Source organism: Homo sapiens, chromosome 7 (genome assembly GCF_000001405.40).
Source record: "Homo sapiens chromosome 7, GRCh38.p14 Primary Assembly".
In the NCBI taxonomy this organism is placed as follows: domain Eukaryota; kingdom Metazoa; phylum Chordata; class Mammalia; order Primates; family Hominidae; genus Homo; species Homo sapiens.
Window position 1 is genome coordinate 93,424,281 of NC_000007.14, and position 288,358 is coordinate 93,712,638.

At 36.1% G+C, this 288,358-nt stretch overlaps 1 protein-coding gene, 1 long non-coding RNA gene, 2 other non-coding genes and 1 pseudogene across 6 annotated transcripts, besides 3 other annotated features; 1 reads left to right on the top strand and 4 right to left on the bottom strand.

Moving 5' to 3' along the window:
* On the bottom strand, nt 206-150,444 carry CALCR (calcitonin receptor). Of its 3 annotated transcripts, NM_001164737.3 has the most exons (16): nt 150,412-150,444; nt 150,009-150,226; nt 71,624-71,694; nt 62,651-62,727; nt 55,074-55,227; nt 53,278-53,388; nt 48,095-48,207; nt 44,435-44,526; nt 37,783-37,830; nt 36,541-36,667; nt 19,324-19,477; nt 13,930-13,990; nt 13,780-13,846; nt 11,672-11,890; nt 9,973-10,014; nt 206-2,309 (listed from the first exon to the last, which is right to left on the bottom strand). In NM_001164737.3, the coding sequence occupies exons 4-16, from the start codon at nt 62,699-62,701 to the stop codon at nt 2,076-2,078; spliced, it is 1,473 nt and encodes a 490-aa protein (NP_001158209.2). In that variant the 5' UTR covers nt 62,702-62,727; nt 71,624-71,694; nt 150,009-150,226; nt 150,412-150,444; the 3' UTR covers nt 206-2,075. The 3 variants fall into 3 exon arrangements, with proteins under 3 accessions (NP_001158209.2, NP_001733.1, NP_001158210.1); NM_001742.4 differs by lacking the exons at nt 37,783-37,830; nt 71,624-71,694; NM_001164738.2 differs by lacking the exons at nt 37,783-37,830; nt 71,624-71,694; nt 150,009-150,226; nt 150,412-150,444 and adding an exon at nt 135,241-135,530.
* Nucleotides 58,480-58,575, bottom strand: MIR653 (microRNA 653). Its single transcript, NR_030388.1, has one exon. It is a non-coding gene; the product is annotated as a microRNA 653 (primary transcript).
* Nucleotides 59,656-59,739, bottom strand: MIR489 (microRNA 489). Its single transcript, NR_030164.1, has one exon. It is a non-coding gene; the product is annotated as a microRNA 489 (primary transcript).
* On the top strand, nt 109,386-134,530 carry LOC105375400 (uncharacterized). The gene is made up of 4 exons (XR_927749.3): nt 109,386-109,456; nt 126,528-126,656; nt 134,139-134,263; nt 134,374-134,530. It is a non-coding gene; the product is annotated as an uncharacterized LOC105375400 (long non-coding RNA).
* Nucleotides 215,474-216,227: an enhancer, noted in NCBI's record as "OCT4-NANOG-H3K27ac hESC enhancer chr7:93269066-93269819 (GRCh37/hg19 assembly coordinates)". NCBI's record gives its function as "activates a minimal SCP1, AML or CMV promoter by ChIP-STARR-seq in naive H9 embryonic stem cells {active_cell/tissue: H9 hESC(naive)}" and the evidence as "EXISTENCE:reporter gene assay evidence [ECO:0000049][PMID:30033119]".
* Nucleotides 219,775-220,638: an enhancer, noted in NCBI's record as "NANOG-H3K27ac hESC enhancer chr7:93273367-93274230 (GRCh37/hg19 assembly coordinates)". NCBI's record gives its function as "activates a minimal SCP1, AML or CMV promoter by ChIP-STARR-seq in naive H9 embryonic stem cells {active_cell/tissue: H9 hESC(naive)}" and the evidence as "EXISTENCE:reporter gene assay evidence [ECO:0000049][PMID:30033119]".
* Nucleotides 220,639-221,502: an enhancer, noted in NCBI's record as "OCT4-NANOG-H3K27ac hESC enhancer chr7:93274231-93275094 (GRCh37/hg19 assembly coordinates)". NCBI's record gives its function as "activates a minimal SCP1, AML or CMV promoter by ChIP-STARR-seq in primed H9 embryonic stem cells {active_cell/tissue: H9 hESC(primed)}" and the evidence as "EXISTENCE:reporter gene assay evidence [ECO:0000049][PMID:30033119]".
* Nucleotides 245,489-245,832, bottom strand: RPS27P17 (ribosomal protein S27 pseudogene 17; annotated as a pseudogene).

The following is a 288,358-nucleotide window of genomic DNA, read 5'->3' on the forward strand; positions in this document are numbered from 1 at the left end:
GAGAACAGTGTCACTGAATTTACAATCAAATTGAGACTAAAGATGTTTGTACTAATAAAGATAATAACCTTGATATTTTTGTGTATGGTTTCTAACCTATGCTTTTAGATTATCTTTCCCACTCCTACAGTACAAATGAGATGGGATGGTAGCAGCCCATGGCTGAAATCAAAAACAGCATGGAATGAGCAGGAGACGAGATGAATGAATGAAAAGATGAATAATATATTTCTTTAGAAAAATATGCAAATATACATCTTTTTGCTTTTAACGTACTCTGTATTAATTTATACATATACACAAGCATAAGCATTTCACATAATTTGGGCAGAACTATGTGCAATTCTATAATAAGCTATTTTGTTTTCTTCAACCCCTACTATATTAGCATAATAACATCTAAAATATTTTAGCAATATATTATCACATTTGTACCACAGCTGCCAGAAATACTCTGTTTTCCATGTTTGTAAACAAAAATAGAACAATACTACATAACACTGTGATTGGAAAAATACCTTCTTTTCGATCCCCCCCTTACATTCAGTAAAGGAGACTTAAACTACTTTAGTATCCCAAATTCATTTTCTCTGTAGAAATATAATTAATTTTCTCTGGGTGCGCTAAATATGTAACCATAACAAATCAATTTATTATCTTTCCACAACTAAATCACTTCTGAAAGGCAGTGGCAAAATATGACATAGATGAGACTGGAGATTTGGAGGGTTTCAATGTACCTCCTCATTTAGCATACAAATTAAATAATGGTAACTCTGATTACTGTTGCAAATTCACAAATTAATTTCAGGTGCCAGTAACGATACTGGTTTATTCAGGATTTTCAAAAATCTTATACTGGGAAGTAAAGAGAGATATGATAATATAATACTGGATTTTAATGAGAAACGTTAAACATGAATTGATTTATGGTTAAATTTGGAGCAGTTAATTTTTTCCCCTCCTGTTTTGGTAATAACAAGAAACAAGCGGTCAACCACAAGTTGATTTCTAATTAGCCCTCCTGGATCTTCCTGGAAAAGCCTGAGCTCTTTTTAAGCTTTGAAGCTGGGTGGAAAGCAGTTAATGGACTTATGTGGAGTCTTTTAATTACCAATATTCAACAAATTTATCTTTTACTGCTAGATAGCACCCAAGGGCAAGAGGTAATCTGCTTTATAAACCTTGGAGTAATTTGCTTTATAAATCCTGGAGTTTAGGGGAGTGGCAAACTCTCTTTAAAGGGAGTATTGTCTTCCACTAAGAATTATATTTTTGGCAGTTTTGTAAAAATTTTTAGTGATAGATTCTTTGTGACCTCTCAGTTTATAAACATCAGCAACCAAAATACATTCAACATTAAGACCAATTCTTTACAACAGCTAGGTCCTGCCCAATGGACAGGCTTGTCCAAAACCAAGCTGAGCATGTAATGTTTTCAGCAAATTGACTCTAAATTTCTTTTGCATTCAAAGCATACATCTTCCTGCCAAATGCAGGTCTTTTTCTTCACATATTTACTAATCTCTCTATTAGAAAGCCGCTTTGTCTTGCAGAGGTCACGTAGTTCATGTGGTTTACATTGTAAGGATGGTAAAACATCTCAGTAACATCAGAATTGACTGAAATTTAAAAAAATTAAAAATCAGATCCATAGCCAAATACAGAAATAATCTAATTCAAAATCCAGAGTTAAAAATAAAAATATTGACAGTGATTTTAATATTTCAAAGGTATAAATGGCTCAGTATTGACAAGGAGCACCCTGTATCTGAACTAGGTCAATTTCATTGTTTTTCTTTGATACTTTGCTTGCATTACTGTGACATTTGCATCTCAGTCCTGGATGAATGATGGAGTTCACAAGTTGCAGTGGGAGACTCCATTCCTAGACTGTCTCCCAAAGCAACAGTACCAAGAATAACTTTCTTCAGATTTACAATGGACAAATTCACTGAATAATTCTTCACAAATGATATGTTCGGTTCCTGGGAGGATGGAGAATACTTTAAATGCATGGTCTTTCTCCCAGGAAATGATGGCTCAGTGATCACGATGCTGTGTTTGCTTCACATTCAAGCAGATGACTCTTGCTCTATGATATTCAAAGGGATGATCTCAGCACTCTCCTCGCCTTGGTTGTTGGCTGGTTCATTCCTCAGCTCCTGATGGCAGATGTAAATTGGGATGTCGCCAGCCTCCGCAGCAGCGGCTGCAGCGCGAGCAGAGCGGTTGGAGGGGCGCCTCCCCCAACGCTGGTTCCACTGAATTTTGAATTGGGCCCATTGGCGCTTCACGGTGGTTTGGACCTGGAAGAGAAAAAGGAGCCTTGTTTTTATATGATAGTCAGAAATGATCCATGCAAAGTGTACGAACATCGTTCTTAGAGCTTATCAGATTTAAAGAAAGTTAAATTGTAATTCTGATCTAAAGGGCTGGGCTGTGTATGCTGTGGCCACAGAATATATCAACTTGGAAGAAGAATTTGCAAATGGAAGAACTGAGTTACTTGCTTAAATTACCCCTGGCAAGGTTGTTTGCTAGTTTTAAGAAAAGGTTTCTTTAGCTTTCATATCCAATGAATAAAAGTTGATTTGGTTTCACAGGTAATGTGGTATACATGTCATAATAGGGAGAAAGGTTGACCAAACTTTTTATATGCTACCATCCCTGATAAGGCAGAAGTTTTTAATTTAAGTGTGCACATGAAAAATATATATGTAAACCATAGCACAGTTCTGGATTTTATGATAATGGCCTCGTACAGTGAACTTTTCCTTGTCCGACATGACTTGAGATGGGTTATGCCAGATACATCTCTGGTTAATGCCATGACAACTTTTTAAGAATAAGATTTTCTCTTTCTTTTGAAAGACTTCTAAAATGTAAACAAACTTGCCAGACTTGTTTTATAAATACGATAAATTATATATTGAAAACAAGAGGCAAAGATGCTAACATCAGAAAGCTCTAAATATGAAAACTACAATAACCACAACTGAAAACAGTACCACAGACAGTGAATTTGCTTGTCTAGCTCTGCTTTTTATAGAAACGAATTCAATTTAGTAGTTAAGTTCCTCCTTCCTGTTGTCTCCAAACTTCTTGCTTTTCTCTATAGCTGAACAAAACTAAAAAAGAGATTATTGCAATAATCTCTATTCTGTATTTCTGAGTTTCTATTGCTCAGTACATACAACAAGCTTACATAAAAATATTTGCATCAATTTATGATACATCCTTAGTTCATTCTGCTGCCAAACTCACATATGACAGCTAAACACATGAGAGAGAACCTGGGGAATATATAATGTGAACTAAATCATGTAACTACTTGATCATGGGGAATCATTTTATCTACTTTACATTTGTACAAATCTGAGAGATGAGAAAAATGACAGCAAAACTGATTAATGTTATAAAACTATATGTATAATATAAGGCTGAATGGTTCTGTGGCAAATATACTTTTTTTTTCCTGTATCTAGTAGAGTAATAATCTCCTCTGAGAATAATTAGTATTGTTCATATATTTTTAAAGATTTTACTCAGAGAAAGACAAAGTCAAATGATTCCTCAAAAAGCAACTAAAGGGGGTAGTTTATCTTCACACAGCACAGCAACCGTAAGGTTCGAGGTGACAAATGGCAATCAGAATTATTTAGCAATCTGATAATTTGGAATATTAGACTTTTCAGATTATGGAGGCAACACATCCTGAGTTTTGTTTTATTTTGTTTTGGGGTTAATGAGTGCTTGCATGAAGGGTACTTTATATCTAAAGTGATTTAAAACGGACAAAGACAAAAACTTTAAGTGCTAAGGAATAAGGTGGACCATGCAGCTGAAAGTTGTATTGAAAAAAGCCACGCAAGAACAAAAGATAGAATAACAAGTTTCAGCTGTTTATTGAGTGTTTACTAAGTACCGTATCATAAGTATGTGATTTGTATTAACTTATTTAATCCTCACAACAGCCCTATGGGAAGGGCACTACTATCTTCACTTTATGGATGGGGCACTGAGGTTATGCAATGTGTCCAAAATCATATAGCTAGAATGTGGCAAAGCCACAGTACCAAGCAGAGCCTGGCTTTATTTGGGTGGTACTATTACCGTAGCTTTAAATGCCAGGGTTATAATCTAGGAACCATCAAATGCCCCATTGAGAAACTGGGAAATATACAGGTTCAGCACATTTTTGGAGAAGCAATGTCTCCAGTCAAAGGAAGCTGATAGGCCGGTCGTGGTGGCTCATGCCTGTAATCCCAGCACTTTGGGAGGCCGAGGCGGGCAGATCATGAGATCAGGAGATCGAGACCATCCTGGCTAACACGGTGAAACCCTGTCTCTACTAAAAATACTAAGAATTAGCCGGCGCCTGTAGTCCCAGCTACTCAGGAGGCTGAGGCAGGAGAATGGCATGAACCTGGGAGGCGGAGCTTGCAGTGAGCCGAGATCATGCCACTGCACTCCAGTTTGGGGAACAGAGCGAGACTCCGTCTCAAAAAAAAAAAAAAAAAAAGGAAGCTGATAATTTCCACGGATTCAGCATCTCTTAAATACCAAGATTATCCTTGTAGCTGAAACTTACACAGATATTTACAAGTATCCAAGCAGGCAGTTATGAGTTTAGAGTTAGTTTGCAAAAGTATGCAGCATGAAAAAGAGGTCTTTTATTTCTCACCTGTCCTTTTAAAATAACTCCCATAGAGTATCCATTTATATTAATAAAGTACACAGCCCAGCATGGGGCCAAACGGTTTGATTTCTATTTTAATTTTTAAAAGTTATTATTACAGAAAGGTTCACGGCCTTCTTTAATTGCGTCCAAAATTACAACCCATCCTTTTGTGTGGAGATGGCAATGTGCTTTGATTTGTAAACTATTCATATAATAACAGGCCCTTAGCAGCATAAAAAAGACACTTAAAAAATTATAGACTAATAAGGGCAATTATCTCCTACAATATCACAGGTTGAGTCTGATGCTGCTCTGATGACAAGAATAAGGGCATTTAATCTGAAAAACAAAACAAAACAAAACAGGGAGAGTTTTGTTGCTCCTGAAAATAAATGTTTTCAGTTGTAAGTGGGATAAATGTAACAACAACAAAAAGATTTGAATTATATAAATTCATCACTCACTAAAAAAGCAATACACACTATTCACTTTACTTTTTTTCCTGATTATATCTATTTATGTATTGCCAACTTATAAAAATAGAGCCCTGGCCTCACAGTTTGAAGACTTAACTATTATACCTGGCTCTATTAATAAGCTTTGTAATATTTGGCCTTTGTATATTTAGGCCTCAGTTCCTACATTTGTACAAAACAAAATAAGTTTAGAGTCTTCATGGTTGGATTTGAATGTTTTTGTCTTTTGCCTTTCTTTTCCTGAGTTCATTCTAAGTACCTACTATAGTTATGTACTGCGGAATAGAAGGTGAGGTTTACCTCTGCAGTTTTGATCCAATGAATGCAAAGATTGTAACGCCCACTCCTTCACACTGTCACCACAATCTAACAGACCTGCTGCAACCTGAGCTTGACATTTAAAAATCATGATTAAAAAAAAAAAAACACTTTAAATTCCCTAGAAGTTAAAAAGTAATTGCACACTTTAGACGGTTTTTTTTTTTGTTTGTTTGTTTTTTTGTTTTTTTTTGAGACAGAGTCTTGCTGTCTCCCAGGCTGGAGTGCAGTGGCGCAATCTCGGCTCACTGCAAGCTCCACCTCCCGGGTTCACCCCATTCTTCTGCCTCAGCCTCCCAAGTAGCTGGAACTACAAGGGCCTGCCACCAAGCCCGGCTAATTTTTTTTTTGTATTTTTAGTAGATACGGGGCTTCACTGTGTTAGCCAGGATGGTCTCAATCTCCTGACCTTGTGATCCAGCCGCCTTGGCCTCCCAAAGTGCTGGGATTACAGGCGTGAGCCACCACGCCTGGCCTAGGTGGTTTTATACAACTTCTGAAAGCTAGATTCGTATTAAGCCCTATTAATTAGATGCTAAGGGATACTTGTGAATATTATTTACAAAGTTGTTGTCAACATTCTTTTCAGTCTTTCGGAGGCCATAGCAGCAATATCTCTACTGGTCTCTGATTTTATCTTACAAAATTTATATGCTCTATAATTTGAGTTGAGTACTTGATTATAGAATCAGAGCTTTCTGATTCCCATTCATTATCTCTTTTCTTATGTTTGGGGAAGATTCCTTGCTCTAAAGGGTAACAATACCTAAGTATCATTTATGATAAAGTTAAACTTTTTGAAAACATTCAGCCATTGTATTTCTTAATTTTCTTAAATAAAATTTCCTACATCTCCCCAGTTCATTAAGTCAAGGTCATCCACTGCTTGAAGAACAAGTGTGATTGTGTCTAGAATAGTGGTTCTTAAAGTGAAGTCTCTGGGTCAGCAGCATCAGTATCACCTGGGAACTTGGTTAGAAATGCAAATTCTCAAACCCCACCCCAGACCTACTGAATAGGAAACTGCTGCTGGGGCCAAGCAATCCCTGGTTTCAGAAATCTTCCAGGTGATTCTGATGTACACTCAAGTTTGAGAATACTGGTCTAGAACAAGGAAAATTATTGCTTAGCATTGAGACTCAAAGCTGGCTTTCTTATGTCTCTAGAAAGACATTGTATTGAAAATCAGGCTTTATTGAGTGGGAGAATTTCTAAACAGAAGAAACTTCTCTTTGCATATGTTGTGAAAATCTTACTGGTCTGCAGATAGTGTTTTACTAAAAGCTACAGGGTAGAGAACATGTAGAATATGATATAGGTAGAGACCCTCACAGACAGGAAGGGGAAGTGGTGAGTGCACAGCCCCAAGAGGCCTGAGAGGAAGAGGAGAGAAAGACACACAAATGGCCTTGCATTTCCCTTCGTGGTGGGAGTACCTGGGAAAATGGGCAGAAGAAATCAAGCAAAAGATCATTTGCTTTCTTAGGAACCCTCCATTACATCAAGTTTTTCTTTTTGTTTCGAGAGCACAGTCCTGAAAATAGCCAGCCCTGAAAAGAAACTCCACATTTGCCCCTGGCACCATGTCCAACAGCGGAGCAGCAACGGCTATGGCATGTGCTGAAGATAGATTCACAGGCTCTATGTGGTGTGAAGAAAGGAGCTGGAGTTCCAGGCTCCTCGGGTGGCTTGGCGGAAAGAACTTGTGAATCAGAATAGGGCTGTGGCTTCATCAAGGAGGCCACAGGTGAAAAGACTTCTCGAGGGCTTAGTAGTAAGGGGAACCAGCGTGAACTTCAACAGCAGGTGCTGGCATTAAAACTTGGTAGCCAGTTGCTCTTTTGGACAAAGGCTTTTTGAATTGACTGAATATTTTCTATAAAGAGACTGCTGTAAACCACTAGAGGCTGGTGGAATAGTCTCTTGAAAGCAAGATAAGCTACAGGAAATAAACAAAATTTTAGCTTTTGCACACTCCAATTTGTGACAGTTAAATGGAGATGTTTCTGATCATGCTACTTCCTTCTATAAACTATTTTATCCACGATGTACGGAGAATAGAAAGACACAAGAAAAGGGAGAAAATCTAGTGTGTTGTTAGAACTTTCATTTCTATGCTACTTCTTGGAAACAAATTGTGCATTTTTATAGCTGCAATCATCTTTTTCAGGTCTCTTAGGTACCTAATAATTTACTGATATGTTTGGATAATCAATGTCCACTCACTTGGAAGAGTCATTGTAGGAAATGCTTGATACATAAGCATGCTCTCATGGTCCTCTCCTGATTTCTATTACTTTAATTCTTCAAGTTCCTTTCCTGCTTCTAGTCTACCCACTGACTCTCTATATAATTCATTTTCATAATGATCATTTCACTGATAACATACCAATAATGAATCAAAATTCAAAAATGAAATAATAATTTCACTGATAACATACCAATCATAATCAAAATTAAATTGCACATAACACAATGTGATGTGATCTCATTATTATGTTGAGTTAGCCCCCTAGATTTCTGCTAAAACTCAGTATTCAGCCAGGCACCATCCCATCACAGCCCTATCTTAGATGCAGCTGGAAATAACTTCCTGCATGTGTGAGTGCCCTGCCTGTGTTCAATATTGTAAGGTGATGCATTCGCAGAATGACCAGCTGAGACCCAGATGCCTAAAATCCATGGGTCTGTGATATTACATCTGGCACAGTACACAATTCTATATTATTAGAAATGTCACACTTTTACCTTCCCCCAGTAACGGGATCTTAATGAAAATGGAAATGGTTTCTTTACTTCAAAATCAGAGATAACATATAGTCAAATGAACTCGAGACATTCAATTGCTAGGGTACCCCTGGGTTTGCTTTCTATGTCTGACACTTCCAATGACAGTATCATAGATAAGACACAATAAATATTGTGGTATTTTTACGAATGCATGCAATCCTCTTGTGTTTTTCCAGGTATGCCCCACTGAGCCTGATTTCTCATATTAGCTCTATTTTGATATTATTTTAGACAAAAAATTTATTTTGCATGCCACCTGAAACAACCCAAAAGGCATGGATATACATTCACAGAAATTGATATAAACACGGGGTGACTTACGCCCTACTCATTTATTAGTTTTTATCATTCTAAAAAATATTAAAATTCTAAAAATATTGCCACTCTAACAGCGGGCAATGGAAGGATGTCTTTTCATTTCTATTCTAGGCCCTTAGTCTAGCCCTTAGCAATAGTAAATGCACAATGTATTTTTGTTGAATGAAGGAATGAGTTGGTAGGTGAATGGATGAAGAAAGAAAGGAATAAAATGTAATAACTAAAATGGAGAATAGGAACAACAAAAACTTTGTCATGTTGCGGTTGGAAACGGGTATGAACAGGTCACAGAATAGCAAAATATTGTAGGTGCTCACTAAATATTATTTAACTTAGTAAAAAGATAGAGAATAAATTAGCAACTGACAATGGCTAGAAATGTTTCTAATTACTAATAGGAAAGTAATATATTGATGTCTTGGCAAAATGTGATTTGCCTTGTATGGAATTATTCTTAATAGGAATTGATTTAAAATGTTCAAAAATGCTTTGGCATTAAAAGTTGTGTGGTCCTAGAAAAAACATACTAACATAGCTCCAGGAAGGAATTATAGATATAGATAAGTTAATTGGGAGTTGGTCAGTTTAATTGAAAAACAGGAAATCTGTGTTCCAGTCTGGGTTATAACCATAAGTGCATTTGTGACATTGGGTAAATCACATGATCTTTCTGGAGTTCAGATTTCTTCCCTGAAAAATGAGGAAGATTTTGAATCATGTTCCCTAAAACCCTGGAAGTTCTTTGGAAGGATGTCTGGAGCTATAGAAGCTCCATTTTTATGTTTTATAGATTTGGCTCCCAGGCAAGATTTGGTTGGAAGAAAGGGTAACTCTGGCTAAAAACACCCTGAGAACAGAATGGATCAGCCATATGGCTCTCTAGATTTTACTGATCTAAATATTCACATTGTAGATTATTTGAGAATCCTTTTTGAATCTTCACTTCAGGGTGATTTTCAAAACGCTGAGTAAGTAGTAGGGCGTTAGCACCAAGCAACTGGAAAAGAAGGTGAGGAACTAGTACAAACCGAATGGAGATTGTCTCTGCCCTAGTGAGGGCTCGGGTCTTCCGAAGGGAATAGGAATATGACTTCTCTTTGTGATGGCATCCAGAATAGCTTTCACTATTGCTCCTGAGGGTGCTGATCTGTTCAAGATGCAACCCAAGGAAATTAACTGCCTGTCTGAATCATATTTGCCATTGTACTACACATCCATGGATAAGATTCAGCTTGGAGTAGTGGAAAAAACATCATGTTGCTAATCACAAAACCCTATGAGGTCAACTGTAGAAGTGAGATGAAATGAAATTTGTACAGAGGCCCTTTGGAAAAAATGCTGCCTTTACACAAACAAGTGATAGTATTATATGAAATGCATGCTTACCTCATTGTTGCAGAAGCAGTAGATGGTCGCAACAAAGAAGCCCTAAAAAGGGAAGGAAAAATACAGTTGAAGTTATTTTTGTGTGCATTATGTTGTTTAGTAAACAATATAATAGACTGCCCAGAGAAGGCCTGATGAAAAAAAAAAAAAGCAAGAAAAAGAATTATCTACCATTCATAGTCAGTGCTGCACTATAAGAATATTCCCTTAGAAATATATTTTTCTTGTTAGGATTCCATCGTTTGGCTAGAAGGACGGATTAATATTTTGCTAATCTAAATAATATTTTGCTCCCTTTAACATGGAGATTTATAGCAGCATATGCTGATTATGGTGAATTTGAAAAAAAAAAACTACACTTAGAAAATTTAAAAATGGAGACCTTGCAGAATTCAGTAGAGGGATCTTTTACAAGACAAGTGTCATAGTGGGAGGCTGTGGGTCTGTGTCCTATGTTGTCATGGTGAACTAGTGCAATACTGTACCCACCGCCAAGTTCATCGCTCAGATAAGGACATGGACTAAGAAACTGCCTGAGTCCTGGTCACTGCTTGAAGATTTCTTGTGCCCAAGTTTTGATTATGGCTAAAAGAACAGTTCGAACTATTCAAACGATCCCTAAACTTTCTTTCTGGCCCTATTAATTTTGACCTCCTCCTCACATTAAGCCTAATATAGAAAATAAAACTATTTTGAAATTTGTAATAGAGACAGCAAAACTCTGGCCTAAGAGCCTGTGATAGAATTACTCCTGCCAAGGACTCCCACATCCTATCTTGCTATCCAAATACAGCATTATGCTTTCAATGGGGCTTTAGATCTGGGTAAAGGTGAATGGAACTAGGGCAGCCATTCTCCTATCCAGTGCGGCAGACACTGGACAGCCCAGGACAGCCCCTGAGAGCCCACTGCATTCTCTCTTACATGAGGGGAGGCCTGGATACAACTTCCCTTTATAGCACTGAACCGTCATGAATGGATTCCTAACATTCACCTGACAAATGGAGAGTGATAGAGCAGGAGGCATGGACAGCCTTGTGCAAATTCCTCATTACCCCAGAGCCAGCACTTATTTATAAAGGAAGATCTGACAATTTCTGTATCTATGACCAAGGAGAACATGCCTGGATGGGACCAGCTGAGGGCCCTGGGAATGACAGGAAAGCAGGCACAGAAAGAAACAGCAACAAAGAGCCTCAAAAAAACTGGTGTCCTTCAGAATTTTGGCTGGGCTTATTGAATTGGAGGCTTAAATGTTATGACATTGAAGATCATGGGCTTGTCAGGCGTGCGCAGTGGCTCACACCTGTAATCCCAGGCCGAGGCGGGCAGAATACCTGAGGTCAGGAGTTTGATACCAGCCTGGCCAACATGGTGAAACCCCGTCTACTAAAAATACAAAAATTAGCCAGGCGTGGTAGCGCACACCTGTAATCCCAGCTACTCAGGAGGCTGAGGTGGGAGAATTGCTTGAGCCCGGGAGATGGAGGTTGCAGTGAGTTGAGATCATGCCACTGCACTCCAGCCTGGTGGACAGAGCGAGACTCTGTGTCAAAAAAAATAAAATAAAATAATAAATAAATAAATAAATAAATAAACAAATAAGTAAAATAATAATAAAAGATCATGGGCTTTAGAGTTAAAATCAGCTAGCTGAATAAGCACAGTAGTTGAATAAATACACCTTTGGCTTCCTTACCTGGAAATGAATCAGAGAGTGCATCACGTAATCATATATCTTCCCAAGCATCTTGTTGGAAGGTCTCCAGGGAAAGACGACAAACTGGATTCCCAGCAGGGGCACAAGGATCATGGTGGCCTTCACAGCCTTCAGGTACATGTGGGATTCCGCCTCATGGGTTTCCCTCATTTTGGTCACAAGCACCCGGACAATGTTGAGCAAAAAGAAGAAATTGACCTGCAAATATACGGTGTTATGAGCAAATCATACAGAAAAGTATCACTTAAGAATATGCACTGTTCTCAATTCTTGTTTATCCAGTGTGAGCAACAAATGTTACCTACATAGAACATGAGAGTCTACCTGAGAGGTAGCACAATTGGCTCAGCATTTCTAGGGCTCTAGAGAAGTGGTTTAATTTTATGTTCCCTCCAGCAGTATATAAAACAGTTCCAGTTGCTCATCACCCTTGCCAACACTTGGTATGAACACTCTTTTTAATATGAGCCTTTCTATGGCGGGGGTGGTGGAGGGGTGTAGTATTACCTCATTCTTGTTTTAATCTGCATTTTCCTGATGATACATGAGCTGAACACTTTTTCATAAATTTATTAGTCTTTATTTGGAACATTGCAGATACCTTCTTGGACTCTAAGTTTTGTCTTTTCAGTCTTTAAATGTTGTCTTCATTTTAATGTAGCTGATTTATCAATCTCTTCCTTAAGTGCCTTTTGTATCCTGCTTTAGAAATCTTTCTGTATCTGAAGCTCATGAAGATACTCAACATAATGTGTCTTTTTGGGGGGCCTCTATTGTTTTGTCTTTTACATTTAAACCTCCAGTTCACTAAAAACACATTTTTTGGTGTCTGGTTGTGGAAGGAATCAGAATTTACTTTTTCCCCACACATATGCAGTTGCTAAATACATGTTTGATATTTTTTCTGTATGTATATCTTATTGACCATCTCCTTCCTCTGCCCAAAAGTGCTGCTGTCATAAATCAAGTGCCCATATTTGCACGGGCAGCTCTTTCAAAATGAGAAAAATCAACTATTAAGGTATAAATGATTCACCTTGTTAATTGTTGAATCTTTTTTTTTAGTTTTGAAATGCACTAATGTGCATTTCCTTTAGTCATGAAATTAATAAGAATTCCAAATATATCAATTTCTGTTAATTTATGGTCATTCACAGTGAAGTATGCATATACTCAACTCAGATACACATTTATAATTTGGATCCTAGAATCTGCATTTCCTTAAAAATTTCTAGATAATTAAGGCAAGAAATATGTATTTTAGAATTTTAAATATAGGAATAATTGCTAAAGTTTTTACTTCATTTTACTTTATTTATTATTTTATTAGGAGATATTTTATAATCGTGAATTTATGAGTAGCTATTATTATTTTTGTTATTTTTAACAGATAAAGATATGGAGCAGTACTAAGTTTTAATGACCTAGAGTTAGAGATTATCTTCCAAAAGTACCTGAAAGATTATTTAATCTAACTTTTCCCTTAAAAAAATCAGGGGACATTTTTAGGTTAATTGATTTATCTAAATTTTCAGAGCTGGTAGATGATAGAGCTAAGACATGAGGCCAAGTCTACTGAATCCTAGGTAAGTAAGAACTGTAGCATCCTCAGTAAGCATCTGACATTTGGCTGGGAGTCCACTATTTATTACTAACTCACTAATTGAGCTTGTGTTGAATATTTGGATTTCTGGACCTTAAGTTCACAGAACCAAAGACTTTTAGAGCTCTGGAATGTCAAAGTTTTCAAAGACCCTAGATGTTCATAACACAAACAAACTTCTTGCAGCCCCTTGGCCTCTCACCTTTACCTAGGAGAATCTAGTTATAAAAATCTTAAAATATGAGCTACATTGCTATTATAGTGTGAGTCTGTAATGAAAATGAGCTCATGATAACCCCTCCATGTGTGAGTAAAAGGCGTTTTTTTGAAGAGTCTAAAATCAAATTGCTTTTTTTTACTACAGAATACCATCAAATTAGCTTCATTTTGAAGTTATAAAACATATGATACATAGAACTATATACACAGAAATCTCAACTAAGAGATAATACTACTAATATTGCAATAAAAAACTAATTCTCACCACAAGTGCCGCCATGACAGGTCCATGGATTATGTAAAGCAAATGGGTTTCCACACTCAGCCAGCAGCTGAAAAAGGGCAAGGGGACAATTAATACACAAATACATTTTGTTTATGAATATGTTAACTTAAACATCACCATAATACTTACTTGTCATTGAAGTACACGGCCCTGGTAATAGCATGGATAGTGGTTGGCACCAGCGGGAACCCTACAAATGTGAAAAGTACAAATCACACTTGGTTTCTTGGTCATAACCTTTAAGTACAGCTGCATGGACAATGGTAGTGTACTTGCAAAAATACTGGCAAATTGAGTGCATCTGTCAAGATGTTCCCCTGATATTTTCACAAAAATCATCTTTGGTCAAGCCAGTCAAAATGCTCCCAGTTAGAACATCATGTGCTTCCTGAGAGTTTGGTTAAGAGCATCCAAATAATTAAAAGCCTTTTACAAATTGCTGAATGTAGCAGGTACACTATGACTATTATTACCATTGTTATGTTTATAATGATGACTATTAACTGAGACCAGAAAGCCTTTCATTGTGGGTGAACTGGCCTCTCTTATGGAGAGGAGCTGGGTCACCCCGGAGGGATGTGACCTGGGACGGTGTATGAAAGCAATAGTCTGATTGCTCCTAAAGCCTTAGCTGATGTTCACATTCTTTCTTCTAGGCTCTTTTGTTTTTCTGTCTGTTTATATCTCATGCAGTGATTGTTTCCTTTTAATATGAATACTTCAGAGAAGCCAGTACATTCCCTACCTTCTGTAGGTTCTGGCTAGAGAAACTTTATGAAGGCAGCTTACTGTACCTCCTTGACTAAACTCAAAGTGCTAGTAAAAAAAAAAAAACTTTTTAATTTATAAACAGAAAAATGGACACAGTTATTGCAATACGTCCTTCCAGATTATAATTTTTTAAATCAATTTTTATTCTGTAGTATAACCTAAAGTTGTAATTTTCATTAAAAAAGAAAAAATAAGTCTTTTTACTCAGATGTACAACAGTAGAATATTGTTTGATTTGATTGAGACATCTGTAGAAAGAGGTTTTGTTATTGTCATCAGATTAAGAAATGTGTCTTAGGAAAGAATTAAATCAATGCATTTTTATTTTCTGTGAGTTATATACAAAAAGGGGTCTCAAAATATTGAATTTTCACCTAAGAACAACCTCAGCTTTTAAACCCAGGAAGCATATTTTCAATAGGACCACAGATTTAATGTTTGGCCTGAAATAATTTTGAGTTTGCTTATACAAAACATGATTGTGTTATTCACAGCAGTTCTAACATACCATTTTCCCACTTGGGCTCAGAAAGAGAAACAAAGTCTCTGGATTTATTTTGAGATGGATATTTTAGAATTAGAGAGAAAGAGAAGTATATGGAAAACTGAATCCCACCTCATCATTTTGTAGAAAGGAAAGTGCTTTCTACTTCATCTGGAGACGAGTATAGACCCCACACCTTTTAACGCCCAGGGCTCTTTGCCTTCTTCTAGCTATGATGCCTCCTTTTAGGTAGTTTGCTTTTTCTGTTTTTTTTTCTTTTTTCTTTCTCTCTCCCCAAGGTCCCAAGATCCATAACAACCCATTCTTCCCACCAAAGATGATGAGATTCAGAATAATCCTGTCTGTGTAGGATTCATTTTTTAAGAGGGATTTAATAAATTCTATTTGTTCAATATAGAAGTCCATGGGGGAAATTTCCTTCCTTTGATTTCTAACAAGGGGAAAACCAGCAAGGCAAGGCAAAGAAACAGTCTGGAGAGGGCTGCAAAATAAGTGATCTTCCTGAGAACTAAACTTCAGTATTTGAAGTTACTTCAATTGGAGAGAAATCGACTACTAAGTGGTGCCATGCAGACTTGGAAGGGAATAACTACTGAAAGAACCATTCTTTGATTTTCTGTTGGGGAGAATTTCACCACCAGATACTTGTTCACCCAGTGGCTAATGTTTACAATATCTCTTATCATTCTTTGAGATTCATTTCAAATCCTAGAATTGGAAACATTATTCACAGCTGAATTAAATGAATGGGCTTTACATCACCTGCAAACAAATTAGGTGCTATAATACAACTGGGCTTTTTTGGGCCATATTTTCTGCAGTCTAACTTTCAAGAATCTTTTAAAAGTATGTAGGTTTTGCTTCTTTTCTGGCATTGTAAAATTTAGAACCTATCATACTGTCTTCATGTGAAAAAAATTTTCAAAGGACAATAAAAATATTATCCAGAAGAGACTTATTCTCTTGCCCCATTAAACTTTATAAAGTTTCTGTGAAACTATTTTTTTCTTGAGAAATTAATTGGTATTAATTTCACCCATTTTCCTCCCATCCAAAGATAATGCTTGCTTAAAATTCTAAGAAAGGAGCCACTGCTTTAAAATATGTCAATTTTGTTCTCAGAGTTCAGATTTGGCAATGTGATTTTTCAGTGGTAATGAGTTTGGTGGAATTTTGGTGTGTGTGTGTCTGTGTGTGTGTGTGTGTGCATGTAGAAAGATAGTCTTAGCTTTGGCATGCTAAAAACATTACATTTTAGAACTATTTGGTTGACTATCTTTCCAAAAGTCCATCTACGGAAGTGCAAATCCCTCTAGTTCTTTTTTTAATTTAAATTTTTATATTATTCTGGCAAGAACAATTAGCATCAGGTCTGCCCTCTAAACAGATTTTTAAGTGCATAGTACAAAATTGTTACCTATAGGCACAATGTTGTACAGCAGATACCTAAAATTTACTCATCTTGCATTACTTAATCTGTATAACCATTGATTAGCAACTCCCCGTTCTGTGCTTACGTTACTAAGTGTAATGTTCTTTGGGATTCTACTTGAATCATTCGAATTGTTGTTGATTACAGAAGCTTAAGGTATCACATAAACAATTTACTTATTATTATTGCCTTTGTTTTTGATACAGCTGAGCAGCTTGTTCCTTTTTTCCTTTGAATTGTTTATGTGTTTTAAGCAGATATCTTCATTGAGCTGTCTATGATGATGCCAAAAAGTTTTATAACTAATTCACAATGCATCAGTATACTCCAAGAGCAGTATAAATTGTTCCTTCCAGGGTGCCCTTGTCTCTGCTGAATGTCACCGACAAGAATACATTTACAGCCTTTTTTTCCCATGAAAAATTTTCTGAGTATGGCAGATAGATGTTTTGAACAATCAAAACTGGTAAAAGAAATATACCACAGATTTTATTTCAAAGGAAATAAATCTGGCAGAAAGTATGTGTGTGTTTGTGTGTGTGTTTGGGGTGGAATGTTATTTTCAGGTCTTTGACTGGAAGGCATTTGATCAACACCAATTATTATGATTGTGATGATCAGAATTGCCATTGCAGTGATTAAATTGTATCCAGTCTATTCTTAGCATGACCAGATTTGGAAATCTAGAAATTGTTGAGAGGGTGTACATACGGATGAGAAGGCCAGGGAAAGGAAAGATTAGTCTCTGTGGAAGGCTGGGGCTAAAAGAGAAAAAAAAAAATAGTAAAAGACCATTTTGAGTAAATTTTGACCTGTTTTAGGACAGGAAAGAGCAGGAGAACCTGTTACCTGATGTGGAACCAGCAGGATAGTGATAGCCTGATTTCTAACCTCACTGGATGGTTAAGGAAACAGGGTGCAGCGCTGCTCTCCTTATAAGGGAGCAGCCATGCAGATGAGGTGATCTGGTGAATATCCTAGACAGCCTGTACAGTTCACAAAGACCCCTTTCTCAGTCCTTTGCTGGAGGGTTCACAATCACTAGACATGTTCACACTATGTGACAACATCCCCCTCAATTTTCTTGGCCACAGTTTATTGAACCAGGGTAGGCTACCTGCCTTCAGTTGGATCAATCAGATTTTCTTGTCCTGCTATTCAGAATTGGAACTTAAAGATGGGCATTTAGTTTCTGTGAGTGCCTGGAACAGAAACATGTGTACTCAGGAAACTTTGGGGCAGGATGTATTTACTATGAAAACTGGAGGGAGCAGAGACCCTATGGTCTATGGCCTGTAAAGAAAGAGAAGGGTAAAAACAGATATGCAAGGAAAAACAAAGACAAAAGGCAGAGGGAGAGAGCTCCTGGCTTATCTGCTCCCAGGCTACAGCCCTTTTAGTTGCCTGGCTATATTTCTGCCCTTAGATTCCATGAGATACGCTAGATTCTGACAACTTCTCTGTATTTGCTTAAGTTAGAACATCTTACTCTGTTGCTTGCAACCAAATAATTGTAGCATCATCAATTCAATTTTGAGGCATCCCGCCTATCTGCCCCATTGACCCACCATTATCGGATTATCCCATTGGGCTTGGGCAATGCATTTGGTTAAAACCATGTACCCCTGTTATGTAAGGGTGTTATGGAAACCAGTATGGCATAACACCAGCCCCTTTCTGCAGTTTACAGACTGCAGGAAAGACTCTAGGCTGCTTATATGACTTCCCAAGCACATTTCTATAAAGTTGGCGACAATGCCTGTTGGGCAGGGCTTTAAATACAAAAGGTGATGTTTTTAAAAAATCCCTTGGATTGTCCTCCCTCCTCACTACACCTCTCCTCTCTTACCAGTACTTGTAGGGGCTCCCCAGCCTGCTGCATTAAAGGGCAAGCTTAGTTGAAGGCCATCCACAGCCTCTGCTCTCAGAGTCACAGTCACCCATCATGTGGGGTGGATGTGGTGAGAGAAGCCCTTGGCTCTATAGTCAGTGAGGGATGGCCCACGAGTTCCTCCTCTGGTATGGAAGTTTCAAGGTAAGGCTGAAACTTTTTTTTTGATAAGGCAGCATGTGTTTTTATCGCAGCATTTATTTTCTTTCATTGCCTCACCTTCTGTTCAGTTCCCTTCCACCAGGGGGAGCTGGACTTTCAGCAGCCCTGGGGGAAAGGGAGCAATTCTAGAGCATCCCTGAAGGACTTCAGCACCCTGCCTTAGTTTGTACGGAAGCAGCCACAGCTTAAACAATCCAGCCCTAAGCTTTCCCGAGCCAATGCCATGTGCTATGATGTCACACAGGCTCTACTTGGAAGCCCGTGTGGTTATATCTGCCTCTCAGCTGGACTCCACTTCCTGAGCTTTCACTGGAGGAATCCTGATGATGGATTGACAGGAAGAAATGTTCTTGATGAAGGAAAATGAAGCCAGGGTAGGGGAGGTACATAATTCAAAATGTGAAATTCTCCTTTGCTCTACAAACATGTGATGAATAAAGCAGAAGGAGGCCTAATCAGATCTTCTCTCAATCAGGACACATTTTGTGTCCATCATTAGCTAGGTTTGTTTCCTGAAGTTACCCTTTGGAAGTCACCCTTATCTTCCTTCTCTGTGCAGACCCTCATGTTCAGCACAGTTGAGATTGTTAAAGGGCTTCCACAGGTCTTTTGGAGACTGAACTCCTGCCAGTACCTGTGTTCCATCATTCCTTGAAGGACCTGGGACTTGACTCTATTCTCTGAGACCAAGACTAGAAGAAGACTGAAAGCATACAGACAGAGGTGAAAGTGACTCAAAACTTAGCTGCAGAAAATACATACCCCAGCCCAAGAGATAATACCACCGCAAGCGTTGCTTCTCAGTAAACACAGCCACGACAATGAGTGTATGAAGATAGATCCCTTCACAGAGCATCCAGAAATAGTTGCAGGCCATCATGTACTGGTGGAAAAAATGCAAAATCTTGCAGCTCACCTGTCAGAAAGAAAGGAAGATACTCAGAGAAAGACACAGGTAAAGATCTGCCAGGGAGCACAGAGCAAATGTGAAAACAAGCCAAAGTATCTGCATTCAGCTTGCAAGGCAGTTTCCCAAGCATCTGTAAACATGTGCCACCTGCTATACCCACAAATCAGAGTGAATGCACAGATCACTGCTATTACATGTAAATAGCCAAATAAGCCAGTGGAAAACTAGTCCACAAAATGTTCTTCCTTGTTGCATTCTGCGGACTTACACAGATGGGTTCATTTTCCTGCAATTTGTCAGACTCATAATCTTAGGCACCATCTAAGGATTTGATGCATGACTTTTATGGCCCCTTTTCTATGGCCAGTGAAGCAAATAACGCAGATATTTTTAATGCTGCTTCTGAAATTCACTGATTTGTTGATGATGTTCCTTTAGCAGTAAAGAGGAGAGAGTCAGGTGATAAATTTCATATATAAACCCAGGAGATACGCTGAGCCTAGCTGCTGTTTATGCTTTTGTTTTCATATGGGAGCCTTGGTTTGTATATTGGGATCAAGCGCTCTCTGGGCACAGAGATTAGGATGACATCCTTGCTGAGAACTCAATGCAGACGTAGGAGCCACACCCTTGGAAGAGTCAGATTAATATTGTTGTCTGTATAGAAATAACCATTGCTTGTACTGCATAATGGAATACTTTTATTTACTAGTCACTCCTGGAATAGGATTTTTCATCTTGGTACATTAGCATTTTGGAGTAGATTTTTGTTGTTGTTGCGGGGGCTGCCTTGTATGTTGTTGGGAGTTTAGCAGTATAACTAATTTCTATCCACTAGATGTTAGTGGCATCTCCCACACACTCTTGACAATCAAAAATGTCTCCAGATGTTGCCCAGTCTTCCCTGGGGAGCAAAATGTCCCCAGTTGAGGATGCGTGACTGAGGGTACTTAGCTGTGCTTATGTCTTAACAACAACAATAATGACAACGGAATTTAGCATTCAAAATCTTAGGTATTAGGGAGTGGTTATTTGCATTACTATTATTTTACCAAATACTCTGTTTTACATTATGCTGCTTCTTACTTTATTTTGAATTTGACTGCATTTTAGGCCTTTTCCTTAAAAAGCAAGATAGCCATGAAGTGACTTTCAGTACTGTAGCAACCTTTTCCGAACCATATATTTTATTTAATGCATAAGAGTAGTAATTCGTTTACTCAAAACCTGTTGTGCTGAGCCAACAGATATTCTACTGTGTTTCCTTTTCTTTCAAGGTTTATTGAACATAGGGAAAAGCCCTCTGGGCCCAGGAGAAGGCAGATATGGCATTGTCAGAGGTAGAATCAACCTCTGATTCTGACCAAAGTGGTACAGTGGTGCAGATAATTAAAAACACCAGGTAATCTAAAAGTAATTTATATTTGGCTCAGAAAAGCACTGGCTTCCCTCCCCGCCATCTGATTACCTTCCTAACTGGGATTATTTAATATAATGTTAGTTTTGTATTTTCTAAGCAAGTACTTGCTATATTTACATAACACCCAAGTATATAAATAAAATGTGAAATTCAGTTGTTACTCTGGATTCATTTGGAAGGCTATTCTTATTTAAAAGCCCTATTCTTTCTGGATCCAGAAATTAAGCATATGTTTTGGAGGCTGTCACTTGGGGAGAAGGAGATGGGAAGAGAACAAAGATGATGGTCTTATGCCTTTGTCACCCAGAGCAATTTTGGCTTCCAGTTTTATATACAGTTAATTATTGTTATTTTCAGTAGTTATGGTCTATAAAGTTGCTTCAAAAACTGAAATAGCAAATACTGAGCCATTGCTTCTAGGGAAAACACATGGTTAGGTTCCTGTAAGCCTCTGGTCACAAATATTTTCACCCAGCAATCAATAGCTAACTTTGTTTTATGTGTTTTGTTTAAAGACAACTTATTTAACATATGTTGCTGCTTCATTCACACTGAACTCTCAACCAATAGCACTATTACTTCTACCTGAAGAAAACTCCAACACACACATATTCTCTGTAAGCCACATCACAGCTTTCTTGTACTTAGGAACATCATACAGCACTTCAGTACTATGCTTGAGGGGCTATTTAAAACAATAAAATCACCAACCAATTTACAAATTCATAAAAATGTAAAAATTGTGGCACTAAATAGACCACAAAAAGGACATTTGTTCGTAGTATGAGAACTGAAACAAGAAGGCACAGAGAGCATTGCCTTCTTTAACCTCAGCTGGGAGCTGTACATCAGGTGGCTCCAATTTCTGGACATTCTGTGAATGTCTGTGAATGATAGCAAATCTGCTAGGAGTATTGATTTGGGGGTTACAAACAATTTATAGGAAAAGACAAATTTGCAAAGGTGGAATTCATGAATAAAAATGAGAATTGACCATATTTGGGTTTGACGCAAGATATTGCTTGGAGGCTAAAGGCCTCAAAAGCTCACACAAATTTTAAAAATCACCAGTCTATTCATTTTTAAAAGAAACACCTCATGAAAATAATTAGAAATATCTAGGTGATCAAGCTGACTATTAGAATTTTTCACAAAAATAGTTTAGCACTTAGATCGGTGTTTCATAACTAAGGTGGTTTATCAGTGTCACCTGATAATTTTTTAAGAAATATACAGAACCACACCTCATCTCTCTTTTTGTTTTCAAACTATTTTTCAGAATTTCTAATTTAGGCCCCTGATTAAGAATCCTGTGCCCAAGATATTCAAGGTAATTCAGTTGCATTCAACAAACATTTATGGAACACCTGCTATGAGCCAGGAACTAAGCTAGCTCTGGGAGTATCAACATGAATAAGATATTGTCATATAGCCCCTGACTTAATTATAACCTTTCTGTCAAGGGTGGAGTAAACCAGGCATTAAACAAAATGATGGGGCCTCTTGATTAGGGTTAGTCCTTACCTTCATTCTGAGATGGTTTCTTAATTAGCAGCATGGGGTATTAAGGAAGTCACTCAGATCAGATCAAATAAGCTAAGCAACTTTCCACTAGCTTTCTAAAGATAAGTCACACCAGTGTAATTTTGTTTAAGTAGTATGATCTTCCAAATTGCAAGACAAAAATCTGCACTCAAATAATATAAATGCATCACTTCCAAGTAAAACAAGAAATACTTGAAGCCAAAAATAGATAAAATTTGTGAGTTATACTCCATTTTATTTTCTTCATTAATATAAAAAGAGATAATTGCCACTGTGAATGATATGTAAGTGAAAGCCATATTATCCACTTTGGCTTCAATGAGTCATATCACTATTCAGTGCCCTTACTACCAGTTCATGTTTTAATAAAACATACAGTTTGTTGAGCAGTATGTAACTTTCAAGCGGAAGGGATCCTTCAGTTTTTTAATTGGGTACACTATTTAATCTATCTTTTCCACAAAATGCCCCAAAGGGCATTTATAATAATTTGATTAAAAATGGAATCAGAATTATAGAACACAGGTTTTCCTTAGTCTAATACATCAAGTCAACCTCAAAACTTCATAGAAGATAGATGTTCAGTAGTGAATTTATTTCCTATTATATTTTTCAAGGACACTTAAGAAAATTCCTCTAATCTACATAACATAGGAAATCTTGTGTGGCAATATGTTCAAGAACCATCGATAGCAAAGAGTGCCTCCAAATGTAAACTGCTTTGGAATTTTTGTTTTTGAGAAACAAGACCAACCTTATAATAGGTAATCAATGTTTTGAGGTGTTTTTCTGTTGTGGTGGGGGTAGAGGAAGACCTTAAGTATGAGAAATAGAGGAAGACCTTAAGTATGAGAAATAGAAAGGAGACCAGAGCTGATCTGTGGAAACAACGAAAAGCAATGATCATGGCCTATGTCCTACTTTTAAGCAATTGAAAATCCACCATGAACTATTCTTGGCATCATTTGCACTACAGGCCTATTACCATGTATAACAGGGAGCTAAGGAATACTATCTTGCCATTCAGAATGCCTTCCATCATCTTCAGAATGCCTGACATGCCATACGGTTTCATTTCTTTAGCTTAAAGCTGTTTTCCTTACTAAAATGCCAATACCTCAGGAAGGGACTACACACACATTTTGTCCTATCACTCTTTGAAACCATAGAGTAGGAAAATTGAGGGGCTGGGGGATCACAGAGAATGCAGATTTGGAATGTGGTTTATCAAATATTTATTGAGCTTGTACTGTATTGCAGGCAGTAGGCTAGAAGATCCAAAGTTGTCAAACAGAGTCCCTACTCCTAAGAAACTCACCATCTTCACAGGTTCACAAAGAGAAGACCCAGGGAAGTGTTGCCAAAAGTAAGCGCTCTGAAAACTTTGGCAAGGCCAAGCCTGTGCATATTTCATTTTCAGGGTATACTTAATTCTCATGATACATTTCGTGTGCACAAAAACTCTTAGCTTTCACACACACACACAAAAAACTACTGCAATTTCTCCCTCTCATTGGTAAAACTGGGGTATTAGATTCAGCTTCTGTGTTGATTTCATATGGTTAGGTACAATAACACATTAAGGAAAATTTTGTGAGATGTTTTAGTTTTGTTTTGCTGTAAAACAAATTTGGCAAAGGAGAATTAAAAATAACAGCCATATGTTTCCTATATTCTGCCAGGATTTGATTAAAATGCATACTTTAGATAAGCTCTTTTGGTTTTTCAAAACAGTGGCTAAGTTTGATGCAGTAACTGTGCTTGCATTTTTGTGTCCAATCCTGGGCTAGGGCTGCAAAAATAAAGTTCAATGCTTGCAATCAAAGAAGTTACCTTCCGGTGGGGAGACAGATACATAAACAAATAAGTGCCACTATGTACAATGATTTCTAAAAAAAGTAATTTTTGTAGCCTATTTTAAGACAGTTAAAAATTCTCTTCTCAGTTAAGTCAGAGGAGAAAAAATGGATCAGACTAGTGGGGCTTATGTTATTAATATTAAATAATCTACCCAGTTTGTGTGAAAATTTATAAGGAACAGATTAGCAGATTCTGCCAAAGTCAAACACATTCTACTTTATTCCAACTTTTCTATTTTTGGCGGGCTGCAATACAGGCTACTTTACAGTAAAAGAGGTGGCTGACTGTTGATTTACTTTTCAAATTCGCATGGACAAAACTGAGGCAAAATGAAGAGCCTGAAGAGTATCTTCTCTGTTTCTTTAGTTACTAGAGGGCCAAATAAATATGTTTGGAAACTTACAGCAAACAACTAAAACCACATTACCCACTATACAAACATATTAATAAATAAAATATTTAAAAATTATTTCGAAATGGTCTAAATAGTACCAACTCCACAATACTTTGCACTGAATCAAAGCTGCCAATTTTATTTCTGCCAAGTTTTGTTTCAAAACAGAAATAAACTTTTCTATATGTTCAGCATGATCTCTAATGATTAAAGATAGTTATTTACATTTCCCTGAAGCTTCTAAAAATGTTTTCTTATCAGTTTGCTTTAGCACAGAGGGAAGAGTGTGAAGTGATGTTTACTTGAACAGGTGAAGAAGAATCAATAAGTCAATTTCTAAATATTTTACCTGAAGGAAAAGACATTTTAAGAGAGACTGAATGATAAAGATTTGTGGTCTATGTTGGTTAAATTGGCCAGGTTAATTTTTTTATTAAGTTTTATTTAATGTATATCTAGACTACATATTGAGTGAATGTGTAATTGCTGTTAAATATGTTTCTACCTGATTCATCACCTTTATGTCTCTGCTGCCTCTTCCATCTCCACCCTCAGGACTTAAACCCAATAATATTTATATAGAAAGTGAGCAGTAGTTGCTTATTAAATCAAAATGAATAAGGCTTTGGGTAGTGTTTATAACGTTGTTCGATTGAAAACATTTTAACTCCTAATTCAATATTATTTTATCAAGTATCCAAACAAGAGCTGCTTATCTATGATCTGACAAATAAATTCCAGGGAACTTTTTACCTAACAGCACTACAATTCTTACAAATGTCTACAAAGATCAGTACATATCTGCAGCGGTCAGGCTGCTGACATCAATAGAAAACTTACAATGCTGGATGAATTCCTGTGGGGGCATCTTAAATTTTTGTCAAGTTTTTCTAGGTTTCCAGTGTGAGTTCTTTAGAGGATGGCAGTCCCTAAGGTCTGCTATACCCTGTCATTTATCCCCTGCAGTCTTGGTCAAACAGGTGTTTCCCTTTGCGCTATGGTCTTCAGACTGGGCATGCGTATGTGCCTTTGGGTATAGGCAAAGGCTGCCCAAGGGGCATGTGAATATTCCATGGCCATTTGCACCATTTTGTAGCATTCTTTAAGCTATCCTTTTCCATCTATCCTTTCACTTTACAACATAAAAGAACACTTTTCATCTGGAACAAAGTTTACTGTGGTTCATTACTCAAGTGTTAAACAACTTCCAAATGTCAAACAAGGGACAATGGAAAAACCTCCTTTAAAGATTAGTAAAGGTGCCCTAATCCTACCTTGAGATGTTCTGTTTTCTCTGTCAGACCTCTTAAAGTAAATACATTTGATATGAGGTATTCTAGCTTGTTGGAATGCTCTATGAAGGGTATGGCTGTTAGATCATCTTTTCATTCATACACTAAATAATACATATTAAACAAGTATGATGTGCTCATGGACTCCACATTCACATGGTTATGTGGTCAGTGAAAGACTACACACAAGTATATACACAGAATCTGAGGCCCCTCTTCTCTGACTCTTTTCTTTTTGAGATTTATTTCCTTCACTTTTGGGGAGCTGTAGCTGCCCTAAATTCTGTCTTATATTATTCAAGTCAGTAAAATTGAGAGTTTTCTATCAGAGTTTTACTTGTCCTGGAAAGGGATAAAACCAAGGGAACTCTACTCACAACTATCTCCATTTTAAAGTCTCATCTTCTTTCTAGCATCTCCCTGTCTTGGTCTCTCTCCAGGGTCTTCAGATAATTTCTTTTTATATTTTGTTCAGGGTTTGTAGTTGTTATCTGTGAGAGGTTTTTGCCAGACAGGAGCTACTCAGCCATCACCATTTTATTTTTAATCAATTTCAGATAATGAACCACTGTAATATATACCCTGTAACATCACATGAAAATTATGGTAGTAGGATAATCATATGGGAAAATTTAAATAAAACAATTTTCTTCAAAAAGTGGTCTTATATGATTCAGATATTACAGGATATGTAGCTCAATAACAGTCCATCTACATTTCAGGAGTAATCTTTTTCCCCCAATTTATCTATTTAGTTGTAATACTTTTTTTTTTTTGAGACACTTCCTGCCTTCATGATTTGTAGTTTATGTTAATGCCTTTCTGGTCTTGAGATAATCCTCAAATAAAATATTTAAAAATATAGTTGCCTGTAAACATCGTAGTTAAATTTTGATAGTATACTTGCTTTCACCTCGTAACAATAGTTCACATTTTTAAATTATTTACACTGCATGCAAATCATCCAGAACTTTTCAAAACCCTTGAACCTATTACATGTAAAATCCATAAGCACTTTTTCTCATAAAGAAGAGATGCAAGGCTTATTTATCAGCCAAATTCAATTACATGTGACACTAAGAAGGATGCTCGCCACTGAAGTCCTATTTATGTATGCAATTGAATACTTTTTCTGCAATGGCCATCTTTACATGGGGTTCATTTAAAAGCATGTCCTTTTCTGCTCCCCTTATCATTTCAATTAAAAGAAAATAAGTTTTGTCTGAATCAAATATACTCAGAGTCCCTTCTTTCCACCCCTCCATCCCAAACTGTATTTCCTCAGAAAAAGAGCAATTACAGAGAAAACAAACAAACACACAAACAAAAAAATGATGGAAAGGGTCCCACTTCATGGGGTCATCACACAAGTTTCGTTTTTCACCAGTCAGCCTTTGTCCATGAGAAATAATTTGAGACTCTGATTCAGAAGTTGTGGTGTGGGGCTTGAGATTCTGCATTTCTTATTTATTTATTTAAGCATAATAATCTTTTAATTTTATTTTTTAGTTTTTTAAATTTCTCCTTTTATTACAGATACAGAAGATACATATACACCATGGAATACCATGCAGACATAAGAAAGAATGAGATCATATCCTTTGCAGCAACATAAATGCATCTGGAGGCCATTATCTTAAATTTATGAATGCAAGAACAGGAAAACATGTATCACATGTTCTCTGTTACAAGTGAGAGTTAAACATTGATCACACAAGGACATAAACATGGAAACAACAGGGACTGGGGACTACTAGAGGCAAGAGGGAGAGAGGAAGGTATGTGTTGAAAAACCAGTTATTGGGTACTATGCTCACTACCTGAGTGACAGGACCTGTACCCCAAACCTCAACTCCACGCAAGATGCCCATGTAAAAGCCTACATGAGATTCTGCATCTCTAACCGAAGCCCAGGTGATGCTGATGCAGACCACATCTTGGAAGAATTTAGGGTTCAGAGAGAGTCTCCTCAGTACTTGTTGCAGTGAATTTACTGCAACTCCTGTTGTTGTAAACTCCTGTTGCAGTAAACTCACAACCCAATGAGAAACATCCTGACTTTGATTCACATATATTTTAAAACCTCATAAGGAGGAATTACAGGCCTTTTTGTCAAAATACCAGTTCAGTTGATAAACTAAGGGACAAAAAGACCCTCGGCTCACCTGGAAAACTGTCAACCTGTACAGTCTTTAAAGCCAGCTGAATGAAGTAGAAACTTCATCAGAAAGTCTAGCAGTAAGCAGCTTTGTAGGAAAATACTGCAATCTTTCTCCAGAGGAATTTAAGGATGCAACATTTTCAATTAAAAGTGAGTCTGTTATGCAATCTTGAGATGATTCCTGATAAAGCCTCAGAGAAAATGAGTTTGAGTTTATGGAACTGTGTGGTTGTGATTTGGTGTGTTTAGGAAAAGAATTAAAAACAAACACTGGAGAAAAAAGTCTCATCTGAGATAAATACAGCAGGAGATGATCCTGAAATTGGCAAAGGAAGCACTTTGGAAGTATTAAGAAGACAATACCAGGGCAAACAGAAGTGTAGGCTCTACACAATTCTGATTAAAAAACAAAACAACAACAACAACAACAAAGAAATGTGATAGGGGAATAAAAGTTAACCACTTAGTACTCTTAGGGTTTTTTCTCTATATGGTATAGTGAGAGTCTTATATCACTCTTCATTAGGGATGCTCAAGCCACCACTTATTTAGCTGTATATTTTCAGACCACAGCCCTTCAGGTTATTTGTTATTTACAAGCCTCTACATATGTGTATTCTACTTTTATGCTTAGTCCCTTTTAGATTTAAGCAGTGTTTTACAAGTGCCCTGAGTTTCACACCTCCTGTGCTGTATCACACAGAAATGAACAAGGTGCCACAGTTAGTAATTGACAGGTGATAAAGCCCTAATGATAAAGCTAACAACGATAATACAAATAATGACAGCTGATTTTTGAGAGTTGTGTGTCAGATGACGTTTTGTGGACTTTAGGCATATTAGCTTATTTTTCACAGACAGCTTTATGAGAAAGGTACTATTATGATCTCCATTTTATACATTAGGAAAGCAAGGCACAGTTAGGTTAAGTAACTTACTCAATATTAAAGATTCATCTGTTAAGTAGAAGAGCGAGGACTTAGATCCTGAAGTTCAGCAAGAACAATGATGTAATCTGGAGTAATCCAGCTAAGCACAACAAATATCAAATCGAGTGTCACTTCACAACGTTCCAGCAATGATCCAACATACCCTAACGGAGTGTGCAAACCTCTACCATCTCAATTGGAAGCTCTTTGACAATAAAAACAAATATATAACAAATTCTGCACTAAGTTCATGACAGCCTTCTCAAAGCAGGGGAAGCTAACTGCAAATTTTGAGATGAAGACTTTCTGTGTAAAACATGTCACAAGATACCATTTGTAAGTCACTGATTTCATGTGTAGAGGTACCACCAAGATCGGCCAAATGAAAGAAACTGGAGATTGGGTATATGTTTATATCCACTTTAGGAAGAGATTCTCCTTCAAATCCGTATGAGAAAGCATCCAATTATAAATAATAACTTTAAAAAGGAATAAAGAAATCCTCTATACTTTTCTGCACCATGTGACCTTGGTTAAAAGACCATTTATTGGTTTTGACATATAAGTAAACTGAAGTAGCATAGATGACCAGGGTAGGATACTTCATTCCATTACCACATCTTGGCATTACTGTCTCTGCATTGTCCTTCAAATGCATCATACACTTTCGTTCCCAATCTAGTTTTTTCCATAAGCTACTGAAATAGATCATTTCAATCTGGTTTTATTTACCATTGACCTCTCATCTCAAAAACTCTGCTATCTCGGTTACCTCTGTCACATTTACATACTGTCCCTTGCACCAGCCTCCCTTGGGCTGGGCAGGAGTCCAGTTTCCACCCTGGGTTTTGTCTTCTCTAGTGTCTTGGCTCTGAGCATCCATTCTAAGCTAATCTTCCTGTGACTACCTAAGAAGAAGCTCCTACACAGCCTGGTGGCTCAATCGTTCTGAAAAAATAAAGGTTAGAAGACATTCATGTTGCTTTCCAGAACTTGGAACTCATTTGACTTTACTTATATAAGAGGCTATAGAAAATAGGACTCGATTGTTTCAGTTTCTGAGGTGCAAAGTGCTCAGGTTTCCAGTAAAAACTAATCTCTCTGCATTGTGCCTTTCAGAACCAGATAAAAAAAATTAGAGAGAAATTTATTTCTAAAAAATGACAAGTATCCTGCTAGCTTCCTTTAGATGCAGCAAGAACAATGCTTTTAATTCTGCCTCCTGACTTTCTACATGAAGCTCATCGAATGAGCAGATAGAACAAAAAAAAAAAATAACATTTCAGATATTATGGAAATGAAATGCTCAAATGACACAAATAACAATGGGCAATTTTCACATCACTCAATAAACTGAGGATGTATTCAGCCCCTCTTTATGCCATGAGTTATTTTGAGTTTAACTTTTTTTAAAAAAAGAACATGGAAGGAATAAGATTCTCACCCTTGGCCATTCAGGAGATAATATAACTTTCCAAAAACTACCCAGGGAAGAAACTACTTTAATGGGAAAAGGACCACAAATCCACAGGGATTCTCCACTGACAGTGAGGACAGGGCATTTTGTGTGTGTGTGTGTGTGTGTGTGTGTGTGTGTGTGTGTGTTTTCCTTACCCTCAACAAAATAATAACCAAAGAAAAACCTTATAGAAATAGTGTGACAACATTTGGGATAAGGCAAACTTCCTCTTCAAAAAATAACTTTTTAATATATCCCCATGGGCATTGGTGAGGAAAATCATTGCTGATTCAGTGACCCTGAATTGGTCCAAAATGAAAACAAACAAACAACAACAACAAACACACAAAACCCACCCCTCTGTCTGTCTTTAGTTTGCTTAAGAATAAACTGTCTTTAAAAATTATGTATTGTGGGTTTTTTTTGAAGAAAACATATGCCCGAATTACTGACAGATGACATGCTGATAGATACGCTTTTCTTTATTTATAACTGTGGTTGTCGTTCTCATATTAGTTGCAATTTCAATAAATATTTGTAGGTTGACAATGTTCAATAACTTCTCTTTCCCCAAATTTTTTTTTGGCTGCTTTTCTTTGTCTCTTCTTCTTCTTCTTCTTCTTTTTTCCCCTTGTCTCTACTTTTCTTGGCTAGGGAGGACCTTAATCTAATGTATTCTGGAGTGTCAGTTTTTCAAGAAAAATTCAGTATTTAAAATAATTTATTTCAAGTAATTTTAAATATATGATTCTTCATGTGACTTAGTAATGTTGATGACATGATTCTCAGCCTTTGGATACTATTTTGCCTGTATCCTTAGAAGTGAAGAATTCTATCCTAGAAAAGATGGGTCTTGAAAATAGCAATAAAATCTTTCCTAGTTCTTGTTTATCCCCTTCATAATGAAATGTATTACAATGGGGAAAACTGCTTTCATGATAACTGAATTTACAGTTTCAACTGTAATCTACTTTAATAATCTTTTGGATGAGAAAAGATACTCAAGAAATTGGACTTCTATGACAGAATATGGATTTTCAAGGTGAAATACAATACAAATTTCACCATGTGTGTTCCTGTTGGTGGTGGCACATAAGCAGTTTCAAGGATGAATAATGTATAAAACATGTCTTCTTGAGAATTATTTCCTTCCCTTTCTTAAACTGATTTTCCCATGCCTAGAGAGAGCAACCCTATGTTGCTTGTATATGGAGGATTAGATAAGAGATCTAACAAAACTCTCATTGGAAAACGACTGTGTTAAAATAGAGAAAGTGCTTAAAAACAAATAGCCTAGTTTATTTCCTCTGGGTGAAGTGTATGCTTCACAATCTACAGACATGAATTAAGTTTTGTCATTGTAGTTATTTTGTTTTAGTCTATGCTGTTTATATGTATTTGAGGAGGGACATGTGTTTCCAAATTTTCTCTTATGGAAGAAACAGACATTTGAAAATATGCAAGAGGCACAGTGTGTTCTCACATATGATATTGCCCCATTGATCATTGTAAGTGGCTTGTTATTGGTGGCTTGTTTTCATTTTGTCTAACTTCAGAGGGAAATGGGCCCTTTTAGGCATATAGAGAAAAATATCCAAGTTTTTTGCCTCTTTGTTTTCTGTAGAAAAAAAAAAACAGTTTGAAAGAGGTAAAAATGTGACCAAACCCCATATGTGTGGTTGCAAGACTCACAAAGCTATTTCCATGTGAGACTTGGCTCATTGTGAGGGATCATGAAGGGGATGTCACAGATATGTTTCCAAAATAGTATAAATTCATTTCAGCCTGAGGGCTAAAAGTTACATTTTTGGTGGTCAATAAGTACTTGATTGATGGGATAAAATTCTATCTTTAAAATGTTTTATTGTTTTTCCTTAGGAAGTTTGCTCTCATATAGCTAAAACCAGCAAGTCTGTTAGGTTAAAAATACATTGGAAGAACCAGGTGCTAGTCATGTCATAAAGATAAGCTTCTTTCCTTTCTTTCAAACATACTTTAAGAATGCCTAGTGTGTTTGGGTGAATCAATCTCACTCCTCTATACACAGAAGAAAGTTTCCTGTTAATTTCTCTGGCTCCCTAAATCTCACACTCATATTCTCCTAGGAAATCAGGTGCCTAGTGGCAGAGCCAGGTCCCTAGACACCTGCTTATGGGGTTTATTAAAGGTTACTAGGTGATACAGGAGCTGCAGGGCATATGTGTTTTGACTTAGTGGTGGCTGGGGGACAGCCTATGTGCTGTGTCTGGCAGAGTCCCTGGGCATGTCTACCCCTAAAAAGCCTACGAAAGTGGAAACATCTAGCAATGACAATAATGAGACTGCCAAGAGCAATTAATAGAGTAACAGATTTGTTGGAAAAGTCAAGTACAGAGACCTAGGGAGTTAGTCATAAGGTGAGAGTTGACAGCAACCTTGTGAGCAATCACTTGTAATATTAGGCCCTTGGGAGTTTTGAAAAGCTTTATGCTTCTTTGGGCTCCAGGACAACCGCTGGGAAGTGAGCAGAGCAGTTTTTGTTATTCTCATTAGATGCATAAAGCTACATGGTTTCTATAATTTAGTAGCAAACTCAGAAAAAAACCTGAATTTTGACTATTTCAGGAAGATAGGTTGAACAAGATCTCACAGTGGATAAGAAGTCCCTTTTACATTTACAGATGGGAGACAGGGAGATATGGGTGTGAGACTCCCAAAAAAAGAAGAGAAAGAGTCTATTCAAGAATTATGATACTTCGTAATGTGACTGAGCATGCTCCCAGATCAATGTAGTTGATTATTCAAAAACGGAAGCCTCATTTCTTGGCCTGCTCCGTACAGAGAGTAACTTTCCTACGGTTTCTACTCTTAATGGGAAATGGAGAGCCAAAATGTGACTGTTTTCTGCAGAGAGATTCTTAGTTAATTGCTTCTACCTCTGTTTTCACCTCAGTGGGGTTCAGCTTCCCTAATTAACTGTAGTGGGCATGTCTGGTTATAGGCGGCGATCACTTCGGAATGGCTGAGCCCATTTCTTTAAGAACACATCTTTCTAGGACAATAAATAAAGACAATCAACAGCACCAAGTGGTAAAGAAGAGAGGTTGGCTGCTGTGTGAGATAGGTCTGGATTTGAATCCCATCTCTAAGTACTCATGCTACGGAGGACACTTACTCTCACCGAGCCTCGGTTTCCCCAGCTTTAAAAATGGGGATAATTCCATCCATTGCTCGGATATTGCAAAGATTAAATTAGAGATAAATTTTCTTTAAATCAATTGACATTAAAAAGGAAAATTCATCAAGATAAACACACTTGGTCCCATTATTCTGCAGGTAAGACTGGACTTTGTCTCTGATAACAGATGCCATGGTTTTAAAAGATAGATTATAATGTCTCTCTGCATATATTCATACCACAAAAATTATTAACACTCTGGAGCCATTAGAAGCCAAATTAAGCTGCTTTCCCACGCCACGCCACTGTCACACAGGATGCATGCTCTGGGCAGATTTCACGCATTTTAGTTATTGGGTTGGCAGAATTGTCAAAAGCCAGTTTTGAAAGATGAGGCTATCTACAGATGTTTGCATAACACAGTTAAGCAGAGAAACAAAAATGAAAATATCCCTTGGCCCTTCACTGTGAGCTAGATAGCTTCTATTTGTGCTTCCAGATGCACTTTCCATCCTGCTCCCACTGCCCTGGGCCCACAGAAATAAATCTGTACATCTCCAGCAGGGCTGCCTTGCCCTCTGGTTTCTGGTTGAGCTCAGCTATGGGGACCATCAGTAGAGACTGGAATATGAGAGTGAGTGAACAAGGGATATTTATTTCTCCACTTCCTTTTGTGGGGTTGCCATAGGCTGGCCGTGTCCTAAGACAGAAGTCTTCAGTTTCCGCAGGGCCTCCTTTACCACACCACCTCTCTGTCTTCGGGTTCATATACCTTTCCCTCCACTTGTCCATTCAGGCCTGGGGTGATAATAGTCCCTACTGTTACTAGATTCCAGCGTATTGTCTCCACATTTGCATTAGGATAAAACATATGGATTCACCAATTTTGCAGAACAAAAATTATCAAATATTCCTAATTTCATACTCAATCTAATAAACAGTTATATCATTAAACTATTTTGAATCATTCAATTAAAGTGCAGTCCATTAACAAATAAGGAAAAGATTTGTTGTTAAAATTAAGGAAAGCAGGTTTGCAAAGGAGAAAGCAGAGAAGTACTTGGGGACTTTTTGGGATGAAAATATTTACTGAGGGCAAAATAACTATTAAATAATAGAGGCTGCAATTATAAATTATTTAAACAGTGGATTGATAAATAAAAATTTCTGTAAAGTAAATGGTTACTTGGTATCACAGCACCAAAGTGATTTGATTTTTAAAAAATTAATCTGGTAGATGTGGAAAACTAATCAACCAGTTTGGTGTTACTAAGCCCTCACTGATTTACAGAGACACATGTGACAATGCAAAGGAAAGAACAAAAACTGAGAGTAAGGAGACCTGAATTTGAGTGCCTGCTCCCCGCTCCAATCAGTTATATGATTTGAGGCAAATTGCTTTGCCTTTTTATCCTCAAGTTTCTGATCTGTAAAATGAGGAGTCAGGGATAAATAACCTCCAAAATCCTTTTTAGTTCTGGTTTTTGTTAGTTTGTAATACCAGGGACTGATATCAATGAAAAAGCAGAGCCTCAAGGTGCTCCTCCTCTGTCCTCCCCTGCCAGTTTATTTGCTTCATCCAGTAGTTGGCTGATGATTTCCAAACTTGGCAGCACAGAAGAAATATCCAGGGTATATTCCTCGGCTCCACCTCATACCTACTGACTCTCTAGTACCATGTGGACAGTAGCTATTTCATATTTATGAAATCTCCCCTGTTGATTCTGAAGTGCAGCCAGGATTGGAAATCACTGTGAAAAACAGTATCTTGAGTATAAAGAGAGAAGACTGATGACAAATATGGGTTATTCTGAACAACTCTCAGGACAATTCTGGTAGGAAAAATCCAGAATGGTTCTCAGTAATGGAGCTAAATGATTTCAGCTCTCCTGTTCTCTATAGTACTCAAATAGAAGGAGGACAGTCACCATATTTGCTTGTTGCAATTGTGCATGTGGGCATGAGTTTCAGAGATGTATGTCCTGTTGCCCTAACTTTTGCATTTCCTGTGTCATTATAAACCTTTTCCAAAGCATAATGACACAAAACATGATCATATTTATATGGTTCATTAGCAAAAGGGAATAGCTACTCATAGGAGAGATGACTGGGCCAAGCCCAACTTGGCAACAGAATGAAGAGGGGATCAATATCTAGGCACACCTGTAACCATTTGTGGCACACTAGAATCACGGGGAAGCACTGCCTTAGTGTACCTAGTATCATCTATGTTCACAAGAGGTGCTCAATACATTTGTCATAAATGTTAATAAATTACTGGTTAGTCTTAGAAATGCATGGTTTGGGCCGGGTGTGGTGGCTCACACCTGTAATCCCAGCATTTTGGGAGGCCGAGGCAGGCAGATCACGAAGTCAGGAGTTCAAGATCAGCCTGGCCAATATGGTGAAACCCCGTTTCTACTAAAAATACAAAAAAATTAGCCGGGCATGGTGTCGCATGCCTGTAATCCCAGCTACTCAGGAGGCTGAGGCAGGAGAATTGCTTGAACCCGGGAGGCGGAGGTTGCAGTGAGCTGAGATCCCACCACTGCACTCCAGCCTGGGCAACAGAGTGAGACTCTATCTAAAAAAAAAAAAAAAAAAATATATATATATATATATATGTATATATATATATATATATGGTTTGTTGTATGATTCTTATCTGCTATAATTTCTTACAGAAACTACATAGAAATGATATGCCTCACAAAATGCAAAACTCGACGGTAGAAGTAAATATGATTACACATGTAAACAGCTGCTTAAGTCCAACATGAACACCATGTTCACTATTTACAGGTACTATATCCTTTAAAATAAAAGTAAAAACAAAACTATGCAGTACTTACCGGGTCCCTTCGCACGAGCTCTCCATTGGGTACTACTTCAACCAGGTGGATGATGATAATCATAGAATTCAGAATGTAAGTAAGAAACATGTTCTTGTGCAGGGTTACCCTTTGGCAGCCAAGGCTCCTGGAAGAAAAAGTAACATAAAGCATTAACCAGTGCCAAAATGTTGGAGTACCTGGAAAAAAACATTTTGGTAATATTTTTCATATTTTCTTTAAAAAAAAGATGAAAGAACATATAGAAGAAAGTAAGGCTGGTCTCCTCTTTCAGATTTATTCCTACTTTTCTGCCTGATTTTAAAAAACATGTTTCCAAACATAGCAGGTCATAGTTTTCAGTCCTCAGGGTGACTTCATAAAATAACTGAAAGAGTGGGTGATAAAATCTCTTTTAATTATAACAAATGTTGTAAAATTAGTTAACAGAAGGACTCTTAGATTAGCAACTATTAGGGTCTGCAGTGTGCTTCAAATGAAAAGCCTACTGTTCATTGTTGCAACCAGGAAGAAAATATGTGGCCAGTGAGGTCACAGAGCGTGAAGTCAGAACCAAGGCTGCCTGTGACAAGGTACTGAATCTATGTCCTTGAGCCATTGCATACACACACTTCACGTCTCCTGGCATCCTCCTCTTCCATCATTTCTGTTACCATCTTCTTAGATCTTATATTTCAACTAGAATCATCACTGTAGTTCCTCTTTTCCAACCCTCCTGATGGTGGAGCTCAGACACAGGCAGAGAATTCTTAATAGGCTCAAATGAAATCTCATTATGAGGCATACTGTGATTTGGATCCAATGAGAGCTATCCAAGTGCTGCTGCTTCTTGGTAGAGTCATTCCCCACCTTTTGTGTATTAAGCAATTTATTGGGGCTTTTATTCTTTTCTCTCCAGTTCATAAAGTTGTACATATGTGTTGGTGTGAATGTTCACATAAATAAACATTAATTTGAATATCCTATTTCATTTTTTGATGCAATAGAGAGAGCCTACATCATGGCTATAACAAAATTGCGGTGATTATTCTAGACAAATGAAAATCTTATATTTATCATATTTGATAAGGCAAAAAATATTAGTATAATGTCATTCACCATGTGAGAGCGTAAAACATGCCAATGACTCATAACACTAACTATTCCTAAAAATATCTTCATGGAATAAAGTTAGAAATGAAGAATTTTGAAAAGGAAATTCTGGGGAAAGATGAAATACAAAAATAGCCTGGGTTTACTTACAATGCCTTCCTATATTTCCAATTCAAAGGAAAAATAGTTGTCAATTTTCTGCAATAAAAAGCAATTTAAGTAATAAAGGCAGCTGTTAGAGCATATTTTAACTATTATAGTTACAGTTTTCAACTTTTCGGGAAGCGATTATAGTAACTCATTAATAAATAATATTTTTAAAAATTTAACTTGTTAAACAGGTATAGGATGTAGAATTTACATCCATGAGGCAGGCTCTGATAAAGACAGGATTTAGAGAAGAGCTTTCTCTTACACACACGCTTCTGTGGACTACTCTATTCAGCAGTACAGAAGTCTGTTAAATAAATCAAACCCAACTGGTTTTATAATAGCACTAAAGGTAGGTTGCAAATTTAAATTTAAACAAAAAAATTACTTATGTGAAACCTCATGCTCGTTTATACTGAATAAACTTCCATCTGGTGACTGCTGCAATCAGCACAGTTGAATCTGTGACCTGCCATCCTTCATAGTCACAACAGCAATTTATAATTCTCACTAGCAGTTAATTATGGGATTCATTGTTTAATTCAGCCTGGCTTAGACCAATGATAATTGACATTATCTAGAACTAAGGAGTATGAATGAATGTATCATACAGCAATGATATTCTTAAGCCTGGTTTTCTTTTGATTGGGGAGTGTTCAATAATCTGCTGTTGTACATTAGCTTAAATGACTTCATTAACTTCATTCTCTTGTGTAAACCCAAGCCACCCTGAATAAAATATACTTCCTCTACCTCCAGCTTACTCTTTTGTGTGCCTGCTCTACTTTTCTTCTTAACACTTATCACCTGCTGACACAGTATATATTTATTTATTGCCTGTTATTCTCTCCTTTCCTCCCACTAAAATGAAAGTGCTAAAGGAATTTATTTTATACATCTAGAACACTCTCTGACACATCATTGGGCTTAATACCCATTTTTTTTTAAATTTAAAAATGTATTTAAGAAAAATGTTCTGTTTTGAGCTGTGACCACTAAGCAATTTTCCAGTACACCAAAGAATTACATTAAATGCTAGATGATTTCCTACTTTATACTTCATATCATACTGAACATTTGCCAAATTCTTCAGTTTCGTATTAACTAGCTAACATGGAACATTATCCTGTTGTTCAACACTAGTTAAAAATGAATATATCATACAGCATATATGCATATAAACAGTATATATATATTTAGATAGATACAGTACATATAAAGAGTACTGTATCTCTCTATATAAAAATATATATATTTTTCATTGGAAACACAGAGAAAATGATAGTTTAAAACTAGATAAACTGCTAGCCTCCAAAGGAGAAGTATGACTAATATATGAGTTTCTGTTTTTTGAAAGTTTTAATATAATTTTTGCTCATTGAGTTTTAAAATTTGTATTATACTAACTTGATGACATTTACAGTCATCTTTTTGAAGTGAGTCGAAGGTATTGCAAATTTTTCAAAATTCATTCAATAATCCAAAATATATGATTGTGCACTCATTATGATCCAGACCTGGTAGATATCAGGAATATAACAGAGGACAAACAGGCGCTCTTGCCTTCAGGGCCCTTATATACTATGCCATTTTTAATTTAATTTTACTGTGATAATTGTTCTGAAGAAGAGGTGTGGGATGCTAGAGAGAATTAATTGAAATTAACATTAAAAATCCTCAGTACAAATACGTCGCTTAAATGAACATGAGAGAAGCCGACAACATTTTTTTGTCAGATCTGAGATGTCTTAGGTAGAAATAGCACTAACTTGACACTGGCTATATTCTATTCCCTTTATGAAAAAAACAGACATTTAGATGGACAGAACATTGCTTATTATTTGAGTGATGGGAAACCATAAGTACCATAAATTCTCCAGTAGTAGGAGGATGAGACAACATAATTTACTTCTACAACATAATCTACCAATCAAGGTGTCATTCAAATGTGAGAAAGAGATAATGATTTACTTGAGTATGAATCTCAAGATGTCACATTTTAAGGCTAAAGCAAAAAGTCATTTTCATGGTTATAGTTCATCTGGTGTAAATCTTTCACATTTGTTTCAAGTTATTAGTACCCTACGTGTGTGTGAGTGTGTACTTTTTGGGAGCTTGTAGTTGTATGAGACGGCATTTGATATTGGTCTTGAGTTTTGCCAGTTGACTAAATCAGTTTGCTATCACAGGGTGAGAAACAGCAGTATTTTCTCCTGTATATCTCCTATGTAAGACAGTGTAATTATAGTCACATTCAAAGCAAACAAAGTAGCAAAAAGAAAACAAGTAAAAGTTGTTTTGAAGTTACTGGTGCATGGGAAAATATGAATTAGGAATCATTTCTGTAATTGGTACAAGCCCAAGTCATATCTTCTAGTGTAACTTTTAGTTTTCATTTACCTAGGATCACGTGTTATTCATGATAAACATGAGAACTGAAAAAAAGAGAGAAAATGAAGTAAAATGGATTGCATTAAAACTCCTGGGAAAATTCAAATACAATATATTATATATCTTCCCTATTTGACAAGAGACTTTATGCCTTTTGATTTAGCACAAAATCCTTATCATTAATAAATTCTCTTTCAATCAAAATTCTTGCTTTTCCTATTACTACTGTTCTATGGGTGAAGAATATGCCGTGGTATGATCAACAGTTATCTTTGGTGTCTGTCCTGCCAGTGGTGAGTTGGAAGAAAGGAGGCCATCTTTGATACCATTGATTTCATGGTTTCCTTGGAGCAACAGGAAGGCAGCTAGAGATGTATAATGGTGGATACTACACAAGGTACAGATTCACATACCCACCCAATATGTAGAGATGACGTAGAACAAAGAGAATAGTAAGTAGTAGAGCAATCAGTCTTCCCTCAGTATGTTCCACTGGAAGCCACTTTTGTTGACCTCCATGATTACCTATATATGCTTTTTGTCAATGTGGCCAATGTAACGTAATGTAGACAATAAAATGAAGAGACCATCTGTTTTCCAACCTATATTTCTATCAGCTTTCAGGCAAGAATAATATTTAAAATACCAATCAGAAAGACATGGATAACAATGAGTCAAAATAAATGCTAATGAATGGTCTGTTATGCTTTTCATGAAGTGATACAATGAGAGGCTTACATATTTAGGATTATTCCACAGAAAAGTAAATTGATAAATTGTAATTGAAATTTATGGATAAGTAAATTTATTGGAAATTTGCTGAAAATGGTCAAGAATCAAACTGAAATAAATGTCCATTTATGTGTCTTTCCCAAACCAGTCTTCCCTAAGGGTATCTTCATTTTAGCTCTCTTGTTGACACTTACTATTGGAATCTAGCAGTAAGAAATCTTGCTGAACTAATTTGATGTTTATATTTAATCCCTTTCCATAATATCATTCCAATTTTTTCTGCGAAGGTTTTAAACTAAATACCATCCTAATAATGCTGTCTTCTATCTTTAACTGGTGTACCAGAAATGACCTGCATATCATCTTGACTATTATTCAAACTTTTGAACAGTTAAGATTGTTAATGCTGACTTTTCCATGAATTAAACCTGAAAAATCTTGTTTTTTCTACATTTTGTCTTTCTCTAGGAAGAATGCATAGAAGATAAATTTTCTGCTATTAAACTGAAGACTTTATGTACATTTATACATTAATTTTCCAACAGCACAAGGAGCATGATTTCTATTTGCTTAAGTTTACATAATTCCACCTTTTACCTTCCCCTGCATGCTCAGAATAAAATTACATTAAGATTAAAGGCATGCTTTAATAAACTAATTCTGAGTAATATCCCAAGTTTTTAGTGAAGTATTGGCAGTTCCAAAGCCTCTTGTATGATCAGTGACTTTAAATTTCTCTGCAGGCCTCCTAGGAGGCCTGCTCATTTGAGGAGGACAGCTGCAGGGTTCCTCCTTTTTATGAGACACATTTGAGGAGTTCTGAGGGCTTTACAGTGAGATTTCAATGGAATGATTGTGAATGGGGCGTCAGCTCTCAGAAGTGGAGCTGGGTAACTTTTCACTCTGGTTTCCTGAAAGTTTTATAAAATTGTTTGGAGTTTGCAAAATTACTCAACCCTGCGAATATAGAATTAAGTAAGGGAGTGATGATATTTTTTGCTCAGGTTGCACACAGATGATCCCATTTAAGTGCATAAATTATGAAACCTATTGTAATGTGCAGTAAAGATCTTAAAGGTGATGGTGATGTAGAGTATTTGAAAAAAAATTCTGGAAAAAATTTGCTAATTCACAAATAAATTCCAATGATAGATCAGTATTATTTTCTACTTCCACAATCACTTTTAATGTTTCTGAAATTCAAATATAAAAAACATTAAAGGGTTAGGATCATACTTAAATTTTAAGAAGACAGATGCCCTTTATATTTTTAGTTTGGGTAAGGTTTAAGATATGATTGAAAACAAGTATAAAAATTTTATACAGCTTTTTTTGGTTTGAATATTTGGCATCTCAGCATATGTGCTTTTCATATCTCATTTGTCTCTTGTTGTGTCTGCTCTGAAGAACCAGCTATTTCAGTTCATTTCTTCTCATTATTAGGCTCAGATGATAAATCAATAAGACTTGTTTTTCTTCCCCAGATTTAAGTTGCTGTTTAGTTGGTTCTTAGAACTGAGAGACGGTAGGGCAAAGTTGGGTACTTTCTAGACAATCTGCCCCCACACTCTCTCAAGGGTTTGATCAGAATCATTTTGCTTTGGGACTAACTGGAGTTGAGAAATATTCTACTTTGCCCTTGTGCCACACTTTAACACACCCATCTTCAGTAGCTTAATATAGAAATGATCGTTGAAAAAAAAATTCTTAATTTCTTTGCTGATTTGGCTCTCACATCTCCTCACTTATTTAAGTGACTGGAGAAATAAAGAATTAAGATCTATGCCTTTGACATTATTACCTTTAAAGTCCTGACTACAATTAGTTGCATGATTACAAATTTGGGGAATTTTTCTTTCAATTTTTTTATGATTATATTTAAAAAACTTAAAAAATATGCTTTAGTGGCATATTTTAAAATAAAAGTTGTTTGAGAACCATGATGATGTGTTTATTTACCATAATGAAGTGCAATTGAAAAATGAAGACATTCCAAGATTAATCATGTTATGTGATTACTGTATTCTGATCATTATCATTGAAAATACTCTTCTATTCTAATTTGAGTAATTAATACTTCATGTCTTTTTGCTTTATCAGTCTTTCTCCTGTTAAACCATTTATGGAAGGAGCTCATTGTCTGTTTGCTTATGTTATCATTTGCTATCCAGTTAAAAATTGCTGTTCACCTCTATTGCTTAGTCAATATAAGAATCTTGACTAAGATATAGACAAAGATTGAAAAATGATGAAGGAAAAAAATAGTACTTGTACTAAGGATGTATTTACAGGTGATTATTCTCCCCTTGGTTTAATTTTCCTTAGTACTATCCTGACAATATTTTAACAAAAATCAAATTAAGATTCTACTATGTTTTAAATTTATTTTTTGCGGTAAAGTATAGATGTATAATGTACCATCTTTACCATTTTAAACATATAGTTCAGTAGTGATAAATGCATATATATTCTTCTCCCCCCTCATTCTATATGTGAATCACTGTACATTTAATCACATACCACATTTTTTAAGTGTGGATGATTGTTGGTCATCTGAGTCTACAAAAGGGCTTTTCTTTATCATTTCTGTGATACCACCATGACTATTATTACTACCAATAATAATAATAATAATGATATCAAACACATATTTCACTTATTATGTGTCAGACATGAATCCAGGCACCTTACATGTATTATTTCATTTTTACCTAATTTACTTCAGTTTCTAACATTTTTACTGAACCGTGGTGTGTCTAAAAAAAAAATACACATACAGTTTACTCTGAATCTACATTTGTGAACATACTTGAGAAATCCAGCTTAGGACAATGTTATGAGTGCTTTATTTTCACTAAAGTTGGTTGTGATGAAAGCATATGTAACAGTTTCTAACTTAAATGTACCATTCCTGTAAAGATCCTATTTTATATTCATGTAAGATGACAAGATAATTTAAAGTATTCAAGTTTTCCTTGTATGTTTTCTCATATTTTGCTTTCAAGCATAATTGTGCACCATAAAACCTAAAGACAAGCATTATTTAAATTAGGTTTTGTAGAAACATGCTCTGATGTGCTTGTTTATTCCTTAGTCTTACATATGCTAGCAAGAAATAATTAGGCAGGGTATATATGGATTTGTGGCTATGGTCTCCAAAAATTAGAGTGGGAGTAAAAGAAGGTGGAGAATCCTCTCCACCACCCTTAATGGTAACTTACCCATGGTAAATGGAACCTTTACCATATTACAACAGTATACTTATGGATTCACAGGACTGTCTTATTTTGGGAAGTCTCAAGATATAGTACTTTTGAAAATGATATAAATTTATCCTGTTCTCCCCAAAGATAGGATTAAAAGCATATTTAAATTCATTTCATTTTTCTTGCTACTTCATGACTCCTAATGTTGCATGTCGCTTGTAATTTGCTGAAGACCCTTCCCCACCTCCACTCTTGCAGAATTCACCATTCGTTTCAGTAACTTAAAGGAGGAAATAAAGAGCAGATGCTGTGAGTGTACTTACCTGAAAAACACGAAAATCCCCAGGGAAATCACTAGGGTGAAAATTGACAAAGAATGACCCACAATAGCCAAATAGTACAGAACATATGCATTCTGGAACAACAAAAAGTAAACAAACAAACAATGAATGAATGATTCATCAGAGAGAAAATCATTTCTATTTCTAAATATATGTAAATCAACAAATGTTTTCCTCCTTTTAAAAACCTACTACAATTATAACAAATATTTCAGATAGTGAAATTAATTTTTAGCTTTACTCATGTCATTTTATGAAAATAAATTGTCATTTTCAAAGAATAAAGTTCCTTGAGATGAAGTACCTCATTCAAAAATATATTTCAGAAGTAGCTTTAAATGCATTAAAAATTATCATCCCTAAGCCCAGTAAGCAATCCTGGTAGTTTTTTAACTTCTGGAATCTTTTAGACAGTGGATACATAATTCTATACCACAGAACTGGCAAAGCAGTAATCGACTTTCCAAGCTGTCCTGACCTACAGAGGGTCCAGAGAGTATGGTGGCAGGTTTCTGTGCCTTTGTTTAAAATGATATCATTAGTATTTAGTTGGTTGAAGCCGAAACCTTTCCCCTTGGCAGCCATTTGATAATTCTTTTTTTTTTTCACGATCATGGTTAATTTTATTTATTCTCCCATAATGTTATGTTGACTCGGAAGAATGTCCTTCTCATAAAATGCATAATGTCATAGCATCTTTTTTCCTAGTAATCACAGTCTTTCCTTTCCTTATAATGTAATTTTATCAACAGAGAAAATAGAGATTGATCCAGTCACCCATCCCTCTCTCTGTCTTCTCTGTCTCTCTGTTTCTCTTTATCTGTTTCTGTGTTTCTGGTCTCTCTCTCTCTCTTTCTCTCTCTTTCACTCTATTTTGACACTAGCTTTTGCATTTTGTACTATTTAGCCAATTTCATCAGCTGTAATTGAAGTAGACTTGAATCTTTTGCAACTAGGGATTTTGTTTTCACTTGTTTTTCTTGGTGAAGCATAATTTGTGTATTATTTTGTAGTTGTACTTTAATCTCTTGGCTTTTGGTCTTAAGTTCCTTCAACAGTTTGTTGGGTCTTGGTATGAATGCAAATGTAGTGTAGATAGGATGAATACCTTCTATGAAGTTCTTTGAATTCCTGGAATAAATGTAGAATTTATATATCCTTGAACATTTTGATTCTTGTCAATTTCCTCAGAAAGAGTCTGGGATTGAAGCCCTAGTCAGCTAAAATGCATCCAAACTATTCAGAGCCCTTTCTTGGTTATGTGCATTATTGTTATCCTGAAATGAACATTCCTTTTCTAGGCCTTAGAATTTCAAAATGGACTAATTAGCTTCTCCTAAGTTGTGCCTGTTGCATCATTTGACCAGGCATTCCATATTTTTGGGGCATTTTCATTGTTGATACCACTCTCTTAATAGCACATTTTACTCTTACAGGAAATGTTAATAAAGTTAGAATAGTTGGTTTATAATTGGAGCTGATAAAATCTTCAGGTAGCTTTCTTGGGAGGGATTTAGGAATCTTATACACACACACACACACACACACACACTCACCTATCTTTTCTCCCAGGAATTCATTTTCTGGCTATTTTTCTAACTTCACTTGTAGACAATATCAGGAGGAGCATTTTCTAAAAGTTCTTCCTTCTAAATAGTTTACTATGTAGAACACTCTTGCCCCTTAATTAATTTGGATATGTATCTGCACCCCCTCTTCTGTCGGTCTTTTAAAAAATCTTTGCATACTTTATTTCTAAGAAAAATTTATATAACTTAATTCATATTCTTTTCAGTTGCTTCCAGAGTACTCCTTTTAAAAACATTTGTTCTTCTGAAATAGAGTTGTCTAAATGTGTAAGATTAAATCAACAACTCATAATTTAGTTGCCATCCTTGTGTCATTCTCAAGGTTGACTTTTTTTTTAATGAATTCTAGGTTGGTTCCTTCAAATTTTAATGTGACTATATTTATATGGAAGATTTGTGGAAAGCATTTTATTTTTTTATTTTTATTTTTATTTTTTCAATATTTTATTTTATTTTATTGTTAATTATTATACTTTAAGTTTTAGGGTACATGTGCACAATGTGCAGGTTAGTTACATATGTACACATGTGACATGCTGGTGCGCTGCACCCACTAACTTGTCATCTAGCATTAGGTATATCTCCCAATGCTATCCCTCACCCCTCCCCCCACCCCACAACAGTCCCCAGAGTGTGATGTTCCCCTTCCTGTGTCCATGTGTTCTCATTGTTCAATTCCCACCTATGAGTGAGAATATGCGGTGTTTGGTTTTTTGTTCTTGCGATAGTTTACTGAGAATGTGAAAAGCATTTTAATCATTATACTAAGTGCCTAGAGAGTAGCATTTCTTCTTTAAATTATTTCATTCTTAGATGTGGCCAGTGTACGTGAGAAGTCCAAAAACAACACTAAGAATGATTTGGACTTGCACTACTTACAACAATCTGGTTAACATGAGTATAATTTTTCTCTGTAACATCATAATCAACACTCATTCGGAAAATTCACTACTCTGTGACATAGCTTATTAATCAGACTTTATTAACAGCTCTCCATTAGGGTGTAGACATGCATCTGATTCTCAGGGTGACTAAACCATTTGTAAAGAGATAACTGGCTGTGGTGCCCTTAGCTTGTGCTTGTGATGAGGTGTCCCTCCTATTCAAGTGGTCCCTAAGCCATATGTTCATCTCGTTTGTTTTTGTTATTTGTTTTGTTTTTAATAAAAGAAAACTTTTCTACACCCTGAAAGCATCTCAACAGCAAACAAAGACACTAATGTGCTTTTAGTTTTCAACTGAATAATTATTTAGTATACAGGCCTATCTTTGACAGAAATAATAGGTTTATGTTAGAGTCAGCAGGGTTGCTTAGAGACGCCCTGCACAGCTAAACATTGACCAACTGTAACTCCTTGTTCTGTAGGGTGAGGAGGCTGGTTGTAGACTTGGTGAATTTTTCAGATTTTTGATACATTTGAGGAAGAAAGATCATCTGTTCCCCACTCGCCATTTGCTTAGATAAATGTTTCTAAGCAGAGATAATATTCAAAATATTTAACATACAGTAAAATGCAAGTACTAACAATTGAGAATGAACTTCCACTGAAAATAATCTAAGCAGCCATATCTGTATTAGTGGACTGATGAGATGCCCTACTTTAGGAGTTCTTTCTATGCTTTATTACAAAACTAAGGTTGTGGCTAACACAGGGGAAGCATGCTATCTTGTGACTTGTGGAAAAATCTGTAGTTTTGAAACTCTTCCAGGAAAAGAGATGTTAGAGAGTCCCTTGAAATGTTGCCTAATTTCTGGCATCATTGGGAATCCTTTCATCTGCTCTATGGACACTTATCCCCCTGCCATAAATGGACTGATTCTGTATGCTCACGGAACTTCAATTGACTCTTGACTCTGAGTGCCAACCAAGAAGTGAAATGTCATTTTCTCTAATTCTACTCTAGAGATTCCTAGAACTTACCAGTTATCATATGATTTCTTTCCACAAAACCTGTTGGCTTCTTTGTGGCAGATATTTTACAGTTATGCGTCCATTTCCTTGTACAAATAATGACATTCTCACTCAATACTGAAACGTGAAAAAGAACCTACCTTCAGTTTCTCAGGAGTGAAAGCATTGCACATAGTATAGTTGGACCAGGTTCGATTGTTTTCAGGATGTTTAAACCAAACACCTTTTTCATCACAGTATTTTGTAACCTTTTCTGTTAATGAAACATAACAGTTATTGCATTAATATCTCAAAATCCCAACAAGGAAAAATAATAAATTAAAGCTTAAAAGCCATTCCAACATATTAATCACTTTATAGAACTTGAATGTGAGTATGTCAGTAGAGACTATCACAAATCATGTATTATACAAAGTGTATTAATATGTATTGTCTCATTTTATCTTTAGCAAAGCCATGTGAAGTAGGCATTGCCATCTTCATTTTACAAATTCAAAGCAGACAGTGAGAGGAGTCATGGAGCTTGAGATTGAACCAGGATTTAGACCCAAAGACATGGATATCGGTCAGACTCCAAAGTGCTACCTATACTCTACCTCATAATTTTTTAACAGACATTAAACTTTTGATTATAGATGGAAACTACTAGAGAAGAACAAGAACATACCTTTCTTTATTTACTTGCAATGTTTTTTCATTAGATTAACTGTATGAAACAGTAATTTTTGGATCAAATGTTCAAATCTTCCCAATCCCATATGGTTAAATCCAATAGAACAAAGAAGTCCAAAACTAAGGGATATATCAAGAGGCCATTTTTCTGCCTCTCAAGAGATTTCATTTGAATCATCTCTCTTCATCCCACAGAAAATATATAGGGATCCAGGCTTCAGCCTTTAATGTTGACTTTTTAAAGTATCTCATAGATGCTAGTTAATGAAATCCCTAACTCAGCTGGATTGGCATATTAAAGATCTCCACCTTCGCTATGGGGGTGCCAGGCACTGTGCTCAGCACTTTGCAGAATTATCTTCTTTAACGTTAATAATGAGTCTTTGAAGTGAATATTGTTCTTCCCATTTTATATATAAGTAAATTTCCCTTCCATAACTAGCAGGTAGAAAGGTCAGGAATCAAATCCGAGTCTACTTGATTCCAAATCTATTGCAGAGCTATTAAGCACTAATTAAGCCTCTTATTTCTGTGGCAATGTGCCAACTGGTCAGAGGAAACAAAACAGGCAAGCCCTTATTGTTAAGATGCAGATGTAGGTGAGAAAATAAGATGATGTAAATGGTACCTGGAAGTTGGATTTGGCATAGAAATAAAAGGTAACACTGGTTTGGCCCCCCCCCCTTTTTTTTTTTTTTTTTGAAATTGATGCTTAGCAAAGAGGAGGAAAGCCTGACATCTTACTATCCCTCCAACCAGCAGGTCAGTGATTCTGGGGCTGCCCACTGAGCTTAAGAGTTCAGCTTACACTAAAATATTTTGGAGGAAAAGGATAAGAAGATTTTCTTTGAGCCCTGAGAAAGAACTTTTTCCAAGTGCTTGCTTTGTGGTGTCTGCTGGTTCCCATCAGGCTTATTATTTTTTCAATTATTTTTGTGTGATATATTCAGTGCTGGTTACAGTATGATAAAGCCTTGCTGCTTTTTTTATTTTAATTTTTTTAGGCAGTGTATATGTATCAGTACAAAGTAAAGTTCCAAACTTGATAGAAATAATAAGTTCTCATGGGGATGACTCATATCTTTGCTGAAATTCACACTAAAATATTAGGCCACCATAGCAACTACAATAATTTTTTAAAATAACATTTGATAACTTAAAATATACCAGACCCTACATCAAGTGCTCCATCTTAAAAATAAATAAGAAAACTTCTTTGTTCTGTATTTTGCTTAATTATTAACTGAGTATATATCTGAGATTCTGGGTAAAGTGCATGAGGCTGGGAAATCACATCAATATATATTGGGAGTAAAAAGTGGTCAGAATGGTGAGATAATATTTATCAAGACACTATTATCAGCAGGATAAACACACTGTAAAACTAGTATAATTGTTAGCAAACAACTAAAATGGCACTGAAATAAAATTAGAATTTGGCTGGATTGTCTAAAAAAAACCTCGCTTTTGTATTATAATACTGGTCAACAATATTTTAATTTGGTACTGGGACTCTAGAAGGTGAAATCTCATAAATGATCAAGGTTATCTACATTCCATTCCAGTGACCTAAAGAATTTTAGATAATGTTGTTAGCTACAAGATAATATTTAAATTCTAACCTCTGAATTGGCCAAGCAACTGAAAGAAAAAATCAGGTTGAATTAAATAACATAGAAATAATGAACAAGTAAACACTAAAATGAATGTACTTGCCAAATTTAATCTGAGTTATTCAGATACTCTCCAGTTCTTCAAAGCACCCATTCGATGTGTTTATTGTCTGAGAGATCAAATAGCAAGCCTAGATTGGTATAATATGCAGGGAGATTTTGCAAGTGTATTTGGAATCTTCACAAAATTTTAATCTTTGATCATTTCTCAGGGAAAATATTTTTGAAGCATTTTTCTATGTTAACAAAGGCAAAGCATTGTTGTACGTATAGATAATGCTTTTATAGATGGCTATGTTCTTTTTTAGCACAGGATGTGGAAATCAGAATCATATGGTAATATTTGAAGAACACTGCTATTGTTTAAAAGGCTAAGGAAATAACATACTAAAGAAAAGAGAAACTTATTGGGCTGAAAAATCACTGAGATCTGATAATATTTAAAATAATTTTCTATTAGTAGTTTTGGTTACTCAATCTGCTAAGAGCTAGTAAAAAAATCCTTTCAACTTGGCAATTTTTAGGTATAATTCATCATTTTTTATTGTATGACCAAAACAGGTCTTATTGAACTAAATGCAAGATTTAAACTGCAGGTTATAGAGTTATTTGTATGTTTAATTTTTATTTAAAATGGATGAAAAAACATTTTTTCAAGCAAAAGATGTTTTCAAGCAACCTATTAGAATCATTACTGCTTCATGTAAATCTGTTACAAAGTTAAATAAGAAAACTTAAAACTGTAAATTTACTGAGATAGCCACTAGACAAACCCTATTTAAAGCATCTCTATTGGACATTAACAACATGTGAAAAAGGATTAGCACTAATCAGCACAAAAAATTGATGTTGAAAATTTGTCGATTATTTTGCTAATGTTATTTGTCAATGACAACCCTTCCAAGCTTACTTGCAATTTTTAAAAGTGGCCACAATTTATATTTATTAGATTGCAGAAAGTAGTTTTTTTTTTAAATAAAATGAATGTAATTTGGTTTCAATGAAGTTATGCAGCCAGGTATGGGAAAATATATTGTATGCAGAGAGATACTACTCTTAAAGAAGGTCATTCCACTCATGAACAAGGCCATAGCAAATGGTATTTTTTGTTTTGTTTTAACTAAAGTCTGGATCGAGTCATTTCTTGGTTTTAACTGTTATAACTATCAAGAATTTGTCCTACTTCACCTGATGAGTCTTTCAATACTTGAAGAAAGGATTATGTTTACTCTGGGACTTCCCTTTAGAAACCAAACACCCCCATTATTCACTCCCCACAGATTTTCCGCTAACAGCCTGGAGACTCTCCACATGTGCTTTGATAATTGATATTTCTCTCTAAAATACTCTATGTGTGGACTGACCCATGAAAAGTACAATGTGCTTCTCTCACTCCAGATTCACGCAGGGGAACTACTTGCAGATTCCGAGGTCCTGTCCCTAGAGATTCAAATTCTATTGATCTGGACAGGGGTCAGGCATCTGCATTTTTCATAAGCTCACAATTTTTTTTTTCATTTTGTGAAAGGGCATCTGGGTTGAGAATCACCGTCCCAAACCATATTTGGACCATTTAATGGCTCTGTGCCATTAAAATTGTTTGTTTGTCTTCAAGTGCAGGGCTGTAAATGCTTCCTTGTTAAATTTTGCTTTTTACATTCCAGCATATTCCTTCAGAATGTCAGCCTCTTTTGAATTTCAATACAGTTCTTCACTCTTTCACTATCTTTTACCAAGTACTTTTTCCAAAGTGAAACAAACCTCTGGCATTTCATTAATGTGTTTTGTACATCATTAAGATGTAAGCTTTAGGTCAATAAGAAAATCCTGAAGAATTTAAGTTTGGTATGTGTGTGTATGTGTATATATATATTATGTTATGTATATGTTTATAATTTAAGTTTGGAATATATGTATATATTTCAGATACACTTTTAAAATGAATTTATCCTGCAGCTGAGAGGTTTCTGTATAAGAACCAGGCTGAAAAGATGGATCGATGCCTGTAAATCTCTGATTTTTTTATCAAAACCTTGCCTTGTAGTCACTATTTATATCCACTTTGGCAAGAGCCCCATTGTTACTTTGGAACTGGCCTAGTAGCCTCAATTGCACAACAGCTCTTCGTGCCAATCAAGTAACTTCTAATGTAGTTGTCAAATCAAGATTAATGAAGCATCATTCATTGGGAAGAGTCAATAAGGGCCTGAAGGATTATCATCAAATAGCATTTAGTTAGAGATTCCAGGAATGTAGCTGATTTAGGGCACAGCACAAAGCCCTTTCTTTCTTCACATCCCAACTTTTCCATCACAATGGGAATTCCCAGAAGTGGCTGGCCTGCACTGGTTTTAAAAGAGGTCCTCTGCAATTCCACTTCCATTATCTCTGCCTTACTGAGGTGAAATTTTGTTTTCAGGGACAGATTAGATCTTTCACTCTGGAAGGAAGCACAAAAAGCATTTTTCTAACATTGTTTCAGGGGTAGACTCATTTTTCTTCTTTAATTGGGATTCTAGAGCCACTTAACCCCTGTAGGCTCAGGCTCACTTTACTCTTGGGAACAAATTTCACCCATTAACAGGGACCTATATGTTGTGCCCATAGCTAATCCATTTAGTTTCAGCATCTGGGTCTCCTTCATAATTAAGATTTCTACCCCTTTTTCAGTGAGACAATTGAAAAATTTTTAAAACTCACATTTAAATAAAACTATTCACAGAGTTTTAGAAAAGCTATTTTTATAAACCAGAATTTAATACCAACACATATAACTGACCAGCAACATGACTTAAAAAAAAGGACAGCTTGTAATATTTGTACAACTAAGAAGTATTTCAATTAAGGAAACACTTCAGAAGTTGCTAAAATGTGGAGTATGATTAGGTGGGTACATTTTGTATCTGATTTTCTTCTCAAAACCATGAAAACTCTAAAAGCTTCATAGCAAGAACATAAAATGAAAATAAACACTCTACCTGATGGATCAAAATCCGGAAAATAATCTGGGCAGAACTGATAGGACAATACTCCAGCCGGTGTGTCATCCCAGCACAGCCATCCATCCCAGGTGCGATTGCAATATGGACCTGGCCATTTAGAAGGAAATTGATATTGAAGCCTTGTGGATTTAACTAAATGAGAAGATTGATCCCAAGACGATATTACAAGTAGCTGAGCTCACTACACCAGTCATAACCAACCACATTTCAAACAAGCCAAGTCATTTATTTTGGAAATAAAGTTTCAAATAGGCTTAGCATATCTGTGACCAAATTATCTCATTGGATGACAAGCAGGGTTCTATTTCTACTTTGTAAAAGGTTCCAAAGTTGAGTGCATCAAAAAAGCAAATGCCCCAAAGACTGCAAGACCCTCTCTCAAAAAAAAAAAAAAAAAAAAAAAAAAAAAAAAAATTCTACCTAAAACCATGAAGATTTACTTCTATAAAGGTATGTATTCAAAAGAATCAGATCCAGGCTTTCAAGAAAGCTCTCAAAAATTATTTAAAAAATGAAAAGAGCTCTCAGAAAACCCCAAAAATATCAGTTCTGTGTTTTTATTGTCTCACTGGCTTCAACGAAATTGTTTCTCCTTTGGTCAGAGTTATGTCTAATGCCTGTTCAGTTCTTGATAAACACTGAAATTACTGCAGACAGAAGAATAATATGTATCTGCCTTTCAGTTGACTTGATGTTTTTGTTTAAAGGAAAATGGTAAAAATAAGAACTACAAACTAAAACTTGAACTATTTGAAAGCAAAGAATGTGCAGTAACAGAGTATATTTTACCATTTTTTTCCCTACCAAGTTGGGTTGTCTTAAAATGTACATGGTAGTAGGCCAGATGCAGTGTCTCACGCCTGTAATCCTAGCACTTTGGGAACCTCTCCTGAGCCCAGGAGTTGGAGACCAGCATGGACAACATGGCAAAACCCCATCTCTACAAAAAAATACAAAAATTTGCTGGGCATGGTGGCATGCACCTGTAGTCCCAACTGCTCAGGAGGCTAAAGTGGGAGGATCGTCCTGGGCGAGAGAGTGAGACCCTGTCTTAAATATATATATATATATATATATATAGTAAAAGATCTTATTGAATCTTTTCAAATGCCTCAGGGGACAAGTAGGAGAATTTAAAGGGATGTTGCAATGAGCTTGCCCATCACATCTCCCCTTTTGTTTTTCTATGGGTCCTCTACAGCTAATAGAATATGTTTAGACCTGAAAATATCTGGGCAGTCACATACAGCCATTCTAGAGAAGCTGGTAGATAAACAATGTCTGGCTAGGAGGTACCTTTTTGTAATTCTCCTGGAAAGTGGGGCCAGAAAGTGTGGAAGAATAGTATGGGTTGCCAACCAATTGACAGTTAAAGGGAAGATACTACCTAATTAATCCAAGCAAGATAGGGTTTGATAGGGTCCACCTCAGGCAAATTCTCTGCCCTCTATTTTCCAATTCCCTTTCCTGTCATTTTGTACATCCCCTCCCTCACTCGGTCCTTTACTGTTCCGGCTCACCAGGTGTGAATACTGAATTATTGCGGTAATTTTATCATGAGGGCAGATGTTAGCCAAATTGCAGTCAGATGAACTTGGGCAAAGAAATTAGGCATATGCACTGCATGAAATACACAAACATACCATAGTGTGAAAACTGCTGTGAAAACTGCTGGCATATTAAATTAAAATTATTCAACACATATTTAACCACAAAAGAAAATGTCTGTAATGGTGTTTCAAACATATGTTCATATATATCCTTCTCTTTACCTTCTCCTTGGTATGCGGGTAACTGCTGCATTCGGTCATAGCATTTGTACTGTGCATCCATCATCTTCTTTCGTCCTACGACGTAAAGAAATGGCTTGGGCTCTATTGTTGGATAGGTTTGATTTGAAAAGGCAGGAAGAATTGGGGTTGGGTGCTGTATTAAAAAGAAAAATCAGTTACTTATAGACAGGAGGAATGGGTGAGCACAAATAAATGAGACAATGAAAAAGTTTGAAAACATTTATTTTTGCTCTCTAAGCAATACTTATTCATGGTCTCTATGTACAGTTTTTTTCATATATATTACAAAAAATGTTTTCACATTTCATCTACAAATTCTACTGGCACATTTTACATTTGCATTAGTTTCCATTTACTATTGAAAATGGATAACACCTACACACTCATATACCTCTTTATCAGCTAGGATTGTTTTAACTGTATTATGATTCTAAAGTTTAGAAGTAAACAAAACAAATAATCTAATTTCCAAAAAATACAAATATGAAATCAACTTTGCCTTACTCTTAAGAATCATGAATCATGTTATTAAAAAATAGACATAGTTCAATAAATATGCTTTTTTATTTGATTCTTTCAGCTAAATTTTATTGGTGCTGTGTACACTGCCAGAAATTTATCCCATCTATTCCATGGAACAAACAAAATATGTTTTCTGCTCCTCATAATTGACCATAATCTCCTTAAATTGGTTTCAACAGCAGATGACCTGTACAGGGCAATTCATGTTCACTAATGAAAAATCAATGTATTTCTTAGATATTTATCTCAGCACATTTGCATTTTGGTACAGATTGACAATAGTTTTTTTCAGTTTCAGTTAATCATCACCATCACAAGCCTCTCTTTTTCAAAGGTAATGTGGGTGTTTGAAAAGATCACTCTGTCACACTGTTCTTCCTAACTTGTGTTTATAAAGATTTCAATTTCTTTTGTGGCTATGACCAATGTTTTTAGTGGTGTTGGAATCTGCGAATTTTTAATATCCATGTTCTGCATAGAGATTTTTTTTTCTTTTTTTGAGGAGACCTAAAAACATCAGCCTGCACTGACTTTCCTTTTTCTAAATTTAGGAATGCTGCTTAATTTCTATCATACCCGTTGAAATTTCAATTCTAAGATTGAAGTTTCTCCAATTGTATTGATGGCAGAAGTGGTGTTATGTACTCTTCTATATGTGCTAGTTTCTAAACAAAACTCATCCCTATTAAGTTGACATGTATATTCCTGGCTCTTCATGGTGAATCCTCACTGTTTTCCATGTGTGTCATTGTATATGTCCTACACGACAGCACATCACTAACTGCTAAGCTGTCCAGCACAGAATCCAATCAAAATTCAGAGTTTGGAGAGAGTAGGGAGCAAAAATATTCAGGATGGCTACAGATACAAGGTAGAATTTGAATTGTATCTTGAGTGTGGGAAGTTTCTGCATAGGCACAAGGGGGGGTCGAGAAGCCTTTTGGGATGGAGGGACCTTTCCCACAAAAGTCTGGAGGTTGGAAATGACATGCATGAGCCACTGTGAGAAAACCATCTTGCCTGAAGGGGAGCATATTTGAGGGTAAGAAGGTCAGGACTTTGCTTTCAAGACTGCATTATCTGAATCTTCAGATAACAAAAAAAGAGTTAAAACTTGTTTTGTCACTTTGAGCAGGTTAGCAACCTCTCACTAGATCTGTTTCCTCAACCTAGGAAACGTAAAATAAGAAGAGCGGTAAGAATAATATTTATCATCTGTCATGTTGTGAGGATGAACAAGACAATAAACACCAAGTGTCAGGGACATGAAAGGTTCAAAACATTTTAGCTAATATTGTTAAAACATGGTATATAACATAATATATATGATAAAGATGTTTTGTAGATTTTTGATCAGTGAAGGTTGTGAAAGGAGAATTTTTAGTAAAATTCATGCAGCAGGCATCAGATGTCCACAGGTTAAAGTTGCGGGGTGGGGTGGGGGCAGCCAGGAAGTTGAAGGCCTGGCTGGACTAGATCAGTCCATGTTGGAACAAGAAAGTACCACTCTTAGCACCTTCTCAATAATAAAAACATGAAGGCATATTTGAATACAAGGAATGGGAAACAGTAATAGTCAAATAGCCCAGATAATTAGCCTAGATATTTGGGGAAAAAAATAGTTCCCAAGAAAGGGAAGATGCTGGGAAAGGAAAACCTTATTAGGGGGAACTTCTCCCCCTTGGTAAGTAAGTCCTATTTTGGGTTAGATTTGGAGATGGTAGCAAGCCATCCTAGTGGAAATATCTTGCAAAGAGAAGAGGGTGAATACTTATCATTATTATAACATTACTGTGATAACTTCAAATGGACACCAATTGTGAATAAGGTTGACACTACTCTTTAAACATTTTGTTGATTTCTAATTTTAATGTCTCTTGAATTTATGTCAGAAGAGAAAGTAATGAACCCATAAAAATGATTATAACTGTGCAAATCCTTTACCAGTGTAGCTGAACACAATTCTTTTGATATATGACACTTTCCCCACTGGTCTTCAGATCAGTCAGCAAATATTGATCAAACTTGATGAGCCCAACATTGTGCCAGATGCTGAGGATACAGTGCTGAATAAAATAAGTGTAGACTGTGCTCTCATAGAGCTTACAGTCTGGCAAGATGGACCAACACTATAAAATATATTTCTGATACTTGAAATTATGAACAATAAAGAATCATCAGTCATAAAATTCTTAGATATTCCTAATGGAATTGGAACACGATTTGCAAAATTTTTAAAAAAGAGTAATTTGAAGGGATTCCATGTTGAGGTTTCTTTTTTTAGTTTATTACTCAACTTTTGTATGAATATGTGTGTTTTAAAAATTCAATTACATATTAGGCAACCATCAAAACAAGAATGGATCATGATGCCTTCACAATAGAGATATTAATTATTGGTTCAACTTATACATTTATTTTAGATTCTTCTTTTGTGGCTCTAAAATCTTCAGTTAATATGAGAATGATCATTTGATGTATTATTAATTTCTGGACCATTTTCTCACCATCTTCAAATCGAATTAGAAGATGGAACATGATGTCATATATAAATCTTATCTGTCACTTGTATTAGATATGCTAAACACTGGGAAGTATTTTGTTTAAATCTGGCTTTCTTCCCAAAAGTAACATTCTGAATTCTCTTTTTATATGGCTGACAACCAACCAAGAGATTTTCTTGCTCTAGTTGGAAATTCATGGAAACCATAGGCAAATAGTATGTCCGAGGATAACAAGTAGAAAACCCTATGCTTGTATTTTCAATTATATTTTTATTTGCTTTAATGCAGTTTTAACATCAGTAACAGTGGAAATACGACAATCTGTATACGAGTAGTTATAATTCATGCTGATGAAAGTAGCTTCCATCTTATCATTCTTGCAATATTGAAACAAACTCCAGTGAACTTGTTTGAAGCTGGTTCAGTAGAGATTGTTTCAACACTGAAGGAATGAAAAATTAGAACCTCTGTTGTCAGATGAGCAGTAATAATCTGCATCAGTTCCTGGTCTGGTTCATATTTGAGCACTGAAGATGGAATTTTCCCAACAGTAGATGAATGTCTCAGTGGCCTTCTTCCTAAAATAACATACCCATTGGGGCATTACGTTTATACATACAGTCATCCCTTGGTATACTCAGGGGATTGGTTGCAGGACCTCCTGTGGATACCAAAATCTGAGGATGCTTAGGTACTTCATATAAAATGGTGTAGTATTTGCATATGTGGATACCAAAATCTGAGGATGCTTAGGTCCTTCATATAAAATGGTGTAGTATTTGCATATAACCTATGTACATCCTCCTGTATTATTTAAATCATCCCCAGATTATTTATACCTAGTACAATGTAAATATGATGTAAATAGTTGTTATACTGTATTATTTAGGAAATAATAAAAAGAAAAATAGTCTGTATGTTTACAATACAATTTTTTCCTGAATATTTTCTATCCAAGATTGGTTCAATCTATGGATGTACAACCCATGGATACAGAGGGCTGACTGTATAGATAGATAGATAGATAGATAGATAGATAGATAGATAGATAGATAGACAGACAGATAGATAGATATAAACATATAAATATATGTATATGTATGATTTTATGTATATTATATATATATAATTACAATCATGGAATTACTACTGCTTAAAAATAACACATATACAAATTTCATAAAGTTTATTAAATGTTAAACTTTTGCTGATAATTTTATACAAATAAGAATTGCTGGGAAGGTGGTATCATTTTCAGCAATACAGAGACAAAATAAAACCAGTAGTGATTGGATGAAACTACCAAACAATGTAAGAGACTTCAAATATCCTACTTATTATAAGTGTTATGTCTATACTACTTATTTCAGGGGGTTAAATAAAAATATGATTATATGTTCACATTCAGATAGAAATGAGATATTAAGGGCATATTGTTTTTCTGAATAAACATCAGTTTTCAAAGCTTTGCATATAAACCATCTTACATGATTTTTCAACATACAAACAAACAAAACTCTTAATTGTTGTCCCATGTAGCAGTTTAGCTGCCGTATATGTGATGTCACTCCTAAAGGTTCAAGTAAATGGCGTCACACATACGACCACCAAGCTGCCACCAACAGCAGTAGTCAGCAGCCCAAACATCATCAGTTTTTTTCAGTCGACAAATACTTTGAGTGCCTCTCACATGTCAGGCACTCTTCTAGGTTCTGGAAATTCAGCAGTGAACCAAACTGGCAAGCCACCTGCTCTCATAGAGCTTACATTCTTGATTTTATCCACACTAATCATGGAATCCACAGGAAAGGAATCTGATTTGAAATGGTCATATGCTTATGCAATTCCTACTGTGATGTAGGACAGTCAGTTTGCTTTTGGGTTACAGGCAGTTTCTAGAAGTACAGAGACAGTTACAGAGCTGTTCTTCATGGAACTTTGAGAAATGGTCCATCTCTGCAATAGTTCAAGCCCACTGAGTGTATGGACCCAAGCTGCTGTGCTGAAGGGAGAGCTTCCTATTGATTGCCACATGCAAAACTACTCTAAAAAGTATGTAAACCTAGAATCCACAAACTGATGCAACCAATGAGATTTTCATGTCACCATCCTTAATGTTGATAATGTATATAATTATTTTTGCTTTTCAGTTACTTACACATTTCAAAATAAGAAAGGACAAAGCACACTGTTGTAAAAAGTGTTAGCCCTGGTTTTCCCAGGTAAGATCAGATGCCTGGCTGGTGTACTGTGTAATTCTACTTACATTATATAAACAACGAAACTGCATATATCATAAATTCAAAGCAAATAGGTGAACATAGATAAGTAAACAAGTAACAATAACACCTGCTCTGAAGAACCTAATTTTTATGTCTTTGTTATTACCATTGGCTTTGTTGTCATCAGCATCGTCACTGGCATCTTTTTCTGAGAGCTCACTGTATACCAACTGCTGCTCTAAGCTTACTGTATACCTCGCAGGAGGGAGAGGAATTGAGTGGGTGGTTATGGTTAATGGAAAGAGGCTAATTGAAGGTGGTGACCCAAACTGAGACTTTAAAACCTATATGGAAATCGAGTTGATAGAGTTCAATAGTTAGTGTATTTTCACAACAATCTATTGTCTAAAAAGTAATATTTCGGATTAATTAGGAACATTGTCATTAAAATTTTTTTTCTCTGAGAAGTGTCAGTGTGAACATAATAAACGTTTTGAAGAAAATGGACATATCAAATTTTGTTTTATGGACAAATCCTCCAAATCAAATATATAATCCAAATACAGAGAGAGAAGCAAATTTCTCTCTGTCACAGCAAAGAGAGCACAAACCCATTTAAGTGCCCTGTTCAGTTATGCTTGCTGGTCAAGAGGTGCCCACAAGCCATAAAATGTTTCTGTCCATGGCTCATGCAAAGATGTGCATTTTTTTCAATATTTAAATTATAGACTACATTAGTAAAAGTTTTGAATAAAAATGACCTACGTTGCTTTTTGAACACACTACAAATTTTCTAAAGCCTTTGTAATAAAAAAGGTAATTAGATAATCTTCAAACAATTTTGTTAGTATTTAGTTCTTTCTTTAGTTTTTCTTCTGTCATGTTCAATATAATTATTTATGAAGCATGATTATTCAAAAATATTCACATATACCAGATCACTTAGGATTTCATTTGAGCTATGAAAAATAACAATATCAATAATATATAGCAATATTTTTACATCCATAGAAGACCACATAAGGCCTGGGTATTTACTGGCAAATTAAAATATTCTATTAGTTTCCATAGTAGTCTTGTTTAGTGTTTTTATTATATTTCCAGTGACATAAAGAAACCTGCATTTCCAAATACTAATTACTTTTAGAAAATTTTACTGTAATTTATCTAAAGAAATATTTAATAGGATAAAATGATAAGACAAACTGACAATAAAATAAGTTATACTCATTATCCAAATAGGTGCAAAAGGGTTGCATTAATAGTCATTCCCATACACCATTTATTTGATGTACAATATTACAAAATAAAAATTGCCTTACAAATTAAATTAACATTTATGAAATACTAGCAATATTTTTTTCTTGAATAATATAAAGACAAACAGTTTAGACAGACTTGTAGGCCTATAACTACACATTAATAAACAATGGAAATCCTCGAACCCTATGCAAGCTTTGTGTGGGTCAGTATGACAGTATGAGATATTGAGTGATCTTTGCTGCCAACTGTAATTTATTAGCAAATGTTACTCTGATGTGACAGAAAGGATAAGAAGCAAGGCAGCTCCACATTGATTTACGTAAAATTTACTCATCTCCCATTCATGTGCTATTGAAGCTGATGTGATGGTAGGTTAACAATGTTGACACAAATAATAGGCATTGATAGTGTTCTCTAAGATGATTATATTTCCGATTACTTGCTAAATCTTTTAGGAATAAAACAATATAGAATTACACAAACTGAACATAATTTAAAAGATTGGAGAAAGAGTTATAGAATAATAGTGGTATATAAAGACTTGAAGTTTCCATAGTCAGTTTTTGATGAAAAATACATTTGAAATCAATAGCCAGACTGAAAGAGTTCAGAAGTTTTAAAAGAATTGAACAGCCCAGATGTTTTAAAAGGATTGAACAGCCCAGAAACTATCATTCAAATCATAGTTTTGAACTAAGATTCAAAACATAGTTTTTTCAACATGAAAACATTTTACCTGAGAATATTATTTACCAACTATGTTAATTTCTAAGATAATATGGAGATGTCTAAAATTAATGCTAAAGTTTTGTAAACAAAACTCAAATTTCTGGGTAGACCACAAACACTAATTTAAATTAGAGACAGTTCAGAGGAGAGATTTGTTAACAAAATATTAAGCAAAATAATGGCTTTGAGGAACTTAGTTTCGGCTTCTGGAGACCAATGCCTACCCTTGCAAATACTAATTAAATCACACTCAAAACATTCCTCCTTATTCAGCATTCTTCATTAGCATGGCTTTGAATACTTTTGTTTTACTTACATTTAGAAGAAGAAACAGTGCCAAGCACCGGCTTGTAAATGTGAACCTCATTTTTGATTTTTGAAGATCTCTTTGTCCTAGAAAAATATAAAAGCAACAAAGACTAAAATTAATATATCTCTAATATTGGCTATGGCATTTCATTTTCATTTTTTCTATTTGACTTAAAGAGGATCAACATCCCAAGACACCCTAAAAAACACACGTAAGAAAAAACAGTATGCTTGTGATGCAAATGCAGTGAAGATTCCATTGCTTTTCCTGTCAACTAGATTGTTATACCTGAGGCCCTCCTATTAAGAAATTCTGGCACTACCTTTGCATATTAGGACAGAAATAAAGACATTCCAAGAGAGCAAGAGCAACCCATGTCAGCTTCAGTTAACATGTGTCATTGATAGAGCTGCTGAAAATTGCAATGAAGATGTCCACCAAGAAGTCACCTCACTGGACATGAACAAATAAAATCTGTAATTTGTGAAAGATTAATCATCATGCCCTCTAGGTAGTCTAAGGCCAACTCTAAAAGTAGCCTTATTTAAAGCTTTGAGTAATTTTCTTTCCTATAAATGTTTCTTTAAGCTTCAAGTTGCTAGTAAGAACAAATTTCTTCCATAGCAATGATTGAGCATGTCATTTAACAGCTCACCATTCATACTGAAGAGCATAATCATCCAAACAGGCTGCTTAGTCACAAATATCAAATGGTTTTTCATGGCTCTGCAGATAATTTTACACAAGAAAACTTAACAAAGGGTTAAACAGTTGAAAAATACATATATTTCTTTTCATCAGTGGGAGTTGTGTGAAACCTACATTCCAACTAGGGGTGAGTGGTTATGACTGTATCTTAACTGGTAAGTTCCTGTTGCACTATATCTACTGTATTACCCATAGAATTTACCTATCCTTTATCCAGGAGAACTTCCCCAACATAGCAAGACTGGCCAACATGCAAATTCAGGAAATACAGAGAACACCACTAAGATATTTCATGAGAAGATCAACCCCAAGACACATAATCATCAGATTCTCCAAGGTTGAAATGAATGAAAAAATATTAAGGGCAGCCAGAGAGAAAGGCAAAGTAACCTACAAAGCAAAGCCCTTCAGACTAACAGAAGACCTCTCAACAGAAACTCTACAAGCTAGAAGAGATTGGAGGCCAATATTCAACATTCTTAAAGAAAAGAATTTTCAACCCAGAATTTAATATTCAGCCAAACTAAGCTTCATAAGCGAAGAAGAAATAAAATCATTTCTGGGCAAGCAAATGCTGAGAGATTTTGTTACCATTTGGTCTGCCTTGCAAGAGCTCCTGAAAGAAGCACTAAATATGGAAAGGAAAAACCAGTACCAGCCACTGCAAAAACACACCAAAATATAAAACCAATGGCACTATGTAGAAACTGCATCAACTGTTGTGCAAAATAACCAGATAGCATCATGATGATGGATCAAATTCACACATAAGAATGCTAACCTTAAATGTAAATGGGCTAAATGCCCCAATTAAAAGACACAGACTGGCAAATTGAATAAAAAGTCAGGACCCATTGATGTGCTATATTCAGGAGATCCATTTCATGTGCAAAGACACACATAGGTTCAAAACAAAGGGATGGAGGAAAATTTACCAAGCAAATGGAAAGAAAAAAAAAAAAAAAAAAAGCATGGGTTGCAATCCTAGTCTCTGACAAAACAGACTTTAAACCAACAAGATAAAAAAAAAGACAAAGAAGGCCTTGCATGATGGTAAAGGGAACAGTTCAACAAGAGCTAACTACTCTAAATATATATGCACCCTATACAGGAGCACCCAGATTCATAAAATAAGTTCTTAGAGACTTACAAAGATACTCAGACTCCCACACAATAATAGTGGGAGACTTTAACATTCTACTACCAATATTAGAGAGATCAATGAGACAGAAAATTAGCAAGGATATTCAGGGCTTGAACTCAGCTCTGTATCAAGTGGACCTAATAGACATCTACAGAACTCTCCAACCCAAATCAACAGAATATACATTCTTCTCAGTACCACATGGAACTTATTCTAAAATCGACCACATAATTGGAAGTAAAACATTCCTCAGCAAAAGCAAAAGAACTAAAATCATAACAAACAGTCTCTCAGACCACAATGCAATCAAATTAGAACTCAGGACTAAAAAACACATTCAAAACCACACAATTACATGGAAACTGAACAACCTGCTCCCAAGTGACTCCTGGGTAAATAATGAAATTCAGGCAGAAATCAAGAAGTTCTTGGAAACCAATGAGAACAAAGAGACAATGTACCAGAATCTCTGGGACACAGTTAAAGCAGTGTTAAGAGGGAAATTTATAGCACTAAATGCACACATCACAAAGCTGCAAAGATCTCAAATCGACACCCTAATATCACAATTAAAAGAGCTAGAGAGGCAAAAGCAAACTAATCCAAAAGCTAGCATAAAACAAGAAATAACTAAGAGCAGAGCAGAACTGAAGGACATAGAAACCCAAAAAACCCTCCAAAAAAATCAATAAAACCAGGAGCTGGTTTTTTAAAAAAATTTAAAAAATAGATAAGCCACTAGCTAGACTAATAAAGAAGAAAAGAGAGAAGCACCAAATAGACACAATAAAATATGAAAAAGGGGGTATCATCACTGACCCCACAGAAATACAAATTACCATCAGAGAATACTGTAAACACCTCTACACAAATAAACTAGAAAATCTAGAAGAAATTGATAAATTCCTGGTAACCTCCCAAGACTAAACCAGGAAGAAGTTGGAGCCCTGAATAGACCAATAGCAAGTTCTGAAATTGAGGCAGTAATTAATGGCCTACCAACCAAAAAATGTCCAGGACCAAATGGATCCACAGCTGAATTCTACCAGAGTTACAAAGAGGAGCTGGTACCATTTCTTCTGAAACTATTCTGAAGAATTGAAAAGGAGGGACTCCTCCCTAATTCATTTTATGAAGCCAGCATCATCCTGATACCAAATCCGGGCAGAGACACAACAAAAGAAGAACACTTCAGGCCAATATCCCTGATGAGCATTGATGCAAAAATCCTCAATAAAATACTGGCAAACTGAATCCAGGAGGACATCAAAAAACGTATCCACCATGATCAAGTCGGCTTCATCCTGAGATGCAAGTCTGGTTCAACATACGCAAATCAATAAATGTAATCCGTCACATAAACAGAACCCAAGACAAAAACCACATGATTATCTCAATAGATGCAGAAAAGGCCTTTGATAAAAGGCAACATCCCTTTATGTTAAAAACTTCAATAGACTAGGTATTGATGGAACATATCTCAAAATAAGAGCTATTTATGACAAATCCACAGCCAATATCACATTGAATGGGGATAATTGAAAGCATTCCCTTTGAAAACCAGCATAGACAAGAATACCCTCTCTCACTGCTCCTATTCAACATGGTATTGGAAATTCTGGCCAGGGCAATAATCAGGCAAGAGAAATAAATGAAGGGTATTCAAATAGGAATAGAGGAAGTCAAATTGTCTGTGTTTGCAGACAACATGGTTTTATATTTAGAATACCCCATCATCTCAGCCCCAAAACTCCTTAAGCTGAGAAGTAACTTCAGCAAAGTCGCAGGATAAAAAATCAATGTGCAAAAATTACAAGCATTCCTTTAATCCAACAATAGACAAGCAGAGAGCCAAATCACAAATGAACTCCAATTCACAATCATTACAAAGAGAATAAAATACCCAGGAATACAGCTAAAGAGGGATGTGAAGGACCTCTTCAAGGAGAACTACAAATCACTGCTCAAGGAAATAAGAGATTACACAAACAAATGGAAGAACATTCCATCCTCATGGATAGGAAGAATCGATATCGTGAAAATGGCCATACTGCTCAAAGTAATTTATAGATTCAGTGCTATTCCCATCAAACTACCATTGACATTTTTCAGAGAATTAGAAAAAACTACTTTAAATTTCGTATGGGATCAAAAAAAAACCTGTATAGCCAAGACAGTCCTAAGCAAAAAGAACAAAGCTGGAAGCATCACACTACCTGACTTCAAACTATGCTATAAGGCTACAGTAACCAAAACAGCATGGCACTGGTACCAAAACAGACATATAGACCAATGGAACAGAACAGAGACCTCAGAAATAACACCACACATCTACAACTATCTGATCTTCAACAAACCTGACAAATACAAGCAATGGGGAAAGGATTTCCTATTCAATAAATGGTGCTGGGAAAACTAGCTAGCCATATGCAGAAAACTAAAAATGGACCTCTTCCTTACACCTTATACAAAAATTAACTCAAGATGGATTAAATTCTTAAATAAAAACCACAAACCATAAAAACTCTAGAAGAAAACCTAGGCAATACCATTCAGGACATAGACATGGGCAAAGACTTCATGACAAAAATGCCAAAAGCAATTGCAACAAAAGCCAAAATTGACAAATGGGATCTAACTAAACTAAAGAACTTCTGCGCAGCAAAAGAAACTATCATCAGAGTGAACCAGCAATCTACAGAATGGGAGAAAATTTTTGCAATCTACCTAACTGACAAAGGTCTAATATCCAAAATTTACAAGGAATTTAAACAAATTTACAAGAAGAAAGCAAACAACCCCATCAAAAAGTGGGAAAAGGATATGGACACTTCTCAAAAGAAGACATTTACACAGCCAACAAACATGAAATAAAGCTCAACATCACTGATCATTACAGAAATGTAAATCAAAACCACAGTGAGATACCATGTCACACCGGTCAGAATGGTGATTATTAAAAAGTCAAGAAACCATAGATGCTGGTGAGGCTGTGGAGAATGAGGAATGCTTTTATACTGTTGGTGGGAATGTAAATTAGTTCAATCATTGTAGAAGATAGTATGGCAATTCCTCAAGGATCTAGAACCAGAAATACCATTTGACCCAGCAATCCCATTACTGGGTATATACCCAAAGGAATGCAAATCATTCAACTATAAAGACACATGCACACGTATGTTTATTGCAGCACTATTTACAATAACAATGTCATGGAACCAACCCAAATGCCCATCAAAGATAGACCGTATAAAGAAAATGTGGTACATATACACAATGGAATACTATGCAGCCATAAAAAGGAATGAGCTCATATCCCTGCAAAGGATGAAGCTGAAAGCCATCATCCTCAGCAAACTAACACAGGAACAGAAAACCAAACACCACATGTTCTCACTCATAAGTGGGAGTTGAACAATGAGAACACATGAACACAGAGAGGGGAACAACACACACCAAGGCCTGTTGGTGGGAGGGGTGCGAAGGGAGGAAACTTAGAGGACAGGTCAATAGGTGTAAAAATTTTATTTTTTAAAAAGAAAAAAATAAAATATGCACTCACATATTTTAAAAAACAAAAATAGTAAAAAAAAAGTATTTACAGATTTTTCCAGATATAAATTACTGTCTACAATGTATGCCTATTATACTTGTCCCCAAAAGGGTAAATTCTATTCAGTTTACCTATTGGCATAACAGGAAATTGAGAATGTAAATTATAATTTTGAAACATCATTTTATATGTTGATCATTATTCATTGTTTCTGATTTATTTCAAGTCCACTCAGTAAATTAGAAGCATACACGCACACACGTATTAAGTGCTGAGGCACTACATGAAATGTAAATATGAGCTGGATGAGATATGATTCCAGTATAAGAAGTTGAGCATCTGAGTGGGGAAGGGTATAAATGATATAAGATGTGGCAAAATAACTCAAATGCAGACTGGGTGAAAGGTTCAATGAAATTGCAAAAATATAGGGCCTTATAAGATGGTTATATAATTTTTGATTGGGGGATCAGGGAGGGAATTATATTTTGAGATAAAATTTGAAAACCTGAATAGGGTTTTGAAAAGCAAAGACCTCTTAGTCAGAGAAAGCACATAAAAACAACATATGGATCTAGGAAAACTTAGGATAACTAAAGAATAATGAATATAATAGTTTAATTTAGCTGGAGCATAAAGCCTCTTAGGAAGTGGAAATTGGGCTAAAAAAGTAGGTTTTGAGTGCTTAGGAAATTTATTACCCAAACTACCCATTTGGCATTCTGTGTATTTCTATGTATTTTCATCTACATAAATACACATCCTAACAACCTTACCTAATGCTAAACCCTTTCAGATAAGAATTATTTTTTAGATAGCTATATATCTCTGGCACATCACAAAATTGCATACACATGTTTATTATTATTGATAATGATGGTGGCTTGTGATCTAATGAGTTAAATAAAACATGGAATTCTGATTTTTTACAACTATATCCTCACCACACCACCACATTGGCAAATCTAAATGTATTATTTTCTCTGTCCATTTTCTTGCATTTCTCATATCAGTGTCTTCCACAATTATCCATGAATTGTATGAATGAGAAAGTTGGGATCATTCCTGATTCCACTCACTTCTTCATTCCAAGCTTCTAGTCTCTAGGACTCTCTGATTCCATCTGCATTTTGGGATCTTTTCAAACATGTCCATCCTATCTACTACCTTAGTGCAGGTCACCATCTTTCTCTTCAGTTCCCTGGCAACAGCCTCTAGACCAGTTTCCCTGCTTCAAGTTGTAATCCCTCCAACTCGTGTTCTATATTAAAATGAGTGCAATTTTACTCTTCTTTAGCAATTCCCTACAAACTTTAAGTTAGTGCAAAGAACCATTGGCTAGGAATACAATACAGGACCCCCTTAAAGTAACAAGCACCAGTGTGATCATGAAGAGAAATAGAGAAAAATTAAAATTGTCTCTTAGATTTGTGGCCTGCTAAAAGGACAGATAAGAAATTCAGGAGAGGAAAGTAGGTGGAGGAGGCAAACTTTTAATTTGTGTCTTTCTTGTTGATTGGGAATACACTACCTCCATATATTGGGTGAGACTTATTTCCTGGTGTGAAAGTTGGAGTTTTTGAGATGTATACATACTTGTGAAACTGACACAGTTTTCTTTGTCTACATCTTGCATTTTACAAAGTACAAAGAAGTCATAGACATACATTAAATTCCTAAAGGTGACTGCTCATGATTGTCCTGTAATGTAGCCTCTGAGAGAAGAAGGATATGTAGAACACCACGGGTGGTGCCAGAATTAAAAGCCAAATCTCCTCTTGACATGATCCTACTCATTAATTCCAAATGTGAGAGCTAATATGGCGAGAAACCAGCTTCTTTATGAAGGTGAATATGTGGTGATTGGATGGTTAATTGATAGTACATGGTACCATCCATGTCATGTATTTGATATTTTGCAATGTAGAAGTTGCTGTTTGACTCAACAGTGTTATTAAAATGAGGAGCATTGGAGGCAATGGGAGACTTGTCACTTTAAGGTGAATGGGCTGCACAGTCATCTTGCTGTAGAAAAGGGGACCCCCATGGTCTTAAAGCCCCACACATGACATTTACACATGTATCACAAACAGCTTATGAGAACAAAAATAGTATGAAAACAGATCTGAGAGTGAATATTCGGAAACAACAGAGGGGATTTAGATAAGAAACAATTTCTTTTGTTTTGCCTATTAATTGAAGAGGTCTTAATTTTAAAGACTTGCATTATTTGGAACTATAACAAATGCCTCATGCCCAAACTATAGTAGATCTCTGCTCACCAAGCCTGCCTCTAGTCAGAAAAGTTGCACTGCAGTTGTCCTGGGTTAAACAATGCCTTGTAGATATATGGTTTTTTGAAAAAAAGCACTTTATGGTGACTCCTGAGGAGGGGAGAAGAAAACATATACAGGTAGAGCTGTGAAGAAAGGAGGTGCTTTATCAGTTTGAGAGAGAAAAGCAGGCAAGGAAGAGTAGAATCAGGCTGAAGAATGAGATAATTTCTCTTTCCTGAGATTATTAGAAGGAAGAAAAGAATGGGAGAGAGAGTTAATGAGAGTGATAACTGTGGAAAATCCGGGATGAACTGACAGAGGCCAATGGCTTAGTTGAAGAGATGATTAAAAGACAGAATGAAAGGATGGATAGATTGGGGGTGGAATCTAGAGACTGATTAGTGTAGGATTTAAAACAGGCAAGATTCCAGGTGATATTGTTATGTTCACAGTTCAGTGACCTTCAGGAGAATAGCTGACCTGAGCCTTAGAGAGTGAAACCTGGACCCAGGTAGAAAGGACAGTATCACCAAACAGCAGTTAGTGGGTATGAAATGCACCTTGAGAACTTTCAAATTGGAATGGAAATAGGTGATACAGAAGACCTGCAACCAGAAAATCATCTGGTACACCAGGAAGATCACTCAAAGAAAATCAAAACAAAGTTTAACTTTGACATAAGATTATTTGTTTACTTGCTTCTTGATGAATTACCATCTCCATAGCAAGGATTTTGTTCACTCTTGCAACCCAAGAACCTAGAGAAGAGCCTGGAACATAGTAAATGCTAGTAAATGTTGGTTGCTTGGTTTAAGGGATAATTTAGGGACAGAACCTAAGGAATGTCAATCTATAATTTAGTAAGACAGGAAGCATTGTTCTTTACTTAAAGTGCCCTACTCGCGGAGCCAAAAAATTCTAATTTCTGCTTCTCCCTTTATTATTATTATTTTTGAACAAAGAGTTTCACTTTTATACCAGCTTCTTATCTATAGAATGACTACTTAGTCATGCCCTCCTTGAATAGGAGAAGTATACAAGACCTGTCTCAGTAATCTGGCTCCTTAGGGTAATGATTTCCGGCATATCTTTTAACCACTTTTTTCAAACAAAAACCTGGACAGGAGCCCCATCCTGCCAGAGTTAATGCAGACCCTAAACCAGATCAATGTGGAGCCTAAAAATCTGATTGTTGTGGCTGATTTAGAACATGCAAATGAAGAAACCATTGTAAGAGGTTCAGTTACTGGTGGGACAACCGAATCTATACTGGTTTGTATCCACAAATGGGCACTTGCCACTAATCTTCTCTCCAGAAAATTGCATCCTGGGGTGGCAAAAGTGGGTGGATCAGTGGGAATCATTTATTCTGTGAATAAATAAAATGAAAATCAGTAAATCAATGATAATGATTGAACAGAATGTCTTCATGTAAGGGGAACAAATTTACTTGAAAAGCAAAGTTAAATTATCTTTATTTTTTGTGGAAAGAGTACAAAATGTCAATGTCTGAAAATAATGTGTCTATTCTTATAGATTGGCATTTCCAAAAGCATGTTCCATAGAAGAGCAGCAATCCCATGAGAAGCAGCATAAAATAAAGTTTCCATGGCCAAATAAGTTTAGGAAATTAAGTCTTTCCTATTCTCTCAGAGATTTACTATAGACATTAGCACTTTAAAGACTCTAATTTTTCTGTACGAAAAAGACCCCTTTGATGTTAACTCTTCATTTCCCAAACCTGATTGACCATGAAACACTTTTATGGTGTGATAACAATTAATAACCCATCTATAGAATATCCTTTGGAAAATGCTCTTTTAGCTCAATGGCAATTTCTAAACCACTCTAGTTGATTAAGCCTGCAAGTCATGAGAACGAGCTGCCCTTTCACTTATAATTTTCTCTCTTTCCCCTTCATGAAGCAAAAGTGGAATTTCTGAGGCCTTCAACATTCTCTAGCCTTGGTACAAAGCCCAGTACTATAATGGGCATCTCACAGGCGATTATTCCTTTGGAGCAGTATTTGTCAAGAACATTTCCACCAATATCTTGGCTATGAGAACAAGGAGTAGGATGAGGAATGTGGGCAAAGAGTAGTGAAAAGGAACATGGCTTGTCTCAAAACAGCTATGAGCTGTTGTCACCCAAGGCCTAGAATCTTTTCAAATACAAAATTTGGCATTTCTTTCTAGACAATTCTATTTAATATGTTTCTGTAGATGCAGTCTAAGTGAATAAGCAAATGAATTTTGTGAAACCACAGGATAGGCTGGTTTGCTGCCACAGCAAAGCCTTCTGTTTGGATAACTCCTTGATTATATAACCTATTTGAAAATCATTCTTCATTATTACAGGAACTAACTTGCCAAGGCATAATATGGCCATAAACCCAATTTATGTTGCCACATAAAGCAAAACAGAGTGTCTTCCTACTCTCCTCATGAGTTTAAAATGTCTATCTAAATCCAGGCTCCAAGTCTAGCTGGTAGAAAGACTTGGCACTTTCTGCATTGGAGAGCTGTTCTGGGTAAACAGTGTGACACACAATGTAAGAGAAATAATTCAGATGATAGGGGAAACAGAATAAAAATGATGTCATATTGAAAGAAATAAGACTTTTTCTTTTACTCATGTCAATGACCTGACTCAGCTATGTATTTTTACATCATCATGCTAACTTAGCTCTTATTGAGCACATTGAGCTCTTATAAACTTAACCACTTTGTAGCTTGCATTATGTGTATACATCATCTAATTAGCATTTAATAGTTACTGTGTTTTCAGTACCATGCTAGATTCTTACATACATGTTCTTTGATTTAGTTCTTAAGACAAAATGTTGTAGATTCTCCTTTTACACTTAGTTTGTGGATGAGCAACTCAAAGCTCAAGGAGATTAGGAGATTAGGTTAGTTTCCAGTCATGAAGTTACTGAGTAGACAAATCAGGTGTTCTGACTCCTAGTCCTGTGCCCTCAGAGTGGTCTCTCCAACCACCAAGCTATTTCTGTTTTAACAATATCCCTGACTACAACCAGCCCAGGGCTTTCCATATCATACTTGTTCAATACATGTTTTTTGAGGGTATAAATGAGGAGAAGATCTAACAGCATGTCCTTCATATCTTTTCAGTTTCCATGGAGAACCCAGTCTCAAATCACTCTTGATCTCTATTATATCTATTTATCAACTCATATGTTATTTTCACTGTTATTTTTAAGCACATAGATGATGTTTTTATTATCACTGCCTAGAAGTTCAAAGACCAAAAGCCCACAGTCCAGAAATCCCTGGTAGGAATAATCCAGCATGGATATATATTTCCAGCTATTAAGGGGAAATGGCTAGAAAGCACATTTCTACTCCAAGATGCTAGCCTAACCCTGGTGGAAATGGTGTAAACTACTTGACAAATTTTGAAAAGTTACTGGTCACGTTTTTGTCAGAATTTCTACTCTAAGACCCATCTCCTTAAGTGACTTTAATTATACTTGCTAATGGGAAACAAAACAATGATATAAGATTTAAAATGAAGCAATGATGTATACTAGTTTGGTGGAAGTTTTCAAAAATAAGTAGACTTTACTTCGAATTTGAGTACCACATCCTGTGTAACAGAGTGGTTAAATACAAGACTCAACACAAAGCCTTGCACATAGTAAGTGCTCAATAAGCATTCAATGAATGAACAAATACATGACATCTAAGTAGTTGGTCAGGCAACATTAATAAACAAGGAGATCTTAGAGAAATGGTTCAGAATTGTGTGCAGTTCAGAATTGTGCCATTACCCAAATGGCTATTATTAATGGATAATTGGTTATGATCTGTCTAATTAAAACTAATTTAAGAAAAAGGCATTGTAACCTCACGTATACTTTATAGTATCGGAACTCTAATAGCAGCCATGATAAAGGGGAGATAGAAACTCTTTGATTCAAATCAATTTAATTAAAAATACATCATGCATTTATTAGATGTGTTTCAATGCTTTCTTAAGATGAAGCCAAACTTCGATATGTGAGAGATTGGGAGAAAAATAATCCAATCTAAAGGATAAGCATGAAGATACTGGAATCACTAAGCATACTGAAGAAATCTTAAGTGGGCTAATTCCAAAATCTGTGTTCTTAGTCACTACATATAGACTGTCATATATGAAGAATAAAGTAAACTCAGTTTTGGACAAATGGAAATTGAATTATCAGAAGGGTCTTCTATTTTGAGAAACTGATTGTAATTAGCATGTTCAAGGTTTCCTTGTAACTTTTCAACTTCTGTTAAGATCAACTATGGCAAATATTAGAAGAAAAGTCAGTATGGCATAATGGAAAAAAAAATAGTGGGCAAAGGAATAAGAGATCCATATTGTAATCCCAGAAGAACTTCAAACTCACCACATGACTCTTAAGCATGTTACTATATCTTTCTGGGCATGCATTTCATTACTTATAAAATTAGACAACTGGACTATAATTAAAGGTCTTTTTCACTCCAAGATAGGCTCTAATGTAACCATCACTAAAATACAAAACATGTATTTGGCAGACAGAGACAAGATAGCAATGTATAGATAAATATTGACTCTACTTGACATTGTAATAGAAAATAAACTAAAACAGAATTTCCACATTGGTTTTACAAAATATGATCTCTGTGAACACTCATTAATAACAAAAAGAGGAATGAGCAGTCCACTGGAACAAAGTTTGTGAAATGTGAAATACCACGTGCTCTTCTCTGGAAATTCGCAAGTATGTTAGGATATTAAAAGTTCTGCAAAATTCTGCAACCATGGATCCTCTAAATAAATTCATTTAAATTAGCTGTTATTTCTAATTACATTTACCAATATTAATGTGCAATGGACATTCAAGGAATGGATGGCCACGTCTGGGTAATAATTGACTTCCATTGATTTCCTGAATGAAAAGTATGTTGGTCTCTTGATTAGCAGAAAAAGCTGCAGTAAAAGGTAAATGTTGCAGACTTATCAGCATTTCTTTATTATATTGGAAAAGAAATCGCAGGACTTTGCCATGCTTGTTTGGCTAAGTGAAACTCTGGTAAATATATGATTGGTTAAATATGTTGGTGCTTGGTTTTGAAAGTCCACTTTCACAAATACTGATGAATTACCCTTCTATTATATCTTACACAGGAGACTTACTGAGTGGAACTAAATTGGTTGCCATAAGTTATAAACTCTTTTAAGCCAAGTTTTAAAATATTTATGTAGAAGTCAATGCCACATACATACGAAACCATTCTATAAATACCAACAGGAATTTAAAATGGTGGGATTAAGATATAGTCCTTATACAAAATATCATCTTGTCCTTATACACACACTGTTGAAAAAATCCTCTTTCAGAATAAAGTACAACTGATTTTATTAAATGATGAAACTGGAAGGGATCTTAGAATTCAAATATCCCCAACTTCTCACTCTATAGATGAGCAAAAGAAAACCTACTGAATGATTTATTTTAAATCTGTTTGAAAGTTAGTGGAAGAGCTCTAATTAAAACTCTATCATAGGGTCCAACCTAGTTCATGTTCTAAATTACTAATCTGTCTCGCATTAAAGATTTTTCCTAGTTGGCTTCAATATTCTGCAGTGAAGTTCTAAAGCTTGGTCTAGTAGGGGTAGAAATAACCATAATGATAGTTCATCCTCTTGCCCAGTTTAATTTCTCTTAGTCACCTTTAACATTCTGTTTGGTTCTGATATCAAGACTATTTTAAGAAAGAAAGTGCTTAGACTTGAATAAAATGAGGTTAAAGAAAAGGACATCTGGGGTGTTGTTCAACGTATTTAACAATTGTTGCCACTGCAACATCCACCAATTAGAACAATTGCTGGCTGTTAGCCACAGGCCCTGTTGTACCAATACTTACTAGCAATAAACCAGTCTGGGGTTCTTAATTTTCTGCCTCTCCCCCATAACCTTGCTATGCATTGTACATACATTTATCTTTGTATGTTTGTGTTTGCAGAAATGGAGGTGGGGTAGAATGAAGCAGAGCACTTACTGTGTTTATAAATTCACTCATCAAATATTTGCTGAATCCAAATCCAGGACTTGCTCTTACGGAGTCTTTCTGTATTGCAGAGAAAGCTTGAATGGGAGCTATCCTCATGCACCCCCTTAATACACATATCTCCCAATCCTCTCACCACTTATGGGATTTCATACAAAGATATTTCATCTAGAACCTTATAAAAGACAAGCTTGCTCCTGCATTTCCAATTTCAGTGCATATATTTACTAATAAAGAAAAGCACCATCAAATGTAATTTAATCATTACAAACTTTCCTTTTCTTCCTATTAAATTATTTAAGAATCCATTTTCCTGAAATTTGAGTGCCCTTGGAAATTATCCTTTCTTCACAGCTGTGTAAGTAGTTCAAAAGGTTCTGTAAAATTGTCTAGATTCCCTTGAAAAACAGAGCAATTAAGTGAGATTAATGATATAAGGGATGGCCAACCAAGTTGGATCTCTAAATGTCAGCAACGATATACAAATAGTTCTCATCATAGCAGTTGTTTCCCACCATGACCCTAAGAGCTAAGAATCAGTGGTCTGATCTGACGAACTTTATCTAAAATGATGATGTTAAAGTCAATTTCAATGTGCAATTTAATTTTTCAGGTGAACTGAACATCCTGCTTTATTCAAGAAAGCTTAGTCCTTGTGAGAAACTTGCATATGACTCACCTTGCCAGTTCACGTTTAAAAAATTGGCACATTATAATTTTACAAATTTATGAGGTACAATGATGAAATCACCAGTTCACTTTTTAAAAATTAAGTATATAAAAAATTACAGCACATAAAACAAGGTTTAATCAACCCCACAAACTTAATCAGGAATACCAAAGAATTAATCTGAACTAATGTGATTTTGTTTGGGGATGCAGATGGGATAATAACTGAGAAGTTCAGTTATTTCAGAACGTGTCTAGAGGCATCTACATGACTTAGATCCATAGGTAATCCGATTCATATTTTTCTGATAGCTGACTCATATTTCTAAGACATCTTGTATCTCCTCACCTCTCTCTGGTGGTAGTACGCATTCAGTGATAGGAGCTAAAGGACGCAGTGCAGAACTAAACCAGAATTTATGCAAAGTCAATGAGCTGAATTGAAATAACTGAGTTGACTAAATTAATCTGAGCAGGATCTGTCGCTTTCCCTAAAGGAACCCTGACTAACAATAGCTTCTCCAACTGACAGTTGACTCTAACTTAAGTTCACTGCTTCTCTGCTGTTGCTAATGTGCAGGTTCTGGGTCCTGAACTAATTGCTGCCAGGTGGGTGACAGGAAACAGAGCTCCAATCTTGTTCTCTGTTCTGAGAGAAAATTCTGATATTCTTTGGAAAGATATAGATGAAACCTAATGTTTATCAAGAAACTCTGTCTGTTATCCTTCTTGGCTGATACACAAGAATATATGGTAGTCTTTGGCCAAATTAAAACATTAAAATGGACTCCTTTTTTGAAGAGGGGTTGGGAGTAGGGGATAACTAGTGGGAAAGGAAGGAAGGAACTAAAATGAACTGAATGCATATAGAAGCCAGGCAATTTATACACATTACATTATCCTCCTATGAAATGCAAATAGGCATTTAAATCTCCACTTTATATATAAGGAAATAAAGGTTCACAGAAGTTAAGTAACTTGATTAAGATCTCACAGTCAATAAGCGGCAGAGACAGAACTTGAAAACAGTTCTTACTTCAAAATCTATTTTCTTTCCACATTTCACACTGATTCTAGAAACATACGTATTTAAATAAACATGCCCATTGAAAATAATGAAGTTTGAAAATAAGTTGTCAATGATTTTTTTCTTTAATTGATCTACTCTTAAAGATTATATAACTATCTTCTGGCTAAGTTTCGCTGTATTAACATTATAAGTTTGTAAGCTGTAAACAACTCTATATGCCAAAATTCTTAAAACATCCAGACCCTTTGACTAAGGTTTTTTTCCTCTTGATATTATAAATTGGTCCAGATTTGATTGTAGAAATGTCCATCATAACTTTGTCTAATGCAGTGGAATTTGAAAGTAATCTAAATGTCCAAAATAATGAATTTGTTAATCTTTGGCACACCGATACTAATGGAATACTCTGCAGCCATTAAAAATTGTGTACTAGAATATTTAATTATCTAGATAGATGTTTTTGGTATGTTATTACTTTAAAAAGGGACTACAAACTGAATGTATGACATAATCTGATTTTTGTAAATATATATTTATATATGAATAGAAAAAAGGCTTGAAGAATATAATATTATGCAGCAGGCACTATGAGTATACACGTATTACCTCCTTCAATCTTTTCAATAGCCTTCGCATGTAGATACTATTATTGTTACTGTAATTTTGCAGCCATGAAAACTGAGTCTTAGAGAGGCTAGGTAAAATACTAGATTTGCTATGTAAAAAATAACCTCCAAATCTCAGTTTTTTAAAAGAAATGATTTTTTCTTTTCCTCAAGTTACATGATAACTATGGGGCAGCTGAAGCACCCTCTGTGGATCTGCTCCACATGATTTTCTCTCTGTGACCAGGGCTGATGGAGCAACACTCGTCTGGAATATGCTGTTCTCAGGGCAGAGGATGGTCCTGCCAGGGGAGCAACGCTTTGCTCAGATGAGGTAAGACATAACTACTCACACCCTATTGCCCTAAGCAAGTTACAACATTAAGGCCAAAGTTAACATATCATGAATACATATGCTTTTTCTGAGGAAGGAGAAAGCAAATAATTAGAAACACACACACACACACACATACACATACACACGACACAGAGGAAAATTGCACAAGTTTCCACAGCAAGGTGACAAAGATGGTACTAGAACCTCTCCAGATGGTGGGATTGAAAGTGATTGATTTGATTTGATTTGATTTTGCTTGCCTGCATTTTCTAATTTTTGCAACATTGACGGGAATTGCTTTTGAAAAAAAAGAAAAGAGGAAATGAACTATCTTGTTCTTGTTCTGTGTTTTGTGCACTGTTGCTGATAGGAATGTTCCCTATGGCGTAGCTTTGGAGTACAGAATAAGAAAATAGTAGGGGAAAGAGGGAGGTTATACTTGTCTCACCTTAATTGCTTGGGTCTGCTTTCAATCTGTCTTCAGATAACTGGAAATATACTTTTTAAAAAGTTTGACAATAATCCCCAATAAGGAACAACCCTCAAATTAAAAGAAGGCTCTTAAACCAATGGGAATGCCATTTCACTGAGAACTATTCTCTATAATGAAGGCTTCATTCATGATATCAACAGCAAGTTGCAATAAAAAAATGAATTAACACAATTAGCAATACACTGAAGACAGAATGTCTGATGGGCTTTCTAATTACATCTCTTAAGAGTGCCCTGGTGGTGATTAGGTGTTAAAAAATGTATTTCACAAATGTAATTACAAAATTATAAAGGGAAATTAATCTCAGTGGCCAATGAAGAATAGTCATAATAGACCCATAAGTACAGCTTCCAACAATATACAAACAAAGACAGAAAGCATTCAGTGATATTATAGAAAATTGCCCACATTTCCCATTTTAATTCTTATTGTTGTTTGGCTTCTTTGGAAATTCCCCCCAACAGGGAAAAAAACCAACAAATTCTATCTTACATTTCACACTTGCCTTCCCTAAAAACACTATCATTGTAATATTGTTTAAGTATAGCTAAAAATAGTTATTTCTGTGCTGGAAATAAGGAAACCCCTGACTGCAAAGTAATAGACCATGAGATAGTTTCAATATCTAACTTCAGCAATATTTGGTGCTCAATGAATTCTGGTAGAAATTCTTTAACCATGTATTATTTCCTCTGCTCAACAGCGTCTTTTTCTTTCTCCCACCGTATGTAAAACCTGTGATCTGCCATCTTGGGAAGACATTCAAATAGTACTCGTAAATATGTCTACCATGATCCATAAGTTTTTAAGACCTAAGAGAGATACGTGTTCAAAATGTTCAATATCCTCAACTACTATTCCTTTTCTTTCCTTTTTCCCCCTAAGCAAAACTGTATTTTTTTAATTTAGTACAACAAAGAATTTAAGTTTCCTGAAATAAAATAACTTCATGCCATAAGAATGAGGTAAAATCTGTCCAGTTAATCTTTTCTGGTATTCTCTTAGGAAGACTGAGTTAGTGTTATCTATTCACTTTGGTAATAATTGTGACTGACATCTCCAAGTTCTATCTAAAGCAGACGCACCCATACAAGACTTATGCAAGAATCTTAGGGGTGCAGCAATATTTCCATGTGGTATCTCACCTCCTCTCTGAAGATGCTGCTGCAAAAAGAGCTTTTATAGTATAAGCAGTGGGGCCCCTATGGAAATTTATGTCTGCCACTCCTGATATAGTCCCACCACCTATACTATTTAATAAAAAGAAGTGTCAAGGAAGGTACCGGTTCTGAGTAATTTCAAGGACACCTGAAAAAGGCCTGCAATTCAAGCATATTTTCAATGATGTCTAGATAAGACTAGATATAGCTAAGTGGAAAAAAAAAAGCCTATAAAAACTCAGTAGTCACAATGTTCTTTGCAGAACTCCCCCCCAAAAATAGTTTGAGTTTCCTTTTCAAAGAATCAGTTGGCACATCCAGTTGCATCTGTTTTTGTCAAAGCAGGAAGAGTTTGATACATTGGTTGTGAAAATAGTCGTACTTTAACTTGGGACATGTGGAAGGATATGAATTAGTGTGATAGATTCGGGAAAGTTTAGTCACGAAAGATGTTTGAGTCAGACAATCAGACATTAGAGATTATCTAATATGAAACCCTCATTTGAAAATGAAGAAACCAAGACTCAGGGAGGAGAAAGAACTTGTCCAAATTTACAAAGTGTATACACAGCAATGGGAATCAGGTATGTGCTGGATGGTCTTCTGTGAACATTTCACTATGTCTTTCTCTCCCGTCTTCTCAACCCTGTCTCCTTCCTTCAGGGAACTTTGCTAAACTTCTTATCTCCACTATAATACGTTAGAAAGACTAAATCAAGAGAGAAGTAGATAAGCCATGTCTACAAAATAGGATAAAAAGAGAACCTCTCTCGTGCAAAATAGGAGGCAAAATCACGCGCACACACTTCTTTTTACCATCCCATTCTAGCTAGAAGTTTATACAGGTTAAAAGGCCACCTGGGACTAGGTATGTTCAAAATGGCGGCTCCACCTTCCCTTCTCTTTGCCAGCCCCGTGTACAGGAAGGAGCAGGTAACAAGGTGCCAGCTAGGCAAAGACTCTATTTGCATAATAAGATTAGGGGCCCCACATATTATGTAAACATCACACCTGGTCCAACCAATCTTTGGGCCCTATGTAAATCAGATATTGCTTTGTCAAGCCTGTCTCTAAAATCCGGTGTACTCCACCTCAGGCCAAATGTCCCACTCAGGTGTCCCTCTCTCTCAAAAGACAGAAAGCTGTTCTTTCTCTTTCTTTTGCCTATTAAACTATCACTCCTAAACTCACTCTCTGTGTGTGTCTGTGTCCTTAGTTTTCTTGGTATGAGATGACGAACCCCAGTTATTTACCCCAGAAAATGATGCCGCTTCACTAGGTTTCTGGCTTTTACAATATGTCTGATGCAGATGGGATTGGCTGAGATAGGGCACACTGAAGGAGGATTAGGTTTTTTGGGGAGGTTCATAAGTTTAGGACATTGTTTTTATTAAAGACCAATTTCATGGTTTCTCATCCATATTCTCCTGCAGGTGTGTTTCTCATTTGCACACTTGAGGCCTCATAACCAACTCACAGTGACTTTAAGAGCAGTCACAGAGGTAGTGTTTAATGCTACTTAGTGTATTTCCTTAATGTCCTTCAAACAAGCAAAAAGCAACAATCTCCTCACTACAGACAAAAATTACTAAATGGCCCTGTAGAAAACAAACAGGATTCTGTTGTTATAACACGCTACCAAATATCCAGATGGCTCAATTGTTTGTTGAACTATTTGGTCAAACAGTTGTTGATTGTGATTTTTTTTTTTTTTTGGCTTCACTTGGTGGTTGTGGGGCATAAGACCAGCAGATTCTCAGCTTCCTAGCTTATTTTCCTATGCATGAACTTTTCCTCTGGGAAGTTGGCTTAATAATCAGGTGATATGGTTTGACTGTGTCCCCACCCAAATCTCATCTTGAATTGTAGTTCCCACAATCCTCACCTGTTATGAGAAGGAGCCAGTGAAAGGTAACTGAATCATGCAGGTGGGTTTTTCTCATTCGATTCTCATAATAATGAATAAGTCTCATGAGATCTGATTGTTTTATAAAGGGCAGTTACCTTGCACATGCTCTCTTGTCTGCCACCATGTAAGACATGCCTTTGCTCCTGCTTCGCCATGATTGTGAGGCCTCCCCAGCCATGTGGAACTGTGAGTCCATTAAGCATCTTTTTCTTTATAAATTACCCAGTCTCAGGTATGTCTTCATTAGCAGTGTGAGAATGGACTAATACATCAGGAAAGAATAAAGTCCCAAAGGGCCAAATTAGAATTAATTTAGGGTCAGTGAAGAGTAAGCAGCCTTAATGTAACAAGGAGGCCCAGAATACTTCCTTGTTGAACACACACACACACACACACACACGAGTAAATAGACTAATAAGGTGAGAAAGTGGTTAAAAAGAAGTGGGGTCAGAAGGACAAGTCAAGTGTTATATGTCAGTTAATGCCTGATGGAGAAAACATTAGTTTAGGAGCAGTACTTCAAAGGGAGAGCCAGCTGTCAGGGCAATGAGCAGTGAGGAGGGTAAGGAGCCAGGACAGAAAAGAACAGTGGTGCTGCCATGAGGGGCCCTCAGTGTAGGGTTTTCGAGACAGCCTAGATGTTGAATCAGGTGCCAAGGAAAGAAAGTGACTAAGAAAAGCAGAAGAAACCAAAGAAACCTTTCCCTCCACCACTGTTTGTGCAGAACTAAAATCAAGCTGATGAAGTCTGCATTAAAAAAAAAAAAGAAGGTCAGGCGCAGTGTCTCATGCCTGTAATCCCAACACTTTGGGAGGCCGAGGTGGGTGGATCACGAGGTCAGGAGATCGAGACCATCCTGGCTAACATGGTGAAACCCCGTCTCTACTAAAAATACAAAAAAAAAAAAAAAAAAAAATTTAGCCAGGCATGGTGGCGGGCGCCTGTAGTCCCAGCTACTTGGGAGGCTGAGGCAGGAGAATGGCATGAACCCGGGAGGCAGAGCTTGCGGTGAGCCGAGATGGCACCACTACACTCCATCCTGGGTGACAGAGTGAGACTCCATCTCAAAAAAAAAGAAAAAAAAAAGAAAAAATTGTTCACATGGACCAAGATGAAGAAGACAACCTTTCTTTGATTTTCATTTTAAGAATTAATATACCCAATTTCCTGAAACCTAGAATTTCTGATTAACTTACAAGTTCTAGAACCAATTTATGATATTTCATAAGATATGCTCAGAGAATCTTATGAAAACATATGCAGTAAATACAATTCACACATATATTGCCATTTGGCATATAGCCAAAGAAAAATAAGTGTGCACTTATTTCACAAATGTTGACATAAGATAATTCTAATGTATATATTGGATATTTTACCAAACAAAAACAAAAACAAAAGAAAACCCCTCAATGTGCTTAGTCAAGAAAAGGGGAAAATGAATCAAAGCAAAAAGTAGTATATTTTCCAGTTGGGCATACTACACTCTCAAAACTGTGGCTATCAGAGAGCATGTGGACTCACAAAGGAGGGTGGAACATTATTTTTTAAACAAATTTTTTTTTAATTTTTAACAAAATTCAATCAAACTATTAAATAGAATTACTTTTATATGCAGTTTTATTGAATTTAAGCCTTAATTCTAATTCTGCTTCTATTACCATTGTTGAACTCTCATGTAGCAAATAAGCAGAGTTACAAATTTAAAAAGTAGTTGAATGGTCTAATGGGTAGGGTCATTGAATTATTTTTAACTAACCCTGTTTGAAATGAAGATTAGTCAAGGCATTACAGGTAGAAGGCTAAGATTTCTGGTAAATCCATGTAGTGATCTGTTTGTTATAATAGCTGTGTGCCAAGAGTGGTGTAAGGCTTTTACTTTCATTACCTAAATTAACTCTCAACAACCCTCAGAGAAAAGCAGGTTTGCAGATGAGGAAGTGGGAGATTTGGAATTTATACTTGGTCTGTAAGATCTTACTGTCCATGTACCTAGTGACCCTAGGTACATGCAGTAATGTACCCCTGTAGTAATGTCTCCCTGATTTCAGAGGAGTAATTTCTGTAGCGCTGTGTTAAAAATTGAGAATTTGGGTTTCTCTTTCCTACTCCCGCACTAAAACTAAATTACCTAGCTATTCTATCTCATCTCATGTGATTTGCTTATAAGATGAAATGGACACTCTTCCATTGAGAGGTGGGGTGTATGTTCCCTCCTCTTGAATTTGAGTAGAGCAAGACACTGTGGTGCCATATTGGCTCAGGTAAAAGCATGGTGCCATATTGGCTCAGGTAAAAGCATGGCAGAGAGGGATCCCGTAAGATTCCCAGGCAAAATTCTTTTCTCCAGATTTCTTTAAATTGCCCCCAACAATATGGGGTTTTAGACAGGAAATGATGAAGTCTTACCTTTCACTACTGAAAATCTAATTTAAGGAGCCACCTTCTCCTAGAGTTGCAGGCAACTCTAAAATTCAAGTATTAGAAATATATTATCTGGAAAGGAAAAGATCCTAATAGAACATTTAAGAACTAATAGGCTTCCTAAGTCAAATGATATAAATAAACAGAAGCCCAAAATCTTTTTGGACCCTTTAGTACACAGGACAAAAACAAAACAAAATGAAAAAACTTTTAAGACAACTCAGCAAAAAAATTCCAATTTAGAATCAATCTAATACTCTAGAGGCCAACTGCTTTCAAAGCAGAAACTAGCTTTATTTTCTTTCTAAATCTTTGGCCAAAGCAACATTTGGAATACTCACATATGTGGAGATTAACTTTCTGCCAAATATAGAAGTTTCCAGTTTATTTACTCAATAAAATCATTCACTCAAGCTAATCTTATTTATTCCAGGAATAATGTTGCATTTGTAGACTGTGTCCCTGACTACGAACTTAGAATCAAATAAATTATATATATGACAATACTATATTATGAAAATCTAAATACAGAACTGAAAAATTCCTATGGTAAAATTAGAAATATTTAAGTTGAATCCCAAAAAGTGGATATTTATAGGATTAATACATAAAATACCATTTACTTACATCATTTGTTTGACCTAAAACTTCCCTCCAATCAAGTTAGTTGGGCATTACATTTATAATGCTTTTAATACTTTTTTAATTTAGAAGGGATTTTTCAGAGATGATTTGGAGTGATCTATATCTTTATAAAGAATAAACGACTCTTACTAAAGACTTTTGAGATTTTTTTTCTTTGTATAAATTTCTTTGTCACGAGCAAGGACATTTATTTATTATTTCATTGATCAAAGCAGAACTCAGAGTAGAGTGGTGGGTACTCGATAATTACTTACATTGATTATATAAAACTATGACTTCTCCTAAAAGCTGTTATTAAAAATCAGAGTAGGCTGGCATTTCTCTACTCCATGTTTTTCTGGTTCAGAGTAACATCAGGAGCTACTTAGGACCCGTCCAATGTCCATGGGGGAAAGGTCCCTCGTTAATATTGACACTGAGTTCATCTTTCACTGGAGGTCAGAAAGTCTCCAAGTCTCTCTGTGACAGCCCGGTGAAGACTCCTATCTGATCTGGTGGGCCAGGGAGGCACCCATCAGTGAGTAGCAAAGCTTTCCCAAAGGAGTTTTAGTTACTTGAGAACATTTAAAACTACAGATAGCACTGCAGCTTGCACATGTATATCCCCCAAATTCTTCACTTCTAAGCCTGGACAAAAAGAGATGAGGGGTCTCTAAAGAGGGTGGGGTAAGGTGGCTCAAGCTTATAATCCCAGTGCTTTGGGAGGCTAAATTGGGAGAATTGCTTGAGGCCAGGAGTTGGAGACCAGCCTGGGCAACATAAAGAGACACTGTCTCTACAAAATAAAAGTTTTTTAAAATTAGCTAGGTGTCTGTAGTCCCAGCTACCGGAGAGGCCAAGGCGGGAGGATTGCTTGAGCCCAGGAGTTCAAAGCTGCAGTGAGCTATGATAGCACCACTGCCACTCCATCCAGCCTGGACAACAGAGCGAGACCTTGTCTCTACAAAAACAAACAAACAAACAAACAAAAATTATTTAGGAGAGTGATGAGATTCTATTTGAAGAATGGGTTGGGGAAGAGCAAGCCCGGAAGCAAAGCTAGTTAGGGAATGGAGCCTGGGGGATTAGGGAAGACTTCATAGAGAAGGTGACCTTGAATTGAGAGCGGAAAGAGAAGTGTAAAAACATGCTTAGTGAAAAAAACCCTCTCTCTCTTTCTCTCTCTCTCTCTACATATATATATATATTCACATATGCATATATATGCTATATCTATATAGCATAGGGACACAAACATATGTAATTAAGAAAATAAATCATAAACACAGTAACTAAAAATTCTAGAATAACAAGTTAAGTTACTTCTGAGTGGGAAGGAATGAATGGTGGATGAGATTGGAGAAGAATTCACACGTACTGCTAAAGATCTTCTTAAACTAGTACATGGGTGTTCATTATACAATTATTTTTATGTCATATATATTTCATAACTACTCAAAATTTAATCTAAATTCCTTAAAAACAATTAAGTAATATATAATTTAGTAAATTGTTATGTGGGAGAGTTTAAGACAAATCTCCCATTGTTGAGAGATCTAACTCTAGGCTTACATGGAGTTTTATAATAATCACTTTATCAACAATTTATTGAACATATTGGTATATGCTCAGAGGTGAGAATCATCCACAATAAAAAAATTACTAGATATGTGAAAAGTGGGAAAATGTAATTCCTTTTGAATAGGAAAAAAAAATAGCAGATTCTTAGACAATACAGTTGTTGGACTTTTCAGACCAATACTTTAAAACAGTTATTAAACATACACTAAATAGTTACAGAAAATGATGAATACAGTGGATGAAACTGTAGTGAATGATGGCCATTGTGGATGAAGTAGTAGGGAATTTCAGGAGACATTTTAAAAATTTAATAAAGAAGCAAATGGAAATTCTAGCAATGAAAAAGTCCTATATCTGAAATAAAAATGCAATGGATGGGCTTAACAGCAGATTGGACCCAGCAAAAGAAAGAATCTTCTTTTCTGGGTAGGCATGCGCTATGGGCATATAAGTAAATGTAGAGAGGTGGAGGTTACTATCAGATCCCACAGTTAAATCCAGCCATAAATCCGCCCAGTTTTAATTTCCTCCAGTTGGAATACTTCTTTCACTTAGAACCAGCCAAGCTTAATGCTCTTCCTTAGGAGCCAACTAAGCCCCAGCTAAAATGCAGTTCCCATTAACTATGGCCTCTTCAGTGGTGGCTGAAAGGTAGGCAGAATAATGTTCAATCTTCTTACTACATGTCTGGCAGAGTATGCTTTGTGACTATTACAGAAAGGACCTCAAAACGTTTGGAGACCTGGAGTGACCAGGCATCATGCTATTTACTTTACATAACAGCCCTGTATGGTACGTTGCATCTTCATTTTATTGAGGAAGCAACTCAAGTGCATCCCAGAGAGATTAAGAGACGTGCCCATGGTCTTTCATTTAGCAAGAGGTGGAATCTAAATTCAAACCCAAGTCTTTCTGACTGTACAGCTCATGTTTTAATTCTCCCAGTGCCTCAGGATGGTTTCTTCTTTTAGAAAAGGCTTTCTTTTCTTTTATGGCATCACAATTTGTAATAAAAGTAATTCAGGGCCTTAAAAAATGCACATAAGATGAGACTTTTGTAAAGTTTACGTGGAATCAGCAACCATTTGAAGAGTATAAACACAGGGACATCCTCTTGCTTAATTAAATCCAGCTGAGTATCCTAAAATATTTAAGATAATTATATTTTTTGATGAAATGAATTATTATGGCTTGTACAGACAATCTGAAAAGGCTAATTAAAAGGCAATTTCTCTTGCAGAGTGGAAGATGCTCTTCAGCAGTTCTTGAAGAGCTCCATGCAATTTGGCTGCATCTGCCCCTTACACATGCAGGGGTATCATATAATTCCAAGGAAAATTTTATGGTTCTAAATAGCACTCATAAAATTTTTTCCTTGATAAACAGCAATACTGACATAACTTATGATAACTGTTTTCCTTCCAACAAATGATTATCGTATTTAGGAGCTGGCATCTAATTAGTAAGACAGTAAAGCCTGTTATATAACAAAACAGAATATTTAAGGTAAACCAGAGACCCCATGAAGGCTAGGAATAACTATTAACATTCTCCTAATACATGTCCATTGCCCAAATACAGACACAGAGCTGCTGCCTCCACACTGTTCTGCACTCTAGAAAGCCTGGAAATGCCACTTCCTTGTGATTCCTGACTGCTTTGCCTCTCAGTGCACTTCTAGCATGGTCTTCACGTAATACTGGTTTCAGAGGAAATTAGGGTACCTATGAGTAATCTCAAATGACAATTGGCAGCCCCAAATGTTCCACATAGAATGTGAAAAAAAATTATTTTAAAGGAAGATCATTTATGTAATAAATGTTTTAAATGAAAAAGATCTTTCTAATAACATCTGCTATTAAAAGAAGTATATATAGGTTTATTTACTAGGACACCTTATTAAATACTACAGTATAGAACCACTGCTTTCTCACAGAATAGCTGGTTTTAAAAGCTATTTCTTCTCTTTTTATATTTCCATTTATTTGAGTAGTAGTCCCATGTTTCATTCTTAATGTTTCTGTATGTATTATAAAATGTAATGTTTTCTAGAAGGTTGGTTTTTCAGTAAAACCACTTAAACTTTGCAGATGGCATCGTGGAATGAGTAAGCTACAGCTGAATTTCTGTTATGGTCTTTACAAGTTGTGTGACCTTCGAAAAGTTAATTTTTTGAGACTCCATTTTCTCATTTGAAAAATGGAGATTGTAATGCCCCTCTTGCAGTGTTAATGTGATCTTCAAGGAGGTTAGGTCCATAAAACAGTTGACATGCAATAAGTATTTAATATGTAGATATTTGTTTTTATTTATAAATAAATATGTAGATATTTGTTTTTATTTACAAATAAACATATAGATATTTATTTCATTTACAAATAAATATATAGATACTTCATTTACAAATAAATATTTATTTCATTTCCAAAAATTATATAGATATTTATTTTATTGTGACCTGGGCCTGCTCCTTTTCTCATTCAGCATAAACTGTAATGAGGATACATTTGCAATCCAAGATAAGGAAACATAGAGGGTGACATTCTATATTTGAATCAATCATTAGAACTTTGCTTATCACAATTTCATTCACCCTCAGAGCACTTACTATACTCTGCACAAAGCAAAGGACAAGGTGAACTAAGATGGTGAATTTGTAGTCTATGTGCTGACATAGGCTGAATATAACTCCTATGCTCAATTAAGAGATAAGCTTACCATCAAAGAAATAGAAAATAATTTGTTTTTGCATGTTCAATTTTGGTTACTATATGCTATAGCAGAAAAGAAAAAATACTATATAATATGTAATAATTGACACCTTTAAATCTGAGGTTGGCCACATATTTAGAGTCTTTAAACATTTGTAGCTATAATACTTTTGTAAAGGGCTAATATTGAGCTCTAAATATGAAGGATCCATGCTGAGGAATTCCAGTCAGTGCTTCAATACTTCAAGATAAATAATTTGTTGTTATGAATATCATATAAAGTTATCAGAAACAAGTAAAACTTTCAATATAATAATACACTATTATTAATATAATAATCTAATCTGAATTATGGCAGCTCACTAAAGTTGACGCCACTCTATTGCTGCTACCAAATCTAAGGTAATTTAATTTCTTATATTCAGCATCATGTCTGTGAATGTACTAATGCACTCAGAGTAATTACTTATTGAAAACATTAAGAATGTTCTGATTTGGGGTACTTGATTTCATGTGCATATTTTAAAGGTACTATGTCATTTTCCCAATAAACTTTATTTTCTCTTTCTGTAAGAATGCAACCAATTGACGAATAGATAATCCTAAAAGTTCTATTATTCAGAGACAATAGCTTGCCTCTGCATTATGAGCCATTAAAAATGGTAGCAGAGCAAATAAGTAGTGAATCTAGGTTATTTAGAAATACTTTTAGAAATCTAATGGAAAAGGTAATCTCATGCTCATGCAACTTGAAACTGTACCACTCACTTAATTATATTCCAAGGCCATGTGGATTCCAGCAACATCTATGTCCTTTCTAAAAACATTAACATGTTTTTCTTCTGGATTCAAATACATCTTCAAGTGTTTCTGACATCAGTAGAAAATCCTTTTTCTTCATACCCTCTAGATAAATACATTTTGGCAAACTGAATTACACTGATCAATTCATGATTCTTATAATTGTAAATCACTTTCTTTCAAGCCTTTCTCAAGGATGGCTATAAGGAAGACTAAAAAAATTTCTAACATATGAATTCCTGTGTGTGGAAAAAATACTTATAAGCAGAAAATTTGTAGGAGTTCTGAAGCAAACAGCATGAAGTTATTACCCTATGGGAGATGAACTCCTAGGCATCATCAGTTGCTATCTCCCTGACTCATTGTGTTTGTGGCAAAGGAGGTATGTCAAAGCAGGGACCTTTCGTTTTGACCAAAAATGCATGCATGCTTGGAAAATCTCATCTGATTAGTAATGATTAATGGCACAAATAAAATACATCATTGTGATTATTATGAATAGTATTACTTTAGCTGTTATTATTTTGGTGTTTATGTTTCTCAAATATATCTGCTTATATATGTTTCCTTTGCTACACTCTTGTTTGATTGATTCTAATGAAATATATACACATACACCATTTGCACATTTTTCACAATTGAGTGTCTCAAAAGTAGATTTGGATCTTATAATTGCTGTCAGCCAGAAGGCAGTCATGACAAAGCTGTCTGTCCTTTCTTACCAATGCACATTCAAATTTGTAGAATGAGCATCAGAATTCAAAGCTGAGTAGAAAAATATGGACATGGACAATTTTGAGTCAAAAAGTGATTTAAGAAATGTCAAAATCTGAATGCGAAGTTTTAGGTTGCATTAAACAATTTTGCTTTTATCTCTTTATTTTTATTTCAATGTTTCCACAAGACTGATATATTGTAAAAATCTATGTATAAATGGATCTAAAAGAATTCTTTCAATAATCATAAAATAAAAATTAAAAATATAAGAAAGCATTGAGTCATAGTATAACTGAATTTTATTTTCTTTTTAATGATACATAAAATAATGTGTGTGCATAATTTCCATTATTATTCAAAACCAGTGTGACCATATCCCAGAGTCCTATCCTTTCTTTTACAAGTCTCACCTTAAAATTTTCCTCAAAAAATGTAAAAGGTTTAACATCACCCTCTGTTACACATATAAAATGGTTTTAATTTGGCTCTTCAAAACCATGATAATCCCAAACTTATAAGCAAATATTTGGCATAAGTAGATGGCACAGTTGGATGAACCAGAATGCCCCACTAGGAAGTTGTTTCTTTAGGCTAAGTTATTTCATAAAGCTTCAAAATTTTGTGTCACATTGATTCATGAATTCACTGCTCAGAATTTATTCTAAGAAAATAATCATATGTGGATAAAGATTTTGCTGCAAGGATACTAAACTTGGGGCTAGTATCATTACACCAAACAATGAAAACAGCCTAATGCCTCATAACAGGGAGATGGACACATTGTGGATTGCTATGCAGCAATTTAAAATTATGTTGGAAGAGAATTCAGTATCATGAAAAGATGTTGTAAACATATCCTAGAATAAAAAACAAACAAAAAGGAGGCTAGGAACCATTATGGCCAGTAGAACCCTTCAAAGAATAAATACATGCATGTCAAAGAGAGTCGAGAAGTATGTTACATGTATATACATAAAGATTATCTCTAATTATAAGATGATGGATGAAGTTTTCCCATAATGCTACTTATTTTCCAAAATGATCGATATATTTCTTTAATAATTAAAAAGTAATAATGGAGTGTCAGAAGTCCTCCATAAAATATAAATTGCCCAGAATAGAGGATGATGTTGCATCACTCTTAAATTATCGCGGGTTTTTAGGAGACCACTTTAAGATCCAGAGCTGTAAATTTACAGTGTTGAAAGTGAAAAGAAATTATGGTTTAGAGCATAAGAGTAAGTCAAAGGAAGACAGACTTGGGTAGGACATTGCGGTGGCTTTTTGCACATTAGAACCATGAGAGTATAAAATAGCTGGGCATTGAGAAGCAGGTATCATAAGGTTGCAAGGAGGATGTCATGATTAACCACTAATTTCAGTTTTGCTTCTGCCTAGTCTATTATGGACTTCACAAGTAATTCCATCTTAATATAGGGAGTGAGAACAGAAGCTGTTTTTACTACCCAATACCTATCACGCTGCCAGGCACAAAGCCCAAACTTTGAAAATGCTTCTAACCTCAGGAAATCTGAAGTAGTGGAAAGATCTTTGGATTACTATAAAAAAGTCAGAATTTGATTTGAGAACTTTTTTTTTTTAATTTGCTAGCCATATGGCCTTGTGCTAATGACTTGCATTTCTGAGACAGATTTCCACCCTATAAATTTAGATGATATTAATAATGCTCCTTCACATAGTTGGAAAGATTAAATAATCATATATTATAAACTAGCAATGATTTGTTTCCATAAATTATTACTACACCTATTTTTGCAAAAGGCCTTTTAAATATAGCATTACAATCCATAACAGCACTGCTATCTTTTTAGAATTCTTGAAGACTACATAACTGAAAACTAAAAGCAGGTGAACTATATGGAAAGAAAAACAAAACTTTAATTATTCTTACATTGAAGCTATCAAAACTTTAAGGATCTGAAATATTAAAAATGAAACAAAACACACTGAACTTCTTTGTGTATAGTTACTGCGAAGACAGTGTGGCTCATTGACCTCTTAGGATTTCTTTCTAACTCATGGTTGTAATGAGGATACATTTGCAATCCAAGATAAGGAAACCTCATTGAGTAAAATATTGACACAAGGAGAACTTTGAAAGAGATTAGTTCAATATAACTAAACAGAAAATCCAGAAATAAGTCCAACTCCCCTTAGGAATTTATTATAGGGAAAGGTGACATTTTATATTGGTAGGGACAAGATGGGTTATTTAATAAATGGCACTGGAACAACTGCAGAACCTTTGGGAAAAAATGGGTTCCTTCTTCAGTCCCTACATCTAAATAAATTTCAGGTGGATAAAATAAGTAAATGTAAAAGCATGAAACATTGAGAACAGTAGATAAAAATATGTGTATTTTTGTAATCACAGAATAGAAAAAGAACTTCCAAGGGTGACATCAAATTTAGGAGGCATAAAAGCCAAGATTGATAATTCTGGCAAGATAGGAATTTAAAATTTATTTACAAGACCACACACACACACATACACACACACTCCAAAACATAAAAAAATCAAGAACTGGGAAAAATATTCACAACATATGTGACAGAAAGTAGTTAAATTCCTATGAAAACAAATAACAAATCAATGAGATGAAAACTCAATAAAAATGAACAAAAAACACAAATGACCTATTCAAATATGAAAAAACTCTACTCATAAATACTTGACTTTATTATAACTAATTCTATTCATATTTAAATATGTGCAAATTAATGTCATGAGTTTTCCCACCTGTTAGCTTAGCAAAGACTAAACTGTCTTCTATTGTCCAGCATTGGTATTTATATGAAGAAAAATGCACTTCTGCATTATTGGTGGGAGCATAGGGATACAATCTTTTTGAAGGGCAATATCTACAAAATAATTAAACCCAACCAATTAGGTGGAGAGTACACAAAGATGTTTATTGGAGCAGTTTTAGAAACAGCAAAAAACTAGAAACAATCTAGAATACTGATTTTTCATAAATGAAATAGAATATTATGTAACTATTAAAAAGAATGAGATCAATCTCTATGGGATGATATGGAAAGACCTTCAAGGAGCATTGTTAAGTTAAAAATAAACTGTACATTAATATTTATAGTTTTATGCCATTCGTGTTTCTAATAAACATACATTTACATTTACCAAGATATATCTGGAATGATAAAAAAAAGAAACAGTTTAAAGTGGTTTCCTCTGAGGAGATGAGTTGTAGGATTGAGAGAAAAAATTTTTTATCTAAATCTTTTGTATTATTTAACTCTTACATAATGATCATGTTAATTATGTAATAAAAAGCTTAAGCCATGCTAACTGAGTAGTGAATTATGCTTATTAACACTGCTGTATATAATCTTCTATTTTTTAAGAGTTCTTATATGAAGGCTTTTTTAAACTTATAGACCTTAAAGATGTTCAGTCTTCACTCGTACATACTAATGTTTTCTCCTGTTTTTTCTGTTGTGTGAATTTAAATTCTATAAACTTGTTTGTCATATATCTAGAATTCCTTATATTGCTGTAATTATCTGGTTAGCTTAACATAACTTAAATGAAAACTGATATGTGGCATCAATATGATAGTTTTAATTACAATAATTTTATAGAGTAGTGATTCTAGGATTTGACTTTCTAAATTTACATACTGGCTCTCTCATTTATTAGTAGGGTGACCCTAGGAAAGTTACTTAACCACTCTTAGCCTCAGTTTACTCATTTGTACAATTAGGTAAATGATAGTCTGTCTTTATATTATAGGGAAGTTGGGGAATTAGATAAATACATATAAAATATTTGGCAGTCCTCAGCACATAGTATTCAATAAATATGTTGAGCATTTTCATTATCTATATTATTATTAAAATACCTTTGAAAGACATTTCCAAATTCAATTCTGTTATAATATAGTCTGTGATATGGTTAGGCTCTGTGTCCCCACCCAAATCTTATTTTGAATTATTATCCCCAGGTTAAGGGAGAGACCTGGTGGGAGGTGATTAAATCATGGGGGCGATACTCCCCATGCTATTCTCATGACAGTGAATAAGTCTCATAAGAGCTGATGGTTAAATAGCAGTTCCCCTCTGCTCGCTCACTCTTCTCTCTCCTGCTGCCATGTGAAGAAGTTCCTTGCTTCTCCTTCACCTTTGACTATGAATGTAGGTTTCCTGAGGCCTCCCTAGCCATGTGGAATGGTGAGTCAATTAAACCTCTTTCCTCTATAAATTACCCAGTCTTGGGAAATTCTTTATAGCAGTATGAAAATAAACTGATACAGTCTATCTTCAAATATAAACATTTTTCAAAATGTGTTCATAAATATAGAATAAATTGCTGTTATTTTTGAAGAAGAAGCAACTATTTTTCAGTTGTTGAAAAATATCAGAGTTGCAAATATTACTTTCAGTTTCTCAAGCAGAAATAATGGAATATGAAAAAAAGATGGAAAATAGCTGGTAGATATTAATGAAGGAAAGTGAGATGAAGATAGACCCTGAATTGAAATTGCCAAATGAGTTCACAAAGAGGAAGTAAATGCCATTCAACCTGATGGTGGGGAATGAGATTACCAGTGTATGGAGAACTTAGTTCAATTAGATAATTTTTACTTTCTTGACAGGTAATGTGTAAACAACATGTGTGGCATTTTACCCAGCTGTTTTCCCTACATTTCACTTATACCACGATTTAATCATTAAGAGAGTAAATGGAATATTTTCCATTTGTTGCATCAGAAGAAGCATTATTGACTATTTTTTACAGTCCTCATTGTTCCTTATTGTGCCATTTTTATTTGTATAAGTAAATGTTGCTGAATTTAGAAAATTTATTTCTAGCAAAGATATAGCATTCCTCTCACCCTACTTAATTTGTAATAATTCCATGTACAGCTATAAAAAAGAGAAAAACATCAACTCTACAAAAATTAGCTTATTTACCTTGGAGACAGCTAACTATAGCTACAAATATTCTGACAAGAAATGCAGGTTTCTTCTATAGAAATTGTCTGATTTTTATTTATTTTAAATGGTACATGGTGCACTTCCTACCTGAAAGTGGGGCCAATTTTTTTATGAACTCTTTTACTTTGAGTTCTATTGAATTTAAAGAAACAAAGACCAAATTTTGGTGAGATTTTTAGATTTATACTTTTTATAGGGCCACTTTAAATGGTGTTGGAGACCATTAGCAACAAATACATGCAATTCGAGAAAGGTCACCATGACTTCCTGCAAATTAGGGGTTTTATTAGGAAACCATGGCTATAAAACATTTGGTGTTTCTCAGTTGGCTCCCTGTGTAGGTGGCATATTTCCTTCCCTATGTTTCACAGCCAGTGAAAGGTCCAAACCCTTCCCCTGGTACATCTAATGTTATTCAAAACAAATCCAACAATTTGTCACATTAAGATCTTATTTAGTAAATAGCTCTAGGGACTATAAGTTCTAGTACCTCAGAGTTCCAACTGATTGATTTGTTGCCAGTAAGGCTAAAGTTGGGGCCAGCCTGGGTGGACCGTACCTCTGTTCAGTGGCCCAGATCACAGAGGTCACTGGATACAAAGGCACTTGGTAGGAAGATATGTCTGGTATAGCAGCAGTTGGCCACCTCTTCTATGCATGAGAAATAGTATACTGTCCAGACCCTACTGGCAAGTAGGAACAACCTCATTTTTATAGATACAAAGGAATAAGCCATATATTAAAGTGTGTACATTCATATTTCCCAAATAGATATTTTTTCCCTAAGCACAAAAAACAAAGGTACCAAGAAAGTACATCCTCTAATCAGGAAGCTAGGGGGAGAATCTACTGCTGACAAGTAAAAATTACAGAGCTATAAGATCCCTTTAATTTTCATCCTAGATTCTAGATTTTATTTTTCTAAACCATTCTTTTTGTAGCCACATAATTCCAAACCATTCTTTTGTATCCATATAATTCATTGCTAGGGACTCTTTCCCATTCAGAACTGTGCAGAATTAATGATATGAAGATGCATAGATATTGCCATATGTATTACATATCTATTAATACTATTTTATTCCATTACATATCTATTAAATACTTTATTAAATAATTCAAATCTGCATTAAGAATTAAATAATTCTTTCTCTTTATCAAAATCCCAAGGGGTACAACATTTTGATTGCTAACTTTTGTTATGTGGTCAAGCTCTGGCTTTACAGTATCATTTTGGAGAAATCAGAAAACTACCAACAAATTTCTGAATGCTCTTAACTTCAGTGAATTCCGTTTCCCTTTCCCCAATATTTTGTTTTGTTTTTTTGAACAATAGTTCAAAGATAACTTCCATAATTATAAGTATGTAAATGAAACAATTTGTGTATGTTTGCATGAGTGTCTGAGCGGGGATTTATTATTTTTTTAAACACAGCATGAGGCATATCACTCACATCATAGAAAAAGCCATTTTTAAGTTTATCAACTTAAAAATTGAGTATCCAATATTTTAGATGATAAATCTAGCAAAGATATAAAGAAAATGGCTTTAAATATCTCAGTGCTGATACTGATTTATCAATTTGTAAGACATTTGAAACTATTTCTCTTTTATATTCAAGATTTATCATCATTCATTGAATTGAATATTATGTGATTGTTTGCTTTAGATGCTCTGTGGACAGGAAGTATGTCCCCATCTACTTCGTTTTTGGCCCTCTAGGTCCTTCAAGGGCTTTCAGAACTGGAGGTTGAGTGTACTTGCACATAGGTGTGTTCACGTACCTACCTGTCTACCTATCCATCTACCTACCATGTCCTTTTCATGCAAATTTTTAGGTGTCAAGGATTTACCTTATAAAAATGAAGTATTTCAGACTTGCAGGGTAAAATTATTTCTACAATAATTTATTTCTACAATTTCCTTCAAATCTTCCCATTTTGAATCTAAGTGAGTCAAAAAGAGCTTAGTAGTCTTTGCAAGATCACAAAGCCAGTTCAAGGCACAGGCAGGAAAAGCCCAGCATGCCATCTGTGCTCCAGGCTTCCTTCAATTCCATCATGCTGTCTTGTTTTGTACAGTTCCTCTCATGTTAGTATGAAGATATATATAATTAAGAAAAAAGACCAGTATTTAAGTTAATTATTTTTTAAAGTCATGTTCTGTTATGCCACTGGCAAACCTTTTGGAAGCAAAAATCAAGGAATGAAGCACAATCAATTTATTTTTAATTAGCTTATTACTTCCTGCTTTTTTTCAGTTTGTTGAAAATAGGTTAGGAAAATTGAGATGATTCTACTACTACATTATTAAAGTTAATGTTTTAAATTAGCATTTGAAGCAATACTGATCACTTTGAAATAGAATAGAATATGGTAAATTAAAATTTATTTGTTAAAATGAATGCTCAAGAACACTTCATCCATGAATGTGTTCCTGGATTAATCAGGTTGCTAATTTGTTTCCTTCCTTACCACTTAGAATCTAGAAAAATTGCTTTGAATTTTCTCTCCAATAGTTTCAAATACAAACAGTTGCCTACTTCATTCTGGATAGTATATTCCTTTCCATAAGGACTTAATTTTGACATGCTTCTGTACCCCTCACGGTCTCCTCCCATTTTTTGGTAGAAACACAGAAGGTGCTTAATAAAAGTCTTGAAATAGACTAGTGATAAAAGAATGAATCCATATATACATTGTTCTTGTAATCACTACATTTGTTATTTAGTTCCTCTCCTGGACTGTGAGGTTATCGAGGGCAGAGACTGTGTCTTATTCGCTAGTGTATTCCTGTCATCTACTAGATATTCAGTACTGCTTGAAGAATGAATCAATGATTTCTTCTGACTTTTATTTAGGTATATGTCTAATGTCTTTACCTAGTCTGAGAGTTCTTTGAGAAAATAACTCATATTCTGTTGATCTCTGTAAGCTTCAAATAAGTTCTTATTATCCTATGAATAAAGTAGCACTTCAAAAGCACTAGTAAATAAGCCAAACATCACCTTGGATTGCTTTTTTAAGTCCAGGATTTTTTTCTATTTTTATAAGTATAAACTATGCTATTGAAATAAAATTCGGGTCAATATAAAGAAGTTTCTAATATTTTTATATTATTCATTTGATATCTAATTCCAATATCTAATATTTTGATAATGAGGTAAGTTGCCTTTTGAAGTCACTGATTTTCTAAGATCCAAAATCTAACAAATGTGCATATTACTGCCTAATAATTTCTCTAATGGATGCTCATACTTTCTAGAAATAATTACAGATAATGTATTTATAACTCTAAGACTCTGACTATAACACTATATAATTACATTTCTACTTTCATCCTTAAATATGTTTCATCATATTAGTAGTAATGTTACTCATTAAGTAAAATGAAAAATATATAAAGAAATAAAAAGTTGGCTAGAGTCTTACCACCCCCAAATGCCCTTAATTTTTGGTCAATTTATTTACTATTTTTTTTTCTTTTTTTTTTTTTTGAGACGAGTTTCGCTCTGTTGCCCAGGCTGGAGTGCAGTGGCATGATCTCAGCTCACTGCAAGCTCCGCCTCCCTGGTTCACGCCATTCTCCTGCCTCAGCCTCCCGAGTAGCTGGGACTACAGGCGCCTGCCACCACGCCCGGCTAATTTTTTGGTATTTTTAGTAGAGACGCGGTTTCACCGTGTTAGCCAGGATGGTCTTGATCTCCTGACCTCGTGATCCGCCCACCTCAGCCTCCCAAAGTGCTGGGATTACAGGCGTGAAACACCGTGCCCAGCCTGGTTTTTTTAAAACATACATTTCTGGTTTTCTTTTCCAAGTTATATATATTCAAATTGTAACAGTATTCTTATATCTCATATATTTTATTATTAGCTTAATTTCTGCTTGAGGAGAAAAATGCTTTCTAGTACTAAGTAAGTGAATGTAACTCCAAGTTGTCCCATACTTATTGATTATGTTCTCTTCCCACAGAAGGCTCACATATGTAATTGTTCTCACAGATGAAAATAATGTACATATGTGTATATGTGTGTAATTTTTATAAATATCTGTATCTATAATCCTTTGTCTCAAGTAGCTAATGAGACTCCACAACCTTTTCCAGAAAATTAATCCCAAAGATACTTATCATAAAGCATGCTATAAAGTGAATGTTTTGTCCCTACTGGTTTCTACTACAAAACTAAAGTTTTTAGGGCAAGTCACATAACCTCTAAGCATCAGTATCTTCATTTTTAAAAATAAAGGGCTCATATACATATTTACCTTATTGGGTTGTTTGGAGTATTAAAAGAATCCATGCCTGCAACATGCTTAGAAAATATCTAATTGATACAAAATACTTCATAATTATAATTATTCTTACTGGGAAAGTCTTATGATCAAAAACATTAATTCCAAATTTTGAGGCTTAAAATTTTTTCTTTTCCTAGACTCAGGGAAACAAAAAATGATAATAGTTTCTTTTTCATAATAATATTTTAGAAGTCACTTAAACATTCCTATCTTCCCTTGGTTCTATACATTCCTATCTTTCCACTTGACAAATGCAAAAAAATGTTAGGAAACATTACCTTTTAATACTAGCTCCCTGCTATACTTTTTTCCAATTATTAAAAAGATTTTTTTGACAGAGTCTGGCTTTGGTGTAACAGAAGTTGCTAGGCTACTAGGGGCTTGCAGGCTATTTCAGAAGTGACCTGGTTGGATTTCTCAGTACTATGTTCAAACTAACAGCATGAAATACTTATCCCATCAATGGCAGAGAATTGTTGAGGTTAAGGAAGAGAGCAAAATATGAAGCAGAGCAGGTCATGGTGTGTATGTTGAACACAGCAAAGGGGCCTTGAACTCAATTCAAACCTACTTTGTCAGAGGACAATGTATTCTTTCTGGCTAACAGTACTGCAGTTCATATATTTACTGAGATCAAGGATGGAGAGTTAGTCTAGAGATTTAAGTCAGTCAATTTGTCAATTTAAAAGTTTAACAGTCAGTTAGAAACCAGATTGACAATAGTCAGTCAGGATTAATTCTTAAATTGTGATTTCCTTGAATATAAAATATTTCAATAATGGCTTCAAATATTTTTCTTCAGTTAATGTTCTTTATGCAGTTTAGAGATTTGTTTTGTATTAAGTTAATTTAAAAGTGACTGATTTTGGAAAAAAAATCTCTTTTGTGGGGAGGAGGCATGGGAATCATTGTTTAATTCTAGTGGAACACGTGAGCACTATTAACCTTTGCTATTAACCTTTTTGCTTTCACTATCACTTGTAGACATTTAATTTTTATAAAGTCATGAGATGCAAAATAGTAAACAGACATGGACAGATGAGATGTGATTGGAATCAATGGATATTGCAAGACTTCTCAATAAACTGTTTTGATAGGAAGTCAACATAAAGATTAGAAACCACTATTTCAAAGTGATTCATGGGCAGTAAGATATAGAAAGGGGCTTTAGAGTCCATCTTTGTGAACTGGATCGTTTTTGTTTGTATGTTTGTTTAAGTGAGGAAACTTGGACCCTAAGTGATAAAGTGATTTTCTCCAAGATGACACTGTTAAACAGTAACACAGCATGGATGAGATACCATTTCCTTTGTCATCTAGTCTTTTATCTTACCAATACATCACACTGTTACTTGTCCTTTGGAGATAAATGGCCAATATTCTCTCTAGAATAGTATAGCAAAGAAGGGGGGAAAAGGCAGAGAATTACCAATACTGACTCAAACAGTATAGCAAAGAAGGGGGAAAAAGGCAGAGAATAACCAATACTGATTCAGAGATATGGTAAAGGAAAAAATATAGATTGCAATTTATATGTATATTATGATTCATATAGAATTGTATATGGGTTACTTATTTAAGTGTGGTCATAAAGAATGTTAATAAGACTTTTGAGATAAGCTAGAGAATATGAAATAATGTAAAGTGATAATATATGAAATTTTATTCCATTAAGGCAGGTCATAACATTTAAACAGCAAATTGTTGCAAGAAGAAATAAATGACATCCTGTGTTTATTCAATAGACAGATAGTCCAATATGTTAATTCATACTTTTAACTACAAAAATTTTAGAAGCTTATTCAACAACATAGTTACTTATGACTTCAACATTTTCTTTTAAAGGAGAGTCTATGTTTGACAGCATGAGATTGTGACCAATTAAAAATAAAATTCTAGCTTTGGGTCACTCCACTCCATGAATACATGGCATTAAGTTAGTTATAACATAATATAAAGTGAACCAAATTGTTCCAAAGAACATAAAACTATAAAGTAAAATAGTTTTTTTGGGAAAAGTCTATTTTTTTCTTCATACCTGATCTCTTTCTCTCAAATTTGGATTTGTATTATGAAATGTATTTTTCTTTATAAGGTATGTTTATATATGAAAAGTAGCTTTAAAGTTTTTAGTAGAACTTCAGATTCACTCAATAACATATCTTCTTTTTTCTCTCATTTTTCTAATAGGTGTCTTGGCAAATGGAAGAATTTCAGGGAATTGCATATATATGTAGTATATTTATGTTTATGAAATATGTACATATCATTATACTAAAATAAACATAAAATATATTTATACAAATGTATATATGACATATAACTTTTAATATGTAATACATATTATATGTTATTCACTGAAAAGCATAAATGTATATTTAAATGGTGTATCTAAATATTGTCTATATTTCTATAATGCAAGTTGTCCCAAAAAGCTTAGTACAGTTTTAAGCTTTAATTACTTCCGTACTATAATTGCTACAAACTTATAAAAATAATTCTTGAAATTTAATTGCTTAAATTTTTTGTACTAGTTTTGTGATTTTTGAGTGATAATTTTTAAATTTCAGTTTGCTTTAGGACCTCTGAGTAAATGACAAATTACGAGTTAGCAGCCATTTTAGCAAATAACTGACTGGTTCTAGAAACAGCACAATCAACATAAATTTTGCCCACTTCAAAATGCTGTCTAGGGATAGCCCTGCATATAAGCTTCTAAGACAAAACAGTAGTCCAAATCTATTATAAAAGATGAATATAAACAACAGAAGCACTTTACTCAATGGAGGCCCATTTCATCAGGGCAGAATTCTGTGCTCCATTATGTAGGCTTGATTTAGTGGGAAAGCAAACATTATCTTCAGAGTTAAAATGATTAAAGCCATAGCATCTTTAGAAGACACAGACCTGTTCAGTTTTAATAACAGGGAAGAACACTTTTGTTATTTTTTGCCTCAAAAAATTTAATTGGTAAGTATATTCAAGAAGCATTGTAACCTAATGGTTTATCTGAGGTTTCAGAATATAAGATATCATTATCTACAGCTCTGAAATATTTGTATTTTTTCCTCAGAGTCTAAAACTGCTCAGAAAATGTTCTGATACCTTTGATTAGTCCAAAAGGTAAGTGCATGTTTAAATAAATTTCGTACACTTCTAACAAAGATTGATGCTGCCTGAACACTTTCAGGCCCATTGCTTACTACACTCATTTATGCATTACCAGTGCCTAGAACAATGTCTGTTCAAAGTACATGCTCAATAAGTATTTGGAATATTTCTGAGAAATTTAAAATTTTTTTATTATACTTTAAATTCTAGGGTACATGTGCACAACGTGCAGGTTTGTTACATATGTATACATGTGCCGTGATGGTGCGCTGCACCCATTAACTCGTCATTTACATTAGGTATATCCCCTAATGCTATCCCTCCCCTCTTCCCCCAGCCCACAACAGGCCCCGGTGTGTGATGTTCCCCATCCTGTGTCCAAGTGTTCTCATTGTTCAATTCCCACCTATGAGTGAGAACATGCCGTGTTTGGTTTTTTGTCCTTGCGATAGTTTGCCGAGAATGATGGTTTCTAAAAATTTTATGGTATAATATAAATAAGCCCTAAGGCATCATTCTCTAATTTATCAAAATAGATTTTATTCAAAAATGTAATATAATCTTAAAGGACTTTGATAGATAATTGGCAATATATGTTATTCATCATGTAGCCTTTAAAGAATAAGTTAAACACTAAAGAAAGGTCATACTATAATTTCCTAAAGTTGAAGTTCCATAATACTAATATTCTATTTGACCACAAGATACTTGGCCTGATTAAGGCTTCTGATGTACCCCCATTCAAGTTGCTAATTTAGCCTGATACTGATAGTATTTAACCAACTTTATCGAAAATTTTGTGAGAAAAGAATTTGGCTTTATTTCTGTAAGAAATCTTGGTCTTCAATTTATTTTGTAGTAATGGTGTGCTCTATAGCTGTAGGCATATGATTACACGAAAATGAGTTTATATGAATGCATATTGCATGCATTCGTGCATGGATGAATGAATGACATCTGGACATATGATAAATATATAATAAAGATGTTGATATAGTTTGTATATTTGTCTCCACCCAAATCTTATGTTGAACTGTAATCCCCAGTGCTGAAGGTGGGGCCTAGTGGGAGGTGATTGGACCATGGGTGTAGATTTCTCTGGCTTAGCACTATCCTTTCGGTGCTGTTCTAGTGATAGTGATGAGTTCTTGTGAGATCCAGTTGTTTAAAAGTGTGTGGCACCTCCCCACTCTCTCCTTGTTCCTGCTCCCACCGTGTAAGATACCTGCACCCCCTTTGCCTTCTGCCATGCTTGGAAACTTCCTGAGGCTTCCCCAGAAGCAGGAGCCACCATGCTTCTTGTGCAGTCTGCAGAACCATGAGTTAATTAAACCTCTTTTCTTTATGAATTACTCAGTCTCAGTTATTTCTTTACAGCAATGTAAGAATAGACTAATACATATATATTTCATTTAATTGCAAAGCAAATCAACAATTTGAAGAACCACAAGAACTACATATTTATTTTTATTATTTTTCATTTATTTTTAAATCAGGTAGCCTATAGACGTCAGATAGCTTTTCATTTGTCTTTATTTCTTCTAATTTCATATTTGGATATCTTGTATCTGAGACATACAACTTTGATTAAAATATTGGGTCAAGGCACAGTTTAAAAGAACACCAGATACTAGTATTTACTCAATGAAGAAATAAATAAAGGAAAAGATGATGAAGGTTTGGATGAAGTCAGTGATTACCACTCTAAAATACTTAGAATAGTCACTGGAAAATCAAACGAATGTTAATATATGTGAAGGCAAAATTTAAGTCTGTGTTTAGAGTAACAATCTAATTTACATCCTCCCTGTAATAGCAAAAGCCTTACAAATATCACTATTTCTACATTTCTATATGTAAAACACAGCTCTTTTTTTCATTGCTCTTTATTGTACTCCAGTTTCATAGCATGATCTCTCAGGTAAATTGGTTAACCAAATTGAACAAAGATATACTAAAAGGTATTTTGACTATTATTTTTAAAAATCAAGTTCTAAAAAGAGCTCCTTCCAATTATTACTGTTCTCACTTACTTATGGGGCAGGTCAACATAATTGACCCTTATTGTGGCAATGAGAAAATAGTGTTTGAGAAGTTAAGTGATCATCACAGAAAGTCAGTGTCAGAAGTTGTGATTTTTTTGATTTATAAATCACAATTTATTTGATTTATAAATCAAAATATTCAGACTGCCTAGTCCTTTCCCAACTACCATTAATAGATTATATGGGTACTGAGCAGGCGGACCAGTTTTTGTTTGTTTTGTTTTGTTTTACGTGCTACAAGCTATATTGATTATGTGACTATTTCCACCTTTTAATCTAACTTTAATGCCGCATCACTCAATCATAACACTCAATTTTTTTGATTAATATATTAGACAGGAGGTCTATAATTTCCTTTACATAAAAATAATCTCAAATCATCCACAAGTGGTACATTTTAAAATTCATTAGAGATCTTTGACATGCTCTTCTATTAGCAAGGTTTCAGAGAGCACAGATGGCAATTAGTCACACAGATGCTGGTGGTTAACTCCTTTGACTGAGGAGAGCAGCATTATCCATGAAAAGAACTTTCAAGTCTCTGGAAACAAAGAGTAATATTAAATGCCATTCAAAGCATTTCCTGTCAATACTCCAGCCTTATTACATCCTTATATAAATTCTTTGCTTATTTTTAAACTTTCAAAATGGCTGGTTGTTGGAAAATCCAATCCTAGCAGGATGGAGGGTCCTTTAAGCTACTAGTTCTCCAAGTGTGGTCCCTGGACCAGCAGCACAGACATCACTGGAGAGCTTGTCAGAAATGCAAATTCTCTGGCATCACTCCAGACCTACTGAACCAGAAACTTTGGTAGTGAGGCCTAGCAATCAGAATTTTGATAAGCCTTCCAGATGATTCCCATGTAAACAAAAATTTGAGAATCTTTGCTATAAGTTATTTGGAGGTGCCTGGGGAAAAGGCTCTCCACAGAGATTACAATGGAATGTACAAGTTAAATTATTATTATAGTTTTATTATATTTAAATTATAAAATATTATTTGACCATAAACAGGACGTTAAATTCTTTTTGAAATGTCTGTATTTTGAATTCATTAGAATTAATGTAATTTAATTACGAATTTCTCAACATAACGCTATATGGATGCTAAATGTGCCTTCACTCGGTGGAGAAGAATTTGCTTTAGGCAATGGGGGAATGGAAATTATTGAGTCGGAACCTGGGCTGAGTTGTTACTAAAGTCTTTGCATACCAGCAGGGATTTGAGATACTAAATTACTACCTTTGGTTTCTCATATGTCCATCCTCCATGCCCTGTGACTTCAGAAATGTATCCTTCCATCACACATTAACTTTACATATTACAAAACAGAGCAGAAAATCACATGCCATATTGGAAGATGGAGAAATCAGCAAATTGTCAATCTAGAGAGCTAACATGGAATATATTTCTTTTGCTTGAATTTATTTTTATATACTCCTCAAAGCAATTTCACAATTCCATGGGAATATGGATATATGTGATCTTACAATTATATTTACATTCTCTAACCCCTGATTTCTTTAATTGTGTTCATCCTTATACTAGTTTCCATGTCAACAATGCCAACTGTGAACGCTACTTGTAATGGAAGCTTAAAAACAAACAAAAAGAAAAGTCCCCTAGCTTAGGATACTTGAAATAACCCAAAGATTGGGTTAACTAAATCTTAATCAAAATTCAATGTGCAGCAACTAAAATTTTAATATGATGAAGTCATCATCAATGAATTATCATAAAGGTTTTTTTAAAATTCATTGATCTGAAAAATACTTAGTACATATACCAGATAAATAAATTAACAATGATCATGAATGTGATTAACATATACTCAAAGTTAAAATGTAATTCTTTCTGATATTTTAAAAAACAACTATAATGCAAGATGAATATGTGTTTTGCTAGTATGAACACTATCAAATACCCTAAAGTACTATCTATTGATAGCCATAAAGAAATAATTGTCCTAAATATATGACATGAATAAAACAAAGTAGTGGTAAAATAAATCAGTTTTCACTGTTTCAAAAGTTCCCTCTTTTTCAATTTTGGGAGAGAGACTGCTAAAGATGATGAAGTCTGTCTAAAGGCAAGTGCAACCTCTATAATAAAAATCTATCTTCAGTATATCTGGTGTTGAAAGGTTTAGCTCCAAGAGTGTAACAGTGCTGAAGACAGGAAGGGAACTCTTGCTAGTTATTCAGTCTTTTCTACTGTCTTCTGTCACTACTTTATAAGTCCTCCTGATATTTGTGCTGATGTTTGCTGCTCCTCTTTTTGCCTTAGGCAGAGTAGAGTAAAGTTCAGGAGGTTAGGTTAAAAAAAGACCCCAACCAGCAGGGAATGTAGTTTATTGACAGGGTTCTTTACAGATGGATAATAAGAGTAATGAGAAAGCTACATAATTGCTCTTCATGGTGTGCCAAAAGCTCAGTCAATGGCTGATATACATGAAACAAAATTATTAAAGCACTTTATATCAGACACTGGAATGGTTCCCTAAATTAGAAGAGACTTACTAACAGCCCACCTGGTTAGGTTTCGGAAGAGTGGACAGATTGTGGCCTATGGAAGCAATTCTTTACAATACAAATGGCAGGGGTGATCCTTTGCCAAAAGACCCAAGAGGACTTCTGCAGGAATTCAATACAAATCTACCTCATATAATAGCCTTGATTCCTCATGTCCAAAGCAAAAAAAAAAAAAAAAAAAAAAAAATACTTACTCAACCCTAACTACTTTTCTTTCATGAGCTTTCACAAAATGAGGGTGATAATAGTACTTGCCTTCCAGGATTGTGACAAGTATAAAGTGGGAAAATACCTAGAAACACATTTGAGGGATTAAAGATGGTAATTCTCTAAAAATAACCTGAAGACTAACATTTTAGAGGATAAAGGTGATGCCAATTTTCTCATTTTTATCCTTGTTATTCAATGAAATTGGTAATCTAAATTGAAAAATACTCTAATAACATAGTTTTGTTCAACTTCATTTTATTATTACATTTGAAATATGTAATAATGGTTTCGTTATACATCATTTTGCTTAAAGTCACAGTTACCAAGAACATGTCGACAATATTAGGCGAGGACTAACTGTACTCCCTTTTTCATGGGACTCAATTAATGTGGTTTTTATTTTGAATAAGCCAAAAGCATGTCTGATAGACACTTTCATTTTTTCTGTATTGGCTAAAATGCCCCAAAAATGGCTTGGCGCCAATCATCCAGTATGATTTTATTTTTGCAAAAAGTTCTAGAACTCTTTCCTCCAGAAGCCTGACACTTTTTACAAATTACGCTTCATACTTTCAATGTAATTATCAGCCTTTGACCTCTGTTGAAGTGCAAAGACCAATAGGAGGGATGAAGCACTAAACTGCTATTGGTTTCTGTGTTAATGAAGCATTGAGATAAGGTTCCAATGGGAGAGGAGGTTGAAGGAAAGACTTTTTAAAAAAAATGTGGCATTGTTAGATGCTTAGACAGGTACTGGAAGGTTTAGGTGGGGAAGCACTCTGAAAGGCTGGATTTACTCTGATTCAAAGGAAGTATACAGATGGGGTTCTTAGCTCATGAAAGTTAGTAGGTAAGTAGATCTAAAACCTAAAAAGTGTCAATGTTTTAGAAGCTTTTTTTTCTCCTTTCCCAGTAAATTAAAAAAGTACTCAGTTTTCTTCTGCTATAAATGTTATTTCTTTGGGAAGTAAATCTGGAGGTCACTGCTCATGGGTTTGTTAGCAGCCTGCTTTTACCTTCATAATGTTTAGCAGTTGTATAGAAACTCTTATTGCTCTAGAGACCATCTCTTTATCCCACATTTTATAGTAGAAAACAGACCACCATTGGTTAATAAAGGATCAATGCCTTTATCTAACAGAAGTATAATTTTGAAAATACCACTATAAAAAGAATGATCTAAAGTAGAAACATGACTATAAAGGTTTTGTCAATGTCATAAAGTTCTGTATCCAAATAGCTAAATATAAAGCTAAGAAACATGATTTACTATCCGTGTATCAAGTGTTTGACAACGATTACATAACAGTCTAATATTTACAATAGCCCTAAGAAGTATGTATTGTACTTATACATATAATACAAGATATGTATTATTATCTCCAGTTTAAAAAGTAGAAAGTAAAGCTGAGTATGATTAAGGAGCAAGTCCAAAATCACACAGAAAGTAAATGGATGAGCTGAGATTTGTAAAGTAGGAGAGCCTGCTCCAGAGCTCATTCATTTCCCTGTACACAATGCTGCCTCTTAAGATATAGTCTCTCTGGTCACGAGTGCATAGAATTGCTCAAGATGGTAAGCCTGACTCCTTCAAAAATAATTGTCATGCTTTTGAATAAAGATATAAATGTAAGTAGACATTATCTCAACTATGTCAGTACCCTTTCCAACAAAATTCCACTTTTACTAATTACAATATCAAAAGAGGCCATTCTTAGGAAGCGTTTTTATTTCTAATAGTGATAATGAGGGAGTATTAAACTCATACCTAACAGTGATTATAGAACTGAAGACAACAAATATTCTTCTGAAACTGGAGTTTCATTACATTTTTCTCTTCCTCCTTCATTTTCCAGTCAAATCATTGCAGCACAAGGCTTTACTGAAGAAACACACAGCTGTTACAAGAAATATTTATTCTAATCCTAGTCCAGAGAGCTAGTGTTTAGAAATATATAGATAATCCCATACGGAATTATTCAAATACAAAAGACAACATTTATTGAGTTATACTAGGTGTTTTATGTAGTGTTCAATCTATATAGAATCCAGTAGAGAGACTGACTCTTACCTTCATCTTACAGATGAGAAAACTAAGGTTTAGAGAATTAAAAACTTGCCCAAGATAATTAAATTAGTCAGTAATTAAGCTGTGATGCTAATCTTCCCAGCTCAGTAAACTCTATTTCCTCTCAACATTATTTACAAATTGTTTCATGGCTATTAATAATCTTTCCATAATTCTTCACTTGAATACTCAGAAAAATGAAAGTAAAACTCACTATTATTGAATCTTGCTGACCTACGATTTTTCGTTTTATACTTATGCTCTAGTTCTCCAAGTACAATCAGCATTTCCTATAATAATAAGACATAGTTTATATGAGACATAGGTAATTACACAACTGAAATCTATGGGATAATATATTCTAAACAAGCTGAAGGGCAAATATTATTCTTCCCACTAAAATAATTACACCTAGCTGGGTATTTCTCCATGTAAGCTTAAATTTCTTAAGTACATGGGCCTGTCTTGCTTCACTTTTTATTCTTTAGCACTTAAGCACACCTTTCACGAGTAAGTATGAGGATGACATAACATTATGTATGCTAAAGTCTTATGAACTGAAAATGGACACACAGATAATGATTGTTATGACACTATTACTTCTATGAATAAACTCACAGTTTTTGAATGCGTGAGTGAATAATGTTTTCATAGAGACCATAGGGCATCTCTCCTTGGTCCACTAGTTTTCACTTGAGAGATAAAGAAAATTACAACAGAATGTCAAAATTGAAATAATTTCATATTTAAAACCAGAAATAAATAACCTCAACTTATTTACCAAGGGCTGTGTATGCTCTTTATGGACTTGTCCTTGGCCTAAGAGATGGTGATGACTTCTGTGACCACATTATGAAGTTAGATGCTGACTAAGCCATATTGTGGGACCTTTGGAATTACCAAACAAAACTGAACTCTCTCAGCTAATGCTATAATATGTAAAGTTCTCTGGTTAAAACAGAATTTTCAATTTAAAAATATATTTGAAATAGTGTTTTGCATCCACTCAAATCTCAGCCTTCTTAACCTGTATCACATTGAATAACTTTATGTATTTATTTAATGTTATTATCTGTATGTATGTCTATACTAGTGTAGATAATGCATTCAGGTTAATAGTTTGCTACTGTCTTGGAGGAAAAGGAGTAACTTAACTGGTGAAGCTGTCCAGTTCTTTCCTGCTTCCAGTCATTGATTTTAAGTTGTGTGTGCAGCAAGTGTAAGAGCATTTTTAAAGTGGGAAATAAATCCTGATAGCTGTTTTCTATGCTAAATGCCTCTTGCCCCTAGACAGACACACACTATTTCATGGAAGTGAATGGCATACTTTGTCACTAGGCCTAGCCATTAATTGTGTTTGTGCTCTAATGATCCGCTTAGAGAAATCTGTCTCATAGTGCCATTCACTTCTGTTTAAGAAATGTTAACGTGTCCTATTGACTAATTTTGGAAAGAAAAACCAGAGACTTTGCAGAAAACTCTGAATTATTTTGATTTTATATAAAGAGTAAAACCTCTAAGAATTATAGAGAATAGTGGACTGCATCATCTTTTTCTTTTCCCCCAAGAGGAAACCTTTTTATTTTATTTTTAATTTTATCATTATTATACTTTAAGTTTAGGGTACATGTGCACAACGTGCAAGTTTGTTACATATGTATACATGTGCCATGTTGGTGTGCTGCACCCATTAACTCATCATTTAGCATTAGGTATATCTCCTAATGCTATCCCTACCTTTTTGTTTCTTTCATATGTTCAGTAACTTCTGAATTTTTTTGTATTTTCTCATGAAGTTTATTTTTTCTCATGTTGGCTTTTTTTCTTTTGGGTCATTCTTGACATAAGAAATTAGTGGTGGAACTTAAGTATGAATTGTGCATTAAATAATGGTATTATATCACTGTTAAATTTCCTGATTTTGAGAACTCAGCTGTAGTTACGTAAAAGAATATGCTTGTTCTTAGAAAATACACACAAAATATTTTAGGGTAAAGTAGCACAATGTTTCCAACTTAGCATTAAGTGATTTAGAAAAAACATAAATATCAAAAATTATAAAGAACATGGATTGGTAAATCTGGATAAAGAACATACAGGATTTTTTGTTACTATTCTTGCGACTTTTTTGTGAGCTTGAAATTCTATGAAAACAAAAAGAAAAAAAAACCAATGTAAAGAAAAAGTTGTGAGACAATTTTCCTCATTTTAAATAAGCATTCATATAACATTTATTAAATTGTTTAGTGAAGTAATAAAGTCTTTTTCTCTTATACAATGTTCCAAGTTTTAGGTTATAGTGAAATTCCCTCATTGCCACCATCTTCTAATGTGAATTTAGTACTTCAGATGAGAAGAATATAGTTCAATATTTTGGGTAATGAAGGTATCATTTGCTAGGTTACCCCATGGAACTGCAGTATATCAGAACAAATTAAGACAAATATTGGTGGCTGAAATGGGAACTGAACTGATGTCTCCCGATGTTATTTTTCTTTCACTACGTTGCATTAGATGTTTTTATTAGTTTAGTTCTATAGTATACATTTTCAACTCTTCAATATACAGTTTTTTATGGTTATTATTAGTTTAAATTTAGCCCTTAGTAATTAGCTTCTTATTTAATCAGTTTTTGCAATTGTATTTCAAAAATTAACAAAAATAATTTTTATGTCAATTACTTAACTAGCTTGTTACAGTGCTTTCCATGAAACACATTTTACAAACTTCCTATCCTTGTTTTGATTATACATGTGTATACACACACACACACACATACATACATACATACATATATATATAAACAATCTGGATGAAAAGTCAACATTTTAATTTCCTATAAAAAGTTAAACTACATATTTGATATGTTTGTATTTTCCTGACCAAATCAATGAAATTGACTAGTTTATATGGGGTCGTTTTAGTCAGGTCCCAAGACAATGTATTTTATGGTATCCCATTCATAAATGCAAACTTAGTTTATTTAAAATGGGTATTATTAAATAAAACATTTATCATATTTTTCCAGTAGAAAATTAGCCAAATAATGTGTTCAACATGTGCCTTTTAAAAGAAATCACTAAACTGTAGTAGTGATCATCTTGCTAAAATAATGGAAAATTAATGAAGAACATAGAACATATAACAAGAGACTAACTTAAATTGTTAATAAAGCTACACACTCAAAATACCTTAAATATCATAAAGTCTCTATCTTTATTGGGACCTTTGTGGTTATTACAATAACAAAAATAGCCAAGAATGCATAGTATGTGTTCTGCTGAAAAAGCAGATAGGCCTGGATAACATATCTTTTCGTGTGTCTGACTTCCTGGATAGATGATTATCTAGTTTATTCCTACCCTCTGGGGTATTCCTAGCATTTTTAGTGTGAAGAAGTATTTATTTCCTGTCTCAATTTCTTCTGCTATAGTTTTATGATAGTTATTCTTCTTCCACCTTCAGTGGAGATGGTAAATACTTATTTTTAGTTTTTGGAATTATCATCTTTTTAATATCACTGCATGCTCAGATCTTCCCTCAGGTTGGGGCTTCTATCCTGGGCTAGGTAATTTTTATTCCCTTAATACTGAAATCATTCTGTTTCTCAATCTTTAAAATACCTTGGCCTTCTTTCCTATATTCTGGTGATACTTAACCTGTTTTTTGTTTTTGTTTTTGTTTTTGTTTTGGATTGCAGACCCCTTTTGTGCATCTGATGAAAGTCACTGACCTTTCTCTAGACAGATAGGTGTACATGCTCAAGACTTCATGAACCTTTTCATGTGTGCTATACCTCCTAGAGCTTATACATGCACCCTCTGGAATAAAGGTTGTCAAAATAAAATAATCTGCTCAGATGATTATTTAAACAGTGGATTCCTGAGACCAATCCCCTGAGATATGAGTTGAATACAACTGAGGAGGATCTAGAATCTGTATTTTAACAAACTCTAGGTGACACTGATATATGGGGATGGTATTATATTCTGAAACAGAATCCTCTAGAGTTTAAGAGTCTCAGATGAAGAAATTCCACTCTATTCTTCTTCCAGATTTTGTATTTTTCATCTCTTAGAAGAATCTAAACTCATAGATCTTATATGCTTTATTCGGTATATGACATTATAATATGTTGATATGTTACAATAGCTCCCCAGGAAGTTTTATTCTCACTCTCCTTCTTTTTATATATAAAGTCCATTAAAATCCCTGGGGTAAGGATTTATGAAATCCCAATCACTTAAATCAAAGGCCCATCTCTCCTCTGAGGCTTCTTGTGAATTTTGTAGCATATGATGATCTACATTTATTGACTATATCACTTGTTTGGCAAATATATCATGTTTTATGTGTTCAAAATCTTGGTTGCCATTTAGAGTAGGTGTATGATGATTATCTCATTTCTGCCATTTCAATCAGGGGCTTTTAGGATCTAGTATTATATATCTGTTTAGTTACCAGTTGCTCAGCCCAGTGTTCTAGTAATACTGAGAAACGTAAATCATTGTTGGTTGATGAATGCATGGCTCTACAAGGAAGTGTTCCTCTGAAATCAGTGACTCTCCTTATGAGTCTCTGACAATGTATTCTTTGGTCAATTACACCCAAAGAGTCGTTTCTAGATGGTATAGGTCCCTGGAATCAGGCATGTATGACCTAGGGTTATATCCCAGCTCTGATATTTATTGTGTGTTCTTGTGCAAGTTACCTAACGCCTCTGAAAGGCTTGGTTTTTCCATATGTAAAAGGTGGTTGCTGAATGGGGAAAGGCAGAGCATTCTATGGCAAAGGCTGTGATGGAAAGAGCATGGTGTGCCCCAAGAAGTTAAAGACGCTTCCCTCTGATGCAATTCTAGAGAGTAAGAAGAAAGAAGCAGTTCACGCCTTTGTATGACCTGAACTGGAGAACCCACATCAAAGTAGGGATTTGTGGGGCCCCCGTCCACTGTTGAAGATACTCCAGGTCTGCAGTGAAATGAAGCAGAGGAGCATACAGCAGCAGAGATGAGAATAAGAAAGTACTTCCTGGTTTCCCACTAGGCTTTTAATGCCTAGTCCCATTCCCTTGGGGGAATTGTGGGGAGAAGAAAGAGAGTAGCTGCTTTCAGATTCTGTTCGCTGCCCTAGGATTCTTCCAACAGAACACTTGTTGCCCCGATGACTGCGAATTAATTTTTATGTGCAATCAAAAACTCCGATTAATTCAGCAGGACTTGAAAAGCAGGTAATTCAATATTGGACCTGGTGAGTTTTCAGTGCCTGTGAAACAGTTGCATGTGTATATTAAGTAGGAAGACAGCAGTCAATGGGTAGGATACTACTCTTTCCGTATGTATGGCAGGTAAATACATTGGCCCATTTGAATACAGTCACTCTGTTTTTGGTAAAATTGTAGCTGAAACTATTTTGTGCTGATGCTCAACATTTTAAATATATGGTACCATGTAATAAAATTTTGTTTGAATTGAGATCCAATAAAATGTTTACATTTATTTATACAATTTCCAACTATTTTGATCTTTATGTAACTCCCTGTGTTTCTTTATTTGCATTTACTTACAGCAAAATTGGAGACAAAATTAGTGCCCAATGGCAATCAGTATATTTTAAATGGCTAATAAACTCTATCTTTTCTTATTCCTTTTAAATAATTTGTATTTGTTTTATCTCTAACTGTCCTAATTTTAAAATATGCTCAAACTTTATGACAGCTCTAAGTTATACATCTTTATTATATTTTATATATTATATTTTATATATATTATATATTTATATTATATAATATTATATTTATATTATATAATATTATATTTATATATTATATTTTATATGTATAAAAAGTTATACATCTTTATTATATTTAAGTGGTAGAAACAGAGAATGGGAGCATATAAACATTAACATTTCTCTGTAAATCAACTTAATTCAGCATCTCTCTTTGCCCACTCATAATCAATCAGGATTCAGTAGAAAATAGTTCAATATTAATAGCAAAAAATTAAATTTCATTAAGAAAAATGACAAATGAGTGATTTGGCATGAGAACTCACTATAGCCTTACAAAGACTGAAAAAATACTGATATGTTTTGGTTTATAATTTGTAAAATATGATTGCCACGCAAATGCACTCCACTGGGCTGAACAAGACATACAAATTGGATTATAAATCCCAAAGCATCAAAGTCAAATTATGACTTTGTAAATGAAACACTAAACTTATTATTATTATTGTTTGAGATGGAGTCTCACTGTGTCGCCAGGCTGGAGTGCAGTGGCACGATTTCGGCTCACTGCAACCTCTGCCTCCCAAGTTCAAGCGATTCTCCCACCTCAACCTCCCGAGTAGCTGGGATTACAGGCACCCACCATCACTCCCGGCTATTTTTTTGTATTTTCATTAGAGATGCGGTTTCACTATGTTGTCTCTATCTCTTGACCTGGTGATCCGCCTGCCTCGGCCTCCCAAAGTGCTGGGATTACAGGAGTGACCACCGCACCCGGCCTTTATCTTTATGGTAAAAGAGCAACATAATTGAAGTTAAGTGCTAGAAACTGGGAGAAGATACATTCACTTCTATATTTGCATTAAATTCCTATTGACTTCAGAAAAATATACTGAATACTTTTATTATTAAAAAAATCAGCTGCTGAGGTGTTTTATGTTCTCTTGGTATATGATTCTATGGGCTAGAGGACACCACAAGATTGTGACTTATGTGCTAACGTACAAAGAAAGTTTTGCTGAGTGCAATTCAAGTTCCATCCTATCCATTTGTCCATGTGCAAATTTCAAGAGCTATGTGGCTGGAACTATTCACCCTTCTTAAAGAGTTTGGTCTGTGGCTATCCACGGTAAACTGGATCTCCAGACTTCTAAATAATCCCTACAGTCTGCTATAGGGCATTAGACAAATCTGTGATGTTTTTACTTTCTGAGAAACTAATTGCTAAGCATTATGTTAAAATTCATATTAGTAGCTGGTTTTTTTTGGATATAAACACAGTATGGCTGATTACATAAAATTTGGAAAATTAGAAAAAAATACATAGAGAAAAAGTCACCAAAAACTAATAAATAAGTGACAATCTTTGCTGCCATTTTGATATATTTACCTCTCAGTCTGTTTTTCTATGAATACAAATATATACAGTGATATGTTGCTTAACAACAAAGATAAGTTCTGAGAAACGCATCCTTGGGCGATTTTGTCATTGTGCAAATATCACACAGTGTACTTACACAAACCTAGGTGATATAGCTTACTACACACCTTGGTTGGATGGGATACCCTATTGCTCCTAGGCTACAAACCTATACAGCATGTTACTGTAATGGGTACTGTAGACAACTGTAACATGATGGCAAGTGTTTGTGTATCTAAACATATCACAGCATAGAAAAGATACAGTAGAAATATAGTTTAAAAGATTTTTAAAATGGTATACCTGTGTAGGGCACTTATAAATGGAGCTTACAGGACTGGAAGTTGCTCTGGGTGAGTCAATGAGTGAGTGGTGAGTGAATGTGAAGGCCTAGGACATTACTGTACACTATGTAGACTTTATAAACACTGTACACTTAGCCTACACAAAACTTATGAAAAAAATTTTTCTTTCTCCAATAATTTATATTTAGCTTACTGTAACTTTTAAAATTTATGAGCTTTTAAATCTTTTGAACTTTTTGGCTCTTTTTTAACAAAACAGCTTAAAACACAAATTGTACATTTGTACAAAAATATTTTATTTCTTTTATAAGATTTTTTAAATTAATTTTTTTCTTTTTAAACTTTTTTGTTAAAAACTAAGACACAAACCCACACATTAGCCTAAGCCCACAGGGTCAGGATCATCAATACACTGTTTTCTACCTTCATATCTTATTCCACTGGAAAGTCGTCAGGGGCAATAAAACACATGGAGTTGTCATCTCCAATGATAACAATGTTGTCTCTGGAATACTTCCTGAAGGACCTGCCTGAGATGGTTTTGCAGTTCACTGATTTTTTTTTTTTAAGTAAGTAGAAGGAGTACATTCTAAAATAATAATAAAAGGTATAGTATAGTAATACATAAACCAGTAACATATTCATTTATTGTTACATATTATGTAATGCACATAATTGTATATGCCACATTTTTTGTTTGGTTTTTGTTTTTTGTTTTGAGATAGGGTCTTGCTCTGGGGCTATAGTTATAGTTGTATATAGGACTATAGTTATACATACCAGGCTGGTGTGCAGTCGCACGATCTCTGTTCAGTGCAACCTCCACCTCTCAGGTTCAAGTGATTCTCATGCCTCAGCCTCCAGAGCAGCTGAGATTACAGGTGCCCACCATGGCAACTGGCTAATTTTTGTACTTTTAGTAGAGACCGGGTTTCACCGTGCTGGTCAGGCTGGTCTCGAACTCCTGATCTTAAGTGATCTGCCCACCTCAGCCTCCCAAAGTGCTGGGATTACAGGCATGAGTCACCGTGCGTGGCCTGTATATGTTACACTTTTATACAACTGGCAGTGCAGTAGGTTCATTTACACCAGCATCACCACAAGCATGGAAAGTAAGGCTACGATGTGAGCATGGCAATGGCGTCACTAGATGATAAGAATTCTTCAGCTCCATTATAATCTTATGGGACCACTGTTGTATATGCAGTCCATATTTGACTTAAATGTCATTGTATGGCCCATGATTATATATATATATACACACACACACACACCTAAGAATGTACAGTTATTGTGCATTTGGGATCATACTGTAACTAGTTTTTTTGGCTAAGATTTTTTTCCAATGAGTTTTTTTTCAGGTCCAATATTTTTTAAACCAAAATTATAACACACATTAGTCTATCAAATTGTTAAAGCTATCATATTTAATATTTTAAATTATTGTTTAATTGTATTTTTTCTTCTGTTACTGGCCTCAGTAATTATTACAATTAGTACTTAGGGTATATTTGTATGTGATAATAATTGCTACAGTACTTCTGCCTTTTATATTTCAGTAGAAATTAAAAGTAAACAAGACATAAACTGCTTAACATACAAACAAAATAAAAAAGCAGAATAGAAATTGAAAAATTTGCAGCATAACTTACGACCAATCATGACAATTATGACCATAAATGTAGTTGGAATACACTCTTCCGTTAAGAGATAGTAACTTTTAATTTTGTTAAAAAAAACTATATCCTGCTTACATTGATAAGAAACTAAAAAAAATAATGCCAAAATTAATGAATAAAAGAAAAACAAAATTTCTTCTGATACCAAATATTAATAAAATGGAAGAAGGGTTAAAAAATTAAAATCAAGAGGGATAGAGTCTCCATATACTAGCTAAGGCTGGGTGTTCACAATTTTTTAAAAAGTCTTCCAGTTTGTAGGCAAATATGGTACTAATTACATTAATTTACATCTCTCATCATTAGTAAATTTGAACATTTTTCATATGTTTTTGCTCCCCTTGGTATTTGCTTTCTATTTTCTTTGCATATTTTCATATTAGTTTGTCATTTTTGAAAGAATTTTAAAACATCTTAGATGTATTTTTAATAACATCTATTATATAGATTGTGATTTTGCCTTTATTTTTCTTTGTAAATTTTGTTTATGAAGGTTTTTTTTCACACATAAAAGATTTTAGTTTTTCACTGTGTGGTATTTTGCTTTTCTCCTTCAAATGGTCTGAGATATAGACTCATCTACATGTTTTTCTAATTCTCCGTAGGTCTTTTAATTGGAAGTTGGAATGGGACTTACCAAGCTTCTCAGCAACAGTGTGACCTAAATGACCATTTCTTTATAAAGGCAGATTTGGCCAGGAGGAGCTTATGGCAAATCTTCCCACAGCTTTCCTCCAACTGCTCAACAGCAAAGATATTTATGTCACTGTGAATCTCTACACCTGTGGTCAGTGATTTCATGCTGCTCATGGCTCATTTCATGCTGAGCAGCAGGAAAGGCCACTGTGCAGCTTTCCCAGGCTGAATATGAACTCATCTTTTCTGGAGCTGTCTCACGCTTTCCCCAGACTGTGGAGAAGGGCAGAAAACATGCTCTATGGTACTACTGCTTGGACTTTTTCGTTAGGCTGCTTCATGGATAAGGTTGGGCCTGCTGCATGTTAAGTTGGTGGGATGGGAAGGATAAGGTACTCATGTGATATATGTATCTTGGCCTACTTTGTAAACACAGAGGCCTTACACAAATGCTATTCCAGTTGATATTATTATCAGGAATAAAGGAACTTAGTCGGCTCCTGAATAAAATATGACTTTCACATATGCTGTTGCTTTTCATGTTACATAGATTAAAAATCCTGTCCTCTGGCTGTAGAGTGCTGGTTTTGTTAAATTTAGACTTAGAAGGGCAATAAATATTAAAAGAATTTCAACTATCCAGTGTAATTTCTGCCTCTAGATAGACAGGCTCAAACAAAGTGAATTCTGGTTAAGAAGTTGTATTTAACAGAAATTTAACGTGGTATGTCCTCATATTAGGATTATGTTGAATTAAAAGATCCAGGTCAAACAACCTTGCCTGCTGGACTTCGATGATATTTTGCCAAAAAATGATGGAAGCCCCATTTTTGGGGCAGCTGATGCTAGGCTAGCCAGGACCCTGAGAACATGTTTTAAAAAGACCCTATGCTGGCAAGAAGTATAGAGATTACTTCATGGGACTTCTGAATTACCAATTATTTTTGCTGGATTTTTGACACAGTATTAAATTTTTTTTTAATCTAAACAAAAATAGTTGTCAACTTCCTGAAGTTAAACTTTAGTCCTGCTACTACCATGGGATCGACCTCATATCACCCCTTTTTCATCATCTGACAAGGGTGGAGATTGGAGCAAAAGCAAGGAATCTCCTCACTACACTCCATGCTTAGGTTTCTGTTGGACAAAGTGAGTTTTCTCTAGCAACTAAGCCTAATTAGGGATTAAAGTAGGGGCTAAACAAGTGAAATAGTGGTAAGAAGCTCTCCTACACATATATATTTGAGTACTCTCTCCCCTTACTGAAAGAAAATAACAAAAAAAATACTGTTGCAAATTAACAAATTCAGAAAATGCTAATATGAAAGAGAATGCCATATTCTAAGAAATTTTTTTACCATAATCCCATAGGCAATATTAGTATTTTATTAATAGGATGTTAATAGCCCATTAACTCTAACAAGGTCCAGGTATCATGCAAAGTCCAGGTATCATGCCAGGTGTTTTATTATAGAGCAAACCCCTATGTCCTGTATTTCCCAAGAAAGTACTAGCTCACACCTGTTGTCCTGATATAATTTTAATAACATCCCTGTTCACTCACAAAAGCATACCAGTTTGAATGACAACTTATATGGTTATACTATTTTTATGTGACTGATTACCCTTTATCTTAAAGAGAACTGTGACAAAGACGCTATTATTATGATCCTCATTGAGAAACTGATTTACATAAAGGTTAAATAATGTATTTAAAGCCACACAGTTTTTAAGTGGCAGTAGCTGGAAGTCAAACCCAGACTGTCTGGCCGCAGAGCCTGAAATGGTGGCTTCCCAACATTTGTCCTGAAGCTGGGCCCATGAGTGAGTGACTTTTTGTTTTCTTTTTCTTTTCTTTTTTTTTTTTTTAGACAGGGTGGAGTGCAGTGGTGGGATCACAGCTCACTGCAGCCTCGACCTTTCTGGCTCAAGTGATCCTCCCACCTCAGCCTCCTGAGTAGCTTGAGACAACAGGCACGCATGACCACACTTGGATAATTTTTGTATTTTTTTTTTTTTGGTAGAGATGTGGTTTTGCCATGTTGCCCAGGCTGGTCTTGAACTCCTGGGCTCAAGTGATCCACCTGCCTTGGCCTCCCAAAGTGCTGGGATTACAGGCTTGAGCCACCACACCCTGCACGACTTCTAATTCAAAGGATGTTATTAGATTGGAGGAGAAACTGGATGCAGACTTGGGTTCTCTTCCTCAAGATAAACTGCTGTGTATGCCTTCATTCTCATCTTTATCCTCCCACAGTCGGGTAAAGGAATTATGTGAGTATATGAAGGGACAAGCTCTCAGAAGGCACTGAGAAGAAAGTGCAGAATGGAGACAGATCTCACCTGACTCTAGCAAATGCCAAAAAGCAAGGAAAAAGACCCTTGATCTCATGGTACGGACCTCTTAGGACAGGTTATCTGACTTGTGGGAACTCCACTCTTGGTAGATCTGGATCAAAGCTAGAGAGTGCATATTTTAGCTGGTAGTTAGGGTCACAAAAAACATTATGTTAATTTATAGATCACAGTCCCCTTTATAGTTTATGTTATACATAATGCTATAGATAGCACTGCAGTTTATTGATTTCTAATTTCTGAATGCAGAAAACTTTGGGGGATATATAAACAAATAATGAAAAGTACTTGAAATTGCATTGCAAGTGTCAGTTATTATCATGCTAACAAATTTACTTTTTTGTTACTTAAAATTTCCAATGCCTTAAAAATTAGAAGCATACTATTTAATGTGAATAATTTTTGTAGGTGGCTTTGTCCATGAAAACCACATTTGTACTAATACTCATTCAACAGAGAATTTGAAGCAGGCCATACTTAATTTGCTCCTCTGTTTTATGGACAGGAAAGCAGAGATATGGGTGATCTACTAGAAGTCCACACAGGTCAACCATGTGGGGTTTGAATTAGAATGCAGGTGCTCCCAGCTCAATCACAGCAATAGATAATCCCACGCAATTATGTTTCCTCACATTTGGAAAGTCACACCTGAGTATTCAAAGCAAGTAATTGGTCCCAGTAACTTACTTTCCCAGTAACTTAATGGGCTGTTTCTGAATTCACTTGACCTCTGTATCATGGACTTTCAGCTGTGCCATCTCATCAAAGGCCTCAGAACATTGTACGGGGGGTAGTTTGCCCCTAAAAAAGGAGCTTATGGGACTGTGCTGATTGCTTAAGCACGAGAACAGATGTTTATTTCAAGGCCACATTCCTCATGCTTCAGAACATTGCTTCCCTGAGACTTCCCTAAGACAGTGGTTTTCAAGTGGGTGTACACATAACCCTGTCTATGGAAATACTTTCTAAGGGATGGGCATATAAGTAGTTTTGAGTGTCAATTATCGAGTTCTTAATCTCTGTATATTCTCTTTTCTAAGACTGATCTGTCTTACAACTTGTCTGAGGTGTGCGGAGCTCTCTTTTCTCTAACTCCTGTTCATAAACACCCTTCTCCCACTTTACAAAAGAACAAACAAAACAATAGCCCACCTCTCATTCATCTTGGATAGAGCATCTTTTGGGGATATAAAGAACCTCTTGGCTCCAAACACTAGGACTTGTTGGCAAAGCGAATGACTCTAATGACCAGTTAACAAAGCTTTGTGCAAGTCTGGTGGTTTCCAGTTCTTTGCTTTCAACAACATTGTAGGAGGGTCTAAATAAGTTGTTAAGCTGAAAAATTACACATAATTCTTAATGATCAATCATCATGTGATTTTTGACATATAACTAGGGAGGAATTTATAGAACCGAGGGAAATAACTATAATAAAACTCCAATTTCACCTACTTTTAAATATAAACATGTTTTTTCAGCAATGAGGTCAGAAAAAACAAAATTATGAATAGAAGTGAGGGTGATAGTTGTGTACTTCTTGCAAAATAGAATCTTTGAGCATGGATACATGAACTAGTTAAAATAAAGAAAAACAGAAAAAAAAAACCCAAAACAAAATACTTCATTCATCTCATTAAGAGAAGCATTTGGAAAAAAAAAAGCTTTACTTTAACTACTTAGGAATTATTAGAATTCATAATGTAGTTATGTTGTCTTGGCCAATTGTGAGTTGATAATAATTGCAATAATTCAATCCAGAAGAAGTGTGTGTGTGTGTGTGTGTGTGTGTGTGTGTGTGTGTGTCTGTGTGTGTGTATGAATTTCAAGTTTTACTCCCTGGGACTTTTATTAAGATTTACATTTTTATACCATTTTTTCCCCCTGAGAATTGTAATGCTGTGATTATAAAAATTCTCAAGTAAAGAGGTATTACGTTGGATTTAAGTTATTTCCTTATTTTTGGGAAGGGAAATGGAAATATAGTTAAAGCACATGACAAAAAAGATACAGAATTTCTAATTGTTACATTTCTGCCAATTATTCAATGAAGGATGTCTAGTTGATCATTTAGCTTTTTGTGACTTCATGTTCTCATGTTTACAGTGGAGGGGTTGGATAATCACCATTTATTATTTTAGCTGCTGAACTCTTTATTCAGATGGAATCTTAAAATCTGAATGATGAGAAAGTATTCTTAGACCAATTTTTTTTTGTAAGTAAGGGCAATAACATATTTTTCAAATGACTATCTTAGTTCTAAAGTCTATTCCCTTTTCTCAACTAGGGAAGGTAGAGAGAAAAAAGGGATATCTGATAGAAAAGGGAGAATGAGGTCCTCTCAACTACTGAATTTTCCAGTTTCCTGAGCATTCTGAATTTGTAAACCATTTAAAATACTCAGCTTAGGAAGTTGCTGTTAAATAACATAAAGACAATTACCCTGGAGACTAAGAGATGAAGTTAATCATTATTTTCCATAGAAAGTTTTCTAGGAGAATAATTTTAGGTTAGGATTTGTGGTTAAGGTATCAAAAATGAAAACATCAAAGCAAAAAATTGAGACTTTGATTTTAAAATTCATTCAGACAATCTGACCAGATAAACCTCCTCTATTAGGGTTTAGGGCTTGACGAAGACCTTATTAAATAAAGTTAATGGAAAATGCAAAGCCAATGCAGCTATGTATCTTTATAACCTAACCGAGATGTAAACACCATGAACAGTGTTTAAATATTACCATGATAAGTACATTCAAGAGATGCTATCCAGGAGCTAACCTATCCAAAATGACCACATGCTGCTGATAGAGCAGTGCTTTAAACAGCACAAATAGGCAATTCAGTTTCAATCACTAAAAATCTCATCTTCTGAAGAGATCAGACTGGCAATATAATTAAATGCAATAATTTGCTTCAGAACATAAATGATAGAGTTCATCATTTGTTGCACTTTAGCTAAATACAACAATATATCAAAATGTGAGGTGGAATCTTTTTTTATTTAGAATAGAATATTTAATCAGCTTTATTTTGAAAAATAATGACTTGGTTAGACAGCATTTACTACATATTCTATGTATATGGTTTTGTTTTCCCTTTAAAGAAAAATTAGTGAAAAGAATTGTCAATTTAGGCCAGGTGTGGTGGCTCACGCCTGTAATCCCAGCAAGTTGGGAGGCTGAGGCAGGTAAATCACCTGAGGTCAGGAGTTCGAGAGCAGCCTGGCCAACATGGTGAAATCCCGTCTCTGCTAAAAATACAAAAAATTAGCCGGGCCTGGTGGTGCATGCCTATAATCCCAGCTACTCAGGAAGCTGAGGCAGAATCACTTGAACCCGGGAGGCGGAGATTGCAGTGAGCCGAGATCATGCCATTGCACTCCAGCCTGGGCAACAAGAGTAAAACTCCGTCTCAAAAAAAAAAAAAAAAAAAAAAAAAAGTCTTGTCAATTTGGTCAATGTTGGCCACTTCAGTATTTTTAGAATTCACAATAATTATAACCAAGCATTTCCATTTGGGCTAAACACACACACACACACACACACACACACACACACACACACACGAGAGACAGAGTTTTGTAACAATTGCTAAAGGGTATCAGACAAGAACAATATCTGAATGCGATGGCAAAACACCTACTTGATATATTCAAATAACTAAAATGCATTGATGTTTTTGTCTGAATCATCTGCATAATTTGCACATGTGACCTTCTTGTTGTTTACTTAGCTACTACTATGGTTCAGCTGCAAAGAGTGCACCTGTGATACCAGCTCCTAGCAATCCAACACCAATAATCTTGATTCTGCAAATTTTCACTTCCAAGAAGTTTACAAAACACATCTGTAATATTTAAAGGTAAGTTTTTAATTTATACCTGCTTCTACTTATCTCTGAGGAAGAAAAAATGATTAGACATGTATAATTTAAATATTTGAAGGAAGAAGCCATTATGAGTGAGTCTAAAATTAGCAAACCAACACAAAACAAGATATAAAAGCTTGAAAATTACTTAATTTCAAAATATATTTCTACAAATGGAGTAAATATGCTGAGTGTATGTGAAAACACTATGTATAAAAGCAAGTCCATCCTGAGATTTTTCAAACAAGTTGAAGAAAATTCTTTTTAAAAAAGGCAAAAAGCCATTAACAGAGTGTTAACACTGCGCCACCTTATGGAGAACTTGTCAACTCCTAAGAAATGCGCTCAAGAACTTAAAACGTGTATTTCATCAGGGAGGGTTCTAAGAGCCTTTGTCAGGGATGAAGCTCTGGATATATGCAGGCAAAACTTTTCCAACTCATTTGACAAGCGATGTCCCTATTTATTACCGAGGACTTTTTGATTACATGATTCACATGCTCATAATCAATTCTTAAATGTTCAAACAACCATAACAACAACTTCTTTACAGGTTTTTTTAGTGCCAGTTATTTTGGGATCCATTTCCACAAATACGATAGTAACTTTATTTGTAGGCACCAGGTCAAAAGTGACAGGAAAAGTAAAGAGGAATTTGGTAAAATCTTGTAGGAGCTTCTGGTCTACCATCCCCTGACCCTTTGGGAAACAAATTTAAGAACCACCCTTTGTGGGGAGCATCTCCTGGATGGAGAGGATGGAAGGTGCCAGTGACCTCTACTGTCAGCAAAGGTATCTGTAGTTTTGGACTGTAGGAGTCAAATTCTGCAGTATTTTGCTTTATTTTACAGATAACACAAATGTGAAATTATATCCTGCTGATACAGTGTGTTAAGCCCATTTAAGTAGAGATTTCATATTTTGGTAAATATGATTGAGATATATTTTCAATATAGATGACACAAATTAAGAAAAAGGTCTGTCAGCAGTCAGTGAAATGGATAATCATAATAAAAAGAACAGGACATTATATTGAAATATTTACCCTGAAATCAAAGAATGTCAATGTGGCAAAGAATGTGCAGAGCATGTCGACCTCGTGGCTACAAAGATACACACTAAAACTCAGGAGGTGAAGTGATAGGAATAGTTTAATGCAGAGAAAAGCTTGAGTCATCACATTCTAGCCTTGCCATTTATCAGCTGAGTGATCTTGGGCATTGTTCATTAGCCCTTCAGACTAAATTTTCTCATCTGTACAAGGTAAATGTATTACCTAACTTAGAAAGTGGCTATGAAAATTAAATAAGGTAAAATGCCCAGCTCAACTTCTCAAAACCAAACAGTTGCTCAGTAAATATTATGAGCTTACCAAAGTCACAAAACCTGTTGGCAGAGCTGGAGATGGAACTCGGGTGTCCTAATAGTTTATGTGATGCCCTTTCCAAGGCCACACTGTTTCAGGTCTTACATTAAGTCATTTAAAGCTAAGATTCAGCTTTATTGGTATGCAAATGAATGGGCCTACAAATATGATTTCAACTAAAACTAAGGTTAAATACTGATCTTTGTGAACCCATTGATAGGCTATATTTTATTCAGCACCGTCTTTACAAAAGCCACTTTCATGGCCTAGAGTATGGCTGAATCCGGTTTGATATAAAACCTTTATATTAAACCACATCTCTGTAATTACTCCTCTTTGGTCTTTTCCCATGTTCTCTAGAGGTTAGAACTAGAAGCCTAATTTCTTTGACAATTAGCATTATCTCCAAACATGAATATAGCACATTAATAGATTGTTATATTAAAGAGAATTTGTGAATCTCAAATAACAAGAAATTGACAGAGCTCATAGGAAGAAATGCTCAAGTAGAGTTCCCCTCTTCCCTGTGTAGCACTCCTCCCCGGTAAAAAGGGGATTTATTTTGTCCAGATAGACATGGTGGGCCATATTCAGTGTAGCACATATCACAACTTTTGGGAAAGACCCGAGAAATTCTTCCTCACTGAATGAGATAAACATAGCACTTGTTTCTATGGCAATGGTAAAACAACAACGTATCCATCTGTCTGGCTACATAATGGACACCTGACCTCACACCTTCTTCTTTCAAAATATATCACGTTATTTTAGAGGGAAAAAGTTTTCAAATAAAATGACTTTTATCCAATTATGGGTTATTTTAAAAATCTGCTATCTCTTTTCTCATCGAATTTCACCCATGGTGGAGATATTTCACTGACAAGATGTTGATTGTCATTCTGTGGAAGACAGTGTAGATTGGTTTGTGTTGCTCCACCAAAGGTGCAAATCAGAGGTAGGGAGATTTTGGTTCAATATGTCAAAGAGTTTCCAGAGCTGCTCAACAAGGGAAGAGCTGGGAGATCCTGAGGAGGTACTGGGTATTAAGGACAGGATCCTTTAACAGACAGAAGTTTGGTCCAGATAATGAGCAAGATCACTTGTTACATGAACGTTCTGTGGTGCTAGGTTTACAAAATGCATGCCATAGAAAGATGTTAATGAAAACTTACCCTTTTTTTTTTGCACAACAAATTTTGGAGGCAGATTAATACAAATGGTAAAGACACAGAGTGGGGTCAGACTTCCTGACAGATCTGTCAATAAGCTCTGCTCATTATTAGCTGTATCACTTGGGCAAGTTACTGACGGTTTCTGTGCCTCAATGTCCCCATTTGGAAAATGGGGCTAATAACAGCATATATTTATAGTGTTGTTATGATGATTCTATGAGTGAGTACATGCGAAGTGCTTTGAAAAGCACTTGGTTCAGATTAATCTTCTGTACTCTTCCACCAAATGTTAGTGTCTTCTTCTCCACAAAATTATATCATATTTGACTATACAAAAGGATGTCTGTGTGATCCAAAAGCAAGCAGGGATAGTAACTACATGGTACAAATCCATGCTATCCCACTGTATTGCCATGATAGATATTGCCTTCTAACACGTCACTAAATCCCACTGCACCTAGATGTGACCTCAGCATCCTTCTCAAAGCAGAGATCTAGAGCAGACAAATGAAAAGAAACCTATTTGTCATTTCTGCTTTTGTTAGTTTGTTTAAGAAATCTGGATTTAAACTTTAACTGTAAAACTTGTCAGGGTCAGAGATTAAACCTTCCATTGCTATATGTACTCCACTTTTTGCTTTAGTGTGACATTTTCACGTGGATTTGTCAAATTACCACAAGACTGCTTTTATCTGTTTATTTTTTATATGAGAAGTTGTACATTTTTAATAAGCCATCATGAAAATTAGTGTATAAAATATGCTTTGTTGGAAACATCATTTCTATTACAAGTCATGTGTTAGACAATATATTTATTTCTCATGAAATTCTATTTCCTAGAGTTTGGCAAGTAAGGTTTTCAACACTTGCTAGAATATATCTGTTTCTATTTCTTATAGAATAAGAACCACCTTACATATGCAAATTTTCCTTAAAGAAAGGAAAGAGATCAAAGAAGATAGAAGCTAGACAGTACAAGTGACCTCAATGATTAAAGTTAACCCTGTCATAATTCATTTCCAACAAGGGATTTATACTGATCTTTTACCCTTTCTGGTCATGAGAACAAGGTAGCTAAACCTACGGGAGGCAGGGATGAGAAAGGACTATAGCAATACAGAGTCCAGCAATAGCACATTGGGAAGAGCAGAAAGTTTAAGACCCATTAGCAGGCTTATTTCCAGTTTAATCTAAGCATTACGTTCCAAAGGGAAGACCCATTTCCCAGGTTAGGATAAGTGCAGAATTCTGAAAGCAAAGATGATAGATGTTCAAATTGCCAGGCCATGTATATATATATATATATATATATTATACGTACATGTCATTTTAGAAAGTACACAATATCACTATTTGAGCACTTATTCTGCACTAGTCATGTGCTGAGAACCTTAATCATTCAGTCTTTATTGACACAGTAAATCTGAGAGCTAGGATCATCCCTATTGATTATGTGAGAAAACTGAAGCATGAGAAAATTAAATTGTTTTTTGTAGGCCATATTGGCAGTAACTAGCAAGACCAAGACTTGATCTTAGAATCTCTGACTCCAGAGTCTGGGTACTGACCCCACTGAGGGGACAGGCGATGCTGGTTACAGGGAATTGCTAGGTTCCATCTCCCTTGGGCTTGAGGGCTGCTGGGAACTTCTGTGTAAGCAGGTCCCAGCCAGATGAGAGGGGATGTCAAACAGGCATACTACTCATGTGTCAGTACTCTGCAGAGCACTGGAGAACTCCTCGGATGAATAAAAGGAGGTCAGGGTTTGATAGTTGGAAGGGGACTTTTATCTGATCATGCTCCAGCAATGCCCCATCATTTCTGTGCTTGAAAACAGTGTGGATACAGTTAATGCAGGGTCCTGAGGCACTATGGATGTGCTAGAAAAAGGCTGACTCATTACTCTCAAACTAGCTATGGGGAAGAAATAACAAGCCTGCATACTCCTGGGGTCATCTGGAATAGACAGGAAAGGACTAGGGTTAGCAGTCCAAATAAATTTGATAGTGGTTTAAACTGCAAAAAGTCATTTATGGAGAAGGAAACAACAACAACAACAACAAAAACCCTAAGCATTTTGAATGATGTCTACCTTCCAGTTGTTTTGAAAGGATTTACCATTTCAACCATTTATCAAATGGGAAACATTGAATTCCAAACTTGGCAAATAGTTTATTGGTACAGTCCAGTAATTATATCAAAGTGGCATAGATTAAGCACAGCACTGAGTTTATCATATGTTTATTAAAACGGGTAGAAGCATAAAGCTAACATATAATCTGAAATCATATTTTTAAAAACAGGTCTTAATAAACAAGAACTTGATAGGAAGGAAACTAGACTTGGGCTGATCAGTGGACAGATATTTATCGCATTTATGAATGAACAAGTTTTTCTGCCCTATTTTTATTTTAATGAAAACAGTCATGTCCATTGAGATCTTTTAGAACAATAATGAAAAGAGTAAAACTCTTCTGTAATACAGAGGTGACTCAAATAGCAATTGCTTGGGACAGATATTTCACACTGTAGGGCTTCCCTTAACCAAATACTGCATCCTGCAAAGAGTTCCTAAATGAACATGGCCATGGAATTATTTCTGAATCCATTGAGGTTATCCTTAAGTCATCAAGATACTTGGGGATACTTGAATTTTTTTCTCCAGGGTAACTGTTTGCTTTAAAACAGTAGAGTAGGGATGGAGGATGAAAACAGAAATGGAATTTGGATAGACCTTATTATCAGTGGCCTGATATTGGCATGAAAGCAAAGCCTGACCCTAAAGGGCACTGATATTCTTCAGTCAGATATAAGTGAGAAGTATTTTCCTGGATTTCTGAGATCCTCTTCAAGAACAACTGGTCTACACTGTTTGAGTTCAAATGTCTTTAAATGTCTTTCACTTTTTCATTAAAATTTGCTCTAAAATATTTTCCATTATATTTTTTTCTGATTGCCTTTAACAAAATACATATTTTAAATTATGAAATCTAAACTGGAGATAACTTTTGTTTTGTAATTTATTTTATGTGTAAAAGTTTTCCCTCATACCCATTCTACTTCTCCAACATAACTTCTCAGAAGTAGAAACAGTTAATAATTTCAGGTTTACCATTCTAGACATTTTTCTGTGCACATAGGCATGTGTAGAATGTATAATTTTACACAACAGGATCTTTTTTATCTATATATATATATTTTTTCCTGAAACTTTCTTTTTACTTAATATATGATGACCATATTTTCATGTCAGTACATATAGATCTGCCTCATTCTTTTGAAATAGGTGTATGGCATAATACATTTGAGTATTTCCCTATTGATTGGCATTTAGGCAATATCCGTCTTTGAAATACTACAAATGATATTGCAAAGAATATTCTAGATGCACCTAAAGATATGTACAGAAAGACTCGCATTTCTGTAGGGTAGAAAATATGTAGAAATGCTGAGCCAAAGCATATGGGATTTGTAATTTTCACAAGTAATACTAAATTTTCTGCTTCTCTTTGATTATTAGTGAGGCTAAATGTCTTATCATAACTACCTTGGCCATTTGGTTCATCTCCCATGACTTCCTACATTTTGTCCTTTTTATTTTGAATTTATAGAAACTCTTTTTACCTCAGTGTTTAATAACTTTGGAGTCAGAGACATCTGAATTTGAATCCCAGTTTTGCCTCTTTCTTGCTAGATGACTGGCACTTTACCAAATGTCTCCAATCTCAGACTGCTTATGTATAAAATGAAGATAATAAGAGTACACATCTGATAGTTTTTATTTCTTTAAAAAATTTAAAAATTGACAAATTAATATTATATATATATTTATGGTATGCAACTTTATGTTTTGATATATGTATACATTGTGGAATGGCTAAATCAAGCTAATTAACATATACAAGAAAAAAATGATAGTTTTTAAGTCTTAAAAATAACATGGTGATTGTAAATTTTTAGTATGGTGCTTGGTACAGAATATGTGTTCAATGAATATTATTTGTTCTATACATCGTGAATACTTTTTCCATGCTGTTAGTTGATTGTGAATACTTTTTCCATGCTGTTAGTTGACATATTATTATTTTCAGAAATTATCACCATATAGAAATTTTATATTTAGATATAGTCAAGTCTCATTCTCTCTTTATCTTTTGGCTTTTGGGTTTTGTGTTATGTTTATGATTATAACACCTAGATTATAACAAATGTATCATCTTGTGTTTCTCCTAGTGTATCAATATTTGTTTCTGAGTATGATAGAAGGTAGATATCTGCTTTGAATTTTCTGTCATTTTGCCACTGATTTAAAATGCCAATGTTATCATATACTAAATTCCAATATGTTCCTAGACTCCATTTTGTTTCCTTAATCTATTTATCCTTTTCTGTGTCAGTACTGTAGTACTTTAGCTATTTCAGCTTCATGGTATGTTTTGACCCTTGAAAAAGCAAGACCCTAACTCTTTTTAATCTTTTAGTTATATTTGTTTATTTGTTTATTACCTAGTTTGTGATTTAGAGGCTTTCAGGGAAATGTCGCCTTGTCTTTATTATAATTGCCTAAAATAATACTTAGCTCAGACTAGGCACTCAATATAGGTGAGTTGAATAAACAAACTTAAATCTTGTAGTCTTTTTTAACACCTTTTTTTTTTTTTTACTGTTTCTTAAAAATTCTTACTGATGAAATTAATCATGAATACAGAAAACAATATAAAACAAAAATATAAATATCCTTCTACCTACTGCCTTGTATCCAATTTTTAGAAAGAAATAAAACAATTCTTGTGCTTTATAAAATTATTCTTCCAGTAGCAGTAGCTTTCAAAGTAGTTATATTGGTAGAATCTTTATTTCTTTGTATACCATGGTTTGATAATGTTTATTTATTTATACTACTTAAAATGACATTATTTACTCTGCTATTTGTTTTAGAAAGAAAAAATATTTCCTGGAACTTTCACCTTTAGTGAGTTAGAAGAATGCCATTTGAAGTAAATAGAGATTCATTGTTTCTCTGTATTTCTCAAAGAATCAGTAGAGATATTGAGAGGAAAAAGGTAGGTTTCACATGTCTTGCTGTTCTTGATAGTCTTTTAAATAAAGACTCTTATTATATTTATCATCATTTAACTGGAATAAAAAAACCTTTTTTTTCTTATTTACACAGTTCTTTCTCATATAAATTTGGAATATTGGAAAGAAATTACTGGAAGAAAAGAAAATATTAGAAACATGGGTAGTGATGAAGCAAAGAATCTGAAATGCTTCACTCAAAACCTCTTGAACTGTGGAAACGATGGGGAAGAGAGTATGTCAAATGAGATCCCGGGGAAGGAATGCGAGCTTGATAGCTTGACCAACAGCAACAAAATGACCTGAGAACTTACTAGAAATGCAAATCCTTGGGCCTCACCTTAGACTGAATCAGAAACTCTGGGAGTGGGGCCAGCAATCTGTTTTGACAAGCCCTTTGGGTGATTCAATTGCTGATTAAAGTGAGAAAATCACCACTTGAGTGCAGCAAGGAGAGCAGTGTGTTGGGATGACATGGGAGGTTTAAAAATCTGTCAAATAACAACAACAAAAAAAATTCTTGTCCCTGTCATCAACTTCCATGTCATGAGGATAAAAGGGAAGTTTGAAAAATTATTTGAGAAAATATGGTAAGACTGGCAGCAAATTGTAACTTTAAAAATTAGTAGGCACATTAGGCAAGCTTCTACCACACCTCTTTCTTACCCAGATTCACACACACAAACCAGGCTGTCCAAAGCACAGTCCTGCTTAATTAGATACTGAGGAGCCAAAACTTTTCCACCCCCTCCCCTCAGTCCCTAAGACACAACACATCAGTTTCCATGATTGCTGTTCAGCAGAACCAGGCCAATCTGGTTTTTTGCAGCTTGCCTATTAAAAAGTGACTTTCACACCCTCCTGGGTTATGTACCAAGACCTTTGCCCTTTTGTGGCTTAGCAGAATGATTTATTTGTGTCATTAGTCAATCTATTATTTCATCCAAAATATTTCCATTACCTGAAATAAACTGCAGTCCCAATGATGAAAGCTGTGTCTCTCCTCACTTTTAGCAGTGGTGGTCAGTTGCTGGCAAGATACTCAGGTACTTAAAACTTTTTTTTTTTTTAATATTTCTACTCATTACTTTTAATGGAGCAAAGCTAATCTTCTTTGAAGAAATATTTCGGTCTTTGACCATAAATATTTTCAAGCCATTTTCATAAATTGCGGGCAGCAAAAGAGATTCTAAACATTATCTCCCACCCACTCTCTCATACTTCTCACTGGTATTCCTGTCTCTTATAACTCAACTTCCCTTTGGAGATTGGGACTTTGTTGTCCTTTCTGTCTGGTGGCTTACATAACATGTAATAATCTCTCTGCTGCAAATTTCCACCCTAAATCACAGGAAGATATGAAACTTAATAACTGTTAAATCTTTTAAGTTTGTGATACTCATTCTCACAACACAGTGTATATTCAGTATTTACTTGTCTCTGAATATATTAGAAACAGCTATTTAAAATCCAACTCTCTGATGAGCTCAAAACAAGAGATGGGACCCTAATGAGTATGTTACAGTAAGAGAAAAACAAAGCCCTCTGAAAGAAAGGAAAAGAAACTGTTTTTCCTTCCTCATTTTCTCCCTTTGAGGACTGAACTATGTCATACTTCTGCTTTCTCTTTAAAAAGACAGAAACTCTTTATTCTTTAGAATTATGATGAAAATAAAGCTTTTTACTAAGGAATCAGTGACACACCCACTTTTTCTAATATTCCATTGACAATTAAAACAATGCTCTACCCTAGAGAGATGACGTCACTCTCTAGGTAATTTAAACCAAAAACAAAATAAACATAAATAAGCACACTGACTATTGGTATCTATAATTTTGAAAAATATATCTGCTGGTATGCACCTATTATACAATGAGGTATCTTTTACAGATACCTTCAAATTTTACCTTCCCCTTAAACTGGTGACCTTCAGCCACGGCCTCCTTTATGCACTGTAGGATCCTACTTTTCAGATCATCTGAAAATCTTTACAATTTTAATTTATACTATTTGTTCTAATACAACTTTTATTGGCTTGATATGTACAATGAATCATTTTAAATTTTATTTGATTTTTCTACTGAAAAGTTTATTTGCTGTGACCATGTGGACAAAGACACATATCTACAGAATGGTGGAGGCACATTTAAATCAGTGGCATTTCTCAGCTTCTAACCATTACTAAAATTGTGGTGTGGGATAGTGAAGATAAAGTTTGGGATGCATATAGAATTGTGGGTGAGGGATAACCAAAAGAAGCTTGGGGGATGCAGATAGAATTTGTCTCAAGCTCCAACTTCATCACTTAACCCGATGAACTACTTTAACTCATGCTTTAATCTGAGTTGTAGTTTTCTCAATTGTAAAATGAGGATCATAATCATTACAACAATAGATAGCAGTTATTGACTGCTATATGCCTTGTGCCATGACCAAATTTTTTCCTACATTATTTACAATCCACGAAATAATCCTTTAAGATAGAAACAATTCCTTCCTAAAAGGAAACTGAGGCTAAGAGAGGCTGAATAATACAAATAAGAAGTATATCCTGTTGTATTTCCTTTCTGTTACAGTAGCACTGTGTCACGGAGTGTTGGGTGCAGATCAAATGAGATGCTGAATGTGTAAGCACTTAGTAGGTTGCATGCACATGACTCAGTCAAAGTTTAAGTGTTTTGTATCTGAACAGTGCTATTCTATAAAAATATATTCACACACTAATAACATCATTTTTTTTCAAGTGTAGCCTGCATCCTTGAAAATTCTTTAAAAACCATAAAATGCTACTGCCTAGCATAAGGCTTAATCTTGGACACTCTTACAGAAGTTGCTTTGGGTACCACCCTTCATTCCCTAATAGCATTTTTGCTTTTTCAAAAGAGCCCAGATTTTAAAATTTTCCAGATAAATAAATACAATTCCTTTTCCAGTGTGAGGCAGGGGACATAGGGTTAAGAAATTTATAATTGTTAATTAAAAGAGTTTAAAAAAATACTATCATCAACTATCACCATCATTAGATAAAAAGGAGGGATATTTTTGATCCAGAAGGGAAAGGATATAATCCCAGAACAAAGTGTGATTCTTTAAATTGAACATACTTAATGGTAAGAAAAACTCTTAAAATTATCTTCTATCTTTTTATTTTGCTGCCAGACAGTGAAACCCTGAAACCCTGTCGTGGATCAGCATGGATCATTAGACCAGATTTGAGAAACACTGTTTTAGATTAAAAGCTGTGTGAGACCCTGAAAAATCACAGGCTGTTCAGCAAACAGGCCCTGGGTAAAAATGTGTGCTCTGCCTTCAGTAGGAGTACAGGACGGTGATTCAGACCGTGAGCTCTGTAGTTAGGTATTTTAGGTTTAAATCCTGCCTCTGCTTCTGGTTATACGATCTCTATGTCTCTAAGCCTCATCATTTCCTGGAGTTAAAATGGGTATAACAATAAATCATGTAAGTCTCATAATAATATGATTATTATGAGAATTAAATGGAATGATTCATCCAAGAATCTTTATATTAAGCCTTCAATAAATGTTAGTTTTAAATTTAACTTAACACTATTATTAGTAATAATAGTAATTATTTTTATTCTTATTTCTTATGATTATTAATTTATTTAGCTTCTTTGATTTTCAGTCTTCGTATCTGTAAATTGGAGAGATAAAGTACCTAGTTTTCAGAGTTGCTGTGGAGCCTAAATGAGGTAATGCATGTTTGTACATAGCTTGGCATGTATCAACAAGCCTGATAATAGTGTTAAAAGCAAAACATATGCGTGATTTTCACTTAAAGACTGAGCAATATCTATTCAGGAGCTCTACTTAACAAGTATTATAAAAAGGAACAACAACAACAACAACAACAACAACAAAAAACAATGAAGACATTATAATTAATAAAACACCTCCAGCTTGGATATGAGTAAGATGAGTATGATGGTAAGACCAGACATACTTGCTTTCTTTCCTGCATAAGCTTATATTTTCAGGTGTCCTGGACAACTCAAGGAATCACCCATGGTGCATTTATCTCCCACACCTGTTGCCCACTAGTCATCATTGTGATTATATCTGGAACCCAACCCTTTCTTTTATTTAATGTGGGGCAAAATCTGGCCAGCTGGAAGATTCTGGACAGTGATGGAGTAAAACAAATAGATAAAATCAGCCTGCATTACTATAATCTTGGCTCTTCAATAAAGAATATCCTAACAATTTTCTAATTCATGGGGAAATTGGATAATCTAATGTAAGCAGTTAAGGTTTGAGATCAATATTCTTTCTTTTATTATTTTTAAAATGAGCTGGAGCAATGAAAGGGAAAAAGCTTTGGACTAAAGCATGTTCAAATATAGAACGTATGAAAAATTTAAAAACGGTAAATAAAAGAGCTAAAATTACATTAGAAAAGAAAATAACCTCAAATATGGTAAATAAATTTAAAAATATCAGAAATAGTAAATAAAAGTCACTTGCAAAAGGCTGTGTAGCCTGAACATGGAAGTACACACAAAGTTTCCTTTCAGTATCAGAACAAATCCCTCCCGTTGCACAAGTACACAGAGTGCCAAGGTAGTCATCATATAGGGAAATGAGACCATTTAGAACACATGGAAAAGAGTTGCCATGCTCCAAAATAGATCTTGGAAAGTTTATCATTTCCAAGTGAGTGAATAGGAAACTTGACTATTTTTAGCCTAATTAAAATTCAATGTATTTTTTACTTGCCATTTTTAGACCACTCTTTTTCTCTCCACATCATTAAAACCATACATACCATGGGTTTCTGACTAATTTTCATGTAAGTAATCAATGTATGGTTTTGAAATTCTATTTAGAGCCATGTTTTGCTAAGAGTTGTATTTTGCATTTTGTTAGTAGAAATCACACCTTTAAAAGAGTAAAGCAGATTAGGTTTTTGCATTTGACTCTAATTTTTATGAATGAGATGTCAACCTGGCAAAGCACAATTTCCCTTTTGTGTAAATCACAATGCAGAGTGGAATACTATAAGCCTGAGTACATCCCATGACAGCTGTAGAGGTTAATATTTAGAATAAATAAGAAAAATCGCTATTTAATTCTCTTTACTTTCTACCCATGGATCTGCTGCTCAAAGGCACACAAAATGCAAAACTGAAAGACATTTTATATCCTAACGACAGAGCTTTGGCTGTCATGCATTTATAACGAGCACACTTCCCTTTTCTGATTTACTTACATACTGGAGCTAGACCTCCTTGGTTCATTTCCGAATCCATCATATTAGCTGTGTGTTCTTCAGTAGGATACTTACCTCTCTGTTCTTCAGTTTCCTTATGAGTAAGAGTGTGAAATAGTACCTACCTTAGAGGGTGGCTGCGAAATTTAAATACCTTAAAATCGATAAAAGGCATAGAAAATTACTGGCTCATAGTAAGTACTATGTGTTAGCTATTATTACCATTATTGTTATTATTGAAATATTTCAATGTCTATTTCATATCCCAGTTTTCTTGAAAGTTTTCACAACCTACTTTTTTTTTAGAAAGTAGAAATTACACATTTCTGGGAATCTGGGTTTGATCAAAGTTTCACACTTGTCTCTGTTTAGATTATATTCCAATCAGTGCCAACACTATCATTTAATTTCCGAGAATCTACCAGAAAGAGAGCACTTTGGGAACCAAGTGGTGAATGTGTGGGGGGGGACAGAGTGCTGGTGGGCAGGTCAGATGGAAGGTTGTTGGAGTGGTCCAAGTGATAGATGACACTGGTCTGGCTACCTTAGAGGCAGTGGATATTAAGCTTTTAACATGCTTAAGTTTAGTATAAAGCTTCTTCAAGGTTGGGAATAAAGACTCAAACACATTTGATCAAAGAACACATCATTAACATTGATACTACACTTTTAAAAAAAAAAAAATGGAGTTTTGCTCTTGTTGCCCAGGATGGAGTGCAATGGCACTATCTCGGCTCACTGCAACCTCTGCCTCCCGGGTTCAAGCGATTCTCCTGCCTCAGCCTCCCAAGTAGCTGGGATTACAGGCGCACACCACTACCCTCAGCTAATTTTTTGTATTTTTAGTAGAGACGGGGTTTCGCTATGTTGGCCAGGCTGGCCTTGAATTCCTGACCTCAGGTGATCCACCTGCCTCAGCCTCCCAAAATACTGGGATTACAGGAGTGGGCCACCACACCCAGCCAATTTTTTTTTTTTTCCTGAAGGTAGCCCGTGTTTACTTCACTGTCATACTTTGCAGAAAGCAGGCGTTGTAGGAATAGGGCAAAATAAAAGTAATTAATTTTGAAGTAGGGACAAAGGGAGTTTAGAGAGATATTGTGGAAAGACTCAAACAGTGAGGCTTTTCCTTAGGAAGGCTGGCTTCTAGAATAAATGAGAATACTATATGAATGGTAGGTGCGGGACAAACTAGCAGAAGGGGAGGGGACATGAGAGACAAGTTCTGCCTCTTATACAATGTAATGCAGAGCCACTCTTATTCATGTGTTTAACTGTCTTTGAGGTCATCTATAAGTACATTAATGCACATATTTTTCTGCATTTGCTAATGGCTCCCTGCAACTTTGCAGTTCCTTTAGGGAGAGCACTAGATGTGGAGTCAGAAGGCTGGAGTTTTCATGGCAGAACTATTACCTCCTGGTTGGAAAATATGTCATCTCTGCTATGGTCTCCTCTTTAATGAATGCACTGGGCTCCTGAATAATACTAAGGGTAAAATATTAGTTATCAAGAAGATATATAGCATTACTTCAAATGCTAGAGATGCCTCTTTAACAAATTAAAATGCAGACCATAACTTCCAGTTTTGATATTTGTGGACTCCACATTGCTACTCTTCAAATATGCCCAGATATTAATATTTTAGTAGCTGAGAAGAAATGCTAAGTTTCTCATTGACCTTGTATTCACTAAAATAACACATCTAATTTGAAGAATATATATTTTCCTCATGGGATGCAATACAATTGTTTTCATTTTGAATAGGAAAAGAAGCCACCCAGTAAATTTTTATTTTTTTCTAAATTGGCCCTCGAGCAAGGATCATTCACCACTTTGCTGGGATTTTGCCTTAGTGCCACCTTTGCAGTCTATGTGATGTTAGTAATGAAAAAGTGGTCTAATACCCTGACCTTTCAGTCCTGTAGAAGGCCCAGTGAAGAAGGTGCTAAAGCAATTTGCATTATTATGTACCCTGTGCCATGAACTTCTGTGAATCTTGGGCGAAAGAAATTCCATTCCAATGTCCATAAACACCAATGTTTTCTATGATACATCCTCATACTTGAAAGAATTCTATCTGTCAGACTTAAGGTTAGAAACAAATAATTATGCTGGAAGTTGGGTTAATTAATGGATGAGTCAAGTCAATTTAAAATTTAAATTTGGCAGCAGTACAATTTTCCTTTCTTTTTCCCTTGTTGCCTGCATTGACTTTATGAACACCTCACTAGAGAGGAAATCTCAAAAAGCAAAGCTTTTCTTTAAAAATTATTATTATTAAAGAGATTTTTTTCCTATAATACAATAAATATAATTTTCATATTTATTAAGAGCTGACACCAAACTAAAATCCATTTGCAATTAAATTTACTTGATGTCTGCCTACTTAATAGACAGATTTGGGACAGACAATAAAAACCTATGAAATCCTAGAAGAACTATATCACATTTCACTTTTTTTTTCTGTGCAGTAATGTTATGTTTGTATACTTAGCTATCTGGAATGTAAACTTAATATGAAGTGTGATCCTGAACTATTCCAGGTTATACCAAAAGGCTGGAATTTGGTTATAGGTATAGTCACAGTTCCGGTGGCCTGATTGAGTTGGAGAGCTGAGTTTAAAGCCTATAAGAGATCGGCTGAAATATCCATTGAGAGAGGCTCCTAATTCTGTTACTTACAGGCTCTGATCATCTAAGACAATTAATATACCAATTATATTAAAATAAAGAAACGTCTAAGTCGCCTTCAAAATTCCATTTGAGTACAGCAGCAGAGAGAGCATAGTCTTTTGGTTTTAGGCGAACTTAGGTTTGAGTTCCAGCTCTGCCACTCAGAGATGTATGAACCTTGCTGGGTCCCTGTAAGTTTTCTGCCCTATTTCCTTACCTGTAGAATGGGCTTGATAATATACCATATGATTGTCTCAGGAAGTCACTGAGTATCATTGTATCCTGCACACAGTAAGGGCTCAATGAATAGTAGCTGTTTTTTGTTTTTGTTTTTGTTTTCTATTTTTAGTTATACCTGGGAAATCTAGGAGGTATTAATATTAACTTGCGGAAAATCAGCTATTCAAACAATTTAGGATTAATTGCTTTCAGGGCTTGGATCCACATTAGGAAAATGAGAAGGAAAAATGTTTAGTTTAGTTTTGTTTTTCTTGCCTATAAGAGGTATAAATACCACCTAAGTAGCTCCAGCCTAGTGCAAGAAGCAGAGGAGAAATAGAGGTATGACTTTGTGATTAAGAGGGCAGAGGGCTGTTGGGAAACAGTTCTGCATGATTAAACTGAATGCTATGTTCTGAATATGTGTGCTATGTTTTAAATGCTCACTAAAGAAAACCAACTCAAACCCAAAATAGAAGAATGGATGTTAAGAATATGAATGAATTATTGGTTTGGAGGAAGTACTACAGATGAATAGCTGAAAGCTCTGGGGAAACAGCTAGTTGATAACTTAAAACAAGAAAACTTTAAGCCTCAGTGTGCAGGAGAAATAAAAAACACTTTATTTATGGACACATTTAGGGAAGTCTTAACTAATTTCTCTAAGAGAAGAGAGGGTCTCCTGGATGTGCTGGGACAAAGAAATAATGATGACCCTGTCTTTTGTAATCTGATAGAGAAATAAGAAAATAATACAAAAGGGAGATTAAACCACCATAAAACAAGTATAAAATGTTATAATTTGTGATTCAAAAATTGCTATATTTGGCCTGAAAAATTTATCTATGCAAATTTTTTTTATAAAAAGTTTTTTTTTTAATTATACTTTAAGTTCTAGGGTACACGTGCACAACGTGCAGGTTTGTTACATAGGTATACATGTGCCATGTTGGTTTGCTGCACTCATCAACTCGTCATTTACATTAGGTATTTCTTCTGATGCTATCCCTCCCCCAGCCCCCTGCCCCCCAACAGGCCCCAGTGTGTGATGTTCCCTGCCCTGTGTCCAAGTGTTCTCATTGTTCAATTCCCACCTATGAGTGAGAACATGCCACTGTCCTTGTGATAGTTTGCTGAGAATGATGGTTTCCAGCTTCATCCATGTCCCTGCAAAGGACATGAACTCATCCTGCTCTATGCAACTTTTAAGTACACAAACAGTCTGGAAAATATTTGGTATATGCAGAAATCCTAGAATTTCCAGATCATTATTATTGAGGGCAGGGGCTTATAAACTCATTTTTCTCCCCATACACTATCATAATAAAGAGATTAAGAAAATTATTTCAATGAATGCATGGCAACAGAGAAAAATACTTTACATACTACATGGGTATTTAATATATACCTATATATTCATACACATGCAAACGCACACAGCTCACATGCATGGGACCTCTGGAAACTCTAAAACAAGGGATATCAATCATGATGTGATATGACATCTTTGTTGGGGGGATTAAACGCTGTCCAGGAAAGGCTAAAAAGAAGGAAGCAGCATGTAAGTTAAGCTTTAGGAGACTGCACCTTTCAAAAAGGGAAAATAAAGTAAGGCAGGCGTCTCAAACTGATTGAAATTATTGTGTACAATCAGTGTCTCCATTTCCTCATTTCACATTTATTTCTCAACCCACACCCAACTCACGACTAAAATTGCTCTCAATTAAATGCAATTGCGAGCTCTCAATCCTTATCCCACTTGATCTACTGGTAACATCCCGCATGAGTGCTCGCTTTCTCCTCCCTGGTTTCCATAAAATTACTTTCTCTCTCTCTCTCTCTCTCTCTCTCTCTCTCTCTCTCTCTCTCTCTGTCTCTCTCCTGTAGTCTTTCATCTCTGTCTTTTTTTTGCAGGATTGTTTTCCATTTCCCTTTAAATATTGGTGCTTTCCAGGATTCTAAGATGTTTTACTTTTCTTTTAATTTTCTACCTTTAATTTTTTCCTCTATGTTTTCTTTCTTTATTCCCTGTTTTTACTTCTCCAGAGATAATATGCTTTATTCCTATGCTGTCAGCTGAAATAGATTCACTATGTCTCTTAAATTTATATTTCTAGTACCAAATTCTCTCTTGAGGCACTAATTTCTATATGCACTTCTACTTAACATCATCACATGGATGAGCCAAAGACATTATTTTTTTTTCCTCCAAATTCAACTATTTATCTTGCCTGTCCAAAATACTCCTTGTCCCGACTTGGTGAATGACATCACATCTCTCTTATTATCCATGAAAGAGGCCTGGAATTCATCATACAATTTTTCTCTTTCATCTCACCTCTAATTTCTATCGTTCACCAAATCCTACAAAATCTACCTTTAAAATAATTTCGTTTTTTTTTCTTTTCTGTCTCCAACAAGGAGGCCCTAATTGATTCTTCCCTCTGTCACTGCAGTAAGGCTGCGTGTGTCCAGTTAATCTGTATCCATCCTTTTTTTCAATCTAATATGCCTCTTATTTTCCACCAGAGAGATCTACCAAAATGGCAAATCTGATTATTTCAGTAACCTATATTAACTCCTTCAAGGACCCCCCACTATCTTCCTGATAAAATGCAAACCCTTTAGTATGGTAGGCATGCAAGCTTCTTTGTGTATAATCTGTGTCCTTTAACCCTGCTGGGGCAACAAAAATACCTGTGGTTTCCCCAAGTCACCATGTTGTTTCAAGCCACAATCTGGTGTCCTGCCTGTAACACTTCATTTCTTCCCCTCTTTATCTAGCTCATTCTGTTCTGTCATTTCAATGCTGAATCATATGCCCTTTAGGGTAACCTCCCTAGAAAATTTCCCTGATGTCCGGGCTGGTTGTCCGGCTAGGCACCCTCATGGCATTTCTCTATTGGAATACATACCACAGGGCTGTATAATGTTTGTTGGTTTGTCTGTCTTTTCCATTCCCCATGAAATCAGGATCTGTAATCTGTCACAATATCCCCTGACTAGGACATAATAGGCACTTAGTACATATTTATTCAGTTTTAAAATATGAGCAAAGCTATAGGATGGAAATTTGTTAGATGTGTTATGGGAGAATGATTAATACATTTTAAGGATGAAGGAAGGTAAGATTTGAAATGTTGAATTCTGAACCACCGGACAAATAAAGGGCAGGGAGTGAGACTAGGGTTGCAGCGAGACATGAAAACCAAAGAAAAGCAGCTCTACAATGGAACCATTGATGTAAAGGGACACACACACACACACACACACACACACACACACTTCAATTTTGAGGCAGAAGAATATAGACTGAGGTTGACATGCAAGGGCACAGGGTTAAAAGTGAAGAATGGACTCCAAATCAGGAGTCAATTTTTCTGGTGTAACTACAGCTTCAGAACTAAAATTAAGGAGCTGTTGAGGTTTTCTACCTGACTTGGATAGGAAAGCTAAACTAGGATTATACCATGAAACATCTTAAATACCAGGCTGAAGAGGGGTTCTAAGTCTTGCAGTCCTTGGACCATTACTGAATAATTATGAACAGAGGGGGAGAAATTAAAGATTAGAAAACAAGTCTAACCATGTTCTATAACACTGAAGTTAGCACATAGAAACTTAATGTGACTGAATATTAGGAGAATAAATATTTTATTAATGATAATAAAAACTTAAACTAGAGGTGTGGCAGCGATACTTAGAGGAAGAAAAATGTAGCATCCATGGGAAAAACTGGAGGTAGTCTGAGACTTGATAAGAGAGAGGAAAGACATAAATTTTACTGAAATAGTTAAACATAAATTTTAGTGAAATGGAATAGTTAAATATTTCACTGAACCAGGTACTTTACTTCTTTGAGAAATAACTCCTTGAGTTTAGATTATCTGTGTTATTCTGGTACAAAGAATACCAATTTATATGCTATTTTTAAAAAATAAACAGGGACTTTAATTTTTAACAAAGACAGAATCTTATACCTCAGGTATCCACTGGTACCCTGGAGGTACCAGGCAGCTGTGCAGAGCTGCAGGCATAGACTAGGAAGTGCTGCCAGCTTCAATGAGGTATATGTTGCCTTGCCAACTTGTATTAGGGACATTTTTCTGTATCCTGTGATCCACTCTTTCTTCCCTGAAACATTTTTTTTCTTAAAAACAAAACCAAAACTACATTCTAATCAGACAAAACTGTTTTTGAAAAGCCAATTCAAGAAAATTACTGTTAGAAGTATTGAGGAACAGATACTGATAACATTTTTTCTACTGATTATTCTCCAATGTTCTATCTTCATGATTCACTTTTAATATAAAATTTTAAAGATCTCAAACCTCTCTATATTGCTGGTTTTCTAAATGTATAAGGGAAGCCAGAAACATATGTTAATATGATTTTCTGTGTTTTGATACTAGAATTGAAAACAAGTTAGTATCATTATGAAAACACAAAATCTTATCACTTGGTTTTATAACACTCATTATATGAAGCTCTGGAAGATCACATTCACATGGAAAAGCACACAGTTGTCAAGAAATGATGCTTTTAATTAAGTAAAAGATCTATACCTGATTGGGATGATTACTTATGTTCTTGTCATTCTCTACTAGACACGACATCCTTGAGGATAGGGATATGACTTATTTGTCTATGTATCTTCAGGCTTAGTGCAATGCTTGGCATATAACAATAAAAATTTTTTTGAATGAATGACATTTAAAAAAATATAACACATAGAACTTACCATGTACCAGACACCTACCCAAATGCTTTACAAATATTAACTCATTTAATTCTTATTCTACAAAGAAAATTAAGGCACCGAGAAGTTACATTATGTGCCCAAATCACACAGATAGAAAGTTATGGAATCAGAAGTCAAACTCAAGCAGAGCTGTGCCAGAATTTGTACTCTTAACTTATATTATCTCTAAATAAATGCTGCTGTTAAGTTGTAAAAAATACAAATATGTAAATAAATATATAATGTAATCCATCATTGAACTTAAAAAGACCTGGGTTCAAATATATTTTTAATTTACTTGGTTCGTGGCTTTGAGCGAGTTCATTAATCTAATGGGTCCTCAATTTCCTCATACATAAAATAATGATAATAGCTTGTAACTCACAAGGCTACTCTTAGCTTAAAACATATTTTTTGTAAAAGTACTAGATTATCATTGGCACCGGGTATATGGTAGTTAGTGTGCCAAGGGGAATGATGCTATTTTCCTCTTTCTCCTCTTTCAAAAGGGTACGTATTTGTACTTTACACAGTATACAGGTCTTAAGCAAAAGGAGATGAAATTGTATGTTTCATCAAGTATTATTTTCAACATCTCTTAAAGCTGGAGTTCATTTACTAAAACATTTTCTGGATGGGCAGATCAATTTCAAACTCAATAGCTTGTTTTCTGGATAAAAAATGTTTTTCCGAGAAGCTGTTACGGTCTAAATATCTAACATCAAATATTAAAATATTTTTCTTCTAATTGTAAGATCAAGTTATACATATATATGTATGTTTATACATATATGTTTCTTTTTTTTAAAGAAAAAACTATTTGACCAGCGATATAACAAACAACATTTATTTTTATCAAAAGCCTCCCACATCAATGAGTTCTACCAAGTCTGGTGGAAACCCTCTTGGTCAGTGGCTCTCAATCCTGGTTGCATATTACAATCACCTAAAGAAATACATCAAATTGCAGACCCTTTCCACAGATATTCTGATTTGATTGAATTGGGGTAAGGCTGAGCATCCGTATTTTTTGAAAGTTCTCCTATTAACCCTAATTTGCAGCCCGAGTTGAGAATACTGATTTAGATTATCATTGAAACCATTACCGGTCTCCTATTTCCATTTCACTAGGACTCTAATAAAAACCAACAGTAGATAATATTTCCATTCATGTTAACATTGACAGAGTCTGAGAGGTTCATCAAGAACAGAATTGCCATGGCACAACTAAACTAATAGTTAGCTCCCTTTCTTCAACTGATTAGAGCAAATGCTCTCCATCCACCATCAATCATTACCTCCAGTTTCAAAATGAGAAACAGAAGACGTATTTATATCAGCTATTTCTTTTTAACTTTGAGAATCATGAAACAAAACAACTCCAAGATTATCTATGTGTTCTTATAAACTGGTTATAATGAAGATTTCTTGTTTACTTATTGTGTTGATGTAGCCAATGAATAAACTTAGAACATTTTATAATATGACCAGATATTATTCTTGGGCTATAGTTCATAAAATAAACTACAGGTTAGAGGCATTGAACCAGAACAAATCCTGGCTGATGGATGTTTTGAGTTATGTTAAAATATTGAGTAGAAATGAGTATCCACTGAGAATACCAACTTAAACTGTAAAGGTTTTACAAATCTAATCATCTTAGTTTCTCTCATAATACTGGTGTATAACCAGCAATCTCAACTTTTTAAAGCTGAGTTATTTTACTACTGAACTCATAGGCTAGCAATATCCTATTAGAAATTACACTTTATAAATTCCATAATACTAAAAGCATTCCTACTTTGTCCTTAATGGTAAGTCAACTGGCCCAAATACATAAAATATTTGCTTTCTATGATCATTTAAGACAGACTTAAACTCGGACGCTCTGTAATTTAAAGATTAGCTTTAAGAACTACATTGTAAAACTTTGACTTATTTTGAACATTTCACCTTCAATCACCGAATAATTTCAACAAATAGCCTTACATAGATAACTTGATTCCGGTTAACCACAGCCTGGAAATAGTCAGGGTCTCCTTAAGATCGGCAAGTGAAACCCTGCGTTCTCTTCTTGCATATGTCACATAGTATTAGGTTAAAGCTTTCATATGAAACTTTTCTTAGGTAGATTTGCCAAATAAAGTCTGTATGATAGTTTACTAATCTCAATTGTATTGTTGATTTTTGACTTGGACCTCAAGGAAAATGAATGTTTTGAGAAAAGGAATTAATTTGTTACAGCTTTTCTTGATGTCTTTCACCCAGGCTTGGGAAGAGCATCATGAAAAAGAGTACTCTTTTGGAAACTATGCACACAACATATTTTTCCTAATAGGTGTGAAGAATGGCTGCTATGCATAAATGATTGTTGGAAAACTATTCTCTGTAAAACATGACTTAACAAGCAACTCCATTCACTACTGTGCTCATTTCCAATATCCAGAACAACCATGACACATCTTATAGATGCTGATATTATATGTTTGTCAGTTAATAAACACCCTTTGGGAAAATTCACAACTTTAACCTCCGTAATTTTCCTACCCAATAAGTTGGAGAATAAAACTTTTGAGGGAAAATTGATATGAACAACATAGTAAAAGTCACAAGAAATCAAACGATTCTTCAATACGAAACCATAAGTTGTTGGCTCTTCCCAGGACACCTATTTTTCTTTTTTCTTTGACAAGGGTAAAGTAAAGCATCTAAGACCTAGCTGACCCTACATGAGAACCACAAGCACCGCAATCAAACCACATTTCTATAATCAAAAAGCAAGGTGCCTATAGCACCTGCACTGTTAAACATCCCTTGGACACCCCAAATCGTTAAGTCCCGCTCATTTCCAAACGCTCCTTACCTGGAATTCTGTCACTGGGCGGCTGGGCACAGCTCAATAGAAGCAAAGGGTGTTCGCAGGTGTGGCTCCAGGGACTCAGGCGCTCAAGCTTCAGCGCCCATCTCCTGGGCAGGAGATGTCAGCCGCAGGGTGAGGTGCGGACGTGCGCACTTCTCCAACCCGGGAAGGTCCGCCAGCCGCGCGGCGCAGCCCACCCAGACGCTGGTGGGCTGGCTTTCCTAGTTTGATGCGAGAGCAAACTGCGTTAGTCTCAGTCCTCCCTCTCCGCCCCTCTCCTGGTTTTCTGACACTTTAAATCTGTCTTAGGTGGTTCAGACCCAAGTCTAGGTTGTATTATCAGCTAAAAGACAACTGTTCTTTCCCCTGGCTTGCTTTCTACCTCCCCAGAGTCCAGGAGGCTCACCTTCCCGGCGCCTTCCTGCGCTCTCCCAGCTGTGAAGCTGTGCGCAAACTTCTCCTGACTTAAGAGTCTCAATCCTAGCCTGCGCTCCCGCCCCACCCCCGCCCGCCTCCCGACAGGCGGCAGAGGAGGTGGCAGCAGAATTGATGAGAGCCAGCCCCCCTTCCCGGACCCCGCCACCCCAGTCAGCCCCCTCCTGTCCCAGGAGAGGGAGGGGCGAGCTGGTGAGCTCCGTGCGCCTCGCGCCAGCCCCAGTCGCCCCGGCCCGCGAGTGGGGCTGCGCTCGCGGCTGCTGTCTCGCTCCAGTCAGGGCTGGGGCTCACCCTGCGAGTCCGGGAGACTAAAGCGCCGCGTAAACACAGGAAGCAGGCGAGGGACCCGAGTTAGACCTTGAGTAGGGAGGGAGAGGGGGGCGACAGTCTGGACTGGGAGACAGCTTTCTGGGAGCCCTGTCCCCTCCCCGGAGAATGCAAATTCCGGAGGGAGGTGAGTTTCCACAAGAACCTTATCCCAGAGACATTGTGACCCTGGCTTCTTCAGCCGCCACTCCGGGGACAGCACTAGGGAGCCTGTGGAGGGAGGGTCGGTAGTGGGCTAGGTAGTGAAAGTGGGGTGAGGACGTGGGAAGACGGCTGGCTAAGAGCTGGGGTGCTAAAAGGAAAAAAGTGCTGAGAGGAAGGAGATGAGAAGAGACACCTTGGGGGTCAGGCAAGCCCTGGGAAAGCGTCCGGAGTTGGGCGGCTGTAGGCTGGAGGCATAACTTGGATTTGGAGAAAGAGTGCCCTCCGTGTAGGGGACTGCTGGTGGGCACAGTGTTTTAGGGTGAATGAAAACAGAGAGGATGGCGAGGGAAGACGGGGATATGGGGTGCCTGACTTGGTGCCGGACACTGCGACTCCTCTTCTTTCCCCCTAAAGCCCTCGATGTCAGCAGGAGTCCGGGACAATCCAATACCAGGCGGGGCGCAGCGGAGGCTGGCAGGCACGCCCTGGGAGGCAGGCAAGTTGATTCCAAGGACGAGTCACCCTCAACCTCTTTTAGCCCACAACTGGGTGGATCAAGGCAGGAGCCAACACTTTTTTCCCTAACTCTGTTTAGGCGGTGTTGGACTAAGAAAACAGCATCCGGTGCGTCCCGGGACCACAAGGTGGCCGTGCACCGTCGAGGTTACTAAACACTGTCTCCTTGGCAAAAGAAATAATAGCAATCATTTAATGGGAGGGGAAGAAAGCCAGACGGCGACAGCACACTTTCCCTGGTGATCTTAGGTTCTCATAAGCACACGGGACAACACCGGGTGACAGAGAAGGAGGTGTCCTGTGAATGGAACTGCAGCCCTCACCCAACCATCCTTGGAGCTCTTCCATGGAAACATCAGTGACTGTAGGCAAAAAATGTCCCCGTTTTATTTTGCATGCTCCTGTTTTATTTTGAATCCTCATACCCCACCCCAGAGAGACAACAGGGACCCCTAATTTGTGTGGTTGAGGCTTTCAGGAGATCCAGTGGAGGACAGACTCAAGGATCAGATCAGCTCTCCCACCCAACATTCCAGGGATTTTGTTTTTCCAGGCTCCCTCCTCTATATACTCCCCCCTTCCCTGTCACCTCCAGTCTGGTGACCCAGAGGGCTGTGTGTGACTCACTGTGCATTCAAACCCTAAGGCACTGCCTCACTGCAGAGGAAGATTGTACAGTCCCTTCATTCCCAGGATAAGTGAGAATGATGTTGTTAGCAGTAAGAAATGTGACTAGGAAAGGAGGCTGGGCAACTGGGAGACAAGGAGGCTTTGAAAGGAACATACACACACACACACACACACACACACACACACACACACACACACACACACACACACACACAGACACAGTAACTTAAACAAAGCCTGTATAAGAAACCCTTCCGAATTCAGAACTTAGATAGGAATCTTCACTCCGTGCTGGGTTGGGCTCAATCTGTCTTGAGTTCAATAGCTCCCTGCTTTCCAACTGCTCCTGACCAGCCAACACTTGACCATGACCTCCTTTAAGAATTCTCTTTTGGAATATTAATTACCTTCTTTTGGTGCAAACAGCAGAGAAATATTAAAGTTGTTTGAGAGTCTCCTATGGTCAACTGCTGGGGCCAAACATTGAGAATTTCTCAGGTTGTAGCCCAAGTCACTGAAATAACAATGATTCAGGGAGACTATTGCTGAGTAGAAAGTGTTGCCGCCCTCGGCATTGTGTGATAGAACAAGTACAAGGAGATTTTTCCGCTGGAGGTTAAATCCTAGGGCAGCCTACCTGATATTGATAACCAGTATTCTGAGAGCAGGATGGGCTTGATTCTATAAATCTAATGAATATATGTGGGATGCAGCCCTTAACCATAATGTAAACAAAGTCTAAAAGTTATTGAGAAAAATGGCATGGGTGTATCATAAAACTTTAAACTGTTTGTGGTCTAAGCATAAGCAACCTCAGCTGATTAAAGTGTGAACTGTGTTAGATACAATATTGGGGGAAACAATGAGAGTTCTCTGTAGGCAGAATATTTCAGGGAAGGTGACACAGCAGAAGCAAGATCAGGGATGAAGCTCTCTTGTCCCCTAAGAAGATTAAATTGACTTTGTCAGTAACAGATATTTATTGAACACCAAAGGGGTTATGTACCTGTTGGAAACACTTGGATTTTACAGAAATTTAAGTCTACTGCTTTCTTAATATTATCACAGTATTTCCTACATGGACACAGTGTGGTAAGTTTTTGGAGGGTGGATGTTAACATGGGGATGGTCTGATAAGGGGAATTGGCATTGTTTTGAAAATGTTATGAGACCCATTACTGGATCTTGAAATCAAGTTAGTGGGCATAAGTAACATTTAAAAAATGAAGTGGAATAGGATAGAAAATATCAGAGTTCATCGCCATTTGAAAGCACAAGAGTGGTTTCTTGAAACTTGTCTTATTTCTCTCTCTCTCTCTATCTCTGTGTATGAAATTGCAAAGTAAAATGTATTTCTTTCTGTAGATCACAAAAATACCTAAAGACACTGGGTTAGAATAAGCTATTCTTCAAGTGGAATACCTTATATTTGCAAATAAGCTTTCAAATGAAATTAGTTCATCAAAGGGGCATTCATAAAATAAGCATCTTAAAATGTGGTAGTCACACATTCCTGGTACTTTTATTGATTATTTATTTTAAAATCCCCTGTCTTTATGATACTTTGCCCCTTTCTCTCTGTCCCTCTTCCTCTTTAGAAAATTTCCCCTTTGGACAGTTACTAATTTAGGGAGAAGTATTCTGTGGATCTTGTCTACAGACTTTTCAATGCAAACTCCACTTCAATTATGAAACCCTCCATCTACATTGCTGAGGGTGTGAAGTTCTGCCACTAGCAAAGGATTATCTGACCTCTCAACTCTGTCTTTCCAAGCAAGGTTTGCCAGAGTTTGAACCATACATACCACTTTCTGGACACTTATGGTTCGAGAATTCAGTGACTTTTCCTTAAAAATCACTAAAGTTTTGAATTTCAGTGAATGGAGGGAAGATTGCCCATTATTAAAGACTAGCTCTATTAATACCTATTCCTGTTAAATATGGTTAATGTGAGGGAGGTCACACTTTGTAGAGACTGAAAAAAGTCATTTAGTTCTTCTTGGAAAAAAATTGTTGTAAGGTTAAATAGAGTTTATTCTTTTTTTAACAGGAATTTAGAGAAAAAATTTCTGGACTCTCTCAGGAATCCAATGGTTAACTTGAATAGCTCCCTATCAGCAAAGTTTTCCTTACATTGAAATCCAGCTCAATCCGTTATGCTTATGTGTTGGTAATTTAGTACATATTTAACACCACATAATTTCACAACACCCTTGGCTAGCCGCTTATGGGGGACCCAAAAAGCACAATATGCAGCTCCTACCCTCAAGAAGCCCACAGTCTATTCAAGAACATTTGTTTCTTCCTCTTGTAGTCTCCTTCCAAATAGACAACAGCTGGTAATTATTCTTTATATAATTACTCTTCCTAGATTTACAGGCCTCACCATGACAGGGCAAATAATAATTTGCCTTAGTGAAAAATAAATGTTTTCCTTTGAAAACAATTCGAACTTTGACCTGATAAATCATGCTCTCTTGAAGGAAGTGTCCTGCTTCGATTTTCCACCTGTCTTTCAGAAACAGGAGCTGGGGTACTTGTAAGTCTCTCTTCTCTCCTCATCTTTCCAAGGGTGTGACACGGCTGTGTTTCTCTAGAGAACGTGTCTTTTGGCATGGAAAAAACAAATTCCACTTGAACTAGGAAGTGTCTTTCCAGATTGTACTTACATAAACTTCACTTTGGTTAACTGTTAACTTAATGTGTAAATAACTCAGAGTAGGAGGAGATGGCAGGGACTTACACCATAAAGCAGCAGTGGAAACTAATTGCTCCATCTCTGATGAAGTTCAGAAATATCCATTTCTTATATTTTAAATAAAATTCTAAAGGGAAACCCAGGAGCCAGAAAAAATACTGCAGAAGCAAATGTACGCAGACATTCATTCATTAATTCATTCAACAAATAATGAAAAATTGCGGCCTCAAAGCTTATATTCTAGTGGGAAGAGGGAGATAGGTAACAAACAAAATAAGAAGTAAATTGTTAATTTCAGATACTGACAATGTTAAAATATCATTAACAGGGAACTGAGAGGCAGGCATGGGGTAATGCTATTCTAGGATAGCCAGGAAAAGCTCTATTTGAGCTGAGATGTAAATGAGAAGCCAGTCATCATGAGTTCCATAGTAAAATTCTCATAAAGTGCTGGTTCACCTCCCTTTAAATAAAAATAAATAACATTTGGGTCAGGAATCTACTCTTTTGGGATTGTGATATTGTGTGTGTGTGTATGCACACGTGTGTCTTTGTAAAACGCTCTTTGTAATTTATTCCTATTTAGTCAGTGCTCAGGAATCTAGGAGATGAGAGGCATGAGATAGGTAATGATAATTTTTCTGTACTTCTGTGTTGGTCTACATAAAGTTGAATTAGGAAAGAACCCTCACATGGCACTAACTTTATAGCTTAGATTGTCTCAGGATATGTTTGCAACATGCTAAAATGCAAAGAAATATGGAACTTACCCCAGACCTAAAGCAAAACTTGTCTTTAATGGCTACAAGTCTTACTTTTCTGTTTTCTGATTACAAATCAACAGTTCTATTAATTTTGCCTTACTGAACATCTACTATGTGCTGAGCATTTTATTAAGCATCTTAATGCATTTTCTTATTTTAACTCTATGAGGTAGGCACAATTATTATTTTGCATTGTACAGATGCAAAGACAGCACAGTAAATGATTTGACAAAGGATTCAAGATTCTAACACAGGCAGTCTAACATATATATTAATACATATTCAGCTAATCCTTGTTCAGTTACTAACAGATGTAAGTCTACTTATAGGTAAAAAATAGCCAGGCATAAGATTATTTTACTAGGCAATTCTATACGTATTCACATATTTTTAAATGACAACCAAACACAAATCTTTCAAACAAATAATTTCCAATTCAGTCACAAACTGAACACCTAGCCATCTGAATAGCAGAGAGTTTTGTCTTTTCACCTGAGTATAGGCTAATGGAGAAGGCAAGCCATTTAGACAATTAATAAATAAAATTCAAACATCTGCAGCAGAAGTATTTCCCAGTGCCCTGGGAGCTCAAAACGGAGGGGATTAATTCTGCCGGGAAGATATTTGCTTTTACTAGTTATCGTCTCTCTGAAATCTAATACACCAGCACTAACAGATTCTGGTGTGAGTGAGTGTTAGGAACACAGAGCTACACATGCTCCAGAAATGGACTTTTCCTTTTTTACTATAAGAGGTGACATTTAAAATTACATAGTAAATATATGTGAATGAAATTGTGTAACAGTGGAATATGTTGAACACCCAACTTTTCTTTGGATATTGCACTTAAACGTTTATCACAGATTCTTTCCACTCCATAGTTCAAACAGAAATGTTATTTGGGTGACAATTTGCATGGCTGGGGCATTTATTGCATAGAAAAGAAAATGAAATCAGTACAAAACACTGAGAAAAGATACTTTTAAGGCAAAAGAAAAACAGGAAGTTTAACAACCCAATTGCTAAATTGGAGGCCGAAAACATATGAAAATGTTGCAGAATTTGGGATCTGCTGTCCCATCAACACCAGTCCTGGCTGGCAGGAGAAGAAGGAAAGAGAGAACACAGCGATTAAGTTTAAGCCCTTAAAGGCTATGAAATCAGATGAGCTGCTCTACTTTTTGTAGGCTTCTCTAATTTTCAAAAATCCTATGATTCTAAATGACTGAAGAATAGGCCCATGATAGGCATTTATAAATACTTCAGAAATTAAGTTTAATTGCATATATTACTCAGAAAGGAAGACGATGAGGGTGCACAAATGTTTCAAAGATAGAAACTGAAAAGAGAAAAGGAATCTTTCACCATAAAGAGAAAGAAATGACCAGGAACGAGGGAAGGGTTGGAGAGCAGAAAGGAAGTGGAAGAGATGCTGTATTTTATCCCTGGGGTGATTCTTAAACTCCCCTGGTCACTGAGGTTGTCATTCTTAAAAGTTGATTACAAAGCACTAAATTGATTACAGATTACTATATATATTGTGGGGAAGGAAGTGAAAATCATATCTTCAGAAGCTCACTAACTGCCTCTATCACTTTAGCTTCAGCTTTTACCAGCTTTCTCTTCTCTACTTCAAAGGGGGGCAGCATTTTCCCATGTCCTCTGTATTCCTGCTCTATTTAAAGAATGTTTTCTCTCTGTTATTGTTTCTTTCAAATATCTCTTCATATTTTACGTTGTCATTTAACCCTTTCTGATATTCTTTTCCCATATACTCAAAATCTGTCCTCATACTTGATGCAGCCTGCCTTCACCCTTCTAAAAAATACCTGTTTTCTTTTTTATTACTCAGTGATGAGCCACCTAGATTCTCAGCTTTTTGAAAGCAGCTCTATAGTAAAATATTATTTAAAAGGAAATATTTTTATCTTTATCATGAGTCTGAGTTGAAATCTTCATAAAAATGGCCAAACCAAAATCACCCACTGTGATATGCAGAATGATAGATTTGGTTAAGGGATTTAGGGTGATGTTTTAATGTGCTGCAGATGACCTAGGGATCTTGCTAAAATGCAGATTCTGATTTTCATGTCAAGAGTGGGGCCTGAGATTCCGCATTTCTAATGAGCTGTCATGCTGGTGAAATGTTCATGGGTCGTCTTTTAAGTAACAAGGCTTTAGAATCATTCCCTGCAAATATGCATATCATCTTTTAAACTTTATTCTTTTAAAATTTGGAAATATACTTTAGTCTATAAAATACGTTACTGCATGACTATGGAAAGTAGGACTAATTCTGGTTTTCTTTCTCTCAGAAATATCTTCTCAACTATCTGTACTGGGAATATGGTGGACATGTACTGGGACATTCCATGTACTGGGAGAGAGGTGGACATGCCCCTTGCGATGTATGAAGTTGGGAAATAAATTAATTTGTGGGGGATTTTATGGGTGTGCTTTATTTTTCCTGGAAGGAGATTTGATTTTAAAAGAACTAATATCCCTGAGAGACAGAAGGGAGTATTGGTGGTGGAGATGGTTGGCATTAGTGGTGAGATTGGTGGTACTGGTGCACAGGTGGTAATGTTGATGGTGGTGGTGGTAGTAATGGAAAAAGTGGTGTGGTGGTGATGGTGGTTGTGGTGTTAGTTATGGTGATGGTGGTGGTGCAATGGTGGCAGTGGAGATGGTTGTGGTGCTGGCAGCAATGGCAGTACTGGTAGTGGAAGTAGTGATGATTTGATGGTGATTGTTCCTAGTAAGATAGTGATGGTGGTGGTCGTGCAGTTGTTCTGGTATTGCTGTTGGTGGGATGATGACAGTGGTGGTAGCAGACATAATGGTAGCAGTGGTGGTGATAGTGATAGTGATGAAGCTGCAGGTGGTAGTATTGATGTTTGTGGTGATTTGATGGTGCTGGTGGTAGTCATGCTGATAGTCATGGTAGGGGTAATAGTGTTGGAGACTGTGGTTGTACTAATCATAAAGTAATGGTGGTAGTGCTAATGGTTGTGATGGTGGCAGTGATTCTTGAGATGTGGGTAGAGGTGGTAGTTGTGGCATTAGTGGTAGTGATAGTGGTATTATCAATTTACACTAAATAATAGAGCAGATGGGTTTTCAATCCTGCTGTGAGTCATCTCCCATTTTTCTATACTTTGGCAAATTGTTTGTCTCTGAGCCTCAGTTTTCTCATCTAAAAAAATACTGCTAAAAATTCTGAGGTGGGGCCTGGTGTGGTGGCTCACGCCTGTAATCCCAGCACTTTGTGTGGCCAAGGCAAGTGGATGACCTGAGGTTAGGAGTTCGAGACAAGCCTAGCCAACATGGCGAAACTCTTTCTCTACTAAAAATACAAAAAGTAACTGGGCGTGGTGGCGCATACCTGTAATCCCAGCTACTCAGGAGGCTGAAGCAGGAGGATCGCTTGAGCCCACGAAGGCGAAGTTGTAGTGAGCTGAGATCGTGTCATGGCACTCCAGCCTGGGCAACAGAGTGGGACTCTGTCTCCAAGGGGAGGAAAATTATCAGTTGTGAGTATCACCTGAGCCCAGGAAGTCAAGGCTGCAATGAGCCATGTCCATACCACTGCACTCAAGCCTGGGTGACAGAATGAGACCTAGTCTAAACACACACACACACACACACACACACACACACACACACACACACAACTTAACTATGAGTATGCTATGGGGATTAAACTGCACTCAAGCCTGGGTGACAGAATGAGACCCAGTCTAAACACACACACACACACACACACACACACACACACAACTTAACTATGAGTATGCTATGGGGATTAAATGAAATAAAGTATGTGAAGCTCTTAGCAAAGTTAAAAAAAGTCCTATCAATAAATGATGATTATTTATTGGTGAAATTGCCTGACTCCATATTCACTTTTTTTTTGGAGACAGCGTCTCACTGTGTCACCCAGGCTGGAGTGCAGTGGTGCCATTTCAGCTCACTGCAACCTCAGCCTCCTGGGCTCAAGAGATCCTTCCACCTCAGCCTCTGGAGTAGCTGGGATTACAGGAGCATGCCACTATGCCTGGATAATTTTTGTATTTTTTTTAGTAGAGACGGGGTTTCACCATTTTTCCTAGACTGATCTTGAACAAGTAAGCTCAAGGGATCCACCTGCCTTGGCCTCCCCAATTGCTAGAATTACAGGCATGAGCCACTGCTCCTGGCCTATCATTTTTTTTTTTTTTTTTGCATCACAAGTAAGATTTTATTTATTATTATTATTATTATTATTATTACTTTTTATTAAAGTTTTAGGGTACATGTGCACATTGTGCAGGTTAGTTACATATGTATACATGTGCCATGCTGATGCGCTGCACCCACCAACTCGTCATCTAGCATTAGGTATATCTCCCAATGCTATCCCTCCCCGCTCCCCCCACCCCACAACAGTCCCCAGAGTGTGATATTCCCCTTCCTGTGTCCATGTGATTTCATTGTTCAATTCCCACCTATGAGTGAGAATATGTGGTGTTTGGTTTTTTGTTCTTGCAATAGTTTACTGAGAATGATGACTTCCAATTTCATCCATGTCCCTACAAAGGACATGAACTCATCCTTTTTTATGGCTGCATAGCATTCCATGGTGTATATGTGCCACATTTTCTTAATCCAGTCTATCATTGTTGGACATCTGGGTTGGTTCCAAGTCTTTGCTATTGTGAATAATGCTGCAATAAACATACGTGTGCATGTGTCTTTATAGCAGCATGATTTATAGTCCTTTGGGTATATACCCAGTAATGGGATGGCTGGGTCAAATGGTACTTCCAGTTCTAGATCCCTGAGGAATCGCCACACTGACTTCCACAATGGTTGAACTAGTTTACAGTCCCACCAACAGTGTAAAAGTGTTCCTATTTCTCCACATCTTCTCCAGCACCTGCTGTTTCCTGACTTTTTAATGATTGCCATTCTAACTGGTGTGAGATGGTATCTCATTGTGGTTTTGATTTGCATTTCTCTGATGGCCAGTGATGATGAGCATTTTTTCATGTGTTTTTTGGCTGCATAAATGTCTTCTTTTGAGAAGGGTCTGTTCATGTCCTTCGCCCACTTTTTGATGGGGTTGTTTGTTTTTTTCTTGTAAATTTGTTTGAGTTCATTGTAGATTCTGGATATTAGCCCTTTGTCAGATGAGTAGATTGCAAAAATTTTCTCCCATTCTGTAGGTTGCCTGTTCACTCTGATGGCAGTTTCTTTTGCTGTGCAGAAGCTCTTTAGTTTAATTAGATCCCATTTGTCAATTTTGTCTTTTGTTGCCATTGCTTTTGGTGTTTTAGACATGAAGTCCTTGCCCATGCCTATGTCCTGAATGGTAATGCCTAGGTTTTCTTCTAGGGTTTTTATGGTTTTAGGTCTAACATTTAAGTCTTTAATCCATCTTGAGTTGATTTTTTTTTTTTTTTTTTTTTTTATTGATCATTCTTGGGTGTTTCTCAAAGAGGGGGATTTGGCAGGGTCATAGGACAATAGTGGCGGGAAGGTCAGCAGATAAACAAGTGAACAAAGGTCTCTGGTTTTCCTAGGCAGAGGACCCTGCGGCCTTCCGCAGTGTTTGTGTCCCTGGGTCCTTGAGATTAGGGAGTGGTGATGACTCTTAACGAGCATGCTACCTTCAAGCATCTGTTTAACAAAGCACATCTTGCACCGCCCTTAATCCATTTAACCCTGAGTGGACACAGCACATGTTTCAGAGAGCACAGGGTTGGGGGTAAGGTCACAGATCAACAGGATAAGAATTTTTCTTAGTACAGAACAAAATGAAAAGTCTCCCATGTCTACCTCTTTCTACACAGACACGGCAACCATCCGATTTCTCAATCTTTTCCCCACCTTTCCCCCCTTTCTATTCCACAAAACCGCCATTGTCATCATGGCCTGTTCTCAATGAGCTGTTGGGTACACCTCCCAGACGGGGTGGTGGCCGGGCAGAGGGGCTCCTCACTTCCCATTAGGGGCAGCCGGGCAGAGGTGCCCCTCACCTCCCGGGCGGGGGGCTGACCCCCCCACCTCCTTCCCGGACGGGGCGGCTGGCTGGGCAGAGGGGCTCCTCACTTCCCAGTAGGGGCGGCTGGGCATAGGCACCCCTCACCTCCCGGATGGGGCGGCTGGCTGGGCGGTGGGCTGACCCCCCCACCTCCCTCCCGGATGGGGCGGCTGGCCGGGCAGAGGGGCTCCTCACTTCCCAGTAGGGGCGGCCGGGCAGAGGCACCCCTCACCTCCCGGATGGGGCGGCTGGCCGGGCGGGGGGCTGACCCCCCCACCTCCCTCCCGGACGGGGTGGCTGGCCGGGCGGGGGGCTGACCCCCCCACCTCCCTCCCGGATGGGGTGGCTGGCCTGGCGGGGGCTGACCCCCACCTCCCTCCCGGACGGGGTGACTGCCGGGCGGAGATGCTCCTCACTTCCCAGACGGGGCGGCTGCCAGGCGGAGGGGCTCCTCACTTCTCAGACGGGGCGGCTGCCGGGCGGAGGGGCTCCTCACTTCTCAGACGGGGCGGCTGCCGGGCGGAGGGGCTCCTCGCTTCTCAGACGGGGCGGCCGGGCAGAGATGCTCCTCACCTCCCAGACAGGGTCGCGGCCGGGTAGAGGCGCTCCTCACATCCCAGACGGGGTGGCGGGGCAGAGGCGCTCCCCACATCTCAGACGATGGGCGGCCAGGCAGAGACGCTCCTCACTTCCTAGATGGGATGGCGGCCGGGAAGAGGCGCTCCTCACTTCCTAGATGGGATGGCAGCCGGGCAGAGACGCTCCTCTCTTTCCAGACTGGGCAGCCAGGCAGAGGGGCTCCTCACGTCCCAGACGATGGGCGGCCAGGCAGAGACGCTCCTCACTTCCCAAACGGAGTGGCGGCCGGGCAGAGGCTGCAATCTCTGCACTTTGGGAGGCCAAGGCAGGCGGCTGGGAGGTGGAGGTTGTAGCGAGCCGAGATCACGCCACTGCATTCCAGCCTGGGCACCATTGAGCACTGAGTGAACCAGACTCCATCTGCAATCCCGGCACCTCGGGAGGCCGAGGCTGGTGGATCACTCGTGGTTAGGAGCTGGAGACCAGCCTGGCCAACACCTGAATTGATTTTTGTATAAGGTGTAAGGAAGGGATCCAGTTTCAGCTTTCTACATATGGCTGGCCAGTTTTCCCAGCACCATTTATTAAACAGGGAATCCTTTCCCCATTGCTTGTTTTTCTCAGGTTTGTCAAAGATCAGATAGTTGTAGATATGCGGCGTTATTTCTGAGGGCTCTGTTCTGTTCCATTGATCTATATCTCTGTTTTGGTACCAGTACCATGCTGTTTTGGTTACTGTAGCCTTGTAGTATAGTTTGCAGTCAGGTAGTGTGATGCCTCCAGCTTTGTTCTTTTGGCTTAGGATTGACTTGGCGATGCGGGCTCATTTTTGGTTCCATGTGAACTTTAAAGTAGTTTTTTCCAATTCTGTGAAGAAAGGCATTGGTAGCTTGATGGGGATGGCATTGAATCTGTAAATTACCTTGGGCAGTATGGCCATTTTCACAATATTGATTCTTCCTACCCATGAGCATGGAATGTTCTTCCATTTGTTTGTATCCTCTTTTATTTCCTTGAGCAGTGGTTTGTAGTTCTCCTTGAAGAGCTCCTTCACATGCCTTGTAACTTGGATTCCTAGGTATTTTATTCTCTTTGAAGCAATTGTGAATGGGAATTCACTCATGATTTGGCTCTCTGTTTGTCTGTTGTTGGTGTATAAGAATGCTTGTGATTTTTGTACATTGATTTTGTATCCTGAGATTTTGCTGAAGTTGCTCATCAGCTTAAGAAGATTTTGGGCTGAGACAATGGGGTTTTCTAGATATACAATCATGTCGTCTGCAAACAGGGACAATTTGACTTCCTCTTTTCCTAATTGAATACCCTTTATTTCCTTCTCCTGCCTAATTGCCCTGGCCAGAACTTCCAACACTATGTTGAATAGGAGTGGTGAGAGAGGGCATCCCTGTCTTGTGCCAGTTTTCAAAGGGAATGCTTCCAGTTTTTGCCCATTCAGTATGATATTGGCTGTGGGTTTGTCATCGATAGCTCTTATTATTTTGAGATACGTCCCATCAATACCTAATTTATTGAGAGTTTTTAGCATGAAGGGTTGTTGAATTTTGTCAAAGGCCTTTTCTGCATCTATTGAGGGAATCGTGTGGTTTTTGTCTTTGGCTCTGTTTATATGCTGGATTACATTTATTGATTTGCGTATATTGAACCAGCCTTGCATCCCAGGGATGAAGCCCACTTGATCATGGTGGATAAGCTTTTTGATGTGCTGCTGGATTCGTTTTGCCAGTATTTTATTGAGGATTTTTGCATCAATGTTCATCAAGGATATTGGTCTAAAATTCTCTTTTTTTGTTGTGTCTTTGCCTGGCTTTGGTATCAGAATGATGCTGGCCTCATAAAAAGAGTTAGGGAGGATTCCCTCTTTTTCTATTGATTGGAATAGTTTCAGAAGGAATGGTACCAGTTCCTCCTTGTACCTCTGGTAGAGTTCGGCTGTGAATCCATCTGGTCCTAGACTCTTTTTGGTTGGTAAGCTATTGATTATTGCCACAGTTTCAGAGCCTGTTATTGGTCTATTCAGAGATTCAACTTCTTCCTGGTTTAGTCTTGGGAGAGTGTATGTGTCGAGGAATTTATCCATTTCTTCTAGATTTTCTAGTTTATTTGCGTAGAGGTGTTTGTAGTATTCTCTGATGGTAGTTTGTATTTCTGTGGGATCGGTGGTGATATCCCCTTTATCATTTTTTATTGCATCTATTTGATGCTTCTCTCTTTTTTTCTTTATTAGTCTTGCTAGCGGTCTATCAATTTTGTTGATCCTTTCAAAAAACCAGCTCCTGGATTCATTAATTTTTTGAAGGGTTTTTTGTGTCTCTATTTCCTTCAGTTCTCCTCTGATTTTAGTTAGTTCTTGCCTTCTGCTAGCTTTTGAATATGTTTGCTCTTGCTTTTCTAGTTGTTTTAATTGTGATGTTAGGGCATCAATTTTGGATCTTTCCTGCTTTCTCTTGTGGGCATTTAGTGCTATAAATTTCCCTCTACACACTGCTTTGAATGCGTACCAGAGATTCTGGTATGTCGTGTCTTTGTTCTCATTGGTTTCAAAGAACATCTTTATTTCTCCCTGCATTTCGTTATGTACCCAGTAGTCATTCAGGAGCAGGTTGTTCAGTTTCCATGTAGTTGAGCGGTTTTGAGTGAGATTCTTAATCCTGAGTTCTAGTTTGATTGCACTGTGGTCTGAGAGATAGTTTGTTATAATTTCTGTTTTTTACATTTGCTGAGGAGAGCTTTACTTCCAAGTATGTGGTCAATTTTGGAATAGGTGTGGTGTGGTGCTGAAAAAAATGTATATTCTGTTGATTTGGGGTGGAGAGTTCTGTAGATGTCTATTAGGTCTGCTTGGTGCAGAGCTGAGTTCAATTCCTGGGTATCCTTGTTGACTTTCTGTCTCATTGATCTGTCTAATGTTGACCGTGGGGTGTTAAAGTCTCCCATTATTAATGTGTGGGAGTCTAAGTCTCTTTGTAGGTCACTCAGGACTTGCTTTATGAATCTTGGTGCTCCTGTATTGGGTGCATATATATTTAGGATAGTTAGCTCTTCTTGTTGAATTGATCCCTTTACCATTATGTAATGGCCTTCTTTGTCTCTTTTGATCTTTGTTGGTTTAAAGTCTGTTTTATCAGAGACTAGGATTGCAACCCCTGCCTTTTTTTGCTTTCCATTTGCTTGGTAGATCTTCCTCCATCCTTTTATTTTGAGCCTATGTGTGTCTCTGCCCGTGAGATGGGTTTCCCGAATACAGCACACTGATGGGTCTTGACTCTTTATCCAATTTGCCAGTCTGTGTCTTTTAATTGGAGCATTTAGTCCATTTACATTTAAAGTTAATATTGTTATATGTGAATTCGATCCTGTCATTATGATGTTGGCTGGTTATTTTGCTCGTTAGTTGATGCAGTTTCTTCCTAGTCTGGATGGTCTTTACATTTTGGCATGATTTTGCAGGGGCTGGTACCGGTTGTTCCTTTCCATGTTTAGCACTTCCTTCAGGAGCTCTTTTAGGGCAGGCCTGGTGGTGTCAAAATCTCTCAGCATTTGCTTATCTGTAAAGTATTTTATTTCTCCTTCGCTTATGAAGCTTAATTTGGCTGGATATGAAATTCTGGGTTGAAAATTCTTTTCTTTAAGAATGTTGAATATTGGCCCCCACTCTCTTCTGGCTTGTAGGGTTTCTGCCGAGAGATCCGTTGTTAGTCTGATGGGCTTCTCTTTGAGGGTAAGCCGACCTTTCTCTCTGGCTGCCCTTAACATTTTTTCCTTCATTTCAACTTTGGTGAATCTGACAATTATGTGTCTTGGTGTTGCTCTTCTCGAGGAGTATCTTTGTGGCGTTCTCTGTATTTCCTGAATCTGAACGTTGGCCAGCCTTGCTAGATTGGGGAAGTTCTCCTGGATAATATCCTGCAGAGTGTTTTCCAACTTGGTTCCATTCTCCCCATCGCTTTCAGGTACCCCAATCAGACGTAGATTTGGTCTTTTCACATAGTCCCATATTTCTTGGAGGCTTTGCTCATTTCTTTTTATTCTTTTTTCTCTAAACTTCCCTTCTCCCTTCATTTCATTCATTTCATCTTCCATCGGTGATACCCTTTCTTCCAGTTGATCGCATCGGCTCCTGAGGCTTCTGCATTCTTCACGTAGTTCTCGAGCCTTGGTTTTCAGCTCCATCAGCTCCTTTAAGCACTTCTCTGTATTGGTTATTCTAGTTATACATTCTTCTAAATTTTTTTCAAAGTTTTCAACTTCTTTGACTTTTGTTTGAATGTCCTCCCATAGCTCAGAGTAATTTGATCGTCTGAAGCCTTCTTCTCTCAGCTCGTCAAAGTCATGCTCCATCCAGCTTTGTTCCGTTGCTGGTGAGGAACTGCGTTCCTTTGGAGGAGGAGAGGCGCTCTGCTTTTTAGAGTTTCCAGTTTTTCTGTTCTGTTTTTTCCCCATCTTTGTGGTTTTATCTACTTTTGGTCTTTGATGATGGTGATGTAGAGATGGGTTTTTGGTGTGGATGTCCTTTCTGTTTGTTAGTTTTCCTTCTAACAGACAGGACCCTCAGCTGCAGGTCTGTTGGAATACCCTGCCGTGTGAGGTGTCAGTGTGCCCCTGCTGGGGGGTGCCTCCCAGTTAGGCTGCTTGGGGATCAGGGGTCTGGGACCCACTTGAGGAGGCAGTCTGCCTGTTCTCAGATGTCCAGCTGCCTGCTGGGAGAAACACTGCTCTCTTCAAAGCTGTCAGACAGGGACATTTAAGTCTGCAGAGGTTACTGCCGTCTTTTTGTTTGTCTGTGCCCTGCCCCCAGAGGTGGAGCCTACAGAGGCAGGCAGGCCTCCTTGAGCTGTGGTGGGCTCCACCCAGTTGGAGCTTCCCGGCTGCTTTGTTTACCTAAGCAAGCCTGGGCAATGGCGGGCGCCCCTCCCCCAGCCTTGCTGCCGCCTTGCAGTTTGATCTCAGACTGCTGTGCTAGCAATCAGCCAGACTCCGTGGGCGTAGGACCCTCCGAGCCAGGTGTGGGATATAATCTCGTGGTGCGCCGTTTTTCAAGCCTGTCGGAAAAGCGCAGTATGCGGGTGGGAGTGACCCGATTTTCCAGGTGCCGTCCGTCACCCCTTTCTTTGACTCAGAAAGGGAACTCCCTGACCCCTTGCGCTTCCCGAGTGAGGCAATGCCTCACCCTGCTTCGGCTCGCGCACGGTGCGCGCACCCACTGACCTGCGCCCACTGTCTGGCACTCCCTAGTGAGATGAACCCGGTACCTCAGATGGAAATGCAGAAATCACCGTCTTCTGCGTCGCTCGCGCTGGGAGCTGTAGACCGGAGCTGTTCCTATTCGGCCATCTTGGCTCCTCCACAAGTAAGATTTTAAAAATCATTTAAAAAGTATTATTTCTGTTTTTGTTACCTTGTCATTAAATAAGGTTTCTATCTTCCTTGACCTCTCAAGATCAGTGATTTAGCTACATGTAAATGCCTTCTTGCATTGGATTCTTCCCATAAACCAGACTGCTCATTTCTCTCGTGGATTGGGCCTTCTATGACTCATCATTCTTAACTTGTAAGTGTCCAACAAGTGTGGATTTGGATGTTTTTCTTTTGATTTAGTTTATGCTTTCTTTTTTTCTGGACACATTCTCATTTGCTCAGAATGAGAAGTCATAGATTTCATATTGACCTTTGATGGTAAAATGAATAAAGGCAGTTCAATCACTATCCTATTTTAAGATTTCTTTATGTAATTTCAGCCTTTTAGAAATTGATACTTCTAGAATTTAATAATGTATTTTTTTTCTATCCAGAAATTTCAGCAATCCCATAAACTGGGAGGTCAGAGACAGTGTCTTTGTAAATGAATGTGGGTGACTTTCCCTACATTTTTATATTGCCTGTGATCCTCCCACAGTTCCATCTTCCTCCTGCTCACCAAGTGAGTGCTCAAGAAATTCAAAAAAGCCATGTAAAATCCCCTCCTTGAAAACTTTCAGTGACTCCATAGAAAATCCAGACTTGCTGGCTAGACATTCAAGACCTTCCCAAGATGTATTCTGACAATCCCTGTAGCTAGTTTCTGCCCAGTTTTCTCTTTATCCTAACTTATGTTTTGGCCAAACTAGGCTTTTCCCCCATAAGTAGAAATAACTTTAATTTATGAGGTACCTACCATGTGCTAGATGCTGTGTTTAGCATTTTCATGCAGTGTCTTATTTGGTTTTCAACCTAGCAAGGATCATGTTGTTATCCTTACTTTATAGACAATTAAAGCTTAGAGTACTTAAGTAATTTTATTACAGTCACAAAATAAATAAGGATTCCAACTCCAGTATTTAGAGTTTACTCTTTCCAGGATCATGTGCTGTCTCTTTAGAGCTCTCTTGCTCACCTACTTCTGTGCCTTTGCTCATGGTGAGCTTCCATTCTGGAAAGCACTCCTTCCTCTATTTGTTCTGTAAAATACTTAACATCTTTTAAGGGTCCAATCAAATAGTACTGACTGCTTGGGTTTGAATTCTAGTTGTGATATTTTGGAGAACTTTATCTCTGTGTGCTTCAATTTCTTGGCTAAAAGTTAGAAATGATAATAATTGTATTTGTATGATAGAGTTGATATGAGGAATAAATATACACAGATTCTTATAATAGATGCTATACACATGTAAACACGTGTGCACACACACATATATACATTCAATCTTTATCTATAGCTGTACCTGTGAAGAAGTTAGAACAGTTCATGTACCAAGTATTATGTCAGTGTTTGTTATAAAAGCAGAAGTTATCTTAGATATCTGAGAAAATCCTCTTAATTGGAAAAATGATAAATCTGAAACTCAGAGAAGGTTTGTAAACCTGTCCTAGGTCACATAGTTGGTGGGACAGCCAACTCTGGAATTCAGAATTTTCACTTCCTGTAACAGAATGTTTCTTTACATTTTTACACTAGACTATTCTGCCTTGTAAAACCTTTCTATCTTGCCTCTGAACATTCTTGTTCTTTGTTTCTCTCTTACGAGGAACATTGCATTATAACTATTTGAATATGTGTCTTATCACTCAAACTCAATTGTGAGGTCCTTACATGCAGGGTGGCTTTCTCATTTATCTTTGTTTTCTACACAATATTGATGCCCACAAATGTGCACTCACATAGAATTTCATGAATTGATTGAACATCTGCTATTACAATAATATGAACTGATTATTCATCTGCTAGAAATTGAAATTGAGGTGCTTTCACACCAATTTTCAGTCTTCTCGGCAGCTCTAAGGGATGGGTACAATTTTACAGAGGAGGCAAATGAGGTTTAAAGGTTCAGAGAGGAAATGACTGGAAGGTTAATTACACAGGTGTTTCAAAACCAACCAAAGCAAAATGGATCATTGGGTCATTTGCTCTTTGGGATAGCTATACCTTTGTTGGCTTCTGTGAGCACAGATAAATAAGAACTTTTGGTCTATTATTTGCTCTTAATTTCAACACCATGTCGATTTTCCTAATATTTTTTATTCTCATATGTGTTTTCTTTATTCAATCAAGTGTTTCAGGAACTTGAGTTATACATTTTTTTTCTGTTTTCAAAAGTAATAAGTGTTTGTTGTAGAATATTTAGAAAATAAAAAGAAAGAAAGAAATCACTCAAAACTTAGAGATAAGCAACATTAACATTCTGGCTGTTCCTGGTAATTTTGTCATGTTGGAAATATTAATTGTATCTGCTTCTCTTTCTCTTATTTTAAATAATATTTAAATTGAGATTGTAATTTCTTTTACAACTTACCTTTTCTATTAATCATCTAGAATCTAATTAATAAAAGTGCTATACATAAAAACAGTGTGAAATGAATTACTTCAAACCCAAGATGTTATATCTAAGGGCATATAAGGTAAGAAGTTCAAAGAAATATAGAATACTTGGTTTCCATGCATTGGGTTAACTCTTTTCAGATATTTCCCAGTCTGAAATCTGTTTACTTCTAGCTGCAACTATAGCAGCACAAATAACAACTGAAACTGCTATTGTGGTGGCACCTGTGTAGAGACAACATTTGGCAGTATAGCTAAAGAGAATCCATTCTCCAGGGTAATAGGCATCAGCATTTAGAACAAAGCACATTGAACTTTTCAACTAGAATTAGGGGAATGCACGGGATAAAGTCTCTGTATAGTATTTTAGGTTTATACTTTGAACAGTTGTAGACAGAAGATTGATACTTCTTTACATTTTGTATAACCTTCCTAATGAAAGTAAATAATAGTTAATTCCCCAGAAGGTCCCATGATGAACACAAGTGAGCAATGCAGAACGTGGATGAGGAGGGAGGAGATTCTACTAGACCAGAATATTAATGTTGGGTGGACCTGAGTGTTTGCCTATTGCCTACTGAGGCCTAAGAGTTATGTCAGTATGAATTAGGTATGACTGACAGTAACAGAGGAACTAAAAAGCCCCTCGTAGTTTAATAATATGGAAGTTTATTTCTCTTTTCAAAAAGTTGATGGAGGTAGATATTTGAGAGATAATATGGCTAATAGGGTCTATCTCTACTGAGTCCCTGAAGACCTGTACTCCTTCCAGCTCACTGCTCCTCCATTTTTTGGGTGAGGCCCGTATCCTCATGAAAAAAGATAGAGTTCCAGTGACTGAAACCACATTTCCAGCAGCAGGAAAGCAATTTCTCATTGCTTTCGTAGTGTGAAAGCAGCATTGAGTAGTTGCAACAAAGACCTCAAATATTCGCTATCTCATCTTTTACAGAAAAAGTTTGCCAACTCATGCTCTGGAATTGAGAATATGGTTTCACAAATTTTGAATTAATCCATTTTTTTGTAACTGTCAGGTTTCTAGTTTGAAAAAAATGATTTCTATAAATTAGTATTACATTTGGATGCATCAAAAAATAAGATTTAATACTATTTTGTATATTATTACTCGGATAAGAGGAAGAAAGGATGGGGAGTGAGACTTAAAATAATACAGATTTATTTCTTAAAAAATTCCGAAGTAAATTGTGGCAAAATATTAGCACCTGTTAAATATTGGTGATGGGGCATGTGGAAGTCTGTTATTTCTGTATTTCTTCGGTATGTTTAAAACTTCTATAATTAAATAATTTAAAAAAGTTTAAAAGAGAGATGATTATGGTTCCTTTAAAAACAAAAAAAGAACTGTAGTTAAGTTTCAAGGCCATTCCAGTTTGGATGTCCAGAGGAAGCTCCTTACAGAATGGTGTGTGGAGAAGGTTGACTCCCATTGGAGTGTGATATATATATATATATATATGTATTTTATTATACTTTAAGTTCTAGGGTACGTGTGCACAACATGCAGATTTGCTACATATGTATACATGTGCCTGGAGTGTGATATTTTTTGTGATTGAACCTCCAGAATCGTATCAGCAGTTCCTGAGACTTCACATCTGTAAAATGTGTGCTACACATTTTACACCTCTGCTTGTGTACTACAAAAAGAGCACCTGCATACAAAACCAGAAAAGAAGGCAAATGTCTCCTAGAAAAGTAACAGACTGTGTTAGAATTAGTACATTTCTGAGATGGGAAGGTTTGAAGTACTAAGAGCTCTCTATTTTTTGTTGGCATAAAATCTAGATCATTTACTCATAGTAGGATAAAGTATTTAGGAAGACCAAAAGCCATTATATAGACTCGTTTAATATTTAAGTTTTTTTAAATGGGTACTTGTAACCTATAAGCATGTAGATATATAAGAAAAAATAACAACTCTCAATTATTTAAGATTTGCTCCTTAGAGACAATAGATTATCTTACAATAGATTGAACCTTTCTATATTAAAGAAGTAATGTTGCCATGTATTTAAGTAAGAAGAGAAATTTCAAAACCGTTAGTGCTGTAAAATTGTATCCAGTCAGCCTTGAGCAACATACATAATCATAAGAAAGCTGCTCATCTGCCAAAAATTGGACAGCTTTACCAAATGCAAGTTTAATTAACTGGAAAAAAATTAAATTTTAATAAATAATTAGGGTGATTATTAAGCATTATGGTGCACTTAAAATGTGTTGTGTAAACACTAGTGGGAATATCTTCCAAGTTTGATTTCCTACTCATTTTAAGTCATTATCTTTTGAGAATAAAACTAAAGCAATGGATAATTTTTTAAGGAAAAGGAAAAAATGTATAAAACAAGAAACAACCTTTATTTGGATAACATGACAGTACATTTTACATCAATTCTCAAAAAGCAAGCACTTACTTTGTACAAGGCGGCGTGTTATATACTGAAGATATAAAAATGGGTAAAATATGGTCTCTCTGGGAACTAACAGACTAGTGGTAGAATGAGGATTAGAAATGTAAGTACCATACAGTAGATAAATGTTTTAATAGAGGTGTGCTACAAATGCTTTAAGAGTACCAAGGAGAGAGAGAATTCATTCTGATAGGAAGGACACAGATGGTACCACAGATATACACATATAGATAACATAAACAGGCAGAGAGGGAAGTAGAGAAGGCATCTCATACAGAGGAAAGAGCACAAGGAAAGTCATCCAGGCACAAAGTGCATACCTTGTTTGAAGAAATGTGAATTTCTTCATCTTGCCAGAATGCAAGTTTATGGGAAATAAATGACCAGAGGTGAAAATATAAAGGTGGTTAGGGACAGATTTTCATCGAAGGCTTTTAAGGAAGAAGTTAAGTATGGTCAGATCTGGGTTTTTGAAAACAGATCATCATCAGTTGAAGGGGAAGTAAAAGGGAAGGATGAAAAGGGTGAAGACCTTTACAAGGATATCCAATGGTCAGGGTGAGAGACGGGAGTCAGGATGGCTGATTTAAATCATTAGCAAAGACAATGAAAAAGATGGTATACATAAAAGGAAACTTGCAGAAGTAAATCCATTTGGTGATGACCAGGAGAAAGACAGAAAGAGAGACACATACACACACACACACACAAACACACACACACACACACACATACACAGAGAGAGAGAGAGACAGAGAGAGAGAGAGAGAGAGAGAGAGAGAGAGAGAGAGAGAGAGAGAGAGAAAATGGGTATTGACATTACCAAGGTAGAGAGCATGTGAATTAGGAACAGGTAAGGGGAAGATACAGGTATTTATTTTTCATGTTTGATGTCTTTGGGTTATTCATGCTGATTTGACATTCATGTGAGGATAATAGCATTCAGGTCTAGAATTCAGGGCAGAAGTGAGGCCAAGAGATGGACATTTGTGATTCATTTGTAAATAAGTGATGACTGAGGCTGTGGAGTTAGGTAAATTATTCAATAATAAAGCATAAAACAAGATAAAATGAGCATATATGTAAAACTTTCTGATTGGTGTGATACCTTAAACGTATTTTCCTTTTTGAAGCAAGAAAATTGCTATTTGAAGTTTTTCTTTTCATTCCCTGACAGAAATTTGGCTTGATTATTGACATTTTATCTCTCATTAATTATTATTTTTCTAAAAATTTTCCAATTAACAAGAAGATTTTTAAAGGATGCATTGTGCCCTACTTAGTACTGTTTCATGGCCCTTCCTTTCTTTCCTTACTTCTGGAAACCCCCAATCCTGTGATTAATTTCCCAATGGCTTTTATTGGCCTATAGTTACCCAGGTAGTTAAGGAAGCCAAATTATAGCAAACTTTTGGGAAGACCTTCTAGCATGACCCTTCCACAATCTGTTATTTCTTTTATTACTAATTTTATGTGTAACAGAGTATCATAAGAATCATGTTACTTTTAAATAGCACATTTTCTTTAACAATATAACAGTAGAAAAGTATATATATTTCAGTGAAATGGGAGATTAAAATCAATTCCTGCATTTCTGTTGCATTTTAACATTTTCCTTTTTATTATAGGACATTAATTATGTATGGAAATGGTTCAACAACTTTGTTGTCTTAGTTGCCTACTTTCTGTGAAATACTAGAAATGTGGGAAAAATTCGACAATTTTTACCTGTTACCATCTAACTCTGACTAATTCCTCCTAAATCAGTGTTCAAATAATTATCATATTTGATACTTATGGACCTAACTTAGCTAAAACTTCATGTATAAATTTTTAATTATTTGAATTATTTATTTGATAAATAGATACATTTACATCTATTTTAATTTAAGAATATCTAGCATTTAACAACATCCTAAGGCAATGATCATTCAATCCAAATAGTCCTGTATTGGTTAGGATCAGATTTGACTAAATAAAATGGGAAAACCCAAAGTAAAAAGTTAACACACAAGGAAAGTCTTCACTCACTCCTAGAGGTAGGATCAGATTTGACCAAATAAAATGGGAAAACCCAAGTAATGTGTTAACACACAAGGAAAGTCTTCACTCACTCCTAGGGAAGTCCAGAGGTAGGCAGTCTTTGGTGTTGATGGCTCCAGGGTTATCAGAGATGCCATCTCCCTTTATCTTGCTGCTCTACCATCTTTAGAGTTTTCAAAGGCAACCTATCCTTTCTTAGAACTCTTACACAAATCTTCTGTTCACATCTCATTGACTGAAGCTGTGCCTTTACACAAGAAAATCTGCGAAATGTAGTCTTTTAGCTAGCATCCCTCACCCAAATAAAATTGAGTTTTGTTATGATGGTGAATGAAGAGAATGGATTTGGGGGAAGACAGTAAGTTATCCTATTACAGTCAGTACAATGTCACAATGTTGTTTTAATATAAAATATTTTAAACTTACTAGGTTAATATCTAAGCCCAGTGATGGAAATTTATAACATTCTCTTTTCCAACTCATCCTTTTAGATTTAAATTTATAAAATAATATAGATTCTGGTTTCCCAATGGCAGAAACTCAGTGTAGTATAATCTATAAGGCCATTTAATTCAGAAAATAGGGCATTTATTAAATGTCACGTGGTGAGAAATCTCTCTTTTGATGTCAGACGTTGAGAAAATTAATTCCTCTTTCAAATCTCACTATTAACTTATGAAACCATCTGCTAAGCCTGACTGCCTGTATTGATTTTTTCTTTTTAAAATTTTTAATTTTTAAAATAGATTTAGGGGGTAAAAGTGCAATTTTATTACATGATACATTGTGTAGTGATGAAGTCTGGGCTTTATTGTACCCATTGCCTGAATAGTGGACATTGTACCCAATAGGTAATTCTTCACTTTTCACCCTCCTCCCAACCTAATTAATTTTTCCTGATTACATACTCCACCTTCTTTCACACAGACCCATCCCTGATCCCTGTGCTTTTAATAACTAGTACTTGACCCACCTCTGCTGACTTACATGACAACTGCGGCCTTTATCCTCTGGATTTTCATTATCTATTTCCTAATCTCCTGCTATTGTCAATTTCTTATCTCTTCAGTTCCAAAGTTCTCAGTCTTCACTCTACAGAGGTTTGTATTCACCTGAATGTGTTTTAGAATTTGTGATCTCATTTCCAACATCTCAAACTCTGGAGAAGTATGAAATTTAGTATCAGGCAGATCTAGGTCCAAATCTCAGCTTTATCATTTACTCCTGTGACTACAGATAAGTAGATTAATTTCTTTCAGCCTAGTTTTCCTCATCTGGAAAATTATAAAGAACATGTCTACTTCATTGGGTTGCTGAGAAAATTAACCAGGATACCACATGAAAATTTAGTTGTCCAATATTACCCTATCCCAACTATCACTATAATTGTCTTCAGAGCAGGTACAATGTCTATGTAATGACTCTCTGGGAGATTTTCTGGAAACAGAGTGGGGTCTTCACAAATGATGTATGAAGGAACTTGCTATTGTTACATCTCATTGCAATGTGCATGCTTGTACCTAGGGGCATATCTAAGTTGGTAGATCAAGACATGACACTGGTATCAAGATATCATGGTTCCAATCTTAGAATCCACTTCTGCCAGTAGACCTTAGAGAGTGCAAATCAGTCTGTTCTACAATGTTTCCTTAATTTAGAGCTTTGGAAAGCAGAGGTTAGGCTCTCAAGTTTTTTCCCGAAAGGTGTTAGGTTTCTTAGGCTTTTTGTCCATTCTTCCCATGATGAGCTTTACATACAATGGATGTCAGAAAAGACAGCCTGGATTGATTCACAAAAGGTTATTTTACAGTATTGTCACAAGAACTTGCCCTGAAAAATTAAGCCTAATTGTTATCTTAATTTTCGTAACAAAAGTTTATTCTAGTGGCTTTTTTTTTTCTGAACCAAGAACTTATCAGGACCTTATCAATGCTGCCTCTATTATTAGACATGCTTTTATACCTCAATTGACAAACAGATATATTGAAATATATTTTTATAACATATTGATTGTACATTGAAATTGGAAGTTTTCCAAAATCTAAGGATTGTAAGTTACATAGAATTGTTGAGTTTCTAGTTTAATCATAAATAAAGTACTTACCAATGTTTTCACAAACTATTTAAGCTCCAGCTAGAGCATGCATTTCAAAAATTGATACTTAGGCCGGGCACAGTGGCTCATGCCTGTAATCCCAGCACTTTGGGAGGCTGAGGCAGGTGGATCACCTGAGGTCAGGAGTTCGAGACCAGCCTGGCCAACATGGCAAAACCCCGTCTCTACTAAAAATACAAAAATTAGCTGGGCGTGGTGGCAGGCGCCTGTAATCCCAGCTACTTGGAATGGTGAGGCAGGAGAACTGCTTGAACTTGGGAGGCAGAGGTTGCAGTGAGCCGAGATCATGCCATTGTACTCCAGCCTGGGCAACAAGAGCAAGACTCCATCTCAAAAAAAAATAAAAAAAAAAAATTGATACTTGTTTGAGTAGGTTTTAATATGTTGGATATCCTAATGCTAAGTGATGATGGGTTTCTGACAATGTATACAGAATGCTAAAATGATGCCCAAACCCTGTGTCTTGTAGATTCAGATTCATCTGGTCCTGTTTTGAAGGTTGACTAGCGGAGCTGCCAGGAGCCATTTTTATGAGGAGCCATTGGAACCCGACGGAGAGAAAACAAGGGCAGGTCTTGGGGCTGACAGCTAGTCCTGCTCAACTAACCCTGGTTAGCAAAAGGCCTGGGGGTAGAAATGTCTTCATGACATTTTATTTATGTCATGAGGAGAGCACACTTTCATTTAGTCATGGTAAACTGATACTCAGATTGTCCAGCTCAGCTCCCTTAGGCTCAATGCCAGAGTTCTAAAGTGAGGGGCAGATAATACAGAGTCAAACAGCAGGTGTCGCTAATATTCCTGTACAAAGCTGAGGGCTCAGAGCAGTGCTCTCTGTGGATATAGCATCAGGAGAGTTGAAGTGGATAGGAAAGCCATCTGTTCAATGATGCAGGTAACAGAAGAACATTTTACAATGGCTTCACTGGGCAACAGTGAGGGAGCAGCACATAGATTTTTCTTTAGGATGCTGGGCACTGTTTGGTACAGTGACCTGGGACTGATTAGGCTGTGTTTAGAGTATGGAAGAAGGTGGCAATTTTGAGCTATACAAAGAATATCTTCTAGATATCCAGATATGAGTTGGAGAGATAGAATTGGAAATTCCTGTGATATTCAAATGAGAGAGAGAGAGAGAGACAGAAGTAATAAAGGAAGAGAAAGAAAGGGGATATGAAGAAAGATAGAAACTATAATATTACTAGGCTGACAGTGATAGCCAGGAAAAGACATAATAGGTAAACATTTTTCATTTTTCGCCTTTGCAATAATCAGGGTTCACATGTTTATATGAGTGAGAGCTCATAATCCTGTATCAGAATATGATGGTATTTAATAATACTTCACTATTTTCAGGGTCCTTTCCTGTTAGGGTTACTACAGTGAGGTGGTTATAAAAGGACATTGTGAGGCCAGCCTACCTGTGTTTGCCTCCTGACTCTTTGTATGATCATGAACAACACATTTAAATTCCTTAAGCCTCAGTTTCCCTATCTGTAAAATAGAGATGATAATAGCACTGCCCTGACAGGTGTTTTTAAGAAAAATTAAGATAATCATATGATAAATTTGGTGTATACCAGAACTCAATGCATGTTTTTAATATATAATATTCACTTACTTAGACTAACTAAAGTTTTGCTTTGTAAGGTTCTTTTCACACCAAACGGAATTTGTTAATCTGTCATGACAATGATAACTCTTGGAAATTTTTTGTTCTTCCTTCTCATGGTGGTTAAATTATTTCACAGTATATCAGCTATGATCCAATTCCACAGTTCATACTCAGGCAAAACTGCCTTCTCAAATAACAGGAGTTTGGTACAGAAGCTACAAAACCAGGGCAAAGGATGTTAAATTGATACTTCCAATGTGCCTTATTTTGAGCCTGATACTATGGAATTTTGCCTGCTATTACAGTACCCAATTATTGCTTGGAATAATTTTGCATTTCCTCGCATTTTACAGAGCATGGCTTGACTGACAATTTGACAATCAGATAGCCTAGGCTGATGCCATTGTATCTATTTAATAACTTTGTTAACCAATTAACACAAGCAGACAATTCCCATAATAATTGAGTATTAAAAAGCACAACAACAAATAAACAGTGGACACTTAGAACAAACATCTGAACACTGTTTTAGCCCAGTTGCCTTCTTTTCCTGAAAGCTCCAAAGACATACACACACACATACACATACACATACACACACACATGCACACACACACACGAAGAAGCACAAAGAAGGCAAAGTACATTTCATTTTGGGATTGAATTTTTACTCTGGAACCCAGTATAAAGCTCTAACAGGTAGGCTGATCTTCAAGGAAAGGCTCTTTTTCTGTGTATATGGTAGGCTACTTCCCTTCAAGACCCCTATGTGAATCTAGAATCTAAACCATGGATGGCGGGATGGCGACACCTGTGCTAATGTTTGAGAAAAAGTAGTAAAAGAAGGAGAGAGATAGAGAGATAAAGATACAGATCTATTTATCTGTATCTATCTACATCTATCAGAAAGAGATAAAGATACAGATATAGATACAGATCTGTCTAACTATCTATGAGAGAGAGAGAGAGAGAGAGATAATTTGCCTCTATTGCCCAAAATGGAACTGTATTAAGTTGTATGCTCCAAAAGTCTAGTCCTAGCTCCCAGGAAGGAGAAGAGAAGAGAGAAAGAAACAGCCAGTGTTTTTTTGAGAAAACAAATTCTGGGCTTTTCTAGCAGACTTGTGGATAGAAGAGGAAAAAGGTAGGAAAAAAGAAGATCATATAGACTTACTTTATAGTGGGAACCTCAGAGTCTTTACCATCTAGGCTTCATGAGAGTTGCTAAATGTGACCAGACTTGTTAACCCATAGCTCCTCCCCAAGAAATTTAATGTAGTGTATGCTCTTCCTTGGTGTTAGAATGTTTTTCACCAGATTCTTGTTCCTCCTTGAGGTATAGTAAGAGGGAGAGGAGTTGAAGGAAGGAGTTTTAGTTTCTTTCTCCATAGACCAAAATTGGACTAATTTTGTTCTCTCTTCTCTTGATTAAGTCAGGTCTATGATCAGCTAAGGGTGAGGCTGTTCCTTCTGAGGGAAGATGTCTGCAGACATCAGTAAGTCCTCCCTGCACCACTGGAGTGGTTTTCTTGGGCACTTTCAGCACTCTGTTTTGTACATCTGGTATTAATGATACCAGCAGTTCAGCTCCTCTGTTCTTGCTATCTATTACAGGGTAACACATTACTCTAAAACTTAGCAACTTAAAACAACAAATGTTTATTATCTAGAAATGGCTATTCTGGGTGGTTCTGGTTCTGAGTTTCTCATGAGGTGGTCCATAAGGTGTCAGCTGGTACTCCAATTGTTGGAAGGTTTGATTAGATTGGAGAATTTGCTTCCATGATGGCTCACTCACAAGGCTGTTGTCTGGAAGCCTCAGTCCTTCCAATGGACCTCTCTCTGGAGCTCCTTGAGTGTCCTTATGACATTGGAGCTGCTTCCTTGGGAGAGTGCAATCCAAGAGGAGAGACCAAGGAGAAGGGCGAAATATCTTTTATGTCCTAATCTTGTTTGCCATAACTATCACTTCTGTGACACACTATTCATTAGAAGTGAGTTGTTAAATCCAGCCCACACTCAAGAGGCAGGAAATAAAACATTGCCACTTGAAAGAAAGGGTATCAAAGAATTTGTGGATGTATTTAAAAGCTGTGCCATCCTCAAATCTTTTATAAACCCACTAGGAGCTTCCACAAACGGTCGAGATAAAACATTAATTAATGCTATCTAAGGCCACACCAAGTCAATGATTTGCCATCTCTTTTATTCCCTACCTTAAATACTCCTCCTTCTTTTTATCCAATTGCACTCACCAAACAGTGTTATACACTGAAATGGATAGAACTATAGACCAATTAGGCTGGGCGTGGTGGCTCACGCCTGTAATCCCAGCACTTTGGGAGGCCGAGGCGGGCGGATCACGAGGTCAGGAGATCGAGACCACAGTGAAACCCCGTCTCTACTAAAAATATAAAAAATTAGCCGGGAGCGGTGGCGGGCGCCTGTAGTCCCAGCTACTCCGGAGGCTGAGGCAGGAGAATGGCATGAACCCAGGAGGCGTAGCTTGCAGTGAGCCGACATCGTGCCACTGCACTCCATCCTGGGTGACAGAGCAAGACTCCGTCTCAAGAAAAAAAACAAAACAAAACAAAACTATAGACCAATTAATGCAATTAAACCCCTTTAATTATCAATAAAATGTTTATTTCCACTGAAAAAGGCAACTTACTTTTCTTAATTGGCTCACAAATGGGTCACTCTTTTTTCCTTATAGTGGAATTAAAATTCAAAAGTTTACTCTTTAACATTTCTTCTTATTCTGTTTGGCCCTGCCTAAAAAGTTTCACTCAGTGACAGAGTGCCTTTGTGTGTGCGTGTGTGTGTTTAGCCCATGCTATTTTGTACAGAACTAATATAGATTTTGGTATTACTACAGAGGGATTATTCTCACCACAACTGTGACATATTATGTTAATGATTCCAGTGAAATATGACCCTCTGATGGGCCCCAGTGTGTGTTTTTCCCCTCTATGTGTCCATGTGTTCTCATCATTTAGCTCCTACTCATAAGTGAGAACATGTGGTATTTGGTTTTCTGTTCCTGTATTAGTTTGCTAAAGATAATGTCCTCCAGCTCCATCCGTGTTCCTGTAAAGGACATAATCTTTTTATTTTTTTATGGCTGCATAGTATTCCATGGTATATGTGTACCATATTTTCTTTATCCAGTCTATCATTGATGGACATTTAGGTTGATTCCTAATCAACCTAATGTGTTTGGTATTGTAAAAAGTGCTGCAGTGAACATATGTGTGCATGTGACTTTATGATAGAACAATTTATATTCCTTTGAGTATATACTCAGTAATAGGATTGCTGGGTCAAATGGTATTTCTGTCTTCCACAATGGTTAAACTAATTTACGCTCCCACCAACAGTGCATAAGCATTCCTTTTTCTCTGCAACCTCAACAGTAGTTGTTACTTTATGACTTTTTAAATTAATAGCTATTCTGACTGGTGTGAGATGGTATCTCATTGTGGTTTTGATTTGCATTTCTCTAATTATCAGTGATGTTGAGCTTTTTCTCAAATAGTTGTTGGTCATATGTATGTCATCTTTTGAGAAGTGTCTACTCATGTCCTTTTCCCTGCTTTTTAATAGGGTTGTTGTTTACTTGAATATTTGTTTAAGTTCCTTATAAATGTTGTATATTAGACCTTTGTCAGATGCATAGTTTGCAAAAATTTTCTCCCAGCAAATGACATATTTTTATTAATGCTTCCTGTCCACTCAGTGGATGCCTTCTCATGACACTAAAACAGTATGGTTTATATAGTCTATGAAAGTGAGCAGAAATTCCATAGTTAAATTAAAAAAAAAACCTGTTGTAACAACAAAGAGCAAACTCAGGTTTTCTAACAAGCTTGTAATGCAAATATTTGCTAATGATTAAAGATAAAGATTTTCAGTTGGAAGGCTTTTAATCCTCATTTTTGGTCTAGCACTCAAAGATTAATAATATAGACCTATAGTATTTGGAACCAAGTCACACATGACATGATGTGTCTTTGTGAGAAATTATGTAGAGTCTCTTTTAAGACTAAAGTAATTAAGTTTTTTTTCAATATCTAGCTAATTTTAAGACTCTTAATATTACTATTGTGAAGATTTAACTTCAGCAATATCAGAATTGCTAATGCTATATTTAAATAAATATTGCTTATTTTATGCTAAAAAGAAAAATAATAGTGCCACCATAAGCATACACATACACACATTACAATAGAATATATATTTAGAGTTCCATTCACATCAAATACATATTTTTCCTATTCAGGTTAATTTTACATAAGTATTTGTTGCTAGAAGAAATACTTACATACCTAAACAAACCCAATATTATTAGACTATCAAGTAGCTTTTATTTAAATATGTAATAAACATTTGAATGTAAGAGGATATAAGATAAATATCGTGTTACTTGTTGAATAAGTAATTATTGAAAATGTGTTGTGGGCAGATTTGACCAAATTATACTCTATTGAACATAAAATTTTAGTCATAAATAAATCACACTTCTAGCTGAGGTAGTCTTTTACAATTCTTTTAAAAACAGCAAAATGAGCTTTTTTTTGCATCTTGTTGAGAAATGAGGGTAGATTTATACCCTATCTCTATGTATGTCTTTTTTTTATACTTTCCCATTTTGTGCCAAAGAGAACATAAAACTTCATGCAATAAGATGACCGTTGTTTGTGTAAATGTTTTCAGTAGATTAGAATTTTAAGGTGTATCAAATGTATTTGTTTGGAATAACTGGACATGTTTGTATTAAATTTAGTGTAGCCTGTTTATTGAATTTTTTTTCTTGTCTCTTGGTCTTTCTTCTTCCCATATTAGGTTGACTGGGAAAAAGAGACTCTCTTCTTTATTTAATATGGGTGCATTAAATCTTTGGGGATCCTAAGCTCTCTCTTCAATATGCATAGACACTTCAAAAGCCTGAATAAGATAATGTGGTTCTAAAAAGTGATTTCTTTACCACCTTTTTACTAGAATATAATCCATAGTCAGAGATAATGAATAATGCCAGATAATGGACTCTATCGAGTAAGGCATGCCACTAGGTTCTTACACTGACCCTACAAATAATATTTTCCCAGAAAAAATATTTTAAATGAGGAAAAATCTTCTAGTCATGCTGTTTTGTTGCCTTTTGTTTAGTAAGAGAACAATAACATTGTCTGCTGTGTAGGTTTTTTCTTTTAACGAGCTTCAGGGGCCATACACTTTAATGTGTAATTAAAAAGAATATATATATATATAATCATATATGTATATGATTAAAACAGAAGAAGTGTGCCTGGGAACTTGTGGTTTAAGAAAACTGCAGAACATTTTTTAAAAGCAAATGCAAATTTAAATGAAATAAATGCTAACTAATTTTAGGCATTAGGAAAATGCCTCAACACTTTTTTTGTAATAAAGATACTAAATATATCCTGGTAGGCTTATAGAACTGTGGGACCATTTTGTGTGGTATTTACCTTCATTAGCCATCTATCGTAATGCGCACCCTATTTGACATTGATATACTATCACTATGCTGAAAATAATGTTGCAATATCAGGTTCACACTGACTTCTCACAGTCCTTAAGATGCCCTCTTGTTCTCCCTCATGACCTTATTCCAAACAAAGAGACAACTCCCTCCTTTGGTGCTTCCACATTTAATGCATAACTCCATCTCTGGAAGCAATAACGGGGAACTACAGGGTGAATTCAAACGTAGTACTGTAGATTTCCCACAATGTTGTGAGATTTTGGCCTTTTACCATCAAGCTTTAGCGATTGTTTAAACGCATTTAGTAAGACAGATCCTTATGCCTGAAACAGTTTCCTACCTCACTTGTCTTAGTCTTCCAGAGGAAGGAGGGTTTGTTTGTTTGTTTGTAGACAATTTATTGTCTCTAGGAGAAAGCCCCATTTCTTGAATTTCTTCCCATTTGGATCAGAGAATAATATTTTGAGATCTTTACAGCAGTGTTTTCCAAATTGAAAAATACAACTTATAAATCGGTTGTGATATTGATTTGATAGGCCTAGACAACCAATTATGATTAAAACACAAAATATAGCGGGTTAAGAGTGACGCAACTGTGTCAGAATAGAGGATATCAGCCTTCATTGCATAGTAAAGGTCTTCATTTCAATTACATATATATGTAAGCATATGAATATGTTTACTGGGCCATGGTGGAAAAAAAAGTATTTTTAAACTGAATTTTGATGAGAAATACTTGAAAAAAGTAGTCATGTATAACAATATAATTTCATAAATGTTATGCTTTACAAAAGGTTCAATGATTCAACTCAAGGAAATTGCCATCTTTATGGATAGAAGCACATCTATGTAGCAAGAGAGTTGTAAATATGAATTTCCTATTTGGAAAGAGTTTGATACACCAAAGAGTGTTATCAAAGTTAACAGTAAGGGGAAAAGAAAATATGCATTATTCAGAATACATACTCCTCAGTCTCCTAAAGGCCTATTGGTTACAAAAGTGTTGTTTAGGATCTCAGAAAGAGAAAGTTTGTTTTAGATAAAACACGTTCTCTTGTAGGCATCTAAAGAGTGACCAGGAGTGACAGACAGTCAAAAATGTTTTCTACTTTCTCAAACAAGAATTTAAACTGTCAATGGTTCACTGAGTGATTATTTTCATGTCTTGTCCATTTTTCCTTTGCAATCTTGTTTTCATGCAATGAAAGCTTTAAAAATTCTATAGAATTCTTTTTATTTTGAGGACACAAAAGAAAGCTTAGGCATTTACCCTTCTGAAATAACTTCAAAATACATCTTCTTCCTCCATGGTCACCCTAATTTTTTTTTATTTTGAAATTTGGACAGTTTCTTAGAATTGCTCAGCATCCCATGCACTGTCAGGGGGCATTAATGAGCCCCTTTCATCATGGGTGGCTCCTTTGCACAGTTGGAGACTTCACCAAATTATCTATTGCTAACAATATGCCAAAAACAGTTTTCACATGAAACTCATCTTTATGCAAATTCTGTTATCTGATAGAGAAATGATTACTAGTGTGGGGCATGAATTTATTCATGTATGCATTGCATATAAAATATTTTAATATAAATTTAAAGAAAAATAAAAAAGGCTTCTATTTTCCATGTTAGCATTTATATAACATTTTTCTACATTCAAATAAGTCATGTATATTAATAGCTTAAGATTGTTTCTCTGTTTTCATTTTCATTTTTTTTGTGTTGGTGGGGCAGGAGAATGAGGATGGTAAAATCAGTTACCATACTTTAAAATTTTACATTATGCTAACTTTTCTGTTATGTTTAAAGAAATACACACATGCTTTCATCATTATTCCTACATTCTAAAATCTATCCTGGTGATCTCCATCTTCAGGTTGCACAGTCCTGCATTAGGCACAGATAAAGATGCGCTAATTGTGGACAGTGTTCTTATTAGTCATAATATCCATTCTGATTGGTTGGAGCCAAGGCTATGTTGTTTACCATATATTTTCAGTATCTTCTCTTCTTATACTTTCACTCTCACTACTAACTTTTTGAAAAGTATGTTGACCCATGCAAAGAATATTCATAATACTTTCAGCAGGGGCTCTAGAGCCAATTTTAGACACATGTCACCAAATTACCTTTCTAAACAGTTATACTCTCCAGAAGGCTTGCAGGAAACACAAAGAAAAGAGATGCCTTATTAAGGAAATGTAGATAAAAGGTGAATTTAATGACATATGAGGGAAAACTTTCTGTGGTTAATATCTAATATCCATACTTTCAATATCTCTTCCTTCTGTGCCATACACCATGAACTAAGACATAGAATACCACTGCTAAATGTGATGAATAATATTGAAAAATGTAATAATAGTGTGAAGAATAACAGGGAGAGTTGGGATTGATGTGAATTTTACTTTCTCAGAAAGAAACTTTCTCTTAGTAGAAAATTTTTGTTTAGATAAAATCTAAAAACTCTGAGGTAAGTCCAGAAGTAGAATCGGTTAAAAAGCACCTGTTTTCTGCCTGGTCCCATTACTCTGTCTTAAAAAGTTTATTCTATTTTTATTAGAGGAATATCTTCCCTGGACATTGCAGGTCTTTAAATAATATTCCAAGAAGCTTGCAATATTTCACTGAATTTTGATTATTTCCATGGGAATGTGGAGACTGGTAACATCCATCTATTCCCTCAGAAACTCAATGCCAGGTATGCTGATGTAATTTGGCAACACTGTTAATGATGGTTTATTGAAAAAAATGTTTTCCATCTTTTTTGGTTCTTGGTTAAAAATCAAAACTTCCATGTAAAATTTGAAGTGTTTGACAAACTTAGAAACTCTCTAAAAATGCATAAAATTATAGCCCCATATGTCGAAAAAAATAGTTTTCCCTCTGAGGCTATAAATTCAAAAAGGTGACTAAGATGGAATATAATTACTTTTATTTGAATGAACAAGGCAGTAGGGTTAGCAATGTCAATCTCATGGGAAGTTTAATGAAATCTCTAATGATCACAGAAGGTCTGGAGATTCCCTTCACATTTCATTTGAAAGATATTCTACTGGTACTGATAAAAATGAATGGAGTTATTAGAAGCTTAACACACTTATTTCTTCAATCTAATACATTTTCAAATATCTAGCATGACAGGGGAAATTGATAATTTCATTAACCAGTTTTGGTTAACAGAAGGGTAACCAATAAACAAAATGGTAGTGAATAAGAGGGACAATTTTTTAATCACTGCCTGATCCTTTCCAAGAACAATGGCTGGGGGCTCTTCCTTTCCTCACTATCACTTCCTTTACAAGTATCAAGGATTCACCCTTGGTGATAGAAAATTGATACATTCATGGAGATCTCAGAAAAGACTCGGCAGTGTTTTAGGCATTGCTTCTTCTATAGGAAAAGTGCAGGCAGCTGTGGATGAAGGGCCTTACAAATTGGTGATATGAATAGATAATGTGGCTAATCATACGGGAAATATGAAATGAGTTCTAGCATGGTGATCAATCTATAGGTGTTGGATCAGGCCTTCTTGACTCACTGGTAAAGGTGACAAAGGGATAGGGAAACCCCTAGGTCTACTGTTTTCCTCTCAGGCCCTGTGACCTCCAAGTTTACACTTTATCACCCCTTTTCCCTCAAAACCAGCCCCAGAGGACTCTCACTGTCTGTCATTAATTCACCAATCTATTGTTGTGGCAAAACCCCTAGGCCCTGCTTCCTTCAGGGCTAGGCTTTAATTCTTAAGAGCTGTAATCATCATTAGCTGTGTTCACCACTATTAGTTATCCTCTGTTTCAGGAAAAATTCCCTGCTTTAATTCACTGAGACTTAGTGACTAGTTTCTAATCAATAGAATATGGTGGAAATTATAATTTGTGTTTGGGATTAACAGACATGGTGGGTTACTCCTTGCTGTCTCTCTTGGGTCACTTGTTCTACAGGATGCTAGCTGCCATGTTGTGTAAATGCTCAAGTAGCTCTGTAGAGAAGTCTACGTGGCAAGGAAGTGTGGCCTCCTACCAACAGCCATGTGAGTCAGCCACCATGGAAGCAGATTACCTGCCCCAATCGTAACTTCAAATGACTCTATCTCAACCAACACTTTGGCTGAAACCTCAAAGAGGCCCTAATTCAGAATCAAATAATTAAGCTGCTTCTGGATTTCTGACTCTCAGAAGTTATGTGAGATAACAAATGTTTGCTGTTTAAAATGGCTAATATTTTGGAATAATTTGTTTTACTGAAGTAGATAACCAATTCACATTGTCTGGAGATTATCTCTGACACATCAGTGGTATGATAACTCTCTTGTTAGCATGAAGGTGTACTGAAGCCAGGTGCAAAATAGAGTCATATGGTCAAGCCTAGCTGACAGTGGATTCAGTGGGTCTATGGATTAATGAGCTTATTTCTTTAATACCTATGTGCTTAAAAGGATGGATATATTTAGCCAGTAATGGAACTCACGTAGATTCCTTGACCTTTGGAATAATAGCCATTATAGTGGGAAAGGCCATCAGAAAGCCCCTCAAGCTTCATTGCACCATGCAAGATAGTACATCAGAGGCATCATAGGTAGAATGGTAGAGATTGAATGGCTACATTCAAAAACTAAAGAATGTTGATATTGCCCCTGCAAAAACAAGATGTGCCATGGTGGGTAATGGTGCACTTCTGAAAATTTTAAAAATTGGTAGCTCCAGTTACAACTTCTGTGCCATATGTGATATCTTTACTAGAACAGATAATATAGTTTCTGGCACATGGCATGAGGCTATTGATATGACATGAGTGTTTCTTTCAATTCTCATCAGAAAAGGAGGTAAGAAGCAGTTCACCTTCATTTGGGATGACAAAAAGCAGACATTCATGGCGTTGTGCCAGGAATATGTTGTCAAGTTATATAATGTATAGAGTCTCTAGAGAACCTCAATAGAACCACTTCATTGCAGAATCTTAGCATTGTGGAGTAAGGTCATGCTATACTAGCAGGGAGCTGTTTTTCATTCAAAATCAGTTCCTGATATAGAGCAATGAAAAAGACCATCATCTCCAATCCTAACAACAAAAATAGGTCATATAAGCTACTATAAAGTTATAGTCTCTCAGAAACTCTTCAAAGAGCTGACAATGTAAAGGAATCCAAGCAAGCTAAATTCCAAAAAGGAATTAGCCCTTTTTAGGAGAGAAGATACCCATACCTTCTGTCATCATGGGGCATGATGGAAGAAGGGAAAAACCTTTCAATAGATAGGGGCAAGGAGAAAGTTGCAACTTTTTAATGAACTTTGAATGGCTATACCTAGAGGACAATGAATGATTAGATTCCTGATAATCCTAGTCATAAAGCAAGTATGCACAGCCGAAAAATTCTATTTCATGGGATTTTCACTGAATGCACAACAGCACTTCGTAAAGGATAGGTAGAGGGAAATAAAGTTAAGGGGCATACCCCCAAGGTGTACAGAGCCCTTATTAAGTGCAAGGCAGCCAGCTGCTATAGGCTGAGGGTGGAGCAGGAGAGCTCAGAGAGATCACCTTGAGGTGGATACAACCTTCACCAAGTTTATACTTGGAAAATAAGTTTGTACCTTGGAAAACTAGGGCCTACAAAGAAGGGTAGAGAGTTAGAAAGCAAAGAAAATGCTCCAAAGAAAATTGATCCATAACGCTGCCAGTTGGATGGTAGAAAGAGATCTTAGACATCTTTCCGTATTCAGGAAAGACCTAATCTCACCATCAAAATAGTAAATCCAGTGGGGAATTGGATCCAACTAAAAATTCAATAAAGCCAAGACAGAGTATACAACTCTAGGCAATACTCACTCAGCAGCCCAATCTAGTGGTCTGAGGAAGAAGCATGTTATTTCCTAGGGTAATTTTATCTACATTAATTTACTCTCTGCTGTCCTTTTAGACACAGTATTTGTCATTTTGCAGGGTAATTGCAGAGCATATAAAGATGCCGGATAAGTCACCCACATTCAGAGAAGAAAGAGTTAGTGGAAGCAGACTTACAGATAACATAGATGTTGGAATTAGCTGAAAAGATCTTTAAAAGAACTATGATAAATATATTAGATAATTTAAAGTTAAAAGTGGTATGGTTATTTGGAAACATAGTCCTCCAATTCCTTGACACTCTTTGTTGAGAGGTGATATTTATTTTACCTCCCCTTAAATATAGATAGGCTTTTATCTGCAATCTAATATGACTTTCATCTGTGATCCTGTATGTCTTCTGGGCCTTTATTTAAAGATATCATGCAGCTTTTTTTCTTGTCTTATTGGGATGTTTCCTCTGAGAGAAGCCAGATGTCAGATAAGAAGTTTGACTCCTTTCAGATTGCCATTCTGGAGAGGACATATGTAGATACTTGGACCAATAGCCCTAGCTGAGTTTCCAGGTGACAGCCAGTGTCAATGGTCTACTATGGGTTGAGACAACTTGATATTCAGATGAGTTAAGCCTTCAGATGACTGTAGCCCCAGCTTACATCTTACTGCAACGACATGAAAGACAACAAAGTGCGAGTCTTTCCTGAATTACCACAAAATCATGAGCAATAGAATGGCTATTTTCAACTGTTAAGAATGTGAGTAATTTATTGTGCCTCAATGGTAACCAGAACAAGTAGAGAACAGATGGTGGATTTCAGCAGAGAAATTAAACTATAAAAAACAATCAGGTGGAAATTCTAGAAGTGAAAAATTGAATATCAGAAATAAGAACTCAGTGATCATTTGACTGAACAAGAGAAATGAGAGTATTAATGAACTTGAAGATGGTTAATAGAAGTTGTCCAAATGGAGCAAATATACACACACACACTCTCTCTCTCTTTCACACACATTCACACACACACGCACTCTTTCACACACACACACACACACACACACACCCCTGAGATATAATTTCTATGGCACTTCTTAGAGTTCCTCAAAAGTATGCTCCAGTAACCCAGAGTGGTAATTTGCCTGTTAATGCACCTTTTATTGCTTCTTTCCCTTCTGTGTCTCCCTTCCCTATCTCCCATTAAGTTACTTGCACTCGAATGCTCTCAAGATCTGCCTTTGAGGAAACTCAAACAATACAAATGTTATCTCATATAAAGTGAGCAAAAATTCTAGGAAGTCAGTTCTATTATTAAACTCTTTTTAAACCTTTTACAGGGAGGAAATTAAATGTTAGAGCAGTTAAAAAATTTGGCCAAGGTCATATAGCTAGGAAGTAGCTATATGAAAAAGACATGAGAGGCTGCACTTAACCATATTCTATAATAACTTACGTTGTAATGGCATTGTATGTAACAATTTATAGGGTGCTCCCAAAACATTATCTCATTTATGTATAGAACAAATGAGTGAGGTGAGCAAAACTTATATTTTTGTTCAGAAAAGAATATTTTATTAGAGGAAGAAACTATTTTAAAGAGAAAGTGGCTCATTTAAACAAATACAGCCATCTACGGGCAGTGCCAAGACCAGAGCTGGGTCTTCTGACTTCTAACTTCTAGTCTACTGTACCATGTAATAGGGCTGTAAGTAACTGAGAAAATACTATTTTTTACTTCAACAATCCCCTTGATCTTCTACAATACTTCTGAAGTTGAATGACCAGCGTGAGGTCAGTGGTAATATCCCCCTTTTTTCTTTATTAGTCTAGCTAGTAGTCTATTTTATTTATTTATTTTTTCAAAAAAACAAAAAACAAAAAACAAAAACAGCTCCTGGATTCGTTGATCTTTTGAATAGTTTTTTTGTGTCATCTCCTTTGGTTCAGCTCTGATTTTGGTTGTTTCTTGTCTTCTGCTGGCCTTGCTGTTTGCTTTTGGTTCCCCAGTTTTATTTTTAGAGAGCTAGATGTGATGTTAGGTTGTTAACTTGAGATTTTTCTATCTTTTTAATGTGGGCATTTAGTGCTATAAATTTCCCTCATAATACTGCCTTAGCTGTGTGCCAGAGTTTCTGGTACAGTCTATCTTTGTTCTCATTAGTTTCAAAGAACTTCCTGATTTCTACCTTTGAAAATTAAAAAAAAAAGATCAACTTTATTTTTTAGAATTAACAAAGTCAAATTGACAATATGTGGATGTATGATGGCTATAAAAATGGAAGTTATTCACAAACATAAACTTATTTCTTTGTATGAACAGCCTATTTCATGTTTCTGAAAGCTCAATAACCTGAATCAATGTGTTTATTGACATTTCCTTCTATTTGAAAAGTGTCTATTTTTCATAATAAAAAAGCGCTGGAAAAATCTAATTCTAAAGCTTGTATTCATAAGTCTTATCATGGTACAAGGAAAATAAAGCATCAGCAATTGCAACTCTTCAATGTATTTTTTCCATAAATCAGAGAAATGGCCATTTCAGAGATTCACATGGTTAAGCCTTTAAGTGGCTTCTGAGGGTTGGTACTCTTTACTGTAATTTCTAGGAGTCTCCTCAGGTGACTCTCACAGAAATTAATGTCTGTTAAAAACATCCTACTTATTATAAGCTCCACAGCACAATAGGGCAACTATAGCCAAAAATAATTTATTGTATATTTCAAAGTACTTAGAAGAGTAGGTTTGGAATGTTCCCAACACCAAGTATGATAAATGTTTGAGGTGATGATATCCCAATTTCCCAGATTTTATCATTACACATAATACGCCTGTGTCAAGATATCGTCATGTACTCCATAAATATGTATAACTATTATGTATTTGTAAAAATTTTTTAAAATAAAATATTTTGTTTTACTTATAACTTAAAACAGGAAAAGAAAATATCTCTGGTGTATACAAAAGAACATTCAGTTCATGAGATTTCTCTATCATAACTACTTTCATCCCCATGTTGGAAGGACAAGAAGATGTATAAATGTTTATGGCTGTGTTAAACTTGTCATGTACAGCTTCACACGTTGTGCATTGCACTATTCCAGGGGTGCCATTCACTTAGATTACAATATGAATAACTCTCTTGACATAATGTACAGCACAACTGCTACAATAATACACAATGACTCTGCTCATTGAGGTCCACTGAGATCTTAGGATCACTAAAGAATGGACAATTACAGCTATTTAAATTGTAGTTATTGGATTAATCCCAATTTATAGTTGTACTATTTAATTAAAACATAACAAAATCAAATGCAAATGAAAACAAAAAACAAAGATGTATCTGTGTGGGATAAAGAGATAAAGAGACCTTTGCCTATTAAATGTGTTTTACACTTTCATAAGAATCTTAGCAGTTACGATTCTCGATTTTGTCATTCTGCCAAACATATTAACTTATTTTAATAAAAAGTAAAATGGACTGTCAATATTAGCTAAAGAGAATAAACAAACCTAGTGGGGAAAATAAAATATTTCCCCCAGACTCAAGTGACATAAAAGTAAGAATAAATTACAATGAAATGCAAGGTATTTATGTAAAACTAACATTTTCTTATGAAATGGCAGTTGCTATTACTGATGCTCCACAAGCATTATCTAATTTTATACTCACAATTTTCTATTAGTAGAAAAAGTTATTATACTTACTCTACAGGCCAAAAAATGGAAGGGAAGTTATTTAGTAATTTGCTGGAACAACGCATATAGGTAGTAAGTGACAGAGCTAGACTTAAACCTACATGACACAAATCCAGAGTTCCTTAACAGTTCATACAATACCTCTTAAAATGTTGTTTAATTAAACATACAAAATGCCAAAGGTAGTTATGAGAGAACACTTTAATGATAGCAGGCTTGAGTATCTGGTACCAGGCCACAGGATCACTGTATGCTTCTGACACTGGAATGAGAGAGTAGGTGGCAGAACACTTATAGCTAAAGTAAAACTTCAGAGTTAAAACTGGCCTCAGCCTCTACTGCTACAACTGCTCCTGCATCTCCATTTTGTGTTGAGCTTAACAGAATTCTTTAAGAAAATAAGAACTGAAAAACAATTGGCAATGCAAATATCTTAATTGAAGACATTCTCTATCTGGAACTGGAGCATACTGTACAATGATGAAAATTAAAATTTTCATCCTTGCTTTTCATTGCTCTGTGACAGAAGGGTCTATATTTCTAAAGCAAATATAAGAAGAGAAATGCCTCGACTATCCTTGAGAAGTTCGTCATATTATGAATCCCATGACCTAGTGTTTCTCATGACCAGGGCTTGTAATAAAATGATTGCATTATTAAAGGAGTCCATTATACCAACTCCATGAATCTTTGCTCAGAGAAACAAATTTAGTAAGTGAAATCAGTAAGCTGCTAAGAGTATGGCTACATGCATAATATATTTTCATAATTGTTCAAAACTTCTATTTATGGGAATTACTTAGGATCTATTGTTATATCTTAGTCTCCAATTTGGAAGAGGCAAGAAAGTGAAGGACAGATTTTGCAAAAGGTAGGACCACCTTGAGAGAATGTTCCATTCAACATTTTTTACAACAAAGTCCAGCATCTGTCAAAATGGTTCTCATGTTTTGGCTTTAAGGAATCTTGATTATAAACATGACAGTAAAAGCCAAGCATTATGGTGTATTCAGAGTTTGAAGGCAGGGTGCCTTGATTAGCCAGTATGTATCACAGTCCTCCTTACATAGTCTGGCATACAAGATGGAAGTCAATTCTGTGAATTAATAATTGGCAAGAACAAATTTGACATTTTTCCCTCAAAAGCTTCCTCAAATTTGTCTGAAAAGAACTGCATGTCTTTCAAAAAATATAAGAAAGCTGTTTTTTTAAAAACTGGAAATTATACTTTAAATTTGCAGAATGACTCTAAGAGAAAAAGTTTTCTAATTTTTCAGGATAGATTCAAAGGCCCGTTGAGAAGGAACCAGTTTAAAGCAGTGGAATCAATGTCCACTACATTGGACATGTATACATGACATGAATTTCCAAAAAATAGTCAGAATGCTCATAGGATGTGGAGGAGGAGGGGTGAGAGGGAGAATAATGGAGTAATTTTATCCAACTTTAGCCATTGCACCACTTCCTTGGAGATCAAATCATGATTTTCTCTTGCTCTAAAAAGGAGCTTTTCAAATTGAGCCAGTTTCCTTGGCCCCAAAGCTGCTTAATAAACTGTACATTTTATATTATCTGTTAGTAAAATGTTTTGGGGTAAACATTTTAATAATGATACAAGACAAATGTGAATAAATAAATAACTGGGATACAAAATTCTCATGGCTAAGAAGAGCTGCTTTGGGCTGGGCCATCAGAACCAACAAAGGGCACCTATATATCCTCTGCCATTTGTATTAATTCCATTGAAACACTTTAGAAGTGATGTTCTAAGGAAAAAAGGAATTTGTTTAAGAATTTGATTCATTTCAGCCCTATGCTCACTAGCGCCAATATTTAAAAATTGCTGATATCCTAGATAGAGAGGATCAGAGGAGAAGAACCCAAATGAGTGTATATTTATTTACTCTTCAGTCATAAAAGACTGCTTAGTAACTCTACAACTGTATTCCTCCTGCATCTGGTACCATCATCTCCTATGAATCCATTCCCGACCTCTTGGTTCTGAGACCTGCCTAATTTATCAGGAAAGAGATTTCAGGAAATACAGATCTTTGCCTGGAACACTAAAGATCAAGTCAATTTGATTTGACTTTGGTTCCATAGTTCTAATACCCAGGCCTCTGCTTTGTTCTTAGATATTGAACATCTGTTTATAATAAATTCTTATTTCCAGTTGCTTAAGTTCTTACTTTAATTCCTTCCCAGTTTCCCAGCTCCTAAAAGACAGGGCCCATGTATTTTCCTTTCCAATTGCCTTTCTCTTCTTGTCCAGGATCTTTAACTAATACATTTCTCTCTGCTGTCTCATCTTCTCTTTCTTTATTCCCATACAATTTTGTTCATTTTACTGTTACAGAACTTATCACTATCTTCTATCAGGGAATATACTCTACTAATTGTATATTCTTAGAGATGATGACACAGATTCTAACATATAGAAAGTTTTCAATAAACTTTTTCAAATGAATGTGTCACCCTAGCTCTATGTTCCCTAATTATAGAAGGAAGCACAGTCAAATCCACCACAAAACCATCTTACTTACTCTTGGCTAAGCACACTCAAGGGATCCTTAGAATGTCCAAGTAGTCTTTGAATTCAGCTTCAAATGTTATATTCCAACACACACATAGTCCACAGGGTAATGGATGAATGACTGGTTTCTCTCACTCATTCTACTTTTTCTCATGTTTTTGTCCTGGGGCTTCAATTCTTAGTTACATACTCTCTTTATCCCACTCTTTCTTTCTGCCAGTCCCTAGAAAAGTCAGTCTTCTCTCCTGTGTTGTTAGTCATGATTAGTCACTTCTAATTCTGTTATTGAATACAAGAGTAGGATCTTGAAAGTAAAATAGGGAGGAGTAGAAGCTCCCAGGATGGCATTATCTTGAAGTAGAGAATCTGAAAAACCAGTGTTCTTTTATTATTGCAAAAGATGATTTTTATTAATTTTTAAATTTATTCTAGAATATTTATAAATTCACTATGTTGATCAATAAAAGAGCTGGTAATACAGCATTTATAAATTTATGTTCCCCTAAGAAGTTATTCTCTTGTGTCCTCTTATGTTAAAAGAATGACTCCTAGTCCATCCTGGGCTACATTACAAAAGACCCTCTTCATAATCTTGGTCTCTGTATTGTAGGTTTTCCTTTATTAATCTAGCCATTGTAGGTGCCATGATATGTATAAAAAAAGAAGAGCTGAGTAAGGGTGACATAGGTGTTTGGATTTGCTGGGGTAACCACTGATCATCTTGTCTATTCTGAAGTAGTCAAAAAGAAAGCTGCAGGGGACAGAGGTTTCTGAGAGGTGGCCAGAGAGGCAATGTCCTCTATCTAGCCATGCTTCAAACCCCAGAGCCTGACTGGATTTCCAAACTTCCCATTGGTGTGAATTAATACATAATCCACTTTTCTTTCCAAGGTAACATGAGTTGGTCTTCTACTACTGGCAATCTAATGAGCTAAATTTGATGTTGTAAACACAAATCAAATCATTTACAATGTTATTCTATCTGAGACCAGGAAATTGCCTTGCTTTAGATAAAAGCTTAATATAGGAGACAGGAAGACAGGAATTTACATCTGAACTGATAAGATAAAGGCATCAACATAGCAACAAGGTGAATAGGAAAATATTTTTTCAAGAGACCCAAACCACAACCACAAAAAGATATATTTCTATATATACTATTCTGGTGACTTACTCATTTCACAGATAAATGGAAGAATGAATTTCATTTACCAGGGCAGACTGGAAGGGGAAGGATCTTTTAGAGCTAGCTATTCAGACTTCAGTGGGCAGTGAGGTAGAGAAATACAAGGAAAAGGAAATGTGGACCCAGTTGGATACTGGTAAGAAATTCCAGTCTATTAAATATAATAATAATGGTGGCCATTTTTATTGGCTATTATGGCTTTTAATGCCTTCTATGTGCTAGGCATGCCTCGTGCCTTATTTTCATTCCTTGTAACAAGTCTACAAGTACTAATAACTTTTTTACAAGAAGGAAACTTTAAGCTCAAAAAGTTGGTGAAAACCACAGAGTTAAAGGGGAAGGGTAGAGTTTGTACTCAAATCATCTGAATTCCAAAACAGGTTTATTTTTCCCCACTACGCTAATCTAGCCACTTGAAACAGGGAGACCAAGGCAAGCAGTGATTGGCAATACGTTGACTTCCTGGATTTCTGGCAGAAGACACCAATATGGGCAAGGAAATTATTGAAATGTCAATCCTACTTTGGATATTTCCCTGGATTAAAAGAATAGGTATACTAAAAGGCAAATTGTATAGTTTCATAGTTTATGGAATAAGCCATGGAGCTAGTTTTCCTGGGTTCAAATTACAGCTTCTCCACTTGCTAGTTTTGACATCTTGCCTAAGCTATTTAACCTCTTTGTTCACCATTTTAAAAATGGGCCTATTAATAATATAGACCTCTTAGAGCTGTTACGAGAATCACATGTGTTAATGTTTTTAAAGCTCTTAGAAGAGCAATGAACATATAGTAAGGATTACATAACCCTTTATCAAATAAATAAGTGCCAGAAGGTATAAGTGTTGTAGCTTAACTTTAGTATTGTGTATTTTTAGCTTTGAATTGTTTCCTTTAGGCCAGCATTTCTCAGGTTTGACACGATTTTCATTTTGGGCCATACTGTACTTCATGATGAAGGCTGTACTGTACACTGTAGGATGTTTAGCAGCACCCCTGGTCTCTACCCACTAGATGTCAGTAGCACCTCCCCAGTTGTGACAACTAAAAATGTCTCCAGACAAAGCCAAATTTCCGCTCGGGTTGGGGCAAAATTGTACCCCTTCTGCTTATAAAGCTTGGATTTATGTGCAATTATTATTTGCTTCAAACTTATAAAGTGGAGCTAATTGCTTCATGTCACTACTACCACAGACATTTCAAAATCAAAATAAGAAATGTGTTAGCAAAGTTCTTGGAAGAATGAGATGTCATCAGCTTGCTCTCAAGTCTACTCGTTTTCATTCACTCATTTCTAAATACTGTATTTCTCTATTCCATGTACTCTGGCTTTTCTGTTTCTTTGTGTATTTCCCCTCTGTGCCCTTCTCTGTGTAGCAACGCCGCATGGCTACCAGCAGGTGGTATCCATGAATAATGTGATCTACATCTTTTCCCTGGCAAGCGTCATCAGATCACCTCTCCCACGCTGCTGTGTCGTGGCTTAGATGCTGAGAGTTCTATAGAAATAATCGGCATCTTTCCCTTACTTAGGAGAAACAAAAAGTTTTCAAATAGAATTTTGCCTTCGTAATTCTGAGGGCTTCCTCCAACACTTTGTATCTAGCAGCAGATATTATATATAACTCCACATGAGTCCAATGGCATTACTTGTAAGCAGACGATTAGAGTCATTTGCTTTGCTGAATATTCAGAATTCGGCTACATTGAGTACCCAGATTATATTATTTCACTCATCTTAGCTGACTACCAATGACTACATCCCACAATTCCATGTGTCAATGTGGAAACTGGCTTAGAGATAATAAAAGACACCTGAATAATACATTTGCCTACTGCATTTTAAATGCCCACAAATGCAGAGTCTTCCCATTAGTATATCACAGTTATGCTTTTGATGGGTTCCAACTCTAGTAATGAATCATAATCATATGAAAATAAATCAACATTTCATATGCCACATGGTATTTAAAGGCATCCATTCATTATTTCACATTTCAGGAAGATGTATATTAGATAATAATATTATAATTTATAAAATTTCAACAAATTTCAATATATTACAATCTTGTCTCTTCTCATGCAGCAATCTGAGTTTACCAGTTTTCCTTCTCTGGATTTTACATTCTGACTTTTAATTTGGCATAGGGGGAGCCCTAGCCCCACTATTGTTTTGTCAAAATATTGAAAACAGCTCTTTGGAAAATGGGTACAGGAAATCTTCAGAAATAATGTAGTCATTTCTGAGCCCCTTTCCAGGAAGTAAAGTTGAGAACTGATAACCAAAGCAAAGTTGAAGGGTAGAATTCTAAATTAGTTTAATTCATCTGATACATTGGAAGCCTTTTGCTGTTTCACTTTCCCTGGGCCACTTCTATACTGGCTATAGAATTAGGTACAGCCAATCCTTTCCTGGAGCGTCACAATCCATATCTGGCCTTGTAGACCAATCAATATTGTAGTGATCTGTATTGATCTTTAAGAGAGTTAGCATGACTGGTTCCACCGTTTGATCAATTCTTGGGTATAGATCCAGTCTAAAAGTTCTGGTCCTCATGAAAATTTGATCAAACAAATTACCCCAAATAGAACTTTGACAGCTTAGTAATAGATTATCCTAAATCAGTAAAATAAGGTGAGGCTTTATTACTCAATATGTAACAGATAATTTTAGATACATTTCTATTGAAGAATTATTATTAGTAGAAGTTGGGAAGATATATTTGCATAACATTTCACCTTTTTTTACATTATGAAAAATTTGTGCTGCATTCATCTATTATCTATCTATCTATCTATCTATCTATCTATCTATCTATCTATCTATCTATCTATCTATCACCACATACATTCTTCCCTCAGGTTTGTCGATCATAACATTTTGTCATATTGCTTTGATCCTTGTTATTTTTCAGAAGAAATCATTGCTGGAAATCCCTACATGTATCATCCTGATCACATTTCTATTTATCCTTTTTCAATCATTCTCCAGAATTTGGTATTTAGCTTGCCATGAAAGTTTTTATCCTGTCTGTTTTATAATAAATGGTCTCATACTCATTGTTTCCTTCAAGTTGATTTTCATTTAATTTAAATTTTGTGAGATATATCTATGTTGATACAGCTATTATATAGATGAGAGTAGTGGAAATTATTTATCCATCCTTCAGTTGAAGAGCATTTAGGTTGTTTACAATCTGTTTCTATTACAAACAGTGCTGCAATGAACATTTGTGTACATGTCTTCTTGTGCAATGTGTGAAAGAGTCCCTAACAGTAGATAAAAAAAGTGTCTTCAAATTTATCAGATATCCCCAAGTCATTCTTCAATTTACACTTCCTCTATTCATTTATAAGACAGTTTGTATTATTCCACAATGTCATCGACACTTAGTATTATTCAACTTTATTTTATTTGCCAGTCTAGGAGAATGAGATGGTATTTTATTGTGGTTTAATTTACATTTATATTATTACCAGTGTGTTCCCCTATGCTTATTTGCTATTGGGTTTTACTTTTTAAAAATTTTTGTTGCTATTATTTGCTAATTTTTAATCTTTGGTTGCACAACCTTGTTTCTTTGATTTGAAGAATATTTCTCCCCCAACCTTAACCACCCTAATCCTCCAATATTACCTTGTTATTTCTGATATCAAAGTTATTTTATTTGTGTGTGCTTTGTTGTATGTTTTTTTAAACAAGTGTATTTAAAATGTATTTTTCTTACATGAAAACAGCTTTATTTTATTCAGCATTAAATAAATAATACACCTCTCCATTAAAATAGTTTAATGATACATAAACATATATTAAAATTAAGATCACCTGTAATTTCACTATTCCTAAATAACTGCCACTAACATTTCACTGCATCTTTCAGTGCAATTCTTGGGCATTCACCCACTCATATACACATATTAATAATTTTACATATAATTGTATCATAGACAATTTTCCCTCTTCTCCTACTTCTTCATCACTTCCATTTCTGTCTTCTGTCACTCCAGGTAAGGCATGTTAATAACCTCAAATGTGTTTAAATATTTGACTCTGTACTAAATATAATTCCATATGCCCTTTTTCATTAACTTTTATTAATTCTTTTACTATATTAAATTATTATATATGTTATATGCTAATTATTTTGTTATATTTTATTTTTATTTATATTATTGAATTATATCTACAGTAAATGCATCCATTTTAAAAGTAGAGTTGATGAGTTTTGACCAATATAAAAATACTGTGTAACAATTACCAAAATTATAATATAGAACATTTCCTTTACCCCAAATATTTCCTGTGTCTCCTTTCAGCCATTCTGCTAGTGAGTAGAAGTATCTTATTTTAGTATTAATTTGCAAACTCCTGATGAATAATGATATTGAACATATTTTATGTACTTCTTAGATAGTTATATGTTTTCCTTTCTAAAGTGTCAGTTTAAATCTTTTGTCCAATTTTATTTTGTTTTATTTTAATTTTTTTTCATTTTTAACTTTTGTGGGTACTTAACACGTATATATATTTATGGGGTATATGGGATATTTAGGTAACAGGTATACAATGTGTAAGAATCACACCAAGGTAAACTGGGCATCCAGTTTGCTTTCTTACTATTGAGTTTAAGTAATTCTTTATATCTTCTGGATTCAAGTTCTTGTTCAATATATGTATTGAGAATGTTTTCTTCTAGTCTGTGGCTTGCCTCTTCATTTTCTTAATGGTGTCTTTCAGGAGCAGAAGTTAATTTTGGTTAAGTCCAGTTTGTCATTTTTCTTTGTGGTTTGTGCTTTTCATAGTCTGCCTACAAATTCTTTATCCATCCCAAGGCCATGAACATTTTTTCTTTGTTTTCTTCTAAAAGTATTTTAGTATTAGCCTTTACATTTAGGTTAATTAACAATTTTAAATTAACCTCTTGAGTGTAGTGTGAGTTAAAAGTTGAGGTTTATGTTTAATATAGAGAAACATTATAATTTATTGAATAATTATTAAATTATTCATTTAATTTTCTTTGTCTTTTTGTAAGAAATTAACTAAGTTCTTGTTGAAAGGCTCTGAAGAAAAATCTGCTTCAGATTTCTTTCAGGTTGTTAGAAAAATTTTGTTCCTTACATTTGTAAGGTTGAGATCCTTGTTTCCTTGCTGACTATCAGTGTGCGGATGGTTTCAGCAATTAGAAGCTACACTCATTTCTTTATACATAGTCCCCTCAATCTTCAAGCTAGCAATAACATGTCAAATTCTTCTTATATCCTAGAAATCTGATTGCATCTATGACCAGCTGGGGAAAATTCTCTACTTTTAAAGGCTCATGCAATTTGGTAAGACCCACCTGGATTATCTTCTTATCTTAAGGTCAACTCTGCCTACAACATATCCTAACCACTGAAATAAAATATATCATTTTAAAGGTCCCAGGAATGATGCAGGGTGTGCATGAGGGGTATGGTAATTCTTGGGGGCTATCTTAGAATTCTTCCTACCACAGTCTGCTATTTGGCCCTCAAAGGTTCAAGTCCCTGCCAAATGGACATCCCATTCTCTCCCTCTCAAGCATTTCCAGGGTCTTATGTACCACATTACAGTATTGGCTCAAATGCAGGTTCTTATTTAAATCTCATTAGCTCAGAGTTTGGACTCTCAACATGTAAATCATCAAAATCACATACAGAGAATGTTCCTGGGTATAATTCATTAAGTGCAACTCCTAGGGCACAAGTACTGTTTACCTATGGATCTGTGAAACTAAAGAGACGATTTACATGACCTCAGTACTTCCTACACACAAGGGCAGAACAAGCATTGGCTAATAGTTATAGGCATTCCAATTCAAAAAAGGTAAAAATGGGTGGTAAAAAGGAATAACTGGTCCAAAGCAATTCTGAAATTTAGCCAGGGTGAATCTAACCTGAATTGCTTGATTAGGTTTCAAAGCTTGAGGATAATCTTTTATGGCTCTTTTCTCTGTCCCTGAGCTCTCATTTGAGCCCTGATAGGTCTTGGCTATGATCTTTCTGCTCTTGGTTTCATTCTCCTTTAGTCATGTTTCCTTTTCTTTTTTCATGAAAGATAATATGTGCATACACTTGAGTAATTTTATCAACATGCTTCCTTTCAAAAGTATAATGTACATCTAGCAACCTTCTTTGTCATGTTGTATTCTCTCTGATCCTTTTAATCCAAGCTAACTGTGATGGTTAATATTGAGTGTCAACTTGATTGGATTGAAGGAGGCAAAGTATCGTTCCTGAGTGTTGCCAAAGGAGATTAACATTTGAGTCAGTGGACTGGGAGAGGCAGACCCACTCTCAATCTGGGTGGGCACCATCTAATGTGCTGCCAGCACAGCTAGAATAAAGCAGCAGAAGTTGGAAAGAACAGACTTGCTGAGTCTTCTGGCTTTCATCTTTCTCCCATGCTGGATGCTTCCTGCCCTCAAACATCAGACTCCAGGTTCTTCAGCTTTTGGACTCTTAGACTTCCACCAGTGGTTTGCCAGAGGCTCTTGGGTCTTTGGCCACTGACTGAAGGCTGCACTGTTGGCTTCCCTACTTTTGAGGTTTCGAGTCTCGGACTGGTTTTCTTGTTCCTCAGCTTGCAGACTGTCTACTGTGAGACTTCACCTTGTGATTGTGTGAGTCAATACTCCTTAATAAACTCCCCTTCATATAATCATCTATCCTATTAGTTCTGTCCCTCTAGAGACCCCTGACTAATACACTGGCTGTGTGTCTGATGGTATATTTTCTCAAGAACCTTTATATCTCATATTTATTTTTCACATGTGTATTTTTGAGTAATATTGTTCTTTAGTTCTCTTTTACTGTGATGTGTTTGCCTGTTTTTTGGTATCACAACAAGGCCAGCCTCATAAAATAAGTTGATACTTGTTTCTGGTAGATTGTATGCAAAATTGGTTTTTCTTTCTTAAGTATATTCTATAATTAACCAATGAAGCTATTCGGGTCTGAAGGATTTTTGTAAGAAGATTTTCAAGTATGGATCTATTCTCTTATAGGTAGAGATTTATTCAGGTTATGCAGTATTTTTTAGTGAGCTTTGGTAATTTGGGTCTTTCAATGGATTTGTTAATTTAATCTAAGTTTTATAAATTATGGCATTAAGCTGTTTACAATTTCTGTAAGATCTGTAATGATTTTTATTTTGCATGCCTTGTACTGATAATTCATGTTTTTTTTTTTGACCAGTCTTACTAAAGATTTTTTATTTTATTGGTCTTTTAAAAAAACAGACTTTAGTTTCATAGATTTACATTTGTTAGTTTTTGGATTCCATTTTCATTGATTTCTGCCTTTATATGTAGTATTTCCTTCTTTCTGTTTGCTTTGAGTGTAATTAGCTGTTCTTTTTCTAGTTTCTAATGGAGACAATTAGATCATTGATTTTAGAGATTCTTTTTCTATATTAGCACTTAAAAACTAAAATTTCCTTCTAAATTTTGCTTTAATTGTATACAGAAAACGTTGATGTCTTTTGCTTATTATCATTAGTTCAAAATATTTTCTATATTTATTTGGTGATTTTTTTTTTATTTGGCCCATGACTTATTTAAATGTAAGTTGTTTAATTCCCAGATATATGGGTCTTTTCTAGACATATTATTTTTGCTATTTGTAATTAAATTCCCTTTTAAATTCCATAACATATTATGTAAAATTTCATTTCAAATTTTTAAGATTTATTTTCCATCCTATGTTCTATCTTCATGTACCTTTTATGATCACTTGAAAAACATATGCTTCTTCACTTGTTGAGTGTAGTGCTGATATAATTGGCAATTAGGTTAATGTAATTAATGTCAGTCCAATCGTCTATATCTTTACTTACATATATTTACACCTTTGCCATTTTTTACTGTTTTATATTTCTTTCTGTAGATTGAAATTTCCCTCTAGAGTGTTTTTTTTTCTTTAACATTTCTTGTAGTGCAGATCTTTGGACAATACAATTTCTCAGTTTTTGTTTATATAAAAATTTATTCATTTCACTTTTATCTTTGGAGTTTTCTTCACTGGATGTAGAATTCTTAGTTGACAACTTTTTTCTTTTAGCCTTATAAATACATCATTTCTTGTCTTCTGGTTTGCAGAGTTTCTGATAAGAAGTCATCTGTTATTTAATCATTGTTATTCTGTATATCACATGCCATTTTTCTCTAGCTGCTTTTCAGATTTTCTGTCTATCTTTGACTTTCAGCAATTTTAGTATGATGTGTCTAGAAGAGTTATTTTTTATTTTTATCTTGCTTGGAGTTTGTTGATGTTCTTGGATCTGGCACTCAGCCAAGAAGAGCATCCAACTCACAGATCTGGTTCCATATTACTCTATCTTGCAAGAGTAGATTTCCTCGTGGTCTCTGTTAGCCTTTCCTTTTTGTTCACTCGGATCTCCCTCATACATTTATCATGTAGTTGTCAGCAGTGAGTTGAGCTGTTCATACTCTGAATTTTGGTCACTCTTTTTTTTTTTTCTTTTGTTTCTTGCACTGCCACAACTTCTCCCTTATATTCCCAGCTTTTTTCTCAGATCTGAACTCTAATTTTTGGAACTTTTACATGGTAGGGCTGTGGATGTTTTTCCCACTGCCATTTTTCATAGTTCTAGCCACTGGCACTGGGCAATGTCTTTAGATCAGCTATTTCCAAACTCAGAATTTCTATGTCTTCCAGTTACAGGTTTTTTAGATTAAATGTTCCCCCAGCTTCTGTCTACTTTTGGAGATTTTCCAATGTCTTTAAATATTTTTTCAATTATACAATTGTTATCATTGTTAACTGTGGGAAATTAGTGTGCAACGAAAATTATCCTTTATAGGTACTGGAAGTTAGGTCTCGACTTTTCTAAACTTGCTTTTTGTACCCCCAAATTATTAAATATTTTTCTTATTATTTTATATAATCGTTTTTGTTCTTACCTCCTTAGAATTTACATCTGTTTTTTTCTGAGTTGTATCTTCTAGTAGTTCTTTCAGTGAGGATTTATTATTATTACAATCTCTTACTTTTTTTCTTAAAATGTTACTATTTTGTTGTCACATTGAATGGTAAAGTTAGGTCAATATAGGATTTTAGGTTGACTGTTATTTTCTTCAGGTAGTATAGCTCTGGTTGCTTTTAAGTTCTCTTCTTTAGCATTCTGTATAATGTGCTCTTTTTTTTTACTATATTGTAATATTTACTATATTATAGATTTACTATATTGTAGATTAATTATAATTTATTCTGTTCAGAACCTGTTCATGATTTCTGAAGCTGATTCTGAGTACTCGTGGTTTTTATAAATTCTGGAAATTCTAAGTTATTCTTTTCAAGTATTTTTTCTTCACATCTTTGTCTCTCCGGAATGCCTATTAACTTACAATGGTTTTTAAAATATATTCTATATTTCTTAATTCTTCTTTTCTATTTTTGTGACTAATTTAATATTTAGCTTCCAATTTAATAACTCTTATTTCAGTTGTATGTATTGGTGGTTTAACTTTACATTATATTTTTAACTTTTGTTACTTTTTTTCTCTTTCCCTGTTTCAATTTCTATTTTCTACCTTTAGTATACCTTAAATATTTATTTTTGTAATCTCAACTAAACTGTTACAATGTCTGATGGACTAGGTAGCGAGGATCTTATCTCAATGTTTTTGTGACACATGACTTGTGTATTCAGGGCCCTCATTTCTAATGTCCATTTTTGCATGGTGCAAAAGCCTTATCCCTCATGAGTTATTGAACCACAAGCCTCTTGGTAACAAAATGCAGCATCGGTCCTTTTTGTAAAAGAATATGAGTAATCTTAAAGAGACGCAAAGTAGGACTTTCCTTGTTTTAACCACACATACAATCAAGGATAAATATAATATACATATAGTACATGTTTTACATTATATTACTGGTAGTGACAGATGCTTTGATCAAATCTATACTAAATAGTCATACTTAAGTGATTATTACTTTTAATCAGAGTTTAACAGAAGCAAATGACAATCTCATTGATAGCCAGAGCAAAAGAAAGGAAACTAACTCCTCATCTAAGACTTTAGGAAATGAAGCCAAGTAATTATTGTGGGAATAAGGATGAAGTGCCTGTCCTGTATTGTCCAATAGTTCTTCTTCTGTATAATTATTCTGACCTAGAATGATCAATGAGCTACAAGCACAAATACTTATTGAAGAAAACAAGTTTTAATTTGCTTGTTTTTTATTTGGGCTCCCAGTCTTGGAAAGGAAAATATTTCAATTTGTATTTTTAAGTTTCAAATCGAACTTATCTGTATATAAATTACAATCAATATAGGCTTTATATTCTTTATAATTTGTCTTTTCTGTACAATCAACATCAAAACTTGCCTTTAACTTATTCAATAAATCACCAATTAAAATTTTCATATATGTATTAGAAAAAAAATGCACTGTAAAAAATCTTTTTAATGAGATTTCCTTTAATTTAATGGATTGGATAAAGCAATGTACTAAGATTTAAGATACCTGGGTCATACTTTCAGTTATATTGCTTGGTAACCCTTATTTTAACTTCTCTGGTTTTGATTTCTCATGCAAAGAGAAGAATCACTAATATAAATAGAAAATCGCTAGCATCTCCACTAATTTTAACATTGTATTGGACACCTACTCAGACCTACTGATTGTAAAACACTTACCATTTTTCTCAGCTCCAGTCTAGCTCCCCACACACTTTCTAATTCTTTCTCAATGCCCCGGAGACCCAAACTGTGCTTATTCTTTTTCTGAGCTGTGGGCCACTTCGCCCAGTGACTCTCAAATTATGTACTTCAAACCTTTGAGAACCCATGGAGTTGTTGCAGTTATAAAGACACTGTAAGTTCTTATATATATCAAATATTTTCTGGAGACTAAAAGTGATTCATATGTATGGACTTCACTTTTTCAAATATATGTTAATGCTCCTGTGATCAGCAAAATTAAAATAATTAATTTTTAATGTTTTTAAGTTCAGAAAAGATTTTGTCATTCTGAGTTTTCCAATCAATGTACAATTAAAGTCTAACTACTCTTAAATAGAAATACCTGGAAATTTCGACTTTTGATAATATTAGGAATAACTAACCTTAAGCTGTTTACTTCCATTTCTTTCATTTCAGTATAAGATCCCTTTGAAAATAAATCCAGATATCAAGTTTTAGCAAGGCTTCTTGGAAAATTACTATAGGAAAAAATAGAGTAACAATTTGATACCAGCTCTGCCCTATGGGGCACCTATGCTATGGCATATTATATGTACTTTTGATAACATATATTTAACTTTCAGTAATATATTTTAATTGATTACATGTTTATCCCATCTACTGGATTATGGATTACTTGAGGATTGTAACAATTGCTTACTCAGCATTGACTTATCTTATGGTGTCTACTCTCATGCTGCATAGATAATAGAATCTTAGTAAAAATTATTTGAATTGAATCAAATGTTTCTGTAATTCTACCAGGTGCACGAGAGGCTGCCAATAGATCTGAAAGAGTGGTAAGATCTTTGTTACTGAGAAAGTGGAAGTGAACAAGATAAGATTTCTGATTAGAGTATCATTCAAATAAAAATACTGAGCTATCTCAAAGACCATCCTGATACTCATGAAAGTCGACAGACCCTGAGTAGACTAATCTTATTCCCTAGAATTTGCAAGGTCCAGGGACCAGATGAGAGTGGAGTTGAATCTCCCCTAGGGAACATTAGGCATCAGAAATTTGTTACATTTTTCAATACTTTATAGTTTTCAGAATGCTTTACCTTATATATTTTGGTTAGGTGTTGATTTTATATGAAACCAAACCTCTATTGTATTCATATTTCTTGGCTAGGCTGATATCTAAGAAATTAAGAGTGGAAGAATTTCAGATTACTGGGGTCTTTGATGATGACAGTATCCTAGGAAAAAGCTTTAAATGTAATTCCAAAAACAGTGTATAATGAGATACCTATTGAACGACTGAGTGATAGCTTAATGAAAATCAAGGTGATTGAGTTAAAGTTTTGTCAGATATCCAGAATGTTGCTGAAATCTATTCCTCTTCTTCCAGAACACTTGCCTACTTTGCATAGCATGGTCTATTTTATAGCTTTATTAATGGTCTTTCCACCTTTTTCTGAATATTCTTTTACCAACTCTATCCCCCATATTGTTGCTAGTCATCCTTTTAAACACTGATCATGTCTGTCACCTGTTTGGAAACCTCCGATGGTTCCCCCTCCATGGAGAACAAAGTGCGATCTTGTTAGCACGGCCTAGAGACATTCAGTTAGAATTTCTCGGATAAATAATGTCAGATAATTTTTCTGGGTTGCCCAATTAAGGTCTTCCTACATTAAATGGGAGAGACAGACAATATCTTCAGTTGAATGGCACCTGGCTTTACTAGTACCCTTTTGAGCAGCTGCCACTTAAGCTCAGACTTTTTGACACTAAAGCAGTTTATTTAAGCCCATAACCCTATGAAGACTAGCTCAAGGTTGCTCCATAAAAAATGAAAGTCATTTTGAAAGTAAGCAGGGAGGGGGTGGTGTGGTTTCTCTGCTGAAGCACAGCCACATGGCGTGTCTGGCTATATCCTCTCCCCAGGGATGCCATAGGATGCTGGAAGACAGGAAATTCTTAAAGTCATTGCCTTCCTGCCCATGAGTTTCAGCCTGTACCAAACCCTTTGCAGTATTTCAGGAAAATAAGATTCTTCACCATATACTTTATATCTGGCTTTCTAGCCTCCCAATTTTCATGCTTTGTTCCATTGTATCCCAAGCTTTTTGCTATTCCTCCCATCCTCTGCACATCTATACCTTCATGACTTCTCTTGACAATATCTTCTCTAGCTCATATGCTAAATAGTTATATCCTCATTGGTCATCATAATAATTAGATAGAACAGTTCTGTAGAGCTTTTAGCTATCTGCAACACAACCGTCCCGTTTCAATTCATTTTTCTCCCAAGGAAGCAAACTTCCTCCTCTAAAAAGCTATATTTGTAGCATACCAGTTTGTTAGTGGTTCAACCAATAAAAATATGAAAACATAATTTACTTACACTGACATGGACAACTGTGTCAGTGGGAGAAGAAATAGGTCTTTAGTATAACAGAGTTCTAAATATGCATATTAGAATTTGCATATTTATACCAAACTCCAACCCTTTCTTTGTTTGATTTACTATTATTATTATTCCACCAGGGTTTGATTCAATTTTCACTGGGTTGTCTATACAAACTGTCCCCCAAGGTGACCTCCAGAATTGTCAATTTAGATGCTGAAATTAGATGCTTAAATAATTCAGATAATTGAACTATTATGTCATTATAAAAGTAGCCTAATATGTGAGTATTTGGGGCCATTTTATTTGGGTGATATATCATTCTTCCTTACTGATAACATTTATGCTAAATGATTATCTTCTAACTATGTGTAAATTGTATTACGCTTCTTTGATCAAAATTATACAAATACTCAGATGTTTACTTTCCATTGTGTCCAATATATACACTAACAAAACAGTCAGAGAATATGTTCAGTATTAGGATGGGGTGTGGGATGATTGCTTGGGCTGAAGCATGAATTAACTGTAGTAGGGGATAAGAATAAGCATGGAGACTGTGGTAGGCAGAATTTTAAGATGGCCCCCAACACTTCTTTTCTCAGGTGTACACACACCTTTGCACAGTTGTTCAATCAAATATTAATCTAGGTCTCCTGTGAAAATAATTTGCAGATGAGATTAAGGTGGCAAATCTGTTAATGTAAACATAGGCAGATAATTTATGTGGATCCGACTTGACCTAATCACATGAGCCACTTAAGAGTAGAGAATTTTCTTTTCTTTTTTTTTAAATTATACTTTAAGTTCTGGGATACATGTGCAGAACTTGCAGGTTTGTTACATAGGTATATATGTGCCATGGTGGTTTGCTGCACCCATCAACCTGTCATCTACGTTAGGTATTTCTCCTAATGCTATCCCTCCCCTTGCCCTCCACCCACTGACAAGCCCCAGTGTGTGATGTTCCCATCCCTGTGCCCATATGTTCTCATTGTTGAACTCCCACTTTAGCAGATCACAGAAGAGGAGGTCAGAAATCTGAAGCACAAGAAGGATTTGTTGCACCAATGATGACTTGAGTGAGGGGAGATACATGGAAAGGAATGCGGGCAGCCTTTGGGAGCTGAGAGCAATTCCTGGCTGGCAGACAGCAAGGAAATGGGGATCTCAGTCCTACAGCTGCAAGAAACTTAATTTGTCCAACAGCAGGGATGACCTTACAAATGAATTTTTCTTCAGAGCCTACTGATAAGAACTCAGTTTATGTGAAAACTTGGTTTTAGCTTTGTGATGCCCTGAGTAGAGAATCTAGCTATGCCATGCTCCATGCAAGACTTTTAACTTTCAGAACTGTGAGATAATACACTGGTGTTGTTTTAAGCCACTAAGTTTGTGGCAATTTGTTACTTGGTAGTAGAAAACTAATACAGAGGACACTGCAGTTATTGGAATGAGGGACAATGGCAGCTTGGACTATGGCTATGGATATGGAAATAGAAAAAAAACAGAACTGAGATATTCAGGGATAAAATTGATATGACTATGTGACAGATGGGGGGATAAAGGAGATAGATTAGTTAAAACATGTGTCTGGTTTTTCACCATGCATAGTTTTTCACATCAGAAGACTACTGTGCTAAGTGAATTATTGGGTAGTGGTAAGAGTTGGAGAATATTAATTGGGTTTAGATACGTAGAGATTGAAGTGCCTTGAGACACTTAACAGGAGCCATCAATTGGCAGTTGGATATGAGTCATTGGTATTATAAATCAAAAAATATCTGGGAGAAGTCTCAATTAATTTAGAAGTTTATTTCACCAAGGTTAGGGACCTGCCTGTGACACAGCCTCAGGAGGTCCTGAGAATGTGTCCCCAAGGTGGCTGGACTACAGCTTGGTTTTATATGTTTTAGGGAGACAGAAGACATCAGTCAATACGTGTAAGATGGACACTGATTCAGTCCATAAAGGCAGGACAACTTGAAGTGGAAAACTTCCAGGTAGTAGGTGGATTCAAAGATTTCCTTATTGGCAATTGGTTGAAAGAGTTTATAGGAAGACCTGAAATCAATAGGAGGTAATGTTTGAGTTGAGATAAGGGGTTGTGGGGACCAAGGTTTTTATTATGCAGATGAGTCCTCCAGGTTGCAGGCTTGAGAGAATACATTGTAAATGTTCTTATCAGACTTTAAAATGTGCCAGACTCTTAGTTAATTCTCTCCTGGATCAGGAGATACAGCTTTGAAGGCCATTTCCATTTAGGGCCTGCTATCTGTCATGTTGGTATCTTATTGCTGTAAAGAGTCTGCTTTGTCAGCCTTAAAGTCTGTTTTAATGTTAAATGATGGCCAGTATGCCTGAATTCCAAAGGGAATAGAGTATAAGAAGGCATGTCTGACCTTCTCTTCCCATCATGGCCTGAACTAGTTTTTCAGGTTAACTTAGGAATGCCCTTGGCTGAGAGGAGGGGCCTGTTCAATTGGTTGGGGAGCTTAGAATTTTATTTTTATTTTATAGCATGCTGGTGATAATTGAAGTCCTTGGCATAGATGACATCACTGATGAAGGATGTGGCATGAGAAGAGAACAGAACTTTAAGATTCTTAATATTTAGTAGCCAGGTGGAGGCAAATAAGCCCATAAGAGAAACAAGCAATTAGTGTGTAAGTAAAAACTGTGTTGTGTCATGGAAGTCAAGAGAATAGTATTTCAAGAAAAAGAACATGGGCAATGTAACAGGTGCTCCTGAGATGTCAAGTAAGAAATATTTTGGCAGGGGGGTTAGTAAAATGGTGTTTACTGGTTACCTTAGTAAAAGTCGTTTCCATGAAGGGATGTGGACAGAAACCAGACTGGAATGAGATAAAGAGTGAAGGTGAGGAAATGAAAACAAAATACTTAAGTACAGACAACTCTAAAGAAGTTTGCTTATAAAGAGGAGAAGACCAGGAAGTAGCTGGAGATGTATATTAGTCTGTTCTCATACTGCTGTAAAGAACTGCCTGAAACTGGGTAATTCATAAAGGAAAGAGGTTTAATTGACACACAGTTCAGCATGGCTGGGGAGGCCTCAGGAAACTTATAATCATGGTGAAAGGCACCTCTTTGCAGGGCAGCAGGAGAGAGAATTAGTGCCAAGTGAAGGGGGAAAGCCCTTATAAAACCATCACATCTTGTGAGTACTCACTCACTATCATGAGAACAGTCTGGTGGAAACTGCCTTTATGATTCAATTATCTCCCACCAGGTTCCTCTCATGACACATGGGGATTATGGGAACTACAATTCAAGATGAGATTTGGGTGCGGACACAGAGCCAAACCATATCAAAGTGGTTTTTTTATTTTATTTTCTGTGGGAGACAACATATTTAAAAGCCAACTAGAAGGAATCAGTTCAGAAGTTGTTAAATATACAAGAGAGGAGGAGGAAGAAATAACAAAGTTTTCTGAGAAGGTGAAGGAGATAAGATCCAAAGTACACATAGAGATTTAAGTTCCTTTAGTATAACAGGAACAAAAGGACATTGATGGGTATACCTATCTTGTACAAATAGGTTTACATATTAGGAAAAAATGAAATTAATAGAGGTCCAGTCTGATGGCTTCTTTTTCTTCCAAAACTTGTTTGAAAAGCACTGTCACCTGTTAAGAGTATGGGGAGGAGAGTGGGCATTATAAATGTGAAGAGGGGTGGATAAAGTCTGAAATAGTCCTTGTGGAAAATGGGGGACTCAACTGAATTGACCTAGACAGGCTATGAGGAAGCCTAAATGTCATAACATTAATGAAGATTTTCTTGTCATCTTTCCAGCAGCTGTCAGCCTTTACCTTCTCCCACTCTGAGGTAGAACTAATCTTTAATGTCTTCTTCCCTTGAAATACCACAGCACATTTTTCATATCATGATAGAGATCATCTCGCTGTATTAAACCATCTGTTAGCATGTCTTGTTCGTAATGATAGACTATGAAATGAACAAGACCATTTCTGATGCCTTCATTTGTCTTTGTACTTCAATAGTTTAGCAAATAAAGAAAAAAATGTAATTATTAGGCAAAAATAATGATAAAAATAACAGTAACAATTTTTAAAAATAAAAGTTATTGACCATTTATTTGTGTCATTCACTTTGCTAAGTATATTTTTACTTTCTTATTTGTAATTTAATTTTGTCCATCCTAATTTGTTTATTTAATAGATTAGGAAACTAAAGCTTAAAGGGATGAAATATCTCCATGGTGACACTACTACTAACTGGAAACTTTTTTTGAACTGATGACACTACTACTAACTGGAAACTTTTTTTGCTCTGTGGCCTCATTCTTTCTTCAATAGAATAAGGAAGAAAATTTTGAAATATTGAGTAAAAACTTCTTCTGAAAGATGAAAGTTGTTTTGACCACTGTCTTCTCTCTGTAATACTAATTAAATATTTATTTAGCAAGATTCTCATCAGAATTCATCTTTCAGAAGAAGTTTTTACTCAATATTTCAAAATTTTCTTCCTTATTCTATTGAAGAAAGAATGAGGCCACAGAGCAAAATCAATTATTTATTTTGCATAGATGGAATTTATGTAGATAGCGCTATCATAAAGGTACTGCAAAAGGAAATTCATGTGCAAATATCCTCATCAACTGAATTAGAACTCAACATCATCATTGCTACATCATGCAAGAAGACTATACAGCAACTTAGTTTAGACAGGCATGAGTATCTGCTTAGTCTATTCATTAATAAAAAAGTCTATTCATTAATAAATAATCAACTTTGGTTTCAGGACATAAAATGATCCCAAAGTTGGCCAGATAAAAATAGGGTCACCTCAGAAAGCGGTTCTCAGATTAGTTTGAAAAGTGATTTAACACATTGCTGAAATGTAAGCGGGTATCCAATCCAAAAGAAATAACAAAACAGAAGCCTTTTTACTATCCCCCAGAGTATGGTTTTTTTAGGAAAACATGCAGAGAAAGAAAGGCAAGGATAATGTGCACAATTTAGAAATAAATGGAAATCCTTTATGTGTTAATCATTTCTGGAATACTTATGCAATCTGTGTTTTATGGTCCATTTTATATATTTCTTTAAGCTGTCCATTGATAGAAAAGAATACACAAAAGTCTGAAAAGTTAGAGAGCTTTAGTAATTACATTTTGTCACTTACTAACAACCAAGAAAGAGAAAAAAACTATAATGATATTTAGTAACCCATGAATGTGACTTTTCTAATTTCTAATATGATAAATTAGCACTCCTCAAATTTAGAATGAACTTACTGTAAATATCTGTCCATCTCTATGTCATTTATTTACCCCAAATATCTTACATATTGGAAATTTTTTAAAAATGTATTTTAAATATTTATATTTTAATCTAATCTGTGTTATATAATTTCAGATCTAAATGTCATAAAATTCATGATATATTTTTATATGTATGTATATTTGAATGAAACATTTAATAATATTTACATAAAAGCAAATTTCATATATATCATGTAACAACTATGAATTTTAGTTTAGCTTAAATTTCATTTTGGGGGAAAAACATAATACTGACATGTATGATTTTTGGTAGGGAACTAAATATATGTTCAAATGTAGATTAAAAGATAACTATAGTAGAAACTATGAAAATATATGAAAACTAGTTTTATAACCTATGTCAGGCCTCTGAGCCCAAGCTATGCCATCATATCCCCTGTGACCTGCACATACACATCCAGATGGTCGGTTCCTGCCTTAACTGATGACATTCCACCACAAAAGAAGTGAAAATGGCCGTTCCTGCCTTAACTGATGACATTGTCTTGTGAAATTCCTTCTCCTGGCTCATTCTGGCTCAAAAGCTCCCCTACTGAGCACCTTGTGACCCCCACTCTGCCCGCCAGAGAACAACCCCCCTTTAACTGTAATTTTCCTTTACCTACCCAAATCCTATAAAATGGCCCCACCCCTATGTCCCTTCGCTGACTCTCTTTTCGGACTCAGCCCACCTGCACCCAGGTGAAATAAACAGTTTTATTGCTGACTCAAAGCCTGTTTGGTGGTCTCTTCACACGAACGCGAGTGAAATTTGGTGCCGTGACTTGGATCGGGGGACCTCCCTTGGGAGATCAATCCCCTGTCCTCCTGCTCTTTGCTCCATGAGAAAGATCCACCTATGACCTCAGGTCCTCAGACCAACCAGCCAAGAAACATCTCCCCAATTTCAAATCCGGTAAGCAGCCTCTTTTTACTCTCTTCTCCAACCTCCCTCACTATCCTTCAACCTCTTTCTCCTTTCAATCTTGGAGCCACACTTCAATCTCTCCCTTCTTTTAATTTCAATTCCTTTCATTTTCTGGTAGAGACAAAGGAGACACGTTCTATCCGTGGACCCAAAACTCCGGCGCCGGTCACAGACTGGGAAGACAGACTTCCCTTGATGTTTAATCATTGCAGGGACACCTCTCTGATTATTTACCCACGTTTCAGAGGTGTCACACCATTCAGGGATGCCTGCCTCGGTCCTTCACCCTTAGCAGCAAGTCCTACTTTTCTGTGGGAGGGGCAAGTACCCCAACCCCTTCTCTCCATGTTTCTACCCCTTCTCCACCTTTCTAGGGGGCAAGGAACCCCCAACCCCTTCTCCTTCACCCTTAGCAGCAAGTCCCGCTTTTCTAGGGGAGGGGCAAGTACCCCAACCTCTTATATCTCTGTGCCCCAATCCCTTATTTCCATGCCCCGACCTCGTATCTCTGTGCCCTGACCCCTTTCCCACTTTTCTGGAGGGTAAGAACCCGTGAACCCCTTCCCTCCGTGTCTCTACTCTCTCTTTTCTCTGGGCTTGCCTCCTTCACTATGGGCAACCTTCCATCCTCCATTCCTCCTCCTTCTCCCTTAGCCTGTATTCTTAAGAACTTAAAACCTCTTCAACTCTCACCTGACCTAAAATCTAAGCATCTTATTTTCTTCTGCAATGCCGCTTGACCCCAGTGCAAACTCGACAGTTGCTCTAAATGGCCAGAAAACGGCACTTTCAATTTCTCCATCCTACAAGACCTAAATAATTTTTGTCGAAAAATGGGCAAATGGTCTGAGGTGCCTGACATCCAGGCATTCTTTTACAAATCGGTCCCTCCCTAGTCTCTGTGCCCAGTGGGACTCGTCCCAAATCTTCCTTCTTTCCCTCCTGCCTGTCCCCTCAGTCCCAACCCCAAGCGTCGCTGAGTCTTTCTAATCTTCCTTTTCTACAGACCCACCTGACCTCTCCCCTCCTCTCCAGGCTGCTCCTTGCCAGGCCGAGCTAGGTTCCAATTCTTCCTCAGCCTGTCTCCACCCTATAATCTTTTTATCACCTCCCCTCCTCACACCTGGTCCGGCTTACAGTTTCGTTCGGTGACTAGCCCTCCCCCACCTGGCCAGGAATTTACTCTTAAAAAGGTGGCTGGAGCTAAAGGCATAGTCAAGGTTAATAGTCCTTTTTCTTTATCCCAAATCAGACAGCATTTAGGCTCTTTTTCATCAAATATAAAAATCCAGCCCAGTTCATGACTCGTTTGGCAGCAACCCTGAGACACTTTACAGCCCTAGACCCTAAAAGTTCAAAAGGCCATCTTAGTCTCAAAATACATTTTATTACCCAATCTGCTCCCGACATTAAATGAAACTCCAAAAATTAAATTCTGACCCTCCAACCCCACAACAGGATTTAATTAACCTTGCCTTCAAGGTGTACAATAATAGAAAAAAGTTGCAATTCCTTACCTCCACTGTGAGACAAACCCCAGCCACATCTCCAGCACATAAGAACTTCCAAACGCCTGAATCGCAGTGGCCAGGCATTCCTCCAGAACCTCCTCCCCCAGGAGCTTGCTGCAAGTGCCAGAAATCTGGCCACTGGGCTAAGGAATGCCTGCAGCCCAGGATTCCTCCTAAGCCATGTCCCATCTGTGTGGGACCCCACTGAAAATTGGACTGTTCAACTCACCTGGCAGCCACTTCCAGAGCCCCTGGGACTCTGGTCCAAGGCTGTCTGACTGACTCCTGCCCAGATCTTCTCGGCTTAGCAGCTGAAGACTGACACTGCCCGATCGCCTCAGAAGCCTACAGGACCATCACAGATGCTCTAGGTAACTCTTACAGTGGAGGGTAAGTCCGTCCCCTTCTTAATCAATACGGAGGCTACTCACTCCACATTACCTTCTTTTCAAGGGCCTGTTTCCCTTGCTTCCATAACTGTTGTGGGTATTGACGGCCAGGCTTCTAAACCTCTTAAAACTCCCCAACTCTGGTGCCAACTTAGACAATACTCTTTTAAGCACTCCTTTTTAGTTATCCCCACCTGCCCAGTTCCCTTATTAGGCCGAGACACTTTAACTAAATTATCTGCTTCCCTGACTATTCCTAGGCTACAGCCACACCTCATTGCCACCTTTTTCTCCAGTTCAAAGCCTCCTTCACATCCTCCCTTTGTATCTCCCCACCTTAACCCACAAGTATAAGACACCTCTACTCCCTCCTTGGTGGCCAATCATGCACCCCTTACCATTTCATTAAAATCTAATCACCCTTACCCTGCTCAGTGCCAAGATCCCATCCCACTGCATGCTTTGAAAGGATTAAAGCCTATTATCACTTGCCTGCTAGAGCATGGCCTTTTAAAGCCTATAAACTCTCCTTACAATTCCCCCATTTTACCTGTCCTAAAACCAGACAAGGCTTACAGGTTAGTTCAGGATCTGCACCTTATCAACCAAATTGTTTTGCCTATCCATCCCATGGTGCCAAACCCATATACTCTCCTATCCTTAATACCTCCCTCTACAAACCATTATTCTGTACTGGATTTCAAACATACTTTCTTTACTATTCCTTTGCACCCTTCATCCCAGCCTCTCTTTGCTTTCACTTAGACTGACCCTGACACCCATTAGGCTCAACAAATTACCTGGGCTGTACTGCTGCAAGGCTTCACAGACAGCCCCCATTACTTCAGTCAAGCCCAAATTTCATCCTCATCTGTTACCTATCTCAGCGTAATTCTCATAAGAACACACGTGCTCTCCCTGCTGATCGTGTCCGATTAATCTCCCAAACCTCAATCCCTTACAAAACAACAACTCCTTTCCTTCCTAGGCATGGTTAGTGTGGTCAGAATTCTTACACAAGAGCCAGGACTGCACCCTGTAGCCTTTCTGTAAACAACTTGACCTTACTGTTTTAGCCTAGCCATCATGTCTCCGTGCAGCGGCTGCTGCCACCCTAATACTTTTAGAGGCCCTCAAAATCACAAACTATGCTCAACTCACTCTCTACATTTCTCATAACTTCCAAAATCTATTTTCTTCCTCATACCTGATGCATATACTTTCTGTTCCCCGGCTCCTTCAGCTGTACCCACTCTTTGTTAAGTCCCACTATTACCATTTTCCTGGCCCGTACTTCAATCTCGCCTCCCACATTATTCCTGATACCACACCTGACCTCCATGACTGTATCTCTCTGATCCATCTGACATTCACCCCATTTCCCCATATTTCCTTCTTTCCTGTTCCTCACCCTGATCACGCTTGATTTATTGATGGCACTTCCACCAGGCCTAATTGCCACACACCAGCAAAGCCAGGCTATGCTATAGTACAAGCCACTAGCCCGCCTCTTAGAACCTCTCATTTCCTTTCCATCCTGGAAATCTATCCTCAAGGAAATAACTTCTCAGTTGTCCATCTGCTATTCTACTACTCCTCAGGGATTATTCAGGCCCCCTCCCTTCTCTACACATCAAGCTCAAGGATTTGCCCCTGCCCAGGACTGGCAAATTAGCTTTACTCAACATGCCCCAAGTCACAAAAACTAAAATACCTCTTAGTCTAAGTAGACACTTTCACTAGACAGGTAGAGGCCTTTCCTACAGGGTCTGAGAAGGCCACCGCAGTCATTTCTTCCCTTCTGTCAGACATAATTCCTCAGTTTAGCCTTCCCACCTCTATACAGTCTGATAACAGACCAGCCTTTATTAGTGAAATCAGCCAAGCAGTTTTTCAGGCTCTTAGTATTCAGTGAAACCTTTATATCCCTTACAGTCCTCCATCTTCAGGAAAGGTAGAACGGACTAAAGGTCTTTTAAAAACACACCTCACCAAGCTCAGCCACCAACTTAAAAATGGACTGGACAATATTTTACCACTTTCCCTTCTCAGAAGTCAGACCTGTCCTCAGAATGCTACAGGGTACAGCCCATTTGAGCTCCTGAATAGATGCTCCTTTTTATTAGGCCCCAGTTTCATTTGACACCAGACCATCTTAGACTGTGCCCCAAAAAACTTGTCTTCCCTACTATCTCTGTCTAGTCATACTCTTATTCACCGTTCTCAACTACTCATACATGCCGTGCTCTTGTTTACACTGCCAGTTTACACTGTTTCTCCAAGCCATCACAGCTGATATCTCCTGGTGCTATCCCCAGACTGCCACTCTTAACTCTTGAAGTAAATAAATAATCTTTGCTGACAGGACTATGCTGAATTTCCTTAGGCACTCTTATAGATGTCCTAGGTCCTCCCAATTCTTAGACCTTTAATACCTGTTTTTCTCCTTCTCTTACTCGGTTTAGTTTTTCAATTCATACAAAACCGTATCCAGGCCATCACCAATAATTCTAAATGACAAATGTTTCTTCTAACAGTCCCATAATATCACCCCTTACCACAAAATCTTCCTTCAGCTTAATCTCTCCCACTCTAGGTTCCCATGCCGCCCCTAATCCTGCTAGAAGCAGCCCTGAGAAACATTGCCCATTGTCTCTCCATACCACCCCCAAAAATTTTTACCGTCCCAACACTTTACCACTATTTTGTTTTATTTTTCTTATTAATATAAGAAGACAGGAATGTCAGGCCTCTGAGCCCAAGCTAAGCCATCATATCCCCTGTGACCTGCACATACACATCCAGATGGCCGGTTCCTGCCTTAACTGATGACATTCCACCACAAAAGAAGTGAAAATGGCCTGTTCCTGCCTTAACTGATGACATTGTCTTGTGAAATTCCTTCTCCTGGCTCATCCTGGCTCAAAAGCTCCCCTACTGAGCACCTTGTGACCCCCCACTCTGCCCGCCAGAGAAAACCCCCCTTTGACTGTAATTTTCCTTTACCCAAATCCTATAAAATGGCCCCACCCCTATCTCCCTTCGCTGACTCTCTTTTGGGACTCAGCCCACCTGCACCCAGGTGAAATAAACAGCTTTATTGCTCACACAAAGCCTGTTTGGTGGTCTCTTCACAGGGATGCGAGTGAAAACCTAATTATTTGCAATACATGAATTTTATGCATAAAATAATCAACTGGTTTGTCTGTATATATTACAGATTGTTTATGATTTATGAGATACATCAGTATGGATGCTTTTGTAAGCAAGTAACGAAAAATCAATCAAAATTGATTTAATGGAAAGGAGCTTTATTTACTCACATAACTGGAAGATAAGTGATAAAATGCAGTTGAGTATTAATGTGGTGCACCCAGCTTCACTTTTTACAAATCTTCCTCTGTGAGGGATAATTTTCACACAACAAATACACCTGTTTTAATAGTTCTGTTTGATGAGTTCTGACAAACATATGCAACCACAATCCTAATTAAGATTAAACATTTTCTTCACTCCCCCAAATTCTTCTGTGATTTTTGTGGTCAACCCTCCCCCCCACCCCCATCTGTAGCCCTTGGCAGTCACTTATCTGATTTCCAACTTTACAAACTAGTTTTCTTTTTGCAGAATTCCATAAATCATCAGTCATGTCTGGCTTCTTTTGCTCAGCATCACATTTTTGAGACATATTTAGGTGATTGTATGTATCAGTAGTGTGTGTATTTGAAGTTCATGCTTTTACATTTCCAAGTAGTATTACATTGCAAGAATACACCACAGTTTGTAAATCCATTCACCTGTTGAGGGAATTTGGATTGTTTCCAATTTGGGCTATTATTAATAGAACTGTTATGAACATTTGAATATAAGTCTGTGTTGGCATATATTTTCATTTTCTTGGGCATTGCTGAATTTTATGGTAAGTGTATGTTTATTTTCCAAAGTGGCTATGCCATTTGACAACCTCACCAACAATATATGAGACTTCAAGTTGCTCTACATTGAAGCCAACATATGGTATTGTCAATCTTCTTAATTCTATCCTATTATACTTATGTCTAGTGGTATCTCATTGTTTAATTTTCATTTCCCTGATGAGGAAAGATGTTGAGAATCTTTTCTAAGCGCTTTTTGGCCATTCATATATCTTCTTTAGTGAAGTTTTTTAAAAAAGTATTTCTACCATTTTTATTTCTTTGCTTGCCTTATTATTGAGTTTTAAAAGCTATTTATATATTCTCAATACAGGTTGTAGGGGAAAGGGTTAACCTAGCAGTCTTGAGTTGCTCAAAACTTGTGTATTCCCAAGAAGGGCCTGTTTTCATCACAAGCTTTTGACCAGCTACTGGGAATTGAGCTCATGGAATGCTCTGACTGTTAAGAGTGTTTTGCATGCTTAGGGCCTTTGCGCCATACTTTAACAGTTTGTCTAGATTTCTCACAAATAATGTGATTTATATTGAGCACCAACAGGTAATTTTGAAATTAGATAGAGGAAATAGTGGTGTATTGTGAAAGTACTAAATGCTTTAAAATGATTTTACTGTGTTGTACACTTTAAAATGATTAATTTCGTGTTATATGAGTTTTACCTTAATAAAAAACAGTAACAATTTTAAAAATCAGAAAAGGGGGCCGGGCATGTTGGCTCACGCCTATAATCCCAGCACTTTGGGAGGCCGAGGCGGGTGGATTGCCTGAGGTCAGGAGTTCAAGACCAGCCTGACCAACATAGTGAAACCCCATCTCTACTAAAAATAAAAGAATTAGCTGGGCATGGTGGTGGGTGTCTGTAATCCCAGCTACTCAGGAGGCTGAAAGGAGGCTGAAGCAGGAGAATCGCTTGAACCCAGGAGACGGAGGTTGCAGTGAGCTGAGATTGTGCCAGTGCACTCCAGCCTGGGCAACAAAAGCGAAACTCCGTGTCAAAAAAAAAAAAAAAAGAAAAGAAAAGGATTTGAATAGACGTTTCTCCAAAGAAGATGTGTAAATGGCTAAGCATATTAAAAGATATTATCAGCATCAGTAGTCATTAGGGGAATGCAAATCAAAAACAGAATGTGATACTACTTTACACACACTAGGGTATCTACAATAAAAAAGACAGATATTAACAGTTGGAGGGGATGTAAATAATTTGCAACCCTTATGCATTGCTGGTGGAATATAAAACAGGGCAGTTGCTGAGGAGGTCAATTTGACACTTCCTCAAAAAGTTAAAAATAAAGTTAACCAGAAACCCCAGCAATTCTGCTCCTAGGTATTTGCCTCAGAGAAATAAAATTTTTGTGTCCACTTGAGCCCAATGCACAATGTTCACAGTAGCATTATTCATAATAGCCAAATAGTGAAAACAACCCAAATATTCATCAACTGATGAATGGATAAATATAGTATTGTATATGCATTAAATAGAATATTATTCTGCAATAAAAAGAAATGAAATACTGATACAAGTTACAAGATGGTTGGATCTTTAAAACAATATTCTCAGTGAAAAAAATCTAGTCACAGAAAGGGATAGATTAAATAGTCAAATTTATATAAAATGCCTAGTATAGGAAAACTCAGAGACAAGAAGCAGATTTGTGGTTTCTCAGGGCTGACGGTGGTTGGGGAGAGGGGTGGAGTGGGATGGGTATTTACTGTGGGGCATGACATTTCTTTTAGAAGAGACAAAACATTTTGAAATAAATTGAGATGCTCATTTCACAGCCTAGTGAATATACTAAAAACATCGAATTATACACTTCAAATGGGTATACTGTGTGATATGTGAATCGTAGCTCAATGAAGCTGTTTAAAAAAAACAAGCACTATGGAGGCTGGTAACTTGCAGTTGAATTTTAAAACAAATGTTAACTAAGTTATTAATATATTCAGCTTATCTCTACTTATATGTGCTCAACACAACTTGCAACCTCTTAAAACAAAGTTTAAATACTACTCATGTTAAAAAATGAAAATACTGCATTGTTTTAACATCACAAACACTCACAAAAACCTTTGTGAACCATTCTAACATCAATCAAGAATTTGCTGCATAGGCTTAGAAACTTCTCCTCTAAGAGACAACATTAAATTAAGCATATGAAATAATTTTCAGGATAATATAATTGATAAAATATCTAGCAATACTAGTGGATAAGACCTGAAAGGAATAAACTAGCAACTATACCTCAATATTTCTTAGTGAACTTTTTCCTTTCTAGTTCAAGAGAGGTCACTCTGTGATAAATTGATAAAGCTTATTTTTTAAAAATAATAGTTCTTTATATTTAAAAAATGGCTTGCAATAGTTTCTGCTTTACTGCTTTTGATCTCCAGGAATAGGTACTGAGGGATTCCAGTTGTGAGAAATGGGAAGAAGAAAAGCAGAATCCGCTGGCTCCTGAAAGCGGTCCATCTTAGAGCAGACACATCTCAAATCTTTCATTAATTAGCTGTATATATATTAATTAGCTGATATAACTTCTCCAAGTCTTGCCTTCTTCATTTATAAAATGCATAACATAATAATACATACTTTAGCAGGGTTGTGAAAATCAAATTAGGCAATGTATGTAAATCCTTACATAAGTATTCAATATTATGACAACTATTATTATTATTAATGCTTTTGTTGCTATTTTTATTATTTTGATGATCATGTCTAGGATTAATAATTCCTGACCCCAAAAGACTATCTAGTGCTCTAAACTTTCGGAAGCAGATTCTAAAAGGATGAGTTTTTTTCCCTTCTTTATTCGGAGTTGGTAGATTGGTCAGGAGATAGGGGAGTCTGTGGTGGGAAGAACATACATGATTCTATATAATGCTCATATGGTCTTTGTGATCATATGCGGTGAGGACACACAATTTACTAATGAAACCTTGAAGCTCTATTTTATTATCAAAGTACTGAGCTCTCCATTTGTGTACAAAAAAAAAAAAAAAACTGGATTACCTGTCTTAACCTATGATAAGTTATAAAACCTCCAAACTCTGTGGGCAACCAGTTCTGAAAACACACAAAAGACAGATTAAACTTTGAGTTTATATTGGAAAATTGGGGAGCTATTTGATTTTTTTCATTACACTCCTTGTGATTATATGCATTGACAACCATATTGAGCAACTCAATTTTCCTTCACTACTACAAAGCAAATTCTTGTCCAAACACAGAAATATGTCTCTATTATGTGATATTCTTTCACCCGTTACATCTCAAATACTCAAGAATAAATTGTTCATAGAGTAAAAATGCACAAAGATACCTACTTGACTTGATAAACTGTTTCCTGTTTTTAAATGAAACTGCATCACAGAATGGACTTTCCTTTTGTTTAATTTCCAGTTACCTGAGAATGAGGTAAAATGAAAAATGAAAGAAAAAGAAGTTAGAAATTTTTTTAGAGATTCTCTCTGTCAGATGCTTAAGTAATTCCTTTCTTCTAGGCCAAAAAGAAAATGCTTCCTAGCTCAGGGTATATACCTATCAAATTGTAAAGGGAGCATTTCCACATTGTTTGTGCTACTCTAAGTTTTGGTTTAAAAGATCATTGTTTTATGTACATGTATTTCTAATTATCTCAGAAGAGTGAATATGAAGTGAGTGGCTTTACTGTCCCTTGAACTTTAGGGAATGCACAAGAAAATTTATGATTTCTTCTACTGAATTTTTCTCTCTTTGGTACTTTCTTTTTATTTCTGCTCTAGTTCAGTTATCCAACTTTGACTTTCACATCACTCAGTCTTACTTGTTGATGGTCAGTAGCTTTTCTACATAGTTTAGCATTTTTTCTATAGGTTTTAAAAAAATAATATGAGTGCTAGGTTTTCTATAATTTTATTTATCCATATCACAGTTCTTTGGGAGTCTTGTTTCCAGTGTTCCCTTGCACATCTAGCCAAGTTAAGAAGGAGACAATATTGCCAAACAAAGGGAGATTGAGATTCCAAGTCAAGGAATATTAGAGATAAAAGAGATTTGGAGATCAGTCATATGGACTCTTTGCTTTATAGATGAGTAAGCTAAAATCCAAAGGGTGAAGCATGCCTCCCAAGATTGCACATCATTAAGTGACATTAAATCCTGTTTCCAAATCATCACTTACATATACAGTAGACTATCTACTCTTTGTTGGTGGTGGTATTAGTTGAGGACATTGATGGCAGTAAGTGAAAGCAGCAGTGGATTCAGGCCTTTTTTCCACTGACCCAAGTTGTAGACATTTAATTTGTTATTGGATTAACAACACTGCAAAACATTGGCAGATTATCAAAGAATGTGCCTGCCTTGGTAGAGCATGAAGTTATTCCTGTCTTTATGCGTATCAGGGCAGTAGAAACAAAGAACACATTTTAGTTTGCTATTCCTGATATAGGAAGCTCTAATTTTGAGTTTCCCAGATGTATATCTAGGGCACAGTCAACAACATCACGTAATGCAGTTTCAGATGGCTGTGTCAGGGGCTTAGGGGCTCATCTTGGTGTGAGGCTCTAGAGTAAACCTATTGAATCCTGAGTTTCAATGGGTTTAACAGAGTATGTTCTGATTTATCTCAAGACAGAGAAATTACACAGTATTTTAGAAAGGCATTAAATTTTAATATTATATATTCATGATGTAAAAAATGAGATAAATTTGCAGAATTTGCTAATTCACTAATAAATCCATAGGAATAAAATATGTTGCCTTAGTCTTCTTACCTTTCAAAAGTATGACTACTCCTCTTTTGAAATGCTACTTGAGATGCTTGTCATCTTTAGGTGGGAACATATGTCTATTTCATTTTATTTAGTGGAAGTTTTCCACTGGCTACTAATTAACTGATAATTTATGCTAGGCATTCCAGTTCAATTTCCTGACAAATCCAATCAGAAATCAAAACGTGACTTACAAATTTAAATAAGGAGGAAACACTGACCAAAACAGAAATTAGTGTTCATGATCATCAGTGTGACTTGCAGCTTTATATTATCAACAAGAATAGGGCAATGAAACTTCCATTGTGCTACAATTGTTGTCATCACAACTTCAATGAGATAATAATAAAGGATAATAAAAGGATTTTCATAAATTGCTTACTTGTTTTCTGAGAAGGTTTTACTACTGGATTTGAAGCTTTTGAAAGTACATTACTGTAACATACGAACATTGGGTTGTACTAGCTGATTAATTTAAAAGAGGATAGTTAATGGGTATATCAGTCAAGGTCCAAATAAGAAAATAGACACCTTTTCAGGTCTTTCAAAGAGGCGAGATTTACTACAGAGGGCAATTACTGGAAATTGCTGTCTATTTTATTTTAAAAGAGAGAACAGCTGAGGCATAAAAAAAGCAGAAGGTGAAGCAACCTACAGCTTAGCAGCAGCAGGACAGCACCATATATGAGGGCTGGAGAGATGAGATAAAGGGATGGTGTTATCAGAGACCAGAAGGTAGGTCCTCCTATGGGAATTACAATTGTGGGGGCAGTTGGGAAGCTGCATGATGGAAGTTTGGACCAGCAGGATACATGATCCCTGCCAGAGATGTCACCAGAAGTAGAAAGAGAAGGATAGAAATACATTGAATTTTTTTACCCTGCTCTCACCCTCCAAATTTTGCCATGGCTACTAATGGTCATGTCTAGTTGAAAGTCAGAAGACAAGGGAGACAAATAAATGTCATTACCTGTGATATTCAGAAGAGCAAGAGAAGTGGTAAGGGTGGAGAACACTTTCACAATGAGTATTCATTGATATAAAATAAGAATACCTTGATATATTCAAAAGGATAATATTTATATTTTCATAAAAGAAACAAAGGATGACAGGAAATTTCCAAAACTTAACAATGACAACTCAAATTACAACATGCAACATTTGTCACTTGGTCTTTTAGAAAAACAAGGGGGTAAAATAAAACATCTCTAGCTTTAATTTTGTGTTAAAAGGTTTTATACAAATGACTTAACCTTGCTTTCATTATATATCTGTTGAATACTAAATATTTGTACACATAATAACTACGTCTCTATATTCATGCCAATGTTTTATTTTTATTTTATTTTATTTATTTATTACAATTTAAGTTCTGGGATACATGTGCAGAACATGCAGGTTTGTTAAATAGGTATACACGTGCCATGGTGGTTTACTGCACCCATGAACCCATCATGTACATTAGGTATCTCTCCTAATGCTATCCCTCCCCTAGCCCCCCACCCCCTGACAGGCCCCAGTGTATGATGTTTCCCTCCCTGTGTCCCTGTGTTCTCATTGTTCAGCTCCCACATATGAGTGAGAACATGTGGTGTTTAGTTTTCTGTTCCTGTGTTAGTTCGCTGAGAATGATGGTTTCCAGCTTCATCCATGTCCCTGCAAAGGACATGAACTCATCCTGTTTTATGGCTGCAAAGTATTCCAGGGTGCATATGTGCCACATTATCTTTATCCAGTCTATCATTGATGGGCCTTTGGGCTGGTTCCAAGTCTTTCCTATTGTAAATAGTGCTGCAGTAAACATACGTGTGTATTCATGTCAATGTTTAAGAGATTTGCTGTAAACATTATTACAGTATAATCTATGTAGGGGATGTCAGACAAGTGATAGTATTCACAACAATTTAGTCATAAATCAACAAAACTCCCATTATTTTAGCCATAATTATGTGGCTGTTTCCTTTATTTACTTAGGCAAAGATCTAGACCCAGAGACATGGAGACAATAACTTTATTTTCAGTCAGTCAACAACAATTTTCCTGTCTATGTGACTACAAATATGTTAAGAATTTTAGGAGGAGTAAGAGAAATGACAGCCCTGGTTTTCATCTTTAAGAGAGAGTAACAACAAAAACGAATATATTAAATTATTTAGTTGTACTGGCCAAAAGAAAGAATAAGATTAAATGTAATAATATGGGCTTAAGAGCACAGTTTTCATAGTCAGACAACGTTAACTGTTTTAGTTTTGCAATGTTTTGCAAATTGCTTTAGGAGTCTTTGTTTATTGTAATAGGGATAGAGATATTATCTGTTTCATGGAGTGGTTATAAGAAGTGATTAAACACATGAAGCAATACAGGGTACAGAATGTACTATCGTCAATGAATGGTAGTTATTATTCATAATAATATTAATGTTACTACTACTAATAATGACAAGAATAGATGGGCAAGACAGGGGAGACTAGAACTGGGCTTTGAAGGATCAGTAGAATTTGGATAGGTTAAGGAGGGTATTATTCTAGAAAGTACAAATAGTCGTGAGAAAGGCTTACAAGGAGGGAAAAACACTCGCAAGAGATGTATGGGGCCAGTGGATTGAGAGAAAGCTAAGTAAAAAGACGACTATCAGGTCATTGAAGATGTCAAAAATAAGGCAATGATAGGGTTCAACCTCTCTTCCAAGCATAGAATGAAACTTTACAAGTTTTTTTTTAAATAATTGAGAAGTAAGTAACATAAAATAAAATACACATCTTAATCGTTCGGTTAACAATCGTATAGCCCCTGTCTAAACACCAAAGAAAGCAAAATATAGACCTTTTCCAACACACCAGAAATTTCCCTCATGCACATTTTCAAAAATTTATTTTCCTCCCCATCACAGCTTCTATGACTTTTTAATCTCTGTAACTATTTATCTGTTCTTGGACTTCCTATAAATGGAATTATTGAATAAGTATTCTTCCATGTCTGTCTTCTTTTATTTAACACATTATTTTTGAAATTGATCCATTTGCTGGGTCTTGTATAATGATCTATATTTTAGGAGATCTATATTGTTCAAAAATAACATTTATAATAAAATTTATTTGTTATAACATACCTTATCATTTAAATGCTTTATTCATGATGTTAATTTGTGTTTCCTCTATATTTTTTGATCATTTTAGCTAGATTAATCTTTTCAAAAAAATCAATTATTCACCTCTTCATTTTCTCAATTTTTTGTTCAACTTCTATTTCACTGGTTTCTACTTTTATTTTTAATTTTTTCTTCTTATTTGCATATAATTTGCTATTCTTTTTCTAGCATGTTCAGGTGGACTCTTAGGTTATTATTTTAGACTTTTATTATTTTTAAAAACTTTCATTTCAAGCTAAAAATTTTTCTTTTGGCATAACTGCATCCTTTATTTTTATGCACTGTGTTTTTATTATTTACTCCAATGTATTCTCTAATTTTCCTGTATATTTTCTTTGAACTATGAGCTATTTGGGCATACTTTAATTTCTAGATTTTCTACATATTTATAATTTCTCTATACTTATACATATATAGTTACTATATTCATTTTATGTATCTATTTTATATTTATTCAAATATATTTATTCAAATATATTATATATATTAAAACTTCTATAATTTCTATACATGCTAAGTATATTGCTAGATATATTTATTAATTTCTAATATGATATCATTGCAGCCTGAGAATAATTCTGTATGATTATGATTATTTGATATGTATTGCAATTTGTTTAAGACCCACGATGTGGTCTATCTTAGTGAATATTTTAGGTCACTTCAAAAAAATATATATTCTGCAGTTAGAAGTAATATCCTATGTGTGCCAATTGGGTCAGATTGATAGTGTATTTAAAATCTATATTTTCACTGAATTTTGTCTACTTATTCTAATAGTTACTTAGAAAGGTTTGCTAAAATCTCCAACTACAATTATGGATTTATCTATTTTTTCCATTAGTTTTGTCAAATTTGATTAATGTCTTTTCAAACTCTGTAATAATTAAGCGCATACATGCTTAGGATTTTATGTTTTCTTGATGACTTGTTTGTTTTGACATAACACACACTCTTTTCTTTCTAGTAGTACTCTTGTCTTGAAATCTTCTTTGTCTGACATTAGTATAGCTATGCAAGTTTTCTTATGCTTACTGTTTTCACAAGAATATTTTCTACACTTTTAATTTGAATCCATCTGTGTCTTTATATCAAGGATGCTTTTTGTAAACAGCATATATTTGGGTCTTGTTTTGTTATTCGGTATAGTAAGCTCTTTTAATTGGAATGGTTATCCCATTTACATAGTATGTAATTATTGACATGTTTGTTTCGGTGTTCCATTTTGGTATTAATTATTTGTCCTCTTTATACTTTTTTTTTTTCCTGTTCTTCCTTTCATGTCTTCTGTTTGGTAAATCACATTTTTTTGCAGGGGATGGGGAGTATTTTATTTTATCTCTTGTATTGACATTTTAGTTATATCTCTTTTTAAATTGGTTGCTTTAGAAATTACAATAAAAATTATGAAGTCATTACAGTCTACCTTTAAATAAAAATAACATATGACCTCAGAGTCTGCATAAGAACCTTATAAAAGTTATAACACTATAATTCCATTTATTTTTCCCTATTCTTTGTTTCTTGGGTTATCATAATTTACTTACAGATATGCTCTATTTTTTTTACTATTTTTTAAATAAAAAACAAGTCCCTTAAAATTTATAAATGTAACAAAATATAAAAAACATAATCAAGGTAATTTTAAGTCTTTTATGTTTACTTAGTTATTTACTTTTTCTGATAGCTTCGTGCATTTGTAAAGAATTTGGTTTCCTCTGGTCCACCTTTCTTTCAACTTAAATAACTTATTTTTCTATTTATTTATTTACTCTGTATTAATTTATTGAAGTGTAGATTTGTTGGAGACAAACTCTTAACTTTTGGCTATCTGATAATATCTCTACTGCTTCCATAGTTTAAAGATATTTTCACTGGAGATAGCACGCTAGATTTGACAGTATTTATTTATTTATGCTTAGCACTTTAAAGTTATTCTATATGCATCTGGCTTTTATTATTCTGATAAAATGGTAGCCACCATTTATATTATTTTTTTCCTATATGTAATGAGTCTTTTGTTCTCTGGCTATTTTTACAAATTGCTATTTATCTTGATTTCCAGGAACTTGATTATTCTGCAGATAGGCATAGTTTTCTTGGTATTTATCCTGTTTTCGTTGCTGAGCATTTTGGACCAGTGGGTTGATGTCTGTTCCTAGTTTTTTAACATGTTATTCATTATCTCATCATTCTGCCTCATCCTCTCTCTTTTTGAGGGGACTACAATACACATAACTGTTTTGTTATGTTCACTTTTTTCATTCTGAGTTTTAGTTGGGATTCTTCCTATTTAACTGCTGTTCAAGTTTTCTGATAGTTTACTGTTAAGTCATTAAATCAATTTTTTATTTTGGACTTGGCACTTTTCATTTGATTTCCTTTTTGTTTGAGACAGGGTCTCACTCTATCACCCAAGCTGGAGTGCAATGGTTCCGTCATGGCTCACTGCAACCTCTGCCTCCTGGGCTCAAACAACCCTCCCACCTTAGCCTCCTGAGTACCTGGGAACACAGGCGTGCACCACCACACTTGGCTAATTTTTGTATTTTTTTTTTTTTTTTTTTTGTAGAGATGGCGTTTTGCCATGTGTCCCAGGCTGGTCTCAAACTCCTGGGCTTAAGCAATGCTCCCATTCGGTCTCCCGAAGTGCTGGGATTATAGGCATAAGCCACTGGGTCTGTCCTATTTTTTTGCTATAGCTTTTATCTCTCTGATAAATTTCCCCACCTCTTTACACATTTCATTAAACTTTTCTTCTGGAACCTCTAGTATTTTAGTCACAATCGTTTTAAAGCCCACATCAATAATTTCATTGTCTTGAAAATATCTGGGTCTGCATTTGTTAACTGTTTCTTCTGAGCAAGGGTCTCATTTTGTTACTTTTACATGTGTCCTACAATGTTTTATTGCATACTGATAAGTTTGTATAAATATCAGTAGAGATAGAAGTAAATAATGTTTACCTTCAGAAAGGGCACACCACCTTTTTCAGACTGCTGGAGAGGTGTCGAAGTTATTCTAATGTGCAGATGTATTGGATCTGAAGTTTGTTGTGGCTTTAATTTATTTTACCACTGACTTTAAGCACTTTTAGGTTGGGAACAGGACATTCCTTTTAGTGAGATCTAGGATATGTGCACTAACAACATTCTGGAAATTTACCTAGTTTATAGTCACACTACCAATTTTTGTAAATGTGAGAAATATTTTTCTACTTTCTATCCTAGCTGCTAGAATTTGGAGCAGCTGTGGAGTTTTTTGTTTTGTTTTTGCTTTCCAGTTTTACCCCTTGCTTACTGGGCCATAGTATATCTTTTTTGAGTGCTGAGGTCTCCTCAAGGCATTCAGAGAACAAATGCTCTTCACTGTATGAAGGTCTAGAATGCCCCGGATGTGTTTCTTTCAGTTCTACTAGTGTGTTCACAGTCTTTCATGTTTGAAAGCCTAAAGTTACTGATAACATTTTTTTTTTTTTTTTTAGCTTTCTTTTCTTGATGTCCCACCTGCTAAGGTTGCTGCCTTGAATATACAGGAAACCCTTCACACCTGAGGGAGAATTTCCCTGAACTTCCTTCCCTGACTCTGGAGATTAGTGTAATATTGCTGAATATTTGGTGAAGAGCTCAGGGGAATAATTGGCAGGTGGTAACATCTATAGCCCAGCTTTTTTTTTTAGGACAATTTCAGTTGTTTTCCTTATCTCTTTTATGGCATATTCTTCATCCTCTCATTAGTATTCTAAGAATATAAATGTCTTGTCACTTGTCGTAGTTTAATTCATTTGTGTTTCTTTTTTTTTCTTTTTTTTTATTATACTTTCAGTTCTAGGGTACATGTGCACAACATGCAGGTTTGTTTCATATGTATACATGTGCCATGTTGGTTTGCTGTACCCATTAACTTGTCATTTACACTAGGTATTTCTCCTAATGCTATCCCTCCCCCATCCCCCCACCCCACAACAGACCCCAGTGTGTGATGTTCCCCGCCCTGTGTCCAAGTGTTCTCATTGTTCAGTTCCCACCTATGAGTGAGAACAAGTGGTGTTTGGTTTTCTATCCTTGCGATAGTTTGCTGAGAATGATGGCTTCCAGCTACATCCATGTTGCTGCAAAGGACATGAACTCATCCTTTTTTATGGCTGCATAGTATTCCATGGTATATATGTGCCAAATTTTCTTAATCCAGTCTATCATTGATGGACATTTGGGTTGGTTCCAAGTCTTTGCTATTGTGAATAGTGCCACAATAAACATACGTGTGCATGTGTCCTTATAGTAGCATGATTTATAATCCTTTGGGTATATACCCAGCAATGGGATTGCTGGGTCAAATGGTATTTCAAGTTCTAGATCCTTGAGGAATTGCCACAATGTCTTCCACAATGGTTGAACTAGTTTACACTCCCACTAATAGTGTAAAAGTGTTCCTATTTCTCCACAGCCTCTCCAGCACCTGTTGTTACCTGATTTTTTAATGATTGCCATTCTAACTGGTGTGAGATGGTATCTCACTGTGGTTTTGATTTGCATTTCTCTGATGACCAGTGATGATGAGCACTTTTTCATGTGTCTGTTGGCTGCATAAATGTCTTCTTTTGAAAAGTGTCTGTTCATATTCTTTGCCCACTTTTTGATGGGGTTGTTTGATTTTTTTCTTGTAAATTTGTTTAAGTTCTTTGTAGATTCTGGATATTAGACCTTTGCCAGATGGGTAGATTGCAAAAATTTTCTCCCATTCTGTAGGTTGCCTGTTCACTCTGATGGTAGTTTCTTTTGCTGTGCAGAAGCTCTTTAGTTTAATTAGATCATGTGTTTCTATTTTGGCTTTTGTTGCCATTGCTTTTGGTGTTTTAGTCATGAAGTCATTGCCCATGCCTATGTCCTGAATGGTATTGCCTAGGTTTTCTTCTAGGGTTTTTATGGTTTTAGGTCTAATATTTAAGTCTTTAATCCATCTTGAATTAATTTTTGTATAAGGTGTAAGGAAGGGATCCAGTTTGAGCCCTCTACATATGGCTAGCCAGTTTTCCCAGCACCATTTATTAAATAGGGAATCCTTTCCCCATTTCTTGTTTTTGTCAGATTTGTCAAAAATCAGATGGTTGTAGATGTGTGGTGTTATTTCTGAGGCCTCTGTTCTGTTCCATTGGTTTATATCTCTGCTTTGGTACCAGTAACATGCTGTTTTGGTTACTGCAGCCTTGCAGTATAGTTTGAAGTCAGGTAGCATGATGCCTCCAGCTTTGTTCTTTTTGCTGAAGATTGTCTTGGCAATGTGGGCTCTTTTTTGGTTCCATATGAACTTTAAAGTAGTTTTTTCCAATTCTGTGAAGAAAGTCATTGGTAGCTTGATGGGGATGGCATTGAATCTATAAATTACCTTGGGCAGTATGGTTATTTTCATGATATTGATTCTTCCTGTCCATGAGCATGGAATGTTCTTCCATTTGTTTGTGTCGTCTTTTATTTCGTTGAGCAGTGGTTTGTAGCTCTCCTTGAAGAGGTCCTTCACATCCTTCGTATGTTGGATTCCTAGGTATTTTATTCTCTTTGAAGCAGTTGTGAATGGGAGTTCACTCATGATTTGGCTCTCTGTCTGTTGTTGGTGTATAAGAATGCTTGTGATTTTTGCACATTGATTTTGCATCCTGAGACTTTGCTGAAGTTGCTTATCAGCTTAAGGAGATTTTGGGCTGAGATGATGGGGTTTTCTAAATATACAATCATGTCATCTGCAAACAGGGACAATTTGACTTCCTCTTTTGCTAATTGAATACCCTTTATTTCTTTCTCCTGCCTGATTGCCCTGGCCAGAACTTCCAACACTATGTTGAATAAGAGTGGTGAGAGAGGGCATCCTTGTCTTGTGCCAGTTTTCAAAGGGAATGCTTCCAGGTTTTGTCCATTCAGTATGATATTGGCTGTGGGTTTGTCATAAATACCTCTTATTATTTTGAGATACGTTACATCAATACCTTGTTTATTAAGAGTTTTTAGCATGAAGGGCTGTTGAATTTTGTCAAAGACCTTTTCTGCATCTATTGAGATGATCATGTGGTTTTTGTCTTTGGTTCTGTTTACATGGTGGATTATGTTTATTGATTTGCCTATGTTGAACCAGCCTTGCATCCCGGGGATGAAGCCAACTTGATCTTGGTGGATAAGCTTTTTGATGTGCTGCTGATTTTGGTTTGCCAGTATTTTATTGAGGATTTTTGCATCAATGTTCATCAGGGATATTGGTCTAAAATTCTCTTTTTTTTGTTGTGTCTCTGCCAGGCTTTGGTATCAGGATGATGCTGGCCTCATAAAATGAGTTAGGGAGGATTCCCTCTTTTTCTATTGATTGGAATAGTTTCAGAAGGAATGGTACCAGCTTCTCTTTGTATCTGTTATAGAATTCAGCTGTGAATCCATCTGGTCCTGGACTTTTTTTGGTTGGTAGGCTATTAATTATTGCCTCAATTTCAGAGCCTGTTATTGGTCTATTCAGCAATTCAACTTGTTCCTGGTTTAGTCTTGGAAGGGTGTTTGTGTCCAGGAATTTATCCATTTCTTCTAGACTTTCTAGTTTGCTTGTGTAGAGGTGTTTATACTATTCTCTGATGGTAGTTTGTATTTCTGTGGGATCAGTGGTAATATCCCCTTTATCATTTTTTATTGTGTCTATTTGATTCTTCTCTCTTTCCTTCTTTATTAGTCTTGCTAGTGCTCTATCAATTTTGTTGATCTTTTCAAAAAATCAGCTCCTGGATTGATTGATTTTTTGAAGGATTTTTGTGTCTCTATCTCCTTCAGTTCTGCTCTGATCTTAGTTATTTCTTGCCTTCTGCTAGCTTTTTAATGTGTTTGCTCTTGCTTCTCTAGTTCTTTTAATTGTGATGTTAGGGTGTCGATTTTAGATCTTACTGCTTTCTCTTGTGGGCATTTAGGGCTATAAATTTTCCTCTACACACTGCTTTGAATGTGTCCCAGAGATTCTGGTATGTCGTGTCTTTGTTCTCATTGTTTTCAAAGAACATCTTTATTTCTGCCTTCATTTCGTTATGTACTCAGTAGTCATTCAGGAGCAGGTTGTTCAGTTTCCATGCAGTTGTGCAGTTTTGAGTGAGTTTCTTAATCCTGAGTTGTAATTTGATTGCACTATGGTCTGAAAGACAGTTTGTTGTGATTTCTGTTCTTTTACATTTGCTGAGGGGGGCTTTACTTCCAGCTATGTGGTCAATTTTGGAATAAGTGTGATGTGGTGCTTAGAAGAATGTATATTCTGTTGATTTGTGGTGGACAGTTCTGTAGATGTCTATTAGGTCTGCTTGGTGCAGAGCTGAGTTCAAGTCCTGGATATCCTTCTCTCTTATTGATCTGTCTAATATTGACAGTGGAGTGTTAAAGTGTCCCATTATTATTGTGTGGGGGTCTAAGTCTCTTTTTAGGTCTTTCAGGTCTTGCTTTATGAATCTGGGTGCTCCTGCATTGGCTGCATATATATTTAGGATAGTTAGCTCTTCTCGTTGAATTGATCCCTTTACTATTTTGTGATGGCCTTTTTTGTCTCTTTTGATCTTTGTTGGTTTAAAATCTGTTTTATCAGAGACTAGGATTGCAACCCCTGCTTTTTTTTTGCTTTCCTTTAGCTTGGTAGATCTTCCTCCATCCCTTTATTTTGAGCCTACGTGTGTCTCTGCATGTGAGATGGGTACAGCACACTGATGGGTCTTGACTCTTTATCCAATTTGCCAGTCTGTGTCTTTTAATTGGGGCATTTAGCCCATTTACATTTAAGGTTAATATTGTTATGTGTGAATTTGATCCTGTCATTATGATGTTAGCTGGTTATTTTGCCCATTAGTTGATGCAGTTTCTTCCTAGCGTCGATGGTCTTTACAATTTGGCATGTTTTTGCAGTGGCTGGTACCGATTGTTCCTTTCCATGTTTAGTGCTTCCTTTAGGAGCTCTTGTAAGGCAGGCCTGGTGGTGACAAAATCTCTGTGTTTCCTTGTCTCTAAAGGATTTTATTTCTCCTTCACTTATGAAGCTTAATTTGGCTGGATATGAAACTCTGGGTTGAAAATTCCTTTCCTTAAGAATGTTGAATATTGGCCCCCAATCTCTTCTGGCTTGCAGGGTTTCTGCTGAGAGATCTGCTGTTAGTCTGATGGGCTTTCCTTTGTGGGTAACCCGACCTTTCTCTCTGGCTGCCCTTAGCATTTTTTCCTTCATTTCAACCTTGGTGAATCTGACAATTATGTGTCTTGGAGTTGCTCTTCTCGGGGCATATCTTTGTGTTGTTTTCTGTATTTCCTGAATTTGAATGTTGGCCTGCCTTGCTATGTTGGGGAGGTTCTCTTGGATAATATCCTGAAGAGTGTTTTCCAGCTTGGTTCCATTCTCCCCGTCACTTTCAGGTACACCAATCATACCTAGATTTGGTCTTTTCACATAGTCCCATATTTCTTGGAGGCTTTGTTCATTTCTTTTTACTCTTTTTTCTCTAAACTTCTCTTCTTGCTTCATTTCATTAATTTGATCTTCAATCACTGATACCCTTTCTTCTAGTTGATTGAATCAGCTACAGAAGCTTGTGCATTCATCACATAGTTCTCGTGCCATGGTTTTCAGCTTCATCAGGACATTTAAGTTCTTCTCTACACTGTTTATTCTAGTTAGACTTTTGTCTAATCTTTTTTTCAAGGTTTTTAGCTTCCTTGCGATGAGTTCAAACATCCTCCTTTAGCTTGGAGACGTTTGTTATTACCGACTTTCTGAAGCCTACTTCTGTCAACTCGTCAAAGTCGTTCTCTGTCCTGCTTTGTTCCATTGCTGGCGAGGAGCTACGATCCTTTGGAGGAGAAGGGGCGTTCTGGTTTTTAGAATTTTCAGCTTTTCTGCTCGGGTTTCTCCCCATCTTTGTGGTTTTATTTACCTTTGGTCTTTGATGATGGTGACCTACAGATGGGGTTTTGGTATGGATGTCCTTTTTGTTGATGTTGATGCTATTCCTTTCTGTTCGTTAGTTTTTCTTCTAACAGGTCCCTCAGATGCAGGTCTGTTGGAGTTTGCTGGAGGTCCATTCCAGACCCTGTTTGCCTGGGTATCACCAGCAGAGGCTGCAGAACAGCAAATATTGCAGAGCAGCAAATATTGCTGCCTCATCCTTCCTCTGGAAGCTTCGTCTCAGAGGGGCACCTGCCTATATGAGGTGTCCATCAGTCCCTACTGTGCAGTGTCTCCAAGTTAGGCTACATGGGGGTCAGGGACTCACTTGAGGAGGCAGTCTGTCTGTTCTCAGAGCTCAAATACCATGCTGGGAGAACCACTGCTCTCTTCAGAGTTGTCAGACAGGGAAGTTTAAGTCTGCAGATGTTTCTGTTGCCTTTTGTTGAGCCATGTCCTGCCTCCAGAGGTGGAGTCTATAGTGGTAGGCAGGCCTTGTTGAGCTGCGGTGGGCTCCACTGAGTTCAAGCTTCCAGGCCACTTTGTTTACCTACTCAAGCCCCAGCAATGGTGGACGCCCCTCCCCCAGCCAGGCTTGCCACCTCGCAGTTTGATCTTGGACAGCAGTGAGCAAGGCTCCGTGGGCGTGGGATCCACTGAGCCAGGTGTGGGATATAATCTTCTGGTGTGCTATTTGCTAAGACCATTGGAAAAGTATAGTGTTTAGGTGGCAGTGTCCCGATTTTCCCAGTACAATCTGTCATGGCTTCCCTTGGCTAGGAAAGGGAAATCCCCCAACCCCTTGTGTTTCCCCAGTGAAGTGATGCCCCGCCCTGCTTCAGCTTGCCCTCTGTGGGCTGTGGGCTGCCCCCACTTTCTGACCAGTCCCAGTGAGGTGAACCAGGTACCTCAGTTGGAAATGCAGAAATCACCCATGTTCTGCGTCGATCACGCTGGGAGCCGCAGACTGGAGCTGTTCTGGTCTTGGAACCAGAAGCCCATTTGTGTTTCTTTAACTCTGTATGATTTTAAAACTTGTCCCATTCATTTTGTGTTGATGTTGAGTGTTATGGTAAGCATTATAGTCTCATGTGACTTGATAAATCTGAATAATAAGAAGAAACTAGGGAGCTCTATACATCAAATTAAATAAGTCTCATAGTAAAGATGATGTGAATTAATAAAATGAGATGTAAGAATTAGAAAGTATTTGTACATATTAAATTAATTTGAGTGTACAAGGAAATCTGAAACTACCTTCTGACCTTTATGCAATAATCTTAAAGAGTCATGCTGCTGAATAAAATTTATCAGAAGAAACGTCTACTGTACAGGATAGGAGAAGAACAATAGGTTTACATTTCAGAGAGAGAAAATAGTGTTACTGAAACCAAGGAGGCATTGGGAAAATAAAGACAAGTTGGAGAAAGATATAAAACTCTATAATTTTAACAATTATAAGGTAGGATAAGGCAAGAACACATTGGTATTTCTAGCAATAGAAGAGAAATATTGACTTTTACTTCTGGCAAAATGTTGGGCCAAGTTATTTATATTAAATCTCTGCTTGAAAAATACTTAAAATATTGAATAAAATGTAAACACATTTTAAATGCATTGAGGAAAAATATTTAAATTTAAAAATACCACTAGGTATTAGGGGAATCCATGGTTCACAAGTGAGTATTATGAAACTCTCAGGGTAGAATTCATTCTAGTCTTACACAACATCTCACAGTTAATATGAAATAACTTCTCAAGTCGTTATGAGTCTGGTATGATATTGACATCACCAATATCTGAAAGGTATAGTATGAAGAAGAATATTACAGGCCAATTTCAGTCATGAATTGTGGTGAAAAATCCTAAACAAAATATTAACAAATATGCTCCAACAAAACATAAAAGAATAAGAAATTATGGCCATGTTGAACTTATCTAAGAAAACCAAGTTCAGTTTAATATTACAAAAGCAATTAATGTAATTTATGACATTAAGGGTTTAGAGGAGAATAATTATATTATTCAATATGTGCAGAAAATGTAACATTCAAATTAGACAGAAATCTTAGAAAACTGACAAACATGGTTTCTTAATCTGGTAGAGGTCATATAAAATATCTATAGCAGCACTGTACTTAACAATGACAACATAGAAACCTTTGCTTTGAGATTACCAATTAAAAAAAGAAAGTTTAAGTTTATTTTTACTACTTCTACTAAGCATTGTAGACAATGCTAATAACACAAAAAATAAGGCCAGGCGTGGTGGCTCACGCCTATAATTCCAGCACTTTGGGAGGCCAGGTGGGTGGATCACGAGGTCAGGAGATTGAGACCATCCTGGCTAACACAGTGAAACCCTGGTCTCTACTAAAAATGCAAAAAAAAAATTTGCAGGCTGTGGTGGCGGGCGCCTGTAGTCCCAGCTACTTGGGAGGCTGAGGCAGGAGAATGGCATGAACCCAGGAGTCAGAGCTTGCAGTGAGCCAAGATTGCGCCACTGCACTCCAGCCTAGGTGACAGAGGGAGACTCTGTCTCCAAAAAAAAAAAAAAAAAGACAAAAAATTCAATATTAAAAAATTACTTATCAGAGCGATGTCAGCAGGAATGGCACAATAAGTACCTCTACAAATCATTTCATTTATAAAAACAATAGAATGCTGGTAAATAGTCTTATAATCAAGTTTTCCAGAAGTCTGAAAATTAACTAAAGGCTTGCAATGATCTGGGGTGCATTTATCTAGGAAGAAAAGAAAAACAAACAAATCTTACTGAAGCAAGAAGAGTACATTTTGTGGCATTTTAACTTTCCCTACACTTGAGGTGGGTGGACTTTTCCTACTAGATATCAAGATTATTATTATTTTTTAGTAAATAAAACACCATGCTTCAGTAAGAGAAATATAGAACAATGGGCAGGAAAAATAGCGCCCCTCAAAAAATAATGTCTAAATGGATGTTTGACATATGGGAGAGATGGCATAACAGATAAGTGGAGAAATGCAGGGTTTTCAACAAAAGGTGAGGAGACAATTGTAATTCATGTTTAAAAAAACGAAATCAGACCACCACTACCTCATACTCTACTCCTTCCCTAAATCCCAGGTGTATTAAAGACCTAATTGTTTAAGGGAAAACTACTCATTTAAAGAAATTAACATAGCAAAATGATTTTGTGATTTTTGAAGTACAGAAAACTTCTTTAAAAAATACTAAAAAGCATTCACCATTAAAGTAATAGATAATTTAACTATATTAAAGTGAAATATTCAGGTCCTCAGAGTATTAGAAGAAAGTGAAGACAAGAGACTTCGAAAGACGCGAAAGAAGATATGTGCAAAAGATAATAGACAATTGACTTAAATTTGGAATATATACATAACACTCCCACATACTTTTTAAATAAAATTCATCTGGCAAAAAAAATGCATGAAAATGTGTTTCACCTCTTTAATATCAAGATATGCAAAATAATAACATAATAACATAACACTATAAACACTAAAGAATTTCAAGTTTTAAAAGTAAGAAAATACCAATGTGTTAGATTAAATTATTAGTTCCAATACTTTATTTCTCTATAACAAAATTATGTATGCATATCCTTGTTGTGGTCCCCTGGTGTATAAAATGAACATCATTCCTCTTGACTTTGGGCTTGTTATTTAGGATTTGCTTTGGCTGATGGAATATAAGTGTACATGAAAGAAGCAGTGGCTTAGATTATTTTTTTACCATGGGGCTTTCTCCTAAACTCTCGTATATCATTACGTATAAAATTCCTATACATGTACTTACAGCATATAATATTCACAATATTAATGATCTTTGTATTGATTGAATTTTCTTTGTTGGTGAGTAATCTGAAAATTATGAGATGTTTCATAAATATACATATATATACACACACACACACGCACACACTTTTGGCCCTTGCATCTTGTTTCCAAGTTTATTTTCAATTTTGGGTCATGACACTCAATGGCTATTTTCTTAGAAAAGTAAGGAATTCCATTATGTTCAACCTGAATTAGTTGCCTTTTTATTAACAGCATTTTCTACCTCTTGCCTTTTGAAAGACAACCAAGTTGGCTCATTGAGCATTTGTATAGTAGTCTAGAGAAATGACTTCACTCTGAAATGTTGGAAAGCCTATTGTGATTGCTTCTGCAATTTTCTCTGTTTTGGGATATAATATCAGTCCAGTGTCTTTTGTATGCAAAATGCTGCTGTGGGAGCTGTTTTCCTCTCTGCTTTTGTTTCCAGTTGCCCTCCCTGCAAGTCTCTGGCCAGTCTTTCTAGGATATAATTCATTCAACCAATATTTATTGAGCAACTGCTAAGTTCTATGAATTGAGGATATAGCAGTGAATGACTAAGTACCTGATCTCCTGCAGCTTACACTGTATTGTGAAATATAAAATCTAATGCTGTAACATCAAATTTATCAATTCATGGGTCTTACGAAAACCTAAAATCATATAACTCCCTTTCCAAGTTCTCTGTTTGCCAATGCTTGCTGTATTAGTCTGCTAGGGCTGCCATAACAAAATACTCCTGACTGGATGGCTTAAATAACATACACTCATTTTCTCATAGTTCTGGAGGCTGGAAGTCAAGATCAAAGTGCCAGCAGGTTTCGTGTCTGGTGAGGGCCCCTCTCTTGGGTTGCAGATGGCCACTTTCTCACTGTGTTATCAATGGCCTTTTCTTGGTGTGCTGTGTGTACTTGGAGAGAGAGAGTGAACTCTTTGGTGTCTCTTATAAGGACACTAATCCTGTTAGATCAGGTACCAACTTTTATGACCTTAATTACCTCCTTATTCCAAATACAGCCACACTGGGCGTTAGGACTTCAACGTATACATTTTGGGGGAGACACATGAATCTTGTCCATAACACGTGCTGATCTTGCTCTTGACCCTCTTCTTGACTTAAAGATTCCATTTCTGGGACCTTCAGAATTAACCTCATTACTCTCTATAGTATATAATGCTTTAATTTGAGCCATGTAGCTCAGCCTTGTGGCTGGTTCTGTCCTCAAAGCTTATTATCATCATCAACTCACATTGATTAAGTATCTACTTATTTTAAATTCCCTTATTTGGGTACTATGCAGCTTGCCCTTATCAGATTGACTGTTAGTGAATGCCCAAAGTCAAACCTTGAGCTCAATTCCTTCTCACCTCTTCATCTACCCTTTCTTGGGGTAGATGTCTATACACTGAGGCTGTTTATTCTTCACTAAATGACAAATGGCCTGTCATTTCTAGAAATGCTGTCTTATGACTTTGTAGCACAGATATTTCCCAAACAGGCTTTGTGAGGCCACCCATGACCCCACTGGGGCTTGCTGCAATCTCATGCTCTATATTGTAGTATATTTGTTAGCTCAAAGGCCAGAGGCTGTCTCAAGAAATTTACCCAACTCAGGAAATCAAATAGATGAATTAATTGCTGTTTCTATATCAATTGTCTCTGAGAAACACATAATTAGGCAGTCTTCTCATTTCAAGAAGAAAAAGATGGAGTAAAAACCCATTTGGGACAAGGAAAATCAATCATAATAAGAAAGCCCTTTGAGAAGTGTGGGCCCTTGCACCAGTTGTGCCCTCTCAGGTGGGTCCCCTATTTAAAAAGGTGAATATTTTTAGAACTGAGTGCTTCAAAATTGGGCATTTGTGTCGTAACTATGGTTTATGTTCCCATGATAGGAACACACAAGACCCCATGGGATCTTCTCCACTTTAATGGAGTGAATTGTTCAATTGACAGGGGAGATTTAGAATGCTTCATCAGAAAAACTAACACAGGCCCATTTTCCCATCCAGAACAAGCTTTTCTAAATAACTTTTCACAGATGAAGCTTCTTGTAAATACTACCAGAAATATTTTCACTTTATAAAACTATAGCTCAATATTTCAGTCACAGCATCAGTCATTTTCATGGAATCCTATGTGATTGGGGACATATTGTATTTCATTGAAAATGCCCCAGTAGGCACCAAGAAAATCATAAAAGTAGGTCCTTTCTGTGGATTCATTAAATTATTAGCTTATTGCCAGGTCAGTCCAGAGATTCTATAGAGACTTGTCATTCTCTTCTCAGCTAGGATAATGGAACATGTTATCTTTTAGAAACACAGCATTCAGTCCTTATATTATTCTACTGCTCTGGGATCCAAGAGTTGTTCTTTCCTAATCCCCACCTCAAGATACTGTGATAACCAGAGAAATTCTAAAGTGATCATTCCTGTAATGATAATTAATACCTATCACTTATACTTTCTTTTTAATAGAATATTATGAATAGCAAAGATAAATCATTTTTATTTACAAGCTGCGCTGAGTTAACCCAGCTCCATAAGGTTATAAAGTAAAATGATATTTTATAAAATCTCCAAGAAAAGTTCTAAAAGTTTAAACTTTAAAACAAATTCACTTTATTTTATCCTTTGTGATCTCATTGCAGGCTATATGTCCCATCATTTCAGAGCAGTAGTTTATTACATGCATTATGTATCCATTTCCCTGGCTTGAATATACTCACATAAACAAGGCCCAAATCTTTTACTTCTTTTTTTTTTTGTCCAAAATGTGTTTATTGAGATGGTTTCCCACTCATCTTGACTCAGAGTGCTTTTAGTGCTGCTTTCTCCTGAAGGAACATCCTTCTGTAAGCCTTGCTTTTCCTCCTATAGGCTGGCAGAGGACAGTGGAGCAGCCAACACACAAAACTACCGTTTGTGCATGGCTAAAGACCGTGGTGATTTTATAGCATCTTGGGCATTTCACATCCATGAAGTAGGAATTGGGGCTCTGCACCAGGCGTTTCTTCTTGTGTTTCCTCTTCTCTTCTGGAGAGGGATGAAGGAGATCCTTTGTGAGAGGCATGTTCTCGTATGGGTAGGTCGTCACTGCCAGAAAGGATCTTTTACTTCTTTACAGTACAAAGCATAAAGGTCAGCACTTATTGTTCACTCAGCATAAGTAAATGAGTGAATAGCTTGTGCACAATGGTTAGAATAGTTAGAGTAGTTTTCCTGTATTACTGTGAGTTTAGCAAAAACCAAAAACCAAACAAAAAACCAACAACAAACAAAATATCTGTAGGCCTACCTTTAATAGACGTGTTTAAAGAAAACAAAACAGATTTTCCTCTACATGGTAATACTTAAAACTTTAGCTTATAGACTAAATAGGCCAAAGATTTCAACATAAGATGGTTAATGATAACTTTGCCAGATATTTGAATTTTATATTCTGAAAATAATGCCAATATGTTAAGAAACATATCTTAGCTTTCTTTGCTAGTTTCTGCTTCTACCACCAAATAAATTAAGTTTCATATTTTAGTAGTAAAAGTTTTAGGAAACTTATGCTTTTGTTTTAGTTCTTCTACTAAACAGCTTCTAAGAAAATGATATTTTGGCTCTCTATAATTTTCTATAAAATAGAAATGATAATGACAGTTTTGTCTTTTTAAAGATGATGATTATAACAATAAATAAAATGATAAGATGTGGAAGTATCTTGAAAAACATAAAGTGCCAAGCAGCTATAGGGAAATGTTGGAACACAAACAGATAATTGGAATATAGTGATGAAAGTGCTGGCTAATGAATTCCTTTTCCCTTTCACCTTCATTCAGTATTCAAAGCTCTTAAAAAGAATCAGTTACATAGAGGTTGGATTGGAATGGCCACTGCTTAATTTCAGCTCCTAAAGTACAGCACTGTAACTTCTACCTTCCATGGCTGACACTTCTATACCTATCTGACACCTTCCACCCTGGCCTCAGCCTACCTATCCAAGATAGGCCATTTCCTAGTAGTGGGTCAGGTGCCTTTCCTCTTCCTTATGTTTCCTTTCTATGAGTGGAATTCAATCTATATAACCTATAACCTAAATCTTTCTTCTCTGCTTTACTGGTTCTGTGCTGAGGAAGCAGAATAATTTATCTGAGTGGTTAACTTGGGTAGGATAACTGGACAGGCTTGGCTTAGCACCACTTGGCTCTGAGATCAAGCTGGCTTACAAGACAAGCTCTCCTCTACTTGTTTGCACTGTAAGTCCTGCCTGCGTAGACTTCCTTGATGCACAGAGGCCTTCCTTGGTGTGGCACAACCTACAATTGGGTGCCTGAGTCTGTCTGATCCAGGGGTTCAATACTGGCAATCCTACTTTTCTATGGCACCTAAAGCTAGGTCCTCCAACCTAGCCACTGGTTAGTGAAGTGATTGTTTACCCTCAATAACTACTGTTTATTTTATTTATCAACTACTTCAGAACCTGAAAAGTGAAGAGGTGTGATCGTTATTGCTTTTTGCTTTCCTCCACCCCGAGTTCTGCACACACATGCTGGCAGTGTCTAAAATTTCCAGCAAAAACAACAAACAATGGCCTTCTAGCACCAGAATCTGTTCACATTTCCTGCTCTTTCCTCCATTTTAGCCCAGTATTTCTCATTCCTGTTTTCCTGATTCTCTGGCCTCCATTTTTGCCTGTATCTTGGCACCTGATGTTCAATTCAAGCCCCCTTTGCCATTATAATCCATTTGGTAGCTCAGCTCCATGCATTTTAACTTTTGGGAAGAAAACACCTTCCCAGATGGTCAATGCACTTGCCCTAACAAGCCATCCCATTGATAAAGGGAGGTTGGCACATCCTGTTGCAAATGAAGGTCAGCACTCCTGCCTGGTCATAGTTCTCTTACCCTTTCCTATGTTTTTGCAGCCTTGTCTCTGTTAGCCCAGATAAGTTTTCCAATGATGTTGGGAGCTACTTGGATGCTGAAGGAAATGTTTTACTTTTCTCTGATCCTACAAAAACATTGTTTATACTTCCTCTGTGCATGAGATTGAAATTGCCTGCGAGAAGGTTGGAATTACCAAAAGTTTCTATTTAGATTCTGAGTGGAATGCAATTCAGGATACTATTCATTGGTATGCTTCCTCTTCTTCTTCTTTTTGTGTTTGTTGGTATTTAGTTTAAATGTCTTGTTTATGGTTTTGACAGTGCTGTGATATGATATTACTTTGTAACCAGCATGGTGCCACTATTTCAAAGGTCACTGAAATACTCAGCCGGTGTTTATATATCATTTCCTACTTGGAACATTGTGTTTAAAGTTCTGATTGACTTGACCAAGTTACTGAGGTCTGGAAGACCTCATCACTGAGAAGGCAGAAATTTCAAAAAAATTAACAATTGTCTTAGAGATTTGAAATGTGAAATGTAGAAGGAAACTCTAGGTCCTTTAAAATCTCAGTTTAAAAAGATAAATTGATATGAGACAGATTAAGTGATTTGCCCATAGAAATGTTATTAAATGTTAAGGTGAGGATTCTAACAAAGTTGACATTATGCTTGATTTAGGGATATTTCCCCACTTCACATCACTGTTCTCTCATTACCAGAAAAGTGTATAAATATTTTGTCAGACAGCGTGATGCCTCCAGCTTTGTTCTTTTTGCTTAGGATAGTCTTGGCAATGCGGGCTCGTTTTTGGTTCCATGTGAACTTTAAAGTAGTTTTTTCCAATTATGTGAAGAAAGTCATTGGTAGCTTGATGGGGATGGCATTGAATCTATAAATTACCTTGGGCAGTATGGCCATTTTCATGATATTGATTCTTCCTATCCATGAGCATGGAATGTTCTTCCATTTGTTTGTGTCCTCTTTTATTTCGTTGAGCAGTGGTTTGTAGTTCTCCTTGAAGAGGTCCTTCACATCCCTTGTAAGTTGGATTCCTAGATATTTTATTCTCTTTGAAGCAATTGTGAATGGGAGTTCACTCGTGATTTGGCTCTCTGTCTGTTATTGGAGTGTAGAAATGCTTGTGATTTTTGCACTTGATTTTGTATCCTGAGACTTTGCTGAAGTTGCTTATCAGCTTAAGGAGATTTTGGGCTGAGACGATGGGGTTTTCTAAATACGCAATCATGTCATCTGCAAACAGGGACAATTTGACTTCCTCTTTTCCTAATTGAATACCCTTTATTTCTTTCTCCTGCCTGATTGCCCTGGCCAGAACTTCCAACACTATGTTGAATAGGAGTGGTGAGAGAGGGCATCCTTGTCTTGTGCCAGTTTTCAAAGGGAATGCTTCCAGTTTTTACCCATTCAGTATGATATTGGCTGTGGGTTTGTCATAAATAGCTCTTATTATTTTGAGATACATTCCATCAATATCTAGTTTATTAAGAGTTTTTAGCATGAAGGGCTGTCGAATTTTGTCAAAGGCCTTTTCTGCATCTATTGAGATGATCATGTGGTTTTTGTCTTTGGTTCTGTTTATGTGATGCATTACATTTATTGATTTGCCTATGTTGAACCAGCCTTGCATCCCAGGGATGAAGCCAACTTGATCTTGGTGGTTAAGCTTTTTGATGTGCTGCTGATTTTGGTTTGCCAGTATTTTATTGAGGATTTTTGCATCAATGTTCATCAGGGATATTGGTCTAAAATTTCTTCTAGATTTTCTAGTTTATTTGCATAGAGGTGTTTATAGTACTCTTTGGTAGTAGTTTGTATTTCTGTGGGATCGGTGGTGATATCCCCTTTATCATTTTTTATTGCATCAATTTGGTTCTTCTCTCTTTTCTGTAACCAAAACAGCATGGTACTGGTACCAAAACAGAGATATAGACCAATGGAACAGAACAGAGCCATGGAAATAATACCACTCATCTACAACCAGCTGATCTTTGACAAACCTCACAAAAACAAGAAATGGGGAAAGGATTCCCTATTTAATAAATGGTGCTGGGAAAACTGGCTAGTCATATGTACAAAGCTGAAACTTCCTTACACCTTATACAAAAATTAATTCAAGATGGATTAAAGACTTACATGTTAGACCTAAAACCATAAAAACCCTAGAAGAAAATCTAGGCAATACCATTCAGGACATAGGCACGGGCAAGCATGTCATGACTAAAACACCAAAAGCAATGGCAACAAAATCCAAAATTGACAAATGGAATCTAATTAAACTAAAGATCTTCTGCATAGCAAAAGAAACTACCATCAGAGTGAACAGGCAACCTACAGAATGGGAGAAAATTTTTACAATCTACCCATCTGACAAAGGGCTAATATCCAGAATCTATAAAGAACTTAAACAAATTTACAAGAAAAAATCAAACAACCCCATCAAAAAGTGGGCAAAGGATATGAACAGACACTTTTCAAAAGAAGACATTTATGTAGCCAACAGCCACATGAAAAAATGCTTATTATCACTGGCCATCAGAGAAATGCAAATCAAAACCACAGTGAGATACCATCTCACACCAGTTAGAATGGCGATCATTAAAAAGTCAGGAAACAACAGGTGCTGGAGAGGATGTGGAGAAATACGAACACTTTTACACTGTTAGTGGGACTGTAAACTAGTTCAACCATTGTGGAAGACAGTGTGGCAATTCCTCAAGGATCTAGAACTAGAAATACCATCTGACCCAGTGATTCCCTTGCTGGGTATATACCCAAGGGATCATAAATCATGCTACTATAAAGACACATGCACCCGTATGTTCATTGAGGCACTATTCAAAATAGCAAAGACTTGGAACCAACACAAATGCCCAACCATGACAGACTGGATTAAGAAAATGTGGCATATATACACCATGGAATACTATGCAGCCATAAAAAGGATAAGTTCATGTCCTTTGTAGGGACATGGAAGTAGCTGGAAACCATCATTCTCAGCAAACTATCACAAGGACAGAAAACCAAACACCGCATGTTCTTGCTCATAGGTGGGAATTGAACAATAAGAACACTTGGACACAGGGTGGGGAACATCACACACCAGTACCTGTCATGGGGTTGGGGGAGGGGGGAGGGATAGCATTAGGAGATATACCTAAAGTAAATGTCAAGTTAACGGGTGCAGCACACCAACATGGCACATGTATATATATGTAACAAACCTGCACGTTGTGCACATATACCCTAGAACTTCAAGTATAATAATAAAAAAAATTTCATGAGACACTTGCTAACTCAGTTTATTCAATTTTCCTATAAAATTGATTATTGAAAAATTTCTTCTTGCTTTGAGTACTTAATACTCTCCTCAAAGAGAAAAGGCAGTTATTTAATTCTTTATTTCTTGTTTGTGAAACTGATTGCTAAGAATAATTATTCTATTAGTATCTCATACAGTTTAAAGCCTTACTGAAGGTTGAGGGGGGTAGGCAGGATCTGTGATACTACTAACTTTGATCTAAAATTATAAACATGTAATCACAAAACCACTGTGGTTCCAGCAGTGATCAGTCTGTGCTTTCAGCAGTGATCAGTCTGTGCTTTGAAGCATAATCTGCTTTCATAAAGGGGTGAAGGATTTCACTCTGCCTGCCTTGAATCCATGACAAGCAGGGGTATAGCTGCATAATCCTTTTACAGGGAGATGAAGAATTGAAACCAATCACTCAATTTAACACAGTTGGTATTTTCTAACTTTTATATATTTGGCAATATTTTGAGTGAGTTATGATATCCTGTTATATTATTATTTTGCACATTTTCAATTCTAAAGAGATTAAGCACATTTTTATATGTGTATGATTCAGGTACATTTCTTTTTATAATGTGCCTGTTGAAGTAATCAGCCTATTTTTCTATTGAATCACCTATATTTTAAATTTTTTTTTTTTTTTTTTTTTTTTTTTTTTTTTTTTGAGGCAGAGTCTCGCTCTATAGCCCAGGCTGGAGTGCAGTGGCATGATCTCGGCTCACTGCAACCTCCACCTCCCAGGTCTCATTTCAAGCAATTCTCCTGCCTCAGCCTCCCAAGTAGCTGGGATTACAGGCACGCTCCACCATGTCCAGCTAATTTTTTTGTATTTTTAGTAGAGACGTGGTTTCACCATGTTGGCCAGGCTTGTCTTGAACTCCTGATCTCGTGATCTGCCCGCCTTGGCCTCCCAAAGTGCTGGGATTACAGGCGTGAGCCACCACGCCTGGCCAACATTTTTTTAATATGTAAGAGTTTTCTTGTATTTCCAAATAAAGGCCATTGCTTTTTATCTATTCTTATATTTTTTTCTAAAATGACTTGTTTTCCCTTTATAATATTTAGAGCTAGACATTTTTAATTTTAATGGAGTTAAATTTATTGGTTACTCTTTATGGTGGATGCTTTTTGCAGCCAGTTGACAAGTGGAGTGAATTTATTCACATGTTTGGCAACTGATTGGCTGTTAGCTAAGATGAGGGAAAGAGGTTTTCTTTTCAAAATTTAGGCTGGCCCAGGCCAAATTGCTTGAAGACTGGCCGGGTTATGAGAACACAATAGATGTGTGCAGAGTCTCTAAAGACTGGGCTTAGAAGTGCCATAACATTACATCTACGGCATTCCATTGGGCAGAGAAAGCCACAAGACAAGCCCAGAGTTAAACAGAGGAGTAATAGATCACCTCTGTGGTGGAAGTGCTACAAAGGCACATTGAAATTATATGGGTACTAAAACGAGAAGAATTCTTGCAATATACCAGAGATCTTTGTACAAGATCTCAGAGGCCAGCAGAAGCAAACCACCTGGTGCCAAAATCTCTGTAAGCGCCATCATCACTGTAGTGTTTAAATGCAATAACCACTTGATCTCTCATCGCTTTGCACTTCATCAGGATTTCATCCCGTGCCTCCTTGGTGTTTATTGGAGTAATTAGGATGCCACTGGAAGCCATAGGATAACAGTGCTACATTTTCCCACCCCTGTAAAAAGGTTAGCATACTCATCCAACATGAGAGCAACCCAATTACAGAATTACCTTTTGAAGGTCTTTTTCAGGCACTAGACCTAATATAAATTACTGTATCAGACAGAAAATCAGCAAGAAAAAGATAGCAAAGTCATAAAGGGTTTTTGAAAACATTTTACTAAATCAGTTATTACAAAGTTGTGGCCAGGTTTCAGGATACTCAATAGGTGGCAAAACACCCAAGGGCTGGCAAAACCAGAAAGTTGCCATCATCTATAGGCTTGAAAGGACAAGGAGATTATTTACTGGAAAACTTCTGGCTACAAGAGAGACCCATCTGAAAGAAGCTGTAGTTTTGGTAGAGGAACATAGCTTTAGCCAACTCAAGGCATAGCAAACATGAACAGAAAGAGTAAATACCCTGAACTCTTTCATCCTGCCCTTAAGCTTTCAGACAGTGCCTAAACTTGTCTGAAGAAATCAGAAGCTGGAAGACAGGATAAGGGAGCCCAGTTCATGTGTCAGTCTTGAAGTACATAGCAGGGTGAAGAAGGCAGAAGGTCTGTCTGGACAGGCAACCAGATAATGTCTATCCATGTGCATAATAAAAATTTGTTGAATAAATGCACTCTTTCCATGTGCATAATAAAAATTTGTTGAATAAATGCACTGTTTCCTTAGTGGAAAATATCCTGCAAATTTGAGCACCCTACTTGCTTTAGCAGAAAACTTTTACTAGCTTATAATTATTTTTCAATATTAATGCAGGTTCTCATACACATTTTTAATCCTGATAAGAATTTTCTCTCTTCCATAACAACCTCACCTGCAAAACTCAGTTGTTAAATTTTCCAGTTAAGAAAGCCAATAAATTATCTAAAAACAAACAAACAAAAGAAACAAAAAAAACAAAAACCAAAACAAGCTTGTTTGATTTGAGTTTCTGTCACTCATAACCAAAAGAGTTCTAACATGCCTTTATTTGCTTTCTTCAGTCACACTTGTATTTTAATTCCTGGAACATGTTTCTATTAATGTGTCAGTAATTACTGCAGAATTATAAGTGATTGAAATTGAAAGTACCCTTCTCCAGGCACTACGTAAAAAACAAAGGAGACAAAACAGCCACAAAAGACAAAATGACACACTGGCTTGCAGTTCCCTTAGTAGAGGTATTATAACATAGTGTTCACTTTAATTATTTAGACTCTATTATTTAGGGTTCTGAGTCCATTGTACCCAGCATCTGGAGGAAACTGTCTGAATTTTTACAGGAGCAAGGAGCAATGGTACATGTAGTTATGTAGATTTCTGACTTCAAGACATTTTATTGCAAATCAGAATTATTCTCTAAAGACTTGAAGAGAACACATTTCAATCTCTATAGGATTCATTTTACTCATTTACTTAAGAAGGACTGTGACATAACAATGATTTTGATAATACAGCTGCTACTATTAATAATCAGAGTTATCATTCTTGAGGGATTGGCTCTGTGCCAGGCACTATAATAAGACATTAAATATATTTTATCTCATCTTCAAAGCAATTCTATAAGTTAGATATCATTCCCATGCTATATATGAAAAACCAAATCTCAGAAATTAAGTAACTTTCTGCATTATGTATATTTGATTCTGTGAACATGTTTCTCTCATGATTAAATTAGTCTTATATCTTAGCATATTTTAATATTCACATTAATAATATAAAGATATTTGCTTAAGGAGGGAATTGAATGGGATGAGATTTTTCTCTCCAAACAAGAAAGAAGCCTTAGTTGTATGTTTGAATAAACATCTTAATCAATTATAAAATCTATGTTAAAACTAGAATTAACCAAGAAACTAGAAAAATGAAAGACAGATATATATAATTATTTTCACCTGACCAGTGAAATTAAAGATGGAGAAATCACCCTATCAACAGGATTTGTGGGATGTAGGGGTGGCCATAGAACTGATAAGACTTGTATGAAAACAGAGGACTCATAATCTCTTTTACAGCATTTTAATGTTGTGTTGATAGTTTTCTAGGATACAGATAGCTATAGTGAAATTATACTGAGGATGGAAATGGTAATTGTGGCTTCATATCTGAAATCAAGGTGATTTTATTGTTTTTCATCTAAAATTGATTACATAAAGTAAAGCCTGGTATCAATTCAATTGAGGATTTGATGAGTCAAATATGAAGCCAAATGTGACCCATACAACCTTTGCTGGCTGTATTTCTTTTCAAAATATACAAGGCCTATACAAATCACTCATATATATTTATATGAATGTAAAATAGAATAAACGTTAAATAAAGAAATTATGATAATTAGGTACAAATACAGGCACTTGGTATTTATGTAGGGCCTTTATCACCAAGTATTCAAAGCCTGCTGGGACTAGTATCTCACGAGGCATTGTGATGTTGGAAGCAAAAAGGATTTGTAGTGTTTGTACTGAACAATTTGCCAAATGCTGTCAGGTAAGCTGAGGACAGCATCCAGTCTCCTAATTTTTGCTTTTGCAGCCTTCCAGTCTTGCCTTCCTAAAAATTAGATTTGAAATATAAGAAGGAAAATGACCAAAATTAAGATTTTCATAGCAACAATTTTGATTAAAGCCCCAAAATTTCCAAAAACTATCAATATTTGATAAACAGTGGATATTGATGGTTCTCCTAACAGAAACGCTAAGTATATGCAGTATAAGGAACAGATTTTTCCAAAGGAATCACAACGTATTTGTCATTTTTAACTCTAATTATTAGGTGCTTTTGTCTGCATTTGATTATCTCAATCTTTACAAATATACTGATTATAAAAATCACTAAGATTTCTCTATAATCTGTGGTATGAAATAAACAGTTTGGTTTCCAAAAGTACTCAGCACTTTTGATTGTTCTTATCAATAAATAAGAAATGATATCAAAATGAGAATGAAGCAAATGTCCGAGAGCTGAACTGTTTTGCATAACTTGATCTCTCCATTGCAAGGCTACTTTGAGGCTGGAGGGAGAAAGCTGAAATAGTCTAGCACTGTTGGTGCTATCAAATGCAGGTGAAAGTCATATCCTCATGGGCAACTGCTCAGTGAAAACCTGAGAGGTGTTTTGTCTTCATTTGAACAAGACGAAACCAAACCCTCTTCTTTTACTGACTCTGAGAGAATTTTGATTCAGAAAAAAAATTCCTCACTGAGGACTAGCTAAATGTAAAATTAGAACAAAAGCCAGTCTCACAGAAACAAAACACTGGGAACTGTATGTTTCTTTTTAAGACCATGAAATGAGGGAGAAACATCTTCAGTTTTTTGTAAGCCTGAGCACTTTCCCAAGTAAAATTTTTAGATAAGTTAAATGTCAATAAGCCAGAATTACCCAATTGCATTTAAAAAAAATGTTCATGAACATTTTTTTTAATGGGGAAAAAAGTTGCCATATGTTCACATTGGGAAACATTAACAAGAATAACCACTTTTAAGTGGGTGATTGATTTTTGCATATATAATCGAGGCCCAAGAGTGGACTGAGGAGTGAAGAAATATATGGTGGTGGCATAGAATGTGCCACCCAGAAATATAAGCTGGGAGTGTATTCGTGAATTCATTGGGGCTCAAAATACCTGTGGTAGGCTGAATAATGGTCCCCAAATATGCCCATATCCTAATCTCTGAAACCTATAAATATCTTATTTTGTAAGTGGAAATTTGCTGATGTAAGTAAGGATCATCAGACTATCCAGAGTGAAGCATATATCATAAAAAGAAGGGTGAAAGATGAATCAGAGTCAGAGAGAAGGTAGTGGGACATTGGAAGTAGAGGTTGGAGTGATGAACTTTGACCATAGAGGAAGAGACCATAAGCAAGGATCGAGATGGCATCTAGCAGCTGTGAAAGACAAGGAAAGAAATTCTCCCCTAGAGTCTACAGAGGAGCACCGCCCTATTGACACCTTTACTTTAACCCAGTGAATCTGATTTTAGATTTCTAGGCTTCAGAACTGTAGAGAATACATATCTGTGTTGTTTTAAGCCATCAAATTTGTGCTAATTTGTTATAGTAGCCTTAGTAAACTAATACAATATCCTGTATCTGCATTTTGAAAGTTTATTTTTTTCTGTTTAATTTTAAAAGTGAATGTTTTGTCTCTTTGGAGGAAAATCTGGGAGAAATACAAGAAAATAATGTTGGAGGGCCGGGCATGGTGGCTCACGCCTGTAATCCCAGCACTTTGGGAGGCTGAGGCGGGCGGATCACGAGGTCAGGAGATAGAGACCATCCTGGCTAACACGGTGAAATCCCATCTCTACTGAAAATACAAAAAATTAGCCGGGTGTGGTGGCAGGTGCCTATAGTCCCAGCTACTCGGGAGGCTGAGGCAGGAGAATGGCGTGAACCCGGGAGGCAGAGCTTGCAGAGAGCAGAGATCGCGCCACTGCACTCCAGCCTGGGTGACAGAGAAAGACTCCCACTCAAAAAAAAAAAAAAAAAAAAAAAAAGAAAATAGTGTTGGAGAAAGATGAATTTTAACATGAAAAGAATTCAGAAGCCCAGGTAATATTAAGAATAAAATAGGCCAGGCATGGTAGCTCACGCCTGTTAATCCCAGCACTTTGAGAGGCCAAGGCGGGCTGATCACGAGGTAGGAGATTGAGACCATCCTGGTTAACACTGTGAAACCCTGTCTCTACTAAAAACACAAAAAATTAGCCGGGCATGGCGGTGGGCGCCTGTAGTCCCAGCTACTCGGGAGCCTGAGGCAGGAGAATGGCGTGAACCCGGAAGGCGGAGCTTGCAGTGAGCTGAGATCGCACCACTGCACTCCAGCCAGGGCAACAGAGCCAGACGCCGTCTCAAAAAAAAAAAAAAAAAAAAAAAAAAAAAAGAATAAAATAGCAGGAAACAGAGAATAGTACCTACCCCTGTAGAAACCATGAGGTAGAGAAAACACAGTAAACTTAATAAAGAAACATATATACCATGGAATACTATGCAGCCATAAAAAATGATTAGTTCATGTCCTTTGTAGGGACGTGGATGAAGCTGGAAATCATCATTCTCAGCAAACTATCGCAAGGACAAAAAAACCAAACACCGCATGTTCTCACTCATAGGTGGGAATTTGAACAATGAGAACACATGGACACAGGAAGGGGAACATCACATACCGGGGACTGTTATGGGGTGGGGGGAAGGGAGAGGGATAGCATTAGGAGATATACCTAATGCTAAATGACGAGGTAATGGGTGCAGCACACCAACATGGCACATGTATACATATGTAACAAACCTGCACGTTGTGCACATGTACCCTAAAATTTAAAGTATAATAATAATAAATTTTTTTTAAAAAAAGAAATAATCTGAATGTATCTGGTGTTAACCATAAGCTGTCACCATCTTAATACTTTTCTATTGTAGGGAATATATGAGATATTTTTCTAATTATATCAATCATAGTGTTTATCTCCAATGTGAGGGTTGTTTCTTACCATCTCTTCCTTCAGATTGTATGAACCCTCTTAGAACAGATGCTGTCTTCCATCTTTGCCTATTAGAATCTGGTACTTGTCATTTGGTAAATATGTTTTGAGTGAACAAATTAAAATCCACAAATACAATAGATGCTTCTCTCTTACCAATTCTACCCCCACTTCCACTCTCAGATGCTAGATCAGTGAGAGGAGATTGCAGTTCTAATGATGGTCTGAATGCAGATATGCTACCTGAACAACCTAATGTAGCCATTGTAAAGAAAGTAAATACAAAGTTCCTGAGGAGCCTTAAGGGAGAAAGATCCCTTCCTGGTAGTCAGCCCCTAATCTGAGGTCTCAACAGTGATGTGGTTCCAAGTTCTCTGAGGAAAGCAGTTTTGTTGTCTGCGATAAATGAAATGAATTGGATAAGAGTTGGTATAAAATGCCTAAGTCTTCCCGGAATGAGGGTTGGCAGTTATCAGATTCCTCGTGGAAGTTGGTGCTTTATGAAACTAGCAGCAGTAGTTTGGGACTTATTTTATTATACATATCAAAGACTGCAGAAAAGAGAGCTATCATGGGCCCAGATTTATTTTCTTGACCAGATCTGAGCTCACCTGGAAATGATTCATTTCAGACTGGAATTTAAGTGAAGGTAAAAAAAAAAAAAAAAAAACTATCCTCACCTAACATCAGCTTTTACTTGGCCACACTAGTGAGAAAGAGTTCTCAATAAAATCCATAGGAAAGGAAAATGCATGGAACGGCCTTCTGCCTTCATGTTACACAAAGAGTAGGAACTAAGAACAATTGATCTTTCATGATGCTTTTATGAATTATATAATCTCTTCAGCCACTTACTCTGTTCTTCTTTATCTATTGTGTCTTACACTAATTCAGGAGCACTTGCTCTTTGGAAAACAAAACAGCCTTTTTCAGTTGAAGGTAATCAGGACCTAGGAAGCATGAGAGATTGATCATATTCTATGCATTCTGTGAGTTCAGATTTTGTATTCAGTTTTTGTGGCAGGAATAAATTACCCAGTAATGGTCAGGTAGGCAACTTTTCATTCACCATATTAAGTCTTATATAATGATTCAAGTGTTCTAATTTAGCCCCCCATGAGTTATTTTTTAGTGAAGAACTATAATTAAGCTAAGTTTGATGGACTTGCCCAAGGTCACTTATTAATGTGCTCTAGAGTAGGGATTAGAATATACTGTTTTCAGTCTTTGCTTATACATTAGACTCTTGCTACCTTTCTATGCAACCATTAATAAGACCAATTGTTCTGCCACTGAAGATATCCAGAAATTTAGTCCATGGGACGATTAACTAAGGGTCCTATGTGGGTCAACTTCAAAGCCAGAAATCAATAATGGATGAGGCAGAATCAATTTTTTAGTAGGCACAGTGCCCAGGGCCCAAGAGAATATTTTATTATTAATCTTTTAAATGAGAAAACTCATATAATAATAATATGTGATCATGAATCTAGCTTTGGACTCTATTCATCTTTATGGCAACAGAGCCATAAAATATAAATTTTATTTGTTTTTTAAAGGAAGGAAAGGGCCCATGAAGGCAAAACTGTTCAGGGTTCATAGAAGTCATTATGGGGCCCTGGAAACTAGGATAATTAGAACTGTTGCATCTGGGAATGCAGAAAACAAAACCAATATTCATTCAAAATATCCCACTTGCATGTGAGAGCATAAATAATGCTCTTAAGATAATTTTGCTTATAGACTTTTGTATAAAAATAAGCCAGGAGGAGTTGGCTACCATCTGTGGAACTGAAGGACAGAGTGTTTTATCAGTAATAAGTTTTTTTTGCCATATAAATTTAATCACAATTGTACATGGAAAGTATTTGGAGCCAGAAAGCTGGATGACCCTGAGACACATACACTGCCAGAACTTTCATCTCTCATGGTATGCTTTTATGTCAAGGTATACCTGTCTCTCATGGAATGCCTGTTGATAGCTAGGTTGGGATAATGATCCACTTAGCCTTTGAGTTGGTCAGGGAAGGACTGGGAGAGGACATTCTTTGGTCGCTGGAGCTTTCAGGGAAGTAGCATGTCCCTCGGAACAGTCTCACTCAATTGCTTTAGTGTACTCTACAAATGTTAATATTTTCTATGTGTTCCATGAAGTTAAAAGGATGAGCAGACATTGATCAATCTAGGCTTGAGTTTCTTTACCTATAAAATGTAGACATAGGACAAGACAACCTCTAATTCAATTCAAATCAACAAACATGTTGAGGGAGAACTGCACTAGCCTCTGGGATACAAAGATTAATTGAATATAGTTTGTCCAAAGTCACATATTTCAAAGAGTTCACACCCTTTGTGGAGAGACAGGCATGAAATCATCTTCCAGTAATACAAGTTACACTGTGATAAATGTTGAGGGTGCATAATAATCAAAGTAATATTAAAACTCAGAAAAAAATGAATACCAATAGCAGGGGAAGAAACAGGGCTTCAAAAGGGAGGTGACAATTAGCCTGAATATGCATGTCAGATCTCCAGAAAAATTGATTGGGATTCCATCCCTAAGGCAAGGAAAGTAAAGTGGAAGAACTGTGGTCCTAATATTAGAGATAACTCAGATAAAGAGAAGTTAAATTGTTGCTTGTCCAAGATGCTCATGGTGTTGGCAGAACTGAGAAAGAAACAAACCACTTTTTCACAGAAACTCCCAATGTAGCAGCTGGGAAAATGGCATTAACTTCAAGTGTTCAAACTTTCCTTCTGGGAAAACTTATAAAATAATTTAAGGCATATGACTATTTCATAGGGAGCTATTAATCAATGGCTAAAATAAGAGTAAGAGAACACCAAGGCATTATTAGAAGCAGTTTCCTGCCTTCCAGTCCCTCACTGGCACAGAGCACTCTCAGTAATCTCATAGTGTATTGAATGAGATTGCTGAAATGTGGAGATACATGAAAATCAGGCATTTGGTTCATTCATAATTGAAGAGAGAATTTGAATTGAAAGTGGTTCTCTAGACTTATTAAGAATGATAAATGACTGAGATAAAAAATATTAGGAAGTTTAAATCAACATAGTTATTGGTTAGAAATGAATGTAGGTGCTTGGGGGAATGAATAGCATTTGCTAATAGTGCACCAGGCAGCCTGTGTGAAATAAGTTACACATTAGATCAAAATATGGATCTTTTATTGTCTTTTTGTTTTTACTTTTTATTCTGAGAACTTTAAAACACACAGAAAAGTAAAAGGAGTAGTACAATAGACACATGTTACCAATCACTCACCACCAACAATTATAAATACAGTACCAAGTTTGTTTCATCCAAATTCTCAGTCCTGACCACTTGTTGCTTTCTTTTAAAAAAAGAACAATTTTGATGAGATATAATTTACATACCACAAAATATACCCAATGCAACTATAAAATACAAAAAATTAGCAGGGCGTGGTGGCATACTCCTGTAGTCTCAGCTACTCGAGAGGCTAAGGAGAAAGGATTCTTTGAGCCTGGAAGGCAGAGGTTGCAGTGAGCCAAGATCGCGCTACTTCACTCCAGCCTGGGCGACAGAGTGAGACTCCATCTAAATAAATAAATAAATAAAAATTAGAAATAACATTATGTATTTACTTATGAATATGACATCTCTGGTGCGGTGCTCTTTTTCCCTTTTTCTCATCTGGTATCTTTTATTTTCTCCCTAAAGGATTACCTTTAATATTTCTTGCAGTGTAGTTCTACTAAGAGTACATTCTTTTAAACTTCATTGTCTGAAAAGGTATTTAATTTTGCCTTTTATATCTGAAAAATGTGCTAAGCAGGTATAAAATTCTAGATTGGCAGTGTTTTATTTTCCTTTCAATTGTTACGGACATTCTTCCACTGACTTCTTGTTTGCATTTCTACCATTGAGAAATCTACTACTCTCCCTACCTTTACTCCTCCCTACTAACATGTCTTTTTTTCCATTTACAAATTTTATTTTTAATTTCTATGGGTACATAGTAGGTATATCTATTTATGGGGCACATGTGATATTTTGATATAGGCATACGGTGTGTAATAATCACATCAGGGTAAATGTGGTATCCATTTATCCTCATTGTTATAGCTTTTTTTCTTTACCACCAGTTTTGAGAAATTTGTTTATGATATATTGGGGTTAATTTTCTCTATGTTTCTTGGGCTTTGGGTTTGTTGAACTACTTGAATCTATGGGTTTATTATTTTCATTTGGTTGAATGCAGATAATTTGAACTACGATCATGAATGCTAGATAATTTTTGTTTCCTATAAATATTCTTAAAATTGTTTTCTGGAGTGAAGTTAACTGATCATTTGGGTCTTGCTTTTAAAGATCATGTAGAAAAGTAGATCTTAATATATCAGTTTACTTTCATTTTTTTTTCTATCCTAGATCTATATTCCTTCAGTTCTAGCAGGTTACTCATAGCTTCACATGGATAGTTTTTGTATTTTGTCTTTCCCTTCTAGCTGTTTCTGATAATTACTGCTCTGCCAACCACAAGCTACTTCATTTAAGTAGCTTAAATGGTGCCAAAAATCAAATAAATAAAATAAAATTTATAATTTCTTAATTTAATGATGCTATCAATAAAATATTTTAAAATGAAAAATATGCTTCCTCTACCTTGTCCTCTAAAACCTCCTGAAGAAAAAATTGTGACATAGCAGGTCTCTGGGCCAACCTATAACTCCTGTATCTTTAATGTGTTTCTAAATTCCAGGAGAAGCCATGGTTTAATCAGAAGAGGCTTGAGATAGGAGAGGATTACAGTTTACAACATGAGATAATCAGGGACATGGAAAGTCAGTCACTTCATAGGTGATGATAATGGTTGACAAATATACTCCATAAGGTACTATGCTACCTGCTGGACATAAAGAGTTGTGAGTTATAAGATTTCTTTAGGTACCTTATAGTAAAACAATTTTTAGACAAAAATTAGTGACCCATCAAGTTGAATTACAATAACACTTTTAGCCTGAAGGAAATGGTGTCCTTCAGTATCAGACATATTGGGATGATAGAAGCGAATCTTTTTCCTGCCCTTATCCTTCCCAATACTTTTATTTCAGATGAATTATTTTCCTTATGATACTATTTTCAGCAACATGGATTATCTTTCTGTTTTATACTTTGCCACATACATGATATTCTCATGGCAGATAATGTATCCTTTACATGTGGGAGGCAGGTGGGTTTCATCTCACACTAGCTCTGATCAGTTGACATTTGAGTCCAACAGAAAAAATGCTGTGGTCAATTGGAAATGTGTGCCTTGGATACAGAAGAGAAAATACAGTTATTTCACGTATTTTTAAAATTTCACTTATTTAATATTAGATGTATAAATTTTAAACTCTAACACCTCTCAGAAACACTATAGCAAGAGTTTGTGTGTCAAGTGCTGGACATATCCACAATTCTGACCAATTACACAAGGATAAAGGTGAGGTGAAGATCTATTTTTAATTAGATACTTCAACAGAATATTTGATTTTATTTATTTATTTTTATTTCTTTAGACAGAGTCTCACTCTGTCACCCAGGAGGGAGTACAATGGTGTAATCTCGGCTCACTGCAACCTTCGCCTCCCAGATTCAAGCGATTCTTCTGCCTCAGTCTCCCCAGTAGCTGGGACAACATATGTATGCCACCACGCCCAGCAAATTTTTTGTATTTTTAGTAGAGGTGGAGTTTCACCATGTTGGCCAGGCTGGTCTCAGACTCCTGGCCTCAAAAGATCTGCCTGCCTTGGTCTCCCAAAGTGCTGAAATTACAGGTGTGTGCCACCATGCCCGGCCATATTTGAAAATTCAAATAGATTAGGATGCAAATTGTTCAAAGGGAAAAAGAGAAAGACAGCACTAGTGTGTCACAAAGGCACTAGTCATTCCCAGGGTAACAGGTGATAAGAAGCATAAGTTTTGAATGCAATGGAAGAAAGTAATACCTCCTTAATAGTTAAGTTGTGAAGTTTCTGTACTGAAAGAGGGCTTTGGGGAAGTACCTAAGCAATGATTAAAAACTTAATTCAGATGGTATTGGTATCAGATATAAAAAGACAATATTCTAAGATAAACTCAGCAGAGAAAATGGGGGGGTATCAGTAGTGTCTACATGAACAAGAATTCTTAATTTTTCAGAAAAGTTACTATACTTTTAAAATACAGGGGTTTTACCATTCCCTGGTAAGAAAGAATAGAAAGTTTATATCAAGACATCATTTTAAATACAAAACATAGTTGTGCAAAATGTAGAGAAAAGTAATTATAATTCTTTTTTCAGAGTGTGGGTTCAGTGATGCAGACTGTAAGAATTCCAGGGAAAGAGCCTCTCCATATATTATTATATACGGAGATTTCCGAATTTGGCAGATAAATTCTGCCTCTGTAGGTCAAAATTAGGCATAGGTGCTCATATTAGGCATAAAGTGTAAGTGTCATCCCTTAATAAATGTTAATTTGTCTGGGTGAATGACATGACAATAGTATAGTTAACAATTCCATTAATGTGAACTCAGTGTATATTATCCCCTTCTATTACTACACAGATAACACACGCAGTGAAATGATATATTTAAAAGCTACTTATATTTTTAGATGGGATTGTAGATAATTAATTTTCAAATTCTCTAAAATAGCTATACTTTTTATAGTAGGGAGGAAAAGCAACACTTAGAAAAACACTCTTAGACTCTTCATGAATAACATTAGTGAAATAATGCAAGGAAAGCACTACTTTCCTAAGGAGAACTTACTACCAAGCTACATTTTTTTTTCTTAAAGGTGGCATTGGCCATATTTCTCAACACAGTTTCTAGGTGTGAATTCATTGGCTTTGTTTCCAATAAATTTCAAGCCTGAACATTCAGAAAGAATAGAAAAGGCTGCAGATTTTTCTCTGGGAATGTATATATGCAGCTATGTCTGTATGTGTGTTAGCACACACTTATGTGTGTGGGTCTTTTATAACAATGAAAATAGATAAGATAACACAAGAAATTAGTTCTTCACCTACAGATACAAATCAAATAGGAATTAGTCAATTCACTGAAGAAATAGTGAGAAGATACAGACACCTTCAAAAAGAAGCACAAGGGTAAAACAGAATATTTTTTAAAATGATTCATATGTTATTGTATTCTTTAAGAACTCTGAGAGGTTAGGTAAGAGAGTATTATGAGATGGAAAAGGAACACTCTCAGAATTTCTAAGGTCAGGCAGCCCTGGCCTGCACTATTTTATCTGAAGAGAGAAATTGAGGGAACTTTTTTGTTGTTGTTGTTTACCCCAGATATACAGGAGATAAAGAATAAAGGAAATATAAAATGTTTTGAAAATAACCAGCATCCTCAAAATTAGATAATTATTTATAAAATAATAAAGTTGTGAAACTTATTAGTAATCATAAGCAATGGAATGATGAGTGAAAGAAACAAGTAAGTTAGAACATATGTGACTACCCATAGTCATGAAGTCACACACTGGCTGTCAACCTGATTTTTTTTTCTTTCTTTCTTTCTTTTTTCTGATTATCCATGTGAGGAAAATAAGTATTCCTCTTATTGTCAAGTACCATAGCTTCCTTTGAGTATTCCTCTTATTGCCAAGTACCATCCAACATGTCACCATTGTGTGCTGATTAATGAGGCTCAGATAATATCAGTATCCAATATCAATTAAAAGAGTCATTTGGCAAAAGCAAAAGGAAAACCTCAGTTTTCGGGAGGCTTTTCTACGGAGAAAGCACAAGCAGATCACATGTGGTTTCATCTTGCTTGACAGTTTTGATTTGACTGTCAATGCTCTGAGGCACTTCAAGCAGTATAATTTTGGTCTTGCTTTCTTGCTTTTCTCTGACCCTCAGGAGTAAGGTGCCTTCCATCCCTTCCTCTTAGTAAGTGAGTGTGCTGAATATCTTTTCTTGCCTCTCCAATATGCCATTGTCTTCTAGACTCAGATTAAGCATTGGATTGGGCCATTCAGAAACACCAGCAGGAGGTCAGAAGGAGGGAGGAGAGGGCATAAAGGGAGGTCAGGATATTTGTCCCCTTTGCTCTTTCCTGTGAGGTTTGTGAGGGCTGGGTGAGGCCTTCCATCTAAAGCTTCAGCTTCTGACAGGTGGCTGTCATTTCTTAGCTCCGTCCAAATCTGAGTCATGTTCTCTCTCTATCTCTTTTCAGATTTAGGGTGGTAAATCTTCCTCCCCCTTTCTAGCCCCAAGGTCTTGGACTATACCGTCTCATTTCTCTATATACTGGCTATATTTATGAAAAAGTCCTTTTATTAAACTCATCAAGTGATCCTAAATTAGTATAATTCCACTATGCCATTTGTTTTCTCCTGCATCCCTGACTGGTAACATGAGTCTAAGAAAAATCAGCCAGCATAGAATTCTGCACATTTACTTAGCTTATCACCGCCATTATGATGCATTAGAATATAAAGAGAATCAACATTGGGTTCTTCCAATTTTATGTGAAAAGTTATTGGTCCTGGCAGATGGCTAAAGGAATATCACACCCTCTTGAGGTCTCAAGGCTGGGGCAGGAAGCTGCAGAGAGACAGATGCTTGTGGGGCTGAAGAATACACCTTCTGATGAATTGGTCCAGAGCTCAATAGTTCCACAAAGCAGGCTCAGGACAGTAGCGTGTTTAAGTCACATAAGAACCTCTTATAGAGCCTACTCCAGTATCATCACAGGACAGAGACATCAATTCAGAAATCATCTTTGGATTTTCTAAGTTTAACCCATGATAGTTTCTATGTTAACAAAAAGAAAGCTAGTTCCATACACTTTTGCCAAAGGAATATCCCCACTTCTCTTTTAAGGTCTTGAGTGTTTTCTTGGAGAGGCATGCTGGGTGCTCCCTCCGCATGGTAAGTCCACTAGTTACCCAGGCACTATCCAGGATCTCTCTGCACTTGAACTATCCCATGACACATTTCCACTTCCAAGGCAGACTCATGGAGGTAAAATACCTAAAACTTAGATCAAACAAATGAACTATACATCTTTTAGCAGGTGTAGTAAAAAAAACGTTTGTAAATCATAAGTGGAGTTTTGAGATTGCATGTGTGTTTTAATTACCTTGGCACTTCTCATCTCTTGTTATGAAATTTGGATGCATACAGTGCCCAATGTCTGCATACTTCTATAAGATATATGTATTTGCTTTTCAGAGGGCCGATTATAGTGAAGGAAGGTGACACTTCTCTGGTGTGATGCAAGGAGCATTACGTCCAAAAATGACCTCAGGCTCTCAGTCTGAGTTTCCTGAAAATGAGCTAGCTGGGACATTGGATTTCTTTGCCCTGCAGTGGAGATTTGTGCAGTCCTATAAAAATGCTGGGCAGATACTATTCCCAGATGGCTGCTGTAAATACTTGGCACTCTAGTCTCGACTGGCTGGGAAGGTTGTTCTCATGCTTGCCCTACAAGAAATGAGAGAGATGGCCAGGAGACATTTCTTCTCTGCTCTAACTTGGATTCATCTGGAGTTCCAGCAGATTGCTCAGGCTCCCATTTGCCCCTCTGTAAGATGGCGATGGGTCATTGAAGTATGTATGTGACCTTAGTTTTGTAAATTCTCCTTTACTTATTAAAGTCTGTCTCTTACCTGAGTTGCAAAATATTAAGGAATTCATTCTAAACATTAACACATGATAAAAGTGGAGCTTCACGTGGGTTCTAACATCATAGCGGTGTTCTGAAAGGTCCTGACTTGCACAACATATGGCTAACAAAAGACCCTGAATTTATGAGTTTGACAGTAATCTGGTGACAGTAATTTGGTTTTTACTATTGATTTATTTTCACTAATTTGGGTACAAATACAGTCAAACTTAGTTTCTAAAAAAAATTTAAAAATCCCATCTTAGAGTAGTAGCCTAGTATTACTCTCTTGAAGATAACAACCTTCCTCAATTTCCCAGACACATGATGGGATAATTCAGGGCACCAAAAGCAGGAAGTGAAGGAGTAATCAGACCTCTTTCCCAGGACCAGGTAAATCAAAGACAGAAAGACTGACCAATTTACTCTCATGCTTCATATTGTAACCATGCAGAGCCCCTGTTGAAGCTTGAACCTATAAAGCCCAATGGACACTTTTCCACGGTGTGGTGAGGCCCTTGCTGGTCCTACCATGTGCAGGATGAATTGCAACCCTTTTGGTTATCTCTGTGCTCAGTTGCATTTCTCAGAAATATAATTGCGCCAGTATGGCTTTGTCCTAAATGCCTCCAAGCCTCAGCCACCCAGTGTCAGAAATGGCTCTTCTTCAAAAACACCGTGACCAGAGGCAACAAAGCAGAAACTTGTGACCCAAATTCATGCATCAATCTGTTTGACCCAGAAAATATATTGAACTATTTGCCCACATTTAGTACCTATTGTTCTTTTACACAATTTCTGGCTATTTTTATTACAGAAAATGGGTTGTTAGTGAGATCACCGAAGTTAGTTCTAGTTGGAACTCACTGTGGTCGTTATTTTGAGATGAGATAGGAAACAGGACATGAAGGAGCTGGTGCAATCCCAGTTGGTGCAGAAGCTTCTCATCAAGGCCAGTACTGCATTGGCACAACAGCTAAAGAGTGGTGTTATGACTCAGTTTCCCTACATTACTTTTTTTGAGATGGAGTCTCCCTCTGTTGCCTGGGCCAAAGTGCAGTAGCATGATCTGAGCTCATTGCAATCGCTGCCAAGTGATTCTCACATCGCAGCCTCCCCAGTAGCTGGGCTTACAGGCGTGCACCAACACTCCTGGCTAAATTTTTGTATTTTTAGCAGAGACATTTTAGTATTTCTAGCTACATTGGCTAGGTTGATCCCAAACTCCTGACCTCAAGTGATCCACCAGCCTGATTCTGCCCTTTTGTCTCTTAGTACACATGCTACTCACCCAACTCCTGAGATCTAATTGGGAAGATGCTGATCACCAGTTTCAGGTGCTTCTATCTGTTGGGGGACCGCCTTCCCCTGAAGCCAGCTGTGACTAATTATTATTATTTTATTGTGAGCATTATTATTTTAGAGAGATAGTTTAATAACTGCCTGACCATCACCTGATGGTTGCCCGACATTTCTTGTGGTAGTGAGGTCCAGGGACCTCTCCTGCCCTGCTCATGTCTGACTAGCTACCTACTGTAACAAGAAAATCTTTGAGGCCAAGCCATATTGCTTGAAGGAGCAAAACTTTTTATGCCCACTGACAAGGGAAGGCAGAGTTACACCAACGGTTTTCCTGTTTCTGCCAATTTGAAGAGGATTCAGTTTCTTTATGATTTTAAAAGAGCACCTTGTGGATGTTTTAAAGTGACCAGAACATTTTAGAACCCTCTGACTCCTGCTTTCTTCTAATTTCCTAAGAGCACATTAGAAAGAGTCTGCTGATTATTTAAAAATATATAGAGGTCAGGGGAGGAGTGTTGGATATTAATCATCTCTAGAGCAGAAATTTAGACTTATTTCGCATAAGCCTCAAGCTGTTCATGTGAGGACAATCCCACATGTGTACGCTATCTGACTTTTGAGTAACTCTCTCAAAATGTGACTCCCACACGTACCTCCGCCTGCCCTATTCTCTGCTTCTCCTCTCCCGTCATGTGAGAGGAGGTACCTGTGACTAACGCCATCACTTGTGCTCTGACTTCCACATCACCTTGTCCTTCCCAGGAGCCTTTAGCTATCCAATACCTCTTATTTCTGCTTCTTTTCCAATATTCCTTTTACACAGGGTCTATTTAATGAATATGAATATGCTCAAATCTTTCCCATCTAAAACAACAAACCAAGCTTCCCTGGTATCTTCCTCCTCCCAGTGATTCTCCTCTCCTTTGTGCTTCCAGTTGCCATCCCCTCTCACATCAGTCTTCAGTTAGTTCTCATCTAGTTTCAAACCCCACCATTAGCTCCCATGTAGGATCTCCCAGTGACCTCTATGTTGAAATGTAAACCTCACCTTGACTTGATCAGCAACACTTGATGCTCTTAACTTTGCCCTGTTTTCTTAAATACGTTCTCTTCTTGGTTTCCATGACACTATATTGTTTTTTTCTCGTTTCTTTCCTATTTGTCTTTCTATTCCTTAAGCACTTCTCCTCTTCTGTAGGGTTCTTTTTATCTACCTGACCTCTAAATATCAGAGATCTCAAACTTGAGTTCTAGGGCCATTTCTCATCACTATTTTAACTATCTATCTCTTTGTATACTATTATCCACACACATAACTTAAGTGATCACTATACATCAATGAATACCAAATTTATGTGTCTGTGTCAGAGCTCCCCTTTGAGCTCTAGTAGTCACTCTAGCTGACATCCTGGCTAAGTGGTCATGGGCATCTGCATATTGCCTGTAACTTATTCTCCAATTTTCCTATCACCTCTTTCCAAAATTGCCCTAGATAATCTATTATGGAGAAAGAGGAAATGCTTTTGTGTTTCTGGAGGAGTGGGGCCTTCTAAATAAATTTAGTTGAGTTTCAGAGCTATGTATTGAACCGCATACTTGTCACTGTGTGGAGATTTCAAATATGTAGCCACCTAAGATTGGCTAACACTGAGCACATGTTCTTCCACTCAAGCACGATCCTTATACAGCATTTCTTAACTCAGTGAGTAGCATCACATGCCCCCAATTTTACAAGCCAAAACCCAGAAATCATCCATGACCTCCCTTTTCCTTAGCTATCATATGCAATACATTGTAATGTTTTGTTGATTTTATCTCTTAAATAACTTTCCTTTCTCTACTTCTCTCCGTTATCTGTTACTATCATTTCTTACTTGACTACTCTAATAACTTCCCATTTAGATTTCGTGTATACAATTCTTATTCCTCTTTAATCGGTCTATCATATGGTGCCCAGAATAATCTTTAAAAACACAAATCTGATTATTTCACTCTCTTGCTTAATTCTTTTAAAGGTTTCAACTAGTTCTTATGATAAAATCACAAATATTTAATGTGCTCACAATGCCCTTAGCTGATTTGGCCACATGTCTTACTACCCTCAATCTAAGTTCCTACCACTGACCTGCTCATACTGAACTCCCTTTATCTCTCAGCCTTCAGTCAGACTGACCTCTCTGGAGTACTCTTACCTCTCACTGACTCCTGCATCTATTTGAGTCCTATTCATCTTTTACATTTCAGCAAAAACACCACTACTTTAAGGAAGCCTTTTCTGATTCACTAGATTTAATCAGGACCCCCATTATATACTTTCTTTTCACAGCATTTAATTTAACTATAATTTAAAAAGTTTAAGTGTGACCCTATGTTAATGTGTATATAATCTACTAGACTGTAAACTCCGTAAGAACAGCTCCTTGTGGTGTAGAAATTTTATAAGGAACATCTTAGTGTCTGTGTTAGTAGTGGATCTTAGATATGATGGGTGGGTGGCAATCACTGGTAGATAAAAATCACTGATAAGCTCAGGCAGATAAAAAGGTATGTGTTGAATAGAAGAACTAAAAGGAATGGAAGGTACTGAAAGAGAAAAGATTAGAGAATGAGAATTCAACAGGCACGAACCCCTAAATCGGGGATGCCAACCAGATTTCAGCTCATATATTATCTTTGATCTGCTGCTCTTGCCTTCCAGAAGTGATATATTGAGAAGGATTCTGAGCCTGCATTAGAACTGTTGGAAAAGAAGTGCTGTCATTGATTAATGATGTTTTTCCTGGAGTGGGAGAGTGAAGTGGTGGCATGTGTGCTATAGGTTTGCCATGTCTATTAAAAGATATTGCCAAGTAATTGTGGTCCAAATTTCAATTTGCCAAGGAAACTGGGTAAAGCTAGACTACTTTAAGAAAATACATTGAAGAAAAACCAATTTACTAAAAACAAGAAAACAAAAGAGACAAAACCCGCAAATACAAACACAAAAACCAAAACTCAAATCAATTAGAGGAAAGCTTATTAGTATAACAACTGATTTCACCAAAAAGCTGTTACGTGTGGTAAAACCCATAGTTAGCTTCTCCAATATCGGTAGCATTAAAATAATAACTAATATTTTTGAGTACTTACGATATGTCAGAAAATGTGATATAGCTTTACATTTATTAACTCATTTAATCCTCACAATAAACCTGTGAGATAAGTACTGTCATTATCTTCATTTTTTAGGTAAAAAACTAAAATTTAGAGAGATAAAGTAATTTAAAAAGAAAATACAATTAAAGGGCTAGGGTTTTATCTGGATTTGTACTATTAAAAAAACACATGTTCTTGACATATGTTACTAGGACTTATGTTAACACACACCTTTTTAAGAAGATCTTAAGACATATAAAAGATAGATGTGTAGTGAAGTAAACACTGCTCGATAAAGAACAAATGTACCAATATTTGCTTGAAATACTGAAAGACATAATTTTGCCGCCCTATAAGAACAGATAAAAAAATAGCTTGTCACAAAACTATGTTAACATTTGTCTCAGGGAGTTATTTTTTATGTAATTGCAAAATGATTAATTGATGGTTTGTTTAATTATTCTTTGAAGCATCCAAGTAAAACTAATCAGTATGATATTTTAAGAGTCATCACTTTTCATTCTTTGACAAATGGGTACTAAGTATGATTTTTCCAATATTAAAATGGTCTTAGGCTTTTATATGAATTCTTGAAAATGATAACATAGCCATAATAAATTATGTAAATTATCGGTGTGCCCTTTGGTTTAGATTAAATCAAGATCCCTAAAAATAATCTACATAATGAAGCTTTCCTGGACCAGCCTGGGCAACCACACCTCTTTATAAAAATTAAAAAATAAAAATTAGCCAGGCATTGTGGTGCACGCCTGTAGTCCTAGATAATCAGGAGGCTGAGTCTAGAGGCAGATTACTTGCTCCCCAGAGTTTGAGGCTGCAGTAAACTTTGATTGTGCCACTACATTTCAGCCTGGGTGACAGAGTGAGACCTGGTCTCTAAACAAAACAAAAAACAACAAAAAAGCCCTCCTGAAGAAATAACTGTAGTTGATACAAATGTGTCATTGCCCCAAAAGGTAAAAAATCTTTGATTTCGTATCTTGCCTATTATGAATAATACTGCAATAAACCTGTGAGTGCAAATATCTCCTCAACATACTGATTTCATTTCCTTTGGATATATCTCCAGAAGTGGGATTGCTAGATCATATGGTAGCTCTCATTTTAATTTTCTGAGGAACCTCCATATTGTTTTCTACAATGACTATATTAACTTTCCCAACCAATGGTGTCCAAGGGTTCCCTTTTCTCCACACCCTCACCAACACTTGTTATCTTTTATCTTTTTGATAATAGCCATTCTGACAGATATGAGGTAATATTTCATAGTGGTTTTAACTTCATCTTTGTAAAAGGAAACACATTGATAATAAGAGCTTCATAGCCTCGGATAAGCTATTTATTTCTTAAAATAAAAACAGAGCAGCCTCCGAGACTATCAGCCTCATATCTTTCATAAGCATGAGATTTAATTTTAAAATAACAAGGGAAAAGCCTAGGCTTGGTATGATGATTATGTCTGACACTATTCAGCCATTAACTCTTGTGAGTGGCTCTCTCTCTCTCTCTCCTTCTCTCTTTTAGTCTGTCACTTTTACTTTGTTTTGTGTGTGTGTGTGTACAATGATTCTATTGCCCCAAGGTGCCTTGTTATCTTGCCTAACACAATCTACTACACCAAGGAATAAACAGAGGTTCCATTGTGTTATTCTGTCCTCAGGAGATAGCCTTGATTGCACTCCCAACTGATCATGAGAGCTCTGGCTTCTTATACCAGGAGTTGTCAAAGTTTTTTGATAAAAGGCCAGGTAGTCAGTATTTTGGACATTATGGGCCATATCGTCTACATCACAACTATTTAGCTCTCATGTTGTAGAATGAAAGCAGTCATAGATACTATGTAATGAATAAACACCATTGTGTTCTAATATATCTTTACAAAACAGAATAAAAGGCCAGATATGGTCTACAGGCCATAGTTTTTGTTTTTTTGTTTTTTCTTTTGTTTTGTTTTTAAGATGGAGTTTCGTCCTCGTTGCCCAGGCTGGAGTGCAATGCAAGATCTCTGCTCACAGCAACCTCCGCCTCCTGGGTTCAAGTGATTCTCCCACCTCAGCCTACCGAGTAGCTGGGATTACAGGCATGCATCACCACGCCAGGCTAATTTTGTATTTTTATTAGAGACAGGGTTTCTCCATGTTGGTCAGGCTGGTCTCGAATTCCCAACCTCAGGTGATCCACCTGCCTTGGCCTCCCAAAGTGCTGGGATTGCAGGCGTGTACCACCATGCCCGGCCTACAAGCCACAGTTGACCAGCTCCTGCTTTATACCCTTGTTGAGGGCAACAATCACCACTTCCTCCACTCAAAGTTAAGGTTATGCAAGTAGAAATCTTAATGAGCTACATTTTCCAGACAGACTAAAGCTTCACAGTGGCACTAAACAAGTGATCATTGGTCTTATGTTTGGAATCTGAAAAGGCTTTGAAATATTAAACAATGGGTAAAATTCTCTTCCCTCTCCTCCCCTCTCCTTTCTATTTCTTATCTCAACCAATATTTTAAAATCCCATACTTAGGATTTAAAAATATTATACAAATTATACTAATTATTTCATATGAATTTTCATTTAATTAATGTTTACTTTTTCATTATTCTTTTTGAATTGCATCTCAAATTCTTCTGCTGATAACATCTTCCGTCTTCAGGCAATATTTTTTAGACTCTTTAAGTGCGAGTATAATGGCAGTAATTTTTTTTTTAGGTTTTCGCTGTCTAAAGCAGTGGTTCTCAAAGTATAGATAGACTATAGAACCTTGGGGGTCCTGAGGTACTTTCAGAGGATTCATAAAAACTATTTTGATATATATACTATCCAGAGCAAAATCAGGGAAGAGGAGCATGGAGATGTCCCACCAGACAGTTACACAACAGGTCTGGAGGTATAAGAAGCCATGTAGATTTCACTGAATTACAAGAATATCCAGGACATAGAGTACAAGGTGGGATTGATAAAGGATGGGGCTGGAGAGGTAGACAGGGATCAGACCACAAATAACATTTTGGGCATCCACTGTAGTTCAGGTAACCTTCAGTCACACCAGGAAAACTCAAATAACCTCCTAGTTTGTTACTTTATCTCAAATGTTGCCCCTCTTTATTTACCATACCATTGGCAGAATGATCACCGTTTAATGTAGTTCATGTTTATACACTACTTAAACCCCGTCAATAGCTACTCATTGCTCTCAGAAGTATTTCTAACCACTTAATAGGACCTCAAATACCCATCATGATCTGACCCTAACTACATTTCCAGCCTCATCTTTTGTCAGCTCCTTCTTTATGCTGGCTGTTATTTTACGTAGCTCTTTTGGAATGTCTTCCAGAAGTGTTTTATAATACCATTGTTAGGTTTACTACTAGGTACTTGAGACACCTTGTAGCCTTTGCTGCTATTGAACATGATATCTTTCGTTGTAATTACATCTTCTAACTCCTTGATATTGGTGTATAGGAATGCAATTGATTTTCACATATTGATCTTATATCCAGTGACACTGCTGACTTGTTTTATTCATCCTGATATTTGTTTATGCATTCTTTTGGATTTTATATGTAGACAACTCATATAAACTGTAAATAATTTAGTCTTGCTTCTCTTCTATTTCTTTTCCATGTCTGCCCTCTTATAATTTTGAACTTTCTAACACCTCCAATATACTGCAATGAATGAGAGTTCCTGTTGCTTCTTATCTTTTCCAGCACTTAGTGTCAGTGTTCTCAGCTTTGACCATTTTAATAGGTGTGTAATGCTTGCTTAGGTCATTTATATTTATTCCTTCTACATTCCCTAGGTTTATTCTGCTAGACTTTTCCAAACTTAAATTGAAAGCTTAGCTCATTCACTTTTAGTCTTCTTTTTCTAAACATGATATTTTAAGTGTATAAAATTTCCTCCTTATATTTTTTTGGATACATCCTACATGTTTTGAGATGCTCTAGTTTCCTTATTATTTAATTCTGGATATTTTCTAATTTTTGATATAATATTTGTCTATGAATTATTTATGAGAGTGTTTAAATAGCCAAATATATATTGTTTTTAAAGATATATTTTGTGATTGATTTCTATTTAAATTACATTTTGGTCAGAGAAAATAATCTGTTAGATTAAAATATATTGACTTGATTAATGGCCTAATGCCTGGCCAATTTTAGTAAACATTCTTGGTTAACTTAAAAATGTATACAACTTAATTATTAATGTAGTGTTCACATTTCATTAGTTCAAATTTATCCATCTTATTGTTCAATATATGCCTTTACTGGGGATTGTGTTTTGGATTTATAGATTACTGAAAAAGATGTGTTAAATGGTGGAATTGTTTATTTTATTTGTTGTTCTGCTTATTTTCTGCTTGATAAATTTTAAAACTATGCCATTGAGTATAAATAAGTTTAGAATTATGATATATTTCTTTTGATTAAAAAGTTTATTGCCTGGGTGAGGTGGTTCACACCTGTAATCGCAGCAGTTTGGGAGGCCAAGGCTGGCAGATCACGAGGTCAAGAGATGGAGACCATCCTGGCCAACCTCGTGAAACCCCATCTCTACTAAAAATATAAAAATTAGCTGGGCATGGTGGCGCACACCTGTAGTCCCAGCTACTCGGGAGGCTGAGGCAGGACAATCACTTGAACCCAGGAGGCGGAGGTTGCAGGGAGCCGAGGTTGCGCCACTGCACTTCAGCCTGGCGACAGAGTGAGACTCCTTCTCAAAAAAAAAAAAAAAAAAAAGTCAATATGCAAATGTTCCTATTGCACAAGTAAGGTACTGTCCTATTCTAACTGACAGGCAGAAGAAAATTAAATCACCTCTGGGCAAAGATGGCAACAAACAGATAATCTACTACATCACATACATTGTTTTCAGTATTCAAATAAAAATACAAAAATGATCAAAAACAAAGCAGAAAGCAGATAATAGAAACAGGTCCACAGATGAACTAGATTTTGGAAGCATTATATGTGGACATTAAAACAATTGTTATTCATAGGGTCAAGAAAATCAATGTCAAAGTATAGAATTTCACAAGAGAACTGTTTCTCAGCTTTTAAATCTCTTATCTCACCCCACATACGATTTAGAAAATGTGTCAAGAGAAAAAGCAATTCAGACTATTGGACTTATTCTCTGTGGATCTTGGTCCCTCCAGCTCTTGCTCTCTCTCTCTTTCTCTTTTTTTTTTTTTTTTTTTCCAGATGGAGTCTCACTCTGTCACAGATTTTGCTCTCTTGATAGCTTTTAACTCTGATATTTCTTTCCACAGTGTTGTGAGAATGAGAATCAAGACTGCTGCTTTCTGCTACATCTCTAGGTTAATAACAATGTTATTAGCAAATGCTTCAAGGAGAAAAGGGGCAGAGAATGACATGGTCACCTCACTGAATTTTCATTCTCTCAGGAATCTAGGCTTCTCAAGCTCTGCTTGCATCTGCTGCTCTTTGATGTATTCAGGTGTTTGTTGATTCATTTTTGTACAACCAGCAATTATTCTCAATGGAAGGCTAGTATTTTACAAACTACCGTTATCACACACAAAGGTGGAAATCCTCAATCTTTCCTTTCAACGAAGTAAGTTAATTGATCTTTTGTTAGTTTTAATTACATATATATTTAGGAACATTGTTTTGACCTTTTTCAGTACTTTTTCCCTCTTTACACTTTTCTTTTAATTTTTCTTCTGTCTATGCATAAGATAATGTAGGATATATAGATTTTAAAAATATTTTACTGGTTCCACGGAAAATTTTAGCATTCATATTAGATTTACCATAGTTAAAAGTTAATATATTGTCTCTCTTCTGAAACAAATCAAGAATTTCAAATATCTTGTTTTTAATTGTCTTATCTCCTGAATTAAAAGCTTTTATTGCTTACTGTTTTAGTTCCCTCTTGCTTATTTAACCCCTCAATATATCCATTCTTGTTATTTCACACTAATTATTTCATATGAATTTTCATTTATTTCACGCCCACTTTTTCATTATTCTTTCTTGAATTGCATCTCAAATTCTCCTGCTGATAACATTGTCCTTATTTAGGCATTTTTTTTAAGACTCTTTAAGTGAGAGTATTGTGGTAACATTTTTTTTAGGTATTTGCTGTCTAAAACAGTGATTTTCAAAGGGTAGACTATAGAAACTTGGAGATCCTGAGATACTTTCAGAGGATTCAAAAAAATATTTGCATATATATGCTAAAATGCCATTTGCATTTTCCACCATATTGACATTTATGCTAGTTTTGAAAAGAAATGGTGGGTAAAACTTTGAGCTCTTTAGGAATGTTTTGATGGAAGAGTAAAAAATTATGAATTTTATTACATTTTGACATTTGAAATGTCTTTCTTATTATTCTATTTCAAGGAAAGGGAAATATACATAAAGCATACTGTATACTAAAAAGTATATTGATTTTCCTGAGGAGAAGCACTTGTCTAATAGTTTGAATTGTAATATTAATTAACTGCTTTTTCATAAAATATTTTCATTTTTTAAAGACAGCTTTCAGACAAACATATTTATTCAAATATAGGGTATTTGGTAGAAAATATCTTTTCAATAACATGTAAGCCTGTCATTTCAAGGAAACAAACAGTTCTATGCTGAAAAATGTTTAACAACTAGCTCTATGGGGGGAAAAAAAGCGTAATTTGTAGATTTGTAGCCAATTGTTGTGGTGTAAATACTCCTGGCCTGACTATTTCAAGCTATCAAACATTTAATGTCATTAAACACAGAGCAGGGAAAAAATAATAAGGTTGCATAAGTCATTGCAAATCAACCATAGCACACTTCTGAAAATACTGCAATTAGAAATCTTTTTTTTTATTCTTTGAAGTCGGGTCTTACTCTGTCATCCAGGCTGGAGTGCAGTGGTATGATCATGGCTAATTCAGCCTTGATCTCCTAGGCTTAACTGATCCTCCTGCTTCAGCCTCCCAAAGTGCTAGGATTACAGGCATGAGCCACTGCATGCAGCTAGAAAGCAAAAGTAAAAATTAGAATGTAAGAAAATCTGTATCCACGAGCATGAGCCTCTCAGCTTCCTAATACATAAAGACTTTTCTAAAAAGATTGCTAGATATATTAACAAGTGTAAGTTTTTATATTGTATAATAAAATATATCAACATTTAGAAGCTCTGTATAACTCAGTGATCCAGTATTTTCTAAATGACCAATGCGCGATGTTTCCAAATCTTCATAAATAAAAGTTTTATTCAAAATTTCAAAATAGACAAATCAACTTAATGTGAGAGTATATAAAGTTTATTGATTTCAGATTTCATATTGCACATAACCTATGAGAAACTACCATTTATCAGGTTCTAGCACAGTATCACATTATCTTAAAAAGGTTATTAAAACACTCCTCCATTTTCCAATTTTTATGAGGCCAGATTTTCTTAATGTTCTTTAACCAAATCAACATACCACAATAAAGGAATTCATTATTTTCAAAATGGAAGATAAAGCTTCAGGTCTGGAATGACTAGAGGGACTCAAGAGAGTCTGATTAGTTTTTAAAGTCTCCTTACAGGCCACTGCACTCCAGCCTGGCGACGGAGCAAGGCTCCGTCTCAAAAAAAATATCTCCTTACAGGTGCAGTGTTAAGTCTGAGAGTGGATCCCTGGTGACAATGATGCTCTGGATGCAGGGAAAAGGCCTCCATAGTTTGAGAGATGGGAAAGCAAGGTGCTTCAGCGAGACCAACACCGATGCAGCCCATCACTCTGTTGCAAAGGGATGCATTGTAGTCATTCAGAGTGCTTTGAGGATTATCCTTTTAAGAAGATTAGCTTTCATTTAAGTCAATTTATTTCTTGACTGATAAATACTTCTCATTTCATTTATGTGTTTCCTGGATCTCTATGGCTTCATTAAAATGGCCTATATTTGATTTTAAGATCCCAGAGGGAAGAAAGTAGATCTGTTTAGTTTCTTTTGAAATGGCCAAGCATAGAGCACAGCCAAATTTCTATATAAAAGACACACTGATGGTGATTAATTTCCTCTTATCTAGAGCCTGGCTTATGGAACAAAGTAGATTGTCTATCTTCCTTATTAATCTAGTAAATGATTTAGCCTTGTTCCTAGTGTCCAGAAAGTTTTAGTAATGAAGAAGGCAAAGCAGATACAAATACATCTATCTGAAATTGCTGCCCATTGGTATTTGTTCCAAAAGTTTGATTATAAATCAGTTGTTCAGAAGTTGGAAGACATTTTCCTTTGGGATAAAATATTATATAGGATCTTGTGTCTCTTGGTGATTCCATCAAATCCAAATATACCTGAGGTATAGTATTGTATTAATATAACTATACTATAGTGTTTGTCTGGGAGACATATATTTATAGTTGTATTTCAAAGAAACAGTTTATTCTATTAGAGAAATATTAGACTCCTTTCCATTAACAAACCACGTTCTGAGTAGTTAAAGCAGAGACTCCTTGAGATCTAAGCCTCTGATAATGATCTGATACAGGGAAATTGAACTTGATAGGGGATGGGGACAAGATTACGGGACATGAGGGGAGGAGATGGCTACTATGGAATAAGCAGGAGGCTGGGGAAATTCCAGAAGTAGAGACAAAGGAGTTGTTTACTGGAGTTTCCTACTAGAGTGACATTGTAGAAAACACTGGCCACTCAATCTCCCCATTTATTTTTTTCTAAAGGTCTCAAGGATTAACCTGTTTTCCCATTTCATGGTCATTGTCTCTTATATTTCCCTCCTGTGTTGTCCACACACCTTTCATTCCTGATCTCTGGATCCTAAACACTGACACTCATTGTAAACATTGGTTTTTTAATATATCTGGGGCACAGCTCAGTAAATTGAGCAGAGGAAGAAAGTGGTATGTTGTTTAAGTTTTAATAAATCCTCGTATTTATTCATCAACAGTTAATTTAGAGATCAACACTTAGACACTCAGAAAATTATTCAAATTAGAACATTTGTCTTTTTTCTTTAGAGAACTTCTGTTTAAATGGGGAGATGTGAAATTAACAAAGAATGATCTGATACAGAGTAAAATAATTATGCATCTGAACCTATATTTACATATAAGTTCTATGTTTTAATTATTGTTCTATTAACTCTCTTGGTCTCTACTATTTCCATGACCACCAGAACAATGTAACCTGGGCATGGGGGAATAAGAGCAGCAAAGATTGAGGACTGAAAATTAATTATAAGAAAACAGTTGCATATAATTTCTATATATCTACTTGGATATTTTTTCCATTTGACTAGCTAGTTTTAGGAACAGCTGTCAATGTGGTTAAGAACCTGGTGGAGTTGCCAGTTCCACTAAGACTAAAAGTGTTAGGGAGGAATTGGCAAAATCCATAACACATCTAGAGTAAAAAACATTTTATTTTCTTCTAATGGACAGAATAAAGAGAGGCAGATGTGGAGTAAGGTAAGTAACGACGGTTCAGGAAAAGAAATGCTGAGAAGTTAAAGACTGACGTTAACTACTTCAGATATTGTTTATAGGATTTTTTATTTGTTTATTTATTTATTTTATTATACTTTAAGTTCTAGGGTACATGTGCACAACATGCAGGTTTGTTACATAAGTATACATATGCTATGTCGGTTTGCTGCCCCCATTAACTCGTCATTTACATTAGGTATTTCTCCTAATGCTATCCCTACACCCCGCCCCAACACCATGACACACCCCAGTGTGTGATGTTCCCTGCCCTGTGTCCAAGTGTTCTCATTGTTCAGTTCCCACCTATGAGTGAGAACATGCGGTGTTTGGTTTTCTGCCCTTGTGATAGTTTGCTCAGAATGATGGTTTCCAGCTTCATCCATGTCCCTACAAAGGACATGAACTCATTCTTTTTTATGGCTGCATAGTATTCCATGGCGTATATGTGCTACATTTTCTTAATCCAGTCTATCACTGATGGACATTTAGGTTGGTTCCAAGTCTTTGCTATTGTGAATAGTGCTGCAATAAACATACATGTGCACGTGTCTTTATAGTAGCATGATTTATAATCCTTTGGGTGTATACGCAGTAATGGGATTGCTGGGTCAAATGGTATTTCTGGTTCTAGATCCTTGAGTAATCGCCACACTGTCCTCCACAATGGTTGAACTAGTTTTCACTCCCACCAAGAGTGTAATCCAGCATCTGTTGTTTCCTGACTTTTTAATGATCACCATTCTAACTGGCGTGAGATGGTATCTCGCTGTGGTTTTGATTTGCATTTCTCTGATGACCAGTGATGATGAGCATTTTTTCATGTGTCTGTTGGCTGCATAAATGTCTTCTTTTGTAAAGTGTCTGTTCATATCCTTTGCCCACTTTTTGATGGGGTTGTTTTTTTCTTGTAAATTTGTTTAAGTTCTTTATAGATTCTGGATATTAGCCCTTTGTCAGATGGGTAGATTGCAAAAATTTTCCCCCCTTCTGTACGTTGCCTGTTCACTCTGCTGGTAGTTTCTTTTGCTGTGCAGAAGCTCTTTAGTTTAATTAGATGCCATGTTTCTATTTTGGCATTTGTTGCCGTTGCTTTTTGTGTTTTAGTCATGAAGTATTTGCCATCCCTATATCCTGAATGGTATTGCCTAGGTTTTCTTCTAGGGTTTTTATGGTTTTAGGTTTTACATTTAAGTCTTTAATCCATCTTGAGTTAAATGATTTATAAATGGTTTTATAGGATTGAATCAAGCTGATCCCACAACGCTACATCCATATTTCCCACCAAAACAAATAAACAAAAACAAACACAAAAACCTATATGTTATTTGTGAAAGTTTATTTTTCATTACTATGCAGTTCTTGCAAACAATAAAGTGGAGATAGAGAAAATGAGTCACACAATATGTGTCTTTTGCTCAGTTTATTCATAGAGCCTATATTTTTCACTATTAATAAAGACAGTAGCCTCCTGTGTTTTCATGCTCATTAATCAGTCAGTGGCTTCATGGATTCTTGCTGTCAGACAATTCTATTTGGAAAACTACCAAGATAGCAACTCCCTTACTTATAGAACAACCATAGATGTAGGAGCAATTATCTGTCAAAGAGCATATTTTCTCTTCCTTTTTACCTCCCATCCCTTTGACAGAGCATTTTAGCAACACTACTGAGTATATTGATGTCCTTATAATAGGAAGGCAACAATTCTATTCTTTACTTTGGTAAGATGAAATGTTAGGATAATGAAGAGAGCTAAAGATAGTGAATTTTTCATTCTCTTTTAAGTAAAAAGCACTACATATTAATCTGCCTTCAGTTTCCTAACTCAAATAGAAAGTTTGGGGGATATTTTAAATTTTAAAACATACATTTTTAAGTTATATACGATAAAATTCAATCTTTTTGTTGCGTAGTTATGTGAGATTTGACAAATATGCAGAGTCATGTAATGACTACCATAAGCAAGGTACAGAAAAATTTCATCAAATCTCCCCCACTTCAAAAAGTTGTCCATGGCTGCCACTTAATTGTCAGGCCAACTTCCTTAACGCTTGGTATCACTGAACTGTTTTCCATCCCTATGGTGTTGCCTTTTCTAGAATATCAAATAAAAGAAATTACACACATGTAGACTTTTGAGTCTGACTTCCTTTAGCCAGCATAATGTACTGAAATACCTGCATGTTGTGTTGGGCATAAGTAGTTCATACCTTTTTGGAATGCCTTTACACTGTTGTGGGAATGTAAATCGTTTGACCATTGTAGAAGACAGTGTGGCGATTCCTCAAAAACCTAGAAGCAGAAATATCATTTGACCCAGCAATCCCTTTACTGGGTATATACTCAAAGGAATATAAATCATTCTATTATAAAGATACATGCATATGTGTGTTCATTGCAGCACTATTCACAATAGCAAAGACATGGAATCAACCCAAATGCCTATCAATGACAGACTGGATAAAGAAAATACACACATACGCCATGGAATACTATGCAGCCATAAAAAGGAGTGAGATCATGTCCTTTATACGGACATGAATGGAGCTGAAGCCATTATCCTCAGCAAACTAACACAGGAACAGAAAACCAAACACCGCAGGTTCTCACTTATAAGTAGGAGCTGAACAACGAGAACACATGGACACAGGGAGAAGAACAGCACACTCTGGGGCCTGTGTTGGGGTGCGGGGGGAAGGGAGAGAATCAGGATAAATAGCTAATGCATGCAGGACTTAATATCTAGGTGGTAGGTTGATAGGTGCAGCAAACCATCATGACATACGTTTACCTATGCAAACAACCTGCACATCCTGCACATGTATACTGGAACCTAAAATAAAATTAAAAATAAAATCGACACAATTTGATTATTCATTCCACAGATGAGGAATGTTTGGATAGCTTCTAATTTTCGGTAAGTGAAGCTGTATAAACATTTGTCAAAATGTTGTTCTGTGAACATACATTTTTATTTCACTGAAATACCTCTGAGTGAATTTCTGGGTAGAAAGTAATTATATGTTAACTTTGTAAGAAACTGTCAAGACATTTTTCTTAGTGGCGATACCACTTTGCATTTACACTGGTCATATATGACAGTCCTAGTTGTTCTTCTGCATCATTGTCAACACTTGGTATTAACACATATATTTTTGTTGTTGTGTGTGTTTTCATCATTCTAATAGATGAGTAGTGGAATACTATTCTGCTTTTAATTTGTATTTCCTTAATGACTAATGATGTTGAGCATATTTTCATGTGTGTATTTCCCATCTGTATATTTTCTTTGGTGGAGTGTTTATTCAAATCTTTTGCTTATTTTTATTGGATTTTCTTATTGTTAAGTTTTGCGGCTTCTTCATTTGCAAACCTTTTCTCTGAGTTTGTTGTGGCTTGTCTTTTTATTTTCTTAACGTTTTCCATAAACCAAATATTTTTAACTTTCATAAAGCCATTTAATCCTATTTTTCTTTTATGCATTATGTGTTTAGTATTGTGTCTAAGCAGTCGTCGCTTAATCCAAGATCTCAAAGATTTTGTCCTATCGTTTTGCATTAGTTTTACATTTTACATTTAGGTGGTCCCTTTTGAGTCAACTTTTGTATAAAGTATACAGCGCATGTTAAGGTTTAATCTTTTTAATCTTTTGAATATGGATGAATAAATGACCCAGTACCATTTGTGGAAAGGATTCTTCTTTCTCTATTGAATTGGTTTTGCATCTTTCTCAAACATCAGTTGCACTTTTGTGTATAGGTCTATAACTTGACTCTCTAGTCTGTTCCATTGATTTATGTGCCCATTCTTTTGGTAATTCCACACTGTCTTCATTACTGTAGCTTCATAATGAAATTTAAATCCGATACTGTGAATTCTCTGAATTTGTCTTTCTTTTCTAATTATTGACTATTCTAGTTCCTTTAATTGTCCATATAAATTTTATATCTTTTCTTTTCTTTTTCTTCTTTTTCTTTTTTTTTTTTTTTTTGAGACAGAGTCTTCCTCTGTCGCTCAGGCTGGAGTGCAGTGGCATGATCTCAGCTCACTGCAAGCTCTGCCTCCGGGGTTCACGCCATTCTCCTGCCTCAGCCTCCCGAGTAGCTGGGACTACAGGTGCCCACCACCACGCCCGGCTAATTTTTTGTGTTTTTAGTAGAGACGGGGTTTCACCGTGTTAGCCAGGATGGTCTCCATCTCCTGACCTCGTGATCCGCCTGCCTCGGCCTCCCAAAGTGCTGGGATTACAGGCGTGAGCCACAACGCCTGGCCTATATCTTTTCTTTTTTACTTTTAATTAATCTATGTCATTTTATTTAAGATATCTTTTTGTAGGTAGCTTGTGGTTGAATTTTTAAAATTCATTTTGACAATCTGTATTGTAATTGGTGTGTTTAGACTACTTACATTAATGTAATTATTTTATTGTCAGGTTAAGTCAACCATTTTGTTACTTTTCCATTTTTGTTTGTAGGATTTTTATTTCTCTGTTCTCCCTTTCCCACTCTTCTTCTGGGTATTTGAATTTTTCGAAGCATTACATTTTACTTATTAATTGATTTTTGGCTAATACCACTTTGTATTGCTTTCTAATGGTTTCTCTAGGAATTAAAATATACATGCCTAAGTTTTAATAGTCTTCTTAGAGTTAATATTTTACCACTTCATCTAAAACATAGTGGTCTTACAACCTCATAGGCCTCTTAACTTCTCTTTTGTCCTATAATTTCCAAGTGTGTTATATCTATGTACATGAAACCCTCTCCCTAGATAATGTTATAATTTTTCATTATAACCATGAAATATATTTTTTTAAATGTAAGGAAAAATATATTACATTTTCCAATATGTTTACCATGTGTGTTGCTCCTCCATCATACCTGAAGTTCCGTGTTTTCCTCTGATATTATTTTCTTCACTTGAAAATTTTTATTTAGTATTTCTTTTAGGGAAGAACCATGGAGACAAATTCTCATAATTTTCTTCGTCTGAGAATATCTCTTTCTTTCTTCCAACACCTCCCCCATGGCTACTTTCCATACTTTTTTGGTCTTATTTTGATTGTGAACTGTCTATGTTTGGTTTTCTTGGAATTATCTTGTCTGGGGTTTGCCTAGCTTCTTGAGTCTGTAAATTTATATATTTTATAAAATAATTTCTATGGAAGAGTTTAAAAAAAAACTGTGCATAAATTTATTCCTCTTATCAGGTAAAGTAAGGGCTCACTTACTCACCCCTGAACTGGATATCATTAAGTGATCTCAGACCCCTTTTCATTAAGCTTCAGTGAGGCTTCAGAATTGTTTCCACTACAGTCAATAGCCAATCAAATACTGTGCAAAAGTGTACTAAAGATGTCTTTGAAGATGCTGTTCATTACAACTCAGGGACCTCTTCAGTCCTGCTATCGGAGAAATTGCTCTCTCACTTTAGATACTTTAAAAAATCTTAGGGAAACTGTTGAGCTCCTCTCTGTGATATGTTTGCCAATGCTTACGTACAGATTTGTGGGTCCTTCCACTAAGTATGCAGAATCAGTTGGAGTGCATTTTGTGTATTGACCTCACTTATAATTACAGTTTATGTTTTATTTTCTCCTCTTACCCTATTTTCTTCATCTACATATTGAAGATTTTATAATTTGTGAGTTGATAAAATCTACTAAAGTCCTATTGGAAAAATTAGAGATGTAAATAAATAAATTATGGCATCTTCTTTAGTAAAAACACTGAATAGCCTAAAGGTATTAATTCTTCCCAAGTAATTTATAGTTTTAATGAAATTATAATCAAAGACCTATTTTGGATGTAGACAACATAATTCCAAATCTATTTTGTAGAATAAAGTGATGAAAAGACCTAAGAAAATGTTAAAAATGAAGAATGATTAGTCAACTTCCTCGACAATAGATTTAAACATTTGTAGAATTAAAAGTTTTAAAAGAATATGAGCTTTACACAATTCTGGGCAGGGAAATTAATAAACAGACACATGTTGACTTATGGCAACAACTTAATGTGGAATGAATAAATTAGTTACCAAATGGTTTGAAGGAAATACTTAATCTCATGCCTTACAACAAAATAAATTCCAGATGCATTAAGGGATTAATTTTTAAAGAATAGCGTACAAATCTACAAGCTATGTGTTGAATTTATCTTTATGAGAGGAAATTTCTGACGTAGAAACCATGGGAAACATAAACAAAGCGGGGCTTATGTAATAATTCGTTGCACAAACTCTGAAGCTGGTCCTCTGGACTCAAATCCCAACTTTAGAATTTGCTAGTGGTGTTATCCTGAACAAGTTAGTTAACAGCTCTCTCCTTCCATTTCTAAGATTTTAAATATGGAAAAACACAGTGTCCACGTCACCTGGATTTTGAGGATTTAATGGGATAACCGATGTGAAGTGCTTAGAATAGTGCTAGGTACATAGTAATTGCTAGATAAGTGTTATTATTTTTATTAGACTTGAGATATTAGATAAAGACTTAAAGCAATGCTAACATTAGAAAATACTTAGAATTTAAAGTGTAAAGTGTTAGGTGAAAATTTTCTGGTTAAAAAGAACAAAAAAAGTAGCATAATTCTAATTGTGTATTGAAAGTTATTTATACATATTTTAAAAGAAATCTAGAAGAAAATATCCTGAAATATTTCCAGTGGATAGATCTAGAGAAAAATGCAAGCATACCTTTTTTC

Bases quoted from the DNA above. Each gene is read 5' to 3' on its own strand.
- CALCR (NM_001164737.3), bottom strand. From the start codon at position 62,701: ATGAGGTTCACATTTACAAGCCGGTGCTTGGCACTGTTTCTTCTTCTA. The intron at 19,478-36,540 runs GTAAGTACTGCA...TCTTTCTGACAG, and splicing joins AGCTCGTGCGAAGGGACCCG to GTGAGCTGCAAGATTTTGCA. The intron at 13,847-13,929 runs GTAAGTATTATG...GCCCTTTTTCAG, and splicing joins GCCGTGTACTTCAATGACAA to CTGCTGGCTGAGTGTGGAAA.